General features: G+C 41.6%; 3 protein-coding genes across 5 annotated transcripts in view; 2 read left to right on the top strand and 1 right to left on the bottom strand.

Moving 5' to 3' along the window:
* Positions 1–15,860: 15,860 nt before the first annotated feature.
* CAPZA2 (capping actin protein of muscle Z-line subunit alpha 2) lies at positions 15,861–46,995 on the top strand. 2 transcript variants are annotated; one of them, XM_065642420.1, is made up of 10 exons: positions 15,861–15,942; positions 31,421–31,484; positions 33,495–33,546; positions 34,247–34,310; positions 34,812–35,018; positions 36,210–36,289; positions 38,854–38,932; positions 42,411–42,482; positions 45,055–45,117; positions 46,011–46,995. In XM_065642420.1, exons 1-10 carry the CDS (start codon positions 15,904–15,906, stop codon positions 46,149–46,151), a joined length of 861 nt encoding a protein of 286 aa, XP_065498492.1. In that variant the 5' UTR covers positions 15,861–15,903; the 3' UTR covers positions 46,152–46,995. The 2 variants fall into 2 exon arrangements, with proteins under 2 accessions (XP_065498492.1, XP_065497689.1); XM_065641617.1 differs by lacking the exon at positions 15,861–15,942 and having other exon boundaries at positions 31,376–31,484.
* A 15,701-nt stretch (positions 46,996–62,696) lies between these two features.
* On the top strand, positions 62,697–214,183 carry ST7 (suppression of tumorigenicity 7). 2 transcript variants are annotated; one of them, XM_065643481.1, is made up of 15 exons: positions 62,697–62,962; positions 142,474–142,556; positions 151,988–152,147; positions 156,769–156,823; positions 157,393–157,508; positions 158,664–158,739; positions 161,189–161,343; positions 164,603–164,700; positions 176,318–176,432; positions 187,021–187,093; positions 188,636–188,738; positions 199,470–199,620; positions 204,174–204,266; positions 207,301–207,440; positions 213,902–214,183. In XM_065643481.1, exons 1-15 carry the CDS (start codon positions 62,812–62,814, stop codon positions 213,995–213,997), a joined length of 1,665 nt encoding a protein of 554 aa, XP_065499553.1. In that variant the 5' UTR covers positions 62,697–62,811; the 3' UTR covers positions 213,998–214,183. The 2 variants fall into 2 exon arrangements, with proteins under 2 accessions (XP_065499553.1, XP_065499561.1); XM_065643489.1 differs by lacking the exon at positions 62,697–62,962 and adding an exon at positions 102,446–102,741.
* A 6,989-nt stretch (positions 214,184–221,172) lies between these two features.
* WNT2 (Wnt family member 2) overlaps positions 221,173–238,251 on the bottom strand; it is an 18,816-nt gene continuing 1,737 nt past the window's right edge. The window contains exons 2-5 of the mRNA XM_065630841.1: positions 237,981–238,204; positions 233,291–233,568; positions 230,468–230,732; positions 221,173–222,315 (exon numbers count right to left, since the gene is read on the bottom strand). Of these exons, the coding sequence (XP_065486913.1) occupies positions 222,086–222,315; positions 230,468–230,732; positions 233,291–233,568; positions 237,981–238,204 (997 nt within the window). The 3' untranslated portion in view covers positions 221,173–222,085. The remainder of the gene's footprint in view (positions 222,316–230,467; positions 230,733–233,290; positions 233,569–237,980; positions 238,205–238,251) is intronic.

Raw genomic sequence — 238,251 nt, 5'->3', positions numbered from 1 at the left:
TTACGATATTTGGAAAGATGGAAGCATCAGACTTCATCAGGTGGGCGAGGGATGCAACCCCTCGAACTTTCTTCACCTATACTCACCCCTCAAACTGGTGAGAGAAGATATTTCTTCTGCAGTGCTTATACACCCACTGGTAATGGTTTATACTGTACAAAGGCTGGCACGGCAGCTGAAATTCAGACATCTCATTGAACATCAGCTCCCTCTACTGTAAATACATCGGTATATGTTACTCTGCCACCCCACCACCTCCCCAAACTCGACAGTTTTGATAGAAGTACTACTCTGGAGCCCTCTGACTAAGATCACTGGAAAAATGCATCCTGCAGAACAGACAGACAGCATGGATTTTTCATTCCAGTTTTTGTGGTTATGATAACTGGGTTTTCAATCTTCTTGTAGGCGGCAAATATCCATCTCTAGTTTGTCTCAAAACTAGAATAAATTTCATGATCTTAATCTAATATCTTACAAATAACTGTAGTCTACAGTCTACAGAGCAGTCTGCTGCAATAACTGCAGTCTTGCCTTTATTAGTCACAATATTCATTTCTGACAGAAAACGTAATGGCGTGGACCCTAAGCTCTGCTGATCATTATCCTACTAATAATGTTTTGTCTTCCTGAAAAGGTTAAAAATCTGACAAGTCTCAATAGCTGATGGCTGTGCCCATCCATACTGAGGGCTATTCTTAGTTCCAGTAGAAATCAGGGATGTTTGCAGCACAGCTCAGTAACACAGTTCCATTAACTGATAAGATTTACTCAAACATATGACTCAAAAGGACAGAAATTGTCATTCAGTCCAGACTGAATTCAATTAATACTTTGAGCCCAAAAATAAGAGAGGCTGGCTTTTTTCAGAGAAAGGGAAATATATTTTTTTTGTTTTAAAATTGACCTTATTGTGTTTAATGTTAGACTAAACAAAAGTTTAATTTCAGATTCAACCAGTGCTCATGATTGTACTTGGCATGAAACCCAATTAAACGATCAAAGTACCAAAAGCCAGCCAAGAGATCAAGGAAGATGAGGACACCAGAGAGGCTCTGGGACTTGCCCAAGAATGGATAGCCAGAGCTTCTAGTGAAATTTTAACGTAATGGAAAGCACAGACATTAGATCAGAAAGTATCCAGACACCTGGAGAAGTGATCAATAGCCTATCCATGAAAATGGCCCACTTATTGATTGTAAGAAAGGAGCAGGAAGATGTTAAAGTCATAAGACAGGGATGGAGAGCTGAGTGTTGAGATTCTGATTTGTTTGAATGTTGAAGAACAGAGGGAAGAAAGAAGATGAAAGAGATAGAAGGGATGGAAATATGAACAAGAAAGGTCAGCTGAGAGGACAAGGAAGCATCAAGGGAATGGGCTGAAAGCACTGGAAGTATCGAGCTAGCGAGTACCCCCAAGTAAGGAACCGGAGAGACGGACAGAGCTGCCCAAGACAGCAGGAGCGAGGGGAGGGAGGCCAGACACGTGTGTGCCCCACACACATGGGCTGCAGAGATTTCCGAATCCCTCACCTTCTTACAATATCATCTGCTGCTGTACAGAAGGTCACGTCTCACCCTTCGCCATGGGCCCTCTACAATCCCCGAAGACAGATAACGAGAGAAAAGGGATGAAAAGCAGGAAGTGAGTTTGATCAATTTACTGTTGACTTTGTACCGTTCCTTTGATAGGAATGGAATAGTCAAAGCAAATAAAGCTGCTTTGAAATAGGAATTGACAGGACAAAATATAGCAAGTACATGAGAGGAACTTTATCAGAATTATGGCAACTCATTAATCTGTATCACAGTAATAATGTTACTTTAAAGTTAACACCAGTATTTCAAAGCAGAAGGTCCTCTGGATCTCTAACAACTCACTGCAAACCCTTTACAGCTAATCAGTATCATTGCTTCAAAAGAAATTAAACTGTCTCCACCCAGTAACTCTACTGGCATTTGATCTACAATTGGCTTGAAGTTAAAAATGAATTACCCTTCCAACATATTGATTACACGACTATAAACATAAAAGCAGCAGCCCAGAACAATGTACACTGACCCTCTGTTGAAACGGCATGTTTGTTTTCAAAAGGAAGCTAATTAAGACAAGTTCCTAGAATAGGAGATAGCAGTAAAACTAAAACCAACAGTGCCATCTAGTGCAACACTGCATTCAGAGAGGGCCGTACAGAAACACATCATTTATTTCAGCTATTTCCTAATGCTAACGAAAACGGGCTGATAAAGTACTGTCACACTCCATATGTCTGAAGCCCCAAGTCTTACCATAAGGGATACATGACTTCCAGATGAAGAAACTCTTACATCATATTTACATTTGTATAATTAATAAAACTATAAAGTTAAATTTACTTAATGAGTAGATTTAACTACTAACTGTGAATTGACTGAAAAAAATAAAAGTTTGATACTGACAGAAATTCTCAGTCTTCTAAACTGTTCTGTTTCAAAACAGCTACACTAGAACATCTCTGTTATTGTTTTTGGATCGTAGCTTTATCAAATGCACTAAAATACATTAGATAAGAATCTCTGGTTATCTTTTATGGTTTTTTATTAGATATATATGTATACACACCAGTGATCAAAAATAGAAAGAAAAAAAGGATAGTATGATTTTATTTTTTATAATGTAGTATCTGTTTAGGATCTACTAAATATGCCCCTTGCTAATGGACACTGATCATTTTTATGAGGAAAATGTAAGTCATTAACTTTTTTTGCCATATGCCACCCCATTTTGTTGCCACCCGGTTTTATCCTTCTCTCTGTCTGCTTCCATGTTCCCTATTATTAAATTTTCCCTTTCAGGAACACTGAATGCTGACTTGGATTTCTTTTCCCAAAACCCTGTAGAGTCTTCCCACTGTATCTAGTATCATACTTGGCTCTCTACACTAGATTAATGTACGTTCATTGTCAGCACTTAACATAGATTGCCTTAAACTACAAAGGGAGCCTAAAATAAAGGCTGTATACCCTGCAGCAGGAAAAGAAAGATCACAGTCTTGATGCCAATTGCCTCAGATTCCTTTCTACCCCAAGGACTCATATTTCACTAAGGTTTTTCGCACCCATAGCCTGGTATCACTAATCTTTAATGCATACGAAATAGTGTCAGGCACGTCTCAGATGACATTGGGCGCACAGATGTGCGCAGCGCACACAGAACTCAAGCACATATCCTTCAGATTTTGCAGCTTAGTCAAGATTGAAATTCCTCTGTCTTCTTCATCAGCTCCTGCCCTGGCAGCAGAGGAACTAGTCCATCCATGCCCACAGAAACAGCTTCACTATTTGTTTTGGTTTCTCTTTTGTTTGGCTAACAGAAACTCCCATAAATGTTAAAACATAAAACAAAACCCTTGGGCTGACACAGACCTGGCCCGTTCCCTGGTCCGCTCCCCTCCACCCCGCGCCATGGGCAGGACCAGGTCCACCCCACCGTCCCTCCCACCCGTGGCCATCCGCAGGGCTGGTCACCAGCAGGCGACCCCACCAGTTCCTCCACCACACACACCACAAAACCCCAACTTTGCCAGGTTAAGAGGGCTGGAACAGACTTTTGTGACTAGATGGAGGGTTTATTACCAGCCCGTTTGAAAAATCGTTCCCTGTAATATAGCCCACGAAGAATCACAAGGAGTATTGCACAGAAACCGTGAAGGGTAACATGCTGTAAGGAAAAAAAGAAATGACATGAGATCTGCTTCCCTCTCCTCCCCACCCTCGTGCTTTCCCACTCCTTTCCTAGGTCTTGTCTTCCCTGACTCACAGAAGTCCCAGCACACAAGGCAGGGAGCAATGGTGGCAGCACCAACACGATGTGACTCAGAGCAAGGACTGTGACTAAAAGGAACATATGGCCAAACCCAGAAACAAGTAAGTAGCAATGAGGAGCTACGAACTACCCGAAATTAGTACATACAGGTCCAAACTTCATGTTCTACACAAGGGAACAGCCAAATAACAACATCCAGCGCTGTGCAAGGACACAGGTCACATGAGAAAGCTGGGCTCAGTTACAGCAGGGCTGCAAATAAGCCCAAGCAGGTTTAGAAACAGCTTTTTATGTCAACACATCAGCAAGCAGCACACAGAACGGTGGTCCACCTGTGTCTCACCACCTCCTACCTATTATCATTCCTTCTATGGCTTTCATAAGTTATCAAAGTCTCACATCCTGCCACCACTGAATTTTCAAGAAAACTCTGTCTTCTCCTGTGTTGCACTTGAAGCATCTATGAAGGTTCCTTGCTGATCTCCTCTTCCTCTTTCTCTAAAAAGGACTTTTTACTTGAAGGACAGAAAAATTTGAAAAAGAATTATGAGAATGCAGACCCTCTCCATCACACCGTATGGTGTCACCTTACATATCTGGATACCCCACTTCTGTTTGTATCTCTTCATCACCTCATCCTACTCATCACAACAGGGACAAGACTCCTTTTTTTGCTGTATATCCTGATCCAACACGAGAGACTAAAACCGTAAGTTCAGAATCTTCTGGTGAGGAAGGAAGTGGAGCACAGTATTGCACTAACTCCCACAGATTGCAAAAGCCTGAGCTTACCATCTGGAAAGTACCTGAGGCTTTCAATCAGACTAACAATCTGCATCAGTCAGGGATATCATTACAACAGCAGCAACAAGAGTTGGGCACAGATTCATAGCAAACGCAGATCTCTAGAAGTTAGAAAACTGGTTAAAGCACATGTGGAATAAAACTTTGCTCCCTTTCCAGAAGCAAAAGCATTTTCTTTGGTTCAAAATAGTTCCTCTAGATGTTGAAATTCTGTAGTGAGTCATTAATTACTACCAAAATACAGTTCTGGTTTTAATGTTTTCCACTCTCGATTAGTTCACACAAAGCATTTGCTAAAGGGCCAGAAAGAGGAAAATGGCAGCATTTTTTTTTCAGAGTGAGCATAATGTTCTTCTCCTCTGGGTATTTCTTGAACATGGAGAAATGAAAGCAGCAAAATCTGACCCTTAATCTTTGTGTTACTTTTGTTCTGAGTTGTCCTTCTTAACCAAAAGATTAGTTCTTTGGGGTTATTATGGTGGGATGTATTTCCCCTGGTTTTGCATCAGACTTCTGTCAGTTGTCTTTCATGCCAGTTAAGGTAGAATTTGACCCACTATCCTTACATCCCAATTTACTGCAACAACAACGACAAAAAAATAAACAACAAAAAAACAAACAACAAAAAAAATCTTTTTACAAACTTCACGGGAATAGGCTGAATTATTAACCTCATCAAAATGCCATTCCCACAATCAACAGTGAAAATGCTTAGGGAAGAGGGGAGGACTTCTTCCTTGTAAACCATTGAATAAAGAGGTGTCAATACGAAGCCTATGAAGCTGATCACAGTGGAGTAAAAAATAAGCATGAAATACACTAGAAAATTCCTGCATTGAGCTTTGTTGTGCTTCTGATATGAATTTTTCTCTTTGCAATAGACCTCCATGCCATTATATAACCAAATTAAGTATAAAAATGAGGCCTCAGAATAAGAAAATTGGGGGGTTTTTAAGTCAAACAAGATAAGTACTATCTTGAAACAATGTACACACATGTAAAACGTGGCATTCCCCCGACAGACACACTGCCCATTTGCCTGTAACCTCCTCCCTCGATTCCCGATCATTTAACCTTACCTGAAAAGGCCCATGGTCACCATCAACCTGAGAATCCAGCTGAGTGAAATCCTGGCTTTCTTGTAGCCAGAGACCGATGGATTCCTAGAGCACCAGAAAACTGAGAACAATGCAACTATTACAGTCATATATAGGACTACTTGTGCTAAAGAAGAATGGTAAGATAAATTCCTCAGTTGCTTTTACATCTAAGGTGGTTTCACTGTGTGCAGAGGTAAGAAATGACAGGTGTCCCAAGGACATAGATCTCGAGCTCTAAGGCCACAGGTGAGCTTTGCAGGACAGGGTTTAGGTGACTGCTATAGGCAAATTGTACCACCATGTGCACCAGTCTTCCATTAAACAGTGCAAAGAAAAAAAACCCCTCTTTTAATAGATTAATGTGATTTTATCAATACACAACATGGCAACTGTTTCAAAAGTAAATGACTGAAGTTACGTTCCCACATCAACATTCAGATACTGTCCTAATTTTCACAACTGTTTAGCATTCAGGACTTTTACTGAGATCAGAAGAAAGTGTACCCAAGTAATAATTTTGTGCACCATTCAGGAGCCAAACCATCTTCCTCCCATTTCTTCTAGCAGGTGACAGAAGATCGAAAATTAAGCACCCACACCACCATTTAGCAGCATGAAGTACCACTGCTTCTGAGGCATTTTTCTCTACACTGGCACAAAAATTCTCAGCCCTTCAGTCACATCTGCTTGTATCATTTATTGAGATTTTATCTTCATAAGATATTATGTTCTATAGAGAGCAAAAGAAAACGGAATTTGGACTCCTCCAGTAACTCTCAACTTCATTAAACAAAGCAGCACATTTGCCATTTCCTATAGTAAGATAAAATTGCCAAACAATGTCCCTTTCAAAATGAAAGTAAATAAATCCAGCTAGAAGACTACACTTTCCTTTTTCAGAAAGGGATAACTAAAAATATAAACAGGAACCAGGCTCAGTGAGAGGGAAGGAAAGGAATTTTTGTGTTTTCATATGGAGCTTTTCAAAATCAGTTGGCTGCTCTGCTCCTGTGAGTTAATGCTCTATTCCTGTAACAAGTTAATGGCTGGGGAGAGCAGTGCTCCAGCTCTTTTGCTTTCCCCAGTTTTATTTGCTTTCTCCTAACACCACTGCTACATTCTCCTGGTCCTCTCTTCCCAACCCATCCTGGTACAGTGCAAAGGCAAATAAATGTTGTACACCAGAGAAGAGCTTGACTGGTTCAGGCTGGAGAAGTCTCAGAGCTGTTATAAGGCACACTTACCTTAAAGGTCCTCTTCAGCCATTATGTGGTGCAGAACCCTTACATTTTGATTCTCCTCCACTTCCTAATCCTCAACCTGTCCTCTCCCTTTGTTATTCTTAATCCTGCTCTCTCTCTGTATTATCAATAGCTGCTGATACAGCATTCCTGATGTCCAAGTAGGAGCTGCAATAGAGGCAGTACAGCAATACAGCCCTGTGGCTACAAAGTCCTTTGTGGACAAGTGTGTGATTTACCTCCCTGAGTACAGGTTCTCCGAGGTGCACAGAGCAATGCTGAATTACAAGTGCAGAGCTTCTCCCTTCCCTTGGCCTTGGAACTCCAGCCGTACTTTGTGTTTTGCCCTTAGCCCTTGTCCCCCTTCCTTGGTCCATCACCTTCTTGCCCTTTGATCTTCTAACACTGAGAGGGGATTTGGCTGTTATAACGCAGGCATCTAATATTTAGACAGCTGGGTCTGAACCAGCCACCTCATTACAGCAAATAATCTTCTCCTAAGACAGACATCCCAACTAGGTCAGATGAATCTCACTCTTGGAGTGCTTGTTTCTCCCTGTTGATGTAATGGAAGCCGAGGGTCACCAGCTGATGAGACTCAAATGTTTATAAATTATCAAAAATATTCCCCAAGTAATCCCATTTGAAATACTCTCCTAAGCTTTTCCATAGAACTTCTAGCTGACCCTGGTCTTCCCTGTTTAATTAATACCCACTCTAACCTCAGCAATGTCCCCGGTGCTTTTTCTTCACTCCCTTTTAAACGCCAAATCTGCTTCTGCACTCGTCACTAGATCCAGTTCATTGTGCTCCAGCTACACTCTCTCTTCTTTGGCTCTTCCATGGAGCCACTTCCATTCTCACTTGAGTTTCTCTCCATCTGTTGCTGAACAGGAAAACCTGGAAAATGGTCCACAGAATCACAGCATGTTATATCAGAGAGGATTGCTTCAGGCTCCTTCTCTCCAGCACAGGCCATAAGACTGCTGAAGTCTTTGCTGATCTGCAGAATATGTCTTCCAGAAAAACAGTCCATCTTTACCCTAAAATTATTAGTGCCAGTGCTGTCTTTGTTAAGTTGTTCCAGTAATCAACTACTCTGACAATTAAAATCTAGCTTTATTTGTAGCCTGAATTTGTCCTGGTTTAATTTCTGGTCATGAATCTTGTAATAGTCTACTAGATAAAAACATCCAATTAACAACTTTCTGATCTTCTAATAAACACTCACAAACCTTTAAGCTTTTTGCTGATAAACTAACCAGATTGGATTGCTTGCATTTTCCAGTCCCTAATTATTCTTTGAACCCTTCGCTATTCACAAATGTTTTTGAAACCCTCTAGCTGTACAAATACCTGTCTATAGCTAATTATCTTTGAAAGACAGGCTGTAAAATAGACATGCTAATACTCTTCTTTCCAAAGCACTGTCACAGCACATGGCAATGATATAATTTATTAATAAAATATTTATTGCTATAGGACAGGCTGATGCTTAAGTCAGCAACTTTTCCATAGACACTGTAAACAATGCTGGTGAAAACTTTTCTAGTTGTCCTATTTTTCCTGAAAACTCCAGTGCTGTAATTTAACCCCCTAAAATTGCTCAGTATTGACAACACATCGTGCACTGCTAACTTCAAGAATACTTTTAGAATGCGCTTTTACTGTGCTCTTGTTCCTTACACTGCATCAGAATGTAATAAATTAGCATTGAGAGAAGATATTCTGTAATGAAAGATGTTTTATCAGAAGTCACTAATCTTTGCTTCACAGTACTTAATTTCACATTTCAGAAGGAAATCAGAATTCTTTCATCAGAGGTTTGGATGAAGTGCTTTTGCAAGTCTGACTATATCAAACAATGCACTCAGGAAGTCCAAGGGCAGGTGAAGAAAAGAAATTGGCAGGAAGAAACAACATTTTAAAAGCCAACGGTGTGGCTTTTAAATAGTTAACGTATTAAGATAGCAAAGATAATAAACATGTTGGGAGAAATGTACTGACACATACTCCATGTATGAAGACTACAGGCATCAGAATCAGTAGAACATGAAATTTTTGGCACTTCTGGTAATCTATACATAATTTGGATTATACAAGCATTGCTCCTTCCAAAAGATAGCCTGAGGCTGACTAGAACCAAAAGTAGATGTTTTAGTATGCAGCACTTCATCCTTATCATCTTGTTGCCCTCAGCAATTTGCAGATGCTGCTGCACTATTGCCCGTTGCCTTCAAAGACCTGCAACCTCCTTATTTCTGCTGGAGCAGGAGTAGCAGCCAACAAGACTTGGGTGTATTTCCTTCCTTTGATTGCCTTCCTCTAAAATGCTCAACACTCGCTCTTTTTCACTCTACTTTTGCATGTGCCCATGCCTGAATAGAAATTCTGTATCGCAAATAAATAATCCCACTCTTAGTTCCTGAATGAGTTTATCTGCTTCAAAGCACCTCAATTTATGGGAGAAATCTTGTAACCCGTGAAGTAAATTACTGGCCTGCATTTTAAGATAAATCTGAGAAATAACATGGGTATATAATTCATCAAACATAGGTACATGTGAAAAAAAAAAGGCAAATGCAAAACTGTGAGTTTGAGTTATATAAGGCAAGACATATAGCTGACTATTCTTGGAGGAGGCGAGGTGGAGAAAGCAGCTGAGAAAACTCCCCAAAATAGAAACAGAGTAGGAAGTCACAGAGCAAGCCTGGATAAGATCTGAACGCAATCCTAAGAGGATCCTAAAAAGAGCTTAAGGCTCCTAAAAATGTTCAGAAAAAATCCACTCTAAATATTGAATTTGTCATCTAAACAATTATGGCATGTACTGTCTCCATCAAAAACATAGAATATGATGCAAAACTAATAAAACTTGTAAAAATATTGAGGTTGTGAAGCATAAAGACTCGATCTTAAAAACATCACAGTAAGTGAGAAGGCCATGAACTTGCTGAGCAAAGAAACCAAAGCAAAACTCTAAGGCATCAACAGAAACAGACATTTTTTACAGTGAGAACAATCATTCACTGGAACAACCTTCCCAGGGAACTCGTAGAGTCCCCATCACGAGGGTTTCAAGATGCAATGGGACAAGGCGCTAGATAATCTCATCTAGGCTCCCTTTCCCAAGAAAGGTTGGACCAGATGATCTTTTGAGGTCCCTTCCAACGTATGACTCTAAATGGGACCTTCACAGTAGAGGAAGGGCTACCCAGTCATTCTCTTGAATGTTTGTTGTGGCCTAAAAGATCCTAAGTGTTATCGGAGAAGGAAGCTCAGTCTCAGGTTGCACTTTGTTATAGTTTTCTTCCTGTCACAGCTTTGTTTCCAACATGGTCGTAAGGATTTAGTGTTCAACTTCTCTAGGACAAACCTGTTTGCTTTCGCTGTTAAGATTCTTTAAGGTACAAAGAGCAAATCAGGAGGCTTGCAAACACCAATAGCTTCCCCAAAACATGGGCACAAATTGACACGCAATTCCCAAGGCCCTAAGATCTGATACGTATTTGGGAACTCAGGAACTGGCGTACGCCTCCCACCAACCCGCAGGAATGTGAGGATTCATATCAACAGGTATCAGGATGCAGGGAGACGCTTCCCACAGAATGGAGCGGGCAGCAGGGACACAGCCCGCCACACCTCTCTGTTCTCCCCAGGAACACCATCAGAGCAGGGCTCAGAGCTTGGCCAGTGTCCACCTTTGGCTGAGGAAACAGAGGGTAGTACATCCTGCAGATTAAACAAGTAGGCGCCAAATGTATCTCTCATCAATTTGTCCTCTGAACAGATACAGTAGGTCAACTGTCAATCACCTGCCTTGAATAAGAAGAATGAAAATGTAATTTTTTTTTTTTTTTCTGCATTGTTTACCTCAGTGTTTGGGGCCAGTGTAGAAGGATGGAGGAAGAGTGCTGTGCTAACCTCTGTGTTCCATTGCCTCCACAGACACTGCGTCCCTCTCAAGCCATTCTGGCAGCCCTGCAGGGGCTGTGCCCTTCCTCCCAATGCTACCTGAGGGCCAGGGGTCTGGCCCTACGGAGTCAATACAGAAAGAAATTAAAGAAGTGGCACGGCAAACTAGCAAGGTACTTGATTGGTAGTTCTATCTTGTCCAATTAGCTTAAGTAGAACTCAATAGCTGCTTTTAATTTTTAAACTAATTCGTTTTTCTCTCATTGCGCCAGTAAAGCACACACTGCTCATCAGATCTGGTAGTCCCCAGTGAGCTTCATGTACTGGGACCAGACATCTGTTACACTAAGACATGAGCTAGCTAGTTAGCAGTAGGATGTTTTGCTGTTCTGGATGTGATTGTAGCGCAAATTAACCTTTGATCAATGTGTAGAGACACTGGCACATGAAAAATATCACTAATGTGGGTGAACTTTATGGCACGGGAAGATTTACTGGCTGGAAATTGGCTGTATTCCATTTAAAACAGCAAGTACAGATGACTTCAGATAAGATGCATATAAATTCTAAACTAACTCAGGTATCACTGCTATTTGCCGCAGTTCACTGAGAATAGATTTCTTAAGTCACTTCTTAATCTTGACATCTTTAATCATCACATCCTGAAATTTGTTCTGCATCTTGAGGATTATTTTCAGTCCTCCTTTAAATTCCCTCTGAAATTTCCATATTCTTCCTGAAGAGACAAACAAGCACTCCAAAACACTGAGTCACAAGGCAAGAACGGTACTTATTTCTGTGTGATTATTCATTTCCCATTAAGTCCTAAGGTCACAGTAAAGCACCTGCCAGGGTACTACGCAGAAGGTTCCCATTAGTATCTATGATGACTACACAGTTCTCCTCTGAATCATTCACTCAATCATGCTAATTTCAGCAAATTTCAACAAAAAAACTATTGTAAACATGGTACATGCAACAGCTAGATATGTTAACTTATGAGAAAAACTATTCATGTTTATCTGGTAAGATCTGTCTTTTTGAACTACCCTCTTAATACATACTAAATAAAGCAACATCCTTGGCAGTATCCCCTAACTGGCAAATCCCAAGGTGTGTTAAAAATTAACAGGAGCATTTTTCCCAGACGCCCTCAGCTAGTTATTCTTAAGATTCCTGGGCGGAAGTTATAAAGTCCCGTTGCATGAAACTGAATGTTGCACAATGCTTTCCCCTGCTACAGAGCATTACCTTTTATTATTGAGTCCAAATAACTTACAGGAGATGTTCCAAACCCAAATATTCTTTAGATGTACCTTTTCTGCGCCACACTGCACCACTCTGCATCTAGCAATGGCCTATCAAACACTAGCTTTGGTTGTCCTTTATTTTGTTCCTCACATGAATAAAATACTGTCCATTATCTTCCATGGGTACGGGTATTTCAAACCTCTCAACTTCCCTGAATCAGTCACATTGTCCAACTTGTACATTCATTATTTTGACTTTTTTTCATTTTCATCCTTGGTTCATACCTTGATTTTCGGTGCCGTTATCACTTCCATGTATCTGTTTGACTGTAAATATTTCTTGTCCAATATCACTTTCACTTCCATGCAACAGTCCTGGTAGGGTAAAATCTGCAGCTATCAGCAAAATTTTGCTATACTGCGTGTGACAGCATTAATCATTATGTACAAATGCTCATGCAAGAAAGGCAGATGTGGATGAACTCTATAGCATAATAAGATCATTTGGCTAGAAGCTGGCTACTTTCATACCACTAAGCAGGACCAACTTAGATGTATCTTGACACCTGTGATTTTCCAGGCAATGATCAGCTTTTTATCATCCATCATAATGGGGGAGAAGTACACTGTGCTGGACATTAGGAAAATGTATTCCTTAAATGTTACCAAAGAGTTATCACTGGACATAAAATTCCCCCATCATACTTCTTTCAGTTTGAAGTAACAATAAAAACTTTATTCTTCCCACACATTAGGAACAGACCATTAATCGGTTCAACATATTGTCTAGAAAGATCAGGTCGTCCATGGAATAACGTATTTAATTTAATGAATTGGAACTTTAATTTATAAATAATTAAGTTTTTACTCTTCTCAAACTTCTCTGTCTTTGAAACAGCTAATGGTCACTCTGACATAATGCACTAGCCTTTTTACCTTTTTCATCCTGAAGAACAAGCTCTAACCATCAATTTCAACATCATACAAGACTCTGCCTGCTAACTTTGTTATAGTAATCACATAATCTTTCTCAAGCTCCAAGTTGTCTCACATATTTGAGTTTCCTAACATTAACACACAGTAAACTGAATGACGTAGCCTTTACAAAGATGTACCACTTGTGTTTACTTCATAATGTTTCAGGGTTATCCTTTTCTACAATGAGGAATGAGGATATTTCTGTCTTTGTTCTTGTATCATCCAGGAAATTGGCACCCATAGTAATGAGAAGCAGCCTACAGACACCTAATTTTGTTCAGAGTTTATCACAGTGTTTCACAAAACCCAGTCTACTTGGCTAACATCAGTATTTACCATATTCTTTCTACTTTTGATGAAGGAACAGGAAGGATTTCTCAAAAAAGTCATCTGACTCTCTTGGTTTCCTTTGTAGGCCTCTGCAGTTTTTCACCTTCTGCAGAATGGAGTCTGTGACTGTCTCGCTGTTGCCAGAACAGATCATTATCAAAGCAGCTTCTCACACTTATCCATTTTCCCAGTCTCACTTTGCTCCTGGAAGAAAACAAAACTTCCTACCGTCTACCTGACCCTTAAAGAATAGCTCAACAATCCTTGTTAGAAGGGAGTCACTGAGGATGAGGACTATCTTCCATGCCGTGGCTGGCTGGAGGTGAGAAGCATTCCCGGGAAGAGTCAACACTACTGGCCTGTTCTCCCACCACTCCCTGGGGATCTGACCCTGGGTCACTGTTGGAAGAGGATACAGAATTTCACTGGCCCCAAACCCGCATGGTTTGAGCTACACAAATGTTTTCTTTCCTCTCTTAAAGTTTTCCTCTAAACTTCTATTATGTCTTCTTCCAGGTGTCGTGGTTTGATTGCGGGGTGACAATAAAACCGTGGCAGATGTATTGTTAACCCTCTCTCCCCCCTCTTCCCCCTTTGGCCCCTCCCTCTCCCCCCTTCCCACTAAGGACAGAGAGAAGAGAGTTGGAAAAATTAAAAATGTTTTACTAATGCTACTAACAAGAAATAGAGAAAATAATACAAAATATACAAAACCAATCTTGAAAGTCCCAGCAGCTGCTCTGGCAGATGTGGGGCCGGCACCCGAAGTCCTGGACTGGACTCTGCAGCCAACCGGAGCTGGACTCAGTCTGTCACTAGGCCTCAGTTCGCAGGGACAACTCGCAAGGTCCTCTCCCAATGTTGGCCATAAGGAAAAGGGGCAGGATCCTCGTGATCTCCCACTTTTATATGAAGTATGACGTGAATGGGATGGAATACTTTAGTTGGTCGATTTACAGTTCACCTCCTGTTTGCACATCTCGCGGGATGCATCATTATCAATGACCTTGCATTCCATTGCTATGTCTACCAAAACATGTACCTAACTTTCAGGAAAACTGCAGTTAGTAAGAAGACTTTAGCTGACAGGGAAAATTCACTAAAAGAGAAACTTGTTTTTAACAAAACCAGGACACCAGGCAATCCTTGCAAGCCGTCATCTCAAATGCCACTCTGTGTACCTGCAATGTCACACTGCTCGAAGACACTCTTCCCATGTTCTCATTCTTGTGGTAAAAAATTTCCAATCCATTTATTTTTATGTTTCTTCCGGTTGACCACATTCTTCTTCCATGTCCAGTTTCCACAGTTTCAACCATTTTACACAATCCATTTCCTCAGTCTCTGTTGCTGGCATCAAATGGAGCTTCCTAAGATCTCTTCCAGCTCACTGCAGGGCACCCCAGACACCGCGCCAGCCCTCGCTCTCCCCCAGCACTCAGCTCCGCCGACCCCCAGCATGAGCCAGGGGGATGTCTGAAACCTGCTAATTTTTAGTTCTGTCTGACCAAACTCCCGGTGATCTTCCTTAAAAGACTCATTTTGCTATTCAGATGAAGACAAGGTTGAGGGAGGTGGTTCTGCCCCTCTACTCCAACCTGGTGAGACCCCACCTGGAGTCACCGTGTCCAGCTCTGGAGCCCTTGGTACAGGACAGACATGGACCTGCTGGAGAGGGGCCAGAGGAGGCCACCAAGGTGATCAGAGGGCTGGAACAGCTCTGCTGTGAGGACAGGCCGAGAGAGTTGGGCTTGGTCAGCCTGGAGAAGAGAAAGCTCCAGGGAGACCTTGTTGTGGCCTTTCAGTACTTAAGAGGAGCCTATGAGAAGGACGGAGACAGACTTTTTAGCAGGGCCTGTTGTGATAGGAGAAGAGGCAATGGTTTTAGACTGATGGAGGGGAGGTTCAGGCCAGACACCAGGAAGAAATGTTTTACACTGAGGGTGGTGACACACCGTCCCAGGTTGCCCAGAGAGGTGGTAGCTGCCCCATCCCTGGAGACATTCAGGCCAGACTGGACAGGGCTCTGAGCAACCTGATCTGGTTGAAGATGTCCCTGCTCACGGCAGGGGGGCTGGACTAGGCGGCCTTTGAAGGTCTCTTCCAAACTGAACTATTCCGCGACTGATTCTATAAAACGGAGACAGAAGCCCAGCTGCCCAATCCAAAGACACCCTGAGGGGCACAGCAGGCCCTGCTCCCCACTACACCCAGCCGCCAGCTGAGGCCCCTCACTTTCCCCGAGCAAGCACCACGACAAGGACCGCTCTGCACCCCACGGACCCCCCTGCACCCCACAGACCGCTCTGCACCCCACGGACCCCCCTGCACCCCACGGACACACACGGGGACCCGCCCCTGCCCCCGCCGCGCGCATGCGCACAGGCACCGCCCCCCGGCGCGCCGCGCCGCGAGCGGGGCCCCGCCCTTCCTGCCTGGGAGGGAGGAGACGGGGGCGGCGGCCGGGGCCAGACGGGAAGATGGCGGACCTGGAGGAGCAGCTCTCCGACGAGGAGAAGGTAGGGGTGGGTGGGGTGCTGCGCCGAGCCCGGCCGCCCTTTTGTACCCCGGTTCCCTGAGCCGGGAGGCTGCGGAGCGCGCTCGGCTCTTGCCGCGGCGCTTGTATTTTTATGGTTTCCCTGCGGCCGGGCCTGTCAGTCAGGGGGCGGGAGGAGGGTCGGCGGGGAAGCCGGGGGGAGGGCTGGCCCGGCCGCCGCGCCGGCCCCGGCGCATCTCCCGCCGCTCCTTGTACGGTGCGGGCCCGGCGCGGGGCGGGGCCCGGCGGCCGGTGGAGGCCGCGGCCGCTCTGCCGGCTCCTCGCTGCCGCCCCCGCTGTGCGCCGGGGGGACGCTGAGGGGGGACGGCGGGGAGAGGCAGAGGAGACGCGGGGGGACTCCATTCCGCTTCCCCCACCGGCACTTCCCGTTTCCGAGGCCTCTTGCCGCTGCCCGCCGGCTGCCCGGAGCACCGGCCCCGTCCGCCCGAAGAGCGGCTCCGTGCCGGCCCTTCCCCTGCCATCCCTCCCGCGTCACCCCCGCAGGCTCCGGGAGGAGATGGGATACGGGAGGCGGGGGTGAGGAAAGCTGTTTTACTTCCTGTTAGGAGGCGATAATTGGGGAAGTGTAAGGTCAGGGAGCAGAGGGTCAGTGTTAACAAGATGTGCGTGCAATCTCTTTTTGTGGCAATTGCAAACTTCTTAGATTTAAGACAGATATTTACAGAAAAACCTCATAAGGAGCAGGGTGTCTTGTAAGACCTCAGTTATCAGTGCTCTGTGACTTCCTCCGCTGGATCCAGCCTCATGGCAGCTGCTTGTTTCAGAGCCAGGGCGTGGTGGGTTATGTGTATGCTGCTGGTGTCTTCATGTAATGCACGGTATTATTCATTTCCGACTTGAAAAATGTAGATTTTCGTGGCTGTGGAAGCTGTGAGGTGACTTAAATGTGGGAGACATCAAAGAAATGATGTTCCAAACTTATCTGAAGTTACAAGAAGGATGTCCAAAACATCTAGTTATAATAAGACAGATTTTCTGCATGTTCAAGATTAATAAGACCATGTTTCAGAGCTACAGATGCACTATGCACCATGAGATCCATAGCGCTAGGATCTCACTATTTTTTTTCCCAAGAGGCTTCAAGACTGTGCCCTCTTCTACCTAATTTACATTCAAATACTGCCTCTCTGTTGGTACAAGTAGTAATGGAATCAGGAAGTATATGTGGTAATCCATGATTCTTTCAGGCCCTTATATAAAATACAAGTCCCTCTAATCCAGCATGCTATTACTAGAGGATATGCTTGAAAATACTTAGACTACAAGTCGTCTTGGCATCACAGAATGGCTGAGGTAGGAAGGGGCCTCCGGAGGTCATTTTGTCCAACCCCCCTGCTCAAGCAGGGTCATCTAGAGCAGGCTGCCCAGGACCATGTTGGCTTTTGAAAATCTCTGAGGATGCAGACCCCACAACCTCACTAGGCAACCTGTGCCAGTGCTAGGTCACCCTCCCAGTAAGAAAGTGTTGCCTTATGCTCAGACAGCACCTCCTGCATTTCATTTTGTGCCCATTGTCTCTTATCTTGTCAAATAACAAAAGGTACAATGACAGTTGCTTCTCTATGATCTGCGAAGTGCTGTCTGTGCTTTTGTGACTGATGGAGTTAAGTTCTGAACTGTCTTCTATCCCTTAGTTCTGATTTTTCTTTTCTGCGCAAATGGGTGCAGACCTTCTAGAGACTTTTCTTGCCTTAGTATAAGTGAATAGTATCAGTACTCTTCCATTGTAAATTTATATTGATTCCTTTATCCCCTTAAGTCCCATATGAAATCGATTGTCCTATATGAGTGGTATTTTCCAAGCCTGGCAGTATATTTTATTGGCTAATAAAGCAAAGAAGGGTAACACTGCAAACTCTTGGAAAAGCAGGCAAATACCCATGCAGATCTTGTGATGCCTTCAATTTTTAATTCTGATACATTTAAGTTGTGCTATCATTTTACAATAAAAATGTGTACTGCTTAAAAACTTTAATCGTTTTCTGATGATATTAAACTAAAATCTAAGTAATTTTGCACTCTGAATGGATTAAATAGGAGACAATACTCTGTTTTAGAGTAAAATATTTTGGGGAGAGTCTAAGTTAATGTAATTTTAAGTGTGGCAGATTTGCCCTCTACTGAGCTGCTAGATGAATACTGTATGAGGAATTAAATTTAGAAGTCCCAGTCCTTAATACATATGGAGATCTTGGACTGAATTTCTTCAGTTTTAATTAATTTATGGTGTATCAATTGACACTTGTTATGAAAGAAACTGCAGATATTTTTGAAGTTAAAAGTTGTCTAACTCCATAAAAATGTTATCTCAAACATTCAGTTTTACTGAGCTAAAAAAATCAGCTGGATAGCATTTTGAAAAGCACACCCTTCTCACTCATCCAGTTGGGACTATAAATAAATGCAGGAGTAGAGGCAGACAGACAAACATTCATTCTCACAGGGAATAAGGCACATCGCTTCTTTATATACTTTTCTGCCATGATGCAGAACTGACACTATCGAAGGCTGACTGACACAGGTGGTGGTAGAATGTTGTAGGTAATTTCAATAGAGACATAACTATAACACTAATCAAAACTGCTGAGGAGGAAAGAAGGTGAACAAAATAATTAGTTTGTACCAGGCACCTAAGGATGCTGTAAAATAATAGTAAGAGATGAAGTGATGTATTTATAAGTCAAGTTCTGAAGGGTCTTTGATTCATGTCTTGCTTTGACGCAAGTGTTGCAAAGACAGTACGTGGTTCCATTTGCGGCAGCCGTGCCTTCCTGTTGCTGTCTAGTAGTCAGTTTAAGATGGCTGTGTTTAGCTCTAGTATAATTCAGAATTAAAGCCTGCAGTGTTTAGTGTGAGAATACAGAAAGGGCATGAATTGGAATAGTGGCAAAATGAGGAGTGTTAGTTCAGGTAAAGAAGCTCTAAAACTAAGGAAGGAGGGGAGTCGGTTGCCTGGAAGAACATGATTTCAATATGCACCATTGAGTAACTGGTTTCAAACCCAGTTTTGTTCCTTAGATTCACATTTTAGCATGAGATTTTTGAAGCCTTGCTTATCTTTTAAAGTGATAGTAGTAGATGTGAGGATAAATTTTTAAAAGCTTTATTAAAAAAAAATCTTGAGAACTTTTTGTAGTAAATATGATGTGTAAAATTTGTGAACATCCGAAGAACTGAAGTTGGGCCATTGCCACTGAAAGTTACAGGCTTTAGCATCCCGTACCAGGGATTTTTCCAGTGCTAAAAACACCTTTGTGAAACAGTGTTTTGTAGTTGCTTCATTCACGTAGGATATTGAAATTTTGGAAGCTCTTAGATAGGTGGGAAAAAAAAAGTTTATGCTTGTTTTGGTCTATAAATAAAAATGAGGTGTGAGAGGTGGAAATCTTGAAGCCCTGAATTCTTGAGGGAGATAGTGACCGGAAGTCATCGCTTCTGTGCCCTTCCTATGGGAAATGCATCCTCACTTAACAAGTCTGGAATGCAATAAGTATTTATTTATTCAGCATATTTGCAGTAGGTTTTTTTAAAGTCTAGTATGCTTTTTTTTTTTTTTTTTGCAATTTCATTTTGTTCCAGTTTCTGTACAAATTGTTTTCCTACCTGTGGTTATGTCAAACTAGTAAGCATATATAAAAATGCTTTTAATGAGCATATTAGTGTGTATATAAAAGCTACAATTTACCTACATGATTATAGGCAAAGATTAATAGAAGGTACTGATTTTACTGGAAAAGATGCCTTTACTAATTTAAATATTCATTAGCAAATAACAGTGCAGATGCCAAACAAGGCTACAACTATTTAAATCATAAAACTAGTGTTCTGCAGTCCATTTTTGGTGACTCAGGGATATGTTTAGTGTGGATTTTCATTTTTTTGTTTTGTTTTAATATGAATCCTGTTCTCTACAAAATACAGGAGTTAAATAGCTCTATTGTCATCTAGCTAAATCAGAAAATCAGGAAGCCTTTAGGTCGGAAAGGGGAGACTCCTTGTAGGGAAGGATAACACATCAAAATTTTTAATACAAAAAATAGCTCTTGCATTCCTTAAAATGCCAAGCATATAAATATGGGAATTGTTGAACATGATTTTAAAAAGGAACCACACCCCTGCGTAAGGTTATGTTTCAGTGGTTCCCGTTGATCAGGAAGGCATGTTCACTAAGGTGGGGTTTAACAGGAGGTCAGCTTGCTGTAATTAGAGCAAAACTTCTGATGAGGAAGTACTCCTGTTTGTGAAAAGGAGCCAGTTTAGCTGCCAGGTGCATTGGGTAGCTTTGTAACTGAAGTTAGGTGTCAATACCTAGAGATCAAAGTAATAAAGGTGCGTGTCTTACACCAACAAAACTGCAGTTTAGTTTTGTCAGATTACTTAAGGAAAACTTGTGCCTTTACTCAGTGCATGAGATGAAAAGTCTATGCCAGTGAAATACATTCTTTCATGTACGTAACGTTGCTTTCAAAACATAATACAATGATGACAGATCTCACCTGCATGTACAAGCCCACCAATGTGGGATGTTCAGATTCAGGCGTTTCCTTAATGCAAACATAAACCTTTATCCTGAAACTGCTTCAGAAGCATTAGCAGGGGGTTTTTTTGACAGGAAAATATTATTTTTTTAAAGTCTTCACATGCGTTACAGCTGCATGTGTGCTCTGAATCATTAATTTTGGAAGTATCTTGAATTCTCACTTTTGGAATTACTCTGAATGAGACTTGGAGACCATAGATGATTAGAAGCAGAATGTGTTGGAGTAGAAGCAGAATGTGAATAGCCTTCTAGGTATAATCGCACTGTAATCTATAAGGTCAACTTAAGTTTTGCAAGTGTCCTTGATGTTATTTCTTTGTAGTTCATCAGTGTACACTTTGTTTTATATTTAAAAGTGCAGCTTTGCTAATGTGTCTAGCAGGAGAACCTTATGGATTCTCTAGTTCTTGTTATATTTAAATTTGGAATGGAACTGGAAATGCTGTGGCAGGTTCTGATGGCAGGCTGAAAACCTTTAATTAAATGTGAAATAACTCAGTTATTGTTTAAGTGTATCTTCTGTTTAATTTACTACATTATCAAAACTGTGAAATTTCACTTTTTTCCACAAGTGAAATGTAACAGAAGTTGTGTGGAAGGAATTGTTTTTAATTGTTAAACTCAATGGTTACACTTTGATAACATTTTGAGGAAATTCTTTAATAAGAATGAGGAAGCTGGGAGTGCTGCTCAGAGTGACACGTAATTCTGAATATAGCAGTCCTCCCAAGATTAAGATTTTTATGTACATCCTGAGATGTCATAGTGTGTTGACTTGAGTTAGGAATTAGTTTTTTAAAAAATGCATCAGTACCCTTGAGATTGAACAACATAACAGAAATTGTAATCCCCTGGTTGTGAAATTACAGAAGGTGTTCCACATGTCTGAAAAAAAATCATATACTGTGTGTACAACTGCAAAGAATAACTTCATTTATTTGTAGAGTCATACAGGCTGGAAGAAACTTCTGGAGGTAACCTGAATGCTGCTTGGTCAAAGCAGGCCAGCAGAGATCAGATTTCTTAGGGACTTGCACTTTGAGTTTTGGATATCTCCAAGGATGGAGAGTGCACAGGCTCTGACATATTGCAAAGTTTAGCTACACTCATGGACAAAAGCTTTTCTTAATGTTTAATTGTTGTGTCCAATGCTGCTTGTCTTTTCACTGTGCACCTCCATAGAAGGTTATTAGGCAAAGCAAAATTGTCTGGTTTTTACAAGCTGAAAATAATCATGTGAAGCTTAAAGATGAATACAAATAAAATCTCTTAATCCAAATACAAGATCAGCGATTTCTAAAACTGCAGTTTATATATTCTTTTGTTATTAGCAGTTTGAAGAAATTAGATACTTCTTGTGGAATTTGACTTTTACTGTGTCACAAAGTATTTGAGTGGACCATCAAAAACCCTGTGCTTGTTGCCTCTGTGCTCACAGAACTCTTGCAGAAGCTTCCTATCCAAGAAACCTCAAAGTTTAAGTAGATAAGAGAAACAAATTGAACCGAAAATAGAGAAGAGTAATAGAAAAAACAACTGACAAATCCAGTAATGAAACTGGAGACATCAATTTGTGATATAACAGGGAAAGTTCTATTGCCCACCAACACTGACATCAACCTACAGTTCTGCTGTGAAATACCATCTTTGATTGATTGCAGTTTTGACAGCCAAAGAGGAATAGAATAAGGATTTTAGGCACGTTATTTAGTGAAAAAGTATTTTTCTCAGGCAGCACTGTGTAATACTCCCTTCCATTTTCTGAAAGCAGAGTGTAAAGGAATTTGAACTGCTCATGCAGAAATCAAAGCAGATTTTTCAGCATATGGAAATTACCTTTTTTTATCTTTGAGTAAAAAAACTTATGAAAATGTGAAATGTTTCAAATACTTTATTAACTTGACAGAAGGCATTAAAACTTTCAACCTAATAAGTAACTTTAAGAAAGAATTTTAAGACACTGGAATTGGGGTGGGGAGGTGTACAGTTAAGGTGACACCTTATTCTATGACTTTTAATAAAGGAATTTTTCATAGAGCAAGCTCTGATCTTGTTCCTTTTCTCTCCCTGCTGCTATTGAGCCCAAGCTTGGTGTCCTTGGAATATAAATAATGAACTTGGAGCAGTAGGAAGGATCACTTTAAAAATTCAGGCTTTGTGGTGGAAGAATGCTTTGCAAATGTGAACTAAGTGCTTTTTAGGTTCTAGTAGTTATCACTCTGTAAAGACTGCTGAGAAAGAGAGGGCTGGTTGCTGCAAGAGAGGAGCACGTGTTGGGCTGACAGAATGTCTTGATTCTGTATGTGGGTGATGATCCTATCAGTTTCTTTCTTTATGAAGCCTTAGCCATTTCTTATACCTTTTACTTTTCAAACAAGGTAATGCTTTTACTTTTCAATAAATGTAAAATTATACTTCTCTTTCAATTTTCAATGAATGACTTTTGCACAGAAATTCTGGGATTTTTTTTTTATTATGCTTGTTATCTGTTGTCTGTCTGTTCCATAAGCAAAGTACGCAATTGCTCAGCTTCTAAAGGTTTTATGGGTAAGATTTACTCGTAAAATTACATCAGACCGATAACTGCATTAGACCTTTGTCAAACCATATGAGATTTCTATTTAGCAAAGGGGGTGGTAGCCCCTAGCATGCTTTTCCCAAAGCAATATTTTGTTTCTGGGTTGATTACATATGTTGGGGTTTGACCCTACAATGAAATAGAAGTCCCGAAGAGTGATACAGTTTGAAATACTGATATTTTGAAGTACCCAGTGTACAGTCTCTTGAGACTGGAACTTAGTGCCGCTTCATTGGGCACACCTCCTAGTCATCCTTTTCTCCTTTTTGTTCTTCAAGTCCTTTGAAAGTTACTGAATGCAACTTTTGTCTGAGTTGTGAACCTGAGATGTTCTGAACCTTTTTTTTTTTCTCTCTCCTGGTTACTCATAATATGAGCTTTCATGAACATACCTGGAAAAAGGACTACTACATTAAAGATAAAAACTTGCAGTAAAGATACAGCAGGAAGAATGTTCTGTATGGCAAATTTGGAACATCAATAATTTTTTAATAACTTTTGCATGTATGCGGTTTTCTCAGCTTATTTGTTTTCCAGGCAACTACTGAGAAGACATAGGCTTTTAGAGAAATACAGATGTGGGGAAAAAAAGTAATATAATGTGGTCTGCTGTCTGTATTATAATTACAAGCAATTTTTTTACCAATTGCTAAAGCTCTGAACTTCATAGCTGAAGCTGAAGTTTCAGGTTGATCTTGATCCTTTAATGTTTACAAACAAAACATACTTGTTTCCTTAATTTGAGACCAGTACAGTTCTTTATATGTGTTTCTGAATTAAAATATGGTAAGTGCATGACATAAAAAGGTGTTCAGTTAGATACAGTTACGGGTAATAAAAGCAACTGCAAAATGACATGGGGGAGATTTGCCTTCTCTGTGCTTTTTGGTTTGGTTTTTTTTGTTTGTTTGTTTGTTTGTTTTGTTGTTGTTTTTCTAGTTAGACCTGTGTATTACCCAAGTAATATACATTGCTTTCATATTCCTCTTTGCTATCTGTACCTGATATAATGACTTTCAGAAGTCCTGTTTTGGGTTTGGTTTGGTTTTTTTTTTTTTTAATCCTTCCTCTTAATATGATGTGGCGTGTAAAGGTTTTAAGAGGGAGACTTTTATATTTAGATACACTGCGGCTGAAAGACCCTAGAGTGAAACAGTTGGCACCTTTCAAAATGGTTATTTTGGTGAAAATAAATCTCAGTTCTTCAGGTAGAAAGAATGCAGCTAGAATAGCTCACACTGTGTAAAATTTACTTTTTACACCACTATTAAGTGTTGGAACTGTTACGTACTCTTAAATACCTGTATATTAAAAATAATTGAGGAAAACACATGTTCTACAGACGCAATGCAGCTTCAGGCATTACTATGAAGGAAATGTCTGTGCAGTCGGAGCCATAGGCATGGAATGTGCCCCTCCTTTCCTGTGCCACAGAACCACATTTTTGCAGTGTTTTCTTCCTCAGTTCTCCCAGAGGCACAAGTAAATTTAGTACTACAGTGGATTTTTCAGTTGAGCTTGGTAGGAAAGCAGTTGCAATGCTACTTTTTTTATTCATTCCCTCTCTACCAGACTTGCTGTCTTTGCTCCATGTTTCTGTGAGATGCTACATGTTTTTGGATACTGTTTCACTATTTGAAATCATACCCGTGGGTATGGATGAGGTTTCCTGAGATGGTGAGGAAATGGTTTGCTGTTGTCATGGGGTGATCCCTTTCTCACTGGCCCGTTGAAGGCTTATTCACCTCACCAAACTGTTAGCAGCAAGGAGCCGTAATTATTTAACTCTCTGGATGAGTGAATTCGTTTCTATGTTCTTGCCACCTTCGAAAGCTATTCTTTAGCCAGATCAAGTTGCTTCTCTGGGTGCTCAAATAAATAGATGAACATTGGTGGTACAAAGGAGTTTGTAAATACAGATCACAGGACTTATTTGGGAGAAGGTAGGAAGATAGTCCTTTTGGTTGCAGCAGCACCATAGTCTTAGGTCAGTTTATAGCAATTATGAAACACTTCCAGCTCTTCCTTATTTTAAAAGATGCGATTGCTGGGGTAACATCCTGGGATGTATCTAACCGAATAATTTAATGAGCAATTGGAACCAATGATACCAAATATCTACCTGTCCAAAGGAGAAGCCAGTTACATTTTTTTAAACATTGAAGGGTTTGCAAACTCAGAACTATGATGTTTGCAATCCTGACAGATCATCGAGCACTGTATCTTGAAGATTATTTCTGAGGTGGCTGATTTAACCTTAGACTGTGTGCCTTGATGTGCTGATACAGGTGTCAGTGCAAAATGAATTTTGACGGGTAGAAGATATCAGAGCAGTTTTGTTGTTCGTTAGAAAGTAGAGCTGCGTAATGAAAAATAACAGCTCAGCTGAACTCAAAACATGAGCTTCATTCAAACTCAGAACTCAACAAAACTAGACAAGTCTTTTGTCTGGTTTCACTCCAGGTAGTAAAAGCAGGATCCCTGAATGACTTCCATGTTATTGTGAATATGAGTTACAGGGTTTTGAGAGAATTGGAAATTTATCTAGTTTGAATCAGCTTAACTGTGTTAATGTTTTTGTAGCTATCGGCTAATGGTGAGAAGCCCCTCTAGCTGCCTGTAAATAGAGTTCAATGGGTCAAGACAAAGCCCTTTGCTTAGTTGCCTGCAGAAAGGTTTCCTGAAGCAGCAAGAACTGCAGCAGAAGGCATGATACCAGGAATGGGGCTCTTTGGACTCTTGACTGTTCCTAGAGCAGAACCAAAGAGAGCTCTCTTTTCCCAAATGTGACATCTCACCTACTTTTTTGCCAAATATAGGTTCATGTGAGTGGGACATTTATGTTGTTTTCTGAGGAAGCAAAGATGCTCTCAGGAATCCAGAATATAAATGCATGATATACAATATATATATCTCTTTATGTATATATGCTCATATATATAAAGCACCTATCACCATGTTGACAAACATTCTTTGGAACCACTTCTGATACAGGAGGAACACACCTTCGTCCTTCTCTAACACTTTCTATTAATATAATAGCTGTTAAAAGTAACTGCTGGAACCTTTGCTTTTTGGTGTGATTAGCAACCAAGTTGTCTTTGAGTGGAAATGTATTGTGGAGGTCTTCTGTTACTTCCCTACACCCCTCTTCCAAATTTGCATGATGTTTTTAGCTAAAAATAGCTTTTAATATGTACTTCACTGTTTCATTTTTATTGCTCCAGATCCGTAAACTTTAACCTGTTAATGAGCATAGAGGAAGGGTGAGTCTCCCTGCTGCAAAGAGTTCACAGCTGAACTTCAGATAAGTGATATATAGGAAGGAGAAAGGGCAAAGTATGTGGTTTCACAGCATCTTGCTCACCAGCATGTTTTTCCTGCAGATGGACAGTATGGCTGTTGATTGCAGGAGTGAGCTGTCAGGGTGCCTGGCAAATACAGCTGTATTTCTGTAAAGTTAAAAAGAGGAAAAGAAAAAAGGGGAAGGGGGAGGAAAGCTAACTGAAATGTTAATGCCTCTTTTATTGTTAGGTGTACCCTAGTTAATAAATGAGCATGTCTCAGTGGAGCTGACAGTGATGTGGCGGGAGTGCCTGCAGTCTGTGCGCACACACTCCAGACCATATATAGGCACCCACAGAGCACAAGGTCGGGCTTTTCAACCAGGGTTAGTTCCGATGTGCCAGGAACCGGAAGAGTGGTTTGAGGGCAACTGAAGTCACTGCATGTAACTTCTTTGAAATAAAACAAACTTCAGAATGTCTCAGTCTGGAAAATGTAGAGAAGTAGAATTTGTGTATGTATCTGATGAGTGTCATGACTTGAGAGAAATTAGATTGTGAAAGAAAAGCAAAAGTATGAAAACAAGGGACATGTAGCACAACTGACACCATTCTGTGCTTGTGTAATCTGAAAACTGCAAATACCGTAGTAACTGAGCACAGGCATTTGTTGATAGACCAATTATTTTAATCCATAGCAGACTGAAGAATTAGGCGTTATTATGCCCAATGTCCATGCTCATCACATGCAACAAGCCTGTCCTTTTGTCTTTTGCTGAGCTTCTCAGTCTGAATTTTTACCTTAACTGAAATATTTTACTTTACAAAATCAAAAAGTTTATACCTGATGTGATGAATAGCATTCGGCTTCAATTTAATTGAGAAAGTAAATCTCACCAGCTCTTACCTACTGATATCAGACATCCATTTAGGTGAGAATTGATGACTGTGACTGGTGTGTATGTGAAAATTGGATAAAGAGAACACCTGCAGTGGGGACTGCTTCCAATCTCAATGTTTCAGAAGGTGTTATGTTGGCTTTTTTGGTTTTGGGGATTGTTTTTTGTAATTTCCTCTCAACCTCTGTATGATTTGTCCAGATTAATGCTCAAACCTGCATGAAGTCACATTTCATGAAAATGTATTTAGCTTGGGTTTGTGCATTCAAGGAATTAAATGTAGTACATGTGCAATTCCTTACATAGGCTTGTGGTAAAAGCTTCTTGCAAGACTTATTTTTTGTGAACCATTGAAGATCAGATGTTCTGGATTAATGAACTCTGAAGTTGATAGTTTCTTGCAAGCCACCCTGCAGACATTTAACTGAAAACAGCAGCTGTAAATCTAATCTTGGAAACTACATTAGTAAAACACTGTCTTAAACTTTAGGTGGTATTTTGGGAGTAACTAGAGTATTAAGTGTAGAAACTTCAGGTGTTTTCTACCTTGGCTTTTGAGTTTTGTGAAAGAATACTCAATTGTAACCTAATCTATTGTTGCTTATACATGTATAAGGTTCTTGTACTATGTGTGAAGGTGCAGTTCTCTTCAATGAAAAAGGTTCTGTCATTTAGACTTCTAAAATATTATACCATTTGTGCTTTGACTTGTTCAAATCAGTTCTAATCCATTTGTAAAAGTCTCAATGTATGGAATCACCAGCATTGGTTTCAACTGTAATGCATCTAACTGAAGTGTTTTCTTAAACAGTTTTCAGCAAAAATAACTTCCTATCTCAACTAGACTATGTTGCTGTTGAGCTTTTTGCCTGTTGCTTTGTATTACAAGGAGTGTTCTTTGTGCTACATGTACATTGTAATTTTTTTTTAATTTGCCCATAAACACCACATTTTATATGGACTATCCTTTTGTTTAAATTGTGCTTCCTCAAGAGGTAGCTGAGCCAGTGGCTTTTACTGCCAAAAGGAGGAGATCTTAATCTCATTGAGGCTCATAAGAGTGTGTTCATTTATCCTTCAGTACTAGTCTGTTTTTGGGAAACAGAGAAACCTGTCTTCGACCATTTCTTTCTTGAAAAACTCAGTTCTTAAGTGTTAAGTGAGACTACTGGATCTAATTATTTTATATGGCCTTCTTTTATGTTTAGTTGGGAAAATATGACTTTTTCAGATACTCATCTCCACAGATAAATTAGTTTGGTTTAAATGCTGAAGAAAAGCGGATTAGTTTTAAGTGGGCCTCACAAAGGTAGGTTAGCAAAATGCAGAATGTCTTAGCTGACTGGCTCTGAAATTCTGGAGGCACATTAATCTTTTTGCTTCTGTAAGCATGAACATACTGTATAGTTCTTGATGAGATGTTCATTGCGAATTTGCATGATTCTGTTTAACTATGCTGTAAGAAGTGACATCTATGATGAATTATTGCAGTGAAAAAATTCTCATGGAGGAACTGAATTTACTAGTAAAATGTTCATTAAAAGCAATGTTTAGTTTGGTCTGTTACTGTTCAGTACTTCTGAATGGATATTACTCATACTGTAGCTAATGTGACTGATAAGAATAGTTTTTGCTGATAGTAAAAAAAAAAAAAGGTCAAACCCGCTTTACATTACCAAAACAGCTGAAAATGAGGTATTGTTCCAGTTTTAGTAGACTTACTATCTCGCCTTACAGATATTGCCAGTTTAAAGCATGTGGCCATTCAGAGTGCAGTTTGGGCACCCAAGTTTTGCATAGTTTTGCTCATTCAGCTGCTGCTCAGCCCAAAACTGATGGATCTTTCATTTCAGAACTCAAGTCTTGTTTCTCTGTTTGTCTAGAGCTAACCTGGCCTTGGCAGGGGTTCTCAGTCCTGGTCATGACGTGAAGTCGAGGAACCGAGAAATGGTGTCCCTTTGTCTAACTTTGAGCTGGGAGTCAGCCTGATAGTCAGGCTGAAAGCTTTTGAGTGTGAGACCTAAATTCCAGTCTGATCCCAGACTCTGTTGATTGATCATTTGATAAAATGTCCTGGTAGTAGGGCCTTGGAGGCTGTCTTGCCCTCCTTCGTGAGTGCTTTAGTTGTACTGTTAGGTTAGCTGTATTTCATGTGCTTTAATTTTCTTTGGGTTGAGCGCTGAGCTGTGTACAGAGTGCCCTGACTTCAGCAGGAGGGGCAGGGAGTATGTCCTCACTTGGGAAACGTGGTCAGCTTGGTGGTTGGGGTAATGTGGCTAATGCAGATGAGTTATGTTCCTGTGGGTCAAAGGAGACAATCCAAGTCACGCTTGCTTCTTAGCTGGGCTGGTGCTTTAATAAGCTGCGATAGAAAAAGATGCTCTTGCCTCTCTGTGTCTCTTTTGAGAAGGGTAAATCCTGTGGCATTTATCTCAGTGTAATGTAAATTTACATTTTTTGCGTTTCCATGGAAAGAGATGTTCTGATTTAGGTGTTTGAGGCAGCAGATAAAGGCTGCCTGCAATCTCAAGTATAGTATTCTGTTTAGAAAGCTGGCAGGAGCCAGCCTTTCTGTTTCCACCAGGCAGCTCGGAGTGGCTGCGTGCTGACTGTTGGAGCAGAAAGCTGCCGGGGCTGGTCGGTGGGATCTCACTGGGGTTTGGTCACTGCTAAGGAGGTAGCTGAGCACCCGCAGGGTGCTCCGAGCGTGAACCATTTCTGCTGGAGACCAGCCCTCTGAAACTTGGGCCAGGTCAAGAACCAGGGGCCCGAACACTGACTGTAAAACCTATTTACAACTCAAACTAAGAGCTCTAGCGTGCCCAGTTCTTTGGTAGTTTCAAATATGTAAAAATGTGTAAACATCAAGCATTCTTTGGTTATTTTTAGATATTTGTTAATGGAATATGTGCTTCTCAAACACCTTCATTCCAAACAGGAAGGCAAGAGTGCAGACACTGAATTTGCCAGGTCTCTGCTCCACAGAAACACAACTGAAGGTGTTAGAAATGGGAGCTGTGGTTCAGGTTGTGTCCTGTATTGGAATAGCAACATTGTATCAAGGATGCACAAGAGCTTTCAACTTCTTCTGAAGTTAGATAACTGTAAAGTGTGGAGGATAGGAACTTCTGTCAGGTTAAGTTAGGAAGCCAACATTTATTTATTCATTTTTGTAATTGATGGCCCTAACAATTTAAGGCAGAAAGAATAACAAATGAAAGTGAGTATGCTGAGTGACATTCTAGGGAATAGCTGAAAAGTTTTAAGGTTGTTTAACATTAAAAACCAAGCATTTTAATGCTCCTTTTGCAAGCACATATGTCTACACCTGCCCAGTGAACCAGTTCAGGGAACTGGTCTGAAGAAAAAGAAAGATAACCTTTCTAGTTTAGCTCACTGTGCAGTTGTACAAGTGCTTGGGCAAGCAGGAGGAGGGAGAAGGCCAGGGCAGGAGCACGTACTTTTAGAGGTAGTACTGACTGATGCTGTGTTTTGTCTGCTAGAAGTTACAGCTGAATGCAGTTGCTCAAGGACTTGCACTAAAGATGTTCTCAAGGTGTTTGTTTTAAACTTTATCTGCTGATACTGTGGTACTAGGAGGCCTTACAGGTAAATGCAGGTGAAATTATGTGCTTTAGTGTCTAAGCAAGTGTTTTTCAGCTTACGTAATCTATCGATTGAAGTCTTGCTGTGGGTCTTCTGCAAAATTTAGAACCATAGGATATCTGGTAAAATTAGAGGAGAAACTTTGAAGATGGAATGTGTCTTCATCATGGGTTTGGGTTCTCTTGGAATGTGTGTTGATTCCTAGATATCCATGGACTCAAAGTTGAAACAGATTGTGAATTGGTCTTATTTGTTATATTAATCTTTCTTTTTGGCAGTAATACAAAACACAAGTCACTCAATTTATCTGTCTGCTTCCATCCCATATAATCTCCTCTATTCTCTTTGAAGAGGTGGAAGTTTATATTCTGTGTTTTTAACAAAGACACAGTTTAAATAATGTGAACCAATATGTGAAGCAGTGGGAGTTGTCCAATTTCATGTCTTGAGTATTAAAGCTATACAATGCATCACTGGTTTGAATAGGAATGAATATAAGTATATACAACCACATAATTGTTTTTGTATTTAAGGTGCGTATAGCAGCAAAATTCATAATTCATGCTCCTCCTGGGGAATTCAATGAGGTGTTCAATGGTGAGTATCTGTCTGCTCGCTCTCTCCTTTCATTTGAGGCATTAATATACAGCATTATATTGTCGATTATTCTCCTGAATTTCACATAGCTTATATTTTAGCAGCTCACTTGCTGTAAGAGCTGGTTTTGTAGCTTGGAATAATAAGCTTTGCAGTCACAAGACAGCTTGGAGTTTCAATGCAAAAGGAGGAAAGTACCACTTTGTGGTTTAAGAATGAGCTTGCTTTCTGTTTTAAATCAGTCGTGAATTAACAGTTGCTAGGGTTTTTGTTTAGAGGACACATGTACTCTTTTCATTTTTTAGTCTTTGATAGACAATTACATTTTCCATCCAGAAATTAAATGAAATTAAAATGGTCTTTTTTTTTTTTAAGAAGGAATATCATTGCAAATACTTAACCTTACATATACACAGGACTATTGCTTAATGCCAGTTATGAAAAGAAAATTAATCTTCTCCAAACGCTTTAACCCTTAATTCTGAGCACACTTCGTTTTACTGAGTGTATTGGTTGGCTGAAAGGAAACTTGCAGTTAGCTTCTCTCAGCTGTTGTTGCCTGAACTTTGCCTAAGATGTTATTTTTCTTTAAAAATTGTTGTTTGTTTTGCATCAAGTTATGTGGGCATATATACCACCTAAGAAGGCAAACATTTTGTAGCTGAGCTTACAAATAGCTCTGGTGCTGTTTAAGTAAAGACACTGTTTTAGTATACTGAGCTTTTAGTCAGTGTCAGGGTGGAGAGAGCTTAAATTTGTTAAAGAATGTAATGTCTTTAGAAGTACATTGTTCTTCAGTTAAACTGTGACCAGCTCATTATTATTTAAACTTAGCTTGTACTGCGTTTCTGAAATGAACTGTTGGTGAGCGGCTCATTAACCCAGCTCCCTGAAGGTTAATGCAATTGCCTATAGCAGTACTGCTAGGAACTTCATTGTTAAGTTAGTTTGCAGCTGCAACTGCCTGCTCAGTAATTGGAGTATAATGTGTTTGAAAACACATAACAAAACATTTGATCATAAATGTGTGACCAGTGCCCAATGAGATTCAGACTGACATCTTAAAAAATGAGAGGCAAAGCTTTAAATCCCAATTCTGTAAACTGTGATTTTGTTTGTTTGATTTGACATGGGGTTTGTGGGCTTGTGGTGGTTTTGATTTTTGTTTTTGTGGGGGGGTTTTTGGTTTGTTTTTGTGTTTTTTGTTTTGTTTGGGTTTTTTTTTTTTGTCTGGGGTGTTTTGTTGTTGGTTGGGTTTTGTTTTAAGAAAAACCACTTCAAATATATTGCATTGTTGCCGTTTTTTTCATTTTCATGATATCTTGGGAATCCTTAGAGTTTAAAATGTTATAGTGAGACTAATGATCAGTCCATTGAATTGTTAATAAAATAGTGCCCAGTAAGTTAATTATTAATGTAAATAACAGCTTACTGTGTAGTAAATATGAAGTCATTTTGAGGAGCATATTTACTTTATTCTGTATTCACATGTTTCTTGTATGATGGTAGAAGAAATAGTATTGTGATATATTGTGCTCTGACTACTAAGTGTCATTAAGGAACAAGAGCAAAAATGGTAGGTCTTAAAAAAATGAGTACAACGCATACCATATTAATGTTGTCAAAATACAGTAACCGCTACCATCAATATAGTGTGATGGATTTGGTATTTTACATCTTAAAAGTGAACTCATTTGAATCCTGTGCTGTTCTCATTCAGAACTTCTCTAAAAACTAGTTTAACAGATTCCTACAGCTGTCACACAGCCTGTAGAATATGGCTTTTATCTGCTTACTGGATTGTGTTGGAAGGGATCCATTTCCATACTACTCTTCTCATTTTGTGCAGTCAAAGTCATGAAATGTGAAGCAATAAATTTCCTACCTAGTAATCTGTACAGGTATGGGGTGGTTTGGGTTTTTTGTTTTGTACAGTCTGTTGACATTTGTTCTGTAACTGAAACACGTTTCTGAGTTAATGGTACTTTTATGTTGTAAATCTCCTTTCAGATGTTCGATTGTTGCTTAATAATGACAATCTTCTCAGGGAAGGAGCAGCCCAGTAAGTACCAGATGCCATATATTCAGTTGCATAAAAGCAAGATGTTTTTCAGTAAGACTTTCACTGTCAGTAAAGTGATTCATTTAAAAAGATGTGTGCCTGGCAAGTAAAACCCTATTATGTGTTATGTGCTTCTTTGATCAAGATTAAATCCTTGGCAGAGGAGAGATCTGTATTGTATCCTAAAGATTAGAGCAACTGTTTTGGAAATGAGTTTTGGAACTAGTCTCCACCTCTTTGGATTTCATTTTCTGTTTCTTGGTAGATGTTACAGGCACTGAACATCTGTAAGGTACTGCTTCCTTAGACCCCGCTTTTATAACAAACCATTACACCTACTGTATTTTATGCCAAAATTAGTTTCATCTGTAAGAATGGAGATGTCTGGCTTAGTAGGTTGGATCCCTGTGAAATGTAAACTTTATCTGCTCCTCCAGTTTCTATGTGTGACTGTAAAGCTTATGTGATTGTTTATAACAGGTTACTTTTGGACATAAATCATTGTATAGTGGTGGTTGGAATCTAAACAAGGTGATTCCAAGAATTTGAGCCTGCTCGATAATAAAGCACCGATACAATTTTTGATGCATCATTGCCCAGATTATTAGCTATTATTTAAATCTTACAGCTACTAAGGAAAAAGATTGTACTTGATGCAGGCTTTTAGTGGTGATTTTCTTTTGTTTCTTTTCTCTTGTAGTGCATTTGCACAGTACAACTTGGATCAGTTTACTCCAGTAAAAATTGACGGTTACGATGAACAGGTATGAATACAATGAAATACTTGCAATATTCCTTAAACTGTTAAAGGTGTTCTGGTATTGGAACACATTTTGTCAAGAAAATAAAATGTATCTTCCCTGCCAGGATATAGAGATTATGGCCTTCCAGTAGTACCAGTTCCAAGAGTTAGTCATTTGGGCATCTAAAGAACTTGAAATTTCATTCTGTGTTGTTGCCCTGAATTAAGTCAGACTTGATTTGGAGCTGTAGAAACAAAATGCTCCATCTTTAGTACTAGAAGACATGAATTTCTATATTGCCTTGTTCATCTAAGTATGAGAGTAAGATTCAGGATTTTTTTCTGAGTCAGTGTGTCATGTTAGCCTTGTCCTCTCTTGCTATATGCATATTCTGTTTAAAATGTAATTCTTTGGATATGAGTAAGTTCCAGTTAAATGTGAGATATAATTAGATTTGACGTGTTGGGTTTTTTTTCTCTTTATTCAATAGCAAATGTTGTTAACTAAGATTTTATAATACAGGTTTTGATAACAGAACATGGTGATATGGGAAATGGGAAATTTTTGGATCCCAAGAACAAGATTTCTTTTAAATTTGATCACTTAAGAAAGGAGGCTACTGATCCTAGACCCCATGAAGTTGAAAATGCCATAGAATCGTGGAGAAATTCAGTTGAAACAGCAATGAAAGCATATGTGAAAGAGCACTACCCAAATGGTGTCTGCACAGTAAGTACTAAGTTAGATAACCACTGTACCACTAGAGATAGAAATCTAAAAAAAAAATTGTAACCCTCTGTAAGCCAGGAAGATGGGCAGTTTCAACTGTAAAGAATTTAGTCCTGTCAAGAGTTCATATAAGGAAATGAAGAAAGCTTCTGAAGTTTAATATGTCAGCTATTGGATTACTAGTTAGTGGTTACTGCAGGTCATAGTGAAGACTTTACTCTCAGTTCTGGAGAATTTTTTTTAAGTTTCTTTTAGCATTAAGACTTTCTGTAGAGTACTGCAGGTTGATCTTGGTTACTTAAAATCATAAGATACAAATGTCTGTCTTGGTTTGATTCATTTACAAAACTGTCAGTAAAACAAACTGTTTTCTCTCCATCACATCTCCTATATACAAAGTACTATGTTCTTACTACCAGAGTCGGTGGGTTCTGATGGTTTCTTAAAATAAAACCTCTCACTCTGGACCAAAATAACACTCATTTGCTGTTAGGAGCCTTATAACTATTTAAAGTTCAGCAAACTGATCTAATATAGCTGTCCTGTGCTTGGTATTAACCTGATTGGAAAAAATAATTAGCAAAAAAACAACCAAACAAAAACAAACAAAAAACCCTGTTGCTAAGTTAACAAGTTGAATTGGATTCCCAGAGAGTCAGATGAGTTCCAGTTTCTGTAAAGGAAACCAGACTCTGTGTTCATTGAGATCATTTGTAGTAGTATTTGATTTTAGGAGATAAAGCAGAACAGAGGACGGAAACCACCCTTTTAATCACCTTTTTGCTAATATGTAAAGGCTTAAATCATCACTTATTTGTAGAATAACTGGTATCTGAAACCTAATGGTAATATACATTGTCACAGCAGTCACTGCGATAGGCTTAGAATTCATGTAGTTGCAGAAAAATGAGTTTGCAGTATATAAAATTTCAGTTAAGATGCTTGACCTTCAGATTTTTCTAATCTTAAACTTTTCTACATTGTAATATATACTTTAATGTTTCATGTGCTGAATATTATGTCTGAATCATAGTGGTTATAAAATTAAATTTTACAGTTTATGTAACAATAGTAGAACTAGATATTGCTAAGCAGTTTGAGCAAGACAGACACTGAAACTTCAAGTCTGTTTTTTTGTGTGGTGTTTTGGTTTTGTCTTTTTTTTAATTATTATTTTCATTTCTAATTAAGGTGTATGGTAAAACAATTGATGGACAGCAGACCATCATTGCATGCATAGAGAGCCATCAGTTCCAAGCAAAAAATTTTTGGTAAGTTTCTTTATGGATACAACTTCAGTAAAATACAGCAAACTGAATAATTGCACTAGTGCCATTACACTGATAATCCTTAGTTCAGGGAAGGAGGTGCACACACATCGTGCATGTGACATTTTCTCCTTCCACCCACCCCAAGTTTTTCTGCCAAAACTATGTAGAAATCTGTTCCTTTGTGGTAAGTAAAATGACAGACTGCACATCTGCATCTCCTTTGCAGAGCTTTGGGAACATTGTAAAATTCCTTATGACTCTTCCAGTGTATCACACTGCACCGTTACCTGTGCCTCTGTTCCCTGCTTGTGTTGCTTCCTTTGTGACTGACAGAATAAAAACCAGCTCCTCCTAGTTTGCATGTCTTGGAGAAAAAAGCTGACTAAAGATTAATTTGCTGTAGGACCTGGATCATTGATTTTTGGGAGAGGTAAATAAAGGTGATCTTAGATGAAATGAACCCTGATAAACTGCCTATTTATTTATTTGTCCCCTGTACCTGGTTGAAAGATGTTTTCCACAGTCTGGGCTGAACTTTTGGTAGCTCCTTGGGGGAAACTGGACAGAATTAAGCTAAATATCACAGTATTGGAACTGGGTTAAGGAAGGATCTCCCAAAGATAGCTAATATATGCAGTTGTCTGAAGAAATGTATTTCATTATTATTTTATTTGCTGTTTTGCATCTGCTTGAGATTATATTTAGTGATCCCACAGCTAATGAATGGAAGTGCAAGAAATCTTTGTTTTCTGATGCTGAAAGTGAATATTACATATGCATGGTAATTTCAGGATGTCTGTATCAGTTAAATGATTTGCCCAGTATACTGTTCCATAGATTTTAATTCAATGTGCACAGCTAATAAATAAATTTTCCTCTTGCCTTGAACTTGACTTGTTAAGTCTGTATGTTTTACATCAATATTAAAAGTAACTTGAAATAATACTGATTTTCTTTTTAGTTCAGCAGTATGAATGAGTTTTCGTATTCCAAATAGTTTGAATAACTCTTTATTACTTTGTGGGGTTTGGGGATGGAGGAATGGATTCCAAGTTAACCAAGTTATCTGGATATCCAGCCTAAGCCACAGCCAGTATTTATTCTCACAGTGCCACAGATTTTAGGTGATTGGAAGGCTGGCAAACTACCATGAGAGCAAGTTTGTTGGATGATAGGAAACCAATATATGCCAAAGAAACGTGTTCTATGAATTTCTGAAATACTATCAATATAGTAGGGTAGATGGTTTATTACAGAATGTGGAAGAAAAGGTAGGACAGTTAATGTCTTAGAAATTATCTTGTCAGCAGTAATGACACATAGTTTTTAACTTAGAGCATTTCCTACAGAAGGATTCTTCTGACCTTGAACTCTTTTTGGAATAGCATATTAAGGACAAAAAAAAGATATCCCAAGGTGCAAATGTTGTGGTCGTCTTAACTTCAAGGAGCACAAAGTGACTAAGAAGTAAACGAATCTGTTAGCTGGTTATTGAATCCTGTGCATCTAAAAACTAATATTGCATTGAAAATGTAGTTCAGCACATAAGCTTTTGTATAACTAATGGGTCAGTCTTAAGGCTACCAGTAATATTAGTGTCACTGAGTTGGGTGACTCTCTTAGATTTCTTAAAGATGCCGACAAGCTTCTGAATTGCCTTAGTCTGAATTTTCAGTGATAATCTGTAATTTAGATATTGTTATAATTGAGTTAACATTGTTAGCATCTAGGATGTGTCAATATAAATCCATTAGCAGCTGTTAAACTTAGTCTGTCTTTCTCTCCAATTGTTGAACGCACTGGAATCTACACCTAGCATTTGTAGGATTGGAACTCATAGTATCAACTTTGTTTCCTTCTCGAAGTGCAGAGGAGAAATCAGGAGACAGCCACAATGCATTCTTAATATAGCTCTAATGTACTAACCTTCTAATCCACTAACCTCATAACTAAATAAGAAAATGTCTAGTCTACAGGAAAGAAATCAGGTGAAACTGCAGTCTCCCTATACTGTTTTCCAGATGTTTGAAACTCCCTTTAAGCAATTTGGCAAGGATATTGAGTTTGTGGAAGGAAATAGTTGTCCTGGAACAGAAATGCTGGAAGAGCTAAAAGGCCTACTTACAGTTCAGCATAGTGGAAAGTCTTGCTGCTTTAGTGTTCCTTCCATTCAAGTTTTTCGTAGCCTGATGTGAAGTGTGACTTCAGCTGATCCAGCAAGTAGTCCAGGTCCCAGAAACAAAATATTGACTATATATACCTAATTAACAATGAAGGAGGGAAAGAACACTGGAGGCTTTAGGTATTTTCAGAAGTTAAGTCCTATTGTTAGAAGGTCCTTGCTAATAAATCTCCTTGGTCCATATCCAAAACTGCAGGTAGATATTTTGGGAGACTGTTCTCTTCTTGACTGATTACAGGGCTGAATCTTTAGGGAAAGATTCTGTGCATGTGTAGTTGCACAGCATATTTCATTCTCTGTTTTCCTTTGACTACCAGTTGTATGTTTTGGTTTTTTCTTAACTAGTAGGGTGACATCTGATTTCTATTTCCTTTTTTTAAAGGAATGGCCGTTGGAGGTCAGAATGGAAGTTTACAATCACTCCTTCAACCACTCAAGTGGCTGGCATCTTGAAAATTCAGGTATGCTTATCTCAGACTGTATCCTAATCAGTGAAGTCTCCAGTTATCATCAAGGGAGACTCAGGCCAGTATATTAAATATTGTAAGAGAATTTAGGGACCCAATAAGCAAAGCAGAGATGCCCGTTCAGTTAAGTGTTAGCTGCTTAATTGCATATTTACCTAATCCTTACAAACACAAAACATGTGTTTAATGTAATGATTCAGAAGACTGCAGATATATTCAGTCTTTTTGGTTTCCTGAATTTGCAGTGGCACAAGCCTTTCCTGATGGTTGGCCCTTTCTGAAGTAGAACTTTTTTTTTTTTTTTTAAATGATAATAGCAGGGTTTTTTTTTTCATGTTACCCACCCTGTTGTTCAGACAGATAAGAACCTTTGGTTTCAGTCATTCCACTATCTGTAGCTTTTGAATCCAGGTCTACTTCATTCAGAATTTGCCCATCCTGTTGGGTTTAGGGCATTCAGAAAGGAGATACTGTCCAAGCAGGAATGCAGAAATCTTAAGACCAAAGGAAATATGACTGTCATGTGGTAGGCAGGGGGACTTGACTTCCTGGACTGGTTCCCGGGAATGTGTACACATATTTTGCAGGAGTTTATTAAAATAATGCTGGCATCAGGGACTAGAATCTTAGTGCAGTCTGGCTTTCAGTGTAGTATATCGTGGGGTTGTTGTTGTTTGTTTGGTTTTTTGTTGTTTTTTTTTTTTTTACAAGACATAGAGTCAAGTTCCCTTTTACTGCTCTTTTTGTGCCCCCATGAGTTTTGGACTTCCTTACTGCTCATTGACTTCAGAAGAAAGATGCAATGGAATGTTTTTTTTTAGCCACAGCCCAAGGCTTGGGTGGTTGTTTTAGGATATGGGAGCTGTGCTTGAATCCCACTCCCCAAGCAGGGGACCTGAATCTGATTTCCCATTCTGCACCCTAAATAACTTCTGAGCTTCTCAAGAGTTAGGGAGAATCTAAGTAAACTATCACTTAAATTTAGCTTGCAGCAAAACAGGCGTTTTCTCCACAGCATGTACACTTCATTAAAAGTCTTAAGAGATTATCCAGAACAAGGAGGCAGATGTCTACCTAATGCTGGGAAAGGTTAGCCCAGTAGCCTAGAAAATAGTCTGAACAGGGAATTTAGTGAGGTTTTAATTGGCATCTCAATTTGGGCACTGGCTGATTTTGTATTTATTGCTATTTTGCATAAATAATCAAGACATTATTTACATTAATTAAATTCTGTGTTTTGGGGAGTGATGAAAAGTTTTACTTTTTTTTGCTTAGATATGAACTACTTGTTTCACCAAGGAATTTTGAACTCTGAAGAAATTGTACACAATTTCTAAAAGATTTGAAACAATGTAGGTGGGAGTGTTTCCCCTACCCCCCTCCAAAAAACAAAAATAGGTGCTTTAATTTTTTTTAAGGAGCAAAATAATTTTCTAGGATATGAACTCACTACAACATTAGTGAAATTTCAGAGTACTGAAATTTCAGTGTTATTTGCAGAATCTTTATGACAGCGATATGGCTATTGCCCTGTATCTGATAAGACCTTTTATGAATATGCTGGGGAGAATTCCAGCATCACCTGCTGTCCTCAGGTGTCTTCAGTATTTTTAAGGTCTCTTGCACAATTTCTTCCTTTTTTAAAAATTCTATTAATAAATTCTAATATAGGAGTTTAACTGTCTTAATATCTTCCCCTGTTTAGTTTTCTTTTAATTATATGGAAAGGGGAAACTGCAACAGCAGACTTTTACTGCAACTAAGTCTCTGTGATGTTTGACATTTTCCAACTGTGCATGGACAACAACTGATAAGGGTACTGGTTACTAATTTTATCTCTTAGATAATTTGTTATTCTCATCCCTCCTTAGTTAACCTTTCCAAGAGGTTCTGTTCATAAACATCATCCTTCTTGTAGTCTTCTGAACCCAGCCCTAGCATTCTAGAAGGATGTCAGCAGTGAGGTATAGTACAGAACAGTTACTTCTCCTATTTTGTGTCAGATATAACACATCACAAAATTAGATTTGACTCTTCATCCCTGTTAAGTTTTTAGGCCTGTTTGCCAAGAATGTGACTGAGTGCGACAGATAAGATGTTTGTGCTGACGTTGGCTTCAGAGCTCGGGAGTTTTGGGCAGTGGATTGTGAAGGAGAGGGGAGGAGATTTATACTTCTCTGGGTTCTGCTGTTTTGTTGGGAGATCTCAGAATTTTGCACCGAGTAAGCACTTCTCATCTTTCAGGAACTGGATTGAAAAAGGCTGACGGAAGTTTCACCCAGTAATGTTTGATTTGAAAAGCAGCTTATTTTATAGTTAGGATGATACCTTTTGTTGAAAAACGAGTATTTGACAATAAGCAAAATAATCTACATGAACCATAGGAAATAATGTTTTTCTTATACAGGAAACCATTCCTTTGCTTAGGTATAGCTGTCTTACTCTGTGACACTTTCTCTCTATTGCTTATAAAACTGAGGGTCTCTTGCATACCTCATGATCATAATGTGTGTGAAATTGTAGTATTGTGCATTAATCTCCAAATTAAAATGCTATCTTGCCTTATAAGGTGGAACACAAATGCTTCAATTCATCGTAACATCAGCTACATTTACTGTTTACTTTATCAAAACTGTAAAAGGTCTTTAGATACCTGTTTGAATGTCAATGAGCTGCCTAACTCTTCTGTATCAGTTATTACAAATGAGTACATGTAAGTTTATATATGCTTCCTATTTCTTAAGTTTTCCAACAGTTGCATTAGGACATGAATGTCTTCAGATCCTTCCCAACTTAATTTAAAAGTTCTAAGGTTGGCTTGGGTAGAGTTTTACTGGTCTCTTCCTCCTCAAGGAAGCTGTTCTATGGATACAACATTTTAAGAGTAATTATATTTCATTCTGCTTTGCTATCTCACCTTGGCAAACTTTATCCCAAATAGCTCCTTTGTCTAGATAAATACCAGCTTTTTTTGTGAGCCATATCTAATAGCAGAAAATACCAAAACTAGGCAGATCGAGGAAGGGAAGCTTAATGTTGCACTCGCCCTAGAAAGCAGTTTGGGTAAAGCAGAAAGACAAGCTCCCAGTATCCTGAAGCCTTGCCAAAACTATTCTCATTTTAAATATATCTTCACCATCTCAAGAGTTTCTAGTAAGGTCACATACATAGTATGTTGTCATCATCTTCATGATGTCAATCAAAACCTAAACTTCTTTGCATGAAATACTACTTAAGGCACATCAACACAAAAATGTTTCCAGAGCAGCTTCTTTACTATTGCCCCTCAAAAATATTTAAATTCTTCAACATTTTGGATTTTCTATTTTTTTTGTTCTTCTGTAACATTTTGTGTGCTCTTGTTTGATTTATAAAGGTTTGTTATTATGATAAATACTACAGTATTTTGATTTTCCTGTATGTTGTTGGTGTGTAACATTTAATATGACATTCTTTGTTTAATTTTTTGTAGGTTCACTATTATGAGGATGGTAATGTTCAGCTGGTGAGCCATAAAGACATACAAGATTCTCTAACAGTGTCTGTAAGTGAACTTTAGAGACCTTAGTGTGTATATTGAAGTGACTTTTTAATCTAAAAAGAGAAGCAAGCTTAAAAAAACCTCAGAAGTTTGGAGGCTAGTTTGCTCTTCTGCCTGAATGGGAATTAATGTTCTGATGTATAGTTTTTTTTATGTAACGTTTATTACTTCTACCTATCATGTAGTTACTGATTTTAAAGAAAAAAAAAAAAGGGTGCTTCCATGTGGCACTTATAAGCTAAGTTAACTTTGAATGTAAAGCTTTAATTAGATTGCTGTCAGTCTTTCTACCCTTCTGTTGTATTTAAACTTTGGTCTGCAGAGTGACCTATACAATTAATTTTTGAATAGGAAGGAGGTTTGAATTATAATAACCCACTTAAGAAATACAAGCTCTAGGAGATTGCCTCCTTTGCTCACTAGAAGACCAGTATGCTAAAAATAGTAAACAAGTGCTGCCAGTTGAGGAGGAGTAGTGGGAATTCTGTCTTCATTTCTTCCCTGCCTGTAACTGGTGCTGTCAGTCTCTTGCTTTTCTCTACAAAAAGACCTTTCAGAGATGCTTCAGCTTGTGAAGCATAAGACACTAACATAAAGCATAATTTTTTTCTATTTATTTCCAAATTGATCATTATGGTAATAAGGAGGAGGTAGTAGAAATAAAAATTGTTTGGAAATAGTACCAGATGTAAGAGTTGGTAATGTTGAAACATTAACAACTACTACTTTTGAAATAATGCTTCTCTTGCCTAAACAGTAAGATTTTCTGTTGGAGCATTCTTTAATAAAACTTAAGTCAGCCTGGTTAAACTGGCAAAGGGAAATTGTAAAAGTGAACAATATAGAAGTATTTCAATGATAATGACTAGAAGTGACCAATTTGGCGCAGAAGCTCAGTTCATCAATAAAGATCATTGTGTGTTCATATAAAGCAATACTTGTTGGCTTTGGAGTTACAGTAGCACCATAAAGAATGGGGGAGTGTTGCCAACTGATAAGGCTTCTGGAGCTGTAGATATAAAATTACTTTTGACCCCCTAAGCAAAGGGATCTGTTTAGTCTTTCACTCAACCAGGAGTTGCTTCAGGGAAGACTATGTGGAAGAAATGCTCCTTTCAGTAGCTTTTGCTTCACTTTCTGTTGGGAAGAAACTTAATCCTGTTCTGCAATTTAGTAAAGCAGAAGATCAACGAGTAGAAAAACATCTTTTACATGACTTTCCTACTTCCTACTAGAAAAAAGCAAGTATGTTGCTGGTTACCAATTTTTAGCCTTGGTTTTGAGCTTCATAGAGGGCAGAGGCTGTACAGGTTCTTAGTTCATGCAGAAGAAACAGTAAGTAGAGTAAAAGGAGCCACAATGATCCCTCTTTGTTTGGCAGAGAAATAATTTTATATCATCCATGAGCATAACTGAAATAAAGAACCAAAGAGTCCTCTTGTTGCCAGAGCTATGAATAATTTTGCTGAGTGTTATGTTCCTATCCCTAATTTCTCTCTGAGACAAATAAGACCTCACACCTCTGAATTCTTCCTTTCATTAGCAGAGCCCTTGAAATTATTGCTTCAGTTCACTGAAAAGTCAAAACTTTCTCACTTGTTCTGCTTGGTCTCTGCCTCCTCCTTCATCTCTCTCTGTGGTGTCCAGGAGCGCTTTCACAGCTGGTCGCTGCAGCTTCACGGAAAATTTGGACCAGTTGTAGTTGAAGCTGTGGTAGCTTTCTTCCAGTCTCTGAGAGATCACGTGGGGCAAGAACACTCTTACCTTTCAACAGCCTCTGCAAAAGTACCCTTAGGAATGTCTCCAGCACCAAGCTGGGAGTTTCAAAATTCATGAGCCCTCACTTCCTTCTTGAGACTTCTTGCAAGCACTTCAGCTAACTTGTGTCCAGATTGACAGGTCATTTTTTATTTTTGAAACACACACTTGCATACTTAAGGTTGAGACCCATAGCCAAGAAACTGTTTATCAGTCATGATGAAAATTGGGCATTGTGGTGTGTTGCACCCTCATTTTTGCAAGAGGTATTTGGGGATGTTTTTAGAAGTTCAGGTATATAAAGTCTAGTGTTTGGCTCAACTTAGTCTCCAGATTCGGAGTGTTTAGAGGTGAACAAATTTGTTTTGGTTTTTTTTGGTTGTATTTTGCATGCTTTTCGGCTGCTGTTCTTTAAGTTTTCCTGAATTTGTACTGGAAATTTAATGTTGATAATATCTGTACTCCACATGGTTTTAGAGACTTGCACGTGTGCACTGTCATATTTCAAAATGCTGTTCTGTTCCATATGTATTTTTATCATATAATAGAATTTTAAATAAGAATATTTTAATGAGCTCCATGGTAATCTTTATGCTTGTTGCAGTTGGACTGTTTTTAATTTTAATAGAATATAATAATAAGGTGTCATATGCCTTTTGATTGAATGTTTTGTTCAGTTTTGGTTTAGCTGCTAAAGGGTCACATGTTCCCGTGGAGTCTACCTGACATCTCGTAATTATAGGACAAAACATAGTCCAGCTGGTCTTAGAATCATACTGTACATCAGTCAGACCTAATTCAAATTCTCTTTCCCTAGAATGAAGCCCAGACAGCAAAAGAATTTGTAAAAATTGTAGAGGCTGCAGAAAATGAATATCAGGTATGTTGGAAACAAGCACTATATCCTACATCCTACTATATCCTACCATTTCTTAACCAAAGCTAGTATTCTATAATTAGTGAGCTTGTGATATTAAGATAATGCAGTTCCATATAAATATAAATACATTACATGCTGCTATTAACTGTATCCTTCTTTTCCTTGCCTTCTGGTGATTGCACTCACCTATTTAATGTAACATTAAAGTCATTTTTTGAGAGCAGAAAAGTCTCTAGTGATCAAATATCGTCAATTCTGATCTCTTTCAGTATTAGTGCATTCCTTAAGTGGATTTTTTGTACAGATTCTGTTCAGAGGCTACTCTGTTAGACAGCTTTGCTAAATATGACTATAAGCGTTATCCATTTCAATTAGTCATTTAAAGTTAGGAAAGTATAACTGGTTTAGATATCCTGTGTAGAAGTGGATTCGTGTTCATTTATGTCTTGAACTTCAGGTAAATTTCAGAGACCATCTTCTGTCAGTTTTTAAAAATATGATCTTTAATAAAAAATTACTATGTGTATGTCATATGCATTATATTTGAGTTTATATAACATTGTGGAAGACTTTGGTGTCTGAAATTAATGCTATATGATGTATGAGCTAACTCTGATCAGCATCTTATCCATGCTGCTGCTGAAGCACACTGTGGTTTGCTGAAACACCTCGGCTACAGCCAGGCTTATTGCATCTGTCTCGCTCATTTTCTTCGTGTAGTTTCAATCAAGATCTATCAGCTTTCCTTCATAAAATATTATTTTAATTTAGTGTGTTTTAATTTAGCCTGTTTAAGGGGTGGAGGTAACAGACTACTCAGTCGTTGAACTTCTTGGATAGCATTCTAGTTCTGTTCTTCATGTGTGTTTGTTTTGTATGACTTTGTTTAACAGACTGCTATCAGTGAGAATTATCAGACGATGTCGGACACTACTTTCAAAGCCTTACGTCGACAGTTGCCAGTTACCCGCACCAAGATTGACTGGAACAAGATCCTTAGCTATAAGATTGGAAAAGAGATGCAGAATGCTTAAAGTGAACATTGCATGACTGGATCATTTTAGTGTCCTTGTATACAAATAAAAATTATTACAAAAAGTATTTGGAACTGTCAAATCACCCAGTCAGCATGGGCTTTTGCCATTGAAATCACTGTAAGTAGTTTGGTTAGAGCACAAAGCTTAGCTAAATGACTTTTTTTCTTTTTCTTTCTTTTCAGAGGGTTGCAACTTCAGTATAGCTGAATATCTTCCTTTAGAATTTCTGTTGTACCTTTATTTTTTTATAATGAAGAGACCATGCCTTTAGTTTTCAATTACACATCGAGAACAGTTTGAAAAATATTTTTGCATATGATAACCCTTTCTCTTGCTTTCATGTGAAATGGACAACTTCCAAAATTTGCTGGATTCCTTGTGGAGATCAGTAATGTGCAGTTCTAGGTCAAGGTCAACATGGAGTTAGCCATAGGTGCTGTTTTGAAATCATCTATCTTTTCATTGTGTGTAAAATTGGGAGAAGCATTTTCTATATCATTTAAACCTTTGAGAATACTTATTAGCTAGCTCCATGGTAACTAATTTTTTTAAAAAGAAAAGGCCAAGGTCTAACCGTGTTTTAAGATTTTGAAATTAAATAAAAGTACTTATTCAGAAATGCATTTAATGCTTTGTTCCTGAAAATTACTTAAATGAGCTCAAACTCAATTTGCCCTTGAGGTTTTTTTTTTTTAATCATGAAGCTACAAATGTATTATAACAAGGCATATTGTAATATATATAATCCTGTACTCATTACTATGTCTATCAGTTTATTTTTTTTCTTGGATTGAAATGTACTAAAATTCAATGTGACATTAAAATGCAAATTTTCTATTTATTTGAGTATCAGATTGCTTTCTGATATAGCCTGGTTTCGGTGTTTCTCTATATTTTTAAAATACTGCTTAAAACAGCCACGAACTGGTGGCCTGTTGGCTATTCTGAGTATATTTGCATATTGTTGTAATATAATCATCCATTGTTTCCATCTGCATTTAAGAAACAGCTACATATGGAAGTCTACTTAAAACAGGTATCTTTCAGCTTCGTTTTGGCTACAGAGGATGGAAGAAATTACAAGACCAAAAATAGCACATTTGTCTGGAGAATACTTGCCCTGTCTGAGGTATCTTGTACTGAAAATAGACACCAGGTATCTAAAAACACAAACTTCATTACAAATGCTGCGTAACATTTCTGCAAAGTGCATTGATGTCATTTTTAATTGGATGAAAACCTGTTTTAAAATATACTACCTAATAATATGCTCGTGATGGAAAAGTAAACCAGTAAATCTAACACAAAGGCTTTATGTCTTTGTTTACAGCATGATCCAATTAATTACTTTGAACTGTTACGTTACAGCATAGCAAGAGAAAGAGTTTAGGCTTGTACGGAGTATAAAAATGTACAGACAAAGCAGTCTGAGTTGTAATACTTGAGTTGCAATAGCAATACCGCTGTGTTCTGTGCTTCAGTGCTCTTAGAAAGGGGTACAGAATTAACTGAAGTTCTTGAATTGCTGCTACTTTACAGTACTAAACTGTATAGTAGAAGAGTAGGATTTGATCTACCGCAGTCTTCCGGGAGAGTTGCCCTCTTCAACATCTTTGTAAATCAGCTATTGAACCACATTGTTCTTTAAAAGAAGGCTTATAATAGCTGGATGTGAGCTAATAACAGATGCTGAGACCATGTCAGTCTTAACTAAGATCTAAATACAAGCCTTGTTTGAAAAATTTCTTTCAACATATTTAAGAACAAGCTAAAAATGAAAGACAGTGAATGGACAGTTAGGAGAACTGTTAATGGACAAAAACAGTGCAAATAACTTTTCTAGCTGTTAGAATATTGCGTATGACCGGAATCAGCACTGGCTAAAAGTCAGAATGCTATTTTTCTTACCTGAAATAAAAAGCTAGTTTTAAATATATTCATAATAAAGAGGTATTTTACTGTGAAGTACTCTATTACTGTGTTTCTCTCTCTGCTTATTCAGTCCTGTGATAGTCTTAATTCCTTATTTTCAAAGGACAGTATCCTACAGGTTCAGTTCTACTAGTAGGTGAACATAAGAAGATTTGTATTACTTATATTTTTTCCTGTTGTGTTAATTTTCAGTCTGTGGGATAACTTTACACCTTGAACATCAAATTAAATTATAGCTTCAATAAAGCAATTTATAAGTAAATCAGCTATTCTGTTACTTTTTTGAACTGGTATGCTGTATCCTATTTAGGGGTAACCACTCCCCAGCTGAAGCTGACCTGAGTTTCAGCTGAGGCATATGGCATACCTGGAGTTCTTGATTTCTCTCAAAATTTTGGATGTCACTTGCACTTTTTTGTTCCTACCCCTTTTAAAGTGGAGAACTTTAGAACTTGCTTGGTAGGCTTTAGGGTATTTTGTGTAGGTAAAGCACTTTCTCTGAGAAATTTTGCTGTGGCAATTGTCTTAATGTGAATTACTATTTGTTTATATTCTATTTTTAAATATAAAGACAAGCTTTGTATTGTGAAATGTTGATGTACTAGACATTATGGCTTGTAATATGGACTTGTAAAATGATTGTGTTTATGAAGTGTATTACATCTTATGCAGCTTAGTGCCCCTTTATATGAAGGAATTTTTAACTTATGCAATTAAGCAATTGCTCTTCCTGAACATCTGCAACAGGAGTGACAATTCTGCTTTCAAGTTCTCCTTAGCTGCCCCTTTTTTGTATGTCTGTCTTTAATCCTGCAGGTAGAATTAAACTTTAAAATCGTTGTTAATTTTGGTTACATCACTGCTGCTTCTTTAAGCTTTCTTTATGCTTTACACGTCAAAAGCAGTTCTGGCGGCTGGTCCCGCTGGGAGCGCTGCAGCGCAGTTCACTGCTGAATGGACACTCAGCCCAGGGTTAAAAGTGTTGCGTAAGACTCAACATCCTTCTAGATGTGTTCTCTTTAGGGCATGACTCCAGCCGCATCTACACCAGTGATGTAGTTTTGTGCAGTTTGGGAGTAAATCCTTCTCGTCCCCACTTGCCACATCCCAGTTTGGCTGACAAAAGCAGATTTGTGCTCTTGAGTTCAGTTCTTCTGGAGAACTGGGGACTGGGCTCTGGGTGTGCACCAGGTGCCTGCCAACTCCTAATGGTGACCTGGGTCTGTAGCAGCTGTTTCCTTCAGGCTTGAAACACCCACGTGTTGAGGATGTCTGGAGGATCAGATTAGGCATGGCCTTCCGATCACCAGACTGTATATACTGTAGGTGTAGAGGTTGAACATCAGCTGTTTGATTCTACAGACGCACTCCTGTCGTACTGAATTGCTTGCTGACCCAGACGTAACTTCTGCTGCATTTGTTTACGGGAAAGGCTGAAACTGTTCTTCCTCTGATGCAACTGTAAACTAGGTTTAGATTAAACTTAGTTTGTTCATAACCTTGAAGTGTCAATTTTTGTGTGATAGTATCAACTCTGTAATACATCCGAACTGTTTATTTTGGTGGAAAGGAGAAAATTCGCATTAGATTTAAACAACAAGAAAAAAAATATTTTTTTTCCCCACAGCTAAAGGAAAGGAACTGTGAACATGTACTTGATTCCTTCTGTGAAAGTGAATACTTGGTAGGCAATATTTTCCTTTGCCACTGTGATTGGCTTACCTGTAACTGGTATTGCTGAGCACAGGAAGGGATAAGAGCAGTAGCAGTTGCCTTAAAGGATATATTCAGTAAACACATTTAGACTTCTCTGTGCATCGTTCCTTGCAAATCGATAAAGTTGTGCAGGGGAACATGTTAGGTTTTTTTCCTCTTGAGCATGTAGGGACTTTTGCCTGACTAGCTGTAGTTTGAAATAACTTCAGATCTGAAACAACTTCCAGCTTACGGGTTGTAAGTGTGCCTGCTAAAGTAGTATTTGGTGGTTGGGTTTGGGGGCACACCACTACATGCTAATAATGACTTGTAGTAAATACTCATTTCTGTTCTGTATTTAAATATGCTTAATATTTTTCAATGTCAAGTGTATACCGAGTGCAGCCACTGTGTAGGCATCAGTGAAAGAATTGAGAGTGCTTCCTTTAATAAGTAGTTGCCCAGTGTGCAACTCAAAGTTTGAGTTACCCTTCAAGATTATTTCAGAAATTACTTAGGAATTATAACAGCTTTAGCACAACACTGTGAATGCAAGACAAGTAGTGTTGTGAGGAGGGGTTCAGAAAAACGTGCTCCTGATCTCTTTCTTAACAGGTATGCTCAGAGGGGTTGCCAATTACAGTGCAACAGCCTCCCAAGGCAAAAGTCACCTCTGGTGGTACATTTTGGTCCCATAGGGTAAAGAAGGGATTCGATATCCACAGAGCAAATGTCCTTATAAGTGTGCAAAGGAAAGCCAGGCGGTGTCCTTTTTTGCAAATGAAGTGTTCATGAACCTAACTGAAAAAAATCACAGCCACAAGCTCTCGAGTACAGAAAAAATACTTGTCTTTCATTATCTTGGGCTGTAGTGGATTTAAAATATTTCCCTTCTGCCTGCTTGAGCTGCCTCCCTGCCAGACCAGGGTGCTGGCTGTCTTGGGTAGGGGATGATGGGAGTGTTGTCTCAGACTGGGCATCTGCTGCAGAAACTGAGTACCAAAAGTTAGGTGCCCAAAGGAAGAAATGTTCAAATTCTTCCTGCGTGGTGAAGATGCCAGAAGGGCCCATCATGCAGCAGGAGACCAAAACATAAGTCCTGGGATTTGGGATGCCGTCATGCTGCCCTTTCCCAAGTAAGGCAATACATCCAGTTACAATGCAAGATCTGTCAGTAAGATTATAAGAGGTACAAGACTGATCTATTATGACTTTCCGGGCAGAGCGCTCACAGCAGCCGCCTTTGGTCCCCTCTTCTGTGGGCTCTGGCCTCTGCTGCCATCTGCCTGGGCACATGGGCTGTGCCTGAGCCCGGCCTTGCCCCTGGCACAGCACAGCCTGGTGCTGCTGCAGCTGTGCTGCCCAGCAAAGCCTGGCCTAACCCCCGCAGAACTCCTGAGGCTGCCGCCCCAAACTCCTCTGTGACCCTTCTGTTAATAACCTGCTATTTGTACGTAATCTAGCACGTGATCCTCTTGTCTGTTGGTCTAACTGTGCAGTAATAACTTCCACATAATTTAGAAATGTAAGAAGGAGACTTGGAAAACTAGTAAGTGAATTACAAAATAAATCAATATTCAAAAGACAAACAGGTTTTTTAATACATTTCCAACTTTGCTTTTAGCTGCACAAGCAACTGGAATAGAAATCTGAGTCTTCAAGAGCCATTAGCAGTTTTAAACTAAATAGCAGGAAGAAAAATCTGCTTCCTTCTTTCCTTTTACATGATGCTGCAGCGTTAAGCCAGCTTTCAGATGCTTTAAAACTGGTGAGCTCTGCAAGTCTTTCACTTCATTGTAAAAATAGGAACATGAGGTAGCAAAAATATGACAATATGACTGGACAAAAAAAAAATCGTGGTTAAAGACTCCAAAGTTCAGATATTCAATTGGAAGATTTATGAACAATAGTGGTGTCAGAAATCTTGAAATCCTTGAATGGAAAGCAAAAACTCATCTTTTTATTCCACGGTGTGGCAGGATCAGCTGCATCTCAACCATATGTGGCAGAACAGAGACTTGTCTGCTCTGAATAATGATAAAGATTGTCCTTTCTCTCCAAGTTCTTGTAGAGCTTTGGTAGTATTAGTATTATGGTAGACATTAGGAGAAGTTAAATTTTCATTGCTGCTTCTTAACCTCTTTTAGCTGTGGGCATACAGAACAGCTTGTTCACATTTTCCTTTTAACAGGTTTTACGTATTTGAAGAGCATCTCCAGACTATGTAGCTTTTAGGCTGAAGATGGAATCCAGCAACTCTAATTTCTACATGAGATCCAGTCACTTCTCTACATCCTGCTTTTTTTTCCCTGTTCATTTTGAGAAGCTTGTTTTTTCTCTGCATATTGTTCATTTTGGTCCTCATGATTAGCAGGCTCTCATGATGTTAACATAGTATTTGGATTTGCTTTTGCTAGAATCTGGCCCTGAATGCTATTATATTCTCTAGTGTTGTCTTCATCAGCAATTAGAAGACTTCCGTTATAATTTTAAAGCCCATGCTAAATTAAGGAGGAAAAAAAAACCACCAAAAAAGCAACACGACCAACTACTGCTAGGTATGTGTGCCTGATGTTATGCTTCTCTACTGACAAAGTAGGCGGTGGGAGTGTACAAAAATGAGGCAGTTCTGTATCCTAATGCTGTGGACCAGCCAGCAAATGGATTCTGAGCTAAGAGCATCCTGGAAAGAAGAGTCACGGGCTGCTTGAACTTGTCCAGGGTGATGAACTGCAACCTCATTATCTGCGATATTTGTGCCAACAGCAGGCACTTTGTTTAGCAGTACCTTGTAGGTATTGGTCAAAACAGAGGAGCTGCAATGTGCCACCCTCTTTAGTGCTAGGCATTACATAATATATTTTTTTCCTACCTTTTTTTTATGTGGAGGAAAAGAAAAGGCATCAATGATCAGTCAGAGTTGACAAGGCAGCCTAAGCTAGGAGTCCAGGAGGATAACTTGTTCTGTTTTCAGACGCACTGAAGTGCATCTCACCTCTCTTTCCCTAGTATAGCTGATACAACATCCATGCAAGCATTTTCCATATGTCCCAGCAGTTCTGTGTGTAGGGATAGGGACAGGTAGTATCCTCCACCAAGCGAGCCAGAACTTCTCATAAAGTATCAGAAAAGACTGTGTCATTCAAGAGCCCATTTAAAGTTCCTGTAGGCGTGTACTGAGTACGTAAAGCCCTTTAGCTGTCACAGATGTCAGGAGCCAGCTCAGTTGCAGACAACTAGACCTGAGAGATGCTGCTAAGAAAGTAAAAGCCATATGCTCATGAAGAATTGAAGTGCTGCTCCTGTTCCTTTGCTGCAAGGCAAAGACAGAAGTTGCTACGTAACTGATTCTCTGGGTGCACAAGAATCCGTTCAAGTCAGTAATGAGTAGGTGTCCTGTCCCAGTTCGTTACTAAACTTAGTGAGCCGTCATCTTCCATTTAAGAACTTGTCTAACACTCCTTAGCTCTTTCAGCTGGATACTGTGTGCCTTGCAGTCCTACCAGAAGTTGGTGTGACCAGAGTTACTCTACCTGAATGTAAATGAAGAACGCAGAAAGTGCCAGTATGTAATTTCCCAGAGAATAAATCCAGCTACCTGATACTTCACCCTCCTGATTAGATCCTTTCAGACATAGTAAGGTTGCTACCCAAATTGGAGCTGCTGACACAGTGTGTTAACCCAGTGCCTGCTGTCAAAACACAGATGATGACAAGGTTGAGGAACAGGGCAGTAGCAGATGCAACCTTGGCAATCCATGATGAAGGATTGTTGTTCTAGGAAAAATCAAATTTCCCAACAAAGTAACAGACCCAGTGTAAGACTTTCCAAGATTATCTATAGCAGTGGATTTTTCACTCCAGATGATGGGTTTGCTACAATCATGTGGTCATCTTTGGTGGTGGAGATCACCACAGAAAATGAAAACATGGGAGCAGCAACTATTCCTATGCCCTTTGCTCAGAACCTCTTGTAGTCTATTGATGAAATTGTAAGGAAAAAAATCCTTCCATGTAGCTATTTGTGCCTGCCAGCAAGGTTAGGAAATGCTGAGGGGAAAGAATGGCAGTGTGTGGGTGAAACTCCCTGCATGTACCCACCAGGGTTTTCATCTCGTCCTTCTTCCCTGCTGCTGTGCAGAGGAACTGATTCGGTTAGCAGGGTGAAGACAAACTGGCCTCATTAGCTGCTCTGATTATGTCTAACAGAAAGTGGAGTGAGCCAACACGGGAGTCAAATGTAAATGGGGATTCATCAGATGGGCTTTTGTCTGGAACTGAGGTGGAACGGAAGAACTCCTGTTGGAGCAGCAGAGGGGAAGGTAGGTCACTAACACCAATTAGCCAGAGCAGACTTGGGGTAGCCTGGAGGAGAGGGCTTCCTAAGGATTTAAAATCTCTGCACAGAAGATAAAAGTGCAAAATAGAAAAACTAAAGCCTTTGGAAACAGTCTATATATTGGGACGCAAAAGGCCTAGCAGCTGATATTCTGGGAGGTGGGGGGAAAGAAAATGTACAAGTATCTCTAGTAAAAGCAAAGGGAGAAGCACAAGAAAGCCTTCTCTTCCTTTCCAAAAATGGCCAAAATGCAGAAGCAGGAATTAAAACTAGTCCTGTTTCTAAAGGACAATGTGTGGAAAGGGCAGGGTATATTAAGAAGGGAAGGAATTGAAAGCCACTCAGATAACTACCAGCTGTGTGCATCGCTCTCACCAGCGCACAGGACATCCCTGATGCTGGCCTGGTCACCTCTGTCGCACCTCTGGCGGGAGACCTCACAGAGAGAACGAGTCCGAGAGAAAGAGCTTCCCAGAAATACTGAGAAATATTCTCACCAGTCTGTATCTGTGTAAAGCACTGGTGTAAGAACTGCTGTGCTCCATTTCTGTCTTCAGAGCCGTTGCAGAGCATTTTTGTGCCAGAGCTGAGCCTGCCGCCCTGACCTCGGTGCCTTCTCCCAGCCACTGCAGCACTCTGCTCACCCTACAGCTGCAGAGCCACCACCCTGCTCCCCATGCTGCAGTTGCTGTTGGGATTTAGGAGGATTTCGTCTCCGTGTAATCCTCCTTACAATCCTCCTTTGCTATGGGTCTGCTCGTGTTTCTCACCTTGGGGCGTGCAAGCCCGGAGAAGCTCAGATTTGCGGAAGTACTTGCTTTTTCAAACTGATGTCAGACTGGAGTTCAACAAGTATGATGTCACGAGTATTCAGCAATGCCCAAGATCCTGTATTATAGAATCACAGAATGTCCTGAGTTGGAAGGGACCCACAAGGATCATTGAGTCCAACTCCTGTCCCTGCACATGACAACCCCACAGCTCACACCATGTGTCTGAGGGTGTTGTCCAGTCTCTTCTTGAACAGTGTCAGGCCTGGGGCCGTGACACCTCCCTGGGGAGCCTGTTCCAGTGTCCAGCACCCTCTGCGTGAAGAACCTTTTCCTCATGTCCAACCTGAACCTCCCCAGCACATCTTCCTGCCATTCCCTCGGGTTCTGCTGCCATTCCCTCTAGTTCTGACTGTATTATATATAGTGACTATATTTAGTGTTATTCCTTCTCTATCACAGCTTTCTGTTTGCAAAAGAGATTATGGAAATAGTCCATATGAAGCCTATGAAGTACTTGGTACTATAGTGGCAAGCATCATGAAAGAAGCCATCAGGGAATGAACAACACTGTATCTATAGCAGGATTTCAATAACGGGTACTAAAGGAGGCCAGGGATATGTACTGAATAATGGGACCGCAGGTATCAACTGGCACTTGAGTACAAACAAACCTTGTCCTTAACAAGCCGGTGGGGTATGTGAGAAATACAAAGTGTTTCCTGGGGCTGCAGGCACCCACCTCACCCCTACCTGTGTAACAGTCTCAGCTAAGCCTGTCCAAGTACGCTTGGCTGTGCAGTAAATTCAGAGCTGTATGATAAGAGATAATAAACGAGGTATAAACTAGCAGTAATTTATGACAAGGAAACTTATTTTGCTTTGGACTTAATGACACTTGCAGGCACGAGAAGAGAATCTTCCCAGACCAGGAGGGATTCCATCACCTTACTCTTCTGTGCTCTTCACAATCACAAGGAGGCTGAAATACAAAAATGTTCTATAAAAGCATCTCTATAACGTAGAAATCACCTAGGTCTGAGTTTGGCTAAAGAGCACACAATCTATTTGAATAATGTGGAAAAAAAGAGATATGAACTATTCCGATTAAGAGGGGAAGAAAGGCCTACTGTGAAATCAATGAAATTTCGTCTTGAAACATGATTCAGGTAACAAATGTGAGCATCCCATTTCAATGTGAGGTATGAAGTTGGCACCAACACTTAATACGGAGTTTTGGTTTTGGATGTTGGGCAACTCAGGTGTCTGTACCAGCTTCATTCTCTCTTTCCTGCACCCATCACCTTCCCACACAGGGCCTGAGACAGGCTGCAGGGTCTGTCAGCTCTTGCTAAACAAATGGTTTATAGGCAAGGGCTGCATTCCCCAGCCTCCTTAGAAGTGAGAAACACTGCTCTGAGGTTATTCTGCTGCTTCATAAGCATTTGGAGAATGCATTATCTTAAGCCTTAGGCCAGGCTAGCTCTGAAATGTCACTTTTGCAGCCAGGCTGCTTTTACTCAAGAAATGGCCATCAGGGTTTTTCCTTTCCAGAAAGGAAAGGAAAAACCTCCTCTTTCTCCTTAACAGACTACACCAGGGTTATCAACAAAGTTTTCTGTTCAGGCAGATATTATTTTGTACATTTTCTCACTACATATCATCAAAATATGTTTCTCCTTTTTCCACAATATTATAATCTAAATATAGTGAGGTAAATGTAATTTGGGATAGTGATTGTATCATTACTAAAAGAGGAGGCAGGATGGACTGGATGAAAGGATGCCATGAGAAACGAATTTGGATGTGAAGAACGACTGCTGGGTACACAAGAGAGAATGCCGTGAACCAGCAAGAATGTAGATCAAGCAAAACAGACTGAAGAGCAAAGGAGGGAAGAAAGCAGGGTATGAAGAACCTAACATGTAAGACACACAATTGTTCTGTTGTCTGAATTTAAAGACAAGAGCTCATGGAGACCTTCATCTGTGGAGGGAAAAAGAAGATGGGGGCTCCATGTTGTGCAGAGAGAGGTTTTCTCACTAGTGATGCACTGGATGGATCTGAAGAGCTGAGACGAGCAGGCCAAGGAGGAAAGAACTGCATGGGGCAAGGTGAAAAGATATTTTGGTACTTGATTTTGCAAAGGCTTAACAAGATTTCGAGCCAAATCTAGCTGCGATATAAGGAAATTGTGTGCCATTTGGATGCGACCTGCTTCCACGGCAGAGGATGTGCTGCTTGCCCCATCCGTGTCTGCCGGCGGTCAGAGCCGTTCTCCTCCGCAATAGCTGCCAGCCTCAAGCAGCAATAATTATCTGTGCGTGAGTCAGCACTGCGACTGCTCGATTTCCTCCATCTGAATTTCTGGAGATTAAGTTAAATATAATTGCCAGTGGATTTCTGTGTTTCTACCAACGTGTAGCTGGTAAAGATGCTGTGTTGACAAATGATAGGGGAAAAATAAACTATGCACCGCTAATTGTAGGTTTCAGAGGAGAGAAATTGAGACCTTTTTCTCTCTTAAAAAGCTTTGTTTATTAAATATAATATCAATGCCCAGCAAATTAAAGATGACTCTTAAGAAAAAATGGACAAGATACCGAACAACGAAAAACATCTGTGTCTTCTCCACCTCCTGCACCCACAAATGCATCTCCTTCAAAAAAGAAAAAGGGAGATTTATTGTTTGGCTCCAGTCCAAGGCATGGATGGGGGGAGCTGAGCTCTTGTCCTTTTCCTCGACCTAAACAGGGGAGGGAGAAACCAGCACTGGTTCCCTCTGGGCTTTTCGCCATCTGTCTCTGGCTCCCCATTTCTCTCACAGCCTTGTTTGCCTCCCGTGACGTACAGAACGTGTGTGGATGCAGATGCCAGACTCTGACTTGCCGAGAGCTCTTTTTGACCAGGGGCCAACCTCACAGCTCGCATGATTCCTTTATGAATCCTCAGCACGTACCATCTTGTACAAACACCGACGTGTCTTGGTCCACCACCTGATTTTTACAAAAGGTCTTCATAAAATGCCTCAACGAATGCATGCAACCACCTACTTTGTAAAACTATGTAAGGATTACTGGGCATTTTTTCCTTGGATTAAATAAACAAGCAAAACAAACCAACCAAACAAAAAAAGTGCTTTAGCAAATGTGTGTGTTTGGGATGGGCCACTCTGTCTTGCACTGATGCTCAAGTGTGCTGTTGGTCAAGGTGGAATGAACTCCCATCTCATTTTTAGGGAGAAAAGTCATTTGTAAGGCAAAAAAAAGCAAAAGATGAAGACGGGTTTGGGTTTGGGTGGGTTTTGTTTTGTTTTGTTGGGGTTTTGGTTGGGTTCTGTTTGTTTGCTTTTGTTGTTAGGGTTTTTTTCATTTTGTTGTTGTTGTGGGGTTTTTTTGTTTTGTTTGCTTTGTTTTGTTTGTTCATTGGTTGGTTTTTTATTTCAAGCACTACCAGAAAATACTGAAACACTGCTCTGAGTCGCACCAACTCTTTGGTAACACCTTTCTTTGCATTCACATCTGATTCTTCACTGAGCCAGTTCTAACTCGTTTTCTGCAACTTGTCTTACAATTGAGGAAGCTTGTTGGTTGATTTTCTTGTCAGTAAAGATTAAAGCTACTTTCAGGCAGTCTTTCCTCCCTCCCCTACAGCTGCCCAGACACATTCTACATCACCCCGTTTTCTGGCAGAGCCCATGGTCACGGACAGCCCGGTGGGTTGAGGGGAGTTCGACTTGTCGGCGTTGTCTCCATCTTCCTTCGGTTTAAGCGGGTCTCTGGGTATCCGAAGATTCAGCTCCCTCAAACTCAGCTCTGCCGATTTCTGAACCGATAAAACAGGCAGAGCTTCATGCTCATGTTCCCACCTCCATACTGCTTTGGAAGTAATAAGGAAGATGGTTTTTTAAAGGTTTTTGACAAGTGGTGCTCGAGGCATGTGAATGCTTATTTGACTTTTCCTCATTAGTAATAGTGGCATATTTTTAAGTATCGCTGTCTTCCTTTAAGCAGAAGAATATTCTTGTAATACCATAACATCTCACTTTTAAGATGGGGAACAGAAACTTCAGCCTGGGCACACTGTTCTGAAGTCTGTAATTGCATACTTTTGAAATATTTTTGTTCTAATATAAATTGATTAAATTGTAAGTTAAGCATGAATTTTTATTTCAGTCTTTCTTAGCATATTTTCAGTTCTCCAGACTGTTACTAAGGACCGTGTGCTTTAGCTGAAAACAGATTTTTCGTATATGTTTAAGCCATTTTTTTCAGACTTGGCTATGGCTGAAAAGTGCTGCACATGGGATCCCATGAACTCTCCTCCAGTGCTTTCACTCGCATTGGCACGTTGTTTTTCACCATCACTGACTTCAGTTTAGACTGCCATCTCCAGTTCATCCCTGATATTGTTTAATATGTATCTGATACGTTTAATAGGTGCACTATATGCATATGTATTTATGTGTGTATTGATACACGTGTAGATATATGCATGCATGCATATGTATGCATATTGTTGGTTAATATTTATCTAGTTTAAGAGGTGCTGGGCATTACACTGCTTAGCTGGATCCAGTTGTTAACCAGGCGTCAGCTGAAGGTCAGGGGGATGTCTGGCTCCTCTGAACCAAGCTGACCATGTTTCCCAGCATTCGCAGATGCCTGGAGCCGATATGGGTCTTGTTTGTGCCCTTTCTGAACGTCCTGGACGATTGTGCCTGCCCATCTCTTGGCTGCCAATAAAACTGCTGCAATCTTGTTTTATAACTGGGCTCCAAGGGGATTGTACGTTATGGGCCTAGACAAAGTTATTGATCTCTGAAATGTTCAGATAGAAGACATTTTAAGGTTTATTAAAAATAAATAAATAAATACAATCATTGTAAAAACCCTTTAAAAACCTCATTACTTTGGATCTCGACCCATAAAAAGATTGGGTGGGCAGAATTTCCAGACTAAGCTTTTGCTGCATAGTGCTCCCACCTTTTCCTTCTCACATGCCAGCACCCAAGTTCAAGAACGTTTCTTTCTTCTGGAAAAAAACGATAATTTCACTGTACCTCATGTTTAGTAACTGTCACCACTTCTACTTCCTGATTTCATTTAGCGAAGTCATCAACAGTCGTATGAGAAACTAGGAACCCTGAACTCAGCTTATGGGAAATAAATTAGTAGCATTCACATTTATAGGTATTATTTGGAGGTAGGAACTGGGGTACCTGAGGGGTTCTGTGAGGAAGCACTTAAATGAGCGCAAGAACAGAGTTTAAAATCTTAGTAGAAAGGTAAAAGTCTCTTTTCAAAATTATTTTTGTCCAGTGATCACTTCAGCTGTGTTCTGTTCTGTCTTGATTTAGCAAATGAGTGCCTGGAGCCAGATGAAACTTAATAAAAACAAGTCTCTGTGCTGAACAGTTTGCTTTTTTGACTTGTGAAATGCATGTTTTAAGGCTTTGTGTTAATACTTGGCACGCCTTCCTACCAGAATTGAAAGGACAGATAATTTGCGTTAAACAGAGCCTGAACTGTGAACTTATGTTTAATGACAGCTTTAGTATTTAATAGGGACAACAGAAATGTAATTTGTCGTGTGAGTGCACCAAGCCAGTCATGAGTCAAGTTGTCCTAAGGGGTAACTGCTCTTCACCTCATGCAAACATTTGGGTTTGGACACATGTTTTTTCTTTCATTATTATTATTATTATCATCATCATCATCGTCATCATCACCTTTTGTGTGTAGCACCAAGTAGAAATCCATTGGAATGTGCTGCTGGGAGCCTGAAGAGCTGGACTCCCTTGGCAAATTGTTTTTTAAATACTTCACGCTCACTGTAAAATGCATCAAATTACTGCAAAATATAAATAACTGCTGTAATTCCAGGGGAAGAAGAAACAGTGGTGCTTAGAGGAAGAAAGGCAAAAAATTAATAACTGTGCTTTAAGTGGGTGCAGTTCACAGCATTTTGATCTTCTAGTAATACAGGGGATATAAAGAAAGTGTAGCTGAAGAAATCAACACAGTTCACTCCAGTCTTTCAATAAAAGACAGCTTAATAGAATGAAAAGCTTTTTATAAAAATACATTTTTAAAAAGCCCCATAAACCACTGCTGTCTTTCATACATAAAAGGAATTGATCACAGTTGTATAATATAAGCAATAATATCCTGAAAATTAAAATAGGTAGAGAAAAAATTATAAAAGTGACAAAATTGCCTTTTTTTACTAATCCATAAGAGAATGTGAGATTAATATTTTGAGTTATAAATAACTGCATGATGTAATAATGTCAACTTTTTCAGATGTGACTTATGTCTTAAGTGTTTGTAACTGGAAGGGGAAGCTAAAATATTTGAAATGTGGTTTTCTTTGGTATGTATTTAAACTATAAATGACCTTTTTGTAGCTAAAGGCCATCTGTATATTATAATTTTAAAAGTTTTGTGGTATATTAGCAGGAAAAAACTTGTGTCATTCTTGTACCAATATTCCAATATAGGGACTGCAGTCCTTAGATTGCACAGGACACAGCTTCAAGTTTCTCCATCCAGCTTCAAGTCCCATAGCACATTCTGGAAGAAAATATTTGTGAACCTTGATGCTTTTGCTGCTATGTGAGACGGTATCAATTCGTATAACTATAGATTTATTTTGGTATAATGTCTTTAGATATTGTAAACTTTCTGGAAAAGCTACTATGTTTTTCTCCATGGTGACTTTTTCATTGGCAGACTAATGAGTCCCGGGACACAGTGGCAACACCAGTTGGAAAAAAAATTTTTTGTTCTTTTGGTACTGCTTAAGAAATACTACCTGTTTCTTAAAATGCCAGAAAGTATTACCCTACTGGATCCTGAGTATAGAAACACGTGAGAAAGATCCAAACAAATTGCAATGTACACTGCATGCTTACTTAAATGTTTGTAATCTGTGTGACATCAAAATAAAAGTCGGGATCAGTTCTGTTTAATGGCCTATTTTTTTCCCCTTCTGTTGCCAAGACTAAATACCTTATTGAGTCATGGAAGAGGAAAAAATACATTTCACAAAAGTACAATTTTGTGACTTGGCGACTGTGTGTTACCAACACTATTTTAATAAGGCGCCCTTACTTCTCGTGCTATATAGTATCTTCCAAGGCGGGGGGAGCTTTAGAGTTCAGGGCTGCTGGGCATTGACCACACAAACACACAGAAGCAAAACTGTCGTTTTACACCGGTGATATTATCCATGCGAGACGCTTAGGCAAGTAAACTGCCTCTTTAGGCTTAAAGTCCTGTTGCATTGCGAAAATACCGCCTGAAATTCTTGTTTAAAATAGTAAAGACGTGGGGGGGAAAAAAAAAAAAAAAAGTTGCACGGCCTTGGTGTTGGTTTTTCTTCTTATTTTCCTTTTAATCGCCCTCTTCCCCGCAGCCTCTCGCCGTTTCCCCGCGTTTCATCATGCAGCCGCCGGGGCGGGCGGGCCCAGCCCGGCCGGGGCAGCTCCGGGGCCGCCGCAGCGCGGCGTGTGTGTCCGTGTCCGCGTCCGTGTCCGTGTCCGTGTCCGTGTCCGTGTCCGCGTCCGTGTCGGTGTCCGTGTCCGCGTCCGCGTCCCCCCCGCCGCCGCCTTGGGTACCGCGGGACGAGTTTTCTGCGCTCCGCTCTCCCTTCCCCGCCCCTGGGAGGCAGGAGGAGGAGGGGGAAGAGTTGCAAAGGGACGTGGCTTTGCCCAAAAACCCACCCGCCCAGCCGGAGCTGCGGGGGGAGGCCGGGGGTGTCCATTTCAGCGGGCGGTGCTCCGGGAGCGGGGGAGCCGGCTCGGGGAGGCGTGAATCATCCCGCAAACACACGCTGAGAGGTTGTGGCAGCAGAGAGCAGCGTTTGGGTCGATTTTTTTTTTTTTTTAAATTTTTTTTTTTTTCTTTCCCCAAAAAACATGGCTGAAGCTGGGACGGGCTTTTTGGAACAGCTGAAATCTTGCATCGTCTGGTCCTGGACTTATCTCTGGACGCTGTGGTTCTTCATCATGCTCTTCCTGGTCTACATCTTAAGGGTACCCCTGAAGATCAATGACAATTTAACCACAGGTACGGTGCGATCATCCCCGCGGTCCTTTCACCCTCGGGGAAAAGGGAAGGAGAAGGAGAGGTCCGGCTGCCCGCGGGGGAGAAAACCCACGGAAGGGCTCGAGTGTTCCGTCCCGTTAAGGGCCGGGGGGGTCGGGGGAGTAGGGTGGTTCTCCCCTTCCCCGAAGCTCTCCCGTTAGGGGTTGCCCGGGGTGGTGGGGGGTTCCCGGGATCCCCCGGGCTTTTGCGTTTTCTCCGCGGCACGTCGCTTGCTGGTACCGGTGAGATTTTGTAAGGGCTGGGTTGAGTAAATGTTAGCTTGTGGTTGAGCCTTGCCTTGGTGTAGTTAGCCCAGGGAAGGCTTGAAGGTACGCCGAGAGCTCAGCTGAGTTTCCTCCTGGAGGTGGGAGCCTTAAAGTAGTTGTGCTGCGGCAGGAACAGGCTGTGGAGATGCCAGCGTCACTCAGAAGGTGCTTCGTGGTGGGCAGAGGGATCATCTCCTGGTGGGGTGGCACTCTCTGCTGCGGGCTTTGCCCGCTCAGTGAGCCACCGGAGGGATGATGCTTGGTCCTGGGGCCAGCCAACCTCCTGCTGCTGCCCGGGTGTGCGGGGCACTGGAGGGGCTGCTCTGGCTCCCCCTTTGTGCTCTGAGTAGAGGTAAAGAAGTCAAGATAACTTCAGGGGTATAGGGCAAACTGGCTTTGCCCTAGGTGAGGCTTGCTGTTTTCTGGAGTTGTATTTCACGCTGGGCCTCTGCGAAAGGAGTAAACGTATTAATTTTTGACTAGCAGGCTCTTTGAGGAAAAAAACCCCATTATGTCTGGTTTTCAAGTAATGGCTTAAGCTGTTTATAATGGTTTTACAGCGTAAATGATGAGCAAAACTGTATTCCCCCCACCAAATGTCATGCTTTTTTCTGTACTTTTGAGACTAACTGGGAATTGTAGGAGCTTGAGCAAAAAAATGCAGCTTGTTCAATTCACAAGCCTAAGTCAGGAACAACCAAAAGTAATTTACATCTCGTGTTCACTTGGTCTCAATTTGTTTCCATAACAGGCTTATCTTTGATGTGGACTGAGTAAATATGTAAATACAAACCCATCTTCAGTTGCAGGGCAGTTCATTCTTTCTGGGAGCTTTCTTAGGAACAGGTGGCACAGGTACATATGAGGAATTCCAAAGGAAAATTATATTTGTGGAAAATTCTTGGTTGCTTTTGAGCATAAAAAAGAACTGGTTATTATGGGGAATATGTGTGGATTTGGGTAGTATATGGAGTAGAATTAACATATTTTCCTGTACCATTTATATTCTACTTAAGTATTTTTTAACAGGATTAAAACTTTTGTTTCTGGTAAAAATTAGATATCAGCTTATTCTTCTGGTGATAATAAATAATATGCCGGAAGATTAACACTGTTGCAATGGACTTTGACTGTTAAGACTCACAAAGGCAGTATGGCCACTACTGTATTAAATCAAAAGTAACTTACGTAGTTAGTGTTAGCCAGCCTGAATAAGGCAGTTATGTCTTTATCTTGAAATTGCTTATTTTTCCTTCCTATCTACTGTGATAATTTAATTTCCTCCCCACACACACACTGGAGAAGGCGATTTGTTTTGGGGGCAGATGAGATGTCACCCATGTGGCATCCCTCTTGCTGGGAAGCCAAATGTTATCTGAGCACTCTTTACCCGTCTTTCCAGCCTGTTCTTATTTGATAAGCTTTTGGCAAATCCAGCATCAACGAGGAATAATTAAAACAAAAGATTCAGCATACTGCAATTTTCATTTTAAGCGTAGACAGTAAACACAGTTAAAACCAGCTTTTAAATACAATTTTGTTCAAACTTTTTCAATATGTCCTTGAACAACTATCCTGTTTGTTCTGATGTTGCTGCACACTGGTTAGAACAGGATGTAATTCTTGTTACTTGATTCTTAATAATTTATGTAAACGTTAAGTCCCAGGTAAACATTGCAGGTCGTGGTTGTCAAGCAACAATGTCAGGATGCTTTTTATGATCATTTTCACTATTGGAAAAAAGTCGCAGACGTCCATTTTTGACCTAATCAAACCCCTCTGATTTTTTTCCTGAGTTTGAACAAAGTAATTCTTGATGCATTTTCTCATTTGAAATGTTAATCCAGCCACCTTCAGCTGAGTCATCTTGGTTTTCATTGAAATGTCCCAAAATGCAAGTAAAATGACAGTATGAAATCTGCAAATCCATGAGATTTTCACACCTGTGTGTTTTAAAGCATTGAGAGGATTAAAAAGCCTGAAGAAATTACTAGTAAGTCCCAAAGTGCGTGATGAAAATGAGTTACCAGGGAAGAACCACAGGCACAATATGGCTCTTATGCATCCTCTGTTCCTAAGTGGGGTTTATTAAAAAATCAGCACTGTCAGTAACTTGAGGTTTTTTGTTTTGTCTTGTTTTTCGAAGCTTTCGTGAATGGATTAAAAATGATCTGATTTATTGTGGATTTTTTTTTCCCCAATTGATCACAGTAGGATCCTGTCAGTGGGTTAAGGTTGCTCATAAAATACCACAGCAACTGGCCTCAGATGTGATACTAATCAAATGGACCTCAGTGATGTAAAAATAGAAGTATAAATGTTGCTGCTAAAACTGCTGCATGATGTAAAGAAATAATAAGGTGATTAAAAACAATGACTGGGCGTTTTCCCAAAATAAGCTGGATCTGTTGGTGAGCTGAGGTCAAACAAACTGGTTGTCCATACCACCAGACTCAAGCTTCAACAGCTGGTCAGAGAAATGCAGTTCCACAGGTATGATTTGCACCTCACAGAATAGTGATTTTAAAAGGTTTCAGATGTTTAGATCAAACATCTTAACCCGAGTCCGCAGTGGGCTGCTGTGATTTGAGGGACTAGTGTGGCACGTACGGGAGAGTACCTGCCAGAGGAACTGGGACTTGGTGCTGCTGTGTGGTTTTGTTTTTCCGTGCCTGATGTCAGTGTTTCTAGAATGAAGTTCAAAAGCTGGAGAACGTGGTGGAAAAATGATTTAAGGGCTGGAGAGAAGCATCAGAGATTTTGCTTGGGAGGTGACTGGATTAAAGTAAAGAGGTATTGTCATGGGGGAGAAATAAGTGGCCTTTTAGTCATGAAAATATTAATAAGAATTGAAACTGGAAGCAGAGGGGAAACTCAATGTAGTCATAATCAGGCATTAATTTTTAATGAACCGTGGGTTAGCTACTAAAGGACCCTGTGGGTTTCCCATGTCTGAAAGTCTTCAAATCAGATGGCCAAATCCAAGTCACTAGTGTTCATCGGTTTTCAGCGAGGACTTGGGCAGCCGGCTGTGTGACAGTAGTGGTCAGAGTAATTATGGATGGTTTCACCAAATAGTCCAATGGTCACTTTTAGCTGTAAGTTTTATTAAGATGAAATGTGCAGCCTTTTTTTGCCTTCTTTTGATGTTGTACAGATGTGCATGTCCCCCGCATTGGGTAGCTCTGGTCAGTCATTCTGCATGTTTCATAGAGCTTCCAAGCTTGAAAGTCCTTGCAGTTTGGAGTAGTGTAATTTCAGTATCCTCAGCAGAGTAGATTACTGTGATATAATCAAAGGGAAATCTAGTCTGTCATATTAAAATATTCATGTTAAATCTTCTTGTGGTGTTTCATGGGTTTTTTGCATTTTATTGAAGCTTGATGCACAAATCAAATAATAAAATCCTTTATGAATAAGAGTGTTTGAACTATTATAACTGTACCATACCATTAGCCAGGAAGCAAGAGAGGAGACTTAATATGCCAGGCTGAAATATTAAATGCAGAATAAGTAGTTGAGGAAGGGGATGTTATCATCTTATTCCAAAATAATTAATATAAACATGATTATTTTATATAACATGCTGTATTTTCCTCCCAGGTTGGCACTTGCACAATTTCCGAATGCCACATTAATCTGAACTGAGACACACCTCTTCTAAAAATGTGGAACCCTGCTTGTTTTTCCTGACTTAACAGTTTGGCTTTCTAGTCATATCCTAAGAAGGAGAGAGTCCCAGAAGTTAAACAGTTTCTGATTATTTTATTTATCCTTTTGAAGCAAAAGAGAAGGATTTAATAACCAGAGCGTTAAGTGCAACTGGCTTGTGATGAGGCAGACAGGAGGAAACCTTTGGGTTGCTGAGGATAGAGAAATCAGAAAACCTGATTTCCTAAAAGTGTGGATAAAAAATATCTGGGTATGAGCTCTGGGTTGAATCCAGCTCTGTCAGCGTCTGCAGAGTATTATTGGCTGCCTGTGGGACATCCCACTTCAGCTGCACTGGAGCATCGCCCCATACTCTTACCAGCTGAACATCTACAGAAGGGAGGATTAGAAACCTACAGCGTGAAAGACAGTGAGAAATGTTGTCCTGCCCTGAGGTCAGTGAGCCCAGGAGAACCACAGCTGGTGGAGCAAGACTACGTCACCTTGGTGAGGAGCTGGTGGCTGTGACAAAGTCGTGTTCTGGGGAACACAGTGTTTTTCTGCGGTATGATTTTTAAATTATTATTCTGGTGTTCCTACTGAAATAATTACCTGGAATTTTAATTAATGTGGGATTTGTGACCATGTAGCAGGCTTCTCTTAGAGCCCAGCACTTGAAGCGCCGTGCAGGATGCCAGCCATCTGGAGAGGAGAAAGAGGCTGATGTGCAACAGCACCTGCAGCACTGGCCAACGCTGGATTACTGACTCACGGCCAGGGTCTGTGCATGCACGGGCAGGAGGACAGAGCAGACATGTTCGAATCGTCTCTTTTGTTCCCTGTAAAACTAGGATAACAACATTTTCTCTTCATCCAAGGGTCCTTCTGAAGACGCAGAACAGAGAGACTTCTAGGCAGCCAGATGCTGTGGTGATCTGGTCCACCTCAGATGCATTCACTGATGTGTTCATTGCACAGGCTGCGGTAAATGAAGCACTCAGATCACTCCTGTCTCATTGAACCCTCATTTTACGAAAACTATGCAGTATTTAACCATGCAAGAAAGCTGGGTGTGATGCTACGAGCAGAAATACTGCAGGAGGTGAAGAGATGGAGCGCACCTCTCAGGTTTATGCCGTGCTGTCCTGGGATGGTGGTTGCTGTCAATGGAGCCCATCTTGTCTTTCTGATCTCCCCTTCCTTGGCTTCCCGACCTTGCAGATGCATTGATCGACAGCAGTACAATAAGTAACTTTTCATTCCCATGGTCTCAAATTCAATTAGCAGCAGAAAACAGTCGCCTGTTGTTAAAATTTAACTGACGATCACATTTTTCCTGCTGGTGATATTTGGCCATGTGGAGCTGCGTGTGCGCAGACCTACGGTGATAAACCACCCTTAGGGGCCGAAGGTTTTTTGTTGGCCAGGGGTTTGTCCTCCCCGGGCCGGGAGCCTGGCTGCGGACACTGGGGCTGGGGCTGCCGGTGCCTGCGCTGTGTGCTCCGTCTCCATCGTGTGTGTCGCGGTGTGTTTGCTGTGATAGCATCTTGACAGGAGGTGTTGTTCCCCTTCACAAATTTAAGCCTGGGAAGGTAATCATGAGGGTTGGAAAACATTAACCTGGTGAAGGCCAGGGAATTTGAAATGGGTTAAAAACAAGTGATCGGCTTCCTTGTTTTGAGAAGAACCGAAGGAGAGTTATTTTTGCACTTGTGGACTTGCTGGTAGTTGCTTGGCCTTTTTTCAAAGCCATCTGCCGTCATTGTGATGGGTTTCCCGGTAAGCATCTGCTGTGTGAACTACAGAAGTGAGTGTGGTGGTGTGACCATGGAAAATCCGAAGCAAAATTTCTATGCCACCAAAAGGAGATGGAGAAACTCATAACTCCCTGCAAGTGCCGTGTTGAGAGTTTTTTTCTGTATGAACTAGACTACTGAAAGTAAAATTTTTATTGCGTGACCACTTCTGGCAAGGTCAGAGTTAATTCTGCATATGGATTTCACAGAATAAACCATGTCTCTTCCAATCCCTGACATTCTGTGATTCCGTGATTCTGTGATATCGGCTATATATAAGTACAGATAGTTTGCTCGTTGACCCCAAATCACTTGTCTTTTAATTTTTGCATTTTTCAGAATGTTCCTTTCTGCTGATCTTATTTTTCTGCAGTCCTAATGGAATTAAAGTAAACAGTATTCTGTTTACTGTTAACCTCCATCTTCAGTCGTACTGGTTACAGCACTGTGAAGCATTTGTAGTGGCTGCTGAGCCTTCAGACAGGGTTTAGATGTTAGAGGTTTCTTTGATCTGCCTTTTTGGGGTTTGCAAAAAATTAGTTGTTACCTGGACATAGGCTAATGTTCAAGAGGTTATTATAAAACAGATTTTAACCATTTGAAGCATGTGTATTTTCAGCATGTTACACTTGGAAACTCTCCCTTTAATTTTTATGGAAAAGAATATGATGTGCATGGAAGTCGTGTATTATTTTTGACAAAAGTCTGCGTAGATGAAACTTGGGATTCTTGTGGGTGGAGGAGCCCTAAGAAAACTTGTTAGATCAATTCCTGATGGATACAGCATACTTGTTTTCTGTGAATTTTGGCATTTCTTCATGAGTTTGATTTTTTTGAATGAGCTTAGTTTTTCAGTCAGCATTAAATGCAGGAAGTTGAGTGAAGTTCGTAGCAAATGCAAGGATTTCAGAAAACACTTCTTCAAGAAATTGACTTTCATACTACGGAAGCTCTGGAAGACTTGCAGCCAGTATTTGGGGGGAACTGTGTGAGTAAGAGCCTTCAAAATAATATTTGATAACGTCTTGAGTGAGCTTACTGTAGCACTGACTGATATGCAACGATGGAGTCGTACTGCCAGCTTCTAACCGCGGTCTTATGTCCTCCATGTGCTGATGAATATCTTCAGAAGTGCTCCTAAAACTGCATATATGTAGTAGGATTTTCCCAAAGCATGCACCGAGTGCCTGGATAAATTTAGCCCGAAGGAACATAAGCCCCATTGTCCACAGAGGTTGTAGGTCCCAATTGTCTGAGCAGCTGAAAGAATACTATGATTCTAAATCAAAGGAAAAAACTGGAATAGGTAAGTTTTTGTGTGGTTGTTTTGTAAACAAAGCAAATGCAAAAATCTAGATCAGAAATCGGCATTTGTGAAAGATGCAAGAAGTGCTAAGTGGTGTCAGTGCCTAAAGGACTGAAAAGAGAAATACATAATTCTGTGCCAAAGCTCTACATTAAATGAAAAACAGAAGGATGTGATGCCTGCCTTGAGAGCACCTAGCAGGAATTCGGAGGATGATGTTGCATAAACCAGGGATTTTTAGGGGAATGGCATGCTGTGTTTTAAAATGGATTCTGAAAACTGCAGCATCTCTGAGAGGAACTATGCAGAGTCCAGCAAAAGCACATTGCTAGTGTGAGGAAGCTCAAACAGTTTACCTAATCACAGAGAAGCTGCAGAAGCAACTTGAGGGTAGCCAAGGAGGACTGAGAGCTTTAATCTAGTTGACAAACATATAGTGAATTTCCTAAATATTTGGAGTTAAAATACATGTGTTACACTTGCAGCATTGGGGTCAACTATATGGTGGGAAGGTACTAAAGTAACCTTTAATACAGGGGAGACACATCTTACAGAAACGCGTGGCTGCAAGCTGGATCCAGAGGAATTCATGTGCAAAGTATGTTTTTAAAGGAGATTTTTGAAGATGTGTGTGTTTGGACCCGACTGCCACGGCAAGCGATGCTGTGGCTTTGCAGCTTTGGCTATCGTGGCTATTAAGACAGTCAGTGTAATGAGGATTGCCAAATTCAATAGAGGGGGAATGGCAGTGGAATCTGAGGGCCTGTGATAAATGGGAGAGCTGACTAGTAAAAACACAATCACGCTGAGATTAGAAAGAACCAACACCCAGCTGGGAGCGATTGCTGACGGTGTGCAGGCACCTTGTGCAAGCACGGAGGCTCCGACAGTCTCCGGACGTGCTGGGACGTCTCTGAGCGCGCCAGACCGCCGTCCACACCGAGCCCGGGCTCTCCGTGTGCTGCGCGGTCAGCGGGCAAGCTCTGTGCTTAAGGGAGAGTTATCTGTCTTGTTGGCAAGTGGTAAAGCAAATAAAACCACCCCAGTGGTGACTTACATTGGATGATCGAGCAGTTTCTCCTGGACTTAAATCTACAGAAATGAACATGATCATCAGAAAACGATGAAGACAGTGTCTTCTGTGCAGCAGCCACAAGTCAGGATTCAGCTTTTTAATAATGAGGCTCATTGTTTAGGAAGATATTTTATATTTAACAAAATAAGCCCATACTCTGACATCTGTTGGTATGTTGAATACAGCTGACAATTATGTTAAACTGTACTGGGAGAAGCAAGGCAGAGGGAGACAAGACCCTGATCCCGCAAATCTTTAATGGTACGATTTGTTCTGCAAACATAGGTCCAGGGATTTACTGCAAAGGTAACTAATGGGCATGAAATTTTAATGACTGGGGCATAAATAGTTTACCAAGGTACTGCAGGAAGCCTCTAGCAAAACTGGGGATAGAGTCCCCAGTTTCTTCCATCCCAAGGCAGTTTCACGTCTTGTAATTTGATGGTCGCATCTAAGGTTTACTTTTTTTACTGGAGCTACTTCAGGAACGTATTCAGAGCACTTGTCGAAGAATTTAAGATGAAACCTGACTTGGTCCTGTGGCCAGACTGTGAGGTGGTTGCAGGATGCTACTCCTCTGCTGGCTGTTAAGTGGGGTGTCTGAAGGCCCCTTCCAGCTGTTTCTAAATTAGCTCTTTGTGGCACTGGAGGCATATACTGAAAGATTGTGTTATAAACTCCAGCTCGTCCTCATGTCTGTGAAGTGTCATGTGGATGAGTGATGCTGTGTAAATGCTAATGAGTGACATTTGCCTTGTAAATTCCCAGCACAGGGTAATTGGATTTTTTTTGTGTTTCTCGGTTGGGCACTGCAGAAGAGTGACCAGTTTTAACACCGAGAACACTCAGCTAAGCAACGATAATGCATTTAAAGACAAGAGTTAATGTCGTGCTTTCAGCAGACAGAACAAACAAGTTGTTACTGTTAAGCCCAAGGAAAAGACCTAAATTTAAAGTCCAAATCAAAACTTGCCAGCTGCTGTGAGAAGACAAAGATTTATTATTGTGGAGTCTAAACTGGAGATCTATCGCCGTGGTAGATTCAATGCTTAAGTGATTAAGTGCACTTAAATATACCAATTAGAAGGATGAAAACTATAGGGGAAAAATGAAATGCAGCCATCGTAAGATTCCTTTTTCTGCACAGTGTGCCAGGTGCAGCCATGAGATTTAATTTCCAGCTCACTTTCTAGAAATAAACTTGGCTTATTAAATGTCAAGCCTGTTAGGTTGATATGTTAGGTCTTGTGCTCAGCAGCAAGATACTCAGAGATCAGATTTAAAGAACAAGAAATGTTAGAATCGTTGTAATTTTATTTTGTAAGGCTACCATTTATTTCTCAAGAAAATGTGCTTGTAACCTGAGAGTGGCATAGACATTGATCTTCATGTAACTAAATGTTTTGTTGGCATTGCCTGTATGTGTTATGCTGAGGCCTGAGAATTGTTTACAGCATGGCTTGGTCTGGAGCAGGGTTATATGATCTATGAACGCACTTAATCGTCCGTGTGAAATTTCCCTTGCTATTTTTAATTCCGAAGTGAACTTGATAGCAGCAGACCCAGCTGGTAGGTTTTACACAAATCTCAGATTAGAGTCCCAGACTAGTCATTTCCTTGGTTTTGGGGGAGAAGGTTGGACCAGACCACGTTCGGAGAGGGCATGCAGCTGGCCTGTCACACTCTGCACAGGGGACAAGGGGACAGAGAGTCCATGAGCGCGACTCAAGCGGCTTCTCAAGCAGAAACCGACTTGGCGCAGCAGCAGGATGTTCCAGACGAGCTGACGAGCCCTCCCTGCTGCAAGGAGGAGCTGAGGAGGTCTTGTGCAGGGCTGCAGTGATGCAGACCTACCACTTTTAGGAGCCGTGTCTCCATGACAAAGCTTGACTTAGAATCATAGAATCTTAGAATCACAGAATCGTTTTGGTTGGAAAAGACCTTTAAGGCCATTGAGTCCAAGTGTTAACGTAACACTGTCAAGTCCACCTTTAAACCATGTCCTTAAACTCCACATCTACGCATCTTTTAAGCATCTCCAGGGATGGTGACTCAACCACTTCCCTGGGCAGCCTGTTCCAGCGCCTGACAACCCTTTCCATGAAGAAGGGATTTATCTGACCGCTCAGAGTAGACTCCTGTGCCATGCAGCGTTGGATGGTGTAGAAGTGCCTTCTGGTCCCTATGTCAGTCTGTCCAGCACTTTGGGTTACGACAAAGAAGGAACGATACAAGCACAGGAGAATTTCTTTAGCAGTAAATATCATCCCACGTACTCGGAACTTGGTTTTCCCTCCAAAAATCCTTGCCAAGAGTCTATGGTTCTAAAGCACTGATCGCAGCTGTGTCAGCAGCAGCCCCAAAAACCGTGTGTGTAGTCTTTGGGGGAACACAAGACATGAGGAGTTCTTATTATCTCCAGGACTTCTGAAGATGCCTAGACTGGGAGATTTGCCCAGACCTGGCGAATGAGGATTTGGCCTCTGTTACAGTCAGAGATGTTTCATCAGTGGCTCCACAGGAGCCAGGATTCTCACCCTTGGTGTCCTAGCATGGCTCCCTGGCCTCCCGTGAGGAGCAGGTGGGAGCTGTGCTGTGTGGGACTAGAGAGGTGGACAGGGCTCTCCGTGTCCCTGACTCCGGTCCTCAGTCATACTTTACATTATTTTCCCATAAACCACTGCACTGAAAGATATTTCTGAAACTTGACAGCTTTGATGGTTAAAAATCCTGGTCTTGCTGCAGCCCATGGGTATTAATTTCTGGTTTGCATGCATTTGCCCTCATGACAGCTCCCTCCTTTACCTTCAGAAACTGCACCGCTGCCATGAGGGCTGGTTCCCAATGCACTTACATGGGATTTTCCTTCCTCATCCTCCCATTGTGAGGTTGAGTCAGGCTGTCCCAGCCTGCTCTCCTAAAATGACTGGGTGTCCTTGATTGTATTTGTAATACTCTACTCTTTCATTTTTTCATCCATTTCATAATTGGGTAACCAACATGGTATGTCATACGCCAAGCTAAGGCTTCATTAACTGCCTTATATAGTGTAATTAATCTTTCTCCCTTTCCACTGGGAATACTTTGCTGTGTAATCATATGGTTAAAATTACCTTTTTTTGTGTCAATATCTCCTTGGTGGATTGTAGCAGTATGTGATCATATACTAGATGTAGACCTGTCATGCCAGCTGACCAGCTGTGAGCAGAAACCCCTGCTGGTCCCTTGCCCTTTGCACCATCAACTTTGATCCAGTTTTTCTGGCAGCTCATACGAGCCTTCTGCACCCTTCTGGCTTTAGTAATGCGAATATTCCGTAAGGTTCAGTCGGCAGCTCCATGGGCTCTCCTCACACCCAGTGCTCCCAGGCAGGCTGCGGGTTTCTCCGTCTCTGCCAGTTCCTCCCGCCTCCCCACGTCTCCTGTTGTCACTGCCTTCCTGTGGCACTCTCAAATACTTTACTGAAATGCAGACACTTTTGAGCTACTCATTTTCCCTGGCTTGAAAACTAGCTATTTTTAATAAAGTGACACATCTGGCTGGTCTGGCATGATTTATTTATTTTGTGTTTTATCCAATTTTTCATTTACCTTTGTTCCCTAATTTATTGTTATCTTTAAAATTCTGAAGTTTCACATCGTACTGCTTTGTCAGTAGTGCTGTAGCTTGGCTCTGCATATTAAATATAGAAATATGAGTTATTCTGGCATAGTGTGTTGAGTTTCAATTTATTAAAACTGTCTTAATGCTGGACTTGATTTTTCAAATGTCACTTCTTTCAGTAAGATGATTGATATATATTCCCTTCGTCTCACACTCAGCCATGTCTTGAATGTGTTAAACTCTTTGAATTATGTCTCTGTTTCTTCTGTCACAATATCCCTTTTCTTGCACTTACTTTTACTATTTTTTTCCTCCACATTCAACAGTTTTGTTCCCATTCAAAAGCGAAGTAAGTATTCATTTTGTTTTGGGGACTGCTGAATCCTATCTCTTACCTTGCTGTCTCGTTATTTATTTTGTTGAAGTAATCTTACTAGTTTGCTGGGTTTACTTTCATATATATTAAGTGTTTTTATGCAACTCTTAAGGTATACCTCAGTCTGACACTTAGCAGATACGATTTTATTTCTGTGCCTTTTGTCCTTACTGAAGCAGAAAGGAATCTTTGAACGTCCCAGATCTTGTGGGTGTTGCTTGTACAGGGCTGGTGCTGCTTTATTTTAAAGCCTTGGCTGATAGATTGGAGTCTGTGAGGTAGAAATGGAATTTAACTTTCCATGATAATTTTGAGAAAGTCTGTGTTTCAATTCTGGCCTCCTTGAAGCAGTGGGCAAAGCTCCTACTCACTGTGATGAAACCGCTATGTTTCCCTGAGGGTTTTTTGGCAGTAGTTCCCTGCAGAAGCGGGTATTTAGCATGAATGACTCCCAGACAGCCCCCAGCAATTTGGAATAAGTCTGCACATTTGCTGCCTTCCTGTGTTTGGAACATCAGAGGTATCAAGAAACTGAGAACTGATAGCAGTGCGGGTTGGACAGCATTAAATAAGGATTTTTAGTGAGTATTAGGTGTTAAGAAAAGCTGACTTGTCTAAAGCTAAACTGTGAAGTTTCTCAGGTGCTTTTATGTTTAAAGAGTTTTGATCAGTTATCTTCCCACACATTTTTTGAAGTTCTTGAAGTTGCAAGATAAATTTTCACTTTTACAAGTTATTGCAAGCTTTCTGACAATATGACAAATTTTACACAATATCAGCCAAACCCAGTAATTAGTAAATCATTCAGCTGAAAATTTTAGGTGCTTCAAATACTATTCTACTGTCTTCCAAAACTCAGGTAGATCTAAAATTCCCAATTTTTCTGCAGGCCACATTGAAGCTGGCAGTGACTGGTTATGGAACAACATCCTTATAGGCAACTGGTTTTATTTAGGTTTCTGAATAATTATATATCACTGTCCCCTTTGTGTTTGAGGGTCTAGGTTTATAAATACACAGCTCCACGAATGTCAGTTGGGATGCAGCGTCAGCGATGTGCAGGACCAGTCAGCGTCATTTGCTACTTTCTTTAGGTGAGCTAGTAATACAGGCTTGAAATACTTATCCTACAATATATTCATTACAAATCTGTTCTTCCCTAGATACAGCAGAATTCTTCTTACTGGATGGCAGAAATGCCTGGGTTTGTACGCCTCTGTACTCTCCACTTTACTGCAGGGCGGTTAGGGGCAATTTTGTTTGTTGGCGCAAATGATTTCAGGCATCGGCTGGTTGTTGTAGGATGGCTCAGGAGCTGTAAGTGCTGACCCAGCTTGGCTCATCGGGAGGGCAGCTGCCGCACTGGCGACCACCCAGGGTGGTGGGATCTCAGGTCTGCCCATCCACGTCGCGGCCCCTTTGCACCTTTGCAGTGGGCCCTTAGAACTACAGAGGGGTTGGCTGGTTTAGCCCAGGGTGGACACTGGAGACTTTCTTCTTATAAACAACCAACCTAAATAACCGGGCTCAGAGAGAATTCACGGACAGCTTCTCTGACCTTTGAGCTCCCTTACACACACACAGCCCTCTGTAAAGTGCAGTCGTCCTCTTTCCGACACGCATGCACGTGGCCCTTCTGCACAAGCACAAAAATAAATAACAAAGAGTAAATGAATAAAGAAAGGCCTGCCAACCAAACCCTTTCTTGTTTAATTTTGTCTTTCTTTTCCTTTTCTAATATAATGTGAAGAGAAGTATTTAAGGGACAAGGATGAAATTTTATGAAGCCTTTTCTCACAAACGCCTTTGTTTTAGGAGCGAAGGGGCTGGTGGCAGAGCCCCACACAACAGGCATTGCTGGCTGTGGCAGTGGCAGTCCTGGGTTTAGCCCTTCAGAAACCTTCTTTTTGGATAAGGATCAGAAACTCATTGCATTGCCAGAGTAGGTAGCGATGCATCTTGTGAGGGATGAGCTCTGCAGGTCTCTGGATGTATTTTTGTTTGTATACAGCAGCCATGCCGTATAGCTTTGCCCTCACCAGCTGTGCCTGAGCCTGCCTTTTAACTGTGGGCTTTGTCCTCTTCCTTTCCACCTCCCTCCTTAGATTTTTATCTGCCTTTGGTCTTCAAGGTAAAAATAAACTGTTATTAAAAGTATCTTCTCTGTTCCTGTTCATAGTGTTAATTTGTTTGGGGTGTGTATTTTAAATGCGCAGACTGGAATTATATCTGCAGGGCAGCGTTTTCAGAAGCACCCATCGTATTTCATCACCTAGATGCTTTAGTCTGCCATTAGTTTACTTATTAACATGTACTTATTATTATACTCCTTATAATAAGCATAGTAATAAACCAGAAAGTGCTTTGCTAACTGTAAGAAAATCATTAAATATCTGAGGTACAATATATTATGTGCGTCTATAATGGCACAATATCCTTTTACTAGTATACTAGTGTCATTCTGTACTGTGCATTGTAGCCGTTGCTTTTGCAGGAAGTTACACTGTCAGTTTGGAATATAAGTTAATATTTATGAGAGATGCGAGAAGACCATAAGATAATAATAAACCCAAAATACATGCCAGTTCAAACAAATTTGGTTACGGTGTGTTTGTTTTCTGTGAATGCTGTAGTTCAACAAAATGCATGTTGGCTGGCCTGGGTCCTCAACATTGTTATTGAAACATGGGTTGCTCAGGTCAGGGAATTACACCACAGCGTGGCAGTAGATGGGAACAATCAGAAGTTTTAATTCCGTTCTTAATTTATAGTGAACAAAACAAACTGCATATTTTTTTACAGAGACCATTGACTTTACCATTTGGCATGTTGCAGTTTAAGTTTGGTAGAAAGCATTCATTGAATTTGCTTACGAAGGGGATAAAATTGTACTTTTGATTCAGTGGGTGTTTATAATGCAGAAAACTAACTAGGAGCCAATGCACTTGCTTTTGAGTCACCTTCATTTCCTAGTGGTTGCTGTTTGGGTGGGAACAGTAAGAATAGACGTTCGTTCTATGCTATTGGTTTGTAGGTATTTTTTGCCCTTGTGTTTGGCAGTTCCCTTCTATTCCTTTCCTTAGTGCGTGAGCTGGGCCCTGCAGCATGCCGTGCCTGCGCTGCCTTAAACGCATTTTTCATTTGATGATCCGCAGTAGTGTGGACAGAAGTGGAAAAGTCCATGTACAGCTTATGCACTAGAGGGCATCCTGTTAAAGATGCAGGAGACATTCAGGGATGAGGAGAGGTGGCTGTGGCCTGTGGGAACCATGGTCTGAAAAAGACATAGGTCTGTGTATCAGATACCTAATGAAGGGTCATCATCAGTTTCAATTAGTGGATGCATGCACATACAGACACAGCCCCCATGCAGCAAAGCTGTGAATGTGATGGATCCCCTTCGTACACAAGCAGAGATCCTTAGATGTCATTATGCTACATCAAATTATCCATAGAGGGGAAGAGTTAAGTTTAGCAGTGGCACATAATAGGCAAGAAATGTAGTTGTAAGGCCATCCTCCAGCTGAGGTAAGGCGAAGGCAAGTCCCACCCTTGACCTTCAGAAGTCTGCTTGTGAAGTGATCCTCCAAATTGCTTTTACAGGGTCAGACACAATATGAGGTTCATGAGAACCAGGTCCTGGGCTGTGGTAAATTGAAGGAAGAACAGTGATTGCAGTAAAGCCAGACTATCTTAAGTAGGACAAAAAGTGGAAAATGCAGGACTAGAAGACTGATTGTTGACTTAAGACTTCTCATGTTTTTCTTCCTGAAGTAATTACTGCAAAATAAGCCAGACTGCGGGTTTGAAACAGTTAGGATGGGTGCTACATCCGTGTGCCAATGCTTCTGCGCTCTAGAGACTTTAAGACAGCGAGGACAATTTACGTTGAAGTGCCGAGAAGGTAGCTGCTACCGGCCTGCCTGCCTTTGCTCAGCCCTCTGCCTCAACTGCGAAGGTCACAAAGCGCTTTTAGAGACTTAAAATTAATTTTTCAGGCACTGGAAAACTCGTGCTAGTTAGCTCTGAAATGTTGGGTGGCAGCCTGCGGGGGTTGAGGAGGTGCCCCCCAAACACCGAGTGCAGGCTGGGCCGGGGGGGTGAGCAGGCCCCGGCCAGAGCTGCCGGCACAGCCTGACCCGCAGCAGAAGGACATGTTTGAAGGTTGGTGCTGAACATCTCTGCACGTACAGCCCTTCTCTGGACCACGGCTTGGCTGCTTTCTTGTGGAACCCAGTGTAGGCACAGTCCGATGTGTGCCTGACTCTGCCTGGCTGATTCTGTACAAACATCAAAATTAGCTTAATTTCCTAAAGATTCATCTCTTCTCGGGTTGTTATTAGATAGATCTCATGTATCATCTGTCTGGGCATTCGTGTATACATGCAGACATATTTTTTGTTGTTGGTTTTGTATATGTACAAGCAAATTAAAGGTGGTGGTTACTTTTTAAATTCTGCCTGGTAACTATGGTCACTGATGCAAGTCTTAAAAAATGCCCCTTTTGATGCAATGTCATCTTCATAGAAGAAGAAGATGTATATTTCTAATTTTTAGCATTTTAGCATTTTTTATCAGGAATTTGTCAGGAAAGAAGTCATTGCTTTCTTTTGATGCTTATGTCTGCCTTGCTTAAAGAATTATATAGCAGATTGTTCTTTTATAAATCATTGTTCTTCTGTGAATCAAGCAAGCTCTAGTTCTGTTCATTCGGTTTGTTCTCCAGCTGCTTTATGTTCTTTCTCTGGACTGCCATTGATACTTTGTTTATGCACAATAGCATCATTTAAAAATACAAGTATGTAGGTGTTTGCAGCTGCTCAGACTCTTCAACATCAGAGGCCTCTGGAATACTGCATGTCTGCTTCATTGGGATTTTATCCATGAGCTTGTCTGGGGAGTTTCAACTAGACTGGGGCTCAGGTGACTAGTCTTTATACGGCTGTGGATTAAATACTAGCTCCCACCTTTATGTGATCTATCCAGACAGACCAAAGATAAATGTAAGTGATAAAAGATCAAAACCAGCATTGCAGGTATGGTTTAGAATAGGTTGCACAGTGCCGAGCAGGTCTCAGTGTTTTGTAATGCCGCATCCCCACCTGCTTTGTGGTTATTAAATTGATTTGTGTGTGTGTGGCTTGTTTTAAGTGAAGAACTACCTCAACTAAAGAGATTTATAATGAAGCGTACTAGGTAGAGGCAATTTAAATACTTAAAATTTTTTGTATGTAAAGTGTTTTAGTAAGAGCAACTGTGGTATGTTTTTATGACAGGTATTCATAAATGGAACAAAAGTATTTGTTAGTGTCTCTCAAGGCAGCAGCTTAACTATCTATGGAGATTTCAAAGAGAGAATTCAAGAAAACAAATTTGTATGGCTACCAGCAACTCACATGGAATATCAAGGGCATAGGGGTAGGTGTTGTTTTCTTTCGGTGCATCCTCTCCTACATCTCTTTGCATAATATATATTTCATCTTTGCCATCTCTTGCATTTAACATGGTGTAAAATAGCATGTGTATAGGGTCTGACTGAGACAGAGTTAATGTTCCCCATAGCAGCCCTCATAGTGCAGTGCTTTGTATGGGTAGCTGGTAAGGTGTTGACAACACACCAGTGCCTTGGCTACTGCTGAGCGGTGCTGTGCAGCGTCAGGGCTGTCTCTCCAACATTGTCCCCTCACCAACAGGCTGGGGGTGGGCAAGGTCTTGGGAGTGGACACAGGCAGGACAGCTGACCCAAACTGGCCAAGGGGATATTCCATACCATATGACGTCTGCTCAGCAATAAAAGCTAAGATTATTATGATGATCTTTGACTTCTGGAGCAGCCGCAATGCGTACTGAAGAGAATAAATAGTTTGTTTTAATTTGCTTCTGTGTGTGATCTTTGTTTTGCTTTATTAAACATCTTGATCCACGAGTTTTTTTCCATCTTGTTTTCTCCCCACCCTGTCCTGCTGAGGAGGGGAGTTAGAGAGCGGCTGGGTGGGCACCTGGTATCCATCCATCGTCAACCCATCACTGCATGTTAACTGGAAAGACAGTGACTTTTGCAAAATACGTGCCTTGGTAGACAAGCCCTCAGCCCTTTCTTAGCTTACCACACTTCTAATGCCGAAAACCAATGGCAAGATCAGAAGAATTAAAATAAATTTACATGTTAAGTAGCTTCCTATGGAAGTACTTATAACAGCTAAATTTGTCCCATTGTGCACCATCTGAAGCTGAGAACATATAAGTGAACGTGAAATATTAGTGGGGCTTACTGCATATTTTGCATGAAAAACAATTCTTCATATTTAAAGGAAAAGCCAAATAATGCCTGATGAATTGATATACTTCCCGAGTGTTATCTAATATCACTTGAGCATCAAGTTCTCATTTGCTCTCCAGATCTGAAATGAGTGATAACTTTCTCTCATACTCTCCTTCCACTTCTGTTTCAATTTACTTTCCTCTTGCTTCAGCTGTGTCAGCATGGCCCCTTCCCACATTGTGTGGCACATGGAGGAGCACGGACAATGATACAGAAAGTATTCAAAATCCATGTCTCACTTGCTTTTTACAATTTAAAAAATTAATGTAGGTGAAAAGCTTTTAACATCTAGCTCTGTCGGGAGAGTGAGAACATAGAGCTTCCTTTCCATACTTGCATCCTTTTTGAAACCCTCAAGGAGCCGTTGCAGATAATGTAAAAGGTATTGTACTTTTGCTGGCATATATTTTAATTTCTTCTACTCATGTTTGGAACTAGGCTGTCTGCTTTCCTGGGAAAGGTCTTTTGATTGAAAATAAATTGGCAGGAAGCATGGAGTTTAATTGTCCTGAAAGTTCATTTCCAGTGACCAGACATGTGAGTTCAGTGTGTTGCATGGGAGAGCAGGAAATAATGCTTAATAAGCTGGAGGTTGGCATCCGGGGACTACTGAGAAGCAGTGTCTTCGTTACCAAAACAGTGATTTTTCTCTCTCCCCCATGCGATATAGTTAACACTCTCTTGCCATACTGCTGTAAAATCTTAGTGGAGGCAAGATCTTGACATTTTTACTCCAAAGGCAAATGAATCACTGGCTATGTAGATGTGACCTGGGAGTACAGAGAATAAAAACCAACTGAATCACGGTTAGATATCATTCAGCGTGAAAGCCAATGCCCTTGAAGCCTCCTGTGGGAAATGCCTCATTGCTGTTTCCCACCTGACTTGTGCTGCAAAACCAGGTATACATCTGGACAGATGTGGAAACATGAAGTGATCCGAGTTAGCTCAAACAGTTTTTCCATGCAGTGGTTTTGCGTGGTTCTGGCTGTGACCTCCATCCCTTGGGCAGGGCTGGCACATGGGTTTCCTGCTGTCCTGTTAGGCCAGGGGACCTGTGGGTATTACCCCAGGTAGGGAGAGCAGTGACGACAGCCGTTCACAGGGACAAATCACTTAACGCCTGACCTGCAGCCAGAAATACCTGTCAGACCACAGCCTTGGTGCTGCTTTTGCAGAGCATCACATAGATGGAGTTATCGTGACGGATTACAGTGCTAACTTGGAAAGAAAAGACAATCTCCTGTTTAAACTTAATATAGTGTATGTTGAAAGCTTCTTCAGGTTAGTCTGGAAATCATCAGTTTCCTGTTATCTGCAAAGCAGGGCTTTTAATGTGTTCTTGGTATTTTTGAGCAGCATAGGGGTTTTTGTGTGTGCTAGTAGGCTGTGCTCCAGAAACCATGCAGAACATTGGAACCGCTGTGGTGGAGTCACTCAGGGCATTTCTAGTATTGTTTTGGGGGAGGTTGGAGGTTGGTTATTTTTGGGGGAGGTGTATCTTTTTTTTCCTGAGAATAGGTAATACTAGATGTAGCCAATAATGTGAAATAACTCTTCTTGAGCAGATGCCAATCATAATCTGCCTCTCTTTCATCTGTAATTTAACTTCACATGCAAGTCTTTTTGCTACTCTTCTGGATAGTCTTATTGTAATCCCAATTCTGAGGTTTGCTGGTTCTTGATTTCAGTATTGTCTTTTCGTAGTGACTGTTGCAAGTAAATTATGTGTTTAGTGAAAGCCTGTTTTCTTGTACAGCTCTCAATTTGTCCCTTATTGGACAGCTCCCTTTTTTTCAATTGTGCTTCTTTATTCTACATACACTTACAGTATCCCGTCTCCTTTAACTCTTATGTGACCTAAACAATACAGATTTTTTTAATCGTACGATTTTTATTTCCACTGTTATATCTCCCTCTACAGTCATCTGTTTTTGATAAGGTAGTAACACTCATAAAGTACAGGTGAATTACAATTCAGAGAACAGATTATTTGTTTAATATTCTTTGCCATTCCTAGCATGATGTTTGTTGCCTGACTTAGGATTTTTTTTTTTTCTGGCTCTGGCTGCAGCTGTTCAGGGAGGGAGGGGATTCTGTTGAGCTGGGTACAGCAGCACTCGGATTTTCTGCTCAATCTGTTGCTCTGTATGAGGAGAGAAGAAAATGCAGTCGTTGTGTTTTAAATTTAGTAACTTCTAGTAGTTTTGATGATTACTGAGATCACTTTTCCAATTATAAATAAACCACATTGTTTAAAAATATTTTTGACTAGACTGAATTCTGTCTCAAAATTGGAACAGGCTGAGGAGAGTTTGGGAAAGAAATTACGGTCAAGTTTTTGCATTCTTAACCGTAAATGGAAACAGAAGGGCCTTGACTGACCAGAAGCTTTAATTTTATAGCTCTCGTAGCTAATGGAAAACATTATTTACTAAAAATGCTGTCAGATTTAGTTTGTCATGCTTCGGAGGTTGCTCTGGAGCTCTGTAGGTGGTTGCAGCCTTGGGCAAACCTTTCCATCTGATGCATCTGGGACAACCTGGGGAACACTGAAAGCTGGATGTGCGTAGGTGTTACGTGTCCTCTGGTGTGAACAAAACAGGTATCTCAGTGTCGTTGTCACTGGGAGAGTAAGGTCAAGCTGGCAGACACTTGAGAATAAGCATAGGTTGTTGCAAAGCCAACTTCAAGTCATTGAAAGCAAAGTCTGAGGAATTCAATGTCTTCCTTGTCCAAATTGCAAGGAAAAGGCTGCAAAGTTTGTAGTAGCAAGGTGGTTAGTTGAGCTGAAGGAGAGCTTGCCAGGAAAAAAAATCAAACCAAATCTGGTTACTGCTTCTGTAGCTGTCCTGAATCCATTTACTTCTATGGACTCAATTTGCTGTCCAGTTTATTTACACTGCTTGAAAATCATCCTTCTTTTTACATAGTTTTGTCAAGATTTATGACTTGAGGAGATAGCATGTGACAGGCAGGAAGGTCTTTCAGGTGAAGTTACTAATATAGCTGCACATGAGAATACTGGTGGTTTGATGCTCTGGACCATATCTTTGCCCTTCAGGAGACTCACTGTTTGCTCTCCTCTGTGTACCATGTGGCATCTGTCTCTCTGTGCACGTTCCCTGAGTCTTACACGTGGGAGATGAAAATTAATCTTCTTCCAGTGTCTGACCATTAAACACAATGTGTGTGTTGGGGTGTCCCTCCTGCTGTCTCATCCTGGGGCTGGAACACCTCTCCTAGGAAGAACGGCTGAGAAGGTTGGGGGTGTTCAGCCTGGAGAAGCCTGTGGGGAGACCTTATTGTGGCCTCTCAATATATAAAGGGGACTTCTAAGAAAAGCCTGGAGTGACATGAGAAGGGGCAATCGTTTTAAATTGAAGGAGGGCAGGTTTAGACTGGATATAAGGAAGACATTTTTTATGATGAGCATGGCGAGACTCTGGAACAGGTTGCCCAAGAACCTGTGGATGTCCCATCATTGCAAGTGTCCAAGGTCAGGTTGGACAGGGTTTTGAGCAACCCGTTCTAGTGAAAGGTGACTGCCTGTGCCCATGGCAGAGGAGTTGAAGGAGATGATCTTTAAAGGTCTCTTCCACCCCAAACCGTTCCATGGTTCTATGATTCTGAAACTGGCCTCTTTGGAAAATCTTTACAACAAGGTGCCGAAGTGTTTTACAATATTGGGAAACTATAGGTAGTTGAAGATTTTAAAAGTTTGACGTTGTGAAGTCATGTATGGGAATGTTTCACCCATAACAAGATCCTGACTGAGTGTTGTGGTTTTGACTGTTTAGTTTGTATGACGTAGATATTTGATTAATTTTAGCATTACTAATTCTCCATAAAGCCAAGATTAAAGACCTTTTATGCACTGCTTGCTGCTTCTTTTATGGACTTAGAAGAGCCCATAATCTTGGAAGAAATTTCCAGACAGTAGGTGTGTTTGAAAAATCCTGCTTCTCTCTCTTAAATCAGGGCTCTGTGCTAAAATAGGGCTCTACTTTAGGTTAACAGATTTTTACCAGATATGTATCTTCCTTCTGCTGTCAGTTTGTTAACAGTTTTTCATCTTTAGCGTTAACCAGAAACAGAAACTTAAGGAATCACTGTTGCTTTTTTCTTTATTTACTAGTAAGTGAGAAGCTCAGGAGCTTTTAGACGTGTTTGTAACCATGTGTGAAAAATCCCCATATAAAGTTATGAATTCCTTTCTAGTGTGTGAAAGCCATTGATAGTTGCAACTTGTGTTCTGGTTCACAGCATTTCTGTCTCAGCACAGATGTGATGCTTCATGGGCAGTCAGAGCCAGAGGAGATTTTCTGGCACGGCAAAGTACGGCCTCGACTCAACAGCTTTTCCATGCAACTGCGGGACTCATTTTCTGCCAGCAAGGCCCCGACTTCATGAAGTCTCCCTGTGTAGTTAGGCAGAAACCAACCATGCTTGTGAGCCGAGGTGGATTTCTGCTCTGTGAACTGCACAGACAGCGAGAGAATGCCTTTGAAAAAAGGAGATCCCATAGGAATAGAGGCCTTTAACAGAAAAAAATCAGAAGGACTTTCGGGATTTGGGGTTTTTGGGTAAACCCAGAGCTTTAGGATGGGATAAGGTCCAACTGGTAGGATATGTTGGATTTATGTTGTTTTTCAAGGTAAGACATTTATGACTAGTAACCTTGTTTTGTTTAGCCAGTTTCTTTGGATAGATTGTCCCATCTAAGTACGAAAGTGGCTCATCTGTACCCCTTCTCTGGGACTTCTGCCTTAAACACCTGGGGGCTCCAGGAGCCCTGGGTCTGAGCCCACTGGGCTCTGCCAGGAATATGAGGTGAGAGCCTATTCATTAGTGATGACAAATTGGTTTTCTGAAGGAATCTAATTGCTAAAGTAACTGTGGAGGTGCAATGTTTTTTCTTATTTAATGTCCCATTAATACTGCCGTAGAAGGTGGGTATCTTTGGGATCTCCAAGGCCATGGAGATGAATGTCCTCTCCTCCTCAGAGTCCTGCAGCAGGCACTCCAACAGAGTCTGGTCTGTGGATGTGTAAGGTCTAGACGAAGGCATGGATGCTGTTTTCTGTCAGGATGCAGGATATTCTCTAAGAGAAATCCTATTTTTTCCACTTTGCAAACCATGGTGGTCACGGGGCAGCAAATGCTATAGCTTTCAAACATTAGACATGCTCCATGATTTTTCCCGTGCTGCTTCCATTAAGCCAGTTTTACAAAATGATGTAACTGTCTTTAACCTTGTAATGGAGTTGAGAGAAAATACTTAATACAGATCAGATCATTGTATGTTTTGATTACCACTTGTTTTTTTGCGCAACTTATTTAATTCCAGGGTGACATTATCCTGTTACTGTTTTTTTCTGAGTGGCCTGAGCTGCACACAGTAGTGTCAATATCTGATTTCTCACTGCCTTCCGTAGGTAGAAGTTCATGGCAACATGAATGAAAGCACATTTTCATGTTTAGTCATAAATTTGTGGTTTGAACCCAAGTTGTGTGTAATTTTGTATGAAAAATAGCAGTGTAACTTCTATTATTTCACATACAGCCTATTTAGACTTGTTTTAGTAGAAAAAACTTTAAAATAAAAAATAATGACAGTGAGCAAAGCCAAAGTAATAATTCAGCTAAAGGAAAGAAGAAATGTAGCAATTTAATGGAAATTTATTTGCAGTAGTACTTCCTTTTTTTTTTTTCCCCCCTAGCTCCATGGAGTAAGATACATTTAGTTAATACAGTATCTTGTTACCTACTAGACCTGAAAGTGCAGTGGAGAGATTCACCTGCTTTTACATTATATGGCAGAAGCATTTTTGTACCAAACTGTAATGCACTAAGCAGGGAATCAAGGAATAATTCCTGGTTGTGAAATTGCCTGCCCAGATTCAGAGGGTAGCTCCATGTCCTTGACATTTATAAAAGCTTAATTTAAAAAACTTACTTTGAATCTGACAGTTCAGACCTGACATCAACCCTTCCTCATCACTGGCACAAAACACACCTTTAGTTGTCAATGTTATGGAGAAAAAGAAGGAGGAATTAACTAATTTGTTAGAAGTACCAGACTTTTAATCTCACTTTCTGTGCATGTATGATGTGCTTTTAAGAAATACCAGGGAATTATGGTACAGGAGACCTTCTTTCTCCTCATCTGTGATAGAAAGCCTTCCTTAGGAGAACAGGCCAGTTGGGATCAATGAGGGTTTGTTCGAGGAAGGCGATCTAGTTTTAGACCTATATTATCTCCTATTAAATATTAAACTTTACCTATTTCAAGACCTGGAAGGTCTGCCATGCTCCTACTGTGGACGACATAATTTAAACTTTTATTTCAGTAGCTCACCAACTATGTGCCACTGAAATACTCTGTACCTTTCAGATGGATCTCCAGTTGTCGATTAGTGCTATTGCAAAGAGGCAGTCTTTATACAAGTTTTTATTACTGCAGTTTTTTATTATTGCTGAGATTTGAAATGAAGAACCGTGGACACTTCCTAATAGAAAACCATTCTTTTCTATTCCGTTGCTATTCTGAATCATGTTTCCTGTGAAGGGGTTTAAATATTATGGAAATGATGACTAACAACATTTGTTTTAAAATATATTATGCTGCATTCTTAGCCATGGATTTAAAAATAAATTGTCTACTGAGGAAAAAATGTTGGGCATGTTCCAGTTTCACAACAAAAAGTTGGAGGTGGGGTCAGATACTTTGTGCTTGGGCTGTAAAGGAAACGTGCAGAGGGGTTCGGTAAAAGGCATTTCATGGAGAGCCAAAGGAATAGTCCAGCAGCACGTCTTGCATTGGGAAAAACCTTGAAAGACTTGCTGAATATTTCTGAAAGTCAGTGCAACTCTCTCTATATAATTAGAAATGGAGAGTCGATAGATTGAGGTGGAAAGAACTCTATCACCACATTAATTCTACTTTTCTTTTAGCTTTTTAAAAATGTTGCTCTTTTGAGGCATAGTTATTTTGTGTACTGAGGCTGTGATACAGAGAATTGAGTTAGTCTGAGGGTAGAAAGCCATAAATTCGTATGTTCTATGTTAAGTGTAGCACAGGAAGAAACCCTTCTGCAAGTGTTGCAGAAGATGCTTTAGTACTAAACGCTTCTAGCTTTCGGACATCATCCTTCAGCCTCTGGGTTTAATCTTAGACCTTCATAGTTTGTATGATTTAAACTGGTGTGAGCACACAGTCCTCTCTGGCCTGTGCAGCATTCACTTGAATATCAAGGATAAGAATTTGGTGACAAATGATGTGGGTATGCATCAGTGGTACAGGTGAGCTACTGGACTGGCTAATGTCTCCAAAAGGAAGTTGTTCTGAATTTCTTCCACATCATCACGCATCTAAACCCTATTTTCAAAAGCGACGTGGAAAAGCCATTGGTACTTGAATAAAGATGTTCGTAATTAACTTTTGAAAAAGTAACTTGGGTTTCTAAGAGTTTCAGTGACACAGCTGAACCAATATTTAAATAAATACGTGTAGGTAAGGCATGAAATGTTATTTTAAACAATAAGAACAGGACAATAAACAACCATGAAAGGCCGAATGACAGAAAAATAGATCTACCACATGCAGAGCACATGGTACAGTGATTTTGATAACATTTGACTTGCCATAGTTGTGGTTTTTTGTTTGTTGTTTGTTTATTTTTCTTTTCCTCAATAAAAATCCTGTAGCAGTAGATAGGATGAAACTAAGATGGGTATAAAGGTCCTCCTGCAATGAAATGAGCTTTGAGTGGTGTTTCGGACTCCTGCACACCTGAAGAAAACATCACAAAATGATGCCAGAATACAGGAGACACCTTTGGGAAGTGGGCTGGGCTGGGTGGGCTGTGGGTGCTGGTGGCTGCATCTCAGGACATGGGCACCCCGCTTTACATCTCTACCTTGTCTGGCCCCGAGTCAGTTGAATTGTCTAGATCAGGGTCTTGTGGGGGAAGAAGCTTTCACTAAAGCCTGACTCACAGTTATCTGAGGTGAAAAAAAGTAGACTGAATGCATCTGCTCATCAAATGGGGACAAGTCTGGTATGTCCTACCCCAGGCCAGTGCTCTGACCAGGGGACTCTGGGAGGTCCTCCTCCCACCTCCTGGCCTGCAAGCTGGTCTGGGCTTCCCTGACAAACTGTTGTTGGAATTCGTGCACTTCCATGAGATATGTTGATATAGTTGAAAATGCTGCCAGCAGAAAAATCTCTCCATGCTCTTCTAGGGAGACAGTGAATAGGAGGCTACTGAGAGATATTTATTAGAATTAGTCATATAAACCTGTCATAGTGTAATTTATGCTTTCCTCTCTGTGTAGGCTACAGCTTTCCTGCTGTAAGGATTGTGAGAAAGAATGAAGTGGTCCCGGACTAAAAGAAAAACAGAGCGGCTGTGAAATCCAGTTCTCATATGAATGCTGAGAAAGATTACTTGAAAAACGTGTAGGAAGAAAAATAACAGTGAGCGTTATAGATAAGAAGAAAAGTCTGACTCTTAAGAGAATATAGGCTTTGCCACATATTAAGGAAACTTAAGAAAAGAGCCCTGAAAAAATCAATGGAAATACTAGGGGTCTTTTTCAACAGTGAAGCCTGCAGTGTTGTCTCCATGGCCATCAACATGTTCTCTCCTCACAGACAGATCTCTGAGATTGTTCTGTTAGAGAAAGTACTTGAAGTTCTTTGGTGTTTCTGTTTCTTTTTTTATTCTTTTTTTTTTTTCTCTTCTTTTGGTCATGTACATCTGCCCTGGTTTTGGCTGGGATAGAGTTAATTTTATTTTCTAGTAGCTATGTTTTGGATTTAGCATGAGAAGGATGTTGATAATACACTAGTTGTTGTGGGTAGTCAAGGACTTTTTCAGCTTCCCGTGCTCTGCCAGGTGCAGAAGCTCAGAGAGAGCAAAGCCAGGACAGTTCATCCAAACTGGCCAAAGGAGTATTCCTTACCATATGATGTCATGCTCAGTATATAAACTGGAGTTGGCCGCTGCTCGGGAATGAACGGGTTATCAGTGCCACGGGAGGTGAGCAGTTGTGTTGTGGATCACTTGTTTTGTATATTCTATTATTCTTCTTATTATTATTCCTTTGCTGTCCTATTCAACTGCTCTTATTTCAACCCATGAGGTTTTTTTTTCCCTTTCCAATTCTCTCCTCCATCCCAGCTGGGGGCAGGGAGAGGACTGAGCAAGCAGCTGCATGGTCCTAGTTGCCAGCTGGGGTTAAACCACAACATCCGTAAGGTTCAGACACTTGCTTTTATCTAGCGCCGGGAGGTTTCTGGCCTTTTTCAGTTTTCCCTTGAATTCACAGGTATGGTGAAGCTTGATTGCTTGATCCAGCCTTTTAAGGTTAATTAAGATCTAGTCTCCATTCTTCAGTTGAGTTCATGTCACTGTGCTTGGCCATGTGTTCGACATGTGAAATACCTGCCACACCGTAGTGCAGCAAGCAGAGCATTGCTCCTCATCACTTCAGCTGCTTCTCAGAGTTTGCTCATGGCTGATGTTGGATGTTTTTTCTTCCGTCTGCTGGAATCCTGGGGACATTACAAAGCAATATTGTTCCTGGCACAGAGCGATGAATGTCATCCTTATTGTGGGAAAATCCCCTGACAGCCGTGCTGGATTGGAGGAGGTTTATTGTTGATGCTCTTTTCGGTCACAGGATGTGGCTCATGCAGCCGTGACCACACAGAGAGGGATGGATGACGCTCCCTGCCGTGTTACTCTGTAAACTTTCTCCCATCTCCTACCATTCATCTTCTCTTGTGCTTGCACCTCAGTCTCTCTCAGAATCACAGAATCACAGAAAGTTAGGGATTGGAAGGGACCTCAAAAGATCATCTAGTCCAATCCCCCTGCCAGAGCAGGAACACCTAGGTGAGGTTACACAGGAAGGCGTCCAGGCGGGTTTTGAATGTCTCCAGAGAAGGAGAATCCACAACCTCCCTGGGCAGCCTGTTCCAGTGTTCTGTCACCCTCACTGAGAAGAAGTTTCTTCTCAAATTTAAGTGTAAACTCCTGTGTTCCAGTTTGTGTCCACTGCCCCTTGTCCTGTCATTGGTTGTCACCAAGAAGAGCCTGGCTCCATCCTTGTGACACTCACCCTTTACATATTTATAAACATGAATGAGGTCACCCCTCAGTCTCCTCTTCTCCAAGCTAAAGAGACCCAGCTCCCTCAGCCTTTCCTCATAAGGGAGATGCTCCACTCCCTTAATCATCTTTGTTGCCCTGCGCTGGACTCTCTCCAGCAGTTCCCTGTCCTTCTGGAGCTGAGGGGCCCAGAACTGGACACAATATTCCAGATGAGGTCTCACTAGGGCAGAGTAGAGGGGAAGGAGAACCTCTCTCGACCTACTCTCCTGAGTGTCACTTCTCTGCAGCCTGTTTTGATGGCTCTGGCTTTTCAGCAGAGCCTGGTCCTTGAAGCACAGCTGTCCACTGCTGTCCCATGAGGATTTTAGCCATCCTCTGAGGGTGATTTAGCACTTCGTCATGACTTTTTGGCAAGAGGGCTGTCCATCCACTCTATCCATCACTTGGTACTGTAGGTTTTTATTTGGTCTGGTTGTGCTTTGTGTTTACTACTGCAGACATAGTAGTCCTTGTCTGTTGTAAACTAGTAAAGCACTCTGTTTTAAATAGGCAATATTAATAACAACAGAAAACAAGAGCAATTATAAAGACAGATTTTAAAGAAAATAAATGCTTTAACTGCAGCTCGCTAACCCCTTCAGAAGGCTCCTGCCCTGGAGACATCTCCTGGCTCTGTAGCTTCATGCATGTCCATCTGCTGCACCTTGTGGCAGAGCTGGACTGTGACTGTGCCGATGGCCAGTGCAATATTCCAGTTCCCTGTCGGCTTTTCCAGTGAGCGTGCAGCGTGTGTCTGTCTGCTGCCTGTGTCAGCGCCGGGCCCTTATCAAAGGACATGTGGGGCACATTGCAACAAGTGTTTTTTTTAAATCTTTTATGTTGTTTTGGAGCAAAAGACAGTTATTGGCATTTCTTTAAGAGACTGTTATGTAGCTAACTGCATTTAAATTGATGTTAATTCAAGCTAGTAAATGACAATGGAAAGTCAGTGAAGGTGTATTAATAGTTTGCTGATGAAATACAAATTCATGTATGTGTTGCTTTTATTTGCATCTGTAATGCAGGGCCGAAGCTGAATCGAGTGAGCTATTTTTTTGTGGAATATATTCTGTAAAAATAATTGCTCTGGTAAGAAGCAATTATTGCGTGCAATGAAAGCAATGTTCCAGAAGAGTTGTAACTCTCTCCGCACAGAGACGAGAAAGATATTTGGAATAAGGGGCACATTGAGCACATGATTAACACGTAGTGGGACTTTCCACTGAGGGCTTTTCCTGGGACCTGACTCTGCATGCCAGGGGAGACTGTATGTTCATAGATGGACATTTGATATCACATACCCTTTCCTTATTACAGTACTTAACCCTTTGCTTTTCCCTGCCTCTAATGTGTTGTACCAATTTCAGTCAAACACACAATTAGCAACAAGTAATGGGGCCTGAGTGTCTGGTTTTACCAGTTTATAAAGAGATGTGAGGGTTGAGGTCAGGGAAGGTGCCACACTGGGCCATGTCCACCCAGTGCACTGTTTCCAGTGACATTTGGCGTGAGCCGAAGAAAGGCACAACGGTCTGTGTCATTTATTTCAGAATACATTTTCTTGAGAATTTTAATTAAAAAAAGATGAAACTGTTTTCACAAGATGTATTTCTCATGCCGTTTGGCTGAAGCTTAAAGGACCAGCAAGTCTCTGCCTTCGGGGTGCCCGCAGGGGTCCTGCGGGATGGCCGCGGTGGTGCAGAGCCAGCCTTAATCAACCGAACACAGGAGGCAAGTCTCTCCTTGTGCTTGAGGTTGTGTTTTGGCCAATCACCAAACCGTCTTCCATGAAGGCTAAGTGGTGTCAAACACTACTTGCCTGTGGTGTAAACAGGGCCAGAGGCTAAAGTGGGTGAATAACACTGACAACAAATACAGCTAAGCAGAGCCTGTAGGCATCTGAAGGGTTTTGTGAAGCATCAAGGAGGGATGCTCGGAGGTGATCTGCCTACCCTGCGGGCTGAGCAGATCTCTGTGCATCTGCTCCACTACAAACTGAAGCTCTTCAGTCTGGTTTGACAACTGATTAGGTGGTGTTAAGTAAACAAATCAGGTATGTCAAAAGGGCCACAAACCCTTCAACTTGAAGAAAGGAATGCATCTCCATGCTTAAATTTGTCAGGAGGAGGAATGTCTCTGATGTCAGGGGAGACTTGCTCTTTGGAGAAGTGAGACCTGCTGATTTTATCTGCTTTTCCTATCTGTAAACACTGTACTCAGCATGACCTTCCTGCCTGGGCTGATGAAGTTGGTGAATTTTGTGTGCCACCCAGTAGTGGACACAAGCCCTTGAATCTTTCATGGCACCGAAGCCAGAGAAGTGGCACAGTGCTTTCAAGTATCGAGATACCGTTAAATCACTGGCGTAATGGAGATTTATGTAGCTGCACGGGCTAAAGTGGTGTGTGTCTCAGCTGAACATCTGCTTATAGGTGACTTGATCACACTGAAGCCTAAGACCTGTTCAGGGGAAATTTGTGCCCACAGCAGTTCAAGGTCACATTTCAAGGTAGGTTTGGAGTGCAGGGTTCCACTACTGACCCCAGCATAATCTACTCCTTTTCCTAACACTTCCTCTAAAACTCCCAGGCACTTAAGGTGCACTCTTCTATACATATGTAGATGTCTGCATCTGAGCTGCTCAAGCCTGATTCTGTATGTACTCTCTCTGTAGTCAGCAGAGAGATACAGGTACTGCTGGGGCTGGCCACTCCTGAACTAACAACAAAAATATGCAGAAAGTCAGCTCTCTCTAATCATGCTAACCAGCACTTCCATGAGGTGAGTGCTGTGCAGGTTGGGAACTGCAACCTCCATGTCTCCATCCTTTCCTCACACTGCTGGAATATAGCAGCTCTGTGGGTACCACTACCTACCTCTCCAGGGAAGAGGCCAGGGAAGGAGATACCAGCACCCTGGCCCTGGGCAGGATGGTCTGCTCAAAGTGAGGTCCAGAACTAGTAGGATAGTTTCTGATAAACTTGAATAGTGTTAATGTCTCATCATTTAATTGCCACTAAGTTATCATGCCCATCTGGAGTCACGCTTCTGCCGTGGTCCTCATACATCGACCATGACCGGGCAGAAGGTGTAAGCCATAGTTACTGAGGCTTCTTTGTGTTTTGGCAGCATGGTGGTTTGCTGTGAGAGGAACCCTGTGAACCAATAAGTGCTGTGAGCTACTAGTAAAGGTCTGCTGTACTTCCTAAGTTGTTCCCACATGGATTTGGACATGGGAGTCTCTGCAGCTTACCCTTGTGGCTGACACCTGGAGGGAAGGATGTTGGTGCAGTTCAATCTGCCATGTGGATGGCAGACGCCACCAGCCTTTCCAGTGTTATTTTTTTCTAGCCTCATAGGTAAGCCTTCTATTACTATGACTAAATGCCTGAAGTTTTCTCTAGTGCTTTGTGTATGAGAGCATTTCCAAGGTGTCTGTCAAGTTTAAGAGCCTACTTCTCCTAAACCCCCGTGAGATAGTGCTTAAGTGGTGTGGTGGGTGCTTCCTCTTCACTGTACATTTGTTCCTCAGGCTGTCCCTTATCCAGATGAGCCTTTTTTTTTTTAAATTATTTATTTGGAGAACACTGCATTTCCATAAGTGGTTTTACTCTCCTGGTGTTTGAGTGTTCAGCAAACGAGACTGCTACATCCAGACTTGCTGCCTGGAGCCTGCAGCGTGAGCCCCATTGATGGACGTCTGTGCTGTAGCAATGTAGACCGATCGTGCTGCAGGTTCAGGAGAGCCTCTGGCTTGGATTGTTTTATTGACTCTTAGAAGCTCTTTTTTCTCAATAAAAGCTATGATAATCAAGTTATCCAAACATTTACTAATTTTTGTTGTGGGTTTTTTGGGGGTTTGTTTTTTTTTTCTGAGATAAATTTTACATCTCTAGTCCACTGGGCTGGCAGTGCATGGAAGCTGGGTGGAACCTATGGAAAGAGAGGCTGGGACATCACTGAAATGCTGCATCTTGGGAAAACTCAAATCCTTAAATGACTGAAGTTTTGTCCAGTGGAACTAGTGAAACAGTTTCCAGTGGACTTGGTTTCCCCACCAACTCCACAACAGCTGCGATGTCAGCTCATCCACTGCTATGCACATGAGTGTCCACATAGGAAAATAAAAATAAAACTTTTGTTTGATGTTTTTTCCCATGGTTATATTACGGATTCTTTATGTCTGGTAGGGAGTGTGCTCAACACAGCACTCGCTCATGCAGCAGGGACCTTCAAAGTTTTCTTCTTCCCGATCTAATTCCTTGCTGTCACACAGCACACAGGATAACTTTGTTTCTTCTATCCCTTTCCTAAGTTGGGTTGAAATGGGTGATGGGTTCCAGAATTACTGAGCAGGGACACACAGCTTTTCATGTGAACAGCTAAATTCCTTGGATATCTTCTTACACTGTCTTGTGGGTATTCTCTCATAGGCTTAGAAGTCCTTCTTAGTTTTTCCTGTATGTACAATGAAATAATTGCTATTTATAATGTCAGATTTAACATTCTTGCTATGTTTACTCAGACTGAGAAGCAATTTAAATTTGATCTTCCTCTCAACAATCAAACTTACTCCTAACCATGAAATTTTGGGATTAGATCAGACAATATTAATATGGATCGTAATGCAATGTTGGCAAAATCTCTTCGAGTTACTTTTTACGCATATAAATTGGATATTTGTGTTTTTTCTGGGGCACACATGTTCCCTCTGATGCCAGTTTGCATGCAGTTTATTATGAGTTGGCCTTAATCCTAATCTGTGGTCCTTCAGTGTTGCATAAAAAATGATGATTGTTTATAATCTGTTTTTTAATTTGTAATCCACCTCTGTTCACTCTAACATTTGAGGCTTTCACGTGTACCTTATGTGCAGTCCTGTGGCATAGACCCTTGGAAATGACTATGATGTTAGGATTAAAAAAACCACCCAACAGATATTTCCCTCACTGCAGAAAAGACACACCTCTTTTTTTCTTCTTCTAATATTTTATTCTTTTAAAAATATATTTAAATAGGTGATTATTTAAATGTATGTAATTTACTACAATGCCGATTGGCTGCTTCCTTTGTTTTTAAGTTCTCCTTGGATCATATCAAAAGGTAGTGTGTTCTGCTGGGACATTTTTCAGATACAGTAGTGGCCCCACAATTGCATGTGTTTGGGACAAGAACGGCTCTCAGAATTTAATGAAGCCATCACACGTGCTCTGTTGGGCCATGGGGCCCATGTTATTGAAAAAATGACACAATTTAGATTTGATATGTCATTTGCACACAGTGAGTAGATTGTCACAGTGCATTGGTAACTGTCTTAGGTATTTGTGGATAAACAGTTTTATGTTTAAAATGAAACCAACCAAACTGAAAACCAAGCCACCAAAACCAAGATAAAAACAGAGGTGAATCATCATCCTAATCTTTTGACAGTATGATCCAGAAGGTGAGCTATACTCTGCCACTTATAAAATAATATTGCCTTATTTTCCAGTCTCACACTGAATATTGGAAGGGAAGTGGTTGTTGAAAATGGAAGATTTATTCTGTATTGTCTGTTTTAGAGAATGGGAATATTTTACTGTTCTGTTGCTTTCTGTTACTATACCCCAGGTACTTGAGTACAATCCAGGGGAGAAGTAGATACTGTGTTGCTTAGTATCTCAAGGCTCTGTTGCCTACAGAAGTTCCTGGTTCCTGTGAGAAGACAGGAACCAAGATTTGGGGTTTGTTCAAGATGATTAGGCTACTGAGGAGCAAACACTCAGCCCTCTGAAGAGAGTGAGACACCTGCTTGGGATCCAAAATCTCCGCCTTGCCCTAGAATTAAGTGCTTAAGTTGGGCTAATCCTTTCTGATTTTCTTTCTTGTATGCAATATTCTTTACATACAGCTTTCTGTGTGTAATACTCTACCATATCATAACTGCTGGAGCTTCATGTCCATTAGATGTGTCCCAGAAGGGTGGTCTGGGAGAGGCAGAACACACAGAATTTCCTCTGCTAATTGCTGAGCATCCCCTCAGAGCTGCCTTTCTCTGCCCGTGGTGAATGGTTTGCAGTAACCATCTACAGAGCAGAGCTGAAGCTAAGATCTTTGTTAAAATTGAAGTTGAAAGACATTGCAGTAATGTAATGATTTGCTATTATGGTTCGCTGTGTCCCTTTTTAAAAAAGCAATCTGCATTTTCAGTTTCATCTCTCGGATGAGGACCAGCACAGACGTAAAAAGATTTCTGGTAGCAAAATTAAGTACTTGTTCTTCAGTCTCTCTTGTCATTTGTGTGTGTGTGCGTGTGCCTATATTTATTCAAAAAACTTCATTGTTCTGGGCATTAATTGCCTAAAAATGATGCAGAAAAAGAAATTTTACATGAAATGGTGTTGCAGAAATGCAATATGGACTACACAGAAATATTTGAAAAATCAGGGCAAGAGCAAATAATAATGCAAGGAAAAAACATTCTTAAAACCAGTAAATCAGTCTGGTCTAAAATCTTCTTTTTATGTGGAACTAGACAAAGACCTTGACTTTTTTTCTGCCAGCAGGCTCCTTCCTTTCTGTGCCAGTGCAGTAAGGGAAGAGTGAATTGCAAAGAGGGAATGCAGGTGGAAAACCTTGAATGAAAGGTGATAAGAGCAGACTATGAGGAGAACACTGAGGGCTTCCAGACAGTTCAGATGTTCAAGGGTATTTTCCCCTGTTGGGCTGCCCTCCCTCCCAGCCGCCCGCTCCCTCTTGCCACAGCCACGGCTCCAAAGGTGCTGTTTCCAAACCAGCAATATCATTTAGTGAGGGAGGTGGGAGCCTGTTTGGAAAAATACCCCACAGGTAGGTAATAGTTCACACCTCTGTGTCTGGGACTGGGTGTCGTAGCATCAGCACAAGCCATTGGGTTTGTTTGTACCTTAATTTACATGATCCTCTGAGATGAGAAGCTGAAGCTGTATCATCACTATAGGTTCTCCCTGGTGTAACTGTGATGTCAACTTCTTTCACCAGAAACATTTCTTAAAGTTAATTCAGGGTCAGTGAAGTTGAGCACAACAAGGCCAGAGAAAATGTAAAGCCAAGGAGCTGTAGTTCAGTGATATATGCTGCTACTTGGCTCCATTTTTCTCTAGAGCATGGAAAAACAGCTTTTTATTGGTGTCATGTCGATTGATGATTGGTGTGGCAGCTGTTGGCAGAGCTGACAAAAACTGCAAAAGCTGGAGGTTGTCACGGTGTGGGTGACTGGGGGTCTTCGTGGGTTTTTAGGACGGAGCTAACAGTTCTAGAGGCAAAATAAATTCCTTTTTGGGGTTGCTGAATAGTGTGGATTAACTATACAGTCGCTGAGAGATTTCCAGTAGTACCCTAAATGCATTAAAATTTTTAATGCCTTGAGAAACTCTCAGTCAGTGCCTGTAGGGCACTTTGAAAGTGAAGTTTAATAAACTTATTATTAATAAAAATCCTTACCCATCTTTCAGGACAACGAAGATTATCTTCTACTTTACCTGTAGAGGGGACTTGTTCCCCTTCTCCAGGGGGAGACAGGTGAGACCTCCCCTGTTGAGGGGAATGGCTCAGGGCAGTAGGACAGGAGAACCTCCCAGATGGGATGGATTCGTTTCCCATTCCCAGAGCTTCTCCTGTGAAAAAGGAGGTTAAGCTCAAAAAGAAATGTTTCTTTAGTGACAAGAGAGAATACAGATTTCTAGTTTAGTGGATCAGCATAAGGGACATGGGCAAATCTACCTCTGTTGGTCGCTCACAATATCCTGTTTGCACTGTTTTTCTTCAGAGAAATTACTCAAAAGCAAAAAAAGCATAAAAATTTAACATTTCATTATCCAGCTTCTTTATTAAAACTCAATCCTATGCTTCAGGCTTTAGACACACATCCCTTTTTCTGAAAAATGTGGTTGTACAGCAAACAGCTTTAAATAGCGAATATATTTGCTTCTTTAAGTATTTCTTTCTGGCCTATGGAGAAATGTATGGAAGTTACATTGTAAATGAATCTAATGCTTGGACAATGTCTTGTGCCCATTGTAAGCACATCACAGCAATGCTGACTCTTGCAGGAGATTTCATTTGACATTCTCTATACACTGATTTACATTGTCTTCACTGCCATATAAGAGAGAGAAACTTTCTCATAGGAAGAGATTAAATTTGTTCACCCTTCTTTGCAGAATAAACCAACATCAAAACTCAGGGTAGGAAACAGAAATTCCTTAATTCTGCTAGCCAGCTAGCCTAACTAAAAGGTTATGGTCTTACAAGAGCAGTAAATCAGAAACAGATTTTAACACTCTCTCTAAGTCATTTTATGAAGTGTTTTAGGTAGACTTGAAAGAATTTCAGAGAGTCTTTCAGTGGCCTGTCAAGAGTCACCTTCCCCACAAGGCAAAAGCACTGACCTGGCAAGCGTAACGCTAATGAAATAGATTATTATGAAATCCTTCCGCAGATACTGCATGGGTTGTTTAGGCTTTTTGACTGCGTATGTGCGTCAGTGCAATGAGAACTTGGCAGAGGGCCTGGGCTCCGTGACACCTTCAAGGATGTCATTGGAAAGCCCTGAGGTTGTGCATCTTCCTTGGAAACAGTGCTGTGGGAAGTTCAGGTCTGCTTATCAGAGCAAAATGTATTCTTCAGCCATTGCACATGAACACTAGGGTTTTTGTTCCAGAGGTTTGTGTTTAAAGGTGCTGGGAGACTTACTGGTACATAATAGACACGTTTCCCTTGTGAACTTGCCTCGGTTGCTGGAAAGCCAAGCCAGAACACTTGCCTTGCTCCCGGCACCGCAGCTTCTTGTCAAACTGTTATGACTGAACGAGGTGTTACTGGGTCTAAACAGTCAAAATAGCTACTTCAGTTCTGGGAACAGCAGAACTATGGTCCTTGTCAGAGGGTTTGTGCCACTGTCCTTATAGTGTTATGGTCAAAACCAATTTGGACGTGTCTTCCTGATGCTGAGTATCTGTGCACATGACTGCAAATATTCATTACAATTGAACAGCCAGCCCATTAATTCAAATGCTTAAGTACAGACTTGAGGACATCTGGTAAGTCATTGCCTAAGGGTTGATTTGAGTCACCTTGCACCCGTGTCCTGCCTGCCAATGGAGAGAATAAAAGTTGCCTGTTAGAGAATGTGTTGTGAGATGTCTCACCCCAGGGCACGGCCTCTCCCATGGCTTATTTCCAGAGGTGAAATACAGTTAAATGCTCCCCAAAGCCTGCTGGTCGTAAGTATTCTCATGGTGTGCGCAGAATACAAAGAGGCTGTTCGACATGTGGGGTGGAAAGCAGGGGAACAGTCGAAGAGTGTTTTGTGCCAACAGAGGTTACCAGGAGAGGAGCTTGGTGCCTTGCAAGTTCCCCCCACCCTCTGCACCAGGACAGGGAGGACAAGGAGGTTGGGCTCTGGAAAGCCTCTTGATCTCTTTCCTCACAGCACCAGTGTTGTTGAGCGTCCATATGGATGTTGGTGGGCATGCACATTGTTGAGCTTGGGATTGCATTTCCCCTCCCCACGAGCGGAGGGGTTGGCGTGGCAGTGGATGGCTGTGGCTCTGACCCCTACAGCTTTCCAGTCTGCTCTTAGGGCAGTGGTGGCCCCAGCCAACACCTCCTTGGTTCCCTAGGGATTTAAGCACATTGAGGTCCTGTGGTGGCAGGTCCTGCCAGCCTTCAGTGCTGCTTATTTTTCCAGCCTGCTGCTCACGGTGGCATTGCCTGTTCTGCAAACAGCACAGACCCCTTAGCACACAGCAGCAGGAGCATTTGGGAAGGGTTAACCCACAAAAGCTCAGAAATGGGGGGTGGCTGTTTTTCTTTAGTGCTTCATTTAATTGACTTGCCTCTATCTCCTTTCTCCTCATCCACCAGCAATGCTTTTCAGTCTTTGCCATCTTCGGAGCAGCATATACTTGTTCAGTGAGACTTATCAAAGATGTTTTTGGTTTTGCCCCCTCTGGACAGCCATTCCCATGGATGACCCCCGGTGTCTGGTAGCTTCTGACCATCAGCTTACTGCTTGGCTGCTCTCACCAGCACAAGCCAGGCAAATTCCTTTTGTCTGCAGGAGGATCAGAAGGAACCAGGCTTAGGGCTTTGTTTCTACATTTGAACATTTTTAAATTACTGAGTGTCAGAAAAAAATAAGCTCAATGCACTCAAAAATGTGCTCTGAGAGGCTGAGAAACACTAGATCTAGGTGGTTTAGAAGAATAAAGAAGAAATAAGAAAAATATTTATTTGATTGCTAGGATGCCTTTTTATCACTGAGATCAATGTGGTTTGGGGTTTTTGTTTATATTTATATGTGTGACTTATGGTTACAGCATTGCTACTGTGTATTCTTACAGTAGATTTAAGTAAATGAGACAGTTGACTAGCACTTTGACATGAAAATTAGGTCTGAAGGGTAGATTGGCCCAGGATTTTAATTTTTCTTCAAAGGAAAAAGAGTGAAGACAGTTAGTGATAGAAATTCATGGTTATACTTTATTGCAAATGCCATAAGTGGCATTTACTAGGACATTTGTCCCTGAAATTTATTCGCTTTGCACAAAAACACTTTGCATCTCATGCAGCTGAGGAGTGTTAATTCAAGGCAGATACTTTCCTATTAGCGTTACAGCCCCGGGTGGAGGCTTTGTCATTATGAAGGGAAATATATGTCTGGTTCTTTGTCTTGTGCTTTTTGTGACAAAGGAATTCCCATTTGAGTCGCTGTGCTCCGTTCAAGCCCCCTCCGAGCCTCTGGGTTAGCAGCAGTCAGTCTTTGCAGTGTCCTGACGTCATCCCGTGTATGCATAAGCTCTGCTATTGTCTGACGGGGCGCAGGGCTGGGGATTGCGGTATCTGGTGTCCGCTACCTATTTCTGCCTGCCAGTACCACGGGAGGGACGTTGGCCTGCTCTTATCTCTTGGATTTAAAACAGAAGCTCCGGCTTTTTGCTTCCTGAAGAAGGACCTTCGCTGCGGTTGCAGGGAAAAGCTGTCTGCGGTGTGGAGCGGAGGAGGGAGAGGGGAGAATCTGGCAGCTCGGATAGTCCGGACTGCATTGTCTGGCTTCATGACCCCTGCTGTGTAGCACTCACCCCTACTCTCATACATTCCCTCTGTCTCCCACTCTTTTTTCTTCTTTCCTTTTTAAAATAGCAGCATCTGGGGCCAGCCATGTTTGGCACTGAATCTTCATGTAAGTAAATGCATCCCACTTACATCCTTTTTTTTCTGTTGAGAACAGGGCTTGTTTTGTCCTCGCTGTACCCACTGTGCTTGCATTCCCTTTGCTGTAGGTCGTTGCTAAAAGCTGCGGTCCTCGCCTGTTTATGAAGGGATGGAAGATGCTGGAGGGGAAGCATCTACCTCCGAACTGTGGGTGCATCCTCGGTGCCAGCAGCAAGGCAGCGTAGGGCTGTCAGCATTGCTGAATTCAGGCCACGGAAAGATGGGGGGGGGAAAGGCAGTTTCACTTGAATGTATTAATTAATAAGATCACATCTATCAGTGATCAGGAGTTGCAAACGCTCTAATGAATGCACTTCTCAGATAATATGTTTGGGAACTGGGAATGCTGCAGCATTAGATGGGTGATAGCTGGGGGGAGAGTGTTTTAATTGGCAGGAAAAGACTATCTATGTCATTCTTTTCATTTTGTTTCTGGGAAAAAGGGGACTTGTGTGGGATCCCTCCTGTAACTGGAAAATCTGAAATTAAATTAGGTGGAATTCTAAATATGAGGTGAAAAATAATAGGATCATATATTTGTTTCTTCCTAATCTTTGTGCTGGAAAATCTTAACTGAGGCAGTCTGCTCTATAATAGCAGCGCAGACGCATGTCATTGAAAGCGAGCCAGTTTTGCTTCAACGGGAACAACAATTACCTACCTGGCAAATCTGGCCACGGAGGAAGGCTGGGGGTTTATGTATAAATAATGTTGCTGGTGACAGTGTGGCTGTGCAGAGACCAGTTTGATCCAGTGATTACCGCGTGACTGAAAAATAGAAAACAGTTGGTTTGCACTGTATTTTGTGCACAAATAATACTGTGTATTGAAAACCTGTCTCATTTGAATAAGAAGAAGCGGTGCTTCATATTTTTTAGAATGCTATAACATGCAGCGCGGTGTAATGTCTCCTTGCTGCTAGGCTGGGACCCGTTCGGAGGCTTGGCTCTTCATGAAAAGTGGTAAGAGCATCAGGATAGCTCCTAATCATGTCCTCCTGGCTGTCAAGCCTTCATGCCCCCAAAAGGGTTAATCGGTCCTGTTGCCAGGCTCTGGCAGCTCCCCACCTCCTCTGCCATGGTGCCTGTTCAAGGTCAGGCAGCATAAAAAAAAAAATTTGCTTTTAGATTTCTTTTGTTTGGGGAACCATTTTTCACGCATGGTTGTAAACATGTTTGCAGGTCTGGGGCAGCGGAGCGTGAGCGGAGGTGCCGAATGCTGTAGCTGCAGCTGTTTATACACCCTGGCCAGGTCTGAAAGCCCCAGCCTGTGTGTCTGTGGGGTCTGTCTCCGCAAAATGCGTATTAGCGGGCTTGAGATAAAATCAGTTGTGTACTTGCCCTCTTGCAGAAGGTGCGTGCTGCACGCTCGAGAGTCAAAATTATTAAGCCTTGTTCATTTTCATGGTTCTCTCTTGTTTTATGAGGTGCAATAATAAACGGCTTGCTTGTAGACATCGGGCTTTTGGCTAAAGTCACTGGGCTGTACCACCAGCAGCTGCGGCTGCTTTTGTTTCCATGGTTCCCACAATTTAGAAAAGGGTGACGGGAGCTTCCGTAACAGCTACTGCCCCTTTCCAAGAAGGGTCTAGTGGTTTATTTGCCTTTAAAAAAGGTGTTAAACGCAACATGGCTAGCTGCCATAGATCCACGCACAGGTTGTGGCCGGTCCCTGCCTGCTCTCCCCGGCTGGGGCAGGCGAAGGCAGCGCAATGGCCTCGCCTTTGTTCAGACCCCATCTCCTGGACCCCGGACCCAAGGGGCCACCTGGGACCCTGGCGCTGCTATTTGGGTTGGACAGACCGTCCCACTGTCCAGGGCGATGCCCCCCGCACACCTGCCTGCACAGGGCAGCCCTGGGGTAACCAGCCTGGCCCGTGCTGCCGCTGAAGGAATGGTGGGTTTGCTTTCAAAGATAGAAAATTGTATCAAAAACAATTAAATTAAAAGGTAGCCACTTCCCTTGCCTCCTGTCTTCATCTTCCCAAGCTGTCAAAATGACAACGGTGCGACTGATTTTGGGATTTCTGCCTGGCTAGAGCAGCATTGGGTCAACTAGACAGACCTGCATAGTGTTACAATAAATTAATAAAATTCAGCATCATCCTTGAAAACACGACAGAAGCCATTTCTGCTGCTGTCCAAAAAGCATGAAATGAGCAGATTATTATTTTTTTTTTTTACTCCTGCTGTTGACACTTAGTATTTAGACTTTTATTTCTCTTTTTTTCTGATTAAAAAACCAAGAAAAATGTTCAGAAGCAAATCCTGGTTTAAAACCTTTTGTTCTGTCACTCGGTATCAAAATATTTGAAATGTCAAAGCAACTCTTATTCAGCAATCCTGGTTTTTCTTTTTTTTGTTTCTAACAGGAGTCGGAAGGGCACTAAAAGATAGTCTGAGGGTCATTATAGAAACACGGGCATCTGCTTATCGCCCCCTGGATGCAGGGAAGGACAAACAGCAGGCGGTGGCAGCCTGCAAGGGGAGATAAGGCAGCAGGCGATGCGAGGAAAGAGCACACAAACCAAAAATCCCGTGAAGTGTCCATGGGAAGGGTTGTGCCGTGGCAGAGTCGTTGCCGTACGCTCATGCTCAGTATTTTCCATCGGTCACATGCCCTCTTGATAATCCCCATGGGAAATGTATGCGCTGGAGACCCTTCATCTTCGGTGCTTTTGTGCTGCTCCACTTGCAGCCGTGCCGCCCGGGGCGGCGTCGGGGGCTGGATGCGCGGGGAAGGCAGCTCCCCGTGCCACCTCTCCAGCTGACCTGATGGATTTATCTGTAGGGGGTAAATGAAACTTGGTTTAGTAGAGCATCAGGTTGAGAATGAAGTCTTTTTGAAGGTGAAAGGATGTTGCAGCCCTGCTCCAAAGCGGGGAAGCGATGGGGCTGTGAACAAGTGATGAGCCGGTCCCCGCGAGAAGGACACCCTCAGTTCAGGGAGAAGAGAGAACCCCAAGCCCAGGCAAAATGACTGGCGAACATCCCTTGTCTGACTCATAATACTCGCAGCTGCAGGCCTACAGGAGAGACAGAACAGGCGCAAATTAAACAGAAGTGTGAGAGCAGCCACAGTCAGTGGGGCTCAGCAATGCTGGGGGGTTCAGGGTGATGTGGCTCCGCTGAATCTCCGTATGATGAGAAGAAATGGGGCAGGGTGCGGTTCGGAGCCTGTAAAGCGAGCAAAGAGGAGCTCAGAGAGCCATTTCGTGCATCTGAGAATGTGCACCGTGTCTGCTTCAGGTACCCCGACAGTAACTCAGCAGGAGGCTGCGGGGAGGGAATCGCGCACACACATGTACGCTGCTTGCCCCAACGCTGTTGAAAGGACCCAGATGCGTGCTGTCAAAGTCCGTCAGTACTGCTGTGTTTGTTCATGCCAAGATATTTTAACCTAGTAGCAAGGCTTAACTGTGAGGGTTGTGTGGGAGGTTGTCTGGGAGGTGCTTTTCCAGCCTGGGCTCTTCAGGGAGATGCTCATGGTGGTCTCTGTCTGGTAGGTCAGCAGCTGCACTCTGCAAAACAGAGCGATTCTGGGCCAAAGGAGAGCTGACCAAAGGGCAGGAGAAATGCAGTACCAAAGGGCAAATGGAGCTTTCCTCTGTCCAGAGGCTAATGCTGGAAGGCTGTTCTCTGCAGGGAGGCTGGGGGAATGCTGTGGAGAAGGGGAAACCCTGCCCACTTAAGTGAGCCAGGGAAAGCTGCTGTGCTTGTCCCAGACTCACCGTACTGTCTTCTGCTCTGTCTGTTCAGAAAGTGCTTTTCTTCCTGGGCACCTTTTTTCCCCAAACCCTCTTCCAGACAGACTGCAATAAATGGGAAAGGTTTCACCGAGATAATTGATTTTATGGCACCAGGAGAGTAGTGCTGTTAAACCCCTGCAAAACAGCCGCAGCCAACAATGGAGAAATGAGAGACCTTAGCGCCAGATACTAAGAGCATTTTCTGCTACCTTGTAAGAGACAATCTCTATGAAGTGGCTGGCCAAGTGCTACAGCGAAGCTGCAGTCCTCGTGCTGTGCTTCATCTGAAAGGGGATGCCCAGGATGCAGCTCTGCAGTGGCGCGGGATGATCCGATCAGCACGGGTGCTGCCGTCCTGTGCCCGTGTGCCTGCCTCCTCCTTTTCCCTGCACTCATCCCCACCTGTGGGAAAGCCAGCCAAAATTGGACCACTGCTGCAGATAGTCACTTTTGAGCATTTGGGCTCCCCAGGCTGGTTCATGGGGTGATTAGATGAGCAGCAGGACAAGGGAGGGTGGGACACAGGCATTGAAACTCTGGTGGGATGGCAGCCTTGGTGAAAGCAGGCTGCACTGAACCAGCAGATGACCAAAATGCTCCTTTCTTGAGCGTAAATAGCCCACTGCCATCCTGAATTGCCAAAACCAGTAATAATAGTAACTACTCAGTAATGATAAGTAATCAGACGGCAGCCACAATTTCACAATGATGTTACAGATTTCACAATGATGTTACGCTGGTGTTTCAGGCAGCTGTACAGGTGACTATCCATCAAAGGTTATGGAAACATATCAGAAGTTGTAACTTTAAATCAATGTATTTGGCTGCTGAGGTTCCCACTGTTCCCCATAGAGTCAGGATTGTTGAACAAATTGCGGAACAAGGTCAAAGAGAGGCTTGGTTATGGCAGTGTCAAATACTGGTGTAAACCTGGATTTTGAAAGGGAATGAGGTTGCAGGAGCTGTAATTAACTTGACAAATTCAGCAGTGAAACTTCAAGATATTTGGAGGGAAAATACAGTACCACCTTTTACTTTATAGTAGATTTTGAGGATTTACTGAGTGCTGTTGCTGTTATTTTTTTAAAAATATAAACATGAGATAAGAGAGGGTTCTGCAGTTTTCTGTAAACTCCTTTGGCTGTATTACTTGGTTAGATGCCTGAGGTGGTGTCTCCAATGGCTTGGCTGTATGTGTGCTCACCATGGCAGGGGCTCGAACGTCAGCCCTCCTTCTCAGCACCAATGGCAGATTGAATTCATTGTGTTGAGCTGTTTACAAGCAGGCAGTTGTTGGGAAAGTTTAAGTTCACCTTGCCTTTTCTTCTTCCACAAAGAGAAAGTGAATGGAGACATCTCGCGGGCTAGATTTGACTCATGCATTTGACAGTCTTAGACGATTTGGCTCCTGCAGCCCTGGATCACCTTTCCTATCTCATTGGTTTAGAGGTTGAAAGGATCTGATGTAAAGTTACTGCATACAGTGCTGGTTGCTGGTGTAGCTGTGTCCACACACAAGTTTATGGAACAGGGGAGAAATCTCAAGGTGCAGGCAATGAATAGGGTAACTTTTTTTTCAGATTGTCAAATTGCTTGGTCCTTGCCATAGCTAAAAGCATAAGCTATAATTAGTGGTTGGTTAAAGGTGACAACAGTTCTTTCTGATTTAAGACAAAAACCATAGATTAATTTAGGTCGAAGGGACCGGCCCCTTCCTCAAAGCAGGACCGACCTCCAAGTTAGATCCAGAGATGGAGACCATCTCGATCCATCCGCTTGTTTGCAAAATGGTATGAGGTCAAAACCAGCTTGAACTTTGACCAGTTAAATTTACAGACCCACAAATAGGGATAAATCTTTAAGCCCAAGGACTGTTAAAGGTTATTAGAGTCCCTTAGGGCCATGTGACCCAGATAGGAAGTACAATACATACAGGACTATGTCATATTATTTGAGCTGGAGTAGAAGCATTAGAGTTTCATGTAATTCAAGGGTAGTTAATGGGTATGTCCAGTTAAAAGCCTATTTGCAGAATAAGTTGTCTGGTTTTGTCTTAGCTAGAATACCCTGCTTGATCCTGGATGCGCCAGGAAAGGGTCTGTAAAATGCAACCAAAAGAGCATTAGGGTTTCAGAAAGAGTATTCCAGGTTTCAAGATCAACAGATATCTTGCATGTTTGGCGAAAATACTGATGCAGCATCACTGTTTAGACCCCTTCGTATGAAGGTGGCTATCTATAATGAGAGATTATAGAATCTGAGAAATGCCACTGTGATCGCTAGTGTGAGGTATAGGACACTGAGGCTCTATAACAGGGAACTAAGCTGTAAAACTAGAGAGAAAAACACTTGCTACCCAGAATCTGGTGTAACTCAGTGGAAGATCAGCTGGTTTTGCTGTGTTTGATCCAGGTGAAGCTTATGCTGAGAGATCAACTTAAGATGCTCAGGAACTGGGAATACAAGTGGACTCATATTCTACCTAGACCAAGAAATGTGCCATTGCAATGCAAGGGATCCCTATGGATTTCATTTTGAATCGGTATCTTGAGGTATATCAAGTGTTTTGATCAGAACAAGGGAAGTAGAAAGGAAATTCTTGAGAGACTCCAAGGCAGAGATACAAAATTGAAGTCTGATGATGTGCTTGACCTCTTTCGAGAAATCCAGTGGCTGCAAAGGTCTTTCCTCAGTGCAGTGGAATGAAGGATGCTGAGGTGACCTTCAAAGCATGTCAGATAATGTTGCTGCCTAAAGCAGGAGCCCAGGGTGAAAACGGTACAAAGTTGGCAAGCTTTTCAGAGAAAGTATTTAGGTCTAGTGGGGACTTTCCACCTTTGTGTAGCCCTTACATAGCTTTTGTAAAGGTTTGACTGAACAGGAAAGAAGGATGAGAGAGAGAGTGGTTGGAATGACCTCTGGAAGAATGTGCCTTGTGCTCAGGTCTGTAGCCTAAGAAGCCATGAGGAGGTTCTGAAGAAGCCAATGGAAAGATGATCCATCTCCCTTGGCCTCTCATGTTTAATGTTGCACTCATTAGTCAAGTGATTTTGCAATCTACAATGATGACATGATTTGATATATGTCATCACTCCAGCAAATGCCAACTTACATTTTACTGTGACGAATGAGTCTCGGAAAGCTGTTGTGAATGTAGATTTCCTGCTGTACTCACCTGAGTGTAGAAGTACCCATCTTGTGGTGATTCAAGGAGTTTTAAGAGAATATGGTCTTGATATTGATGACTTGTGGCTGTGCAAGTGCAGCGAAAGGAAAATATACTCAAGTACATATTTTTAAAGTTCCTGGATGGGAGTGGAAAAAGGAGATCAGGTATTTTTCACTTTATGTGTTTGCTCAATTTTTTAAAAGTAGCAAGGGATCACATGATGAGGACACCACTAGAAAGCAAATTCTGAGGGCAAGGGCATATATTACATTCCATGGAGCTCAGAAAAATGGCAGCTGACTCCACTTGTAAGATCTCTGCTACAAGAAAAGGAAAATCTGCTGTAAGAAGTTAGCATCCCAAGCAGGACATGAACTGCATTAATCACTGGCTTACTGATAGTTAACTTGAGTCACACTGACTCTGACCTGACTTGGCACAAGGAAAATACTTCTGATCACAAATATATATTAAAAAAAGAAATATAAAAAGAAAAAAAAAGCGTCGTAATTAGCAATACTGAAAGATGCTAAAAAGGTATATTTAACATTCAGGAAAAGAGCTAAATGTGGAAAATATTAGCACCACTAACCTTTTTTCCTGTCAGCTGCATTCATTACTGGCACTAGCAAGGTATCCAAGACTGTCACAGTGGCTGTAAATTGTACCACTGTATTTGTGTAGTCACCAGTCACTCGAACCATCCATCTGCTGATAAAATACTCTTAGGCTTTGATTTAGATGATCAAAGAAAATACAGTAGATCAGAAAGGTCAAATTAGCTCGTAAAGAAATGTGTCTAGTTGCATGTGAAGATCCTGTGCTGTGCTTTTGTCATCCATGAGCCCTAACAGTCCAACTAAAAAGCCCTGGAAATTTTATAGGCAGTGAGTGGAGGCAAAGGTCTGCTAGAGGGTTAACTAAGCTGGGGGAAGTGTTCCTGTAACTCAGAAATGTCTGTCAGCCTGGTTGTTCTCTGTGCCCTCTGCTGCTTGCGTGGTCCGTGGTGATAACTCCAGATAAGCTGTTACTATTATGTGCAGAGCGAAGAGGCTGATAATCAGGCGGCCTGTGCAGATGGATGGAGGAAAGCTCTGAATGGTGGAAAAGAGCAGCCAGATAAAAAGCAGCAAGATATGAGCTGTAAGCGTTGCATTCAAGAGTAGAGGTTCCTCCAAAAAACCACCCAAGTGTGAGAAGCCTAGTAGAGGTTGTACGGGAGGATATGGTGTCCTTTGTCGTAGGGCAGAAGAGAGGCTCTGGCAGGACAAGTGGGAACAGATTCCTCTACGACTGCTGACCTGCTGGTGATGTCTTTCTGAGGCTTCAGCTGGACGGTTATGATAGCACAGAAGATGGCACTGGCATGAAGAATTTCTCAAGTGTATTAAATAAGACATAGTACATCTTCTTTAGTATCATTTACACATGCTGTAATGGAACTACTGGGTGTTGGCCCAACCCACAGGGTTATGATGACCAAGAGCTTAAGTTGCCTACCCAGGATAAAGCGCTGCTGGTCTGTCGCAGCAGAGGGGGATCCCACAAAGGTCAGGCATTCAAAGGCCTTTACATGGGACCTTTTCTACAATTATCTTCATAGGTATAAATACTTTCACAACTGGGGTTCTCAGTATGCCGGGATACACCTCTACACCATGGAAGGTGGCATTGCTGTGGGCATTGTGCACCATGGCCTGCAGTGGTGGTCAGGCTGCAGACAGACAGACATGAGCTTGGTCGCTCTGGGGCATTGCATGTGTCCTAATGACTTAGAGACTCTGCAAGTCTTGGCTGCATGTCAGAGGGGAATGAAGCTGTAGATTTAAAACCAGTGCCCTGTACTGCAGGAGTTCAGTGAACTACGTGCCTGGCATTTAGTTGGGTTATGTCTTGTTTGTGTGTCCATAGTGACAATCAATTCTTCCATAAAATAAAGTATAGATAAATACTCAGAATTATGCGAAAGGTCAAAAAGAAAAGGCTTATGTTTGGACTTGCTATCCTTAATAGTATCCCCTTAAACACAGAGGCTTCCCTGAGGGAACAAAGCGATGTGACTCTCTAATCTGGAATGTCAGCACAGCCACTGTCACTGTGGAGCGCAACGCAGGGCAGCAGCTGCTGCCTGCAGTCTGGCAGTAAATACACAGCGTCTGCGTTTTCAGTTATTCTCCTTTCATTCACTGATTTGTACGTACTCCAAATCTGGTTTGGTTTACACTAGGAAGAAAGAGGTCTCTTTATGTCATTGAACAATCCAACTATGGATGAAGGAGTTAAAAAATACTCCCAGTTTTTATTTATGGATGTTGTATGTGTGTATATATACTTTTTTTTTTTAACTTTGACAGCTGTTGTGAGTTAGAACTGTAACTACCTTGTTTTTACTAGGATTGTAAAACAGACCAGTTGACCCAAGTCAAAGCAGTTTTTTTCTAGTGAAGGAAGAGCCAGAAGCTGTCTCCCCGTAGACCATATCATTGCTGATGTGAAGCTCTGGTCTTATTGCTTCTCTCCAGGGAGTTCAGTACCATGGCAGATAGCAACTCTTGCTGTTCCTGTGTGTGGGGAGCCCAAAAGTTTACGTATACCTGGAAATCGGACTACCCTGTCATCTCCAGAGGCATTGCAGATGTACTGACAGAAGAGGGTGGCTGTTAGTCTTGTTTTTATTTCAGAAGTTCAGTCGAGAAATACCTTTCAAAAGGAAAGATACACAACTATTAAATCCTAAACTTGAATCATCGTTGTTGGGCCGTGCTTCTGCTTTCTAGCATCCAGACTCACAGAATTGGTCTGATTAAATAATTTTGAAGAAGAAAATGAGGACAGCAGGTCAAATAATAGCAAAAGTTATTGGTGAATATAGTCAGAATGAAATCTAATCAGAATAAACTTGTGAACAGTAATCTGAGACATTAAACTACAAGATAAGTGATAAACCAGATAATCATGATGACAAGAAATATTTTGGAACATTTTAAAAATCACCTTGTTTTCCAACACTTCATTTGCTTTCATTCTTTGCCAGAAGAATGGAGCATGAACTACGAGCAAAAATAGAGGTAACTTCTTTTTTTCATTATAAGGTTGCTATTTCCAGGGCCTTGTACATGGGCCCAAGGCAAAATACAGCCTTCATGGACTCAAGTTTTATCCGATTGCTTCTGTTCAAGTGATTTCACACCAGCTACAGCGGGATGCTAATGTCTGAAAATAAGTCAACAAAAGCAGTTGTCTTACGGTACAAGTCACTGCAGTCAAGTTTGAGTATTGGCCATTTGCAGCTGGTCACCTTTTCTTTGGGAACAGCTGTCAAGGTGTTTTTGAACAATGAGAGACTTGTCCTGAATAAGCGTTGGAAACCTTTGTGCTGGGTTCTTAAGGCCTTAGGCTGATTGATGAGATCAGTCTTTTCTGTGATGACTATTCTCAGAAATAGTACATGATCTCTTACAAGGTTTGTCTGTATGTGTCCTTAGGTTTAAATAAAAGTGTGATTTTTTTTTTTAACAAGGTTAATTAAGATGGCACCAAAAAAACCTACACAGATTCTCCATTAGGGCTAGATTGAGTTAACAAGGTGTAGGTTTAAGGTTAATTGAAATAAACTTTCTTAGCAGAAATAAGAATGTCCATGAACTATACTGCATGAAAATGTGGGTGCAGGCAGGTCAAAGTAGTTTAAACTAACACTCATGTAAAAATGTCGTCACGGTTTATTGTTTTTGTTTTTAATGTCTTTCAGAACACTTCCTGTAGTTTTCAGAAACTCAAAATGAAATATCACTTTGTTTGCTGTGCTCTCAGGTTTCTTAACAAGCATGAATGACCTTTGATAAAGGGTTTGAAGTTCACATCTGCCAAAGATGAACTAGAGTTTCTAAGCATAACAAATGACTAACTTTGTTTTCTTTGATCTTGCTGCCGTGCGGTCGGCCCTTTGGTGATGTTTCCGCAAAAGCTAATGATATATTAGGAGGATGCCAAGAAAATGGATACTAGGTAGTGTTAATTGCCAACCCATAGATATGGCCATGCTTCCCTGAAATGCTTGTGGGCAAGCCCTAGAGACATATCTGTGGATCCGTAGTGGCAGAGGATCAACAATTCCGAGAGCAGGAGGGGAGAAGGGCCTTCTTAAATTTATGAGGGTGTTATCTGTAATAGTTCAGCACTTAAACCATTGTCCAAGGTGGTATAAACATCAGTCTTTACACCAAACAGCCTATTGTTTATGTTCTGGTTTGTAACTAAATACTAAACTTGAGCTGGTTTTAAAACTTTTGAGATTCTGACAAAAAACTGGAATCGAGCACAAAATATTGTTGCAAAATCAAATATGAGCTGCATGGCTGATCTGTGGAGACTGAAATAAGCTGAAGAACAGTCAAAAATCTGAAGGAGGAGGTCAGATCATCTTCATCCTTGAGCAACAAGAAAATTGAGGTGTGATGAGCTAGAAGAGAGGAGGAATTCTGCAACATGGAAGATCCTGGAACAGTATATTCACAAATTGTGGGGAATTTGGAAAGTGTGAGAGATAACATCTCATGCCAAATAGATACCCAGGTATGTGTAAGAGAGGGGGCAAGATGGAAGAAGCGGTAGGAGAGGCAGATGTGAACAGGTTTCATGGTGGAATGCTTAATCCTGTCCACCTTCCTTAAAGAAGACCCACTGCCACTCACATGAAGAAATCAAGAGAAATCCTTAAGATGTAAAATGGAAATGGTGCAAAATGCTGGAAATGCTATTGAGGTGATTTTAGTCAACAAGGCCATTTTAGAAATCAAAAGCAAGACATGAGTCTACTCCAATATCTAGATGAGAAGGTGGATGGTGGATAATTTGCCATACTAAATGTTATCACACAGTCACTGACTGCTGTGTGAACAGGAGTTTATCACGTCTGTGGAGCCAGTCCCCTGCTCCTGCTTGGGTGGCAAAATAGTGTCTACAGGACTGGGCTGGCAAAGCTGCAGTGACCAAGGTGATCCAGGGTTGGGGGGGTTAATACAAGCCCTACTTTATTTCCAAATCTTTTCAGAGTTTGGAGTGGAGACAGGCTCCTTTTTCCTTCCCTCACATTCTGATGGCTGCTTTTGTGATTCCTCTGGGTCTGTCAATCCCGACTGTACCCTGTTTTACTGAAAGCACCGATTAAGTAGCCGAGCACTTGCTCTTCCTCCCAGATGGTTCCCTCTTCAATACGGGAAGCAATCTGTGCTGTAACAAAACGGGCAGGAGCCCAAGCTGGAATCTTGTACGCAGATCGGTGCAGCCTGCCGTTTGAAGCTGAATTAATAGTGGGATGTGAGTTAACGGTGTAGTTAGCAGGAAAGAGCAGAAGCAGGGCAGGGTGGGAGTGGGGGAGAGGAGAAACTGCCTGATGCTGTTTTGTTTGAGCCTGGCTTGCTCCTAATCCTTCCAGCCATTCACCCTTGATGGTAGCAATAAGCCTGGGTACCAGCTGTGCCTTCCCATGGGCTGTAGTGTTATTTTCAGCTCCTGTGAAAATGAGGCATTTCCATTTAATTTGCATCTTTTTTCCCCTTCTCTTTCTCTAATGAACAAGTGAGTACAGCAAATGCATTTACGCCCTCCTTAGTGATGCCTCCCCTCCTTTCAGCTGCATCTACTGTAAGATCCCTTTCAAACCATTGCTTGCTTTAGATCTAGCATCTTGTAGTTCATAGAAAATAACTGAAACTCTCTGATTATTGATGAGATCTCCTGCAGCTTCCAGGTGCTCCACGGGCACTTTTGTTCAGAACTTGGATTTCTGAGCGTAGGCCTATTCACCCATTCAGCATCACCAGTATATCCCCATGGAGATTTTCCTGCTGGATAGTTTTCCCTTTAGTCTGAAAAATCTCATATTTTCAGGATATGTGTTGGGAACTTACTGGAAGAGCTACCTTGATTTTCCTTCCTATTTTTCAGAACTTTAAAGATAACAGTGGAGAAAATCACTGACCATGCCACAGTTTCATGTGCTGTATGATCATTTCCAACAGACAGTGTTTCAGGTTCTCCCTGGAAGCAAAGTCTTTACAGTCCGCAGCTGTAATAAGCACAATGCTTTCCTTTCTGTTACAGCTCATACGGCATGCCAGATAGGTTGCCTGAGCATAAAAAGGTCCACTGAATTAATTCAGTAAAGCTAAAAAAGGGCATTTCTCAGTCTGTGGTGGACAGACCAGGTTTAGAGAGCTTGGTCTGCTACAGAGAGGGCTTGGCTAGGTCTCTGTCATGAACAAGTCAAAGTGTCCGAAGTATAGGTAGCCAAAAGATACGTATGTATTTTCAATTAACAGATAGGCATTGAGTATTTTGAAAGTGGATGTAAATCTGTTCTGAAGCTAAAAGACTAGGTAGTATGACCTGTAAGCTTGTTTTGTTGCTGCATTATCCTTCTCCAGCAGCAGGATGCTCTGGGGTAGAGACCCGACTACCATGGAGTCTTGAAGTGTTATCCTTTAGCATCTTCTGTCATTTGCCCTAACCACGTCTTTCTTCAGGCTTGAGCAGCGTGTTTACAAGATTATTCTTTTGGGTGAGAATCTTCAATATCTGCTTGTATACAGAAGGAATACTACATCTTCAGTCTTTGTGAGTGATGTAAGATGTGCTCCTAAATGTACACACTGTATATGTTTGTACTTTTATATAGGTGCTTTTTAATAGCAATACTAACCCATTTTTATTGGGTGATGCAGCTAAAGAATGCAAGACATGAAGAGGTTGTTTGGAGCTGAGGCCAGTTGCCTAAATGAGGCATCCAGAGCCATTTCAGATGCACCAGGACTCACTTCACCTGGCCTCCAGCTGTTGGTCCCTGGGGGTATTCCATCTGCGCCTTGTGTCGGTGTATCAGCTACCCTACGCATCTCAAACAGCTGTGGATGCACATGCTTAGACAACCAAATCAAGCTCTTTTTGTCGTCAGGGGTTGTCGTTTACATAGTCCTAAAGAGATCTGGCAGTGTTAAGTAATATGGGAATCTCAGATTCCTGAGTAACTGCAGGGTTTGGTTTGGTTTGGGGGGAGGGGGTGGTGGTGGTGTTTTGTTTTGAGCAGTAGAGAGTAAAAGTCACAATGATTATGATGATGGTGATAAACTTGGACTCTGGCAAGGCACACGTGTCAACTGTTGCTGTGATTAACACCGGCTGCTCAGCAGCACGGTCTCGGGGATCAGGGAACGTGCTGTACTTGAATTATCTGGCTTAGAAATGCCCTCCACTTGCCATTTGCTAGCAGGGACAGACAGAAGACAAACATTTCTTCCCCTAAATATGGGACTTGTTATAGCTGAGTTGCTTGGCAATCCACTTGACTGTAAAATAAGCAGACTATTAAGCAATGCTACTGGTTTCCTTCCTTCTATGGCTTTGTGGGATATTCTGTGATCTTTGGACCATTACAGCCTTTGCAGCCCTGCTCAGCTGCAGTGGGAGATGGGCACTGTGGCCACGGCTCTGTCTGTGGGGACAGTCACTGCGTTTTCAGGTGTCCCTCCCGTTGTTTTTTTTCTGTATGACACTGCATTTCTATTCCTACCACTTCCCTTTCTCCTTTTAAGTTTATTGGCAACATCTGTTGCTGCTGCCTGTAATTATAGTCAGCACTGGGAGAAGGGGAGACACTGAGCGCAGCAGCTGCCTGTGCTTTCCCTGTAGGTATTCAATGTATTAATGTACTGACACTTCTAGATTCCTTCATCATTTATCTCCCCCTGATCCAAAACAAATTCTTCTGTCTCAACCGTGTATGGACTAAGCCATAACTCTACCTCCTCCCTCAGTGGGGAAAAACAACCAGCAACTGTCAGGAAAAAACATCAGTTTCCATATCAGACTATTTCTATAGCAAATACATAGAAATATGTATTATTTATATTCAATTATATTATTTATTTATGTGGCTATCCTGTGATTGAAGTAGTGTCATCCACATGCAAAACCTTGACAACTCCCTGAAAGATGCAAGTGTATTTTTGATCCCAGGTGATCCCAAGTGATCACTTCCTGTGATCAAAATAATAATGGTAATTATTAATAGTCATTGATATACATTGCTATTAATAATAGTTCTGAATAATACTAATAAATACAAATAAAAGATTCCAGATAACATGCAAGGTTTGCCTCAGGGCCATTTGAAGAAAGCTCTTTTGAAAATCTGGGTCGATGTTTGTATAAATTACTTTAGGTTCTGCTATACTTTATCTTGATAGGCCTTTTTCCAACTGTTAATATAGTAAGTGACCAGAGCATATAATTTAACCAGTAGGTACAAGGAAAAGGAATGGAATGGAATAGAACAATTCCTATATGTAGCTAACCGTAGGATAAAGACCAACAGTCTCATTTGGTGCCAATTCACAGCATATTCTTGTATATTTGACATTTAGAGTTGAAAACTTGCTTTAATCTTATTCTTTTCCTATCATGTCATTTGACTTTCCCAGCCAATGAGCCCTGAAATGTAATTACAGTCACCGCAGGAAGTACTAAATGAAAGAGCATTCAAATCCAGAAATTAGTAGAACTGTGGTTAGCTAATGACTGCAATGCACTTGGTAAGCAAGACATGCAAATTTGAGTGGGGCAACATCTTGAATCTCTCTCGTAGTAGTGGGAAAAACCCCCACTTCATAGTTCTTTGGCACTCAGCCTGCTGATGAGTACACACAGAAATCCAGGCCATCCGTATCACAGAGTCACAGAATGTTAGGGATTGGAAGGGACCTCAAAAGATCATCCAGTCCAATCCCCCTGCCAGAGCAGGAACACCTAGGTGAGGTTACACAGGAAGGCGTCCAGGTGGGTTTTGAATGTCTCCAGAGAAGGAGACTCCACAACCTCCCTGGGCAGCCTGTTCCAGTGCTCTGTCACCCTCACTGAGAAGAAGTTTCTTCTCATATTTAAGTGGAACCTCTTGCGTTCCAGCTTGAACCCATTACCCCTTGTCTTACTGTTGGTTGTCACTGAGAAGAGCCTGGCTCCATCCTCGTGACACACACCCTTTATATATTTATAAACATTGATGAGGTCACCCCTCAGTCTCCTCCAAGCTAAAGAGACCCAGCTCCCTCAGCCTCTCCTCATAAGGGAGATGCTCCACTCCCTTAATCATCTTTGTTGCCCTACGCTGGACTCTCTCCAGCAGTTCCCTGTCCTTCTTGAACTGAGGGGCCCAGAACTGGACACAATATTCCAGATGAGGTCTCACCAGGGCAGAGTAGAGGGGAAGGAGAACCTCTCTCGACCTACTAACCACCCCCCTTCTAATACACCCCAGGATGCCATTGGCCTTCTTGGCCACAAGGGCACAGTGCTGGCTCATGGTCATCTTGCTGTCCACCAGGACCCCCAGGTCCCTTTCCCCTACACTGCTCTCTAATAGGTCATTCCCCAACCTATACTGGAACCTGGGGATGTTCCTGCCCAGATGTAAGACTCTACATTTTCCCTTATTATATTTCATTAAATTTTTCCCTGCCCAACTCTCCAGCCTGTCCAGATCTCGCTGGATGGCAGCACAGCCTTCTGGCGTGTCAGCCACTCCTCCCAGCTTGGTGTCACCAGCAAACTTGCTGATAGTACACTCAATTCCCTCATCCAAGTCGTTGATGAATATGTTGAATAATACTGGCCCCAGTACAGACCTTTGAGGCACTCCTCTAGATACAGGCCTCCAACCAGACTCCACCCCATTGACCACGACTCTCTGGCTTCTTTCCTTCAGCCAGTTTGCAGTCCACCTCACTACCCGATCATCCAGTCCACACTTCTTCAGTTTAGCCGTGAGGATGCTGTGGGAGACGGTGTCAAATGCTTTGCTGAAGTCAAGGTAGACCACATCCACCGCTCTGCCTTCATCAATCCACCTTGTTACGTCTTCATAAAAGGCTATGAGGTTGGTCAAGAATGACTTCCCCTTGGTGAAGCCAGGTTGACTGCCCCTGATGAGCCTCTTATCCTTGATATGTCTTAAGATGGCACCAAGGATAAGGTGTTCCATCACTTTCCCAGGGATGGAGGTGAGGCTGGTGTTCTGGTCCAGCTGTGTGTGGGTGCAGGCTGCTCTGGTTGCACTTTGGGCCAAAAAGCTGGAGTCTTGAAGATATAGATCGGGGGGAAAGGAGGGTTCTGAACAGCAAAGCATCTCAACAGGTATTAAGCCAGCTCTGTGAAACCAGCAGTTAGACAGTAATTAACTCTATTTAATACAAAATCCATACAACTCACAGACACGCACATATTGTATAATATATATTGCATACTTGAAAATTATTTACAAAATTAGTGTAATTTCTACTTGCTTCAATGTATTGTTCTTTAATACCTGAAACAAATTTCCTGTCAGAAAAGAGGTTAAATCTAGGCATGCTCACTGTCTACATATATAAAATGCATAGAGGGAGTCCTACATTAAACAGGATTATAGATATCACTTTTCAAAGAAACACGACTTTAACGAAATCTGTCAGATGCCAATTGTACAAACATGCTTTGATGCCTTTGAAATGATAGATCTTTATTTTTCCAGAGGAGAAAAGCATATTCAGAACATAAATTTTAATTATGCCTGAGCAGACTGAAAGTTTTTAACATTTCAAATAAATATGGATGTGACATTTTATCTGAGTTTTTTAATGATTTTGGATATAGGCCTCATTAGATTCAGCTGCTGCTTACAGCATTCAACATACAGCAATATATTTAGCTCCAAAAAAGCTGAAGATAGGAATTGAATATAAAAGTGGAGGGACAAACTGAGCGAGAAGGGGTTGGTTGCTTAGTAAATGGAACTAAGCTTTTCCTGGGAAGGGCACGTCTATATTGTGCAGTGGAGAGACCTTCAAGTGAGCTAGTGGGGTAATACCAAAGCAATATTGTTCTTCAACACTGTACTCCAGGTAATTCATCTGTTAAGCTGTTTGATAGGGTTTTGCTGCTGCCTTGGGTGAAAATGGGCACCGTCGCACGGCATTGTCCTGCCATGCGGGACACATTGTCCTCCCATGTGGGATTTCTGCAGCAGCACGCAGTCGTTCAGGGTGCTCTGTAACACACCTCGCTGTAGGGTTTAGGTGTTCTGTCCCTCTTCTACAGTGCCAGGTTTGTTCAGGTCCATGCTGTGTTTATGTTGGTGGATTTTGTTGCTGTTGTTAGAGAGGCTGTGTGATGATAGTTGGTTTTCAGTTTTTCCTTTTCCACCAGTAAATGTTCTACCATGAACAAAACCCCGTTTTTCTTCTAAATCAGCTCTCAGTGTTATTTTTTATATCACATTTTATTGGGCACTTTATCTAAGACCTTCCAAAGCATCCTACTGAACATGTGCTCTGTTCATCAAATTAGAAAATTTTTGAAGTGCCTTAATTTAAACCTCTAAAATTATAAGGTATCTTCAAAAATGTTGATCTATGTTTGCTTCTTACTGTCCTTCTGAGAAACATTTTATCATCAATATGTACTGATAATTTGCCTATTTAACTAACTGGTTTTCATCTAATCTGTACAAATTCAGATTACCACAGAGTTATAAATGGAATAACCATTTGAAAATAGTGGAAAAATCTGCATTTTATTGTTCCTTCCACAGCAAAAAAAAAAAAAAAAATCTGCTTGTATCAGTACACTGAGCGAAGAATCAGACCTCTCAAATTCTCATACTTGGTCTTAATCAAACATTTTATATTTTTGGTTGCTGCTATTGCTCATACTTGTAGTTCACTTAAAATCAATATACTTCTCAGTAGTATACAGACAGAGCCATTATTTTTAACTAAAAGAGATATAACCTTCAAGTATGTCCAGTTAGGGCTAAGTAAGTCTCCAAATTATTTGTCTGTATTTCTCAGAACCCCTCTACAAAACACATGGAAAACCATTCTTAACAGGAGGAAATTTCCATAAAAGAAAACAGGCTTTACTAAAACCAGAAGCTCTAATCAGCCTGGAGAAGCATCGCTGTATTTCTCAAGCGTCTCTTCCGAAGGCGGGAGAGTGTTTGTGCTCTAGTCACCCAGGCGTTTCTCCAGGAAGGTGCAAGAAGACATGAAATTAAGTCCTGAAGCTGAAAAACAGTCTGGGGAAGTAAAATATATGTTTCCAGTTTATTTGTAGTGCTAACATCCCACACAGAGATTGGCAGGAAGATTCTGGCTTGCAGTAAGGAGGAGATTGGAGGAAAATACTGGGAGATAAACCTAACAGGTGTGGTTACAGTGCTTCAGTTGCAGGTCTCATGAAGTAGATTGTCTTTCTAAGCTTTCTTGCAAAGGCATCTTGATAGATTGCTTTCCAGCCTGTACTACATAAAACAATTGCTAAATGCATAAACAAACACATCTCAAGCTCTCTGTATGATAAATAAAGGCATCTCTCTCCTGCATGCCCATTAAAGATCACATGTCAGAGGACTGCTTTTCCTAGCTTCTTTGCTTGGGTAAAAAATGTCTAAGGGATCTTAGAAGCCTGACTGTAAACCGAGGCAGAAGACAGCTGTGTCTGTCAAGGACTCTTTGTGACTAGTTCTAACTAAGGTGAAGAGGGACATTTCTGTGGGAGCTTCATCACAGTGCTGCAAAGCTTCTGGGCTGCACTGCCCTCCCTGAGAGATCCCTGTGGGATGCTGGATTTAGACCTATAGGTCTATACAGCACCAGGGAAGTGGGAAATTCCTGCCTTTTCAGCAGAACCGGGAAGGCTTGAACCAATCTTAACACACACCTTTGGCTTCATATTCTGTATTGCTCTCAGAGGAAAGCGAATCAACAAGGCTTTAGGTAGTACCAGGTATGAGGCTTCAGGATATGTAGCAAAGCAGGGAGCTTTTTGTTAGTTGTTGTGAATCACATGTAGATTCTCACTAGCCTACAAACGTAATCAATATGTGGTGCTTTCCTGATATGTTACAGAGAAGGTACTTGAGTGACTGTTCATTTCTTACCAAGCATCCTCAGCCAGCAGCAAATGTCAGAGTTGAAGAGGATGAAGGTTTCGTCCCCCAAAGATACAAAGAGGGGAGGTGGGCAGCCCTCCTTTCACTAAAGCAGTACTGTAGACAGTCAATATCAAGAGAACCTTGTCCTCGCCAGGTTGGACAATGTCAAGAAGGTAGATGATGAAAATGGAAGGCAAGTGAAAATGACCGTCAAAGCTGTAAACAAAAAGCCAAACCACCCCAAAACACACCCAAACAAACCAAGAAGGAACCTGCCCCTGTCCTGTTTTGTCTCTGTCATTCCCACCACTGAGGCATACGCACATTCACATTCACACATCAGTGGTATAGTAAAAATCTATATTAAAATTGCAGAATAATTGTATAGGAAAAAAAGGGTACCCGAAAGGGAGCAGAAGAATGGTCTTCCTGTGGTGGCGTGAGGAGACTTTCTTTAAACAAGGAGCTCTCATAGCTCAGTAGGGTTCTTTGGAAAAGTCCCTGCGGTGACTGGCTTGTTCCCAGTATCTGCAGCACAACAGATATCCAGAAAAGGCAGCAATACAGAGAACAGTAGTCAATCAAACAAATTATTATTCTTTAACAACTATTTCATCAGTAAAACATTCTTGTGAAGCAGAGTGTATTAACACCAAATGAAATAAATGTAGCAGATGTACAAAATAATGAAATCGGCTCAGAAACAGATGGTTTTAACTATCAGGTTTATCTTCCTGGGTGCTCTAAGATCGTTATTGCCAGGAAATAGGGCCCAGATGATGCTTCCTTCTGTTGTATGTATATGACTGTTAATCATAACCAATGTGCAAAGGAAAAGGTGTCACCCAAGAACTGTGTGTTCAGCCACAACCACTTAATTATCCCCCTGCATAGCTTGCTGCTATAATGATGACAGCCATCTGGAGCCAAAAATCAGCAAAATGGTTTTACCTGGATGAGATTTTTGTGGAGTTGTTAATCCTACCAGGGAAATGGCAGAGGCATCAGATGCCTTGATTGAAATGCTGGTCCTGCTAACTTCAGCAGCAAAACCTCCTCTGGCTTCAAGGTGGATAGATGGATTTCCCCTGTGATTCCCTTCTGAGATCAACCACTGACTCAGTGTTTACAAGTGCTTCTCTGTATCTAAGTTTCCCCTTTCGAAATGTGAATTTGCTGCACACTGTCTTTAGCAATGCAGTTTGAGGTCTACAATGGAAAGGACAGTGAAGTGCTTAATAAATTTATTAGAAGGCATAATCTCCTCATATGAATTGTCACAGCTGGAAAAAACAAATAAGATTCCAGGCAGGCAAACTTCCCTGAAGCAGAAGTCGTGTCACTTATTCGTGCTCCTTTTTCCTTGAGTTATAGAGGCTTTCTTTTGGACATCCAGTTTTGGTATCTTCCATGTTGTGGTAGTAGAGCTTTTATGGTTGTGATGGCCTGAAGACAGAAATGAGGTTGAAGTCTGGAAGAATTAGTAATCTCATGGAAGGATGGTGGAAAATAAAGTAAGAGACCTGAACTTAATTGGAAAAAGCCGTTTGGAAGAGATTACAATCACATCACTAATTCTTTACCAAATGTCATTCAGTCCAGTCAGATACTGAGATCTGTTTAGATTTTTCCTGGATTTGCCGTTTTTACTTTTGCAGGATGAGGAAGAGTCTTAATTTCTATTTGCTAGGTGCTTTGAGCATAGAGATAAGAGGTACAAGTATAAAAGATGATGTTTATTAACGTTTTATAAAATCCTAATCAAAATTATGACTATCCTTATTTGTTACAGGCTTTCACAATGTTGCAACTTATAAATTAAAAACAGTATCTATGTCAAAAGAGATAATAGGAGTCTAGTTTGTTGGAAGATTTTTTCATTTATTGTATGAAAGGCCAAAATAGAGAAAGTATCTTGGTGAAAACATTAATCCAGAAGAGGTTACAGACAAACAGATTGGGAACAGAATTAGCATCAGTAAGATAGGTTATCTTCTTCATTTAATGTCAGGAGTTCTCAACACAATCTTTTTCCAGTCACTGGGAGAAAAAAAAATGCCTGTCCAGGAATTATTTCAGGCTAACAATGTCCCTTTACCTTGAAACAAGACAGTAATTTATCCCATTTTTTGTGGTTCAGAAAAAGAGGGGGAAAATGCTGCCTGGGGTCATGAGCCTAAAAATCATTGAGCAACTGCAGTTGGTAACCTGCATGTAGCACTGGGGGCAGAGCTGTCCTGAAGGTTTCACTGCTGGAGCAAACACCTTTGGAGCAGTTCTTGAGCTGAATCAAACAACCAAAATCTAATGAAACCCCTCATCTTAAGTAATAGTATGGGTAAATGCCTGGTGCTATGCACAAAGGCTTAGCTGCTGAGCTGCCGGTACTGTTCATTGGAGTTGGAAAGCTAAATCCACCGACTGGAAATCCACCCCTTGGAGTCCATTTTAAGCATAAGTTAGCTGGGAAACTGCCCGGAGAGTCTGTGGCTCAGCATCACATAAAAGCGAGAAATGGGGGAAGGGGAAGAAGAGTTGGAAGAAGAAGAAAAAAAAAATACAATAAGCGAATTTTGTTTTTTCTGATATATATTCTAGCAGGTACTCTTTTCTGACATTAGAAGGTGGATTATAATAAATCCTACTGTTTTACTCGTTGAATCATGAGTCAGAAATGAAGTTATATAAGGTGCAGCACGTGTGATTGATGACATGAACTCTTGCTGTGCCGTCGTGTTTGCTCGGAGCAGTGAATGCTGATACCTGCAGCTCTGGCACAGAGCACCTCCGTCCCCGGCAGCCCCCCGAATGAAAGGCGCTGTGCCCGGGGCAAGAGACGGCACAGCCTATGATAAGGGAGCAGAGATAGACCTTAAGCCCTTCGGCACTGAACTGGTTTTTAACCTCTTTCTTAGTTCTTTTCTATGGAAGAAGGAGCACTGTGGCTCTTCAGCTCCTTGGTAGTGCATGGGAGGAGCTGAGTCTGTCAGGATGGGGTAGGAAGTGGCAGTACCTGTAGGAATTTAACAGACATTTGGGAAATCTAAGAAGAGTAGGCAAAAATAAGGCACATGCCTTTTAAAGCATGTGGAGACATGCAAAGGTAAACAGAAGGTGAACGCGTATTTCTGCGTCCATGGGGCTTGGGGACCAGGGCACCGTGGCCCATTGCTATGAGGGAGGGTGCCCTCACACTGCTCCTCCTGCAGCATCGTCCCATTAAAAGACCTTGTGCAGGGACAGCCTGCGTCGTCCCTCGCCTGGGCTTGGCATACAGCACTGGGCACCTTTTTCAATTACTGATTTCAGCTTCTTGGGGCTCCCTTTCAAAGCGGGGTTCAGTCGTACAGAGGCAATGCTGCCCCAAAGTGAAAGGGGCAGCTGCTGCGGCCTCCCCGGGTTATCCTCATGGATGGGCGGTCTCCACGAGCCCACTAGGGCTGCAGAAATCCCCACTAGGCGGTACAGAAATCTATTGCAGACTTCATTATTGCCATAGAGCCGTGGCAGCGATGCAGTTTCCTTTTCTTTAACAGGGTTCTTTTCCTTCAAGGCTGAGGGAACCCTTAATTCTTCCTTTAAATAAAGTAAGTGGCTGTATTTCCTGATCATTCCGCCTTCTCCTTCAAATCTGTTTGTTCATCAATCACTGTTTTGGAATTTCTTCCCTGCCTTTTCAGCTGAACTACAGAGAAATCTGATTTTAGGGAAAGCTTTGCAAAATTATTTACTGAGGAAAAAAAAATAAATTGTTCTGTGTCAGTGGGGACTTTGACCAGAGTTTTGTCCATCAGCATTCATCATGCAGTTGGCCCATTGTTGTTTACCATACGATTAGATTCTATAAAAAGAAATGGCAACTTCTGCTGAATGCTTCAGAAATGGGTGCTGTTATCTATTCCTGGCAGAAAAGACATGAACAGATGTTTTGCATTCTGGTTCCTTCTCCCTTCCAAGGCCATTCCCAATGCATGCAGATGGGATAGGATAGGATAGGATAGGATAGGATAGGATAGGATAGGATAGGATAGGATAGGATAGGATAGGATAGGAGGATACATCTACTCTGTTTTTTTCAAATGACATTACAAGTTGAAACTAAATTGAGCTAGATGACAGCCAGAATGAATAATTTACAAGTCAAAGCGGAAAGAGCTGCAGTGGAGGCAAGCAAGGGGATGAACATCACAGAAATGAAGGCAAGAAGAGGCTTTAAAACTACTGCAGCAGGAAGGTAAAACACGGCCTTGTGAGCTGGAAGCTGGTGTGCTTGGGAAATGAACTTAGAAACTGCAGGTTTGCCCGGGAGAGATGGAGGCACAAATAATTCAGTCCTTCAGAGCCACGTGACCGCCTCAGCTAATCTGGTGTATGGAGAGCACTTAGGCTTCCACTGATGCTGGCCTTGAGCAGAAAATCTTAATGAGCCCATCTGCCAGCAGGGCCTCTGTGCTTTCCCTGTCAGCTCTGTGGAGTGCTCCTGGCAATAAACATTTCAAAAAAAGGGAGTATAACCGTGGTGAAAAAAAAAATTCCATCTGCACAGAGCAAACCAGAGAAAGAAACAGTGGTCTGCACAGAAGGAAAATGATACTGTTAATGCCTGTCAACAAAGAATCCCAGGCTTGTTTCATTTTATATTTTGATTTTGCTTTCTTTTTTTCTGCTTTTTCAATCTTACCGGTCAGGATTTGGCAGAAATTGCTTGGTTCTGTATGAAATAAGTGTGAAACTGCAGGATAAAAATTCTGTTTCCCCTTTGCAGCCCAGCTGATTGCGAGCTTGGCTCGGGATGTCGGGGGGGCTTTCCAGCCCCCGAGAATGTCCTGGGCCACTTCAGTGAAGAGGCTTCTCCTTAACCACTCCTCGGGGGCTTGTTTTCAAACACCCAGGCAGCCCGCTGGAACTCTGCGTGTGCTTTAATTATTCACCTGAATTTCTGTGCGACGTGTTTACTTGTAATTTTGCCTCAGTGATGCTCATCCGGCATTGCTGCCTCTGCAGTATTTGCCTGCATTTCCCAAAACCTGAATATGGGAAAAACCTCTGGGGCATTTTGTGGCACTTCAGTTCTCTTGACGTGTATCGGTGCAGTCGGCATTTTCTCGCAGCATTGACAGCAGTGGGACTGGCAGATGGGGCAAAGAGAGCTTTGTTTTTCTAAACAATGTCCTCTTGCCTTCCTTTTTTTGCTTTGCCTCATAGGAGCAATCAAGCATAGGATTAAAAATGTTTCCTTGTTTTTGAAAACCAGGAAGAGCAACATATTTAAAATTGCAGCAAAAACCACTATAAGTCATCTGCCTTGCAGATTTCTAGCTCTGGTTTGAGACTAACTAATCTCTGAAGGATTTACCTATTTGGCAATATTAAATTAACTTGGGAAAACTGACAATATTAAATTAATTTGGGAAAACTCCCACAGAAAAAAAAAGCAGCTTTAGGGAAAAGATAATGTGTCTGTGGCATCTAGTTAATTATCCAAATTTTGAGTGTACTTCATGAGCAATGAACCTGGAGTAGTTTCCTCAGGAGCCTTACTCCTCAACAAAAGGAAACCACCACTTTGGAGAAGTCTAAAAACCTATTATAACATTTCCAATTCGAGAAGTGCATTTTTCCCACAAAACCATGTTCATAACTCTGAGGTTAAAGAAGACTGGATTTATTTACTTAATCTGAAAATTAAATGTCATCAAGGCAAAGGATTTATTAATGAGGAAAAAAAATCTGAGTTTTGAAAAACAGTTAAATATTTTTTTAGTGTTATGCTTCACTGAGAAAATTGCGAACGCTTTTGGGAAAGGCTTAATGCAAGATTTCTTTATTGATGCGTTCATGCAAGAATAAATAAATCTTGCCCCATTGCACGTCTGCCAAATACATTTTTCAATATGGCTATGGAATGGTAACATCTCTTGATACCATTTCAAGCTCGCAAACCTATTGGCATCTCCTGCCTTTGGCTTCTGCTGCCAGTATCAGCTCTGGGCTTGGCTCTGCTGGCAAGCTGTAGCATGTATTCAAGAGTCACGCAGTTTCCTTCAGGCAGCAATGCCTTAACAAGCCCAGATGGTTTTCCTTGAATCCTCTGACTGATGATGTTTCCTATTTTCGAAGTTTGGGACCTTTCTGCTCAGTGGCAGCTCTTCACCGTGTGAAATACTAATTGCATAATATGAAAAACAACTCTTCGAGGGACCCATTCCTTAGTAGTGCTAATGTTGCTGGAGCTTAGAGGAACCTCCTTTGGGGAGCTATTATTCTTTTTAAAAAGTAACAAATAAAATAGCAAGATGGTAGCCAAATCATGAAGACCCAAGCCCAGCACAGTGGGTTGGATGTAGCCTTCACTTTTTCTGTTGTAGGAAGTTTTTAAGGCTGCAAAGCTGTGTTAGTTTTTTGTTCTAATTACCTTTACATACCTTCTCATGCTCTCCTTCCTCTTACAAAGCCTTTATATAATGTGAGCAGGCAAGTCTGCTTCATGGACCACCATAGCTTAGGCTACCGTGCTGTCCTGGGACAGGCCGGACCAAGATGAGGTCTGCTGGAAAGCACTGAATGAAATACCTTTCTTTGGAAAGAATCAGCTATTTTCTGTAGTGCTTTTTTGGTTGGGAGGATGATAGTATCAGAAACAGCCCTTGGAGAAGGCCAGAACAATTCACCTTGCTGGTGTCTTCAGAAGGTGCTACATGTAAGTGAAGAAACCAACAGCGAGGCTATAAATAAGTGCAAAGATCTCTGCTGCTCCTGCACACAAAATGTTATATAGGTCTCTTCCCAAACCACAGGCAGGGAACCCAAGCCCCAAAATACTGCATTGAAAGACTCGCAGACAAATCAGCCATGAAGCTGGGAGCAGAAGCCAGAGTGTATTGCAAATTCCATGTTGCTGCAGTATTATATATCCCTAAGTGCATCTCTCTAATGGGCACTTCTAGCCAGAAAGTCAGCTCCCCTTCGCTCAGTGGTATTTCGTGCTTTGAATAATGAGCAATAAGGGTTTTGTTGGTCATTTAAATGCCACAATTCCAAGCACTTAAACACACTTAGCAGGTTCCAAATCTCTCTGTTTCTGAGCCAAGTGGCATTTTGAAAAGCATTAAGTTAAGTAGTCAGCCACAATAATTTTGCTTTCTCTCTTTGAGATTTCTGTACCAGAGTGCGCTTTGAATGTATTGCTGTATTGATTTTGGTATTCTGCCATTCTCAAAGTTTTCTTCTGGATTTTTGTGCTGAAGCAGTTGTTCATTCAGATGCATGTGTTCAGAAGCAAATCATCTCCATGTGCCACACGCTTGGAGATCACTTTCCTATTGCTCTTTCTTAAGGGCCAGAGGGGAAGCGAGTACTTAACCACATGTGTAGGGAAACCTGGGAGTGGATGTGAGGTCCTCTAGTTGTTGAATCATTTTGCTGACATTCCCCTCCCCCCAAAAAATCCAGAAACTTCTGCAACTGCATTAAGAGAAAACATGGCAAGTTTTAGCTTAAAAGGCAGTTTTTGCAGGGTGGTCTGAGTAGGTCAACTTAAAGGATGGCAGAAAAAAATCCCAGTGCAGTGATTATCATAATTAACCACCAGTACCTGAGAGTTAGCATAGCCATGGTTACTAGTCCTAGACATACTAATGTGAACAGAAGAGGAACAAGCAGATGCAAGAAAACCACAGCACTTTGATGGGCTGTTTTTGCAGTGGGGCCTTCTCTAGTCCCCGAGTGCAGTGGTGAAGTAGCGTTCAGTCATGTTCGGAAATGAGAACAGGCAACGGTCTCCGGGTTTGCTTGGTGCTCATGACTTACCCACCCGTGGGGAACAGAAAGCCGAGCGCCTGGGGTTTGTCTCACCTCGGTGACTCACTGCCTGCCTGGCCAGACTTTCAAAACCAGTTTCTACTTACAGACATTTGATTTGAGCTGTCTTGGCCTGATTCTTGAGGAACTTGGAGTTCCCATAGCTCAGGTCAAAGGGAGAACCTGCAAAGAGGATCTTCAACCATTACTTGCCTGTTTTGAGACCCGATGTGCATGATGCAGTGGAAGGGAAGGGCAGTGTTGCTAACCAGCTGTGCTTCCAGCACGCCCTCCCTTTAGCTCAGCGTCTTTCTCACAGGGCAGTGCACAAAAAACAGTGCAAAGCCAAAGACATAGCCTGCTAATCACAAAGAGAAATCATTTTTTTTTTTTCTTTTTTTTTTAAGCCGTTTCATGGTATCTGCAACCCAGCTATAGTTTGATGCGACATGACATGCAGAATATTTCCCTAGAGTTATTTACTGGAATGTGGCAGTGCACTCTTCAGCTGCTTGATGTCCACCTAGAGAATTCAGACAGGCAAATGGGGATTTACTTTCACAGGGTCCAGGCTGGACCTAAACATGGGGTTTCCAAACACGGCTGAATGTTTTACCTAGACTTTGAATTTTGAAGATGTAGCCCATACAGTATCTGACTGGGTCAACAACAGGGGTGAGAATAGCGGTAAGAGTAAGTCCTGCACTGGTGGTGTTTCTCCTGCAGGCTTCTTGTCTATCAGGTATACCACATTTGGCTAATTTAATCTTGCATTTTTCACTTCTCTCTCTATGCTGTTTGGCTTTAGAGGAAAAGAGATCTGACAGCAGCTGGTGGGTAGCACAGAGTGCTGGGGTTAGTGTATTTGTGTGGTATTTCTGAGCAGCCTGATGGCTGCAGCAGGTCAAGTGACAGTTCTGCACGGGGCTAAGGCAGTTCTGCCGAGTTCTGCCTGCAAGTCCTGCCCCAGCTCTTCTGTGCTCCCTTTTACCTTCATGAGGAGACCTGCCTCTGGAAAGATTCAGTAATTTTAAACAGAAGAAAGGAAAATTAAAGAAGGCACTATTGGACAGAATGCTATTTCACAGATGCTTTCGGCCAGGTCAGCCATGGCTCATGTTTGGAATGAAAACCATCAAATATTCAGTAAGAAAAATAGTGAGTGACTTGTGCTGCCTTTTCACCTAGGATTTCGTCGAAGGCTAAATCAAACAACATCATTATTGTTCATGTTAACAGGAGTGGCATTTTATTTGTCTTCTTATTAAACAAAACAAGCTTTAAAACTATGGACAGTCCAGTTTTGTCTAGTGGACACACGAGACCTTTGGAGGAAGTGGCACTGGAGAGAGACTCCCTGCCTGCAGGGACGGGAGGACCACCCTGGCCACAGAATAGTCGTGTTTTAAAAGTCTATAACTTCATGCTATACTTCCATAAGGCCGTGTGAAAGGAGTGCTCCCTCAGCCTCTGCTGTGCCATTTGCCATGCATTTGGTTGGAAATTCTTTCTCTGGAGCTCACTCTATTGAAAATCTTTATTATGCAAAATTCTCCCCCAAAGTTTGTCTCCTCATCAGTCAGGTGCTGACTGCAGATCGCAGTTCTGTCTATGACGTTACTGCAGAGCCTTTTCCATTTTAATAAGTTTTGGGTGTCCCGAGAGACTGGTAGACAATGGAAATTATACTGTGCTTGTCAAACTTGCTGCTGTGCTTTCTTTGAAATACCCAAAAATGGAGACAAAGAGGTGAGTTTTCTGATGAACTTCTTTTCCATTTGGTACAATTACTGTGTGAGTCACTCAGCTTTAAGAATACTGAAGGGGAAAGATAATTATTAGATACATAAGAATAATGAATCACACTAGATGGAAAATTAATTTTTCCTTTCTTTTTGTGCCACATTACCCAGACCATCAATTAGTGGAAAAAAAATCCCTGCTATGTATAGAAATTTATCATAGGTAGAAATTTCTCATAGGAGAGAAATGGCATCAACACCCTATTGATTTTGCAAGTAGGAAGGGTAGATGAGCTTTCAATGACAGGATAATGATATTAGCTATTGTAGATCTCCAGGGTGTTTTCGAGAGGTTGCTGGCTCTAATTATGAAAATGTTTTCCAGTCACCTCTATTCCAAGAAGCACCTTGCAATTTTTGTGTGTGAAGAGATCAGCATCTTAGAGACCCTCAAAATAGATGTGCTATATAGAGTGAGGCTATCAAGATTAGAACAGAAATATCTCGAATAAAATATTTCTCCAGACTTAAAAGTATCTGAAAAAGTCAAAACATTAGTCAAGATGTACATTTTAGCCATATTTTCTAATTTTCTTCATTGCTGAGACAATTTTTTGGAGGCATAATAGATGATGATTCTCATCTTTGTATGCCTATGAATGCAACACACGAGGAAGGATGGAAGATGTAGCACCACTTATATCTGTAGATTTATTGCTTATATCAAATCCTGCCTGGCACAAAAGGAGGCACAAAAGAACAGGGCAGGGCAGCCAAGGGTGCTTTGTCCATGTGCCTCTTTTTGTCATGGCATGGGAATAGCTCCTCCGAGAGAGGTTCCTGGATAATGGGAACCAATGGGATATTTTCTCTTTTGTGGAACCACCACTTTTGTGGTGGTGAAAACTCTTTGCATGATTTCTCTCTCTAGAGTAGATTAGCCTTTGTTATCTGTGGCACTGGAATTAATCACTGTGGCAAACTTTTAGTTTTGGGTATTCTTTAGACAGCTAATGAACCAAAATCAAAAAGATTTAATGGAGCTGTTACCTCCCTGAGTGTTGCATGAAAGAAGAGCACAAAACTTACCCTGTTCTATTGAGAGAACTGTGCTGGTCTGGCACTTGGAACAGAAGCCATTAATTGTCTTAAATGACTGCAGATAATGAGGTTCAGTAATTGGCTTTTGTTCTAATACAGCTTTGAAAGGCTAAACCACATAAATCTGTGTAATGCCTCAGAATAAATGACAGTTAAGGTAACAGGTAGGTTTGACTTCAACAAACAGTGCCTGTCCAAACTGGATAAAGCCGTACCAGTTCAGTTACGTGAGTGGTTAGTGGATGTTAAAAGTAATTTTAGAATATGGATTTGTTTGAACACTTTGATGCACAGAGTGGAAAAAATAAGGTCATTTTGTTTCAGTGCTTAGGTACATTTTTGCAGTTAAATACTTTACTATTGACTTTCAGTAGAGCCAAATTACTGTGTGCTTTAAATAGAAGACTTAAAAGTCTTAAAATCATCTACCTGATAAACTGTGCAACAGCTATACTGTGAAGAGCTCAGTATAATCCTGCTTTCTCTTACAAGTGTGCATCTAAAAGAAGGTAGACGATGTCTATACCCGGTGATACTCTGCAGTCACATGAGAGACCATCAGGGAATGCAGCCCCATTTGACTGTAGCATCACATCAGGATTTCCCCTGCTTTGGTGTTGGGGGAATTGCTGATACACACACATGCTTATGTACATGTGATTAGAGAAGGAAAGCCACAAGTTAAGTGTGACGGTGTCTTTTCCAATATCTGGACTAGTTCTGGCTACAAAGACACCTTGTAGCATTGCACCGTGAAGGAAATCCCCCATGGCAAATCTGAGGGACTGCTTCCTCGTGCAGTGCAACACTGAAATGAAAATTAAGACAAGGACTCACAGGTTTCTTGGAGCTTTAAGATCTGCAGGAAAGACATGTATAATGACAGTGTTTCAAATGAATTTGCAAGCAACCTGATTTTAGAAGAATTTAAGTTGAAAGTGTTGCAAGAGGATTTGACCAAGATCCAAGCAACAACCCAATTTTACACAGTGACATTTGTAAAAATCCAAATATTAATATCTCTACTCAATACGTCATTGCTCATCCTTCGTGCCTCATTCTTATTTGGCCCAGTTCCTCCCTTCCACCTGTACATTACTAATAACAGGGCTCCACTTTTAGCATTAAGACACTGTGATGGTCATAAAGAAATGCACAGTTCAGTCCATGACAGCTAAGGGCTGTGAGATCCTTGGAAATTGTTTCTCCCTTGTTTTCTTTAAATGGAAAAGCTGTGGGGTTTTGTCATTGTTGTTTGTTTAGTCTTCTGTTTTTTAACAGGGTTTTTGCTGCCAATGCATTAACAAATATTGGTGTTCATGCAGCATGCTCTGCAATTAAGAGGAGCTGTGTAATTAACTCACGTCACCACTGCATTGTGAAAGCAAGAGCAAATGTCTCTATACCTTGGCAGGGGCAACTATATGGCAGCAAATTTGCATAATGATAGTTACTCTCATGGGGGAAAGTTGCTCTTTTTATTTTTTTCCCCAACACTTTTATTCTCTCCAAATCCACAAGGTGGGGAGTTCATGATCCCAGACAAATGGAATAGCAACAATGCTGTGCTTGAGCCTAGCTATCCTAAGTTGGTTTTAGTATTTAAATTCACAAGAGAGAATGTTTTCTCTTGTGGTGGGTATAGTGCATCCTCTGCCTTTACGTCCGGATGGGGGAAGGTGTAGCAGCTGACCTGAGCAGGACACTCTGGGAAAATATAGTTGGGAATGGGAATCTTTAGTAGCATCTTGTGTTGAGTAAGTGCCTTAGTTTGTGAGACAAGTCTTTGGGGTGTATTTGATACCAGAGAATAACTCATTGACAGTATCTTTTCCTAAATGACCAAAGCTGTTAGTGTTGGCAGTCAGATTTCTCCCGGTGAAAAGATAATTCTGAATTGCAAACTATCTTTTGCTAAAGTAAAAATAGCCTTTATTTACATTAATGTTGCATGTGCCATTTCTTGTGTGTCTTTTTTTTGCTTTTGCTGTTCTTGTCTCTATATTCTTCTTTCTATGTATGTTAACTTTTATTGCCATTCCATTTTTAAGTTTCCTTTTAACTCATCTCTGTATTATACTTGTCTATCTCTAATCTGTTTTTTTTTTTCTTTTCCCTTCTCCAGGGCACAGTACTGTCTAAGTAGCTTTTTGTCTTCCAGATCTGGTTTTCCTTGATTCACCTGTATGTCCTTCTGCCCTCAGTTCTGTGATGGCTCTTGTCTCTTAGCATTTATGTTTCCCTGTATATTATTGTCAGTGGGGATGAGCAATCTTGGTCTCCAACAGGCTGAATGGTTAATGCACTCTAAAGGACGTCATATACTAATGTAAGTCCCAAAAGCTCCAGAACCAGCACAGACTAATTCCTGCCAGGACTGAACCAGAATTTTGACCAACCTCATAACTTTTGGACATTATAACATGAATATAGACCTGGTGTTGAAAAGCAGGGCAGCACTGATCATTGTGTCACTTTGGTTTTCAGGTATTTAATGTGTTAAAATATTGAGGAGAATGATTAAACTGAATATGTTAGCAATCCTCAAGCAGGGTTGTTTGGGAAAAGATGGACTGAATTTGCTGAAATTTGTTTCAGTTTTCTATGCGGGACATAATTTTCTCAGTAGGCCACTGGGTCACTCCTCAAAATTATTTATTTTTCACTTATAAGTAAATGAACTTGGATGTTTTTGACCTGGAACTGGCACTGTATTATTGCCTTCCACTCTTCTCTTTGGGCTGTGCTTTGTGGCTGAAAGCATCTCCCGTGATACACAATTCTCCAGAATTGACCATCCCTACTCACTCTCCCTTTTTATTGTGGTAAAAGTATCCTGTTGAAAGGGAAAATCTAAATTTAATATGTGGAAGCATGGAAGGGAAAGTGTGGTGGTGTTCAGTCCAAAAAGTTTCATTTCACTAATTAGAAATACCTGTAAGGGCAGAATTTTGTATGCGCAACTATGTAGTTAATCAGAGTTCATTGTTTATCGGAAGTAATAGGTAGCTTTTGGCACATCACCATTTTCTGTCAGCTGGGCTCTGATCCAGCATTTGCTGAGCACAACAGATGATTTCACTGGTCATTAGCTCAGGCTCCAGACATCTGAATGTGACTGTCATTCAGCCCCATGCCTGTAGGATAAGCGTAGGTGGTTGAACAAAGTGAGTGGGCATCTGGATTTCCTTGTGCACAGCACAGAGACACTAGCTGTTTCTGCCTAGAATGGCCATGTATTTGCTTCTGAGTGACAATTTTTTTTCAAGTTTTGGAAACCAAGCTACAGAAAGGCCTTATAGAAGGAAGTTCTGTAGCATTTGCAACAAGTAAAAATGAAACTCAGTCTGCGGCATTCTTAAACTTTTGAATGCTTACTTCTCTTTTGGTAATTTCTTCAAGAAACCTGAAGTAGTGAAAAAAAATCTTGGTAGCTTCCCAGGGAAAACCCTGGTAAATGGTAAAACATATTTTTTTCTGAGACAATACCCCTTGCTAACTTTAAATCTAGTGGGGCTTGTATTTATATTGAGCTGAAGGCCATCATAGTATATAATGCACAATTGAGCCTATTTCCCAAAAGAGTATTGTTAACATTCTTATGACGAATGGGTTGAGGGTTTGAAAAGGTCATGTATAAGTAGTTCAATTAAAGTCAAGTGTATGCAGCACTTCGTACTCAGAGAGGGAAACATTATACACTTCTTAAAAGAAGTTTATTGAGTTTTATTTTGCCCTCTTTACTGACAGTTTTGTAGAAGAGTTCTTCACTGCTACAGCAACTTTGAATCAGGGGGCTGCATTAATCCATGCTGAGGCCCCTGTGAAATCAGCCGGTCGCTGCCCCATCCTCTGTACTGTGTTTGAACACCAGCTTGAGTGGATGGTTGCAGTGAAAAAAAGCTGAATTGCTGGGTCAAAGGTCCTCAACAATAGGTTTCTTAGCTTGTTGCCTGGGGATTTGGGCTCTTGGCTCTGGTGGTATAAGAATTTACATTGGCCTGCATACCAAGCAAATATTATGGAGGCTGGAGACAGAAAGTGCAGTGAAAATTCTTAGTGGCACATATATTATAGCCATGATGACTTAAGGACCAGTAACGCACAAGAAGGGCTCTGTGAGTATAAGCTTTTCTGTGTTTTCTGCCTATTCATTCTCATAAAAGTTACTAATGTACCCAGAAACCTGGTCTCACTTCGGAGCATAGACATACTGGCACAAAAAGAGCTGTGCCTTCATGTATATTGCAATATATTTGGATTGTTTATGTTTGATCTTTAATTCTGTGTCTGTAACACATCTTTTTATTTATACTAAGTAATTGGTATATATTAAAGTTTATCTGTATTTTAAGATAACATTATGTTGTGGGAATTATTTTCCCTCTTAGAGGTGCCATAAATGATGCAGTCCTGCCTTTGCTTAATCTGTGTATATGATTTATGTAACATTGCTATTTACACCTTACTGTGCAAGCTACAGAGCCTCACATTCAGAAGTAGGTAATGAGGCTGTAATTTTAGTAGATCCACATGTGGGAATAGTAGGTAGTTTGCAATGCTCCCTCCCCTAGTGATCTTCTAATGTAATTAACTGATATAGCAGCACAATGATACTTTGAGCAGTTTAACCCCCAGTATTTCCATCCTACTGTGGTTCCTCACATGCTTGAAATCTAAATACCTCAAGGCCTTGGAGAAATCTCTAAAGCAACATAGTGCTTTATCACCTTGAGTGACACATTTTACATGATTTGAGGGTTTCATCACTTGAAAAATATCTGGATTTTCCTCTCTTGTTTATTGCCATGTTCAGAATGAATCACAAGTATTGGCAGTGAATAACATACGTAACAGGAATGAAACGGCATCAGCTTTCAAGAACTTTTCAATCACATGTTTTGAACAGCCTCAACAGGGAATATTAGATATGACTTCTGTGCCTTTTTAGCTTGTCTGCCATGGATTGAATTGGATGTAAATTCACCTCTGTGAGCATGCACACTTAACAATGAAATAAAAGTCCTTTCCTAGATATTATACAATAGGATGGAATGATTTACCAATGTAACGGAGGCACCTTTGGAGACATAAATAGTATCTTATTCTGGATGACTCGAGCATGATTAAAATGAAAGCAATGAAGAGAAGGGAAGAAAGATGGGGGCGGGTATTTGTAAGGCCGGGAGCCTCTCACAAGCAGACATGCTTGGCTTGTTTAGACAGTATTTATAGGTCATGATGGTTTTCTTCAAAAAAACCCAGGCTGTACTGTATTCTATTGTCTCTACTAACATATCTAAAATACAACATTTATCATCAAAAGCCTGTGGAAATAATTGGGATTTGACAGTAATTCAAATGAGTAGGCACTGTAGGAACATTAGGCAAGTTTATTTATCTAGGTACTCATTAGATGCTTTTTTAAAGTCTTACCAAGTTATAGACAAGAGATGACAGTCCAAGTTGAAAAACTGAACCATCTTCCCTTTACGGACAGAAATAATTAGGCAGACACTGGCATGTTATGAATTCAGAAGAAAGAGCAAACAATACCACCTTTCACTGGTGATTCTACTTGGCTTATATATTCTGCAGTCATATTCTGCAGTCATCTTCAACTCTTATTTCTCAGAAATCTCTGTGCTCCTCAATCCTGCCGTTTCATCAAATTGAAACAGAGAGGGAAAATACTGCCATCCAAATGTAGGCAGATGGCCATTTAGCATTACCTAATGGCTCTAGTTTACTGCAACACCCTGAAGGAAGCCTGCAAACGCTACAGGATGTAGACATTGGCTATGATAGTGATTCCTCCAGTGGCAGAATGCTGACTGTAAATAAATACTCCTTTCTGGATAATAATACAGATCAGATAACCCCAAAGTGGGCTGATTTTTACTTGGGGGGTTAATACTATGAGAACTAGGCCTTGATGTAGTTTCCACTGAAACAATGACTGAATTCTCAGTTGACATCAGAATAGAAATAATCTGAATGCAGATCCTCCAGTGCTTAGTTTTACTCTTTTAGAGTTACGTTTCTTATTAGAAAATGTTTGCTTTTGTTAATAATATTTATGGAGACAAAGGGACTGGGAGGGTAGTTAATAACTGGCAGAAATTGATAGTTTTCATAATGGAACAGAAGATTCTTACATGTAATGAGTGGGAAGAAGAAGGCAAAAGGATTAGGGAGATACAATCTGGATAAGCAGCTCTCATAGCTGAGCACAACTGTAGCAAATCTACTGAGCTATTCCAGTTTATCTGCGAATCTGACCCATATAGTCTAAAGGCATCCAGTGCTGTACCTGTTCACTTTGCCAGTTCCCATGATCGAACTGTAAAAGTGAAGAATTGTAGCAGCCTATAGTAAAGGTCATAAAGGAGCACCCTTATATATGCAAGCAAAGAAGAAAGCAGTAACACTGATGAAAATGACAAATAAAAGCCTATCTCCATTCAGATCTGAGGGTTCGTCTATAAATCAGTATATATTGCCTGTAAAAGAGTGGTGACAGAGAAAAGCTAACAGCATTTCTTAAGAGCCTCATTCGTTCTACTCCATTGATGAGCTCCATGGAGCTAATTTGTTGAGAGGGCTCTTCCAAATGGGGATGCATTTCCCAGAGTGAGTTTTATTGATGGCAGTCAGTAACGATAAGCGAGTACCTCATCACTGCTTAAGAAACTTTGTTCTCTTTGCAGCGTTTCTTGGTGAAACAGACAACAGGAATTTAAAGCAAGTAGACTATATCCTTATTCAGTGGGTGTCCTCACATGGAATCTTCTAAACCACAAAAGGCTTAGGTGGCTTCACAGCTTTGAAAATCAAATTTCCTCCACAGTAGTGGGAAAATTTTCCAGTTTAATAGAAAAATTCCAGCATTCCTTGAGCTCTGAAGCGATGCCGGAGGGACAGAACAGAAAGCACTTCTGTAAAGTCTCCTGCTGCCTGGCTTCTCATGTTATTGTTGGCACTGCAGCAGCACTGTGCTCCATAGGGGACGTGGACATCTATATCCCATCATAGCGTATTCTCTCTCAGGAATATCCTGACCGAAGCAGAGGAAGTCATGTCACTGGCAGTCAAGAAATTTCTCTAGGGACACAGTCTGATTATGTCTCTCACGTTTGCATTCCAGAATGAGGAATGTTTCTTCTAAAGGACTCATGGGTGGTTTGTAGAAGCCAAAGCTATTTCAGTCTCTCCATTCCTCTTCCTTCTTAGCTGGTACTGGGGCTGGAGAAAGCAGGGACTGCTATTCCAAAGTCAGCTGGTATTAGACATTCTAAAAAAAAAAAAAAAAAAATTCCAAAAAACCCCGCATACACACACACAAAACACCACAAAAAAACCCCCAACCAACCAACCAAAAAACAACAAACCAAAAAAAAAAGAATGGGAACAGGAAAAAAAGAAATAATATAAGGGGAAATCCCAACTATTGAGCCAGAGCCAGCATAAAGCAGTGTAGCTGTGTTACACTCAGTAAAATTGGGAATGTTGTACTGATTTACGCTAGCTGAGAACCTGGCATTCAACTCATTTGTGAAAGAAAATGTACAATGGAATTTAAAACCAGCAAACTAGTTAGTTATTATATCAACTTGGTGCTTCATGCCACTCCAGTGGAGCAGAAAATGACACTTCCATTTTAACAGTTTATGGCTTTTTCAAGAAAAAAATAACAGAAAATATGCAGCCAAAACCCAGACAAAGCAGCTGAATTGCAGGGTTTCAATCTCTTTTAATGATGCATTTCTGGAAAACAATTTTCTGTTTTACTGGTTATCGAAAATTAATCAAATGTTTGATGATTTGTATCCTGCTGTTGTTGTCTTCTCTTCATTTTTTGGCCCCAGATTATTTAATTTCAGTAAGTGTCAATTTGAAAGGGAACAGAATGAACTGAGGGCCTCCCACCTGTGTATCCAGGTCTTTTAGCAGCATTTTTAAATGACTGGTAGTCTGCCACAAGCCTTTTAAATATACCTGCTAATTCTTGTCAGTTCCCTCTTCAGTCATGGATGTACGTATGTATACAAATATATACATGCATGTATATACAAATATATATATATGGATGTACATATGTATACAAATATATACATGCATGTATATACAAATATATATATGCATATATGTATGAGAAATACTTTGGCACTGGTTAAGGATGAGACCAGTAGGTTTTTATACAGAAGATATTCTAACCCTCCATGTAGTTTTCTTTAAATATCTAGAATTCACTGGAAGAGCTGCACTTCTCTCTAGTAGCTTCTGTAGAGTAATCTGAAGCCTATTAAAAGATTATTTTATTCTCTTCAGGCCATAGGGATTTTCTATGGGGAAGCGAGCATGACTACCTGGTGATCCTCTCAGCAGCTTCCAAAATATGAGATGACTAGAAAAGTCCTTCGAATTTCCAGAAGCCCATACAGATGGAATTGCCATTCCTTGCAGCTTGTCTGGCTTTGCTTCTGTCCTAGATTCCAGATGATTTGGGCAGCTATCATGATTTTCACCCCTAATTACCAGAAAGCCAGCTAAGTCTTTTCCTAATCTGTTTTATGCATTTAGTCACTGTTGTCACAGTGGATGGTTCACCAACTTTAACACAGTGAAATGGGTTAGTGAAATGCTATTATCTCCTACTTTGTAAGTGAGGAACCAAGGTAATGTGAAGCAGAAGACTTTTATAAATTTGTTCAGAGAGTTTCACCAAGATCATACAGGACATTGAGACACTTTTGTATGCAGGACATTGAAATCAACCTCTAGGATTTCCAGCTGCAACGGAGTAGCAAAGGCAGATAATAAAATGTCTTCCATATATCATGGGGAGTCCTGAACTTGGTGTCAGTAGAGTGTTGACTGGAATAGGAGAGACCCAAACATTTGTGCAACAGTTTTCCAATGCCTTATGATTGACCCTGTTGTGAAAACAAAATTCTGGTTGTGAAAACAAAAATTCTACATGTCCACATGTCTGATGCTCTGCTTTATCACATATTAGACAGATGGAACAGGATGTTCTTTAAGCTGCCTTTTTTATCGGAATTAAGGTAATAATTTATCTGAAGTTGGAAAGCAGTTGAGATGAGGAGGGAACACATGTGGACAACATGTCCTGTGCTTGTACTTATGGTTTTCTCTTTTTTCTTTTACAGTGAGTATGTTTTTGAACACATTAACCCCCAAGTTCTATGTTGCCCTGACAGGCACTTCCTCATTAATCTCGGGACTTATTTTGGTAAGTACTAGATATATTAATATCACTTAACAAACTGATTTTGTTATCCCGAATGGGATTTCAGGCTTTATCCAAATTAATAGGTGTAATTTTTTTTTAACTTAAACTTACATTTCTGCAATACGTAAGATTTGTATTTCTTCATTTGTACTTCTTTTTATGTGGGAACAAAAAAAAAAAAAAAAAGAGAGAAAATGTTTCAGTGCTGTGTGTCTCTATGTGTCTTTGAATAAAAAAGTCTGGAAGGACAATGTGCCCCACTGACAACCCTGTAGTAATTCATAACAAGTGCTTGCAGGTTAATTGTTTCCATTGACAAGTACTAGAGAATAAAAAGGCCAGTAAAAAGAAGAGGAGGAGAGGTACCAACTATTTCAGCTTAGCATGGTCCTTTTACAAAGTTACGGCAGGACTTACTAGAGAAGCAGTGAGCAGAGTATTAGCAATGAACCTAGTTCTGGTGCCAAGATTCCAAGGGATAATTATTTCAGATCTTCACTTAAAAAATCTTTCTCTATACGTATCTGCCTATTCACTGAAAGGTCTGAAGAGTATTTTTAAACCATTTAAAAACCCCTCCTCCCATATATAATCCCCAAGGGCTTCATTGTGCAAATCGATGCAGTGGAGTGAATCACAGTACTGTCACAGTGAAGGAGTCCAAAGCAGAGCATTTGCTCTGGATTTTAGTCAATCTCTTCATAGAACCAAATGGAGGTAAAAAATCTAAAAATCAGCATGGTGTACTTATGGTATTATGCTTATACTGGGCTATTGTTTCCTCACTGCTGAGAGCTGGCTTTCTACTTACACGAATAGAATAGAATAGAATAGAATAGAATAGAATAGAATAGAACAGAACAGAACAGAACTATTTCATTTGGAAGGGACCTAAAACGATCATTTAGTCCAACTGCCTGACCCAGTAAAGCATGTTATTAAGGATGTTATCCAAATGCCTCTTAAACACTGAAAGGTTTGAGGCATTGACCACCTCCCTAGGAAGCCTGTTCCAGTGTTTGATCATCCTCTTGGTAAAGAAATGCTTCCTAGCATCCAGCCTAAACCTCCCCTAGCACAGCTTTTAGCCATTCCAACGCACCCTGCCACAGAATATGTGGGAGAAGAGATCAGTACCTCCCTTTCCACTTTCCTTGCTCAGGGGAAGGTTGTCTTTGTTTTAGTCTTGTCTATTCAATCAGTCTTAGGTCCTTTGTCTAAAAACGAGTTGTATACTTTTAAAATCCACTGGATACAAGCTGCAGACCCTCCCTCACCATACCAAACTAGGTGTGTAATTTGGAAACCAATGGGACCAATTTTAGGAGCGTAGTTACCCTAAGTGGAAAGAGACAGACATTGCATGGGGCTGGTTCACATCATCTCGGATCTGCTGACCTCAGAGAAACCTGAAAGCAACGAGGATCCAAAGTTAACTGTATCAGTTAGGTGTGGGAAATCTGCATCCCTCACTGCCACTTTGCCTGTAGCTGATGTAGACAAAGAAATGGCATCCTTGGTCCCTGAATGCCTGTGAGGCTCTCATCACTTAGATGATTTCGAGTATAAAGCATCAGGTGCACTGCTGCTGTGCCTTGCTCTGGGGTTTCCTTGTAGCAGAAGGTGATTACTTAATGTCTGCACCTTGGGTATTCATCATCTGTGTATGGAGTGAGCCCCAAAGCACAGGACAGAGCTCCAGAGACATCAGCAGATCTTTCAGAATATAAACAGGAGCCAGACTTGGATTCAGTTGAGCAAAACTCACTCAAATGCATGGGAGGAAAATACTGAATGTTACATTTGGTATTCTCACTCAGAAAGAAGAAACATTCAAAAGGGCCAGGCCCCACCACCAATATGAGAAGGAATGGGAGAAATAACATGGGTTCCACAGGCACAACTCCGTATTTGTTATTGAAGAGTGAAGATGGGGAGGAGGTTGCAAGAAAAAAGGCAGTTTGTGCCCTATGGAAATACAAACAGGAACAAAACCCTGAAAGAGAGACTAAATTATCTATAACTAAATTGTGTGTAGTATGATTGCAAATATGGGTTCATTTTGTATTGTGGTCATGAAGGCAATTTCTGAGGAATGAGCTCAGTAGGAGACTTGTAAGCAAGAAATTTGTAAGTGCTGCACTTTGATGGAAAGTGCAAGAAGGGAGTGGCAAGGAGTATTCAAGACTGTGATATGAAGAAGGGGAAAAAGGGCACCCATAGAAACCTTCCAAGAAGATATCAGACTGCGTGAGGCTTAAACAAAGAAATTCACTGAATGCTGTATGACCAAGTCTGATATGAACAAGTCGAAGAAACAGTGAGGTGATGGAAGTGTAGAAACAGACTGGAAGAAGATTGAAAGCCTTTTTTGTGGACCTTCACTGCTGCCATCAGTTGTTGTCCGCTGTTAATATGCCACTGTCCTAACTGTGCAGAAGGCAGGCAGGTAACAGCTAGGAACCTTAGACTGTAGGGACCAGTGTCTGTGCTGAGAGGAACACATGGTCTGTACATTGGATGATGGAAAACGAACTCAGCAGACATGGTCATAGAAACAAGAAGCTGCAAGTTGAACAGACCATGCATGAGGAAATACAGCTGAGTAAGCTCTAGTGAGGTAGTGCTAGCCAGTCACTAGCCCAGTTGCGCTTCAGATTAATTATTTGTTAATAATCTTGCTGTTTACCAATGGCCCTGTAACATGCTGAATTGCATACATTACCACTCACTTATCTGTCACACTATAAAGCATCTTCACTTCTAAAGGATTCTTAGTCCTGCTAATGGTATAAAGTGAAACTCTTCTATAAAATAAACACTCTTTTGTCAGATCTACATCACTGGAGCATTTTTCAGACTAGATGTACTAATATTCCTTGGAATTTTCCACCATATGGTCTGGCAGATTTCTTTCCATTATCAGTTGGCTGCAGTTCCTAATCAGAAGGAGGAATCACAGCACTGCAGGTTATGAAATAATGGAAAATTCCATCGTTTCAGAAGTGTAGTAACAAATTGGAAAGTGAATGCTTTTCCCATTTCATGTTTGGGTCATGAAACAACGACTCTGCACAGTTCAGCTGTGGGCATTTGCACACTATGTGACTCCTTTGCAAAACACTACTCTCCCATCTTATTTTGTCTCTTACTTTGTTTTCATTCTTTAGGTAAAATTCTGGCCTTGCTGTAGGTAATGTGACTTAAACGAAGCAAGGATTTCAGACCTTTTTTCATTTCTGGATAGCTCAGAACTGTACAGAAAAGACTTTTCTATCTCAGGCATTCTCCTTAATTATTTAACTACAGCACATTGTTTAAAATGAACAATTTAGCATATATTTAATTTGTCCATGCACTATTTTAGACATCAAAAATAGGAATCAAATTAAGTCCCAAGCTGCATGAGAAATCTTGTATTGGAAACTTGGTTACAGTTACTTTTAATCCAGTAAAAAACAGAGTTCTGTCTCACAGAATACAATGAGCTGTATTGTATTCGCTGTCTGAGAGGATAAGGTTTTCTGCAGGTAGGGTAATAAAACTGTCATGAAACACAACTGACATCCAGTAAATGCTGTGAACTGGAACTATGTAAATGCCACTGATATTTCTAAATAAGGCCACGTATTTAACATACAGTTACCACCAGAGTGAAAGCTGGTTAGCAAATGCGGGTGGCATTTGCACTGCAAACTGATGAAGTTCTCAGTTCTAACAAAGCACAGGCAGAACTGAACCCCAGTCTTGAATCTCCACCAAGAATGCCTCGTTATTCTACTTCAGAATTTGCGACAATAATGAGTTTTCTGCTACACTATGAGAAACTTTCTGCAGTGAACAAATACCAGGTCTTTCAGAGATAAGAATTAGAAAGCCAGTCTACGGAGGTAGAGCATGAGCGGTGAGTCTACTCGCTGGCTAGCGTTGAGCAGCTGGGCTGTCTGCTACTACCCGAGTATGTGTATAGTATGTGAGAGTTCCAGCCTTATGTAGCCAATGGTGCTAAGCACAGAAAGTCTGAGAGAGGACCTGAATAACAGAGGGACCTGTCTTATTTTCTGTAGATAGTAATTCCTCTTCTGCTTGTTTTATTACCTTTGTGTAGTCTGCTGCAGAGGGCAGAAGGGTGACTGAGTTCTAGGTGTTCCCACAGCCCCCAGGGAAGCCTGACAATTGTGCAGGGACAATCTTTGGCAGCTGAAAAGCAATACATTGTGATTGTTCAAAGCTTCTATTCTGCTCAGCAGAGGCTGAGAGGTCAGGGAGGTCAGAATCCTTGTAGGGATGGAAACTGGAAACTGGAAACACTTGCTAAGGAGCAGATGAGAGAGGAAGGGTCTGTAGGAAGGCAGGCCATGACCCACTCCACAGGCAGGAGAAAGGTATCATAAGTAGCTGGGGTCTACCCGCTGTCAAGACAAGTACTATACATAGTCCAGGCAATATATTATTTTCTTTCCTATTTCTCTATCTCCAGAGGTAGATGAAGTAAAAGTAAATAGCTATTTATATTGAATAAGCTGCTAGCTAGGACTGCATTTATCTTCTCATGCTGACTCCTTGAGATAAGACAAATGGGAATTTTGAAACCAGGAGCGAAGCCTAAGAGGATGGTAAATGGGTGTATATAATCCAGGAGGAAAGAGACTGCATAGCCTTCAAGACTGATACGCTGAGAGCATGGTCCAAGGCACACTCTTTATTAGAACCGAGCTGGGCAGGACAGGAGGATCTGTTTGAGTCACCAGCTACCCCTAACAGCTAAATAAAACAGACCAGTGTCCAAAAGCAAGTGGCATCGTATAGTCACATGCATATGGATAAACACTCTTGCCTCCCAAAACAGGATGATCTTTTCCATACTGTCTGCTGGAAAGAGCCCCTGGGCTATGATATCCCTAGAACATGTCCAGTCATTGCCTGGGAGAGTCGGCACGGGCCAGGTGGTATGCTAGCAAACAAACAGCGCGGATGACCGAGGCAGCCAAACCGGTGCAGCAGTCCCGTTTTAGTTATTGAATGAGCTTAACCATGGAATCAAGTTCTGCTATCGTTACCCTGTTCTTCAAGAGAGTAAGTTTCATTTAAGTCCATTAGATTGGTTGTTATTACTCCTCCCGTTAGAAGAGTACTCCAAATCTTGCTTCTCTGAGACCTGGAAGCCTCATTACAAGGCTGAGTGAGAACTCTGAGCTGTGGAAGATGCCGGCAAACAAAATCCGTCAGTTCTTCTCTTGAAGACTCAATACACATATACTAGGAGTGGACTACAGAGTGGTCACTGTAAGAGAGGATGCCTGTCTCAGATATGATAAGCAGGAAAGCATAATTCAAATTGCTGATAGACATCGCTGCTTGGTCCAGTGAGGACCACCATCAAAACCATCCCTTGTGAATCGATGCATTTATGATGGAATATCTGTTCTGAAAAAAAGAGGCAGGAAGATCAGATATCCAAGTGATGCAGAATAGATGTGTTGCTTCACAGAGAAATAAAATGATCCGGGATTGTCTGTGTGTGAGAGCAGAGATAAGAAAGAGAATGACTGTAATATTTTCATCGCACAGGGGAAGAGAAGTACCTGCACAGAGAAGCGAAAGGAAAAAAATCCAAACCAAGTATCTGAAATGCTTGAAATGAAATCTGAAAAAGAAGACTTATGAGTGATAACCAGCTCCTACTTAACCCAAATATATTTGTCACCTACAAGGTTTTCTTTTCATAGTCATTCATTTCTAGAAATCATCAACAAGGGTTTTCCAAAGTCAGATATTCTTACATTAAGCATTACCCATACCAGATAAAAAGAAAAAATTAAAAAAATCCAGATTTGGATTTCTAAACATGCAAAGCTGAAAATGTTCAGAACAGGGATTTAACTTGCCCTTTTTGAACTTAATGGTTTAAAACATCCCTTGAGGGTTTGAAGGTGTTTGACCCTGTTCCTGTTTGAAAGCATAGGCACCAACTAGAAAGAAACAGAGAAGTTTGTCACTGCTGTGAAGGGGACAAGGTCTCTGAAGATGAGCTCCTCTCCCACTGTATGTATATGACAGAAATGAAGTGGCCTTTTCTTTCAGAAGTGGTGCAGAAATGATCTTTTGGATTAATTTCCTCCCTGATCAAGATCTCTTTCAATGGGGAATTAGTCCTTGCAGTCAGCTGTTATTCTGCCAGATGACCTGTCATCTGCTGAACTGTCAAAAGCTTGTTGACTTTGCTTTCAAACTGGCTGGTACAGCTAGAAATCAAATTTGATTTATAGAAATCAGGTTTCAAAACAGCTGACGCTGTATGAGAAAGGTGCAAAAATTCTGTGAAGGTCATTTATTGTTTTGACTTCAGTAATAGATTACAGATTACCTTCTCATACACCCTGAACAAATCACTCCAACCAAAGGCTTATTATGATGATGATTTGTGGCTTTAATTTCCAAGAGACTGTATGCATTGAGACCTGGCTGATGTTTCCTGGCACTGGATTCACTCAATATTGAAAATATTTTTCAAAGCTGCCTTAAACAATTTACAAGCTTTGATGCCGTTTTAAAAAGTAATGAATGTATTTGTAAGTCTACAGAGGTAGACTTGCAGCAAGTTCCTGTCACTCTGCTGAACTGTAGTAGTGACCACATATGTATACATTCTTTCTGCTCGTACCCTCAGTTTCACTGAAATTCAGTGTGACAGTTTTCCAGCTGGTATACATTTGTGCAGGTCAAGTGGGCTCAAGCATGCTCTTGTGCCGCTCACTCTCCCTCTCTGGGTTTTACTGACTCTGTATCTAAAAGCTGATTATGATTGAAATAATGAGCAGGAATTTAGTAGCACATTTTGAAAAATCTATTTTATTTCTTCTTTTAAAGAAAGTACGAAGCTTGTTAGATATGGTCTGTAACTGCCAAGAGTTTTGAGCAGCCAGTCTGGCAGCTGTACTTCACTCCATGACTTACATCACAGGGATAGTCTTACCGAGTGTCCCTTGTCTCAGCACGAGGCTGTAATCTTTGATTCCTAACAACCCCTCCCTCTGAGGCCTTGGCCAGGTAGAACTGTGGCTTGTGTGCCTTGATCAAGCTTCAAAGTTTCCAAAGATAGAACAGAAACAGATGCTCACAGCAGATCTGTGACTGTATCTTATGGCACAGCCTTTCTCTCCTTGTCAGCCACACACTGCCTGCCTAGGTTATGATGCTCTCTTAGAGCATTTAAATTCTGAACTCTTTACAAAGTGGTGTGTGCCTAAGAGCATGGGAACAGCTAAAGCCAAGGTTGCCTCCGCTGTGCCAGCTCCCTGTCCACCATCTCCAGCATTTGGAGGCTCTGGTGTGTGCCACGGGAAGTGTGTCAGTGCAGAGCGAGCATTCAGTGATACTTCCCTCATGTCTGGCTCCTGGAATTCCCACCTGGGTGCTGCTGCAAGCACGTGCCGATGGAACAACTACAGCAACAAACGCACTGTGCAGCCTATGCAAGGAGGAGCTATCCAGGCTGTGTGGGTTTTCAGTGACTTGCCTGGGATGTAGATTGGGATGTGTTTATGTTCATGTTCTGGTTTCTCTGTGGCCATCTGTTTATCTTCTCAAGTGCCCATGACCTTTATGTGTTCACACAGCCCTTCTGCCTTCTCCACATCAGACTGTTCCATTCTTCCTTGTCGATGTCTCTTAGATGAGCCATTAGATTGTTTTTGGGGACCAAGCTATCTCCAGGGCTGCCATGCACTCCTGTGTGAACTTGTCTCAAGGGGCCACCAGCTACATTCCCACTCCTTTCCAGTGCAGCCCAGGTCAGCTTCCTCCATCTGGATGCTCCAGATGCTCTAAAAACACAGCCGAATTTAGAGGAAGCCCCAGTGCAGAATCCATTTGAGTGTCCTTTGGAAAGGAACATTTTCTTACTGTGCCAGAGGGGTTATCTTCTGGTTTTCCCTTACGGAATGGTTTAAAGGGAGGACAAAAAGAAAAAAAAAAAAAGTACATCTTGTCTACAGACAATCCCATGGAGACAGAAGTCCATTCAATTATATAAAGAGCTCAAGAGAACTTAAAAATGAAAAAAACCTGTGGGACACACTATGGGGAGGAGAGCGTGGAGCCCAGCCTGAACATCTCTGCAGCAGGCAGACTACTAAGAGAGCTGGCTGGCTCCTGGCCGGCCCACCAGAACCTGCTGATTGTGCCTAGTTGTAGTAAGAATGAATAAGAATTAATAAATAACCTTTTTTTTTTTTTGGAGTAGAGCTTTTGTAAAAGCTTTCAGCACTGGCAGAAAACGTGGAGACACTGAGTAATAGAGAATGGGCAAAGGTCATTCATTCACAATTTCTAGTGCAATCAATATTACAAAGTACTGTCAAATTTTTCAAAATCCTTTTGATTTGCATTTGTTTCAGTTTATAGATATTTGGGTGATAATTCAAGTGCACCTGCAAAATGCACTCATTTTACATACTCATTCTAAGCATGTTTGCCTTTACAATTTTTACAGTCAAAACCTTTTCCCTATTTTTATGAAATAGTATGCATTTCCAGGTTTATGCGGTTTCCTGAAATATGTATTTTTCCCCAGTAATATCATTTCTCGGTAAAAATACCACAAATACATATGCACATAATTTCAGTGGTAAGGGCTTCTTTCAGGCTGTGGAATGATTTTCCACGCAGAGCTCTTTAAATGACTATTTTTTCTGATTTGCTAGCTGAACCAAAAGCCTGAAAATAAAATCCATTTTGAATCAGCCCAAGTCAGCCAAACAAAACAAAAACCACAGTTCAGTCAGGGGAAGAAAAAAATGGTAAAGCGAACAGGATTCAGCTTCGTTGAGTTTGTTTGGTATTTTAAACATTTTTTTCAAGTTAAACTCAGTAAATTCCTTTGGAAGCATTACTGGGAAAGCAAACAAACCTGCTTTTCCTCACTGTGCCGGGGCTGCAGAGGGGGCTGGGGGGATCCTGCCGACTGCAGCATCCCCTGGGCTGTGCCACACAGCCCCGACCTGGGCTCCTGCTGTTTCCCAAAGTCGGTTTAGACGAACGCTCCTTACAAGTGTAAATGCCTTTAAAACAGATAATTTAATGTAAGGTTCTTTGGGTTAAAAAAAAAAAAAAAAAAGGGAGATTTTTCACCTCCTGTGAACCAGGTTTTTAAAGCGATTTGCCGGATTCGGCACCAACTTGGGTGGAATTTAAACGCTCGGTACGCCACCGGTGCGGCCAGCGGGCCTGGGTGCTCGGCGGGCGGGGGAGCCGCCGGCAGGTGCGAGAGGAGGGAGGCGCGGGTCCGCGGGTTCGAGTCCCGTGCCCGCCCTCCCGCGGCTGCGGCGCAATGCGGCGGGACGGGGGAGCGGGCTGAGGAGCCAGGGCAGCCGTTAACGGCCGGGATGGGCGGGGCGGGGCCGGCGCTGACGCCCTCCCGTGTGTTGCAGATCTTCGAGTGGTGGTACTTCCGCAAGTACGGGACGTCCTTCATCGAGCAGGTCTCGGTGAGCCACCTGCGCCCCCTGCTGGGCGGGATGGACAACAGCGCGCCCAGCGCCGCCAGCGCCGCCAACGGGGACGCGGACTCCAGCCGCCAGAGCGTCTCAGGTGAGGGGCGGCCCGCGGCCCCCCGCCGGCGGGAGCGGAACGTGTGTAACGGTGTAACGCGGAAACATCGCTGCCGGGGGGTTCCCGTGCCCTGGGTCGCCCAGCGCGGAGGAAACGGCCCGTTACGTGGCCATATGTTGGCCAGATGCCACTCCCTGCTACCGCACATCTGTGCACAGCAGCGTTTCCACCAGGGCGACTAAATCTAGGCCGCCACCACTGGCTCCATTTCTCATTCAACTTTTATAAAGAGAATGTTGTGGGTATACAATGAAAGCAGGAGGTTGTCCACTCTACGTAATTTGCCACGTAGCTTGTTCACACGCTGTATATATCGTTTTCATAATCTATAAAGTGTTCTTTGTAGTTTTTATCCTGAGCTCTTTTATAACACATAAGGAATTAAAATCTAAAAAGTTTATGTATTGCCGTACCATGATTTTATACGTCCACTAGGTTGGTGACCTAATCTTCCAAAACTCTTTAAGAAGGCACAAAAAGCATATAGCTAATGAAGTTTTAAACCCTGTTAGTTTAAAAGTATGTTGCATATACTTAGTGAGGAAAATGCTAATTTACATGTGGGCGGAGCTGTGGAACTGGGCACAGGTCAAAGCTGCTGGGTGGCGGCTGTGCTTTTTCTCCAATATCACAGCAGTATTTTTATTTAAATTCTTTGGAATAAACCAACATTTTAAAAAAAATCAGAAAAATATCTTAAGAATACCCATCTGCTTTTGCATCACTTTATTTTTTACGTAATGTAAGTCGTATGGAAACAATGTTTGGATTTCACTCTAGTAGATGGAAGCACAGTGGCTTTTAATAGCTCGAGGGCTTGTTCTGTTCCTGACTCTGCAACCAATCTGATTTTGACTTTGGGCAAGTCACGACACAGGTTTTTTTAAAAAGGACTCCAATTTAGAGGGCCTGATTTCAAGGCATTTGAGGCTCGTTTTTGTGAGCTTCCAGGTATTCACAGCCCCTCTGAGTTTCAGTGCGAGGAGCAGATACTGCAAATCAGGCTGAAGGGGTCTGACTCCAAGCCATTCAAGCCTTTAAAGTTGACCTTGACACTCTGGGGCTTATTTTCTACTGCATGTCATTATTCTAGATGAACATATGATTTTGAGAGCCTTACGTAAGTGGTATAAATGTATGAGTTGTAATTTTTGTTATGTGCTTATGTGTTACTATAATGAATACAAATTGACTTGCTCTGGTGAAAAAGACAATGCTAAACTGGAAGAAATCGGCTCTTACGTGATGGAAGGGAGGATGTCAGTTCTGAACGGAGAGAGCTTGAGTCCTGTGGCAGCTCAGCTGTAGCAGGACTGTCCCTGCAGGTTGCCTCGTTCACATCACAGGCTTTGGGATTCTCTTGAGGCACTTTGAGTCAGGTACCTGGTTGCCTGGGAATGGTTGCTCTGAGAGGCAGGCCAGCCTGCCTAAAATAAACAATCTCCCAAGCACTGATCTTTGCAGACTGAAGAGGAGTCCCGGGGGAACTTGTCTCCCTGCTTGGGTGACTCAGCTACCTGAGGGTAGATGAATTGAAAAGTTAGCCCATGAATGATGAAGGTGCTGAAATACTATTGCATCCGGCTTGAGTTGAAGATACTCACTGTTAAAGAAAGTCAGGGCAGGAGCATCTTGGCTTGTGTTCCTCATCTGTAAAATGAAGCTTACCTGTTTCAACCCTAGCTTGGCATACAGGCCATAATCTTAATATTGGAAATTAATTCAGTTTTCATTAGGGATGTGCCCCCTAGAATCAGTTATGTTTTCATGAAATTTATTTCCTCTGGAGGCTTTTAAAATATATCAGAATTAACAAGTGAGGAAAAGTGAATGAAAAAAACAGATTCCATTATGGAGAAAATATTATTGTTTAGCAGCTAAGGTGCCTATGTCTGTACTTGGCAAATTTTACTTCTACTCTTCAGGGTTGTGAAAACAAGCAAGCAAATTATTTTTGAACTCAGAAGTTAAATAAAACAGGTGGCCTCAAAACACCTTGCTCTCTACTGGGTACTTCTACTTAGGGAAGCCTCCATATAGCACAGCAGATTCAGCTGTTGTCATTCCCATCCGTGAATAGCAGCATTGCATGGTGCAGGATATTAGATTTGGATGACCTGGCAGAAAGCATGAGGTGGCTCGGAAACACCTGTGTGCACTCATCAGTGTGCTCAGTCACACTTCAGCACCTCTGAAATAACTCCCATCGTTTTAAAGCAGAAGGCACAGTATTTTCACTAATGAGGTTCACTCAAGCATCTTGACTTTTCTGATATAAATAAATGGTCCAGGAGCATGCTTGCTTTCAGTGCATTGGCACTTGAATCTATGAGCCGGGACTCTCACTGTCTCTGGTTAGTGTGTCTGTACAAGTAGCCTGTTATTCGTGCCTTCAGAAAGATATCAGTGTTCAAAACTTGATCATTGAACAAGGAGCCAGAAGATTAATCTTCAGTAAATCCTAATTGCTTATATAAAATAAGGACATAGTTATAGTATTAATATGTAAAGTAACAGAAAAGGCAACCTTTTCAGTTTACAATGCATCAACACTGGGATTGTTTTTCACTGTCCAACAACACGGAAATTACATTTTCACATGGCTCACCATGTTTTCCTATGGAGATGTTTGACTGTGGTAGAATATTGCATTAGATATCTTTGTCCTCAGAAAGGTCAGAAAAATAGTTGTTTTACTGAGGCCACGGTATCAGCAGATAGCAAGATAAACACAACAAAGAGCACATAATGTTTAACTTGCCAGACAGATGTCAAACTACCCCCAGGATAGGAGGTGGTAATAAAACCCCTTCTTCACCTCCCGTTTTTGTTCCACAGTTCTCCCTTCCTTTCCCTGCAACAGCGCTGGAGGACAGCACACCTCAGATAAAGTATAACCACTTAAATATAAATAAAATGAGCAAAAACAGTGGTGTCATCGTGATCAAATAGCTGTTGCCTAATCTTGTTAGTTGCAAATAGAGTAAGCCGAGCCATTGAATTTTATCTCTGGAACTGAGAAGGCTGATGTTTATTTAATATTTACTATGGTTTGAAAGTCTTATTGTGTAAAAACTGTCAGATTGAAGCTTGTCAAACAGCCGTACCCTCTGGCTGTCCAGCAGAATGGCTGAATGTCAATCAAGCACTTCTGCTGAGTAAACCAGTGGAGCTTTCTAATATTAGCTGCCTGCTGAAGTGGTTAGTTGCAGGATGCAGATGTGAAATCAATGCTCTCTTCCCAAACATCTTCCCCTTCCCGTCTCTCTGTTTCACACGCATGCAAGGTGATGGAGGCACCAAGCTGAGGACCATCTCCTATGCCATTTGACTAGTTTTTGTGTAGCTGCAGGAGTCATTATATTCTTGCAAATAATTTATGTAACATGCTTTTTGTGCCACTTTAGCCTCAGAAGTTGGAGTTAGGCCCATCAGAAAAGAATAGGGCTTGACTTGGCATTGTGTATTTCTGTCGCTTTCTTTGATGGAACAGGCATATGGAACAGGCATGTGTTTATCAGTGTTGTACAAAGTAGGGTAGATACCCTACTGACTCAACATCCCACCAGAAAACTGTTGCTGTGATCTCTTAAGAAACAATGTCACTGAATTTCATAGAGAAAAATGTGCTGGCTGACTTCTGGTGGTGGAAAGCAGCTGGCAAGAGGCTGCGGGGCCGGTGCTGCTGTTGAGGTTTTGCAGAGCGCCACATGAGGGGTCAGTCAGTAGCAGATCTGTGGTGGAATGACATGCTGCCTCTCAGTGAGCCTTTGTGCAAATACTGGGTTTGATTCTGGTCTTACGTTCACTGGAGTGAATTGTCTTTGTTGAAATTAAGAGAATAAATCTGGTGTTAAAGTAAGAAAAGCCAGAATCAAGACCTCACCTTTCAAAAACAATTTTTGTGATTTTGGTTTTCTTGAGTTCTCTTCTAAATTGCATTGTTGCAAATTGTCTTATCTCTTCCTACCTGTAGCAGGAATAATTTGGACTTTTTTTTCCCAAGAGAAATATGTGAAATGCTTTGCAATGCGATGAACTTTTCTCTACATCCTTCGTCAGCTCTGGGATGCTTATAACTTAAGTAAGGTCAGCACATGTTGCCATGGATTTTTTACTTCACAAGCTAAGGAGGAATTAAATTTGGCAACTGTAGCTGAGATTCTGTGATTTGCAGAATTAACTGGACAGGGAAGTTTTTCTGTAGAAATAGCAAGTCCATAGGGACTGAGTTAATTACTGTTTTTCAGTGCAATAGCCCACTGTGATCCCTCTTCTGTTCTGCATTATGGTAAATGTGAATCCTGGCACTAACCAGTATTATCTTTTCATCTGGCATTTGGAGCTTTGTTAGTGGTTATTTGGCTGGAATAATAACATTTGTTGACACTAATTTATAATGAAATTATTATTTTAAAAGGGAAGAACAGTCTGGTTACCTGCATCTCTATACACTTGACTTTTTTTTTTCCATTTGCACCTATAAAGACTGAAAGTTATTTGATAAGGGTCTTTAGAAGGTAACTGATGTTTCTGATAAATTTCAAGTGCCATTGTAATTTGAGAGAGATTCATTATTGTGTGTTTCTATTTATGACAGAATGCAAAGTGTGGCGAAATCCTTTAAATCTGTTCAGAGGAGCTGAATATAATCGGTAAGTGCTATGATATTACAGTTTCAGGCATAGTACTGAGTTAAGGACCTCAGTCGTACTTTTGCATTAACCTGACTCAGAGATGGAAAAACAAAACCAACTGTGAACATATGCTCATACCAGGTTTTTCTGTCATTTGTAAAATGTTTCTGAATGAAAAGGAATTTAAAATCGTGCTCATGCACTTGTTATTTCTGCAATTTTTTGTGAGCTTATAAAAAAATAGACTACCTAAGTGCGGCGTATGTGGTACCGTTAATACAGTAATTCTGTCCAAATCACTTATAGCAAAAAACGTGATGGATTATATCTAGGTTTCATGTAGTCTTAATGTTTGAATATGCATGTTACTGATTTCCAGTGTGTACTTCCCAATATCCTCATTAGCTTAGGTTCAACTACTGTCACTCCATCCTAGTACAGTGAAATGCAATGTGTGTTGGTTACGAGATTGACTGGGTGACCTTGGTAGGCTATGCCCATCTCTAATGTCTAGGATGCTTTTCTAGATTAATTTTGCTGAATGTGACTTCATTAACCAAAATGCCTCTTTGTTGGCATTTTTGCAGGTATACATGGGTAACAGGGAGAGAACCTTTGACTTACTACGATATGAATCTTTCAGCACAGGACCATCAGACATTCTTTACATGTGACACAGATCATTTACGGCCTGCAGACGCTAGTAAGAGACCTTGTGAACAACTGTTTTTGTTAATAGGTTAATGATTGTTTCAAATTGATGCAAGAAAAATGCAGTCAGACATTAGTTCTCCTGGGTAGATAAAGAAAGGAAAACGTTTGATCATACCTAGAAAGCTGTTACCGTTGGATTTGTAGTATTCTAGATCTGGACAAGTATCTATATAAGTATAAACTATTGGTATCACTATTTTGTTCTGCTTTCTTGTTGAAGGCATTCAAGGTACCATTTGCAAGTGTAAAGGCTTGGGTGTTTCTCCTGTTTCTTGCAGTGGCTTTGAACATGTATTGTTGATCAATTTGCCTCCACCTGCAGTGTAGTATGTTGACTTACATTATCCAGGTTCCACTTAGTCTACGCTGACAGAAGAGAGAGCTCTTATGTAAAACCTGAGTCCTGTGTTTCATTCCCTGATGTAGTTGGAAGCTCTATGAAAAAATGGGAACACATGCACAACTGGATTTGATATAAGTAGCTTAAGTTGTATTAAACCTTTACTGTTAAGTCCACGTTCAGACTTTGATTCTGCTAAAAATGTATGACAATGATTTCCGCTGTCAGAATTTACTTCTGAAGAGACATATCTTTGTCTCTTAGGAAAGGAGAGATACTGACGGTTGGGCACCCCATTCTGATGGCTTAATTACAAAGGAGAACATGATGTGCTTTTTTGACACACAATAAACATGAAACCTATTTTCTGAACTCAGTGGGATAATCGTGAAGTTGTCTGATTAGCCTGGATGTTGTTTCCATTTAACATTCACCTAGAGCAACAGCACACTAAGAACTAGAATAAGAATCCCAACTATCCTTGTATTCTTTTGTGCCCTATGGAATCTATTATATTTCCCCAAGAGGAAAAAGCTGCTCGTCACCTCTGTGTGTGACAGTGCAGATGGCATGATCTCTCAGCCAGATTTTCCCATGGAAAAAAAGTTTAATTAAATGAAAAAATAAAGTGACGTTTTGGGACAAAAGCTCATGTTGATTGTGTTTCTTTTGAGTGATCACTGAGCTCTTTGAAATGCACTGGAGTTGGGCTGAGAGCAGTAAATTCAGTTAAAATACAGCAGATTCTCCTTGTTAGCACTGTAATGACTGATATGCCCCTGTTCTGCTTTGTTTATTGAATAGTAATGCAAAAAGCCTGGAGAGAGAGAAACCCCCAAGCCCGAATTTCTGCGGCACATGAAGCTTTGGAATTGAATGAGTGAGTGACAACAACATTAACATTTATTTCCTGTCATTTAAAAGTCTGTTTGATGATAGCTTGAGGCAAGGGGTTTGCTACAGTAATTTTTAACCATGATTACAGGCCTGTCACAGGAAGGCCTACAATGAGAGGAAAAAAGCACAGCTGCATGTTGTGCTAGCCACTCAGAAGATCCTTAGGGCAGTGATGATAATGAGAGTCTTTCCATTGATGTCAGTGGGCTTTGGATCAGCATAGCGAAATGTTAGTTAAGTTGCCTCCTGATGAGCATATGAAATATACATTTATGGGATGAAGAGTTCTCTTCTGGATTTCTCAGTCATCCTGAACAGAGGCAAGAAAGAAGGGACTCATAAACACCTTCTGAAATATTCATTTCATAGTGTGAGAGAAGACAATCATAGAATCATTTCAGTTGGAAGAGACCCTCAGGATCATTGAGTCCAACCGTAACCTAACTCTGGCACTAAACCATGTCCCAAAGAACCTCGTCTGAACACCTTTTAAACACCTCCAGGGATGGTGACTCCACCACTTCCCTGGGCAGCCTGTTCCAATCTTCTGGGACTTACAGCCTTTGAGTCCATTATTTATTTTCTCAATGATAGGTGCAGTATTTTGAGATCCCACAATAAACTCAGCACTGTGATGCTTTACTGGCGTGGCAAACTGTCTAAATGTTGCCCCTTAAGTTTCTGTCAGAGAATTCTAGAATTCCATAGACTGGTGCCTTATGGATTGGCCTTCACATGTTTCATCAGAAGGAGAAAAAGAATTTTTTGTTCCTGGACAGCAGTTTAACTGAGAGACCATGTAGCATAAAAGGCTTTTGCAGAAGTGGGCTATAAGCCTGTCCTGTTCCACCCACATATCACAGAATGGCCGAGGTTGGCAGGGACCTCAGGAGGTCACCTGGTTCAACTCCCTTGCTCACACAGGGTCACCTACACTATGTTACACAGAACCATGTCCAGATGGCTTCTGAATATCACCAAGAAGGGAGACTCCACAACCTCCATGGACAACCTGTGCAAGTGCACAGTCATTCTCACAGTAAAAGAGTGTTCCCTGATATTCAGACAGAACCTCCTATGTTTTAGTTTGTGCCCGTTGCCTCTGGTCCTGTCACTAGGCACCACTGAAAAGAGCCTGGTTCCATGCTCTTTGCACCCTTGCTTCAGGTATCATCATGTATTTATGAGATTCTTCCTGAGCCTTCTCTTCTCCAACCTGAACAGTCCCAGCTCTCTCAGCCTTTGCTCATATGTGAGATGCTCCTGTCCCCTAACCATCTTCGTGGCCCTTCATTGGACTCTCTCCAGTGTGTCTGCGTCCCTCTTGTACTGGGGAGCCCAGAACTGGACACGGCACTCCAGTTATGGCCTCACCTCCCTCAGCCTGCAGGCAGCACTCCTAATGCAGCTCAGGATGCCATTCACCACCTTTGCTGCAAGGGCACATTGTTGGCTCATGTTGAACTTGGTGTCCACCAGGACCCCCAAGTCCTTTTCTGCCAAGCTGCTTTCCAGCTGCATGGCCCACAGCAAGGACCAGTGCCCAGAATCTTGTTTTCACCTGGACCTGCTGTTATCCATTCCTCAGCTGGTGGATGACTCCTTGTGAAACGCAGCTAGAGATGCTTCAGCCTCATTCTATTCCTGTATAAAGAACAATCTTATCAGCGGTGTGCTTTGTATTGGAAAGAAGTCAACAGGCTATATCCCAGCTAACTTCAGCTGCTAAAAATGTGGCCATCGAGTTTAAAGTAGTTGCCTGGGCTCCCTCTATAGTCAACGGGAGAGGCACCTCCATTCAGCAATTCACTCTATTCTTAGACAGATGTCTAAACATGTGAAATGAATGGCATTGTGAAGATGCTCCTTGATGGAGGTGGAGGGGCACAGACAGTTAAGAGATCTAAATTAGACAGCTAAAAGCTGAATGAGGTGACTCCCACCATGCGTTTCACCTTTCTGTGTACTCCTAAAGCTGCTTTCCTGTTTGTTTGTTTGTTTGTTTTGTTTGTAATCTCTACAATTACATTTGTAATCTGTTCTTTGTGTATGACAAGTGTTATATGTTCATTTCATACCATCACAGTAATGGAGACATTTTGTGTTAAAACAATAGTGCATAAAACCAATCTTGGTTTCCAGAAGGAGTTTTAGGGAGACGGGCCAGGACTGCTTGGTGAGATAGTGCTTTACTTTCTGGCGCAGTTGTCAGTAGGTTTACTCCAGTGACTGACTGAGTGATACAGTACCTACAAATGAGAGTCGTGATCTGGTTGCCTGGATATTTTTGTTCATCAGAACAGTTCATCAGAAAGCTATGCAGACAAAACTCCATTGCCTCTGTATTTGGAACATCCTTGCCAGTCTGCATGTCTTTGTACAGCTTTATTTCATGCAACTCTCTCATGATTTTTCCTCTGATATTATTGCAGGTGTGCTACTGCCTATATTCTCTTGGCTGAAGAGGAAGCGACAACAATTGTAGAAGCAGAGAAGCTGTTCAAGCAAGCTCTGAAAGCTGGAGAGGGCTGTTACAGGCGTAGTCAGCAGTTACAGCACCATGGTGCCCAGTATGAAGCCCAACACAGTAAGTTTCTTTGGAGGGAATAGCCATTTCTGTAGAGAGAGAAGTTCTGGGAAGTTCTTTTTTGTTTTGATTTGGCTCGGTTTTTTTCCTCTCAGAACTATGTACTCGGTATTTAAAATTGATTTAGAATATGGCCCTAGAGCCAGACTATTCTGTTTCAGTGTTTTTCCTTGATTCCGTTGCTGAGCTAGCAATGCTCAGATTACAGATACACCTTTTCTATGTCATGGCAGAAAATATTGCAGCATGTACTTAACAGAAAAGAAAAGGTAGCAGAACCAAAAGAGATCTGATATTCAGAAAACACTGGACACTGTTTTAGGAAGTTGAACTGAGGTGCCTTTAGCCATTTTGAAAACATGGGCTCATGTTGTGAAAAGGCAGTAAAGAAAAATGATGGAAGCAGGAGTGATGCTTTGCCAGCTTTTTTCCATCAGTTGTGAGGGTAAAAATGTGCATTGTTCTGTGTAGAAGTTAATGAGACCCATTAACCAGTGTGACATTTGAAAAATTAGTCGCATACATTAAGAAAGGTCACAGAAACATAAAAAAAACAACTGGAATAATGCAGTGCTCTAATTGAAAGTCTAGGGGTTTTTTTTATTCTGAATAAGCAGATTTAGCTACTGTGCTGGTATTTATTAGATGCTTCTTAAACCTCAGAAAATACATGAGGGTTCACTTCCAGTAAATGAACAAAAAGATTAAAAAACCAAACAGCCTAGGTTATTTCTAGTCTATGATGGATACTTCAGGCAAAAATAATACCAATTAATTATGAAAGTACAAGCACTAACATACTTTGGGCATCTTTGGGTTTTTCAGGACCTGAATACACAGCCTCTGGCTATCTCACATAATTTGAAGATTGCTGATAAAAATTGTATGTAGTGAAATTGTCTGTGATCTCTGGTTTCAAAAGTGTACACAAGTCGATACCTGAAAATCTGAGGTTTTATAAAGCTCGGGGGTAGTATTTCAGGCATTTGTTGGTTATAAAATTATATTTAAGATGATTTGCTTATTTTTAGAGAAAATAAAAAATGGAGCAGCTGAGCCCTTGAAGCAATTTTCAGGCTCTAGCAGGCTTATGGTTGTCAGTGAAACCTTAATGTGTGCACTCATTCCATCCTGAGCACAGCAAATGACAGCGATTCTATGAAAAATACACAATAAGAGTAATTAAACCCTGTCATGATGCTTACATCCAAGATAACCTGGTTAAGTTTGTGCAGGCAAGTGTAAGTACGGTATTTTTGTAACCTGTGTGTGCTGGATGGCTACTGTCGTCATCAAATTTGACACCCTGAACCTTCGGTATTACAGCAGAGGAAGCAACCAGTTGAATCGCAAAATGAAGTGCATTGCCACAGAGCAGGAGGGGCTGAAAAGTGACTGCCAGCTCTGACTGTGGCTTCAGGAGGGGCAGATCGTCCAAGAGAACACCCAGCCTCACCTTGCTAATGTCAGTGTGCACCCACAGGAGTTAGAGAAGTTGCAGACTCAGGTGGCGCCTCAGACACAAGGGCCTCAAGTAGGATTCGCTTGATTATAAGCTGGACTTCTGTATGGCTTACACAGGTGGAAAGCTCAGATCTCTAGAGAGGAAGGACCATGGACAGATGTGTTGCAGTTACTGCATGGTTATGAAATATTTGTCATTCCATTTCTGGTCCTTGAATTTGACTTCGGGGTGAAAAATGGGCATTTCATCTTTTACAGGTGAAAAACACTATGTAATTTCTTGAACAGCAGCATATTGCTCTATATTTCTGTTTATTCGTGTGTTCCACCTCCTTCATACGTTATTTTATGCTAGACCCTGAATTTTAAGAGTAAATAATTACTTTGAGTACCCAACTTAACCTCTGTCAGAAGGTGCTAGTTTATAGAAAATGTAGTCTTCTTTTTAAGGTGGCTCATGTTAGTCACCCCAAATCATTAGTCACCTCAGAGAATTTTGACTTGGAACGTTATCTTGATTTCATGGTAAGAAATGCCTTTTGACCATTCCTTCTGAAAAGAAGCTTGACCTGAAATGTATACCTCTTAGTTAGACTACATAAACATGTTGAAACAGATGTAACTAATAAATTGTTTATTAAATATATAGGAATCAATACAGAGATAAGGAATTACATAATATAAAATACAGCTAAAGCAATTCCTTCCCTCCATTACTTATTTTTTCTTCTAAAGCTAGACCTTTCAACCTGGCGCTTAATCTATCTGAAAACTGTAATCACAGCTTTAAAACAATTTGTAGGTACCTGGAATGCTTTCAGTACACATCTTTTTCTTGTTATGAAAGGCTTGAAAATGTTAGGAACAGACTAAAATCTTTACAGACTGCATACTATACACTAAGATAGGTTGTAGCAGGTGTCTTATATTTTCATGATATGGTAATTTTATAGATGATTAGCTGTCTGCTCATTTCCTGTTGGTCCAGAAGCATATTAAGAGTTTGCATTGGAATTATAGGGAAGATAATGAGAAAGAAACAAGTAAGAATTCTCCAAGAGAGTAATTATTACAGCTGTTTAGTTTCTGTCATCTTTGCTGTTAGCGCATCTTCCAGCACGTAAGACTGTCATATCTGAAACATGCTAACTTGCCATCCGCAATTAACGGTGTAAGGAATTTGAAGATGATAACTGAGTAACAAATAAAGGCTCTCTGTAAACTGAAAGTTCAGGGTATACTTCTTTTCTTCTAATCATTAAGGAAAAAGACTGTTAGAGGATGAGGATTTGTTCTGCTACATCTCCTATTAGCAAGCATGTACATCATAACTTACAAAAAAGGCAGTATATAACGTGCATTTTCATGGATGCTCTTGTCTTAACCGTGTATGTGAATTGGTAAATAATATAATGCTGTGTGTGTGACCACAGAGTTTTGCGCCATTGTTGACTTCATAGGGGTTCTTCTTGCCTCACTTGATTACATGATGGTCTATACCTTATAGCATTCCTGTACCTTCAGATCTGCTTGTATTTCATAGGTGCAAGGGCAGTCTGTAGGTCCGTATTTATACCACTGTACATCAGGAGTAGTTCCACTGATTTCAGTGATGTTGTGCTACATCTAAATCATCAGAATTTGGTAATCTTTTATTAAAATTATTGTGCAAGCATTGATGATAGTCAATTAAAAAAAATCCAAGAAAACTATGTTTCCTTTTGTGTTGGAATATTAAATGAACCTTTGTTTTATCTTTTTTATCTTAATACTGTTTCTTTTTCCTCTTATACAGGAAGGGACACCAATGTGTTAGTTTATATTAAGAGGAGGCTGGCAATGTGTGCAAGAAAGCTGGGAAGGACCAGGGAAGCAGTGAAAATGATGAGAGATGTGAGTTTGGATTTGTTTCGCATGTGATACTTAGATAATAGTAGCACAGAAATGATACACATTTGCTTACAAGTTAGCATCCATTCTTGCTGCATGCAGCATTGCTGATAGTCATTTTGTTTGTGTAATGTACATAAAGTTGAGAGTTCATTTACAAGGTTGTGAAAACAACACCATGAAGTCATAAAATACCAGATGAACAGTTGCCCGTACAGGCTGAATTTCCCATCCTGGTACATGTGCAGTGGAGTGCAGTCTGTAATAATTTGATCATGAAATTACCTGGCATTTTTTCTGAAGCATGTAATGAATGTTGCTAACTTAACAAGCAGGTTTTAAGTGTTCTGTTTCCTCCTTATAAAGTTGCAGTTTGGCTCTGTGTGTTGCTTACGTCGCACTATTCAGACCCAAGGATGGTGTTATTTATTTATTAATGCAAAACCTATTACTGAGCAGCCAAAACCAAGTAATTAATCTATAATGAACTGATTTCCCTCTGAGATGGGGGATGATTATATCCCTGTTTTGTAGGCAGGGAAGCTACCAGTGGTAGTCATAAGTCAGTAAGCGACAAAGCTACACATTTGAAACACCAAACAGTAGCTATTTTAGGGATGGCAGGAGGGGCAGGTGTCCGCATAAGGCACTGTATATGTTTCAAGTATGTAAAACGCTCAAGTTTAGAGATAGCTGTGAATGCCCACCATTTCTTCAAGTGAGATTCCCTGGATGCAGATTAGAACACAATTCTTTGAGGAGGTGACTTGCAAGTCCATGACAGAAGGAGGAATGTAGCCCTAGAGCTCTGTGCGGCTGATGGTAAAACTGTGTACCGGTTTCCTGCATTCTCCTTTCTTACACTTCGTTTTCCAGCTCCCGCAAAAATGAGGTAGAGATGAATCCGGCAAGATTTAGAGTTCTGCAATTTAAGCTGAAGGACCTAAACTTTAAATGCACAAAATGGAATCCCGGACCAGAATGAAGCACCTGTAAAGTGTGCTATAGACAGCTCAGACAAATGGCCCTGAAACCTGCCTAGTGAAAAGATAAATTCTTGCTGCAAATCAGTGGGAATTTTAATGTAAAAAGGCAAATGACTTTTTTCTGGAGCTTGGGCACTTGCATCAATGGCAATAGTGCAAGAATGTCTGTGAGTCTGGAATCCAGCACCCAGCATCTTCTCCTGGAACTGGGGCACTCATGAATATTTTTTGAAACCATTGAGCAGAGTTCGTCATAATAATGCAGGGCCTTGTCCTAAATAGTCTACCAGATGGCCAGTGCTGAGTAACTTTTGTTTCCTGTCTGTAGCTGGGGTTTTTCAGGCATGCAACTGTCACTCTCCAGAAACATGAGGCTCCCAGACAGAGGTGTTGAACTTTTCAAAAACTCAACCATTGTACAGCTAAGAGTGAGAGAAAGAGGTACAGGGAAGAAAGACCTGCTTTTGCGGTCCTGTGGTCAGCTGGGAGAATGTTGATTTCAAAAACATTGTCTTCAATCTCGTCGACTCCACTGATTCTTCATGAATTTTGTTACACAGGCGCTCTGGGACAAATACTGAAATGTTTGGGGACAAACATCGAACTTTTAAGTGCCGGCATTAATATACAAGAAAGATAAAATTTTGAATTTCATGTTCAAATGTTACACATCATAATTATGGAAACTTCTGGAGCTTACCATGGGCTGCTGAATGTGTTTTGTGATTTGTAGATAGGGCTGTGTGGAACAGATACTCTGTGAAGCCGCGTTCTGCTGATGTCAGTATGTATAGTTAACTGTGTTTGGAGAGCACAGGGACTTGGGTGGTCCATCTAGTCCTAGATTTCTTATGCAAAGTGAGAGCCAGAATGTTTTGGTTATAATGAATGGTGTATTCTGTCACCAGAGAGAAAATTGTATGTTGTTCAAGTTAAGTACAATGTGAATCTCGCAAAGCAACAATGACAGGGAGACCCAAAGTCATCATTTGTTAGACACTTGAAGGATGGAAACCACTCACCTCAGTTGGAACGTTAAAATGCTAAAATGAAAGGACTGGATGCCAGACAAAGGACGTGTAAAGATAGACGCTGGGCCAAATCCTCAGAAGTGAATGTAGGTGCCTCTAGAGCTCTTCATTGTGAGCAAGCAGAGCCAAGAATTAGCTGGTCCATAGATGAAATGTAAAAGCAGCAGCATCTGTAGGTCACAACTCCAGTACACTGGGAGCAAGAGCAGGGTCAAGTCAACTTTGCAGATGCTTTTCTTACACTGACTTGAAGCTACTTATTTCTGATGAATGCATATCCTCCATTTCTTCATGGAAGACATAAATAATATACTTATGAAGAAGTTTGAAGAACATTAATATCTCATTGACAGTTTCTATGTGATTGATGAGGGAGGAGATTAATTTATTCGCCCTAAAAAGAATATGAAGGATTTGTTGGCTGGGGACTGCTGAATCTAGCATCAGGGGACAGAGGGCGGAGGCCCTGTTTGTGTTTGAAAGATTGAAAACAGATTTCTCAAGACATGGAACATGGTGGAAATGAAGTGTTAAGAGGTTCATGACACCATCTGGGAAATATGATTGGGATGTAGTGAGTCTTTGCCACTTTGAAAAAATAAAATATTTGAGAGTGTTTAATTCATTGCATGTATGAGGCCATCTTGAGGACATTACTGATGGATTAGATTGTCTTACTTGAATTTTTTGTAAGAAAAGACTGAGATCCTGCTTAGAACACCTTAATGGAAAGAAAATGAGTTGATGGTGATTTAAATAAGATTTTTATTTTATGGTTATGTACGCTGCTGATAGGGAAATAATATTCTTTAATACTATATTTAAGATATTTAAAACAATTTTTAAAAACTTTTTTAAAAACTTCTTAAAAACGGGGGGGTTTAAATTAAAAAAAATGGGTAGGAATTTCTGTTGCTTCTGTGATTTTCAGATATCGTTGCTGTTTTTGTTGCTTGGATGTCATTCATTTAGCTGAGTTGAATTAATGAGAACTGCAAACATGTAATTTTCATGGAAGCTTGTAACTGAATCATACATAGGTGTTGGTTTTGCTTGTGTTTCTGATGATGATTATTTACTATATTTTGCTATAGAAACCAGCAGCTGTCACTGTTTGTATGTATTGAGTTAGCTTATGATCTCATTTTGATTAGTGTATTGTTGGAATAATTCCAGTCTAGTCAACCAAGTTATTCCATTTATACACAGCATGATATGGTCTGTGAGGGAACTAGATCTCTTACTGTCTCTGAGGAGATAGTCTACAGTACTGGTTGTTTTATTTGTAGTGCTGATTATGTTAGGAGGACCTAAACTAGTGTGTTCTAAATTATGTTGGAAAACTTGGCATGTGCAGAGGTGAAAGGCCTTAATGGTGACTGTGGGGAATCTGCAGCATCCTGTCTAGGATGGTAAAACACTTCAGTCTCCTGTCCAGGGTGATGAAACACTGGCCCAGGTTACCCAGAGAGGTGGTAGATGCCCCATCCCCGGAGACATTCAAGGCCAGGCTGGACGGGGCTCTGAGCAACCTGATCTAGTCGAACATGTCTCTGCTCATTGCAGGGGCATTGGACTAGGTGACCTTTAAAAGTCCCTTCCAAACAAACTGTTCTATGCTTCTACTCTAAGGGTGGCAGGCAGAAGGTGTGCTACTGGGCAAAGGGAACAGGAGCTCTTAATTGGTTCCTCTTTCAGAGAGAAGATGAAAGAAACTCGTTCTAGAGTGCTTTTATCTCCTACCCCGTGGCCCTGAGCCCCCCTGAAGGCTGCTTTGTAGTCTGAACAAGTATATGTCTCTGAGACACAGTGGAACTGCAACTTGCCACATGCTTTGCAGGTTTGTTTAGAAATGAGTGAAGCTGAGGGAGAGAAGAGACTCTCCAGGTCTTTCCTTAGCTCTGGAGAAGGATAGAAACCAAAACACTTTTTAAGGGTCAGAAAAGTACATTTTATTTCTGAGATCGGTCATAACTGCTGAGAAATTACTCTTACTACCACAGTAAAGGACCTAAAAGTCTACTTCTATGTACCTAGCTCTCAGAACCTTGCTGAGGATATTTCAGTTGGACATGTTTATGTGTTCTTCTCAGTGCCCATCTGCAGTCCCTAAATGCATATTTTATGCTACAGGAGACACTAAGGAATGATCAGCACCTAAGCAGCTTGTATTGTTAGAATGCTGCACACTTATCAATGGGCTACATGATAAGTTGTTTAAACACTCAGGCTACCCTGAGCATTTAAAATGGTTTAAGAGGTTATATCACCTGAAGGCTTCCAAAGGGTACTGAGCCATACTAAAACAATTTAAGTGATATGGATAGGTTGGGGGTTTGTCTTTTTATGACCAGCAGTATTAGTGATTTTTGCTGGTGTGATAGTTCTGCAGATCTGCATATTTTCTTGGCAACCTCTTTTGTTGGGCTTTGAATTAAGTTTTCTGTTCGATATTCTCTTGAACTCTGTAGTCTTGTATGCATTGCTGATTTTGCTCTCTGGTAATGGAAATACTTAGCCAGGACAGTGTTCTGCACCTTCAATTATCAAACCATGTCAAAGAAAGAGAGTACTAATTGCAAATAAAGATGTTATGTTATCCTTCGTAATTTAACAACACAACTTCTGCAGCTACTTGTGCTGACAGCTACTGTCTGTCTCTCACAAATATTTCTGTGCTCGAGGCAAGGAGCGAGTCAGATTCTTTGGCTTGTGTTACACAGGTCAGGTTAAGCAGGCTGCTCTGCCTTGAGTGGGATTCTAGCTTTATTAACATCTGCAGCAGTTATTTAAAGTACCATTTATTAAAATATGAAGGAAAAGCACTTCTTAGTTAAATGAGACCAACAGTTATCTCATACATTTTAGAAGAGTGCTACACTTGTGAACGGTGACTTTTGATGATCTCCACCACAGAGCAGTATCTTCAGGTAATTCTTGTTCTGACACACAAGCACTGCAATAACAGCAAGTGATACATGCTGATGTTAACATTTCCATATGTCTGTGGATTCAAATGTGGTTTGTTTGGTCGCAGATTCACACGTTATTGGTAAGTGGGAGGGGTGGGTCGGAACATCCCCGATTTAAACGGGCTCTTAAATAAAGTGGAGGCTTGTGTGATTCCCCTGATCGTATTTATTCCTTTTCCTGCATGTGACTCAGACCCCCCACTTTTTGTCATGGCTGTGATCCTGCGCAAAACCCTCAACAACTAGAAATTTGGTGACTACTACCTAAACCAAATAATAATGTTTCTCTTATAAATTATGGGCTTTCAGCACCGTGATTCTGTTAAGATAAAATGTAGTCATAGAATATAGTCACATAGTCTTGGTAGGAGCCCTGGTAACTTGGACCCTTTTTGTCTGCCCTTACACATCACTCCACGTTCAGGGGCTTTGCATTGTCCTTTAATTATGCTCTTCCATCTCTCTGAAATGTCCTCGCCCATTTTTGAGCTAATTGATAATTTCCTCTCTTTAATTTCATTTAAAAATCTACTTGTAAAACTATGACAAAGTTTATGCAACCAGTACTTTGGGATGATGCAAATAAAAGAATGTTTTTGAAGAGGGTTATGAGTAATGACTTTATTTTCATGCTTTATAAAGTCACTAATCTTTGATGTAGCAAACTTTATTGTAATTTATCACTGTTCCTGTTTTTATGTGATGATTCTTTAGTAGTGAAGTACATCTGGAACAACCTGTGCTCTTCCAGTTTCATGCCACATCTGCCTTTAAAATTCTCTTCATTCCTGAAATACATGCATTTTTACAACACAGTCCAAATAACAGCATTTTCATAATTATTTTCCTTAAAGAACTTAAGTCATACTCTGAAGGCTTTAATCCTTCAATTAAGAGAGAACATAAAGGCCGCGTGTTTTAGCATATTTCCTTAGAGTTTGCATATTCAGTAAGATATTTTTCACTTTATTGCCTCATTGTTAATCCTACATTGAAGAGAAGTCATATTTTCTGTGAATATTATGGAGCACTAGGACTAAACTCATGTTTGCCAGATTTGCAAATTTTATACCTGTGCCATTCCACAGTCAGTGTAAACTGGATCTGGGTCTCTTTTCTGACACTCTGAAGTTCGACCATTAGATGTCATGTCAAATTCCCTACATTCCACATATGGATGAAAATATGTGGATCCTAATGCTAATAATTTCCAAGCTCCAAAAGAACAGGATCTGCCAGATTTGGCTTCTTAGCTTCGGTCCTCTCAGAGCTGTGAAAGAGTAACTGTGGAGCTGCTTCCAAACAAAACAGTGATTATTTGCCAAAAGGCATGTAGCACTTAGAGAAATGCATTAAATGACAGAATCCTACTTTTGCTGTAATTAAGCAGAACTAATTCAGGTAGGTTCAGTGTATTTCAGGTCATTTTCCAACTCTTGAGAGCGACGAGAATGTCTGTTTACATCACATGAATCCCACTCACAATGAGACCACACTGGAATGAGTTCCGCTTTTAGGACCAGGACTTAGCCTGATTTTTAAGCATCTGACATTGTTAACAGAGCTTTTTTGTGTGCTGGCCTTAGTCTGCTGACAATGTTTCTTCCCTTCTGCCCTTTCCAGGTGAGCTGGCCAGGAGAAACGCTTAAGCATTAGTGTATATCATTAGACATCAGAGGGTTGCAAATGCCTCAAGCCCAGGGTAAGGTTCAGTCAGAACTTAGGCATCTGAAAGCTCAGCTGTAGACAATGAAGCCCACAGAAATGGAAGTTTCTGTTTTTCTACTCAGAAATGACTTGGAGTTTTGCTTTTTCTACCTGGTTCAGTTCGCGGTTCTTACAGATTGTGAGTCATACATGAGAAAACAGCTTTTGCAAAGTGCTTTTGAAAATAACAGTGCTATCCAGACTGTGTGCTTGATTCTGCAATGGTGGTGGGGAGTTGCAGCTGGAAGATGCCAGCCTCAGTCATTCCTCTTTTAGGAGACAGATTTTACCATTTCAGATAGCCACTATGGGAACAAATACACTAGGAAATAAGGTTGTAACAGTTTCACTCTTTGTATTGAATTTCTCATTTGTTTGCTGTTGCTGTTTCTTCGTTTTAAGCTGAATACAGTTTTCATATTTATGAATGCATTTATCTAAAAATGTTTTAGTTTGTTGAGAAAGTATAAGCAGCAATGAATGGTTGCATGCACTGCCCGTAAAATACGTGACCATGCATACAGCCGTAACACAAATGGAGAATATGTGTCAACACCAGGGTATATATAAGATCATTCATTTATCCACCTTTGTATTCTCTTGAGTCTCATGGTCTAGTCGTAGGCATAAACTGTAGCTTAAAGCTGTTTTCTACACAAATAATCCATCATTGCTAATTGATGCATGATGGTAATATCATCACAGGGAGAATAACGGATGCAACAGTTAAAGCTACATTGCTTGAAAATGTTTCAAAAATTAGATCTAAATGAGAAAATGCTGATGACTGAAATATTCTCAGGGAAGGGAGTCATCTTCATTAAACTGTTTTTTGGGAGATAAAACTTGTTCCTCATCCAGCAAATCAGATGTGGATTTCCTTTTACCATTTTTTGTGATCATCACGTTTTCCTATCCATCACAAAATCATTGAATCTACACCCTGCAATATGGATCGGGGTGAGTCTGGAAATATGGCCCTCCCAGGAATAGTGATAAGATATCCAGTTGTGTCAGACTTATTTCCAGAATTTTTCAGCAAACTTATACTTCCAAAATATTATTTATCTAAAACATTGAATAATATTATCTACCATTTCTCTATATCTGCAGTATACCTAATGAATCTGTCAATGAAAAGCAATTCCACTTTCTACCCGTGTATCTATTTCCCCCTAAATGTGAAGAGCAATTAGAAGGGAATATGGGCTAACCCAGACTCAAGTCTGAATTTCATCACTGGAAAGTATTTTGACCAGTACAAGTTGAAAGTAACATCCTTGTGAACATAGATTTGGTATGATATATGCAGTAGGTGTTTGAACACCCTTATATTGTGAGGGAATGCATTCATAGCTGTGAGGCGTCTTTTTTCATATGATACGAAAATAAGATTGGCTCAGTGGAGCACAGCTCTTTCATACCAGCTGAGAGACCAACCAACTGGAATTTTACAATGAAACTTTCAGTCCTGACTAGTCTTTGTGAAAAAACTCTAATGGCTTTGGTGAGAAATATTGAGTGCTGTCCCTTGAGATCTTGAGGTGTGGAGAAGGAGTCTTGCATCTGGGCAGGAACAACCCCAGGTTCCAGTATAGGTTGGGGAATGACCTATTAGAGAGCAGTGTAGGGGAAAGGGACCTGGGGGTCCTGGTGGACAGCAGGATGACCATGAGCCAGCACTGTGCCCTTGTGGCCAAGAAGGCCAATGGCATCCTGGGGTGTATTAGAAGGGGGGTGGTTAGTAGGTCGAGAGAGGTTCTCCTTCCCCTCTACTCTGCCCTGGTGAGACCTCATCTGGAATATTGTGTCCAGTTCTGGGCCCCTCAGTTCAAGAAGGACAGGGAACTGCTGGAGAGAGTCCCGTGCAGGGCCGTGGAGATGATGAAGGAAGTGGAGCATCTCCCTTATGAGGAAAGGCTGAAGGAGCTGGGTCTCTTTAGCTTGGAGGAGAGGAGACTGAGGGGTGACCTCATTAATGTTTATAAATATATAAAGGGTGAGTGTAATGAGGATGGAGCCAGGCTCTTCTTGGTGACAACCAATGGTAAGACAAGGGGTAATGGGTTCAAACTGGAACACAGGAGTTTACACTTAAATTTGAGAAGAAACTTCTTCTCAGTGAGGGTGACGGAACAGTGGAACAGGCTGCCCAGGGAGGTTGTGGATTCTCCTTCTCTGGAGACATTCAAAACCCGCCTGGACGCCTTCCTGTGTAACCTCATCTGGGTGTTCCTGCTCCGGGGGGTGGAATTGGACTAGATGGTCTTTTGAGGTCCCTTCCAATCCCTAACATCCTGTGATTCTGTGATTCTGTGATTCTTTGTCATTTCTTTAAGTGCAGTGCTTGTCACTGAAGTGAAAGCATTTGTCAGGTTACAGTAAAGGCATAAAGAGAATTAAAATTGATAAGACAAACAATGTGGCAAATGTTAGTCTGTAACTTCGCAGAAAATACATCTGTGGGTGCGAAGGGAAGACTGTGGCTCTTAGAGTCCAGATTAGAGCTCGGTGCTGTAAGGGTCTGGGGAACTCGAGGGTGCGTTCTTCATCTCGTGTTCGGGCATAATGTGCCCATCCTTACGTCCCTGTTGGGAGCGTGAGCCGCCTCCCTCTCCATCTGCGCGGCAGGGAGGGGAGCGGGCCCACGCGCTGCTCCCCGGAGCTCCTCAGCATGACGCAGTATTTGGCCTGCCCTGACCATCCCGCAGGCCGATGTTGCAACCTTTGTGGCATTTTTTTCTTGCCCAGTATTTGCTTTCACTCTGAGGCCTAAAAGTTAATCTGTCATAGTAGTCTTCCAGCTAAGTGGCTTTACTTTCTGCAAAATTTTGCAAAAAATGAATTTTTACTGTTACTGAAAATTATTTGCAGTGAAAACTGTATAAACTACATCCTGAGATGATGGAAAAATCAGTTCATGTCCTCTCTTTATTTTCTTTTTTTAATAGCAAACATGCTGTGGTTTGTGCAATGTTTGAGTAGCTAAGTGTCTACTTAGAGGTGTTTTATTTTTGTAGTTACAATATCAACTGAGTTCATTATAACCGGCTTGCACTTCTTAACATTCGACCTTTCCCAGATGAAACCTTAATTAACACTTGTCAGTTTGGAGGCCTGGCAGTCCAGACAGTGACCTTTATTCTGCTGCTGTCTTAGGCAGGGTTTATCACTCTGACAGAACCTAATTAAAATAAAAAATAATCAGTGAGTGATGTCAGTGACAAATGGAGAAACAGAATATGAGCTTTTACTGGCCATGGTACATCTATAACTAGCTGCAACTCTCCCCTTTTCTTCACTGATGGAGGGAATGTTATTCTGCCAGCCATTATTCATTCTCAATGAGCAGGGATAATCTTTCTTAATCCCTTGGAGGGGTTTCTTTGCAATATGTTCATTCTGAACTTTAAATCACTGTTTATGTAGAGCCAGATTCTGTCATGCTTTTTCCTGCCAAATAGTAGCTTGCTCTGTTAAAAATGCAATAGTAAGAAAAAGAATAAAGAGAAGTAGGCTCTATGCTGGATCCTTAACTGATGAATCCAACCATGTGAATTTCCACCTGCAGTTATTTTTCTTCTTGAGCAATGACTTCAACTTCTTATTTTATTGTCAAATCTTTCCACTTACCTAGATGAGCACGAAGGCCTATGGTCCATTTTTTGGAAAACCAAAGAAGAAAAGCCTGCAAACTATGCAGTTTTTTGTTCTTTTTCACAGGTTCAGCCTCTACCATTGAAACTAGGAGCAATCTCCATGCCACTAGCATCAGAAATTCAGTGAGCTCTTTCAGTTGCCATCTTAGTGATCGTGATCCTCCCCAGAAATCTATATAATCAGTTAAGCAGAACACTGCTGTCCTCGCCTTTGATATTCTAATAATCCTCAAACTACAGCAAAGTCAGTACTATCCAGATAGCCAAATTTAGACAGACTTACCCTGTAAGGTCAGAACAGTTCTTACATTAGCTTATGCCAGACCATGAACACAAGGAAGTGATTCTCTGCACTTTGCATCTCTGTTTACCCATTAAGGTCTCTTCCTTAACAGAGTGAAGAAGCCCTCGTGAATTACCTGTTTCTCGTTTTCTGAAGTTCTTGGTGAATCCCCACCCCTCTTGTTTCAATACTGTGTTATTTTTGTTTATGTTACCTGTTTGTGAGATTAAGATTTGCTGGTTCTCATCAAGTTCTCTATATCTTCAAGGGCAAGTTTATTAAGTGACGGAGTTTTCAAGTCCAGCTTACTATTTTCAAATGGAGCACGGCACGGATTAGATTATTTTAACTACACATTTCATTCAGTTTGTCATACAAGATGGATTCTTTAGTTATAGTGTTAGATTTGTATAAACTTTACCTTTCCCATTGTTGCTGCCTTTTCTTTCTTTTTTTTTTAATTAGCCACAATTGCAATTATGTTCTGAAGTTTCCACAATTACAAATCCTAATATCACACATTTTATAGTATGGTTGCTTATATGTAAGCTCCTCTCATTTGATCATATCTGATTTTTTTCAATGTATTTTCTGTATTTTTCCACTAATATACCAGAGAGATACTGGATTACTTACTGCTGAAATACAGGAGCTGCATTTTTGAAGATTCTCTTCTAGTACAATAAGATAACTCTTCTTCACTTTGAAGAAGCCTGTTAATTGAGGAGAGTTTTGTATTCAGGCAGCTGTGTTCTTGGATTTGACTAATTACATCCTATGCAAAGCATGTCTTGTCAAGAAACCTGACCCAGTGTCTATTAAGAGCTCAGAAATTTCTGAAATAACAGTGAACTCTGGGAAAGAGCCAAGAACAAGGAGAACTGAGGGGTTTTCACTTGGTATTGGTCATTTCAATGCATTTTGAACAAGAAAACCTTTTCTGTGTTAATAATCTAACCTTTTTGTATGTTATTGATTTTAGTTGATGAAGGAGTTTCCTCTGCTCAGCATGTTCAACATCCATGAAAACCTGCTAGAGGCTTTGTTGGAACTGCAAGCCTATGCAGATGTCCAGGCAGTCTTAGCAAAGTATGATGGTAAGTTTGTATGTATTTATATTTTCGCTATCTGGTACACACAGAAGCAATGTTTCTAGGACAAACTCTTAGAATTTAGGAAATGCTGTAATTAAGGTGATTGGCATGAGTTTCATAGATCCACTTACACAGTCCTTAATCCAAAGATTAAACGTGGATTTTTTTTGCCAACCCATGCTTAGTTCATTGTACAGGGTAATGGAACTCACTAGCAGCTCCTCAGTGCTTTCTTTGCTTTCTGTTGATGTTTAAAGAACATCTATTTAGGTTCTGCAGACTTTTTATTGCATGCTATTCAGACCTTGTCTGAAGAAAGGATTATCAGTTCCCTTGTGGACTTTTCTATGAATGTTGACTTAGTAGCATACAAGAGCTTTACAAGCATTAATTGATTTAACTTCACAGCAGCCTAGTGAGTAAGCAGACTTCATGTCTTATGGGGAAAACTTCGAAAGTTTCAGAAGACTAGGTGAACTTTTTGCACTAATTTTCAGTATTTTTCAGTGAGCATTGGTTTATGCAGCATTACATCACTTGTAATATTCAAATCGCAGCTCCCGCTGACTTCAGCTCCAGCCCTTTGAACTTGAATTCATGTTAAGCTGAATGGGTTTTCCTTGTACTGCGTAGAAACTTTGTGACAGAAACAGGAATACAATCCAGTTCTCTTGAGCAGCATCCACCAACTTGCACAGTGCCACTTGTCATCCTCTTCCTGCAGTCCCTGGCTCACTCACTATCCACATTCCAAGTTCTGCAACAAGTGAATCAGGAATCCTACAGCCGTCAGTTTCCTGTCGTGTTATTGTACTACACAGTCTGCGTTCGTCCTCAGAAAAGTCTCATTCTGTGCACTGCAGTATGGCAGGGGGGTTTATGAAAGGACTATTATGTAATCATATAACTGAAAATGAGATCATAACACACATGAATCAAATAGCTGAATTAAGTGAAACAGGTAGCCTTAATTTTGATATTTCTTAACTCTTTCTCTAGGTTGATCTTGTAGCCTTCAAAATGTTCTTAATTACTAGCTCTTCCAGCCTTTCTGGTGTTCTTTGAACAGAGATTTTAAACTTCCGAAGTTCTTGAAAAGGTAGATAGAGATCATTACAAGTACTGTTGTATAAATGGCTTCCACTATGGGCTCTGGAGCCTATATCCACAGTACCTGGGCCACTCTTTCTCTTTGTTCTTTGAAGGACGTAGCATCCCTTCCAGCCTACCCTTATTTGACCTTCTGTCCCATTTGTCTACTGAGTTGTCTTCTCTTTGGCATGGTTAATTTCAGCTTTCTGTTGCTCTCAGTTCATACCAGAGGCTCCTTGTTCAGCCAGTACTGCTCGTTCCCAATTCCATTCTTCTGCCTCTCCTAACTACCCATCCCAATGTTCTCTTCAGGGCAGTGATGGTCATGATATATCTCCTCACCCACTTTTCAGCTCCTGTCTTACCAGACATCTTTTCCATCTACCCTTTTCTGGGTGGCTTCTGCATCTTCTTCATTTGACATCCAGTACTGCATTGCCTGCATGCCAAAAAGTAGAGCAGTAAGAGCCCACACAGACAGAGGCTTCTTGCTGTCAGCCCCAGTACTTGGCCCCATATCACATGGAACAGCTGCAAGAGGGTGATGCATAAGTTTATTGGAGTACTGAGACGTGTGTTCTTGGTAAGCAAAGAATCTTTGGAGGTTATAACCGAAAAAATTGCAGAAGCTTCCACTGAATATGTGCCAACTGCTTTTTTTTTAACAGCTTATAACTTAGGTGTAGATCCCCATGGACTTTATTTTGGCACATTACGAAACAAGTAAATAGGAATGCCCATTTTTATGCCCCAGACACCACCAGACGATGACACCTTCTAGACCCTGGGAGATAGCAGAACTGTGATGGAACAGAGAATTAAGCCGTCCTGTACCAAATCTCAGACTAAACTCCCGCGCTAGCTCTATTTTTGCCTACTGAAGCACTCATCCCTAGTTTTAAGCAACATGGTGTCACTTTGTGCTATGGAAGTTGATAAAACTCAAAAGTGTGTTTTGTTTTCTCAAAAGCATCTCATAGAGTCAGAACTGAGGTTGTAAATGTAACAAGTGAGGCTTTTCAAAATAAAACTCTTCTAACTTCGAACCCATGCAGTTTGAACTCACACTTTGCCATATATAAACAAAGGTGTGCGTATACACTAGGTATGCACAAGGACTTGGCAAACACAGGCTTAACCAGTATAACCCTCACAGTTCATGAGTCTCAGAAGGCCCATCTCAGGGAGTCTCAGCTCATTTTAGAACTCATCAGCTTCACGTGTTGTAAAATCTATTGGAATATAAAACAATGAACTCATTTATACTTTCCTATCTGCAGTTTCAGTTGGTCCCACTCCACTGCCTTTTTTTGACTAAGGACAAACGTGATTTATTGTATTTTGATAACATATGAACAAATTATTTCCTTAAGCAGCCTTCCCCCCACCCTGGGCTAAAAAGTTGGATCACATTATGCGAAACCTCAGCCTCTGCAAGCAAACACACTGCTTTACCAAAAGCCATGTGTTAAATTGTGTTTACATTATGTACCTGGCAACAGAGCTGATGTCCGTATTCATTATTCATGGAAAAAGAGTCTCATTAGTGGGAAGGCATGCACTGTTGCTGAGCTACATCATTATGGTTTCAGAGTTCAATGCCTGTCAATAGAGTGCAGATGACCTAAATATGGCTGAATTCTGAAAGGATTTTTGGCTCTGATTTAACACATATCCATGTTATTTACAGCGGAAATAGTTATGTCTGCTAAAAAAACTGTTCTTGATGGAATAAGCTTCTGGTATTCATAGTAGATAAAGTTTCTCTGCTCCTCTTTCCTTGCTTTTTAAACGGATTGTTTTCCAGTGGACTAGGTATGCTTGTAGTGTTGCTTAGAGCAAATGATTTATTAACTTCCTTGGGCAGCCAGTTGCTTTGATTGTTATTATCTGGTAACTTGGGCACTGCGTGAAAACTCTGACCTTTCTGGCAATTGAAATTCAGATTTAAAAAGAATGAATGTCTATGTATTTAGTCATAGTGATGCAGTGGTTCCTCCCTAAACCTGTCTTTGCTTTCCTTTTTTTAAATGACAGTGTTTTCTAGTGAGACTATAAGCCTTCTGGTTTGCAGGAGGAACACCTTGTACAGATTCCCCTTTCACTTACCCCCTTGCAAAGAAAGAGTCCCAAATTCAAAGTTCACTTGCAAAGATCATTTAGATCAAAGGATACATAGAAAGAAAGTGGCTTTTTAAATACAGAAGGTCTCATTCTGCTCTAGGCTATGGCACTTTTTTATTTGGTAACAGCTTACTTCAAAGAATCGTACTTTAAATTGCTGTCAAATCAAAATACACGCCTTTGAAGAAACACTTTAGAAACAGAGTCTTCTTTGTCTCGGAATACTTTTGATTTAATGAAATCCAAACAGGTATTGTAGAGCAGTTAACTCTAAAATGTAGCCTATTCAGGGCTACTCTCCTTTCTTCATCCCTGCTCCGTCCAATTTCTTCTTTTCCTTACAGACTTATGAAATGGGTAAATTCTACTTGGATTGAACTTGAAGGTGTTCCTTTTGTGGAGAGTTGCAGACTGATGAACCAATTGCATGGAGTCTTCAGTCTTCAGCTATCGTCTCCAGCATTTTTGTGTATATTTGTATATTTGAGATGACAGCTCCACTCCATCAGTTTAATTACTTGCCATGATTACTTTTGGTATTTTTGAGAAGGTGTTCTACCTGGAGGAGCTAACTGACTAGATGTTCTAAGTGCAAGAAAGGGTTTTCTTCTGAGTTAGAGAGGTAGCAAGTGGCAGTATGGAAGCAACCATTACCTCATGAGCACTATTTTATAATCTGTTTATTTCTTTAAAAAAGAGACCATTAGAGAAAGTGTCTCTTAGTTAAGGTCACACCAAAGCTTAGTCTACCTTGTCTGAGAAATGCAAATCGAGTAGGACCTCCAGTTTGTATAACAGCAGTATCAAGATAATTAGTCTTTTTTCCAATTACATCTTTTTCAGCTTCTGCTTCTAAGAGCTAGTGTCTTTTCTCCATGTCAAAATCACTCGTTGCTTCAGCTTGGTCTCTGTATCAGTTCTGTGTCTGGTCTCTTTTTTGCCATATGATTCTGTGAGGTTTTTTTTGTTTCTCCTGCTTGTGCAAAAGCACAAAAAGTCTAAACTAATTATACTAATCTTGCTCTTTCTAATCTCCTATAGGAGAAATTATTCCTTCTCCTCTATATGCATTTAGGATTGAACTTGGTCAAAGTAAAGGGACTGAAATCTGCCTTGTCACTGCGATAGTCATCAGCAAGCGTTGCATATTAAGTGTTTACAACCAGCAGTGACCCTCAAAATCTTTCCATAACTGAACAATTTAAGTTTTAGTTGTGGTCATGGCAAAATAAACACTTTTTGTTTGTGCTCCTATCCTAGCAGGGCACCAAAATCCAGGCTTTAACATACACAGTGGCTCTGTGTTTGAGTTTGATTGGGGTGTTTCCCACCACTGAGGAAGAACGGCAAAAGTAGAGAGAATGGGAACTGCTTAGTTTCGCAAGCACAAAGTAAGCGTTAGATCATGTGTGTTCGGAGTTTTGCTCCCACCAGCATGTTTTCCACCACATTTTGTGGAAAAATGCAATGACTATTCTCATGGGAGAGAATACTACAGGATATTAGATCTTCTAGACAAAGTGTTTCTCCCCTAATGTTTAGTTCATACCTTCCTTTATTGAATTCCATCCCATTACTGTCGCTTTTAAGCATTTATATCAGCTTAATTCACTTACTTTCTTAATGTTTGCATCTTTATAGATGACTGCGTCTCTCTTCTGTCATCACTGATCCAGCCTGCATGTATTTATTTGCGAGAGCACTTTCAGTCTTTCCCATAAGCAATTTTTCCTACCACCTGTGCAAGAGCCGACAATCTTGCCTGCAGGTGCGGAGAACTGGGGGAGTTCTGTGCTGACAGGGCAAGTGTTGGCCTATCATTTAAACACTGGAGTCTACAGGCAGGCTGAGGGAGAGAAAATCAGGGCTGGGGTTCACCCCAAGCCATAGCACAATATATGTCCTGTATGCCAACAATTTTTTGGTTTACCTCCATAACTTCTTCAGTTTGTTGATATACTTTCGGTTACATATTTGGAAATAAGTGAATGATTCCAGCAGCTCAATGTAGTCTCTCTCCAGTGCTATATGAAGAAGAACTAGCAGTTTGGCTAGAAGGATCTTACTGTGCAAATTATGGCCCTAGATCTACATCTTATTTCAGCAAATATTTAAGTCCTATTAATGTTGATCAGACTATTCACTGGGAGGAATGGCTGACACGCCAGAGGGCTGTGCTGCCATCCAGCGAGATCTGGACAGGCTAGAGAGTTGGGCGGGAAAAAATTTAATGAAATATAACAAGGGGAAATGTAGAGTCTTGCATCTGGGCAGGAACAACCCCAGGTTCCAGTACAGGTTGGGGAATGACCTATTAGAGAGCAGTGTAGGGGAAAGGGACCTGGGGGTCCTGGTGGACAGCAGGATGACCATGAGCCAGCACTGTGCCCTTGTGGCCAAGAAGGCCAATGGCATCCTGGGGTGTATTAGAAGGGGGGTGGTTAGTAGGTCCAGAGAGGTTCTCCTTCCCCTCTACTCTGCCCTGGTGAGACCTCATCTGGAATATTGTGTCCAGTTCTGGGCCCCTCAGTTCAAGAAGGACAGGGAACTGCTGGAGAGAGTCCCGCGCAGGGCCACAAAGATGATTAAGGGAGTGGAGCATCTCCCTTATGAGGAAAGGCTGAGGGAGCTGGGTCTCTTTAGCTTGGAGAAGAGGAGACTGAGGGGTGACCTCATCAATGTTTATAAATATATAAAGGGTGGGTGTCACGAGGATGGAGCCAGGCTCTTCTCAGTGACAACCAACAGTAAGACAAGGGGTAATGGGTTCAAGCTGGAACACAAGAGGTTCCACTTAAATGTGAGAAGAAACTTCTTCTCAGTGAGGGTGACAGAACACTGGAACAGGCTGCCCAGGGAGGTTGTGGATTCTCCTTCTCTGGAGACATTCAAAACCCGCCTGGACGCCTTCCTGTGTAACCTCACCTAGGTGTTCCTGCTCTGGCAGGGGGATTGGACTAGATGATCTTTCGAGGTCCCTTCCAATCCCTAACATTCTGTGATTCTGTGATTCTGTGATTCACCTGTCTGAAGTTATGCCCATAGAAATCTGTATTGTTGACTTGGGAATAACATACACTTTGCATTCAAAATAGGGAATAATTTCTGATTAGTGACTTAGATTCTGCATTTATTAATGACTAAAGCAATTGCAACATTCCTGTCTCTTCACATTTAGGGCCTTTTGATGACTTGGATAGAGGATGTTTCACCAGTCCATATCCAGATTCAGAATTTCTTGGTTTAGTCGCTATTCTATAAGAACAAGAGATCACATGACCTGTTTAGATGATCTGTGGCATATTCTGTATATCTTGAATCAGAGAAGTAGTGATACTATGGTTCCAAGGATCCATAGCATCCTTCCATTAATTCACTTTCACAAGCAACCCCTTATGTAGCAAATGACCAGTAAGAATTCACTTTCACAAGCAACACCTTATGTAGCAAATGACCAGTAAGAATTCACTTTCCTGACCCTCCCCATAGCTGACTGGGGCTAGTTGAAAGAAAATGCTCATAAATTAAATCTAGACTATTTTGTGTTCTGTTTAATGATACAAGCAATAAGGAAGAAGGAGAGCTTTTTTTAGATTGACACATCAGTTCTTATTAGGCAAAAATGTCCTGATGGTTTTGACAACACAATAGCAGTCACATCTTTCAGCACATTGTGGGAGCTCCACAAGTAATCACAGAAGGGTGGGAAACCGTATATGTGAAGATACTTTGCCAGATGGCTCACAGAGCTGGACACAGTCATTTAAGAAAAACTTCACTTCGGTTCCTGACAGAGGACGTATCTTCTAGGGCTAATTTAGACTTGATTCCCTTGATGAATTCAATTTTTAACCAGACATAATTGTTTTGTGCTTTTCTCTAAAATAGGAGGGTCCTGTTTTGGAGATGAAGCCTAAACTATGTAATGATTTCAAAGTATTCTAGTGAACAGACTGGAGTATAGCAAAACCAAATACTTACAGTCTAACATGGCTCAAAGAAAAAGCAAAACACTTTCGGAGGGAAGCGGGCATGGACCTACTGAGGGCTGTCTCCACAGCAACGTAAACATGAATGTTTGTATGTATTTCTTCCATTGCCAAGGGACTGTAGGTATTATCCTCAAATAAGCGCCGGTTCACACGAGGAGCACAGTACTGGAAGGGGCCTCCTCGGTGAGTCAGGTCCCCCACTGTTGCGTTCACTACATATTACCCCTTCCATGAGCTGAGGACGCTTCATCTTAGAATTAGCTACTTTGTTTGCCGCACTGTTCTACCTGGAAATCTGCCTCAAAATTCACTTCTCAGAAACTTTCTTTTAATCTCCAGCCTAAACTTAATTCTGAACTGTTTGTTCTTGTGCCAGTGTCCTTTACCTAAGCAGCCCTTCTCCTTTCCTGGCGTTCCTTGTGAATATGCGTAGGGAACCGTTGTATCATCTTTAAGACTTTATTTCTTTTGGATTGCTACAAAAACAATCCAGTCTTTCTGTTTGTTTTTGTTGTTCTTGACCATGGGTGACCGGATTTTAACACAACATTCCTTGAGAAATCCCATTTCTTCTGCAGGAATGACTCAGGTGGTGTTCCTGAGCCTTACTTCAAGTTCTCTGACATCTTAATGTCTTAGCCAAGAATTGTAATATTCCTCACAACTTGGGCCATGCAACTTCCACTGGACATTCTCCATGCGTTTATCAGTGGTCTGATGCAGAAACTAGCCCTTATACATGTAGTCAGAGGCCTTTTGTGCATCTTGAGTGCTCTTATTGTCTAATCTCATGGATTGTGTATTAAGAGCCGAACTGCCATTTTCTTGCTGCCATTGTGGCTTTTGCTGGTGTATCTACTTTCTTTGATTAAATTGAGCCAGCAGCTTTCATTGGCATAACAACTGTGTTTCCTCTGCTGCATCAGTTACACACTCCAGACCTCTTGATTCCTGCTGGTTTTCAGCTCCTTCAAACGGATAGAAAAGTGAAGTGGTGCTCTTGCTGCATTATTCAAAGAAGTCTGGGCAAACATTCTCTTCTTGGTCCTTTTTTTAAATGTGGAGTTTGCCTTTTGCCTGGGAAAATGTAGACCTTTTGTCCTATGTCATTCATTCACGATTTTGTAAAGGTCAGATCCTGAACCAACGTTACTAGGTTTGAACTGATGCAGGGAAATGAGGCAATGGTGACTTGATGGCCCAGAGAAACAGTTACTGGTAAGGGGAAAATAAGGCATTATATTGACCAGTTGAAAACCTTATAAATGACAGCACATCATTGTGGGAGGTTTTGTTGTCTTGGTTTGGTTTTTTGGGTGTTTTCCTTTGTTTGTGGTTTTTTGTTTGTTTGTTGTGGAGTTTGTTGGTTGATTGGTTGGTTGATTGGGGTTTTTGCATTCGTCTACTTTTCACTCCAGTTATGATGTGGTCAATAAGGTTTATGCTGAAATACAGAGACTAGTGTGTTCTGAAAAAGGTCATTTCTGCTTACTGGAAATAACTTTTAACTCCTAATCTTAAGGGAAAACTGGTTTAAGCAGGGTTATTGAAGACGCTTATAAATGTTTTCTTCTTCTGTCAATGAAGATGTGCTCACATCTGTGTCTGTAGCTAGCTTCTATTAGTGTAGTAATTAACACATCTGTCACCCAGGCTACTTTGCATGCTGTTGATTTTAATTACTTTAGTCACTACTATTACATACTCCAGTGAAATTATAGTTGGAATATATTATAGGGGAGCCTCCAACGAGATCTTTACATCTCATACTTGAAGTGCAAGTGCATAAAACGACAATGGAGGGGATTTAACAGGTACCATTTACAAAGTGCCTCAGTGATTCTGGAAATTTTCTGTGTAACAGAACAACATTCTGCTTGGTTGCTTGGTTGTTAGTAAGAGAAGGATGGTGACTGCTGAGATGTGACTTGCTTCACCTCTTTAACTGCTTTGTGGAGCCCCATGTTGCAAGGCACTGGGGTTCAGTAAATCACGAGTTTATTTTAACCCTAAAATTACCAAGCTTTATGGTAATTTTGTCTTTCTAATCAACTTTAATGCAAAACTGAGGGGTAGATAGTTTCTTAGAATGATAGTCAGATTAGCTGCTCTTCACTTTTACAGTGGGCCTAATTCAGTGCCTTGTGTTTACTACACGGTGTATTTGCAGTTTAATATAAGAAACTATAATTATTATATTCGGGCCTAATGCTTCCTGTCACTTAGTGTTTCACTGGGCTTTATTTATAGTAGTGGGTAGGCAGTTTGCAGAATCCAGCCTTTAGTGGAGGCTTTTCCTTTTCCCTTTCCTTTTCCTTTCCTTTCCTTTCCTTTCCTTTCCTTTCCTTTCCTTTCCTTTCCTTTCCTTTCCTTTCCTTTCCTTTCCTTTCCTTTCCTTTCCTTTCCTTTCCTTTCTTTTCCTTTCCTCTCCTCTCCTCTCCTCTCCTTTCCTTTCCTTTCCTTTCCTTTCCTTTCCTTTCCTTTCTTTTCCTTCCCCTTCCCCTTCCCCTTCCTCTTCCTCTTCCTCTTCCTCTTTTTAATTCATTTAGCTGATATATTTAGCTTTTTAACGCTGGAATATTTCAGTGACTACATAATGTGTGTTTGGTGGGTAGACTACTAGTGTGGAAGTCTGTAACAGTGAGGACAAGTCTGTTAGGCAGCATTTCTCTCTACCTTTTGGATGCTTCATGCCAATCTGCTGGTAGAGAACAGGTATAAATTAAGTTGAACTAATGGGTAAGTCAAGTTTATGGCTGCTGTGTGTCTCTGGAACCGCATAAAATGGCGAAAGACTGTTTGGTGAATGTTTCGGTCTAAAATTTCCTCAAGAGGCAAAACACCTTATTTTAGTGTCGATCTTTAACTGCAGTAAATCTAATGGTTGTTTGCTTGCAAATCAAATCTACTATTACATAAGCAGCTGTCTTAACTTGTATAACTGCCACATATTCATATTAGACAACTGCTTCTGAATAAGAACAAGAGGGGTGAATAAGATAGCCCTCAGCTATTACTTAGGTGTTTTGTGAACTATGGCAAACTTTATGTATTCCAGATTACCTGTACATTTATGTATGAAGTAGTGAATTCTTTCATGATGTCTCTGTCATGTCACTCTTTTAATTAGTTCTCTAATGAACCCAGTTGCTGCTTTAATAGCAGTTCCAGTGGTCATTAACATGGGTTTTAAAGCCTGTATACTGGGTGGAAATTTAAAAATCCATGTGACATGGGAGCACAAGTCCCAAGATCAGAAAGTATTCTGAATTCACTTAATAACTTTGTGCATGTGATGTATACTCTGAAGTATCAATCAAACCCTTTTCTTTCTGCAAACTTTTAAATTTTCAGATGTTTACTTTTTTCTTTCTTTTCAACAGATATAAGCTTACCCAAATCAGCAACGATATGTTACACAGCTGCATTGCTAAAAGCCAGAGCTGTATCTGACAAGTAAGTGCATAAGAACCGCTGTTCAGCAAAGTTCCTGATTTAACTCGAGATTTCTCTTAGCTGAGCCCACACCTTAACAATCTGCTGGGTTAGCAGGATAATTCAGTCCTGCATACATTCATAAAATGTCTTTTTATATAAAGAAAAATTTGCAGTGATCAAACATTGCACTTCAAATGTTACAGAAGAAGAAAAGAGAAACAGCATAAATTAAATTCTTGTTTCAGTTTTATGTATACTGTCTGGGTGAGCTTTGGCCTCCTAGATAGTATAATGAAGATGCAACTAAAAGGTGTTGTGTGGCTGAACCTCTTCAACTTTGTATAAACCTGACCACAAAAAGGTAATAAATAAATGTGGATGCACTGGTAGCAATCTCATTTTACACGTGCTGTCAGAAGACTGCTCTACTTAAATAGCGGTGGGTGGGTTTAGCACTACTATGTCAGGGATTCTGAGAGGTAGATGATGTTCATATTTTTACAGACACAAATATCTGCTCATTCCTGTTACAATTTTCTCTTGGGTCTCAGCCTTCCAAGGTGCTGGGCACATCTACTGATGCCTGTGGACCTGAGAGCACTGACCCGCTCTGGAAGGGTGCTCAGCTCCTTGTGAGATAGAGCCCAAAAATCCCGATTCTGCTCACAGATGCCTTCACACAAATCCCAGGCAGAGTTGTGTCTGTGCATCTGAGGGTTGAATGCCTCCCTAAAGTTGGAAAGCAAGTAGAGTGGAAAGCGATTTTCTTGACTGACGTCCTGACAGTTTTTGCTTTTAAAGTGTATGTACACATCAAGATCTAAGTAATTTTCTTTCATTCTTTTTATCCTGTAGATCGCCAGTACCTACTGCAACATCTTTCCTCCCTACACAGCGACTCCAGCTTGGGAGGGCAGGGCTAAGGTTGTCACAGCTTTCCCTGTGGTGTCTGCCTGCCAAGTACAGCTCTGGAGTTAGCCGTGGGGTGTGAGGTGAGAAAGAGATTGCATGGTCTGGTTTTTCATTCACTGGGCAGATGATTTGCCCGCAGTTTGGGCATGCTACCCTCAATGGTGCTGCGGCCAGTAGACCACCCGCTACTGCTGCTGCATCTTGCTTCCATCCCAACCTGACCCAGGGGCATTGGGTTGGGAACCTCCCTAAAACCTCCCCAAACCTGTTTTTAATAGAAACCCTCCAACAATAATTTGGCAATGGTTTTTTTGGTGGTGTTTTTTTTTTTTTTTTTGCTTTTCTTTTTTCTGCAACTTCAGCCTTGAATATGCCACTTAGCAAGGTACCTAGAGCAAATTTAGACTAGTGACAGAGAAGGGACTGTTCGAACTGACTTTCTGCCACGATTATATGCAAACATGCTTTCCACTTCTGCTGGGATTTTCATTGGCCTTGATGTAATAGATCGCACACTTGCTGTGGGAGTTTGGAGAGCATAGGAAGTTGACTCAGTTTGGTTATGTGGGCCCATGTTCTAGGTTGCTTTTCTGGCTTTTTTTTTACCAGCATTTCTGACCTAATGTATTTGCTTCTTTGCTTTTGTAGATTTTCTCCAGAGGCTGCCTCAAGGCGGGGGCTGAGTACTGCAGAGATGAATGCAGTAGAAGCTATTCACAGAGCAGTAGAATTTAATCCACATGTGCCAAAAGTGAGTATGGAGAAAGCATTGTTGTAGCTTTAACACTGCTGAGGACCTAACTCCTGATTTCTGTGTCAGATTAACAAGTGGAAAGGGAAGCAAACAATGGGAAGGGAAAAAAGCTGATTGTATGCATAGTTTTTTTTTTGGTATTTCACATTTGGTGTCTCTACTCTGGAACATGCAACTTGAAATTTTAGCTGAAGTGAGTCCTCTGTGTGAGCAACACCTACATGCTGGATCGCGGTAGTAAACACTACCAAATGCTATGCTGCAGGACAGAACCATACTTAAAGACAGATTATTATTTACAAAATAGCCATTAAACATCTTCTAGTTCAAAATAATATGGTTTATTTGTTCTGATGATTATGTGTAAGAATATGGTTTTGGCATGCTATACAAAGGAGCCTATGTTTGGAGTTCATGGTGTGCTTCATATTAGTTGCATTAGTAATTCCTCATGCAGCATCCTGTCATTAAGTTCTGAGAATGCAAAGCTCAGAGATGAAGAATTACTGAGAACTACAAAGTAAGAAAAGGGATTTATGTTCTGATTCCTTAATCCTCTCTCTAGATGTGTATCTCAGCAGTAAGAATCTTGCCCAGGGGCTACAAAAGGCTAATGTATACTCAGTATTGCAGTCTATAAGTTCGTTGTAAAGGCAAACTAGAGGCAGATGCTTTTTGACCCTTGAAGATATGCCTCTGAACCTCACGCCTCAAACCTTTGGACCAGTGTTTCCCTTTGAAAGTGAGCATTCTCCACTGCAGAGCAGAAGACTGGTGTCTGTTAATGTAGGGAGCCTATTCATGAGGTACAGCTGAACACCAAGTCTGGTCAAGATAAAACCAAACCTTCTCCCGTATGTGCACATGGATTGCAGAAAGATCATTCTCATGCACTGCAGGAATTAAATATTTTGTCTGCGAGCTCTATCTGTTATGCCAGCCATTAAATAGCATGGTTTAGCTATCTGAAAGTTAGGCTGTTTGTTTAATAAAATCATCTAGACTTCCTCTACAGACAGTGGAAAGAAGGGACTATCTTATACATCTCTAGACAGACTTTCCCTCCAAGGTACCTGTTTCTACATTGACTATGAAGGGAGCAACTATTTTCCAATAAAAGCCTGATTTTTAGACAAGAAGTTTTAGGTGAGATGAGTCGCTTTGTCTTATTAGCTGATCTTCTATTTTTGTGCCAAGCTATAAAATGAAAATATTAAATGAAGTTGGTTCCAGGACTGCTTCTGTGGAACCCTGTTTACTTTCTTCCATCCCAATGGTTCTTGCACCAACACAACCATTGATATTTCTCTTCTGCCCAGTTGCCTGTTTAACTCTCTATTCCAGTCCTGTTCTCCGTGAAACTTTCTGAATGTTTTGCTGAAGCCTAGTTAGAGAATTCCATCCTTGCTGTCTACAAAATTAGATATCTTGCCAAGCAAAGATATCATTTTAGCCTGTCACGAGCAATCCTTGGGACCCTGTTCCATTTTCCTCACTTACCTCCATGCTTTTGATAATTCTTTTCATCAAAATCTTTTTTAACAGTTTGTATGCTAGTGATTCCATAGTAACACATATTGTTTCCCTCCTCTTTACATGAATGGCATTGCATTTACTTCTCTTATCACTGGGTCACTTGATTCTGAGTGGGGACCTTTTTGTTTTAAGTCAGTTATGGTCGTCTGGCCGTGGCTGCAACCGGTTCCTTCACTGTTCAGGGACAGAGATCATGGGCTGCAGTGGCCCCCACTTCTGTCCATCCTCCGAATGTGCATCCTGCTGTTGTCTCCATGCTCTGCACTGCCATGAAACTGAGGCTAAGTCTTCATTTACTATCTTTTCAATTGTTTCTTTTCTGTTTATACTTAAGACCTTGGTCTTCTTTGGTTTGACTTCCTTTGCAAAATCTACCTTACTGTAAGTTGTGGCAATTGCTCCATAACCTCTGGACTTCCAGACCTCCAAGATCCTGCTTTTCTTGTAGATCAGTACTTCCATTCATCGCTTGTGACCCCCTTCTCACTAGCCAGCTTCTGTTTAGTTGACTGTTCAGTACAAGGCTGAATCCCCTTTCTGACAAGTATCCCCATGTGTGAAATGCAGATTGTGTGTTACTTTCAATACTTTCGATTTGAATTCCAGTCCTCTTGCTCATTTAAATTCCTGAGCTTTTCAGTCCATGTTGTTAATTGATTCTCTCAGTTTTTTGAAGTCTGTCATTTTGAAATTGAAAACCTTTTTGAAACATACAAATTATCAGGATAACAAGGTAGTAACAGAAGGAGACTCTAGGGCTTTTTTAGTTCTTATTTTAACATTAAAACAGTGTAGCCTGATACAGATTAATATGCAGCACTGCTGATTTCACAGTCATTCTTTCTGCTATTAGCTAAATGATATTTAGGTGGCAAAAATATATTTTTGGCTATAATTTTATGCACATTACACCTCAATTTGCACTCAGTTGTGACTGAAATCATATCCAGTTTGTTCTTAATGAAATGGAGATAAGTTTTAGCATGCGACATCACAAGAATCTAGCAGTGCCACAAAAACAAATATGTCTTCAAAGCTTCTTTAGGATTTAAACACTAATGAGTCTCTTGTTCAGAGTGAGAAAGAAATAAATTACAAAGGTTACAAATTATTTAAAGCATTTGCAAAGTTCCCAGCAGAAGCCTTGAAAGCAGGGAACTGCACTATTAAAGAGAAAAAAAAATGATTCAATATGTTTGTGGTTTGCCTCAAAAGGAAATTTTACCATTTTTGGTGCAACTCATTAAAATTTAGAATTGTTACATAAAAAGATTATTACTGGATGTGCATTTTCAAGACATTTAACTGGAAATAGAAGATTTTTGCTAAGGAGATTCTGAGACAAAAGGAATGCAGGGAACACACTCTGAACACACTGAGAGATGCTGCTCACCCTGATTTAGCAAGAAAGAGAGACTGAGTCTCCTGTTGTGACCTATTGCGGGTTTGTGTGAAACAGCCGTGGGCTTCTTACAATGCTGCTGCTTTTTCCATAGGAGATTATGGCCAGATTGCAGTCCAGTGTTCCATAGCGATGCTACAGAGGTCAGATATACTTCTTACACTTTCTTTTGAATGTAATCTAAAGATGTAGGAACCCCATAAGAAGCAGCAGTTTAAAAGTCCAAGATTTCCATCTTTACATAGAGATGAGAAACCATGCAAAAAGCTACCTTCCACATAGAAACCAGTGTGTATCATGGTTCTGGGAGTCTTCTCAGTATGGATGTCCTGAAGATGTTGGCACCCACTTTCATCGATTCTAGATGACTATGCATCACCTTGGTTTTTATTTTCTGTCTGCACAAAAATGACTTTTACAGAGATCTAATGCTGCTGACAGTCTTTCTTCAGGCAGCTACCCTTCCAGCAAATATCCTTCTTTTGACACAGGTCTCTTCTTCCATTTTTGAGTACATTTCAATGACAATTTAATTCCCAGGGCTCAGTTCATTAAGTCTCAGCCATAGGTGATAAATTCTCCTTGGTTTTGGAACACACTGGAGTCAAGATGTGACACATGGAGGTACTAGAACTTGGTACGAAGGCAATAGAAAGCTCAGTGCAGCTGACCTGGCTGTGCTGGGTCTGGAAGCTGAGCTGGGCAAGCAAAGGCCAGCTCAAGTGTGTCAACTGGGATCTCCTCCTTGACTGCAGTGAAAATGGAACCACTGTCAAACCGATCAAGACTTCTCATTCTGAAGACACCTTACCTGTAAAAAGGTTTCTGTACTTGAAAGTGGCTTAATTTTTTAAACTGTACTGAAAAAATAAGTGATAAAACCTGTTACTTCCATCTACAGTTTGTCTTGTTTATGTTACTGAAACAACTCAGCTACAGCAAATTGCAGCTTTATACTTTGGCAGAGATTGCCTATGTAAAAAGAAAGCACTTTGCCAAGCAGAATGTTTTCAGGGTTCTCTTTAGTAGAAGAAAAGCATAACCAGTAGCAGATTGAAGTCAGCAGTACAGCAGGAAAGAGAACAAAGCAGAGAGCTGTGGATTCCAATATGAGAAGAATCACAACAAATTGTATCACTTGCTTGTGAAGACTTGTCTGAATTTTTTTTCAACCATCTCTGTCTTCAATGAGATTCTATGGACTAGTATCCTTTTGTTTTAGTGTAGCACCATGCACTGTGAAGTTTTAGTCCCAAAGAAATGTGCCAACACTGTCTAACAATGTGCTGCTCAAAAATTTAAGGGTTAAACAAAAGGGGGTTTATTGCCACTGAACCAGTTGGGTTATCACTATGATTCCAGAGGATTTTTTATGGAAAAGAGAGCAGTGCATCCTGTGTCATGGAGAGTACATAATTTGTGGAGTGTGTGGAGAAAAAGTGTATGTACACACACACACGCACAAGACTTCATCGGTATTATTTATATGTCGTGTTTGGAGCTTCCCCACTTTCATGTAAAGCAACTATCCCAAGCTAATGCTGACAAAGTACCACAGCTATTTCTGGAACATTCCTCAACTGTAGAACACCCTTTCTGAACTGATCTGCAAGGCTCCCTCCCTGCATTCAGACTCCTCCTGAAAAGCATGGGGTCCCTTTTCTGTCATTTATGAGACATGAGCAATTCAATAAAGTCAAAGTGGGGAGAAAACAGGTGATGGTCCAAATATGTAATTGTCAAAAGTGTGCTCTGCGCACAGGTGTAGGGGTTTGCTGTGTAAGCGAGGGGCTGAGCTGATTTAAAGAGGGTATCTGCTGAAGTTGGCTACATTTGAATCAGACAACTTAAATATTGATATTACTTTTAAAAGTGCCAGTTTTGTGTGTAAAGTTTCTTAAAAGATGTAACAAACCATTGACTTAAACACTTTGAAAGTTTTACCTGTTCTCCGTTTCATCTTTTCCCATTTTACAGGCTGGAGAATTGGGCGGGGAAAAATTTAATGAAATATAACAGGAGCAAGTGTAGAGTCTTGTGTCTGGGCAGGAACAACCCCAGGTTCCAGTATAAGTTGGGGAACAACCGGTTAGAGAGCAGTGTAGGGGAAAGGGACCTGGGGGTCCTGGTGGACAGCAGGATGACCATGAGCCAGCACTGTGCCCTTGTGGCCAAGAAGGCCAATGGCATCCTGGGGTGTATTAGAAGGGGGGTGGTTGGTAGGTTGAGAGAGGTTCTCCTTCCCCTCTACTCTGCCCTAGTGAGACCTCATCTGGAATATTGTGTCCAGTTCTAGGCCCCTCAGTTCAAGAAGGACAGGGAACTGCTGGAGAGAGTCCAGCGCAGGGCCACGAAGATGATTAAGGGAGTGGAGCATCTCCCTTATGAGGAAAGGCTGAGGGAGCTGGGTCTCTTTAGCTTGGAGGAGACTGAGGGGTGACCTCATCAATGTTTATAAATATATAAAGGGTGAGTGTAATGAGGATGGAGCCAGGCTCTTCTCGGTGACAACCAGTGATAGGACAAGAGGCAGTGGGTACAAACTGGAACACAGGAGGTTCCACTTAAATATGAGAAGAAACTTCTTCTCAGTGAGGGTGACAGAGCACTGGAACAGGCTGCCCAGGGAGGTTGTGGAGTCTCCTTCTCTGGAGACATTCAAAACCCGCCTGGACACCTTCCTGTGTAACCTCATCTAGGTGTTCCTGCTCCAGCGGGGGGATTGGACTGGATGATCTTTTGAGGTCCCTTCCAAACCCTAACATTCTGTGATTCTGTGATTTCTTTCTTATGCTATTTGGGTTTTTTTGTTTTTTGTTTTTTGGTGTTGTTTTTTTTTTTTTAAGTAAGAACTGTGTCTGTATGCTCGAGTGGTTTTTAGTAAGTTGTAGTTGCTAACAGAAACAAATAATGCAAACAAATTCATGTACCAGATGGGAAATGAATATGTTCTGCACACCCCATGATATTACAGAAAAACTATTCCAGACGTGTTTAAGAGAGTTTTTAACTGTTCAGTGAGACAGTGATTTGGTTTTGTATCTCCAGTAAAAAGGCCAAACTTCTTAATTACCGTCAATCTAATGAGAACTTTTAAGGTGACCTAAAAATGGCTTCTCTGGGCATGCAGAAACCAGTATTTGGGAACTATTTTAAGCTTGTGCTGTTCATCTCACTGGGAGGAGGAGAGTTCCTGTTCAAACAATGTCAAATTCTCATATTCTGGCCTGGAGGGGTGCTGTCACAGGTGCAGGAATGACTATTGCCTATTTGCAGCCTGAGCTGTTATTTCAGAGGCAAATTGCACAACTGAGGAAAAGAAGGAAACTTGCGTGAGACAGGTTGATTTATTTTATAAAAGGGCACTGAAGTAGCTCATTAATGTGGAATGTTAAAAGCACTCCCAGCAGAGGAGAATTAGTAGCCAGAGTGCTGCCAATATTATGAAATAAATAATGTATGTTCAATCAATTCACGTAAAAGAAACATAAACTCCACCATGTTGCACTTCATTTGTACCAGGTCCATTGTCATCCTCAAAATGCTCATTAAAAGGCATATTCCCATACATGTACAGAAAAGCTATACCTGAGCAATATTTATTACAATGTCGTATAACTGGCCCAGAAGCCCTCTGTGCGAGCACATGAAAAATACTGTTACCCTTGTTGTAACTCCTAAAAGATAGGTTTTTGACAGGAAAAAAAGTTTGTGGTGAGAGAAGAGAGAGACCAGAAAACCAAAGAAAGACAACCAAAAAAATCCAGGTCCAGACAATGCAGTGAAGAAGGGCTGATTGAGCCATCTGTTGATGACAGACGTCATTGTGCAACTTTAGTATTCACTCATAACTTGACTAAGACTAGGTTATCCTGGCTAAAATTATCTAGACTGTCTTTTCTGAGCTGATTGCTTTTTTTAAAGAAAGATGAGAACCCCAGATGGTGGTGACGTGCTGTTTCCTGTTCTAGTTAAACTTCTTCATTTGTTGTTGAAAAACTAGTGCAGCAGGAGGTATGCTGGGCTGGCCGTCTCTGTTTCCTCCGTGATGGCCAGATCTTCACTAAGTTTCTTATTTAGCCTGGTACTTGACTTTCCCTCTGAAGTGGAACTGCACTTGCATTCAGAGCCTCCCGTCTTCCCTGTGTATTCAAACTACTGAAAAGTTAGTGAAGTTTTCTTACTTAAATTGTAAAGATTGTGCCAGTGTAGCAGGAGTCACAGTTAATAGGGAGTCTGTCAAGAGGTGTACGTTGTTTTCTAGTAAAGCCAGATGGAGTTCGTACAGGTACAGATTTTAGCGGTATGGTCGGATCTTGTGTCTGTATTAGTCCTGTAGCAACAAGGGCTGTGCTCTGGACAGAGGTGTTTGGAAATGCTGAGATATAAATAGTCAGGTTCCCACCCTGAAGTCTTTGGTGGCTGAAGAGAAGGCTGTACCTGTCCAGTGTAGTATCTTTGATTAAGTGCAATAGGAGCCTCTTGGAAACTATAATCAGGTGTCTTTGGCTGGTTTTTTCCAAGAGCTGGAGATCTTTGTTGCACACAGAAGTCCATCAGGACTGTGATTCACACATTGTGTGGGCAGCATGAGGACTGCAGCTTATTGGATAGTTTTTGAAGAAAGATTTTTTTTGTTGAATTTCATTTCACTAGAAACCCAGCAGATTGCTGGGACTCAGTCCTGCCTGTTGAGTACCTGGGTGCCAGTAGCCTGCAGCCAATGTAAAAGGGGCTGCCCTTGGCTGTGCCGTCTCCAAGTAGACCCTGAGACCTGTTGGCCAAACCTCCAGGAACCTTGAATGCCCTCTGGGCTCTTGAACTCTCCTTGAAAATACAACAATGCATGAATGGATATGGTATTCTAGGACATCATCGAGACCACCCTTCTTTTCATGAACCATCATATCTCTCCTTCCATAATAATCAAGCCCTACCTGCAGCTAGGTACCTTTTTGGTACCCATTACTCCTGTTTAGAGAAGTTAAACAGGTGGAGGCCTTCAAGTGCCCTCTTGCAAAGCAGACTTGCCATTTCTTTGATTAGCTCTATTGTGTACTTAGGGAATTTGATCTTTACGTTTCTGAAAGAGCAAGATGAGAACTGTACAGAGTGTTCTAGATGAGGTCTCTCTGGAGCTGTGTACAATTAGCATTCCTGCTGGAAATGCCTTCAGAATAAATTCATTGGCAGCTTGTATGCCCAAAGGTGTGGCTGACCTTTGTGCATAAAACAGAAACTATTATGAGGCCTAAATGAGACTTGAGACATCCATCAACTTTATGTGTGGGTCTTCTTGAATATCACCAAACCAGATTATGGACTTTTTGTTTGAGAAAGTAGCTGTGATAGAGTAATGAGGGAGGAGTGTTTCACATTTTTGATCTGAGGAACTTTAAAAAATATTTTTTTCTTTCTGAAACTGAGAAAAATGCAGACTGAAAAGTGAGCACAACTGAGTGAAGACTAAGAATGATTTGCAAGTGTCAAGATATATCCTTCCACCTGATGTTTCCTCTTCATTTGTTTTTAATCCCTGATAAGAAGTGATACATAAGAATCAAAATAACATGTTTTCATCTCAGTGCTCCTAGAAATAGGACATTCCTTCCTGGTTTTTCTTTTCCTACAAATTCCGATATGGCCTTGGGGTTGTTTGTTTGTTTGTGTGTTTCTTTGATTGAAAAATTTGAATATTGAGAACTTACTTTCTTGTTTACTTTTGAAAAAAAATACAGAAATAAGAATTATGTTATAAATTAATAAAACAGAAACCTGCAGCTCTTGCAGCTGAGTTCCATTATGCTCAACAGGTATAATGTATGTTTTTTAAAGGGTGGCACAGTCATTAGAGCAGTGAATAAAAACATTTGCTGTATTTCTGTACGCCTGGCAGCTCCCTCCCTCTTGTCAGGTCTTTATTCTGTTCTCTCCATCACCTCTAATCCCCTGTCTTGCCTACTAAATTGCAGCCTCCTCCATTAATCCACCTGCTCTGCAGCTCTCTCGAATTTTTCTGAAAGGCTTTAGAGAAAATCCAAGTATCACAGTGATTACTCCCACAGCTAATTCAGTTTCTCCTCCTTTAATAGTTACCTGCATCAGAAAGGTGTGATTTTTCTTTCCTCTTTGAAGTATTTATCTGTTTCCCAGGGTTGACAGTTCCCTGCTTTGATCATGGTCTCTCCAAATCCATTCCCTGTTGGCTGTCTCCTTCCAGGCTCTTCAGGCAAAGGGGTGACAAGCTCTGGGATGCCCTCTGGGACATCATGCTCTTGGTGCTCATTTCCCTCTGGCCTTTCCTCTTCCTTTCCCTAAGGCTGATTTCCAGTTCTCGTGTATTACTTTTGCCCCCTTTTCTCCTCTTTCCTGCACCAGCTCATAGACAGGGCAGGTGCTCAAGCATGCCCTGCAGTCTCCTGTTCACAAAATCAGTGTTTAACGGGAGCGGTCGAGGGTTAACGCCACCCATGCCTCTTTCACCTCTGGTGTCACATTGGCCTCTCTTGGGTACCTGCACTGGGTTGTTGTCAGTCCTGGGTCCTGCAGGCCTCCTCCTTCCAGACCAAAGCAGAGACCAGTGAGGAGTGGAGGGCCTGCACGCTCACTCTCTTTTTGCCAATGATTCACCATGATTTTCTTTCCCGAACCTTGTGTTAGGGCCTGACAGTCTGCTTGCTGCCTTACTCACCTGCTGCCTCTGGTGTTAACTTAAATAGTCTGATGGGGTGCAACATTTGCTTTTGGGCATCCTGGAAGAGAGCAAGAGTTTCCTTAAGCTACCAAAGAGCAGTCAGTGCCCAGCTGGGGAATGCCGCACTTCTCAGAGGAGAACTGACAAACAGGAGCTGATTTGGCAGCCTGTTATTTCTGTCTGTCTGTCCTCTCCCTGTAAAGCATGCCAACAAGGGGTGTATCTTTCCCCTCCGCTCTATCTTTCTCCTCCACTAACTGGAATGTAGTAACACCGGTGATGAGATAACATCTTCTGAACTGCTAATGGTCTAGTTCATGGGCTGGGGAAGAAGGAAAGATCACCTGCTTAATGCCCAGGACCTTTGCCTTCGCCTGGGGAGCGAATCCTCTGTGTGTTTCGTCCGCCTCTGTTATGGGGGATCCAGTAATGGAGAGAATTGCTTGTGGGTTTAGTCAGTCATGCTTTTCATTTTCATACCATTTTCAATAACTATTTCTAGTAGCAAGCTTAAATATGCCATACTTTTTTTTTTTCCCCCCCTGGAATCAGATATTTGCTACATTTTGTAACTTTTTTTACTTTGTAACTTGTTGGTAGCTACTTGCCAGTCTTGCATATTCATAGACCTGACAACCAGTTGATGGCAATGCGGTAAAGCAACCTGTGTGCAAACTATGAGTACTGCGTGTTTCCTTATAGGAAGACTATGTGCACCAAACTGCTTAATGTGTTCTTCATTTCATTATAAACAGTTTTAATTAAAATGCTCTTCTAATTATATTCTCTTTTCTGCTTTAAGCCCTTTTTTTCCATCCCCTTTGATAAGAGAAAGATCTCCTTTTGAAATTCTTTATAGTCCCCCTACTACAGCTGAAGAGCAGAACATTAAACATCTGTCAGCGTATCTTGATCTTTGGGAGTAATTCAATAATTATCTTCAAGTGCAGTTGGTGATGTTACACATTTGATGAAATACTTATGAGGGAAAGTACTTCAGGGAAATAGAGCTTTCAGTGTGCATTGTATAATTGCAGGCAGCTTTTTGTGGTTTTTATTACCTCTGCAATAATTGTGTTCTGCTTTTTTATTGCAGTATCTACTAGAAATGAAAAGCTTAATTCTGCCCCCTGAACATATTCTGAAGAGAGGGGACAGTGAAGCAATAGCATATGCTTTCTTTCATCTTCAACACTGGAAAAGAGTAGAGGGGGCATTGAATCTCTTACACTGTACATGGGAAGGCAGTAAGTAATTCTCTTTCTTACAAATGAGCTAATCAAATACTTGTATTTGTCTTGATAAAATAATAGCTTTTTGTGAAGTATAGTATGTGGGAATTTTGGAGGTCAGTTATATCCTCACTAGCATTGAAATATTTAAAATTCAAACTGAAAATACAAACTTCATTTAATGAGAAAAATGGTTCTGAAGTCTTGGATTGTGTTCTCTGTGTAATACTGAACAAACTTTCCTGTCTTCTTTAAGACATATTTTCTTACTCATGAATAAGGTGATAATAATTTACCTTCCTCATTTCAGAGCTGTAGAGATTTGTTAGTCATTATTTGAATGCTTTGATATTGGGAAATTATGACAGTGTCTTGTAAGCCGGAAGAAAACCCACCACCACCACCAATATAAAATACTGTTTTGTTTTATATTATTCATTTATATTTAATTGACAAACTGGAGTGAGTCCAGTGCATGTATAGGGGGCTGGAACGTGTGAAGCAGGAAAAGACACTGATCCAGCTGGTCTTATTCAGCTTGGAAAAGACCTCTGGTAGGTGAAGGATGCATCCAATTGCTGTCTTCTGCCATCCAATGGAGAGATCATGTAGAAGACAGAGTCAAAGTCTTCTCAGAAGGGCACAGCAGAAAGACAAGAGGCAATAGACACAAGCTGCAACAAGAGAAATTTCATTTACATGGAAGGAAAACATTTTCAGAATGAGAGTGGTGATGCACTGGAACAGTTTGCTGGTAGGCTGTGGGATCTCCATCCACAGAGATACTCGAAGAGCAACTGGACATGGCCCTGAGCAACCAGACCTAACTTTGAAAATGATCCTGATTTGAGTAGGAGGCTGGAGTCGTATACTAACCTTCTAACTGAACTTATCCCATCTTTGAGTTGTGCTCTTTTCAGGTTCCAGAAAATTAGAAAGTGCTATTTAGAACCAGCATCTCTGGGCTTTTTTAATGCATAATTTTCTTTCTGTAACCTGCTTCCCATGTTCTGCTCTGCTTTCTTTTGTTCTCTTTTAGCCTCTCCATATGTTAATATACCACAATTTTTTTCCTTCCTCAATTTCCTGTTCTCATTTAGTTTTGTTTCAAAAGGTACAGCTTGTCACCATGATAATTCCTACAGAAATTTACTTAATACTTCCACTGTAAAAGTGACTTACTGTCTCGGTCACTGTATTAAATGGTCTGAATTAGCTTTATTTGCAATGTAGACTCCCAGAGGAGGTAATGGCTTTATTTCTAGGTGTATGGAACACCTTGCACAGTAATCCATACCATGGCTGCCTGGGGTTTGCTCTGCTGCACTGTTCTCTGTCCTACCTGCTTGCTCTTTTCCTGTCATTTCTCCCAGTCTATTATTTTCTCTGTCATAGCTTCCTTCCCAGTGGCTTCTTTTCACTGGTTTGCTTTTACATAGCGTTTCTTCTCTTCCAGCTGCTTGAGGAAGAGTCCTTTAGGCCAAGGCCTCATTGTCTCATCGTTGTAGAGCAGTATTTTGCAGGGAATCTTGAATAGATCTTTTTTTGCTTTGTCAGGCTGGGGAGTCCCTGAAGGGCTGTTTACGAGGAGCAGCTCTTGGCACAGGAGGCTGGATGCTCTGCAGCCCTCCTGCCACGAAGGAAATGTAGCACCTGTGCCTGAAAGCAACACAGGGCTTTCCCACCCAACTACATTAACTGATTCCTCTCCTTATTACCTCCACTGCAATCTGAATGTGTACTTTATTAGCTAATATTGTTGTAGTAGCCTGTAAAGATCTAAAACGTAATCATTATTGCATAACCTCTAAAGAAAAATCCATAATTCATTTTGCGCAATGATTTCAGAGATGAACAGTGCACCAGTCCTCGAGAATTTTGTTCAGATTTTGTTTAGGCATAAAGACTCCCATGGGTTTTAATGGTTCCACCAAGATCTAGTCCAATAATCATAACTTTGGTCCGTATCTTAGTCTGTATAATATTCTTTAGAGGTGTAGTGAACTATTTGTGTCACTCCTATGCCCTTCACTTGCAAAAGGTTTTCTTGGCATCTCTGCACAGTTGTAAGTTAAAACCGGTGGAAACATGACAGAGAAATTAAATTTAATTAAATACTAATTCTAACCAATAGTCTCCATGTAGTATATGGTCAGCTGCTCTCACTTTCTTTCTAGATATTTAGGTACTTGTCATGTCTTTGAAGTGTACTATTCTGTCAGAGTGCTTAAATAACCACAAGTCTCACTTTAGTAGCTTGTACGTAGGAATTTAATGCCCACATACATACACTATTCTGTTCTGACCTTGTGGGAATTGGGCAGCATTAAGTACATTTAGTCAGTCGTTTGGGGGGTACATTTTGAATGCTTCTGAGGAGAATAAGGTCACTCCTAACTAAGACAGACTAACAAAATTTATGCAGAAATATCTTTGTGATATTTTAAACTCCAAAAATTCTCACAAAGTGTTTTACTCAAATTGTATTCAACAATTGAGAAAAGTGAGGTTATAAAAATAAAGATCATCATCGAATCAGAATGTTGGTTGTTTCCTGTTCTGTCTTCATCCGGTCAGTCAAAGTACAGTTTTATTCATAGTCAAACTAAAAAAGCCCAAGTAACACCACGTGAAATGTCACTCTGGGTTTGCTCCAGATGCTCTGTATAGAAGGTCTGTGGTTTCAAGTGTAACCAAATTTCGAAAGACTGAAGTGTTTGTTCATCACTGTCAGTTTCTAAACTTGTGTCCTGTTTACATGAAGAAGAAAACCCGAGGTGCAGTAGCTGTAGCTTTTACAGTGAGCGCACAGCTGAATGGCAGACTGCCTCTGTGCTACCTGAATTGTTTAACGTAAAACAGGATCAGATAATATTGTGAGAGTTAAGGCAGAGAAATATCTATGTAAACATAAATTGATCCAGGTGAACCAGAGCACTTTCCTCCATGGCTGATGACATTGCTAAATAAACTGGTTTGCTGTAAATATTCCATATTTGGTCTCATGTCAAAGATGTCTATTCAGACATTTGTCACTTGCTTCGTAAAAGCAACATCTTCACCATCCCTTTTTATTTGTATTAGAATCTTAATACTACTGTGATTTAGGGTAAAACAGAAGAGGCTTGATTATCTGTTTAAATATTAAGCCAAATTAGAAGGAAATACTTGTGTTAGTGTTTTTGAAGTAATGAGCACTGAACATTCCTCCACATATATTTCTGTACAGATGCTCAAGTTTGTTGCATGTGAAGATCATATAAGGCTCGGATTATTGTACTTGTACTTGGCTTTTTGGGGTGCTATGAAGAGGGGGAGTTTAATATTGGAAGAGCCCCACAGCCCTGGTTGGTTTACAATATTTGAGAATTTCTGCCTTCTTTACTATTGCTTTAAACATAGTAATCAAGAATAAATACACTCATATAATTGCACAAAAAATACAGCTAACATTATTTCAAATGCAGTGTGCACAACTGAAAATATTTGGGTATTGTGTATTTTAAATCAATTTCCCCATTGCCTTGTGAGCAAGAGATAGTAGAGTGTTATTGTATGGCAGTGGGCTGTACCTAACATCTAAAATATACAGTTCTTCTAGGACATCTGTTAAGGAAAATATTGCTTCAGTGACTGATGTTCATAGGGGTAGTGAGAATAACACGCCGATGACATTTTAACTGTGAGAATAATATATAGGATAATGGAAAAGGATGCCTTGATTGCAAAGCTATAATTCAGTCAAGTATTCTGATGTTTCCATAAACCATATTCAGATGGCCTATGACATCATCACCGTCCAGATTTAGTAATCCATTTCCCTCCCTCTCTGTTATTATTTTCAATTTGAGAAATGCATAAGATTAAGTATTACTTAATCCATGACCTGAAGATTTATATTGGAAACCCAGCTTGATCTGCTACATTTAAAAAGAATGCATGTGAGGAACCTGGTTTTAATAATTCGGTATTAATCTTTCATTGCCAAATATAAAATGAAAACATGACTGTGTTGGAAAACTGCTTCTCTGGGCTTGAGTCATCAGTGTTACCTGGTTTGCTGGAGTGTGATGGGGAAAAAAAAGTAGTGTACTTCTTTCCACGCAAAACTTCTATTATGCTTGATGCACAGAGATTGCGAGTATTGGCCTGAATTCACAAGCTTCTCTGGTCATTTTTGTAGGCTATACCTGTTATATCAGATACACTTCTTTCCCTTGAAATTTTAAAACTCTGCGGCCTAAAAACCTAAGACAAAATGTGTAAATTTGTCTATGGAATTGTAAGTACAATGAGCTCTGATCATGCAAACGTTTACTTGTAATGTGGTCTCACTTGATGCTCATGAAGCTCCCAAGAATAAAAATAAACATGCATGTTTGCAGGATTTAAACCTAAGTGCAGATTTATATTTTGGCATTTCATGAAGCAATTTATATGCTGTTTGCAACCAAATATAAATGTTATGTTTTGTCTATGTTTGTTTTGCAAAATCATAAATATAGTTAAGTATGTCCACTGACTGCAACATTCACAGTAATTCGTACATGGTGTTATTTTCTTTTCAGCTTTCAGAATGATCCCCTATCCACTGGAGAAAGGACATCTTTTCTACCCTTACCCTATTTGTACAGAAACTGCAGATAGAGAACTACTACCATGTACGTTCAGCTTTTCTTACTGGTGACAGCAAAGAACCATTTACCCAAGTCTTGCAGCGCTGATCTCCACTGGTGCATTTTAAATTGAATACACTTGATTAGAATAATTGGGTTGACAATGAGCCTCTGGAGCTCCCTTGATGGTTTAAAAGGCAGCTCCTGGCCACAGTTCATAATGGTTAGCTGTCTTTGTTGTTGTTGACAGTGTAGGGACAGGGAGAGAGATTACTGAAGAAATATAAATCAATTAGATCTTGCTATTCTCTCTTGCCAAGTCACTGGAAGATATGTCTGATCTTCCATCTAGGGTAACATCCCATCAAACCAAAAGCATAGTGGCGCAACCTTGTTAGTCTTCTGTAGACACAGTAGCTACTTAAATACCAAGGCAAGATCAAACCTGTTTGAGGACATCTGGATCATTAATGCAGCTGTTATTCTGACAGGTGATGCCGACGTTTTCTGAAAGCATTCTTAAATAGCAAGAAAGGCCTTTCTTTGTGTAATGGTGCCTGTGCTGTTATGAAGAGATTGATGCGAAATTACCTCAGTCATTTATTATATATGTTTATAGTGTGTACTAGTAAAGTGCCAAGAGCGTTCCCGGTGCTCTGCAAGATACAGATATAAAGGCAGATCCAGCCCTTGGGCAGCAGTACAGGCCAAGCTAATGGGACTTCGTGCAGTGCACGCAGAGAAGCACAAGAACGCAGAGGAAGAAGCCGAAGCAGCCGATCTTGCAAACAGTTACACTTCATTCCCATGTGTTTTCCCACTGAAGTCAGTGGGAGTTTGTGTGAGCACAAGTGGAACACACACGAGTACGGAGGGATTTGCAGGGTCAGGGCAGAGGAGGTAAACTGATCCAAAGAAGATTCTTCTCTCACCTTCTCTATCCTGAAGAAGGAATAACGAGAATTCTGTTCTGGAAAAAGTAAAACGTGGTCTGCTTCTCCTGCGAATGCTGATTTTGAGGGCGTTTGCACTCTTTGTAGTTTTTCATTCAAAACCTCTCTGCTTTGGGCTGAAAAATGGATTGGCACTTTTTATAAGCCTATTTGAGTAAACATTAGGTGAGAATAATATAGCAAAAACCCACTCGTGAGTCTCTCCTTCAGAATACATTCTCGCTGATATTACACAGAAATCCTTGGCAACTGACAATATCTCCCCACCCCATTATAATCACCCTAATTACAACAACACCTCTTAGAGTGCTCTGCTTGCTGTACTCAGAGGGATGCTGAGCTGGGGAGAGTGTAGCGTCAGGAAATTTAGAAATGACAGAGTCATGCGGAATAGCTCAGTGATCTCTTTTTAGAGGCAAAACTAATCATTCTTGTAAAATGTTAGAAGCCAGGGACTCTTTAACAGCATATGCAGACAGTGGTGTTCTGCTCTGGCGGTTCTGGGAAATGCCTTTCACTGCAAAATCTCTTGGGTTTGAGTAGGGAAGGGTTTAACATACCGTGACAGACACAGGTCGGTTAAAGGGGTTTTGCATACCTGTCCACACCCTTTAATTGCGTGTGTTTTAAGGGAGAGTCAGCTGGAATTATATCAGAACACTAAGATCTGACAGGCTGTCTGAATTAAAAATATCAATCACAAAACTTTTGCCATGACTGGATAACAGACTGGAACAACAAGTTGGAGCCTGTGTCAAAAGCAAGTGCAAAAAACTGAACACAAGAAGTCTTAGACTTACAAAGTCCATGGTCTGGTATTTCCTAATCTCTAAATTTAATTTAAATCAAAGAGAACTTGCAAATTATCTGTGTTTTTTCTTTTTAAATTGAATGAATTAGCAGACCTGAAAATCACACATCTTTTTAGTTTATAATATTTTAATTTAAACTCTTATTAGTTCCTGCTGTTGGTTTTGGAAACCACTCGACTCTGGATGAATGCGTTCAGGGATGTTGTCCTGTCATGTTGCTGGATTATCCTGTGCTTATGTTGTCTGCACGTATGATGAGATGAGAGTTGATCAGTGAAGCAAAGAAAGCAGGCAAAATGGGACAGTAATGGGTTGTGTATATAAATAGTCAAAGGATTTGAAATATATAGGAAGCCTTGAGGTTGGTCCTGCATGAGAAAAAAATATTTCAAAGTTTGCATTTATTGTGACTGGGCTGAATGAGTGAAGCAGACAGATAAGAGTTCACCAGACCTTTTGCCAACCCAGCCAAATTTTCACCTTGAATCTGAGCCACCATCAAAATTTAAGGGATATGTTTTTCCAGTAAAACACTCATTATCCTCTTCTGACCCTTTTAGCTTTCTCAGTGCTGCTTTTTCCAGAGCCCAGTGAGTGATTTTTCATAGCAGAGTCAGGGAAGTTTCTGTATTCCTTTTAGTATATGCTAAGGAACACCTTGAAAATCCACTATTAATTTAAATTTCAGGTTTTAACACTTTAAAAAGTTGTTGTATTGCGGTAGGTATTCACAGAATTCTGAAAATCTGAATTTAAAGTACATGTTTGTATGTCCTGCTTTTAGGATAACTTTTCTTGGTTCTGCAGATTAAACCCTCAGAATTTACTGTTACAAAGGCTGTAGTTACACAGCCTGCTTAGACCAGTCCAGAACCACGGTTCTGCAAGGCTGGCCTCACTGCTGCTCCTGGGTGCTTGTTTCTGTACTCTCTGTGTATCAGCATTAGCAAACGTGCAGCTGTGTGGGCAGTCCAAAAAAAATGATGTTTTCTTTGTGGGTTAGTTTTCTGGGGTTAGTTGTTACACAGCTGCATTACAGTTAGCGCTGACAGAAGGAAGGCAAAAGTAACCTGTACATAGGACCAGACTAAGCTAGAAGCTTGATCTTTAGATGAGAATTATTTGGCAGTGAGATAACCGACAGCTACAACGTTGGCCTTAGATGTTTCAGACCTTCCATGTGCTTCTTCCTTCAAAAGCATTTTTGGGTGTCTCTGGCTGTTTAAACCACATAATGTTGGTATGGTTTTGGTTGTTTTGTTGGGTTGGTTTTTCATGTATAATGCATTCCCCTTCTTGTCTTTCTTTCTACAGCATTTCATGAAGTTTCAGTTTACCCCAAGAAGGAGCTTCCCTTCTTTATCCTCTTCACTGCTGGACTATGTTCTTTCACAGCCATGCTGGCCCTCCTGACACATCAGTTCCCAGAGCTCATGGGAGTCTTCGCAAAAGCTGTGAGTATTCTCTGCTGCTGCTCTCTCTGGCAAATAAAGACACAGATGCAGGAAGAGCTGAGCTAAATATTGCTGGGTATTAAATATCTGCATATTCAGTAGTATAAATAAAACATCGAGAGATATCTGAGCAGAGGGATATTTGAACAACTGTTGAGGGTGCTAATCAGTAAAACACACTACTCTCGGTCTTCTCTGGTTTATATGACTCCTTTGTTAGCCTAGATCTCTTGTGATCTTGCCAAAAAAGGAGAAGAGAGTATCTGTGTTTTCATATATAATCCAATAAAATAAACTAATAGTGGTTTGCAGAACCCCTCTATTTTGTGCAAAGCCATAATGGCCGTGCCATGCTTTCCAGTGCAATAGAAACTCATACTAATGAGCAGAAATAGAGTGTACAATGAACCAGGGCAAATTTCTGTGTTCTTTCCCCGAACTGCCCTGAAGGAAGTAGTGTCAGTATTTCCCTCATGACTTTTCTTAACTACCTCCAGGGAAGTCTCTGCTAATTCTGCTCTTTTAATCCACCAAACATTACTAAATGTTGGAGGATGAGGGGGAAGGGCCATGAATGATGCTAAAACACACTTTTTTCTTTGCAAAACCAAGAGCATCACTGTTCCAGTGTGCTAGGATATGAAAAATAAACTTGCGGAAAAGTTCTAGGATAGTAAAAAACAGCCTCCTTCTCCAAGAAATACTGAATATCCTCTGTTGAAATATATTTGTATCACTTTTAGGTCTTGTGTTTCCAAAACAGCCTCCTGGCCCTGTGTTTAGTGTCTTTGGTGCTTTTGATCTGGGAGAAATAGGGGTGGGGTGGAGGAGGCAAGGCTGAAAGGCTTTGGCAGATTCCAGATTGTAAGTACTTTCTCAAACTCCTTTCCAAATGGTGAGAGACTGCCTTTGTAGGTGAACCAGCTCTTCTACCACCCAGGCTTGAGTAACAAAGGTCTGGTACCTCAGCAGTTCTTGCATCAAGAATTTCCTTTCATTAGCTCTAGAAGGCAGAAAATAAGATTAGCTGTAGCAAAAGATACCACTTCTATCAGCAAAAAGTGCTGAAATATACCTGAAATATAATTATCTTGTTTCTCAAGCATGTATGTAGGTATTTGGTGGACAATAAGTGTTTAACTTGGGCATATGATCTTAACCTTCTTTATAAAACTTTTTTTGTGGTCTTTTTCCTTAAGTCATTCAAATGGATGACCTTTCTTCGGGGGCTGTTTCAATATAATCTGCAATTTTCTGATACCTTCGCAGTTAATGACCCTGAATCTGTCCCTGTTAGCTTTGTTCCTCTGCTTGTCAGGCCTGTATCCTGAACAAAGAATATATCTCAAGCTGACAGCACGATGGGGTGTTGTACTTAGTGCTCCTGCTACAGGTGGTGAGCTGCTGGAATTGGACAAAATGGGTAGTAGCATGTTTGCGTGGGCTTAACTCAGCTGGCTTTGGTTGTGGAGTGCAATCAAATGGAAATATCAGACTGGTGGTGTTTTAGTAATTGTTTCTCCATGGTTTGGAGCTTGCGGGTTCCAAAGCCATTTGGGGAGTAGAGTCAAATCAGAGGGATCTATTTCACTGTTGTATAAGTGCAGCTGCCACTGGTGTTAACAGAATAGGTACCCCAAGACTCTTTATGTGGTTATTAAGTTCTGCATATCAGAGCAGGTAAAACCTGAAGTTAGTAAAATAAGCACAGACAAACAGAACTGAAATGTGAGCTGCATTACATGCATAAAGTTGACAAGATTACTCAAGATCTCTGAACATGTATGGATGCAGTTAGTATGTCAGTTAACGTGCGTTGTGATTTCTTTTAGCTTTATCTTAATCTTCGTAAACCACCACATGCAGCAGCTGAGTTTTTGTTGTGCATGGGAGGGGCAGAATTTAAGCCTGTGACATTCATTTAGTAGCTTGTAGAAAGGCTTTGATTCGGAAGCCTCATTTTGTTGGCTTTGGGAAAAGTAGCCCAGGTGTATGAGACTGAAGAAAATCATGGCAGACCACTTTGAAATGCAGCTGTATCAGAACAGAATAGAAGAGGTTGGCCAGCCCTGGCTCCTCCCTTTCAGTTTGAAGAAAGATAGTTTCATAAAAAACTAATTTCATAAATAGCTAAAAAGATGAATGTGCTGACTGTTGCTGTGGTTACGTGCCCTGAATTACCTATTCCTGTATGGTTGGTGCTCATCGTGATGTGGTATATTACATTGTGAAACTGTGCACAGAGGCTTTAATTTTAATAGGTCAAAATTTATTCCTTCTCTTTTATGCCTGCCAATCTCAGAAGAATCACACAGATGTAGTATCACCATCATGGCCCAGGCTTTTGTTACTGCAAGTTGATATTTACCATATTTGCAAAAAACTGAATAGGTTGGCATGATTGGGTGTTGGGAACTGGCTTTGACCTGTTCTGCAGGTAGCATCTTCTTGCACCTTTTCCACAGCCCATTAACCCAGACGCTGGGTTCTTCAAGGCAGAAAAAGCCTTTGAGTGCTGAGAGCCTCTTCCATGTGTGAGACTGCCAAAGGTGGCCTGTGCCAGTGGGACATCTTTAGGGCAGCCTGCATTCCCCCGCTGGCTGCAAAAGTCGAAGGTATCTCAAAGCTACTTTCGAGGTTCAACATAGTATGGAATTCACCAGACTCTATCAGTGCACCCGTATTTTAGAGCCAGAACCTGCTCTGAAGGCTGCCTGCCAGTTCAGTAGCAAGTTTAGACATTCCCAACTGCATCCACCCAGTTCTGTAATGTTGTACCTCGAAGTAAGCTTGACTCTTCCCATAATGAAACTGGAAGAATCCAGTCCTTCTTTGATTGTTTTGTCAGACTGGCTATAAGTAACTTTAAAACAGCAGTAGATCTTAGCATTTTCACTCAGTTAGGGACAAGCATGCTCATAGCTTGTGGTTTTAATTTTTGCTAGGCTCTCTGACAAGACTTTTGGAGGTCACTTAAGATATGAATACAAGTAGAACAAATTTCTGATTGCATGACTTGGATAATATTGTCAACACAGTGTAGGTATTATTAAATTTCTTTCATTGTCATGCAGAATTATAACTATACCTGGAAAATCAGTGTATCTTAAGTAAAACTGAGAGTTGTATGAACAAGGGAGTCACTATATAATTAGAATCAACAGTAGTGTTTAAACGTGTAGTGCCTAGTTAAATTTTTTAAATTAGTGAAACTTCAGGAGGACTAATTTGATTTCTGTGTTTGCCTGAGATCACTGACATGGTCTGTTTCAATATTTCCCTTATGGTGGATGAGACCTCAGTTCAGCAAGCAGGGTCTGCTTGGACCTCTGCAGATGCTGATGTAGGGAACATGTAGATGAGATCACAGGGAGTGAGCAATAAATAGTCAGTTCCTCCATGCAAACACCAGCCATGCAGTGGAAAAGTTAAAAAGATACTTCTGCATATCTGTTTAAATCAAGTGGTGCTATTCAGAAGGTGCTCTCAGAAAGCCACTTTCTGCCAGCTTTGAAATAGCCAGGTTCTTGTAAAGTACAAAATAATTATTTCTTTTCAAATACAAAATAATAATAGCAAACTTTTTTACAGGTCTCCCATCACCAGTTCTGTCACCCTGAATTTTCACTCTACTGCTGGTGCTCTTTTGGTTCGCTGTGGAACAAAACAGTCAGTGTCAAAAGGAAAGGCAAAAAAAAAAGAAAAATAAATGAAAACAAACCCACAATGTATGATGCAGACTATGCCCTCCTGGGTGCTACCATGGAGCGAACAAGCCAGGCAGGCATCTGGCAGTGGTGTCTGAGGGCAGGAGCACCAGGAGCTTTCCAAGGGCCAGAGAACCCCAGCACAGATGCTGTTTACATGGACTTGAACAAGAGAGGAGGTGGCATCTGGAACCTTTGATCTCAGCAGAGGTTTTGCTTAGACTTCAGTGAAACCAGGCTTTGGTATCCAGGAATTTAAATGTATTTTGTAGACCAACTAGTTTTCCAGGTGGAAAAGAACTAATTTTAAGCTACAGACACTTCACTGAGTTTGTTATAGGATACAATCAACTAATTCAGCAACAAAATTCCTATGAATTGCAATAAAACTTACTGTCAGGCAAATTATTCTTGTTTCATTGATTTAACAAGTAATTTGCACTAATTACAAAGCTGAGTTTTATTCAAGTAAATGCGATGGTGCAAGCTTAGTGCATACATCAAGTGCTACTCAAAGAGCAGCAAATATCCTCTAGTGAGCCTTTTGCATTTGGCAAAATTAGAGGGACATTTTAATCTAAACAGTTCTCAGCTTAACCAGAGGGAATGTGTCCACTTGGGCTAAGCTGCTTGAAATAGTAATAGCAAGCTCTAACCTTAGGTAAGTCAGTGTTAGATTAATTCAGCTGCAATTGACGTTACACAGCTTGGCCTTTAGCACTAGAATGGAGATACTCGGTTCAGCTTTAGTTAGAAGCTGTTTTTGACTCAGCCTGTGCTTATGACAAAATCTCATTACCAGGGGTGATGTTACCTTGTTTTCCCATGATGCAGAAGTTGTCTGGGATGGATTGTCTATATTGTATGCAAACATGTCCAAGAGGAAGAAAATAATTGGAATACTTACAGTTGCCTTTAAAAAGCATAAACATCACTAACATCATACATTTTTACAGTTAAACTCTTCACAGAGCCCATTCTGGTAAACAGTGAAACTATTTTCTTGCTTGATACCATGAAATGGTTATAATCTCTGGCTGTTGGATATTGAAATTTTGAAACATTTTAAATACATTTACCAAATATAGCTGCGTTTCAGCAGCACACAGACCTGTGGCAATTTTTAAGATTTTTTTTTTTTTACTTAACTTTAGGTCCTTTTTAGGTCCTTAAGAGCCCAAGTTAGAGACCAGGGGCACGTCTGTATTAAGTAATAAAATACCATTTGTTCTGTGGCTCCAAAGGCAGGTGCCACATCACAGTTCACATCTGTACCTCCAGCCTCTCCTCTCCTCAAAGGTGGGATGTCCCTGTTCCTCGCTGGCTGCTGGGAACTGTCCCTGCCCTGTGCTGTCCCCAGACTCTACCTGGGCTTTGGTGAGGACAAGTGGCCAGAACTGTGCCAGGAGCTGCGCGGGCAGCTCCGGAGCGTGGCTGGGTTAGGTCGGCACCCTGCGCTGTGCCGCAGTCCTCCGTGCTTTACAGAAGAAGACAGAGCCCAACCACCCGTCTGCCTGTGCAGCTTGGGGCAGAGGGGGAAAAGCTGGTTTCAAAGGGCAGTTCTGGTCCTGGGATGGGTAGAATTTCTCTCTGGAAGTGCTTAGTTCTCTCCAGTGACTACAGGTGGACCAGACCCCTATGTCTGCATCCTTTAAGTGGGATAAATCCAGAATGTGAAAAGGGATGTAGGTGAGCTTATATATGAAGTCTGATGCTCTCTTTTGTCAGGAGAAAGCTCTTCTGGACAAAAAAAAACAACACATCCAGCACTAGATTTGCTTTAATACTGACCTACCAAGCAGACTTAATATACACATCAGTGCAGTAAGTGGAGTTTATGTGTTTTGTGCTGACTGCAGAGCAGTAACTGAAACACGAACCTCTCACAGCTCTTTGCTGATCGGTTCCAGAGCTGTTTATTTTTAGCAAAGTCACATCAGCCTAAATGGTTAGAAGCCACAGGGTTCACAGTCTTGAGGTAGCTGACTCTGCATATTACTGTACTCTCTCATACACGGATAGGACCCCAACATAGCGATATGTAATGCGTGCAGTTGCATTGCAATTAATGTAAAGAACAGTTAATATATATTTCCTGAAATTCTGGGAGTGCTTTGAGTACCTGAGTTCTGAGATGTGTAGCTGGCAGTGGTTTTTTCCTGTGATAAAATGGTCTCTGTTTGCTTGATTTTTGTCACATGTGCCTGTCCTGACATTAATATATTGAAACCTCTTTCAACATTGCCAAATATGTTCTGTAACAGAGGGAGGAGGTTAAGATAAATTCCAGTTAATGATGCTTCAGTGTATACAGCAGATCTATAGCTAACCCAGAACCATTATAAACCTGAATCTGAAGACACGCTTTCTGTCTCTGGGAGGTGGTTGGACAGATTCTGCCCCTAGGAAACAGCCTCTTTCCCTTCAGTAGGCTTTGGGTTGAGCTTTTAGTGGCTTCAGTATGAGCCTGAATCAAGGATGCGAGACATGTGAAGACTCTTTAGTTCGTCACTTTGATCTTCATAAAAATGGGGCTTTCTTTACTTTCTTTACTGCAAAGTCCAGTAATCTGTGTATATTCAAGGCTCAGAATTTGGCAGAAAGTCTTTATATGTGAATTATGTAATTTTTATAATGCTGGAGGATTTTACAGAGAAATGCAGCAAGGGTTTCTTGTCTTACCGGACAGCTTTCTCCTGAGGTGTGTTGATTTGGATTTTGATCTGAATGTGTATCCATCTGATTCCTTTGCAGTTTCTCAGCACCCTCTTTGCCCCTTTAAATTTTGTGATGGAAAAAGTAGAAAGTATCCTGCCCTCCAGTCTGTGGCACCAGCTGACGAGGATCTGAGGGAGCGCGCCTGCTGACTGACTGCCGTGACATCTTCTGTGCCAACTTTTTGTTGACCACAAGAAAGCATGATAAAAAAGGGAAGCAGTTCTAAGACTTAAAAACTCTTCATGGATTGTCTGTTCTCATATAAAAACTGTTTTGTTGTACAAAATACATTGATGTTAGGTTCTATTATATTTTGCCTTCAGAAAAGAAAAACTTAAAAATAAACTTTTGTGTATTGCAGCATGGCTGTCTTTTGGCTTCTTCTTCAAAGCTCACATTGAACTTTGTGCTCTCAAACATGTGTGGTGTATCTGCTTCACCACAGCTAAGGCTTAGCTTTCCGTTCAGTTAATGAAAAAAACACTAATAACTTTACAATGAAGCAATAGTATTGCTGCTGTTTCTTACAGAGTTCAATTAGGGTGAAGCCCTTACCACTAGAGACAGTCTAGACGAGGCTTCTGGGCAGTTAAAGCTCTTGCTTAAAGCAGCTTTAGGCTCTCCAGGCAGTTTGGATGGCACATCAGGCTTCTGATTTTCATCCCTGCACAGAGGTGAGTTTTATCCTCATTTGAATTTTTAAAAAGTCCATGTACTTTACAAATTTTCTTCACACCACTGTTATTTCAAGTACCTCCAAAAGTTCCATGCTTTGTTCTCTGTCTGCAGAACAAAGCATAAGTCATGGCAGAGAAATGAAGACAAATTTAGCTGTAGCAAGTGATCATTGCATTGATGCCCTTATGGATTTCTTGCTGAGTTTTTATTGCATTACTAGTACTTTTCAAGCATGAAAAAGCAGGAACTTTCTCCTGCACAGATTAAACATCAGCACTATAAACCCTTGCCTGAGACCAGAAGCCCATTAGCAAAATTGGTGTTAGTTCACGCACAATTAATAGAGAGGTTGGTGTTTTGTCGTTAGTGCTTACCTCAGGAAACCTTATCCTTGTGCTGTGAAAGGTTTTGGCAAAGTTTTCGTTTATAACTTGGCCAGTGTTGATGGAAACTTCCTGCAGACACCTCTGCTAATGCACGAGACCTGCCCTAAGATCAAGAATTTGGTCTGGAAGTTGAAGCAAATAGTTCTGACTGACAAGAATTGAGAGTGCATCCTTACAGATGCCTTAAGGATAATTTTTTAACTCCTCTCACAATCAAGGAAGCATAAACCCAATGCAGCAGATCAAAAATGCCATGTTGCCAGTTCAGCTTTGCAATTCTTCTAAAAATGCTGAGCATCCTGAGGGACTGTGAGCAGCAGCAGATACGTTTATCAGTGAGGAAATGAGTGAGCAAAGACAAAACTGTCGTTATTGGAGCTGGTACAAAAGGGAAGTGCTTCTTAGCAGGAGGCGTGTTACATTCTTTTTTGCCCCCTTGATCACAGATACGCTAGTCTATCTAGAAGAAAAACTTTTGTCCAAGTGAGCAATAGTGCTGCTTTAAAGCAAACACTGCTGAGCTCTGAGAAAAATGGCAGCCCCGCACCAGGAGAAATCAATCGTAAGAAGGAAACCTGAGCGAGGACACAGAAGATCAGAGAGCCCCAGGGCTAAATGTTAAAACTGGTGAGGGGTGTTGCTGTTGGGGATTCCCACACAGGTTTTTCATCTCTGGCCATCATTCCTGCAAAATCATTCGCTGTAATGTTGACATTAGTATGGCTTACATTTCATGTGGGAAGTGGCAGGAGATCAGAGGTAGCGGATTGCCAGTGGACAGCGTGTGGAAGTGTGAAATGGGCCAATATTTGTGTTCTTGGCTTTTTATCTGAATTGTGAGAACAACCACAGAGAACACCTTTACAGCAGGTGCTCCTGTGTGTCTCTTAAGTGTAAAACTGGGGATAATTATATTCATTTGTTTGCCTCACAACAGCACTGCCAGAATTATTTAAGGCTGGTGAAAATCAGAAGGCTCAGGCATAGTCAGCTCTTGCTGTCCTGTGCTGTTTTGTGTCACTTACTCCCAATCACCTCAAAAACCTTTCAAAGCTCACTTATGTGTACCCTACAGTTCAAAAGAGCAAATTGCTGTGACTAACAGTCCTAATATGTAAATGTGTTTGTGTGTCAGTGTATATCTTCTATTAGAATAAGAGATAATGTGAATTATGGTCTGTATGGGAATTATTATCTGTGATAATCTGATAAAAAGGAATGCTTTATTCCTGGAATAATCAGATCCTTCCCTTGAACTATGGGCAACTTTTAGGAACTCAAACGTATCTTTATACGATTCTCTTTCTACTATTTCTAGTATCCATCTCCCTTATAAGGAGTAATGAGCCATGGATTTTATCTAGAAATTATGTCTTTAGCTTTAATTATAATTCTAGGTATCTGGGAGACTAGGCCAGTCAGACAAAAGGATTTTCTTTTTCATCGGGCAGAGTTTGCTGCCTCTGGCTTTTCTGCCTCTGACGTGTCTCCTGTGAAGTTCAGCATGGCTTAGATCAAAGGGCGAACACAGCCCCTGATTATAATGATGGAAAGGTTCTGGCTTAGCGTGGAGACGAGCCTTCTGGAAATTTGATTCAGATAATAACTCATCCAAATCCTCAGTTTGCAGATTTATGGATGGGGGCACTTTTAGGCTTGGAATATTCACAGTTCCTGTTTTTTTCTTTAAAGCCAATCTAGTACAATTTGGCTGCACGCTCTCTCTTTACACTGTAACCTGCCAGGAACAAAAAAGGAGAGACCTCAGGTGTGTCGGGTCAGTCAAGCTGCCACCCGCTGGCCTTCCCGCCGGGCAGATTTGCAGCTACTCCAAGGTGAGAGCCCTGCTCAGAGAGGTGAGCGCTGCACCTCGGGCAGGCGGCTCTTCTCTCTGGTTATTAATTGTTTGCTGTGAACGCCGAATAAACAGACGCTGATTTTTCAGGGGGCTAGCGTAGTCGTAACCCCAGTAGAAAGGAGGAAAAGTACCAGGAGGTTTCCTGTGTGGCAGATGCCTGCAGAAGGAAAACACCCGAAGGCAGCTGCACCCATTGCACACATGGCGCCCCTCACGCCTGCGGTGGCTGTCACCACCATGGCTGTCACCGCAGGAGGGCTGGAAACCCCCAGTGGCTCTGTGTAAGGCAGAGGGTGCAAGGTGGCCCCTGGCCCTGTGCTGCCCAGTGTCCTGTGGGGCTCCTGCCTGGCTCCCACCACTGAGGGAGCAGAGAGGGGCACCCTGGAACAACAGAGGAGGAGCAGTCAACGTATTGATACACATATGTTTGCTTCCTTCACACAAGAGAAGATCTTACGTTATGAAGTCACATCCATGTAATTAGGTAAATGAACTGTTATACAAAATAAAAACCAACCATGTTTGCGACTACAACCCATGAACTGCTGCTGGCTTTCAGATGATAATACAAGTTCATTTGCATCATTTGAAGTGGCAAGAGAAACCTGCAGGCTCCTATATGTGACCACAAAACCACTTCTGCCCTCAGAGGTGGCCATCTGCTGGAGGGTAGAAGGGCCATGCAGGGGGATCTGGACAGGCTGGATCGTTGGGCTGAGGCCAATTGTGTGAGGTTCAACAAGGCCAAGGGCCGGGTCCTGCACTTGGGTCACAACAACCCCAGGCAGCGCTACAGGCTCAGGGAAGAGTGGCTGGAAAGCTGCCTGGTGGAAAAGGGTCTGGGGGGTGTTGGTCAACATCCGGCTGAATATGTGCCAGCAGTGTTGCCCAGGTGGCCAAGAAGGCCAACAGCATCCTGGCTTGTATCGGGAATAGTGTGGCCAGCAGGACCAGAGAAGCAATCATCTCCTTGTACTTGGCACTGGTGAGGCCACAGCTCGAATCCTGTGTTCAGTTTGGGCCCCTCACTTACAAAAAGGACATTGAGGTGCTGGAAAGAGTTCAGAGAAGGGCGACGAAGCCGATGAGGGGCCTGGAGAACAAGACTTATGAGGAGCAGCTGAGGGATCTGGGTCTGTTTAGCCTGGAGAAAAGGAGGCTGAGGGGAGACCTTATCGCTGTCTACAACTACCTGAAAGGAGGTTGTAGCATGAAGGGTGTTGGTCTCTTCTCCCAAGTAGCAAGTGATAGGACAAGAGGAAATGGCCTCAAGTTGCGCCAGGGGAGGTTTAGATTGGATATTAGGAAAAAATTCTTCATGGAAAGGGTTGTCAGGCATTGGAACAGACTGCCCAGGGAAGTGGTGGAGTCACGATCCCTAGAGGTGTTTAGAAGGCATTTAGATGAGGTTCTTAGCGACATGGTTTAGTGCTGGAGTTAGGTTATGCTTGGACTCAATGATCTTGAGGGTCTCTTCCAACCAAAATGATCTGTGATCACCTGCACACAAAGGCTGAAGCTCTTCCTAAGAGCGCAGGGCAAAACCCATGGAGACAAGCAAGCGTTGGTGTGATTTGTGCTGCCACACTGGATTAAGAGCAATTTTTTCCTATCAAAAGCACCTTCCCCAGTCCCAGATCTTCACTAATCCACAGTAAAACATTAACTTCCCCTTTGCCACCATATGCCGGGTCCCACGAGAGGCTGGGCACGAAGCCTGCGGGCAGGCGCCGCCAGCTGCCGGCCCAGTGCAGGTGTGAGTCGGGCATCCAGGTGTGATTTGGGCACCCCGGCTGGACGCCTCACAGCAGCTGTGCAGCACGGCACCAGATACAAGGCTTTTTATTTCAAATTCACATCTGTGAAGAAGGTGATGCAAGGGTGGGAAGTGAGGGTGAGATGCACAAATTTGGTTTAGATATTTTTGCAGGAAAAAAAGAAGCAATACAACAATATCTCAAGCTGCAATGCCTTAAGATATGCCACCGTTCCTAAAAGTCATTCCCCATTTTCCATTTGGTAGAAGAAAAGGACATTTTTTTCTTGAGACTTCCCCTAAAACAGCTCAACACACTTTTTAGGGTAAAGTTCATTAAAAAATAAAGTAGTGGGGAGGGAGCCTTCCCAGAAAGCTTGGCAGGCTAACAGTGTTTCAGAGTGCTGCTAGATTCTGATTTCATGCAGCAAATTAAAGGGAACTCCCTCAAGAAAATTGAACTGCATAGTTAAAAAAAATTCCTACAACCTTTTACCTCATCTAACATTGTTCTGACCACTAAAGTGTCTACCGAGGGACAGCTGTTTCCTCTTCATGAGGAATTCATTAATAAATTTATTCCACAGAAGAAAGTATAGGATTATTTAATTTGCCTTGCCTGATTGCTGTTCCTTCTTTTTTTTCCCCTCTGTTTTTTTTCTTTATTTGGTTAGCTGAAGGAGGTGTCTTTCCTAGCAATATTTATGTCTCTGGATGTCTTTTCCCACTAAGAAACAGCAAAAGCTCCCGGGAGTGCTTTCTTCATGGAAGAGGCAGCAGAAATGCTTACAGATGTAAGAAGCCTACCTTGAGCTGTTTAAAAAAATATAATAAAAAATCATAAATACAGAAAAACATGTAATCAAATAATTGGCCATCTCAGTGGTTACACATTTGTTGTGTTGCAAAAAACTCTGTTTTTCCTCTGGTGAAGCGGGTTTGGTGGGGGGATTGCATTGCAGCTCGTTAACATGGCATTTGTGCAGGATGTAAAGTTCAGCCCGCTGTGCACATTTGGTGGGCCCGTGGCTGAGCGAGGCAGGGGATCTGCTGCCAAAGGACACTGGAAAGGCCAAGGTCTTCCATGCTACCATTGTGCTGTTAAGAACAGCCTTCAGGAACCACAGGCCCTTGAGACCAGGGGAAAGTCTGGAGCAGGAAGACGTAACCTTCGTGAAGGAGGAAGAGGACCAGGTTGGGCAATAAAAGTTCCACCTTTAATACAATAACGTCAGACCCCTTCACCTGGGACTGCAGAATTCAGGTGAGTTTGCTTTCTGGTGTATTAACCAAATGATGGGATTAAGAAGCGACCTGATTTCATTTCCTTTTACTCAACTTCCTAGAACAAGTTCCCATGTAAGAAGGAGGCTTCCTTTTTTTCTAGAACATTGAAATATTTTCTGCAATATTACATGGTGAATTTATAGACTACTCAAAGGGTCCCCGAATCTTTCAAAACACCTGGCAAAATTAAAAAAAAAAAAAAAAGAAAAGAAAAAAAAAGAAAAGAAAAAGGGTTCTACTGCTTTTGAGTTCTTTAAGGCTTAAAAAGTGACAGTGTTCAGCCTGTGGACTGCATGCGGATATTGTTTTACAATGAAATCCTAACAAAAGTTCTCTTTGGCACTCACCTTTAAATACAATTAGGTGTGAAATTCTCCTTATCCAGCCCAGAGCCAGAATTGCCAGCAGTAATGAGGCCAACAATATGACTGAACAGACTGACCGCTGAACAGAACCTATATGCATATATAGGCACTGTGTGTGTGTGTAACGCACACACTGTACACTAACACACTAACAGGGCTATTCCCACCAGCAGTTGGTTTATACCCAGAAGCACAATCATTCTTACTTCCAGCCATGATCGTTACATTAATGCCATGTACAGTAACTGAAACATTATCTTATTGTCCAGATAAATACCTTTCTAGATCCTCCTAATCTTTTAATGCCAGCTGTGCCTTCTGGAGATGACTTGCCCATTTTAACGATGCAAACTTTTTCCAAAGCCTTTCAGATGTAAATTACCGCTCTCTTAAGACTATTGAATGCAAAAAAAAAAAATCCTAATTGTACAGTATATTTTCATGCACCATTTGTACCTGCTGAGGTTCCTCCAGTCTTTTTTATTTTCATATGGAAATTTTACCTGCCTCTACAATGTGTTCTATCACCCGTTCAACCTCCTTTTCATACATTATTTTTTCATTACCTTGCCTGTCTCTGCACTTCATGGGTGCTTTTCCAAAGCCTTATTAAAATTATTGACACAGGCCCCATCTTTCGTCTTGGCTCATTTGGTGGTGTCTGCTCCGAGGAGACAGGGCCGGTCCCTCTCTGACCCAGCTCTTCTCCCATGAGGCTGCGATTTCTGGGCCTCGTGATCCCAGCCCAGCATATGGACCTGGCACAACCTGTAACTGCCTCCATCAAAGGCCAATGCATCCTTAATCACAGGCATAACTTTTTGCAGAAAGTATTCAGTGAAAAATCTCATTTGGAAGTCCCTATCTGAACAGAAAGTATCATTATGAACACATTGAATAGATTTATTAAATTTAAAAGCACACAGAAATTGATAGATTCTTCAGAAACCCGATCATTACTGAGACAAGGCATTTCCTTCTCCATCAGCTTTCTGCAAATGTTTTTCTGTTTATTCAGTAAGTGAAAAATAGGAAACCTTATCCTCAGGTAGATGAGCATCCTATACCCAGCTCTCACCAGGCTGAGAAACAAATCCCTTCTCTTCGATCCTTCAGAACACAAAAAAAGTCAGCAGTTAATATTAATGACCTTTCAAAAGCTTTTAAGGCAAGTTTTCACAAATATAAAACTAAGACATTTGCTTCAACTCTTTAATAGTTTACAAAAACCTTGTGGCTGAATATATTTCCTGCAGTTTCCTTTGCCGTTTGCCATGGGCCCATTTCTGCCCCCTGGGATGGGGGCAGATGGGGGCAGATGCTCATGGCAGCTGGGTCACCCCACTGCCAACTCCGGTCCACCAGGGATGGACACACACCCTTCCCGTAAAGAGTTCCACTCAGCCTGACCCCAGTTTGTTCTCTCATGGAGGAATCACCAACCAGTGCTCACACTCCTGAGAACTTCAGTATCCAGGGCATGACTGTGACCAGCACAAGATTCTTTGGAAGATGCTTGAGTAGGCTCAGCCCATGCAGTTGGTGGTGGTCTTGTAAGAAATGCCCCACCTCTGTGTCTTGCTGCGTTCCTGGTGGCAGGAATGACTTGCTGCAAGGAGTCTGGAGGAGAACTGTGGGTGTTTGGAAGAGTCTGGGCAGAAGTACGTCCTTCCAGAGCTGCATCAGTTTATGCACAGACAACTGCAGCAACACCATCATGCAGAAATGGGAATTAAATGCTTCAGAGTTTGTATTAATTATTCAGCAGCTTCTGTGCAATGAAAGACAAAGGCAAAACTGACGTAAAAGTAGAGAAGACCTTGGACTCATTCCCTGCATGGCCCAGGCAGGGGGAAGGCTGTGGTCCTCGAGCATCGGTAGCCTGGTGCATCATGTCCGGGAGATCCAGCCAGCGCTCTTTGGTGCTTTGCAGGTGTGAATATCTACCACTTCCAGGCAGTCCTGGCAGCGCACAGCACAACACCAGTGGAATTTGCACTCGCATTTGGTCATTCTGCTGACGCGGGAGGTGTCGTAGCCTCTCCCGCAGCACATCACCTCACAGCTGTCCATGCCGCGGGAGGTTTGATTACAAACCCGACCCGCAGTCCCGAGGGACCCTATGAAGGAAACGCAGGAAATGTCAGGAGATGGATTTTGAGGACAGAAAGAACAGGAAAATAGGTACAGGAGACATAATTTGCAATGTATTAGATTCTTCAACATCATATCATCTGGGATTCAATATCAAGCCAGAGGAATGCTTATAATAAGGTAAAATTGCACTAAAACACTCAAATTTATCCTGGCAATCAGCTTTGGAGATGAGGAGTAAAATGGACCAAATACTTAAAAGGCTCTGCCTGATTCTTTTAGTATCATCATGCTTTGTTTCACCTTCCCATAGCACCTCTTTCCAGCAAGCAGATTCCCACCCCCAGGCAGCCACGCAGCCCCACCTGCCCCCAGGACTCTGCGAAACGAGGTGCCCAGGAGGAGCAAATCCTGGTGCTAGGGAGCTCATGGGCTTGTGGGGAGCTCTGGGTGGTCAGGGAAGGGCTGGAAAGAGGAGACAGCTAATTTTGGTGGCTTCAAGGGACATGATGGGCAGAGTAACCGTGCTGCCAGTGGTTAAAGCCTTTGCAGAAGCGAGCACAAAAGCTCCCCAGCCACCTGGCGTCACCGCTGCATCCAACCACAGCCCTCATGTCCTCCAGTTCAAGTGCACCTCTCGTCTCTGTGGAGTAAGCACCAAGGGTTCTTCTCCTCTGTCTCGACAGAGATTAGGAGAAATTAAATGACAGGCTGCTGTGGACAGAAGCAGGGGTAGGGGAACATACCCCACCTCTTCATGTTTTTACAGCCTCCGTGGAATGGCTGAAACACCTCTGTCCTTCTCCACATGCCACAAAGTGGCTCTTTAAGGCATGTCTTAGCCCAAACAGCTACTGTACCACATAGAAGCTGCTGCTCACCTAGTACAAACTTATGTTAGGGTTCAGTTCTGGACCTGTACCACAGCTGTTGACAGATTATTACTATCCATCCAAAAAACTTCATGAATACTCATTGCTTCACTTATTTTCTTATGTATTGCTATTACAAATCAATTTGAGGTATATCCAGGAGATTAACATTGTTCCGACATTTTCCCTAAACCAGATTATGGCTCCATTCTTCTGTTCTTGACCAGAATGGGATTCCCTGAATATTGACTGCCATCACTAAAATAACTGGAAACTTTTTACAAAGTGTATTCATAGGTGTACACCAAACATGAACAATTCCATTCCATCAATATCAAATCGCTGCTCCACATCTGCTGCAGGCAGAGCAGAAGAAGGGCGTTGTGGGGCCGCCTGCCCCCCGGCTCAGGGGGTGCCCACAGCCACCCCGGGAGCTGCTCTCTGGCCCTGGATCGGGGATCCTAAGCCACAAAGATGCTGCTGTGCCAGCCAAGGACAGACCTGAGGAGCCACCCAAGAGGGAAGAGGCAGAGGGAGGAGAAGACACGCTGAATGCAACCAGAGATGGGCTCCTGCACCTGCAGCCAGTCATGTCATCTGAATCCTGAGCAGATGGTCAAGAGCAGGAGGAGGAGAGGTACCACCAGCAATGACCTACATGGGCACACACCACCCCTAGCAAGCCCTCTGCCATGCAGCTCTCCCTGCAAGGCCAGCTGCACTGAGGTAACCTGGACAACAGGCAAAGCAGTGATGGGAAAAATCTTTTCCCAGGTGCTTTTTCCAGGAATCGCCCTGCAGTGGGGGAGAGAGACTTCCAGTGGCTCCTGGCGCCCCTGATCTAGGCAGGGCCAAGGAGTCAGGAGGACACAGAGCTACATGATTCACCTGTGATCCCATAAGAAGCCTGTAGCAGAAAACAAACCAAACCCTTCCAGGCCACCATGTTCTCCTGCATCCGTGATACTGTGCAAACAGCTGGGACATCTGAACATAAGTGTTGGTGCTTGTGTCAGCCCACAGCAATATCCATCACATCCCAGAGTGTGCAAAATACAACTGAATAACCACTTTCGTAGGGGCCTGTCCTGACCTGTCTGCTCAGACAATGAAAAAAGGTACAAAGGCCAAGCTTGCAACTTGTATGATTAATGTTCTGCATCAAGAATTTGGTGTGAATTCCTGCTTACCTCCCTGCATGGGCTCCCCCTCACCTCTCTTGCTCTGTGGGCTTAACCCCGCTGGTAGGGCCCAGCCCCAAAGCCCTGGAGTGCCTGGGCTGCATAAGGCAGCACGCTTGGGACAATAATCTCTAACAGCCTTGTTCTGGGGTAGATTTCAAACCACTTGGTGCATTGCTGTCTGTGTGTGGTTCGTGTGAAATGAGCTGGACACTCAATGGCCTTCGCTGTGCCACCGCCACGTGTTGGCCGGCCAGGCGTCACCCCTCCAGCCGAGGCAAAGCAAAGCTTCTCTCCACCTCGCAAACCTGCGACCTGGAGCAGAGCGGGGCCGTGCCGCCCAGCTGCTGGGGGGGAAGGAAGACCCCACGTCCCCCGCTGCGTGCAGCCAGGCGTGGAGCATCACACCAGGCTGTGATGAGGTGCAGGAGCTGCCCTGCGAAGGTCTGACCACATTCCTCAGCTGAGGCACAGATTAGTTTCCAGCTCCAAAGCTCTCGTTTCCAGATGTTTGGGGAAACCACACAGCAGCCGAGGAGAACCTGAGTGGGATATGCCTGGTGGTTTCAATGGGAGCTTTGTCAGTGCCTCTAAAACCAAGATTATTTCAGTCCCTAACAGACAGTTAAAAGTCAGTATCATCTGACACTGCCCACAATACAACATCAACATTTACTGCGCCACTAGGAAAGGAGAATAAATTATTCACAGAATGTGATGAAAGAGAAAATGGGTTCATATAAAGGCTTAGTTCTGAGCAAAACCAACATTTCTGAAAAGTTCAAACAGCATCTTCAGCATCTCTGGGGCTTCTCTCATGAGAAAGAAAATGAGCAATGGCTGACAGAGAGCAGTCGGGCAAGTCACTGCGCTCCTTGGGGGCACTCACATACCTGGGTGATGAAGACAGCAGAAAACACTAAGCAAAATATATCAGAGTTTTCTGATCTTTGCCTGCTACCTGTAACGCACCTCCTCAGCACTTAAGAGGCAGGAGTATGTTGTAACTTGTAAAAAGTTTTCATGCAACCTCTTTGTTTTCACTTCAAGTTTCAGAATTATTGTGTTGACATACAACATTATACCTGTCAAAACATCCACAGCTTTTAATACTGCCAACTTTACAGCCTGTACATCAAACTCTTTCTTCTTGGTTTGCACAGTTGCTTTCTTAAGCAAACATATGGTAAGTTGAAAAATATTTTTTCCTATTCCAAAAGCACTAAAATGAATTTATTCATTTACAATGTGAGAATTCCCGTTCTATTTGACTTTAACCTTCATTATTTGACTTTAACCTTAAAAAAAAAAAAAAAGAAATCAGTGATATCCCTAACAGCAAGAAAAACAAGAAACTAGTTTCCACACAAGCTGTTGGGGGTGAAGGGAGGAAATATTCACAGAAAAGTAGATCTGAAGCTACTTTTTAAATCAAGAAAGATTCACATGGAACCTACGTAGAACGCGTCAGCACAGCAGGGCTGCAGAGGACAGGCAGCGCACGCTGCGGCAGCCTGGTCTGGAGGGGCTGCGATTCCCCAGGCCAGCAACGAAGAGACGGCAACATGCTGATAAAAACAGCTTATCCAGATTCCATTCAAAGCAAATGTGTGTCTCGCTCTAATTTCCGCGGCCACTGGCAGCTGTCATAACCTCGCAGCTCTCCAAGGCCCTGCGGTTGATCGCACTGTTTCCCTGCCAGCTGGTGCTCGGGGGAGGGCTGCCCCAAGGGAGTCCATCGCAGGCTCCACCATCAGCTTGCACGGGGCTGGAACTGCACCCCGCATGTCTGCAACACGTAAATTGGGAGATACAGGCCAAGAAGTTGCACAGGGACTGCCTGTATGCGGCTAACCTCAGTGAGAAGTTTTTGACACAGCTTAGAATTGCTTTCCCTCTATGGGTTACATGCCCCAAGTACTAACACATCTTGCCCAACACCAACACTTTGCAGGCTATACTTCAGTTTCACATTTTTCTTTCACTCTGGACTTGGCCTCAGCCATCTCAAAAATGCAGCAAATGGCTTACATGAGGCAGCAAGGGAAATAAATTAACACAAAAATAATCCTGTGAGGGACCCGAAGAAGTTTGCCCTAGGCACGTGGCCTGTCACCCAACGCACAGCTCTATGGGGCTGCCCATAGCACATGCATTTCTGCAGTGGTTTCCACCAGGACACCAGGTGTGAAGGGTCCTCAGACACAGCCACAGCACCCTGCGTGCCTGTTGGGGACACAAGAGATGGCCACCGCAATCCAGGTGTGCAACCCACACCCTACACACAGGCAGAGGCTGGCTTTGACAGCACCCAAACCAGGACCATGTGAATGTTAGAAGAAACCTATGGATGACTCGAAGCACACGGCGCAGGGGATTGCAGCAGGTCCTGAGGGACTGCTGCAGCAGCCTGAGACCATCCGTACGTAGACACAACCTGCCCCTTTGCTCCGCCACCGCCTTCATGCAGCTGAAGCCTCTTTGCTACCAGAACACTTGCAAACAGTCAACACGTGCTCACCAACACCATCCTGATGCTCATCCACCACCTGCATTTTGATGTCTACGCGTGGGGACACCACCCCTCTGCTCCATATGCACCACCTCAACTTGCACAGCTGAGCTCAGCTTGCTCTGCACGCTTTGGCGGGGGTATCCTTGCAGGAAGAGGCTTCACTCAAGCACTGCCTAAGTTTTTTGCTTGCTCTGTACAAATTAATTTTTAATAAACCTGTTCTAAAATATTTTCTTTTGCAGGAAGCCATTTCACTGCTTTAATAGCCTCTATGAAGAACAGCCTGTAAGGAAGGGTGGGCCAGTGATTGGTGATGTCCACACTACGGCTGCTCCTGGGTTTGTTCCTAAAACAGTCACTGCTTGCCCACTGGTACATTCAAAACATGAACAACTTGTGGCAGCTTTCAGTCAACCTATCCTGCATGGATGGTCAAACAGCAATCTTTTAAAACTTAAAATGCTTCTAACAGAAGCTTATAAGCAGACAAGCAAGAGGGTTTTTTTAGAGCATTTGAGAGGTGAGGTTACGCGCTCAGGGTAAGATATCATAGTGATAGCAGGACTGACACTTGTACAGCCGTCGCTTTAGTTCCCTTCAGGACTTTATCATTTCTAACAGGTCTCTCCCTGTATAGTCTTGCTATGCTTGTATTGGTTTGGGGAGCTGGAAATTTCTGATAATAAAAGGGAAGACCATGCAAAGTGTGGCAAAATTTGTAATTTCATTACAAGATTTTCAAAAGCCCTCTGGGATCCTACCTCTGTTTCTATCAAATTGTGAGTGCAAAGCTGTGAGTGAAAATTATCTCTGCATCCATGTGAGCAGAGTTAAGTGAATTCTGAACACTTCCGAAAAATCTTCTTTTGGTCCTCTTCTAGAAGTCATGAAATCTTAGTGCTAGACAAGAGGTGGTTGGGTTATTACATCCTCTTGCTATTGAGTTGCTATTAGTGGTTTCCACATATTATATCTCTCCCGAAAGCAATGACTCCTCTTTTCCTTCTAGGGAAAACAAACAAACAAACAAACAAACACCAATACATTTTTCATGTTGTATGGGTGATCCATGGATGTATGTCCAGCTGCCTCTCCCAGACAGACTGCCAGGCCCAGTGGGGTGTACTCAGCCCCAGCACCCTGTGGCGGCTGCCCACCACCAGAGAGAAGAGCCAGTGCTAGACACTCTGATTGCAGAAGATGAGGTATGTGTTTTTTGGATAGGCTGCTGATGCAACCCCTGATAACCTTTAATTTACTGGTTCATATGTGTAAGCACACCCAAGCCACAGAGGACACTGGCTTGGTCGTTTTACAGCTTGTGAAACTGTCTCTGGTTGTCATGACACTCCATAAGATTTGCTTTGGGCGTCCTTTGTTCCGTCCCAATACTAACAAACCTCCAGATATGCCTTTTTTTCTTTTTTTTTTTTCCCCTGAAGAACTAAATTGCTTGAATTCCCTGGAGAATGAAAGGCAGAACTGTATTCAAGGACATACTAAAGAGCTGTGGTATTAATACAATATTTAGCTGACACCAAGATGCTCCCCATCTATTTCCAAACTCAGACTTCCATAATCTCATTTCATTTCCAGTCATTTAACAGGGCTGACACTCTAGAGTGCCCAACAGGGCAAACCAAAGGTAATGAAGAAAAACTGCTGCTCAGCTGCTGAAATTACCACTCTCAAAGCCAGATCGTTTTTTGCTCATCTGATTCTTTCTTTGCTCCACAGGAGCAGCAGGGCATCCTGCATCCCGTTAAAGGTTTCCTGCAGCTTGCCAAAACTGTGCTCTTCCAAACAGCCACATTCTCTGAATTCTGGGCAGTAAAGAAACACCACCTCATCTGCAGCCTTATCTTGAGCTGAGCCAAAGCGCATGTCAGACTCTGTCATCTCTGGGCCGGCTTGACAGCATCAGGCAAGCGAGCGCAATACACTGTGGTGAAAAATGCCCACCCTCCTCCATGATAACAAGACTGACAGATGAGATCAGGCTTGGTAGAAAGATATTATTAAATGGCTTTCTGACATAGAAGTGGGTAGTGTATGGACCCTCTTTTTGAGGGGAAAGAAGTCATGGGGTTTACAATGAACAAGGCAACCTCAAGAAATAAAGTTTTGAATAAATCCTAGTCTGCAAGTCAGTCTCTGCACAATGCCACAATACCCCCATTTATTCATTTGGATTAACGTATTACACTTTACAGTGCCGTTCAGTATTCAAGGAACAAGATGTGCTTGTGCAGGTCACAAGCATCACCTGCAAGAGCCATAAATAATTAAAATGACCATGACTACTCAACTAACCAGAAACACTATACAATATAAGCATCCCGGATGAAATTCTGGGTTCAGTGAAGTCAATAGTACATGACCAGGACTTCACATATTGTTCTTATTTAAGTACAGTTGTTTTGCAATGCTTATTCCACATAAACTTGGATTGTAAATATGCAGTGTTGCCAAAAAGAGTTGAGCTGTATTTCCATCCAGATACTCACAGATATGTCATACCGGCTGAGATCTGGTATGTTATATAACCTATTAATTAGTTCCACAACATCTCTCATACATTACTCAGTCTGGCTCTCTTTTCCCAATTTCTGGTTTTCTAGTTGCTAGTTTTTAATTGCCACATCAGGAAATACTATACACAGGTCAAGGGCTGTTAGCAGAATTCCTGGTGCTTGGCAATGCCTTGAATCCTATAACATGGTTAAGTGTGTCTCTATTGAAATCTCTGAAAGCAGAAAAAATCAGTGTTAATAGCAGCCCTGAAACTTTACCTCTTCCCACTGGGGCTGGCACAACTCTTCAGAAAACATGATGGTTATCAAAGACTGAGCCAACACTGTTTCATAAAGAGGAGTAAATAGCAGTGTCACTCGACACAGTGTGCTGTGCCCCACTGACCTCTCTTCTTCCCTCTACCTGCACGTTCTCCAGCTGCCTTGCACCATGTTCCCAACAGCTGCATTGACTGGTACAACTGTGCTTTGCACCAAGCTGCCGTACCTCCTACCTTACCAACAGGGAGAGGTGTGTCTACAACTAGGGGGTCCACAGTCGACAGTGAGCTGCAGGGAACATGTGGATAAAAGAAGACACCAGTCTCTTGGGAGCCTGCAGCAGCAGCATGACAGTATGGAAGAGAAGCAATGCAACTGGAGGTTGTGTCATAGGGACATCATGGGACTTGGGGCTGCTGTAGTTACATCTGGCAGCCCTGGAGTGAGCTGTGTGATACAAATGTGTATATGGCTGTGTACAGTATGGACCTGCCTCCAGAGCACAGCTCAAACTCGTCCTAAAGGCAGCTTTTGCCTTGCAGCATCTCCAGGACCCCATATCATCTGGAAGAAACTGCTGAATTGTATTAGAACAACTGGCTGTCACACACCTAGGGACATCAAAGAGGGACACACACCTAGGGACATACTTGTACAGAGTTGTCCTTCCAAGACATCTTTCTGCCTGTTTCCTGCTGGTTGCATGCATGGATTTATATATATATAGATACACACACACACTCAATGATAATTTTTGACCTTCAAAGTACAAGTGTCTGAAATAAAACCATTCACATGTAATGACAGAGGCTTACCTACATCCCTGTCCCTGATACAGTAGTCTGGAGAGCTTTCAAAGTACACCAGGTCATTCTTAGTTGGCTTCTTAAATCTCTTATTAGCCACAGTGAAACCCGTGCCATCTTGATTCATGACCACCTGAATCGCTCCATTGTATTTCTTCCACAGATAATCTCCTGTTTTCCTAAAGTCTGCCATGGCCAGCCAACAGGTCCTTAGAGTGCATGATCCACTCACACCATGACATTTGCACTCCTGTTTCAAAAACCGCTTCACGGCCTGTTTAGAAAGGCAGCAAAATATACACAGATAAAACAAACTGTAATTTGCGCTTCTCAGCCCTTTTCCATTTACCGTTCAATGCCAGGCATGCAATGGGTCTCCAAATCACGGTCTGTAGTGACACCCGCTGGTAGCATCAAGTCATCCCTACGTGGCTGGTCTGCTCTGGTTGCTTGACTCAACCCCACACACAGTCTTTCGGCTGGTGGGCTCACCTCTCCTGCTCCTGCCAGTCATCTGAGGATGGAGATGGTTCTTAATGCCAGCACACAGACTGGACAGGAGGAAATGATCTGGGGAAAGGACAGGGTCACTCAGCCCCTTGGCAGGCGAAGGTACCCTCTTTCCCCATCGTTCCAGCTGGAGCATCGCTACGCTGACCCTCTCTAGCTCACCTTCATCAGTTGCCCTTTGCCCTGAATAGCGTTTCAAATATTGCCTAGAAATGTACAGACATTTCACATTTAAATGCTTTTGCAGAGACTGTGCAAAGCATCATATCTGGGCTAGGTATCTGCTCTACGCAAAATTTAAAATATGGCATTTTTAAAATTCTTATGAACCCTTTAACAAATATTTTAGAACAAGTCCTCCATTAGCTTCCACTGGAGAGGTCACCTTCATCATTAATTTAATGTCTGGATCACATTAAAGCCATTTCAGCTTCATCTCAGACATTTAAGTTATCAGTGTGATGGTGCAGAACAATAGATGGGTTCATATACAATAAATAATTCATTCCTAATTCTGAAGATATGGATATTTGATCTATAAATATTATGCCTTAAGGGTTCATGAAATACGAACATTTTAGAGTTTGTACAAGAGGAACAGCATCATAGGAGGAAAGTTAGAGAGAGGAAAGCTCTGTGATTAGGAGTGAGACTGATGTAGAGTGGGGAGGCATTTTTCAGTCCAGCACTTAGTAATGTGTTATAAAACCAAAGTACTTCTAGTTTTCTTTCTTTCCAGCTTGTAGATGATTTGACTACCTCCAAGAAGTCACTGACATTCCCACAGCCCCACTTCATTGCCAATGGTACCATCACAAAAGTGGGATTTCTGCTCAGAAAGGGATTTAAGCGGATGCTCGGTTTTACTTATCTGAGTAGAAATAACTTCAACTACTTGCTGGATTGAGGTGTGGAATAGCAGAAGCAGCACATAGGGATGTGGGACTTCTTTGGGGTTTTTTTGTCGGTGATGTTCCTATACTGATACACAGCATATTATTTTCTATGATTCATGTGGGATTATTACAAATATATATTCAATGTATTTACAAATTAGTAAAATCTTAATAGTCTAGTTTTAAAAGAAACCTATCAACAGAGGCCTCCTCTTTTGGGGATGGGAAAAAGCCAAGGGCACAACTGGTCTTACCCAGATTCAAATGCCAGGCTTGTGGGATCCCTGCAAAACGAACCTACACTATTGCAGGTCCTAAATCATATGAGAATGTGTTGATTATTTTAGTCTAATACATTTATCAAAGTCTGTTTATCTTTTTTTCTAAAAACAAACACACAGACTACCTGCTTACTAATACTGTCTTATTATTTGGTGTATATATATATTTTTAGATCTACTAAGATACTCGACTATTTCAGAAAGTAGTTCCCAGCACGGATCTAATTCACCCCCATAAAGTCTTTACTGATGTTGTAGGCTGCAGTCTCTTTTGGTCAGTAACATAAATACAGCCATAGTATTGCATATGCCTATCACTGATCTGAATAGTCTCATCTGTCTATATTACATATTAATTATACCTGCTGGTAATAAACAGGTGGAGGTAAGACATTGAAGGAGAAATATTTTTCAGAAAACATAATTTCCTTGTAGAACAATTAATTACAATTGGATCTTCTAGTAAAGGCTAGTTAATATAGAACAATTTTACAGTTTATAGCGGGAACTTTTTAATACAAAAAGATCAGAACATGAAAAATTTACTTCCTACTGAATATATATTAAGGGAAACCAAAGACAAGAAACAAGTCTCTAAGATTCATTTTAGAAGTGCTTGGTCTAGCAGTATAAAATATTTTTCTGTATTGTTTCAGATGTCATGGATGCACTGAATTTTGAATACATTTTGAATAATGGACAATATGCTTTCTTTCTCCAATGCTATTTTGAAGTTGCTCTTTAATAGTCAAGCCTGTTCTTCAGTGTGGTCTTCAGCCTCCCTTAGGAATTTCTACTCTTTATTAACAGAAAGTAAAACTCCTCCATATATAAGGATTAGGCTCAAAGTAAAATCTCCATCCAAACTGATCCTGCAATGACTTGGGCTTGTGCTTAAGCTCCCCTACAAGGAACCACAAAACTGGCTCAGATGTGAGCACTGTTCAGCAGTTGTACTTGGTCTCTTTGGAGATCTCTGCCACACTGAACCTCCAAGGGAGACAGAAAAAGCATCTCAGGCTCCCACTCACCCCGTGCTTCTTCCTAACTGCTGAGATGGACCAGCGAGAGCCGACCATTCCCTGCCCCAGACCCAGGAGGGCTCACTGGGAGCATCCCCGGGCAGCTGTTGGAGGGACACCCACCTTCCTTCCAGCTCTGTTGTTGTGAAGGTTCATCAGCGCTCTCGCATCTTTTCCTTTGCGTTCTTTGGCATCCACAAAGGCTCTGGCAAATTTAATGCCATAGTCGATGTTATCGCTGCAGCCGCCCCAGTCGAAGTGGCCCTTGCTGTCCCTGGCAGAGCCTTTCTTCTTGGGATCACAGGAGCAGGATTTCAGCTCCCCTTGGCTACATGCCCTGGTGATGGCAAAAACAACCCCAGCAGAGGAGATGGCATGTACAAAAGCAGATTCTCGACTACCTGAAACAATAAAAGAAGTCACTTTAAAAATCATTGGGGTAGTTAGAGTGGTTATCCTAACTCCAGCCATCTAGCCTGGACTTTTTTGCTGAGCAAAAGATAAAACTGGGCTGAAATCACACATTCCCTGGAGCCAGAATTAGTCATGGCTTAAACTTGGACCCCTCCCTGGTAAAAGCTCATCAATATAGTGTTAGAGTTGGAAAACATTAAATGTGTGCTTCTGATATTGATTAATATACTTTCATGGGTCAGTTGTTTTGTACAGATACGCGAATAGGACAGCTGGTATTTCTATCGTGTTTCATCGATTTAGGAAAACATATGAAGTGCTATCTCAGGGACAGGTTTAAGAAATTATTACATAGGGACACTGGAACAACATGCACATTGCAAAATACTGCAAATAGCTCTAGAAATGAGCTTTTCCTCTTCTGAAGCACCCAGAATAAACTTCCCTGCTTAAAAGGCAGGAGGGAGAAATCTTGGGTGTTATTTTCGGAAAAATAAGTTAAATTTCAGTTTTCTGCCTAGAACCAAGCCCAGTAACTGTAATTCACACAAACAAGTTCCATTAAATCAATGGCACTGCTTGTGTCATGCTTGAGGCAGGGTTTGGCCTGGCAGCTGTGACTTCCACACACCAGCTGTGCAGGCAGTTTTCCCTTCTCTTAACGAGGACACTTTATTATAGCAAATATTATCTGCATTTCTAGGCTATGCCTACTCTTAGGCTGTCAGGTACATACTTCAGTGTAATAATTGCTGAAGTTTATTTTAAGATGTATTTTACAATACAGAGCTACTTTATATTGAAACAATCTATTTGCGGTAATGGGATATTTTAATATTTTAAAATATTTTTAGCATGTAAAGAGTGAGAAGTAAGTAGAATTTTGTGCAGTACCTCAGACCACTAGTAGTGCAAGACCCCTGTTGGGAGTGCTTGTAAACCTTAAGTACTGTTGACACAGTAAAGTAGGACCCCAAAGAGGGAATGTTATCTGTGATTTTATTGCAGGGGCATCATTACACTATATAACTTATTATTTAGTGCTTATATTCCAGTATCATCTATATATTTGAAATGTGAAGGGCCCCAGACTTGCATGTGCTGCACAAACATTTGGCAAATGGCAACTAGAAGTTTGCAAAAGAACCAGGCAAACCCTGTCTTCCCCACACTGCCTTCAAAATCATGTAGGAGAGACCGTGACTTGTTACAAATCATGCTCTTCTGCAGACTTCGTTTCTGAGAAGACGTATCCAGAAACATCAATAATTTTACAAATTAAATGTTACAAATTAAAAAGAAACACTTGATGTTGTTGGAAGAGAAATGTTTCATTTTCATCTACTAAATTAATCGAAAATGTTTCATTTCAAAGTGGAGCACTATCAAGCTACATTTCCCATCATAATCACTGCCGATCAGGCTCAGCACAGAGCTCAGAAGCCTGACGCCTTAATTCTCTCCCATGAGCAAACAGTGAAAACCTCACTTCTGGAAAAACTGCATTTTTTAAAAAATTTTTCTATGAAATAGCATCCTCAGAATTAGGCCATGTTCTGCCAGACGTGTTTTCCTGAGTGTCAGACAAACCTCAGTGAAAACTTCAGCTGATGGGTGACGTTGCCAATTACTCACAAATAATTGCTCAGTGAACATGAAGCCGGTTACAGGAACCAACCACTTACCAGCAGCGCAGCCTGGCACCAAATGATGCTCCATGTATGAAATCCCACTGCTCGGGTCAGCGTGCCCAGTGTCTCCCATCCTCCCCCCCATCCCCACCAGTGGGATGATGGCCCCAGGGTACTGCCCTCCTCCTCCTCTCCCTGCAGTGCCACGCTGCTCACAGCCTGGAGAGGCTGTCTTGAACGATGCCGGGGACATCTCAGGGACACAAATGCCAGGGCAGGGCCAGCCCCACCAGCTGTGTGCCCAGATGTGGCATTTGGTGAAAAGAGCTGCAGTTTAGAAAAACCTCAGCACATTTATCACTTGAATAGGGACATCCTGGCACATGAAGAGATCTCAGCCCTCTCTTTGAGCCAAAAGGACCATATGAGCTGTCTGAAGACTCACTGGATGCCTTAGTTCAACATTTGGATGGCGACAACACCCCGTCTAACCATCCTCCACCCATGGTGAAAAGCACATTGTAGTCCTCAGCTTCTTGGGGTCTGCACAAGCCTGGCTCACCACTATCAGATGTTTTCCCAGTTATGTCTCCCCTGAAGCCTGACCTAAGGGACCGGCTGGCACACCCCCTGCAGAGTCTGAGGGCCTGAAGGGCACAGAGCCCACATCTCACTCCATACCTCGTGGCAGTACAGCCCTGGTGGGACTGCGCCCTGCTGCTGCGCTTCCCCAGGGAAAAACTCCCAGTGGGAACTGGCCTGTGGAAGAGGTTCTCCTTCTCTGGAGACATTCAAAACCCGCCTGGACGCCTTCCTGTGTAACCTCACCTAAGTTTTCCTGCTCTGGCAGGGGGATTGGACTAGATGATCTTTCGAGGTCCCTTCCAATCCCTAACATTCTGTGATTCTGTGATTCTGTGATTCTCATCTGCCATCCCAATGGGCAGTTTGGTCACAGAATCACAGAATCACAGAATGTTAGGGATTGGAAGGGACCTCAAAAGATCATCTGGTCCAGTCTCCCTGCCAGAGCAGGAACACCCAGATGAGGCTACACAGGAAGGCGCCCAGGCGGGTTTTGAATGTCTCCAGAGAAGGAGACTCCACAACCCCCCTGGGCAGCCTGTTCCAGTGTTCCATCACCCTCACTGAGAAGAAGTTTCTTCTCAAATTTAAGTGGAACCTCTTGTGTTCCAGATTGAACCCATTAGCCCCTGTCTTACTGTTGGTTGTCACCGAGAAGAGCCTGGCTCCATCCTCGTGACACCCACCCTTTACATATTTATAAACATTAATGAGGTCACCCCTCAGTCTCCTCTTCTCCAAGCTAAAGAGACCCAGCTCCCTCAGCCTTTCCTCGTAAGGGAAATTCTCCACTCCCTTAATCATCTTTGTTGCCCTGCACTGGACTCTCTCCAGCAGTTCCCTGTCCTTCTTGAACTGAGGGGCCCAGAACTGGACAGAATATTCCAGATGAGGTCTCACTAGGGCAGAGTAGAGGGGAAGGAGAACCTCTCTCGACCTACTAACCACCCCCTTTCTAATACACCCCAGGATGCCATTGGCCTTCTTGGCCACAAGGGCACAGTGCTGGCTCATGGTCATCCTGCTGTCCACCAGGACCCCCAGGTCCCTTTCCCCTACACTGCTCTCTAATAGGTCATTCCCCAACCTGTACTGGAACCTGGGGTTGTTCCTGCCCAGATGTAAGACTCTGCACTTACCCTTGTTATATTTCATTAAATTTTTCCCTGCCCAGCTCTCTAGCCTGTCCAGATCTCGCTGGACGGCAGCACAGCCTTGTGGCGTGTCAGCCATTCCTCCCAGCTTGGTGTCACCAGCAAACTTGCTGATAGTACACTCAATTCCCTCATCCAAGTTGTTGATGAATATATTGAATAATACTGGCCCCAGAACTGACCCTTGAGGCACTCCACTAGATACAGGCCTCCAACCAGACTCCGCCCCATTGACCACGACTCTCTGGCTTCTCTCCTTCAGCCAGTTCACAGTCCACCTCACTACCCGATCATCCAGTCCACATTTCCTCAGTTTAGCTGTGAGGATGCTGTGGGAGACTGTGTCAAATGCTTTGCTGAAGTCAAGGTAGACCACATCCACTCAAGGTAGACCACATCCACACATCACAGGCTGCCCCTTTCAGCCCCCACCCCGAGCACCGGTCTCCCTGGGCAGGACGGGCAGTGCTGGAAGCCCTCTGCCCAACTGCTGCATCCTGCCTCCTCAATTTCTCTGTAGCCCTTAATTTGGGGTTCCATTACACAACGAAAAATTGAGAAGTTGGGAACTGCAGGGCCAGCCTCTAATGTGCCAACCCTCCCTTTCTGCACTTTGCCCATGTCTTTCTGCTCTGATACAGGTTTTGAAGCAAAGCAGCAGTTCTCATTATTGTACGTGCTGTTCTGCCAACTGTGAGACTCTGTGATAATTTTGCATTTCCTCTTTCTTTCCTCCTGAAACATAAAAGGAAGCTTCACCGCTGTTAGGATCAAAGGTAACAGAAGAGCCACCACTTGCAGTTGCTCTCCCGGTATTACCGACCACACCTCAGCGCTGATGGTCCCTAAAACCCCTTTTACCCTCACACTGACCCCCTAGAACCCCCGTTAGCTTCAGCTCGAAGGCGCTGGGGAAGCGGCACCGCGGCTGGAGCTGCGCGGGGGCGCGGGGGCTGCGCGCCCCACCCGAGCTCGCGGGAAGGCACCTCCCACGCCCCGCCACGCCCCGCCGCGCCCCGCGGGACTCACTGCGCAGCAGGACGCGGCCGAGCAGGCGCTGCCCCCGCTCCAGGGCGTTGCAGTCCCAGCGGTGCCGGCGGAACTGGTGCTGGCACTCGGCCGTCCAGGCGGCCACGCCGCGGCCGATGGAGAGCATGGCCTCGGGGTGCCGGCGGCAGAGCTGCCGCTGTCGGCTCACCAGGCCCGGCACGTTGTCGCACATCACCCGCGACGAGCCCACGGCCCCCATGTACCTGCGGGAGAAAAAGGGCAGGGCAGCGCCGGGGGCCCGCGGAACCCC

The sequence above is a fragment of the Caloenas nicobarica genome, chromosome 1, assembly GCF_036013445.1.
Source record: "Caloenas nicobarica isolate bCalNic1 chromosome 1, bCalNic1.hap1, whole genome shotgun sequence".
Lineage (NCBI taxonomy): Eukaryota > Metazoa > Chordata > Aves > Columbiformes > Columbidae > Caloenas > Caloenas nicobarica.
This window is presented reverse-complemented; position numbering and strand designations above follow the sequence as displayed.

Excerpts from the sequence above, each read along its gene's own strand:
- CAPZA2 (XM_065641617.1), top strand. The coding sequence starts at position 31,376 with ATGAATATAAGTATATACAACCACATAATTGTTTTTGTATTTAAGGTG. Across the intron at positions 36,290-38,853 it reads TTCCAAGCAAAAAATTTTTG|GAATGGCCGTTGGAGGTCAG; the intron begins GTAAGTTTCTTT and ends CTTTTTTTAAAG. Across the intron at positions 45,118-46,010 it reads CTGCAGAAAATGAATATCAG|ACTGCTATCAGTGAGAATTA; the intron begins GTATGTTGGAAA and ends TTTGTTTAACAG.
- ST7 (XM_065643481.1), top strand. The coding sequence starts at position 62,812 with ATGGCTGAAGCTGGGACGGGCTTTTTGGAACAGCTGAAATCTTGCATC. Across the intron at positions 62,963-142,473 it reads CAATGACAATTTAACCACAG|TGAGTATGTTTTTGAACACA; the intron begins GTACGGTGCGAT and ends TTTCTTTTACAG. Across the intron at positions 199,621-204,173 it reads ACACTGTACATGGGAAGGCA|CTTTCAGAATGATCCCCTAT; the intron begins GTAAGTAATTCT and ends TTTTCTTTTCAG.